The sequence below is a fragment of the Antedon mediterranea genome, chromosome 9 (genome assembly GCF_964355755.1).
Source record: "Antedon mediterranea chromosome 9, ecAntMedi1.1, whole genome shotgun sequence".
In the NCBI taxonomy this organism is placed as follows: Eukaryota; Metazoa; Echinodermata; class Crinoidea; order Comatulida; family Antedonidae; genus Antedon; species Antedon mediterranea.
The window spans coordinates 548,731-837,088 of record NC_092678.1 but is presented as its reverse complement, the minus strand read 5'-3'; the positions used below and the strand labels follow the sequence as shown (position 1 = coordinate 837,088).

The window sequence follows — 288,358 nt, the reverse complement described above, 5'->3', positions numbered from 1 at the left end:
TGTTACATAACGCTGAATAACCGTTTTTATAAAAATTGCTAAAAAAAATATGTTCATATTGGACTGTAATTGTGCTCTAAAAAAAGTTCAATCATTGGATGGTGGGCGTCGACGTCAATTGCATTCCTTGGTGTATAAAGCATGGTGGTATAAACTGAATAGCACCCTGGGAATGATAAGTAAGAGCTTTGGTATAACCTTTGTTCATAGGTATGTTACTTGTATTTAGGCTGTTGTACTTCACCTCTTCAGAACTAATAAAAGTTAGATTTGTTCATGTTGTTCTTTTTGTCAAGAGAGGGAAAGTACTGTACCAACTTTTTAATATGGAAAGTCTTAAAGATAATGTTGTCACCCTGAAAAAAAAATAATGTTAATATGCTATTTGAATGTAACATAATATTTATCCACTTTCACCAAAAATGAGGTCAGAAAACTAATTTTACCTGAAAACCTGTAATTTAAAGCAAAAAATTGACTGCCAGCCAATGGATTTTTGGTTGAATTTAATCTATTTTGTCATTTTATAATATTTATTTTCTAAGGAAGTGATTAATTAACTTTATTATGTAAAACTATAAAATAACCTATTCAAAATCTGGTTTAATTAATCTTTATTTTTCATGTTTTTTGGGGAAAATACATCTTTAATTGTTTGAATTACCTAGACCTACAACCTAGATAACTCAGATAAATTCAGCCATTAATCAACATTAATATTTCATGACTCTTTACTTGTCTTCTACCTATTACATTTAATTGCTAATTTATTTGTAATATTTACACCTTGAAGAACTACTATATTAGACTGCTTTTCTCCGAATTCATAAGACAATAATGTAGTAATTCCCAATCAATGTGTTATTAGTCATACGGCTTGCCATACAATTTGTTTTATTCCATGTGAGGTGTGTCTCTCCCTCTCACTTAAGTGAGAACGTAATCCAGAAATAACAATAAAAATAAATTGCATTTGACTTTTAATGTGTCATTCTAGGAATAAAGAAGATAAATATTATTTACATAGATTAATTTATTCGTAAAAATTACAATATAAATAAGAATATGTTTTAGTGTTTTTAATTGACCTTTTGGCTATACATTTTACAAAATGAAATTTTACAACTTAAACATTTAGTTTATTTATGCATGAACGCATACAAAAAGTACAGTATCAGAATATAGATTTAGTAGCTTTATTGTTATATTAACAGCTGTTAATACATATGAATATTCATGAAGTGTTAACATGCATTTGTTTTGGTTATTATCAGATAAATGTGCATATATTGATAAAATAATGTTCGTTATCAGGACTTTAATGTGGCGTAATGGCTATGAGCGCTCACTGGCTCAACCCAGCGAACCCAGGAGCTTATGGGGGCCCTGAGCAGTGGCATAACGGCTATGAGCGCTCACTTACTCAACCCAGCGGACCCGGGAGCTTATGGGAGCCCTGAGCAGTGGCATAATGGCTATGAGCGCTCACTGGCTCAACCCAGCGGACCCGGGGCTTATGGGGGCCCTACCGCATAAAATATGTGGTAGCCCTCCAGTGTTGGAGGGCTACTTCGGTTTCCTGCTTTGCGCCACTGGTCTAGATAATAATCTGTTTTTATCTGCATAATTGTCTGATTGGATGGTCTTGCAGTCTTTGGTAGCCTAGCCTAGTCAATTTAGCTTCATTTATGTCTTTTCTATTTTAGCTTCTCTCAATAAACTTTCACATTAACTAGATAACTTAAAATAGAACTTTCTTTTTCCAAGGTATTAATAAAACATGATATTGAACAAAAATGGTCTGCTGCCACCTATCTTTCTACTTTTCATATAGTAGTAGTAGACATAGTGACGGCCACAGAATGAAATAACATGCAGTTGATTTACTTACAACATTAATGTCTTTAAATTTAATATCTTTAAATTTACTGTAATATGTTTACATTTAATATCTTAACGCATTGAAACAACATGTCCAAATGACATGAAAATGAAGGCATGTCATAATTCTCAATGACCAATTTATAACTCTTATAAGTAGTAAATTGTGTATCTTAAACAACTTATGAAAACACATCAATAATAAAAGTGTTTGTAAGTGACTGGCAGAGATGTTAAAGCCTTTATTTAATACACCTGAATAAGTTAATTCAATTATTTGTATTAATAATGTTTTTTAGACTGATTAAATTTAATACACTAAAGAAATAATAATTCTCTACTTAAAGCTATAAATAATAAAGCTATATGCCATAGTAATAATAATAATAATAATTCTCTACTTAAAGCTATATGCCATAGTAATAATAATAATAATAATTCTCTACTTAAAGCTATATGCCATAGTTGTTGTTAGGGAGTTGTTAGTTGTTGTTAGGGAGTTGTTAGTTGTTGTTAGGGAGTTGTTAGTTGTTGTTAGGGAGTTGTTAGTTGTTGTTAGGGAGTTGTTAGTTGTTGTTAGGGAGTTGTTAGTTGTTGTTAGGGAGTTGTTAGTTGTTGTTAGGGAGTTGTTAGTTGTTGTTAGGGAGTTGTTAGTTGTTGTTAGGGAGTTGTTAGTTGTTGTTAGGGTCGGCTGCTAATATTTGTTAGGTTGTTGTCATGGTTTCCTAGGTTCTGCTAGACTATGTTTCAATGTCTGTTGTAGTTGTTCTGCGTCTGCTGTATTTTTTTCATGATTTGCCATTAAAACTGATCACAACTTTATTTATAAAATATCAAAACCACAAGAGCCATTATAGAATAATTAAAACGTTCCTCCGTGACTAGTGACATAGTTTGTACAGAATAAGATCTACTTATAGGATTGTGTTAAGTTTCAATCTAGTACGGGATGTCTTTTCTACAAGAAAACAATATACTTATAAGTGATGCTTCTTAAGCTTTAGTTCTCAAGTCTAAACTAACAATAAGTCCTTCATGATTCATCAACAATCGCACATTCTATGGATCTATTAATAGAACTGTAGGGGGCAGTATTAATGTTTCTCTCAGTAGTGGTCGTAACATTAGCTGTTATAAAAATAATATTTTATTGTCACTGTTGGTTTTCTTAATGCATTCTTAATGTATTGCCATGACAACTATATTTGATATTATAGATTATGTAAATTGAAGCGTTTAGATTGATTTTATAGTTGGTTGATTTTTTTTTTATTGGAAGGAAAAGAAAATATGAACAAACAAGCCATGATCCAGGATTGGAAATGCCCAAATATAGTAGTGATTTGCCCAAATATGGTAGTGATGTGCCTAAATATGGTAGTGATATGCCCAAATATGGTAGTGATATGCTTAAATATGGTAGTGATATGCTTATATATGGTAGTGATATGCTTAAATATGGCAGTGATATGCTTAAATATGGCAGTGATATGCCCAAATATGGTAGTGATATACTTAAATATGGTAGTGATATGCTTAAATATGGCAGTGATATGCCCAAATATGGTACTGATGTACTTAAATATGGTAGTGATATGACATCATCATGTCCATATACGGGCACATCACATTTGTTGTCACATAAAGTTTGATAGTGTAGACAGAGCTTTAGTATGCTTGTCTAATATACATAATGATGATGAAGAGATTAACATGCCTATTGATGCTAGACCCATGTGATGCGGTGTGTTATGCTTAGTAATCAGATGCCAAGTTGTCGCCTAACCCTGCAGTGATGTCATTAATATCTCTAAAAATAAACTTTGTTTTTGAGCACGTAGATTTGTAACCAACTTTTGTTGTCAATTAAATGGAGTTTTGGATAGGCAAATTTGTAATGTCATTAACGGCCTCTAAAAATAAACTTGTTTTTGTTTTTATGTAGTAAATCTTCCCATCATTTGTTTTCAATTTGTAGGGATACCATGATATAAATAGTGTGAAAATTAAATAGTCTAGAGTTCAATTTGTATCAACAGATTTGAGGATATTATTGTAATAATGTCATCTACATCCCATCCATTCCACTGTCCATCCATCGCCATCTTCCATCCATCCCCGGTCCACCTCCCATCTATATATACGTCATTGGCCCCGTTTCTGCTGCCAAAAATATACCGTATATATACGGTATATTTTATATACGGTATATTTTTTGGCAGCAGAAATGGGTCTCATAAAAAATATACCGTATATATATGCGGTATATATACCGCATAAATATCCCCATCGTTTGTGGATATTATACGGTATATTCCAAAATATACCGTATATTTCGTACCCCGTTTCTGCTGCACTCAAAATATACCGTATATGTGACCCGGCCCATGACATGAGGTCAAAAACTAACAGAGCGTGACGCGTTTGTTTTTCTGCTGCATTGACACACACGTGTATAATAAGCAAGCAACAGATCAAAATATCACTGTGGACTGAAGAAATAACTGTTTTTGCAATTCAATTGTGGGGAGAAGCGAAGGTTGGGGGGAGACTACATGGCAACAGAAGAGATACCGAGATTTACAAAAGTATCTCAAACAAAATAAAAGCAGAATTTGTGGCCAAAGTTAAAGGCAAACGCCGTCGTCTTCTTTGCATAAATGTAGTCAATGCCCATTCTACATTTCTAGATTGTTTGTGCGATGTAAATTCGTTGCCACTTCTGATCATTAGATTTAAAATAGAAAGCAATGCTAAGACGTTTTGAGAAACCATCATTGTTTTGTTTTTGTCATGTAACCTCACTACACGAGACTCTAGGTCAATCCATACTTCCGTCTCACAAAATGCATTTTGGGTATATGAAAGCCAATTTTTTTTACAGCCCACCCACGAAGTATGTGCAGCGGAAACGGTGCACGAATTTCATATACGGTATATATACGGTATATTTATACGGTATATTTGGGATTGGCAGCAGAAACAGGGCCATTCTTAATCTCAGTATTAATGTATATATACAATAGCATGAATCCAAGGTTTATTATAAGCAACATTCTGCAATTATAAGGCTAATAGACTATAAACCATTTACACAGTAAAAGCTTAATTACTGTCATTGCAAACATAAGTTGTTGAGAGAAATAATTTGAGGATAAATTGAGTGTCGACCTTGCTAACATCCAGTGACACTGCACTTAGTGATACAAATAATGTATTAACATTTATGAAGGAAACGTTATGTTAATCTGTTATAAGGAACTATTTGATAGCCCTACACCGGATATTTGTAAAATTTGTTTTTACGAGGAAAATTAAACAAAAATAGGAATTTAGTAATTGGTTTTAAAAGGTGTGTCAATGTTGCCGTGTCAACCTAAGTATGTACTTTACAAATAAGAGATAAATTCAGTGGAAGAAATATTATGTTAATCTGTTATTCTATATAAGGAACTATTAGATAGGCCTACACCGGACGTTTATGAAATTTGTTTTTACGAGGAAAATGAAACAAAAATAGAAATTTTGTAATTTGTTTTTAAAGGTGTGTCAACCTAAGTATGTACTTTAGTAAGTATGTACTTTAGTAAGTATGAACTTTAGTTTGTAGAATTATTATTCAATTTGTTTTTACGAGGAAAATGAAACGGTGTACAAAAATAAGAATTTAGTATTTTGGTTTGAAAGGTGTGTCTAGTCAACCTAAGTATGTACTATATAAGTATGTACTTTAGTTTGTAGAATTATTAGATCATAACAAACATCTGCAAATGCTTATAAATAGTAAACTCATTTCTAAGGACAATTCCCCTGAGGTGAACAAGTCCCTGAAACTTGCCTGTGGGGAACCTGAACAAATTATGTATTGTTCAAGTATATAATTCTACAGTTAAGTAAATAGCCAAGCTATTCTAACTGTTCCTAACATACTCTAGTATGAGGCTACAATTAAATTTAAAATTGGTGCTTAAGTTTGGTGCTTAAGGACCAAACTGTAATCAGTTTAATGCAAGATTTAGTGTTAAAAACACATGACATTTACCATATATTTTAAGCAATACATAATAAGAATATCTTATAATAACAATAATTAATAAATTTAGAGATAATCATTACTTTTGTATTTTACATTTTCAGGGCTGTAATATTAAATATGCTGGTTTCACAGGGGGCCTCTGACAACCCAGTTGACAACCACACCAATTTATTTCTTGTGGTTACAATAACCAAAAACAAAAACAATCTATGATTTACCTACAACTGAATTATTATTTATATGTATTGCAATCTGATAAAACTTGTCCACAAGTTATGTCATCGACTGTAACCCAATGTCGAATAGGTTTGTATACATGACCATCAACCAGTTAGTAAGAATATCATTTAACATTTGAGTTATAATACCCCTGAATTAGGGCGCCGTTCAACGGTAACGATCAACGTAATTTATCTTTACGATCTAATGCGATTGAAAGTAGCATCCCACTTTGCCCTTGCGTCATTCAGACTTCGCTTAACTCGCCTAACAAACGAGCTAAACTTTATGGTAATTACGTTTTTAAAATGTTTTTAAAGGTTTTCAATTTAAAGATTAAATAGATTTGATCTAGTGGCTGTTATCTGTAAGCAATCCAAGTGCAATTTAAGGTTAAAAGATTCATGTGTTTATCGTCTTCAATTATCTTCATTTACAGTTAGTAGTTCACTAATCATAGTCTAATATATTCACATACAAACACGCGTTCATTTTTTGCAGAACAACTTAAGGCTAAATATTTTATAGGTTTTATGTTTTTAAAGGTTATTTTAAGTCTTATTAATAGATTTACATTAGTAGTGTTTACTAGCGTCGTTTACCATGTTGACACACAAATGCGAGTTCATGTTTCGGAGATAAATTTCAAGTTAAACGAATGCCAAGCATAAATGGGAAGAAACCGATACAGAGCCTACAGACGTAAATTGGATTTATTTAATTGAATTGAATATTCAATTTGAAGCAATGCTAGGTTCAATACCCTACAGTGTAAGCCTACCTTCTCTTACTTCTCAATATAGACATACAATAAAGCATTTAATATTCACAAACCAAAAGAGAGCCTTTATTACGCTAGTGATATCGCCATCAAAAATCATAATTAATAATTTATTTAATATTCAATTTGATTTAAGCAATAGAAGGTTCATATCCTACAGTGTAAGCCTACCTTCTCTTACTTCTCAATATAGACATACAATAAAGCATTTAATATTCACAAACCAAAAGAGAGCCTTTATTACGCTAGTGATATCGCCATCAAAAATCATAATTAATAATTTATTTAATATTCAATTTGATTTAAGCAATAGAAGGTTCAATATCCTACAGTGTAAGCCTACCTTTTTCTTACTTCTAAGGCTCTGTCAAAATTGATGTGACAACAAAATGTGATGTGCCCATATCACTACCATATTTGGGCATATAAATTTGATAGTGTAGACAGAGCTTTAATGTAGACATACATATAAGATTTAACATTCACAAACCAAAAGCGTTTATTGCGCTAGCAAGCCATAACAAATCATAATTGTAATTAATAGTAAAAGGAATTTCACAAAAATCGTTGTTAGTAATTTTGAAACATCAGCAAACACGTTTGCGATGGAATTTTAAGGAATTATGTTGTAATAGATGAAACCTTTTATGATTAATTTGTAGAAGTCAGGTTGCCGAAGAATTGGTGTTGGATTACCACGCTTTTGATCAAACACATTTTGTTAACGAGTTATTGAAACAAAATGTGAGCGTGTAAATTACAAGTTTGATTTGATTTTTAATGGTATGTTGGTTTCATGTTTGCAAGTTGAAAGTGAGAACGACTACAATGAAAGTTTGATGTTACAATCGTAATGTATGTTGTGATGTGATATGTTGTAATGTGATATAGTTGTATGATACGATGTAATTATTTTAACTCACGTATGTAGGCCCTTCCTCAAAAACTCACTCAATTAGCACCAACTGATCCTTCCAATTTATCTTTATAAGAGGTAGTTTTTATAGATGATCCAGTTTTATTTTTATTATGGTCACTATATCAGATAAGATTTTCTTTAAACAAATCATATACCCTTTGAGTTTATTTATTATAGTTTCACAGTTTAGTAGTATTGTTTGTCTGTTCACTTTATCTATTTATCTTTTAACATATATATAGTTTGGCATCTTGTAAAAATGGCCTTGCGCAGTGGAGTTAACTTTGTTTATAGTCAGACTTCTTCAGTACTTTTTTAACTGGATAATTCGTTTGATTAGTAGCGTTATGATTTTCGGATCATTGGGCAAGCATTTCAATACAAAGCATGTACAGTATACTTTGATAAAATTATTAAAATTTAGAGACAAACATTCAAAACTAACGCAAAGAAATTGTAGACCTATAAGTATTGTACACTGCCAAATAAAACATTGGTATTTAATTAAATAATACATTTACTGACCATTTCAAGCAAACAAAATGAGAGGAAAATTTGGTAATTAATTGAAATGATTGCTTTCACATAATATAATAATTAATACTATAGTGTGCCCTGCATAGATATCATACAATAGTGCCATTAATGCACAGTTAGCACCATTTACCATCATGCAATAGTGCACTAATAGTAATATAGCACTCATTTTAAAGTGTACTCTTAGTAAAAACGAAATAACGTTGGAAGCGTAGAATGGACCATCTGTCAAAATTAGTCAACTGCAATTACTGCAGTAACTATACTTTGTTTATTCATTATTAACTTGTTTATGCGATTACTAGCAAGCTTTTATCTGGTTAACCATGGAGAAAATATTCCTCTATGGGTTAACCATGCAAATTGTTTATTGCCTGAAATCATACGTTATTGCAGTAAACAATGTAGTTACTGCAGTAATTGCAGTGAAATAATTTTGTCATAATCCTTTAATGATTTTAAGTCTGTACTCAAAACCTATGTAAGATAATCTTCTCATTTAAACATCAATATTCACTTAATTCAATTTACCAGACTAATCGTGGCAAACATCAATTTGGATTGTTTATTTTACCGTAATTAATTGTCACTCCTGACATGACGTCTTCTAAAGTCAATTGAAATATAAAATTTATATGTGTCCTTAATTTACCTATCTGTAGATAAGGCACAAGTACATTTTGTAATTTACAGTTTTTCCATTTTCACCATTGATGCCTTTAATAGAGAATGTTCCGTAATTGAAATGCAAAAATGTGCCGATGTCTATACTGGTAAATCATCAAGGTTATTACAGAAACTAATTACTGTTGTTGAGTTTGTTATAAAACACTGGTGTCTATTTTTAGATTCATTCGTTTGATCTGTCGAATCGTTCACAGGTGAAACTCTAACGTTCGATCTCAACGACACCAAACTTGACGACCTTCGAACTAACCACTCGGAAAAACTCTCCTCTTTGTTGCGTTCTTGAATAATTTGTTTTATCACGGAAATCAGAACCGGAGCAACATCCTCCAACGCCGTTTTCCTCGTTAATAACATTCTAAATCTCATTATGATTTGTCTCGTTTCTGACGGCTTAACAGATAAACATAACTCCTCTATTTGTAGTCTTTCTAGCACCGGTATTTGATAATGTTGTATCTTTCGGTTGGCTAACCATGAGTAATCCGCTTGATATGTGCATTTGGATGCTTTTTCCACGGCTTCCTTTTGCTCCTTTTCAACTTCTTCCACGTCTACAATTTGTTGTTCTAGTTCTGTGAGCAGACATTCTTGGACGATTTCAACGTCGCTCTTAGATGGAAGCCTCTTCTCAGCTTTGAATAAATTCATAATAGACAAACGTATCTTCTTTCCTCTGTTAAGATATAAATGTATTATTATAATGATTATTTACATCGTAAAGAAATAAACTGCCCGGCGACGATATACTGAATGTTGTAATTCATGTTGTAAACGAACCTTACAGTATTTTAATCCATGTTTTTATTATGTTGTTGATTGATGTTAATTTTTTTTTAAATCAATAATAATAATAATAATAAACAGTATTTATATAGCGCCTAATGGATCACTGACCCCTCTAGGTGCTTAACATAAGACCTTAACTAATGGTAATAAACTATCCCCCGCCGGACACCATTCCGGTATTTCTTAGTCGAGGTTTCGGGGATGAAGACAATCAATAATGTGAAAAAAAAAATTTAACTAAGCTTAACTATGCTTAACTAAGGTAAAACTATCCCCCGCCGGACACCATCCCGGTATTTCTGAGTCAAGGTTTCGGGGCCAGAATTAAGAATAGAGTGTAAATGAAGCATGCACTAACTTAAGCTAGGGTTAAACTATCCCCCGCCGGACACCATCCCGGTATTTCTGAGTCAAGGTTTCGGGGAAGGAATAAATTAATGAATGAATAAGTTAATTCAGTCAATTCAGTCTTTGATTATGATTTTATATTAATAATATTATTAGTAATATTTTTTTTTTCCGAATAAAGAAACTGTAAACCACTCGCCGATATAATGGAAATTAATTAGTAATGTTGTAACATGTTTTTATTATGTTGTTGATTGATATTATTTTTTTTAAATCAATTCAGTTATTGACTATGATTTTATATTAAAAAATAAGTAATATTTTTTTTCTTAAGATTTCCGCATAACGTTAGATTTAAATTAAAAATAGGGTTTTTATGTGAAATAATTTAACAATTTTAAGTTTAAATTTAAAGTTTTAATGAAAGTTATTCTGTTTAGGCCTTTAGGGTGTTATATAATTGTCCAATAAATAATAATAATAATAGTAACAATATATTATACTTTACATTAAAAGCAGGATTAAAGGGGTTTTCTAAAGTATCCATAGATTATTTACAGTAAATAAAAATAGATGGCAATGTTATCAAATAAAACCTAAAACATAAGGTAATCAATAAATAATTCCATAAAATTCCTCTTTAGACATCTGAAGCGAGAGAGGTGTCAGTTATTACAATGCCATCTCGGTTAATGTATTCATTTCAACATTGCTCTGTTTTTTGAAAACTAATTTAGTAAAAAAAAACCTTTGTTCCGCCACGGCTGATGAGGTTCGATAAATGCACATGCATTATATTACCTGTCAACATTGATTGAGTACTTTATCACTGTCATAGTTAAGCTTTTATTTTAGATTTTGGAATATACCACAATACAATTTGTCCCATCTGATGTATTATTGTTTTTCTTGTACCCAATATAAAAAGAACACACAGTATTTAAAGACATGAACATTATAAATTATTAATACGAACACAAGACAGGCAAGAGACAACTCCTCCCCCTTCCAACTCCTCCCTTTCCAACAAGTGAACTAAATCGCTCTCAATGGGACAAGACCCTCAATATTAACTCGTTTAAATTTAATTTTAAAATACACATTTTATCGTAATTGTCTAATTGAATATTTGTTTAGATAATTATTTTTTTAGATAATTAATTGTTTTAAATTTAAATATTTATAGTAGATTCGTATTAGTTAAGTATAGTTTTATATATTTTGTCATTTTTAAGAGGGCCCCTGGATATCAGCTGACCTGCGGATTCAGCTGGAAGGGTTACCCTCTATAAATAAAGTTGAAATAAAAATAAAATGTTCACCAGAGATAAATATAAAATATGTCTATTAATATTATGATATACGTTACAAAATGATTATAAAATAAGGAACAATTTGATACACACAACCTATCATAATAGTAAACAAATAAAAATAATATTTAAATATATAATTTTGATCTTTAGAGTAGTACCTACTATTTTTTGTATGATCATCCAAAATTGTGCAGTAAAGAATATTTTACGCAACACTTGCTGGTTAAACAATCCTAGTTTCTCCAAAACATAATAATGAAAAAACTACAGGGAAACTATGAAACTTTTGAATAGATAGCGATGTAGGCTAGTTTTCCTAGTACACTCGATATATTCTCTCAATAGGAATAAACGGTAAAACCGTATACTGCCAGTAGTCATGAAAAAAACTCCAGCGAAAGTCTAAACTCAATAGGCTATATTTCACTGGTGTAAACTATTATAGTGAAATACTGTAGGGATATAACTCTCAATACTGCTGCCTGAAGAATCCTATGTTTTACTGGCTAAAACAGTAAAGGCTGTAGGGATAAAACTCTCTTAATATGCTGAAAGCTGTGTATCCCGTAATGCTGTTACGATAAACCTACCCACAATGAGCATAGGAAGAAATTAAGCAAAGCAGAGGCTTATGTTTGCAAAATGAGGTAATAAAGACTTTTGAATTTATTTATTTGGCTTAGACAAACAGGTGGGATATAAATCATGCAGATCATTAAGAAACGGTACATCAAAAAAAGCTTACCTTACCAAATAAAATCTGTCGTCATTAAAGACGCTTAAACAAAAACGTACTGTATGTAAGCAAATCAGTAGCACAACTAAAAGTGCTCAATTCAACACAAGTATTTTAACTTGTGCTGCAGTGATTGACTCGTTCACTCACTCTGTGTAAACTCATTTTAGATGTATTTGAACGATAAGACGTCCTTAATTATCGCATTCAAACTGCCAAATCACAACGCTTCATACGCGACAGCTTCATTGCTGTTTTTGAAATGCTATTACTGAAATTTCATTATTTGGTAATTTCTCATTATCGCTATTAACGGAGCATCTCATGGATATTTATATAAGTATGGAATTCTAACTGGACATGAAAGAAAGGAGGTCAGTCAAGGACGATGTCTCACTCTCAGAACTGGTTCGCCGCCGCATCCTAATTACGTTTCAAGTTTATCTACAAACTCATCATAATTTTATTTTGAATTCCACTGTGGTTCAAGTTATTCTCCAAAAACCAATTTCAAATAGAAATTAAATTGAATCTCAGAAAATGTATTATCAGTGTTTTAGATATTATTCAACTTCAAACGAAATATTTTTTTCCATAGGAGAGGAACATTAATGTGCAACATTGAGTAGACTATACAGCTGCAAGTGTCATCACTCACAAGCAGCTGTCAAAGTCACATTCATCCTAACGATAAAGATACTTTAAATTTTAAAACCTGACATGTTTGTAAAAAAGACAAATTCTATTGTGACAAGCCCCTTTTGAATAAAATCCAATCACCCTCTACAAGAAATGCTGTAGGCGTACATTACAAGCATTTAAAAGCACCTCTATAATGACTAACTTTGATATTAATGATGACAATTAAAATACTTTCTTACTAATCCTGCAGCAATATCAACTTTAGCAAGCACACATTTTATCAATCTGATCCTCCAGCTATCGTTACCATGACACTAAGTGTCAGAATAAACGTTAAAAACATCACTGTCTATTGGCTAATGTGACATCAGTCAAACAAAATAATGAGAAATGCTCAAATTCACATAATTCAACTTTTCCTCATAAAGTGTCAAAAAAAACATCTTCAGATTTCAGATACAGATTTTTTCCTCAAAACAAGTATGAAATAATCAGATGTTTTTGATTGAATGACAGGTTGTAGTGAAGCGGTAGATTGGTGGTTAACATGCTTGCCTTCCAATCCCAAGGTCCAAGGTTCAATGCTGACAAGGGATCACAACTTTTTCTACTTCACTTCCTATTAAGATCTGTCTCCACTATCAAACTTTATGTGACAAAAAATGTGATGTGCCCAAATATTCAGATGTTTTTGATTTAATTTAATTGTATTGGAGCTAAAGTTTGGTGATTAACATGCTTGCCTTCCAATCCCAAGGTCCAGGGTTCAATGCTAACTAAAGGGTCACAACTTTCTATTCCACTCACAAAGCCTAACAGAACAAAGCCTAACAGAACAAAGAAGGCAAGTTCATCTGTAAGTTTTAAAACATTTCCTAAAGCGACTTCAAATGATGAAACTGAAAAGTTCGCTGTCACCCGGGTTAAGCATGCGTGGCATTGTTCATTTAAAATCTGGAATGAATTTTTAAATTTTACCAAAGACTATAATAACAAATCAAGTTCTTTATCCTGGTGTGGGTACATTACCCTGGCGTGGGTACATTACCCTGGCGTGGGTACATTACCCTGGCGTGGGTACATTACCCTGGCGTGGGTACATTACCCTGGCGTGGGTACATTATCCTGGCGTGGGTACATTACCCTGGCGTGGGTACATTACCCTGGCGTGGGTACATTACCCTGGCGTGGGTACATTAACCTGGCGTGGGTACATTACCCTGGCGTGGGTACATTACCCTGGCGTGGGTACATTACCCTGGAGATTTCTATAATTTATCAGAATGTTTATAATGTATCAAAGTGTTTAGTTAGATTTATACATTTAAGAATCATCCAATATATCATTTCAAAATTCTTAAACACATAAATATTTTCTTAGCGTTACAAATCATAAATAGCGTTTTTGATTTACGTATTTCATTGCAATAGATTAAATTTCTTGCCTTAAGTATGGACTTAAAAGCAGTGTACGTACGAATGTACAATTTTTATTTTTAGAAAGACCTGCAGCAGAAGTTTTCTAATTTGTTAGTTTATGCACAAGAGAGTTATTTATGGCCGAGGCATCAGTTGGTTCATTACAATCTGGATGTCACAAGTCAGCAGCGGACATATTCTTAATATATTGACACCGTGGGGATAAACTTTAATGAAAGTGTAAAAAAGAAGAAATGTTGTATATATTTTAAAAAGTTGCAGTTGTCCAAAATCCATTTATGCTGTCTATTTACACGCGTCTGTGTAAAAAAACTGTAGTTTGAGAAATGTAATTAAAAAGGCTAACATTAGATGTGCTACGGAAATTGGATGACTGACACGATGGTGACATTAGTATGACACAGTAGTGGCATTAGGATTATCAGATCAGCATGAAAATTATTGAAGAAAAAAATCGACATTGTTGACAATGCTGATGGCAGATGGAATACGTAACCACAGCAACATAAAAGAGGAAAGATTTATTTTCGTACGATATTTCCAGCTTTGTCTGTGTTGACAAAGGTTGCTAGGTAACTGATACTTTTGTTAATTTTGCCTCGAATATTGTATATATCAAATGACTATATATTCTCTATATCCTTTGTTGTCTGTATTATTATTATCTACAGTACAATGTTTACAAAGTGCCTACAGGTATTCATCTAAATAAATATTGGAAATTGAATGGTAAAACTAGTTGATGAATGCATTGGTTCTATGCTTTAATATCCAGGGAATAAAATACATTATTTACTCTAGCTAGGCTACGGCTGGTATTGCAATCTTTTTTGCTAGGTTAAGATAGTTCATTAAGAAAGTGCTTAAGACCAAGGCTTTATGTATCAAACCAGTTCTTTTTATCTTATGAAATGGACTTTGTCTTCTAAGATTTTAAGAGTATAAAATATATAATATATAATAAAAATTTGCTTTAGAAACAAGATATTTTTTGCTAAGAAGAATGTTTGATAAATTTAAACAAAAGCCTTTTATTTACCTCCGCCAAGGAGGTATATGTAATCGGTAGCGTGTGTTTGTTTGTTTGTTTGTTAGCAGGATTACTCAAGCAGTAATTACAAGATCTTTACCAAAATGAATAGACAGATAGATATGTGGTCAAGGACCATTCCATTAAATTTTGGGACCATTTGGGACCACATTCCCAATTCTGGACCACTTTTTAGTATACTTGTTTAGACCTGCTAGTGTTAAAAGATAGGACAGAATTTTTCAAAAGCCGGCGAGCAGTCTTAAAGTAACAAGTAAACTGAAATTTTATTTTCTCGAGAACTACTTGTCCAAAAAACTTCATTTTTGAACAAGAGGCAAGAGTTATAATTTGTGATTTGTAATTTTAAATCATAATTTGATTTAATGTGCACGTTTTTTGATGCGAGTAGTTTAAAAAACCTATTTCTTTTCAAATTCACTCGTTTGATTTTCGCGTTGCTGTTCTATTGTTAGTCAACTGAAGCTATTGTTAATTGAAAAGCTTGTTACATAACCATTACACCAAACTCGCATACACATGCTTGTAATGAAATTAGCCTAAATCACAAACAGCATTAAGACACACACAAATATATATATATATATTTTTTACCAGAGAAATTTTATGTAGGAGAATTTTACAGTAGGCGGAGGTATGCCCTCTCGGAGTGGCTTTCTAGTTTATTTATTTGTTTGTTTAAAACATAAAACAATACAACATTGAAAACAGGTAAAATAAAATACAGATAAACACATACAAATATGCCATAACAATTTAAAATGATAACAATAAGTGATTCTATAATGATATTGATATGATAATAATAAACTATGGAACGCCGTTTACGCAACATTTCGATGATATAAATTTTATGACGCGATATGTGAATGAAATGCATCGATATGCATTTCATTCAAAACATTTTATTCAAAACATTTCATTTAAAACACTTCATTCAAAACATTCAATTCAAAGAATTAAATTCAAAACATTTCATTCATATATCACGCCATTCAATTCATACCCTGTATCAATGCATTTCATTCACATATCGCGTCATAAAATTCATATCATCGAAATGTTGCGTAAACGGCGTTCCATAATAAACACTGTATATTGAACAAACTGGTTATGCAGGCTTATTGTCTGTTATGTAGCATACAGTAGTTATTCTTTATTTACAATCAAAACTGAGAATAATAAATTCATAGAAATATTAATGTAAGTATTTAGCTAAAGTAAGTCATTCCATGGAGTAAAGAATATTCTTTACTCCATGGTCATTCATTGTAGTAGCATTCTAACCTAATATAATAACATATTTTATTTATTGTGCAATTCTTATATTATAGATAGGGCTATATGCTATATGCAAAATGCTATTATTTAAAACAAATATTTTTTATCTAAGAAACAAATGGAAGACAGTTATGGTTATTAAAATAATATTATATAGGCCCACTACTGTAGTATAGCTAACCTCTCAGCCCGCATAACATTAAGAATACCAACACATGCAGATTACAAGGTACAGGGCAGTTAACCTGCATGACCCCGTGTCGTGACAGAATATGTCAGCTGTCATTCGATCGATAGTCTAGGCCTAGCCTTTGGCCTACGAATTCAACAAACTAAATACCACTTACTACTTCATTGTTTTACTTTGCATTTGAAGTTATCAACATACGCCAACCAACAGTTTAACATGTTAGCTAGATTTCAATAATAAAGTCGTAAAAACAGCAAAAACCTTGGAATAATCTGGACTGTGTGATTACCGTGATTTCCACCGAAAACAACAACAAACAGTCTGGATATGGAACGCCACGCCTGCCTTCGGTAAATAGAGCGCGCTGTACATGGTAATATACACACGACATGACAGCCGAGTCTGATTTAGATTATTTTGTGTACTTGCATCGTTTTCTTTTAAATAGAAAACTGTTGTTAATCGGTTTTATTAATTAACCGACAGACCAATTAAGGATATGTTTCATGGAATAAAATCGTCCCTCCCACACAATAAATAAAACATTTTGAACACGTAACAAACAAACTTGGAATTTAATTAAGTCACACAATTAATAACTGCATTAAATAAACATTTCAACATTACATGCAGCATCACGTATCAGCCTTTGTTACCAATTAATTAACACTTTGTACTAGACTTTGTCAATTTGTAAATAAATGTTCGATATTAAGAATACTTAGTGTATTCTATATGCTTCTTTGCGTGATGTACTGCAATTAAAAGGAAGAAATAAAGCCTGGCTACGTACAGAATCTCATTTTAAATATAATGATCTATTTTTCTAAGTAAATAATTGATCATATGTTATTTTAAGCGCGCCATAATAATTAGTATTACATAAATAGCCTACTCATTTTGTCGTTATTTAATTGCTTTAATTTTCGTTTGCAAAATCGTCATATCGCTTTGAGTTTATTTTCTACAAAATCTAATTATATTTACAATTATTGTTTTTATCACGAAATGCGAAGAGAAAAACGCCTACTACATTTGTGTCTATTTACAGTTTGTTTATAAAAACGTAATCGAATTTTATGTCAAAAAAAAGTTTTGATCTAATCGAAACTATAGAGGGCAGTATATAAGTAATGCCTTTTAAATTTATTTACTTCCGGATAATAAAAAGGTACAAAATGGCACCTTCTAGGCCGCAGCAAAGTGCTGTTCAAAAGCAGATTCATGAAGATTGGGCAAATCGAGAGTATATTGAAATAATTACAACAAGTATCAAGAAAATTGCCGACTTTCTGAACTCATTTGGTAGTTATTTTGCTTGTATTTTGAGTAGTTTTATTGCATCGTTCGGCTGAGCCCACCCAGCCCACTCCCAACCAACGGTTTGTGTGTGTACAGCTGCTAGGCGGCGTGGATACGGTCGTTTACTACCGTCTAGGCTACTGCTAAGTGGGCCTAGCTTCTATGTCTAGCAACCCTGAACTATTAGATGTGCGACTATGATGACGAAATAATAATCATCATGTCTATTACTAGTAGTAGTAGCCCTACATATCTTACAATAATGATAATACATCATATCATTATCATTATTTTTTGTACTTTAATTTAAATATAAATTGTTTATTATTATTTAAAGCCATGATTTTCATTTATCTATGAATAACTTTTTTTATATACAGATATATCATGCCGATCTCGACTGACATTGTTAAATGAAAAATTGACATCTTTGGAAAGGAGAGTGGAATATATTGAAGCAAGGGTATATTTTCATCAAATTGCCTATCTTATCTATACTATATATACTACTTTCTTTTCACGTTCTTAAACAGTATCATGGTTTTTATTTTGTACTTTTAATTTCTGTTATTATTTTTTTTTCAGGTTACAAGAGGGGATACAATGATTTGATTCTACGGACAATATATGTAAAACATCGACGGTCAATTGGCACCGATCGTCGTCCGCAAATGAAATACAACATTTCACCATGTAACAAATTTCGAGCATAACAACAAAAGATAATATGAACAAGGAATCTTGGATTATGTATATATTATTATACTATAAATCTACCGTTTGTTAATACTGTAATTGTAAATTTTCTTAAGTATAGAGTATCACGGTGCTGACGTCACGACAGTGGGTGGCTCCAAGGTCACCAATGGTTTGGAATAGGCTTATTGAAGTAGTCATTTGAAAACATAATTAATAATTTTCAATAAAAACAAACTAAAATTTCGAAAGATCACTAAATATTTGTTTTTATAGTAGCGTTTAACACATTTTTTGGTTGGCTAGCAACCATGCAGCGCTCTCTATCGTTGTGATGTCACACCGTGATACTCTATATTCATTTTTATATTAATTTATAACATTTAACTTTTTGTAATCTCATACATTTATTAATTTATGTGAAACTATCCGTCGTAATTTTACAAATACTTTTGTTGTAAAAATGTTTTAGTTAATTTGATTTAACTTAAATTACTTTAAGTCCTGTCAAAATATTATCAAAACAAACATCATTTTTTCAAACCAATAGCTAGCTCTACAAACTATTTTTGTATGCGGTCCTCTATTTATTTTTAATCTATCTCATTGGAGATAATGTAATGTTAAAACAAACGGTTAGACTCCAAATGCATTGTAGAAATAAGCCGGTACTATAATTATTGTGTAAAGATTTTTTTATAGATATTGCATTACATTTAATCTATGTTTTGAACCATAAAAATGGATTGAAATTTATGAAAAACAGCAATTTTTCAATAAATGTATTTCACAAAATTCAAATTCCACCCTTTGAATTATGTACTTTTTGTGTACAAAACGTGGAGCTTACAGTATTTTAATAATACAGTTTTATTGTATTACATAACTGTTACATAACTGTTACTTATTATTTTCCTGTAAGTAATCCATCAAAGGTAACTTAAATTTACTACTAAATGCGTTACAATGTTTTTATTAATTTATTAGTACAATACAAAATATTAGTTCATCATAAATAATCATTTTTATAAGACTTTTAATGTATAAATTATGTTAAAAAATGTAATAAAAGTATATTACAAAAGGCGTTATACAATGTGCTCATTGAACCATTAAGTATGAACTTAACACATAGCAACAAAAAGCAAGTAGTGCGCAGCCGCAGTTCAATTATAAACTACTGCCTGACGATTTTAATTTTGTGGCAATGCGATTGAAAGGTTTCGTAAAATGTCTGCAACCTTACAGCATAAAGCTGTTCTTACCCAAAAACTACCAACATCTAACTTCTATGATAGTAAATCTAACCCCGTGATTAATGCATTCAACGAAGAATCTAAACTTTTCCGACAATTAATAAGAAAAACATCGTCTGTGGGAAAGACCAAACATGGACGGAAGGCCGAGGCTCAATCAACGTCTCGCGGGTGAGATTGATTCTTCCCCTGTGGTTTTATGCGAGTACGATAGGCCTAAGCCTAGCTGAAATCTCGCAAAAATAAATATTTTTTGACCTCCTTATTTAATAACAAAATATGTAAATAATCTCTAAAACTAGGCCTAAATAAATAATCTCAACCTAGGCCTAGGCCTAGCTTTTAAATATTAGGCCTAGCCTAGGCCTAGTATTATTATTATTAATAATAAATAATGAATAGGCCTAGGCATAGGCCCTAGCCTACTAGCTAGGATATTAATAAACAAGTCTATTTAGGCAAGCCCTACTTAATTGCAACTCAATTAATGCCTCTACCTATGGTAGGCGTAGGCTGACATTATAGATAGGATTAGGAATAGGAGGCATGAGTTTTTGACTGTGGCGTTAAAAAGGAATGGCACTGGCCATTCATATAAATGTTTAAACAATTTCTTTTGTACATAAAAGGTCTGATTCACTATTCAAATTGTGGAACTCATTTGAAGGTCGACTGCCAAAAGTTTTATACCAGCAAAAACTAATTGAAATGGGTGATTTTCTTGTTTCAATTAAAGTAAGTACTAAGTTACGTAGGCCTCTGCTGATGATGTACTAATGTATATAACTTCATACAGTCTTCTCCTCCCAAATACTGGACTCTCTGGAAACTCTCTCAAAACCCAAAGGTCTGGTTTACCATTAGTAATAACATACTACTAGATTATCAGAATGTCTGTGAAACCACACCTATTATGCCCAACCAAGTGTTTACATTATTGGGAGACTAGAGTTGAATGTACACATAGATTTATAATACATATTACTCACTGACTAAACCCAGGGCCCTCGGAGCTTATAGGGGCCAAGAGTATGAGCAGTTCAATGCAACTACCCAGCGTCGAAGGGCCCCTTTAGGAGTGCTAAAGCAGGGGCCTTTGCCCTGTGCATTAAACCACTGTAGACTGAGGGTCCCAAATGATCAGCAATTGCTGGATGGGTCACCCTAATTAAATATGGTTCAAATAAAATATTTCAGGAGTACAACCTGGCTGTTTGGCAGTGTTATGGTCAATATCTAGATGAGTTTGGAGATCAACATATTGAAGATATAGTTGATATCAAATCTGTCAAACACATCTTCTTTCCAGATGGTTTGGAAACTGATCATGCAAGTTTAACTGTAAGGATACCATAGTCTCGCATCCATTCAATAAACATTATATTCAACTTGATAAATGTGGAGCCTTATATTTACTGTCTGGAGGTCATTAGGATTCCTTGACCCTTGACACAGGTTTGACACAATGTATCAATGGGTAGTCATAATCGTAGGTTTTGCAAAAGGTCCCAAATAATACGTGATGTGATTTTACAGGATAGGAATCAAATGTCAAGGGTTAATGACAAATTCCAAATATCATTACCAGACTAAAATTAAATAAACTATGCTGCGTAAAGAAAGAACACCCTTTTTATTCCTACTTGGATACGATATTATTATGAACATTTTCATAGATAATCTGTTTGATGTTTTTCTTTCTTAAATTTTTAATGTTTCTCATTTCATCATTATTATATTCTTGAACTTGTGAATTCCCTGTGAAGGAAGGAATAAAGTTTAACCATATCTGTTGATGACTTAAGTAAGATTAAATTGTTGTCATACTTTGTTTTATCTGGCTATGTTTTAGTTTCGTGCTCTGTATGGTAAAAGCATCTGCAACTACCAGTTAGTGTTACAATCTGATTCTAAGCTGCAAAACACAGAATCTGTGAGCAAATGTCTCAAACTTCTCGCCTTTCTTCGTCTCATTACTCAAATTGTTCTCAACAGAGAAACGCTTTGTTGGTTAGTGTACAATGGTAAGTTAATAATTAAGTAAAACAAACTTATTAAATTCTTGCTTATTTAAAAAATCTTGAATACCATCCAACTCACGTCATGATCAATTATGATATGAGAAATCCATGCTTTCTAAACCTGTGTATTGTCGACTGTCAGAAAAATCCTGGAACTTTGACAGAATTTGAACCAAAGACTTAATAACAAAGATTTGTAAGCAAGCATATCAACTACCAAGACACAGTGCTAATACCAACCTGCTGAAATAACGGACAGAATGAAGACCCTGGGATTTGTAAGCAAGCATATCAACTACCAAGACACAGTGCTATTACCAACCTGCTGAAATAACAGACAGAATGAAATAAACGTCTGTCTGTCTGTAGTTTCTGTAACTATGGTATACTGATTAATTTGATGCATTTGTTATGTTTTTCATCTGAAATAAGTAAATTAGGTTGTATTAATATTTACTGTTCAGATATCTGTATAACATCGTGAGCTTTTTCCCAAGTGATCATAAGATCAATAGTGGGTAAGATCACTCGGAAAACACCCATGACATGTCTTTGGAGTTTTTCTAGTTGATATGAAAGAGGTAATAAGTTGTATTAATATTACCTGTCTTTCAGGTACTATCCATATTTACAGTGTTTCAAGACACATGATGACTCTAGGCCATTCCTCTAAGGTAAAGCATTAAGAAGCTACTTTTGATGACCTAGGAATCATATTGTGCGCATGTGGATACACTCAGAGGATTCTATGTCATGATCCATAGAACAATGTGTAGATCCTAGGCCATCTCAAATCGAAAAATTCCTATTCTTTAAGCTAAACATGAGATATGCACAATGCGTAGATCCTAAGGAGTATGAAATACAAATTGTAATGTTAAGAACTGTTAAAATATGATACTATTGCATGCCATGTGACCCACAATCGTCCAATCAAAGGACATGAAATTATTTAGGTGTTATATATTAACATATTTGTTATGTTGTAGGTGTTGGAGTACCTGTTGTGGGCTTGTATGTGTATGGAGAACTCAGTACCCTTGTTAGCAGTCAGATACCTGCCTTGGAGGTCAACCCTGTACACTGCTGTGTGCCAGTGTTATTATGACTGCAAAGCTGGGCCTGAAGCTGAGGTAAACACTGTACTGAGAGTAAAACATTTTCTTTATAATTGGTTCACAGTCAAAGTCAAGCCAAAAGTAATATTTATTTCTCTTTAAGTTCATAATACATCATCAGATCATTATCACAAACATACACATATCATCATCATCGTCATCATCACCATCATCATCATCATCATCATCATCATCATCATCATCATCATCATCATCATCATCATCATCATTTGATTTAATCAATCTTACATACAAGAACAAACACAAACAACAAACAAACACCACTAGTTATTGTCATAATATAGTCCCTTCTGTTTAACTGTATTACTATTTATATGTTTGGTATTGACAGAGCTTTGCTAGACGTGCTCTATCAAAGGTGAATGACTTGAGTCAATTGGAAAAGATCAGCTCAGCAGCGTGTAGCCCGCAGATTGAGGATATCTTCAGACAAGCTGCTGTCAAGGTAAGCATTTTTGTACAAATAAACAAATAAATGTTTGAGAACTTTGACTTGTTTCTGGTATTATACTTGTGACGGAACACAGTGATTTCATTTAGCCTACTTGTCTATCCCTTCGTTTAGCCTACTTGTGTATCCCTCCATTTAGCCTACTTGTCTATCCCTCCATTTAGCCTACTTGTCTATCCCTTCATTTAGCCTACTTGTCTATCCCTTCATTTAGCCTACTTGTCTATCCTTCCATTTAGCCTACTTGTCTATCCCTCCATTTAGCCTACTTGTCTATCCCTCCATTTAGCCTACTTGTCTATCCCTCCATTTAGCCTACTTGTCTATCCTTCCATTTAGCCTACTTGTCTATCCCTCCATTTAGCCTACTTGTCTATCCCTTCATTTAGCCCACTTGTCTATCCCTTCATTTAGCCTACTTGTCTATCCTTCCATTTAGCCTACTTGTCTATCCCTCCATTTAGCCTACTTGTCTATCCCTCCATTTAGCCTACTTGTCTATCCCTCCATTTAGCCTACTTGTCTATCCTTCCATTTAGCCTACTTGTCTATCCCTTCATTTAGCCCACTTGTGTATCCCTTCATTTAGCCTACTTGTCTATCCCTCCATTTAGCCTACTTGTCTATCCCTTCATTTAGCCTACTTGTCTATCCCTTCATTTAGCCTACTTGTCTATCCCTTCATTTAGCCCACTTGTCTATCCCTTCATTTAGCCTACTTGTCTATCCCTTCATTTAGCCTACTTGTCTATCCCTTCATTTAGCCCACTTGTCTATCCCTTCATTTAGCCCACTTGTCTATCCCTCCATTTAGCCTACTTGTCTATCCCTCCATTTAGCCTACTTGTCTATCCCTCCATTTAGCCTACTTGTCTATCCCTCCATTTAGCCTACTTGTCTATCCCTCCATTTAGCCTACTTGTCTATCCTTCCATTTAGCCTACTTGTCTATCCCTTCATTTAGCCCACTTGTGTATCCCTTCATTTAGCCTACTTGTCTATCCCTCCATTTAGCCTACTTGTCTATCCCTTCATTTAGCCTACTTGTCTATCCCTTCATTTAGCCTACTTGTCTATCCCTTCATTTAGCCCACTTGTCTATCCCTTCATTTAGCCTACTTGTCTATCCCTTCATTTAGCCTACTTGTCTATCCCTTCATTTAGCCTACTTGTCTATCCCTTCATTTAGCCCACTTGTCTATCCCTTCATTTAGCCTACTTGTCTATCCCTTCATTTAGCCTACTTGTCTATCCCTTCATTTAGCCTACTTGTCTATCCCTTCATTTAGCCTACTTGTCTATCCCTTCATTTAGCCTACTTGTCTATCCCTTCATTTAGCCCACTTGTCTATCCCTTCATTTAGCCTACTTGTCTATCCCTTCATTTAGCCTACTTGTCTATCCCTTCATTTAGCCTACTTGACTATCCCTCCATTTAGCCTACTTGTCTATCCCTCCATTTAGCCTACTTGTCTATCCCTTCATTTAGCCTACTTGTCTATCCCTTCATTTAGCCTACTTGTCTATCCCTCCATTTAGCCTACTTGTCTATCCCTTCATTTAGCCTACTTGTCTATCCCTTCATTTAGCCTACTTGTCTATCCCTTCATTTAGCCCACTTGTCTATCCCTTCATTTAGCCTACTTGTCTATCCCTTCATTTAGCCTACTTGTCTATCCCTTCATTTAGCCTACTTGTTTATCCCTTCATTTAGCCTACTTGTCTATCCCTCCATTTAGCCTACTTGTCTATCCCTTCATTTAGCCCACTTGTCTATCCCTTCATTTAGCCTACTTGTCTATCCCTTCATTTAGCCTACTTGTCTATCCCTTCATTTAGCCTACTTGTCTATCCCTTCATTTAGCCTACTTGTCTATCCATTCATTTAGCCCACTTGTCTATCCCTTCATTTAGCCCACTTGTCTATCCCTTCATTTAGCCTACTTGTCTATCCCTTCATTTAGCCTACTTGTCTATCCCTTCATTTAGCCTACTTGTCTATCCCTTCATTTAGCCTACTTGTCTATCCTTCCATTTAGCCTACTTGTCTATCCCTTCATTTAGCCTACTTGTCTATCCCTCCATTTAGCCTACTTGTCTATCCCTTCATTTAGCCTACTTGTCTATCCCTCCATTTAGCCTACTTGTCTATCCCTTCATTTAGCCTACTTGTCTATCCCTTCATTTAGCCTACTTGTCTATCCCTTCATTTAGCCTACTTGTCTATCCCTCCATTTAGCCTACTTGTTTATCCCTTCATTTAGCCTACTTGTCTATCCCTCCATTTAGCCTACTTGTCTATCCCTCCATTTAGCCTACTTGTCTATCCCTCCATTTAGCCTACTTGTCTATCCCTCCATTTAGCCTACTTGTCTATCCCTCCATTTAGCCTACTTGTCTATCCCTCCATTTAGCCTACTTGACTATCCCTCCATTTAGCCTACTTGTTTATCCCTTCATTTAGCCTACTTGTCTATCCCTCCATTTAGCCTACTTGTCTATCCCTCCATTTAGCCTACTTGTCTATCCCTCCATTTAGCCTACTTGTCTATCCCTTCATTTAGCCTACTTGTCTATCCCTCCATTTAGCCTACTTGTCTATCCCTCCATTTAGCCTACTTGACTATCCCTCCATTTAGCCTACTTGTCTATCCCTTCATTTAGCCTACTTGTCTATCCCTCCATTTAGCCTACTTGTCTATCCCTCCATTTAGCCTACTTGTCTATCCCTCCATTTAGCCTACTTGTCTATCCCTCCATTTAGCCTACTTGTCTATCCCTTCATTTAGCCTACTTGTCTATCCCTCCATTTAGCCTACTTGTCTATCCCTCCATTTAGCCTACTTGTCTATCCCTCCATTTAGCCTACTTGTCTATCCCTTCATTTAGCCTACTTGTCTATCCCTCCATTTAGCCTACTTGTCTATCCCTTCATTTAGCCTACTTGTCTATCCCTCCATTTAGCCCACTTGTCTATCCATTCATTTAGCCTACTTGTCTATCCCTTCATTTAGCCTACTTGTCTATCCCTTCATTTAGCCCACTTGTCTATCCCTTCATTTAGCCTACTTGTCTATCCCTTCATTTAGCCTACTTGTCTATCCCTCCATTTAGCCTACTTGTCTATCCTTCCATTTAGCCTACTTGTCTATCCCTTCATTTAGCCTACTTGTCTATCCTTCCATTTAGCCTACTTGTCTATCCCTTCATTTAGCCCACTTGTCTATCCCTTCATTTAGCCTACTTGTCTATCCCTTCATTTAGCCTACTTGTCTATCCCTCCATTTAGCCTACTTGTCTATCCTTCCATTTAGCCTACTTGTCTATCCCTTCATTTAGCCTACTTGTCTATCCCTCCATTTAGCCTACTTGTCTATCCCTCCATTTAGCCTACTTGTCTATCCCTTCATTTAGCCTACTTGTCTATCCCTCCATTTAGCCCACTTGTCTATCCATTCATTTAGCCTACTTGTCTATCCCTTCATTTAGCCTACTTGTCTATCCCTTCATTTAGCCCACTTGTCTATCCCTTCATTTAGCCTACTTGTCTATCCCTTCATTTAGCCTACTTGTCTATCCCTTCATTTAGCCTACTTGTCTATCCCTCCATTTAGCCTACTTGTCTATCCTTCCATTTAGCCTACTTGTCTATCCCTTCATTTAGCCCACTTGTCTATCCCTTCATTTAGCCTACTTGTCTATCCTTCCATTTAGCCTACTTGTCTATCCCTCCATTTAGCCTACTTGTCTATCCCTCCATTTAGCCTACTTGTCTATCCCTCCATTTAGCCTACTTGTCTATCCCTTCATTTAGCCCACTTGTCTATCCCTTCATTTAGCCTACTTGTCTATCCCTTCATTTAGCCCACTTGTCTATCCCTTCATTTAGCCTACTTGTCTATCCTTCCATTTAGCCTACTTGTCTATCCCTTCATTTAGCCTACTTGTCTATCCCTTCATTTAGCCCACTTGTCTATCCCTTCATTTAGCCTACTTGTCTATCCTTCCATTTAGCCTACTTGTCTATCCCTTCATTTAGCCTACTTGTCTATCCCTTCATTTAGCCTACTTGTCTATCCCTTCATTTAGCCTACTTGTCTATCCCTTCATTTAGCCTACTTGACTATCCCTCCATTTAGCCTACTTGTCTATCCCTCCATTTAGCCTACTTGTCTATCCCTCCATTTAGCCTACTTGTCTATCCCTTCATTTAGCCTACTTGTCTATCCCTTCATTTAGCCTACTTGTCTATCCCTTCATTTAGCCCACTTGTCTATCCCTTCATTTAGCCTACTTGTCTATCCCTTCATTTAGCCTACTTGTCTATCCCTTCATTTAGCCTACTTGACTATCCCTCCATTTAGCCTACTTGTCTATCCCTCCATTTAGCCTACTTGTCTATCCCTCCATTTAGCCTACTTGTCTATCCCTCCATTTAGCCTACTTGTCTATCCCTTCATTTAGCCTACTTGTCTATCCCTTCATTTAGCCTACTTGTCTATCCCTCCATTTAGCCTACTTGTTTATCCCTTCATTTAGCCTACTTGTCTATCCCTCCATTTAGCCTACTTGTCTATCCCTTCATTTAGCCTACTTGTCTATCCCTCCATTTAGCCTACTTGTCTATCCCTTCATTTAGCCTACTTGTCTATCCCTTCATTTAGCCTACTTGTCTATCCATTCATTTAGCCTACTTGTCTATCCCTTCATTTAGCCTACTTGTCTATCCCTTCATTTAGCCTACTTGTCTATCCCTTCATTTAGCCTACTTGTCTATCCCTTCATTTAGCCCACTTGTCTATCCCTTCATTTAGCCTACTTGTCTATCCCTTCATTTAGCCCACTTGTCTATCCCTTCATTTAGCCTACTTGTCTATCCCTTCATTTAGCCTACTTGTCTATCCCTTCATTTAGCCTACTTGTCTATCCCTTCATTTAGCCTACTTGTCTATCCCTCCATTTAGCCTACTTGTCTATCCCTTCATTTAGCCTACTTGTTTATCCCTTTATTTAGCCTACTTGTTTATCCCTTCATTTAGCCTACTTGTCTATCCGTTCATTTAGCCTACTTGTCTATCCCTTCATTTAGCCTACTTGTCTATCCCTTCATTTAGCTTACTTGTCTATCCCTTCATTCTGAACGTCCTCACTTATTACATCCATTAACATTTTATTAGATCCTCTTGACTCTTAAGGCCAACTCAGACAGCGTTGTACAACGATGTTGTTGTATCTTGTGTCAGGCATAGTTTTTAGGTCGTCGGGAAAACATGTACAACCTTCTCTCGCTGTCTGGCCTTTAGGTGTCCTCACTCACTGCATCTATCAACATTTTATTAGGTCCTCGTCATCATCTTCTCTTACCAACCTTTGTACATAGATGTTTTTGATTTATTTCAGCTTGGTATAATGGTGTACAAACGAACAGTGTTTGATACTCGTAAAAGACCCAAAGGACTTCTACGGCCAAAGACCAGGAGTAACATAAAAGATGCCCAGTCGGTAAATACGCCACAATGATGACATCATCAAATCGTCCATGTTGATATTAACAAGCTTATTTTTTAGGGTTGTAAACGAAGAAATGCGGATTGTGACAAGTTGAACAAGTATCTGTCTGACATTCCATAACCGTCAGAGTCTGTTTAAATACCGTCTGTCGTCCCAAAACCAAAGCTCGCATTAATATTACTTTGCTAATTAACAATGTTCACTATTGAATTGTAAATATTGTTGTATAAATATTTACTGGTATTCACTTCCAAATATGGAATATTAGTTCAGCTTTTTGTGTTACATGATTAAAATAAATATTAAAATTATTTTTATTAATAAATTTGCTAAATTAACAACCTTACATGCATGGTATCATACAGTATATATTAGGATTTGCTTATTAAACGATTTTCAAGCATAATCATTTTCATTTTATATATATATTTTACATTCAAGGGTTTTATTTTTGCCAATAATTATTTTTTTTGTAATACATGAGCTTTTTAACTGGTGAGTTTTTATACTTAAAATTTTGTCTTTGCAACAAATGCGATTATTTAGCCAACGGAAGTGCGTGTGATGACGTTAGTAGCAAGCGATGGTAGATTAATTTGGCATAAAACGTCTAAACAAAGACTAGACGACCTTTACAAAAAACCGGGATCAGTGAGTAATGTCACACATGAGTGCATCGTACTTATCACCATTCTAACAATTTAAACATTCTACTATTAACCTCTCTACAGAATTGTATAAGTTAGAATTTGTTTAAATGTGAAATTTACTTCTTTAGAGCTTTCGATCATTATGCACCTTTCTTTCATTATGGGAACTAATATTAATATAACATTTGGTGAATAATTCTGTTAAACTGTCACTAATTCAGCTATTCTTAACATCAGCATAGGTATTATGTACCTAACATTTAGTCCAGCTCATTCTATATGTTAATTCTTTGATGATTTGTGAATAAACACACTATATAAACTTCTATAAAATGTAACTAAAATGTAACTAAATGTTCATTTTTTTAACAGGCAGCACCGTCTTCATTTTTGTGTTTTTAACTTTAAACTAAAGATTTTTTTCTTATTCCACCTTCATTATTTTATTTCTGTCTATAAAACAGAACACCAACAGTAGTTTAATTTAATATTTAGGTTTTTTATTTTAAAAAATGTGATAAAGTACTGTTATATTTCAATAATAACATTTCTCAATCTAACTTTACTTCTCTCTTGAAGCACATAGCGTACATGAAATTTAACTGTGTTTAATCCATTAATCCATAATTAATGAAACTTTTCAACAATGAAATGTTTACCGCCAAAATACTAATAATTTTGACTATTTACTTTCAGCTTCCATGGCCTAGAACACCAGTTGAGAAACTGTTATCGGACATGTTTGAGGGCAGTGCAGCCCAGTTCTTAGCATTGTTGGATACACTAAGTGATAGTACTCGTCGCACTTTGCTCACTAGCCCTCCGGCAGCTGACTCTGAAGATTACATTCTGGACACGTTCACTGAAATGTTCTTTGCCGGAATGGAAATAATCTCTGGTATGAAAAAAACAAATTTCAATTCCTTTTAATAAATGAGGTTCATGAGTTAATTGATTAAGGCACAATTGAAATGAGATGATTAAGAGTCATGAGGAAATTTCTAGAATTTTTTTAATCAAACCGGTATTGGGTTTGGTCTACTAGCGTTCCTGCTTCCAAAAGTCATCCATTCGTAGAAGCACTGATAAAGAAAGTCTATCCGAGTCATTCAGAATTTGTTGTGTTCAGCACACAACACAACAGGATTCCTATGATAGGTAGATGGAAATTATAGCTAATTAGTTACAATGCCATTTTTATTAATATAAACTTTTTTCTGCCACAGGTGGAGGGGGTAAAAATCCGAGAACGGCTCCCAGCACAATCAGTGACGTGACCCTTTCTGGCGTTGTCTTGGATAGAACTGTAATGGAGATGGCTTGCGCTGGTGAGGATGGGGTCACCTTAAGTGCTGTTGTCAAGTTTGTTAAGTGGGCCTATAATTATGAACAATGGGAGGTGTATGATTTATTGATTGCTCTGTTGCTTGAAAAAATCAAGGTATTTAAGAAACTCTTTTATCTGTTTTGTTAAACTTCATTTAAAATAATAACTGAGTGAAAATATTGTGGAGGCCCTTTCAACACCTTTAATTACAGGCCCCTAAAGGACATTAGGTTAAGTTCAACACTTTACAAATATTTGGCCCTACTACCTCATCCTGGATCTGTCACTGGTCCTCGGTTTTTTTTCTTTTTTTTTTCATACGCATCCAACAGCGTGTTACTCACTAATTACAGGATGGATAAACTATTTAATAATTTAGTTTGCTTATAAACTAAGTCTCATTTGAGTCTTAGAGAGTGGAGTTGAAAGAGTTGTGAGTTACAACCCTGGCAGTAGGTCAGGATTGAACCCCGGACGTTGGGATTGGAAGGCAAGCATGTTAACCACCAAGCTACAGCTCCTAAAGGCAATAGGAATATTGTAGTTTAAAAGACTAGATTCCAAGCTATAAAAAGTAATTATTTTTACTATTTATTTTGTATTTACAGTCACTTGAGTCACCAGAATACGCTGCTGATCTGAAGGCATTAGAACTTATCCAATGCATGGAAGTTGTGAATGTGAATAGGAAAACTAAGAAACAAGCCGAGGAATACAATGAGGCTACGGGGACGGGAACTCGGAACATATCGGCTCAAGGTAACCTCTATCTACACTAACAAGTTAGTTTGAGAAAAAAAAGTGCCCAAATATGTTAGTGATATAACATGTCCATATATGCAGGGCACATCACATTTTTTTCACATCTATATATAAATTATGGTTAATTCTGACATAGGCGAGCACAATGCAAAAACTTCGGTACAAATCTCCGCCTTGGATACCTACCTTATCTATCTGAGATGTAACGCGAAACGTAGATTTGATAACATTAGTGTTCACAGCGACGCTATTGTTCCATATTTCTATCTTAGGAAGATATTATAAAGAGTTTTTTAACACAATTTATGATTTCAACATTAGATTTTCATCTCAATTTCAATTCTTCCCGGTCAAAGTAATTTCCGGGTTTAAGATAAGTTCACCTTGCAACAACCTGGTTTCAAATATTTTCTCTCTTTTATACACAAGGGAGCAGTTAAAATAATAGATTTGACCCTAAAGGTGACTGGAAACAGGCACTTTCCATCAATCAATACAATGTCCCTTTGGAAGACGAAAAAAAAATCAGATATAATCATAGCCATTTCAGTTTTTTGTTTATTTTAAAACATACCGCGCGTGTGTGAAGGTACAGTAGTTAAATAATAGGAATTATACTGCAAATTAATAAAGATCAAATTAAATATACGCCATAAAGAATCAGAATATATTGTGGGGAATAGTATTATAAAATTACATAGGGAGATTTGATGATAAGACATTTTTCGAGTGAAATCCCGATAGCTGAGTTTTATTGAGTAAGCTTGCAGGAATAACTGTAGGCTATCTTCCTGTGTCCCGTTAGGACCGAGATGTCTGCCCATGTTGCAAGCCGTAAGTTCTTCTTTCTTGGGCCCACTCTGTCACGGCAGTTAGTTTCAAAAGATGATTAAATTAAATAATGTATTAATAATTATTAGGATGGTATTCATTTGAATAAACGCCTCTCCAATAAAACATCACTTTGAATAATAACCCCCCCCCCCCCCAACAACCCAACTATCTAATAAACGTCCATCCACATATTTATAACAACACAATTATACTATTTGTAGTAGAATTCACCGCACTGTTATCTACAATTTACCAAGCATTTGTTATTCTTTTTTAGCACTTTTCATATCTATTAGAGGATTTCATTTTATTATAAATGTTACCATATTATTAAAACTACAAAATTTAACATATATCCCTCGAATAAGCACCTCCCTCAAATGACCTCCGCCTCCCCAAAGGGCCCTACCAAACAATAAAAACTGTACTTTAAAATGTTATTAATCATCTAAAACACTGTGAAACAAAGTAGTTTAGTTTTACGAATGTCAAGCATTTTCAATAATGGTAACCGACAGAAAACGTATAAGGAGAACATTATCATTCCGAGAACCATCGTCTACACTTCCTAGAGGGGAGCGAGCGAAGCGAGCTCACCCTCTAGTACAATTTAATAGAGCTTTACTCTTATCATTTAATAGAGCTTTATTCTTATCATTTAATAGAGCTTTATTCTTATCATTTAATAGAGCTTTACTCTTATCATTTAATAGAGCTTTACTCTTATCATTTAATAGAGCTTTACTCTTATCATTTAATAGAGCTTTACTCTTATCATTTAATAGAGCTTTACTCTTATCATTTAATAGAGCTTTACTCTTATCATTTAATAGAGCTTTACTCTTATCATTTAATAGAGCTTTACTCTTATCATTTAATAGAGCTTTACTCTTATCATTTAATAGAGCTTTACTCTTATCATTTAATAGAGCTTTACTCTTATCATTTAATAGAGCTTTACTCTTTTCATTTAATAGAGCTTTACTCTTATCATTTAATAGAGCTTTACTCTTATCATTTAATAGAGCTTTACTCTTATCATTTAATAGAGCTTTACTCTTATCATTTAATAGAGCTTTATTCTTATCATTTTCTTTTGAATGATCCAATACAAAGAATGAAAGAATTAAAAAAAGATTATGTAAACTCGTGTTATTCAGGAGTGGTGACACAATGCTGTCACAATGCTGTCACATGACACTTTATTGTTGGTAGCGCCATCATTTCATGTATAACGTAGTAACTCTATTTTAACAGTTGTGATTGTTTATTGTTAAATTGTTTATATTTATTTGTTGTGGTTATGCATAGTAAAGTATGTTATATTAGTTTGTTTATTTAACAATAGTGTCCCATCGTACAGTTTCTACAAGTGATGAGATGGTGCAGCTGGCTGAGGTCCTGTACTCCTGTATTCAAGATACAATGGCTGTAAGTCTGACTTGATTTCACACAACCATGTTCTCCACCAACACATTTTAAATCCGACTGGATTCGTTGTGGAAATGGGGTTAAAAAGGCACACACCGCCTAAACTTACCCATCAAAACTAAACTAAACTCAAATCAAAATCAAATTATCTTATTATAAGATAACTTAAACTAAATCTCGCAATCAAGCAAAATTTCACATACCTGGGACATTTTCGAACCTCATCCGAGGATTCTTCATCAGCACTAACTTAGTAGCTAGGCTGTCAGACGGTTTAATGTGTAATTGAGTCACACGATCGTGAACCTAATGCAAAAATCTTTATCTACCAATATACATTGTTTTTTTATAGGAAAGCATTGACCGTGATATGATGGTTGATGCTACACTGTTTTTATGGTCAAAGTGTAAGGCAGTGTTTCAGAAGTTCCAGACAGGAGCAACAGATAGTGGAAAGTACCTGCAAAGGATGGATCAACCTGGCAAGGTGAGTAACTTATATACATAACATACATTAGTATGGTCCATGTCTCAGTCTTCTGAAATGAAGGGTTAAGCTCTGTCTACACTATCAAACTAATTTGACTCCCAAAAAATGTGATGTGCCCAAATATGGTAGTGATATGACATCATCATGTCCATATATGGGCACATCACATTTTTTTTGTTACATAAAGTTTGATAGTGTAGACAGAGCTTAAGTCCTAGATCAACATTGCATATTGAAAGTTCACTATATCTTTTGGCATGAATGGTTAGTAAAGTGAAATATATCACTTGTTCAATTCCAGTGGGTACACATCCTCAACATTATACATGAAGTGATGTACTGGTGCGGTTTGAACAACGTTGACCCAGGGGTGACGGCTGAGGTTGCTATTCGCTTAGCTTTGGTGCTTGAGAATAATGCGGCTCAAGATACCAAACAAGAAACCGACAGAAAACAGCCAGGCAAAGAGGGCAACAACACAGCCATTCCAAGTAAGCTTCTTTTGTCATGTATTTTTAATACATTAAAACTGTTAGCAATTCTATATTTTGAATTTTCATTGAGTATAACATTGACAATGACGGATGAGCATCTTTTGATGGCAGAACTTGACACAAAGTGACCCTTGTGTGGTATGAAAGATGTTTTATGTGTAATATCTGGTCCAATGTACATTGTAAAATTCTTAAAAAGGGCAATATCTCTCTACACTACAACTATCCTGATTCAAGGTTCAATGAAACAGTCTAGTATGTACACTTCTTACTATCAACTATCATTGCTGTCAAACCTTATGTGGCTAAAAATTTTGATGTGCCCATATATGGATATGATGATGTCATATCACTACCATATTTAAGCTTATCACTACCATATTTGTCAAACTAGTTTGATAGTGTAGTGAGAGCTTTACAATTTCTTAATTGATATTACAGCTTCAGCTGCCAGCAAGTCTCCCACAAAGAGCATTGTGAGTGAAGGCCCTGATGTAGCAATACACGTCAGTACCTCACTGTACACAGCAACTATCCTAGTACAAGGAGCAAGGGAACAGTTGGTGACGGCCAGAGGCATCTTGATAAGAGCACTGCAAGGAATGTCACTCGCCAGAGAAGCTGTCGCGCTGACCGATGGTAAGTCTATCTCTGATATTAGTTGGATGAAGGACAACAAGACAACAGATGATGCTAATCCTGAAGGAGTCCATAACATCCTTCGAGATCTCCACTTGGAGCTGCTCTTCATGTATCATCGAGTTTGCATCAAGCTGGTTGCTATGGGACCAGATCCAGCAAGTCTTACACGGTCAAAGTTCAAGAGGTCAACTAATAAGAGGAGTCCTGTAGAGGTACAATATTTATTGTTTTATTTAAATTATAATACACCGTATAACTAGAGCGTAGTTTCTTTATAATCCTCCTTTTCTGTGTAACCTAGGGATTGGAAATTAAGTTACCGTGCTCATTTCTTGTTTCAGTTGACATATACATTGCCTTTGAGTGAGGGAGACCAGCAAATTATGTGCTTCATATACTATATATATTACTTATTTATTATTATATACTTATTATATTTTCCTCTGGTTTTGATTAGTATATTGATATGTAGTTCTGAATATATGAACTACATAACAATATATTATTTATTGCTGCATCATAACAATATTTGTTACTTGTATGACACTTGTTTTAATTTCATTGTAGGCCTGCAGTAAGCAAGAGGATATTCATGTGGAATCAATAGAGGAGCTAGAAGCAAAATGTAAAAAAAACAACATATATAAAGCATTGTTCTTAATGCAGAAGTCACTGCAGAGCTTTAAACAAGGTCACTCAGGTCAAGTTCACTCAGATGGAACACCCAAACAGTTCTTGGAGGTATACAAGCACACAATGATCTCTTATATGGTATCTGTTTTTTAATAAAAGGAATTCTCATTCTCCTCACAGTGTACAATAAAAAAAAGCCTTGCAATATTTATGTTTATCCCCCGCTGTAGGATGCCATGGCATTAATTACCAAGGCCCAAGAAGAAGAGTATAAACTGTACAAGCAAAACACGACACCAAAGAACACAAGTGACAATAGCATTCCACCACCCCCAGTTCTGCTGTGTAGGACAGACAGGACAATGGTATTCAAACCAGGTGTCTTTAACCCACAAGAAAAGGTAAGGAATATTAACCATTTTATAATATTGAACATGTGGTGTTGATTTGTATTTGTTTTTCATGGTGTTGTATATTAGTAGTCATGTTTGCTGTACACCATCTATTGATATTGATATAATTTTGTCTGTGACAGAAGGAAAAATTTAAAGATTTTGAACAAATGAATTGAATGACAAAAAAAGAACAGTAAGCCAGTCAGTTAAAATGTTTTATTTTCACAACAAATTCATCACGTGTGTTTTTTTGTAGGTTGGTTGGTACTCCTTATTTGGTTGTGTGTTTTTTTTGTAGGTTGGTTGGTACTCCTTATTTGGTTGTGTGTTTTTTTTGTAGGTTGGTTGGTACTCCTTATTTGGTTGTACATCAGCAGGAAGCAATGTCAAAGTGAGGCTGAGTGATTACAATATTCCAGGCACAGGCCAGCAAGTAAGTGATATCAACAATATCGTTTAAAACATGACAAATAAACACTTAATGTAATGTTAAACAATAATGTAAAATTCAGAATATCTTGTTTTTCTGCAGTAATCCTTAGCAAGTGTAGAGGCACAGTTTAAAGCTTGTTTCCAACTAGGACGCACCACAAGGAAAGAAACGAGATGACCAATGACAAGTGAGCAGTTTGGATAACCCATTGCTTGTGATTGGTCAAATAACTTCCTTGCCCTTACGTCCTAGTGAGAACCAAGTTTGAGGACAATACACCTATATGCAGAACCATCAAACATAACAGATCTATCTTTCTTTCCAGGTACCAGCTTATGATTGTCATCTGAGCGTGTCTGGACTTGTAGCCAATGAGAAGTATGTATTTGCTGTGGCTGCATACACTGTTGACGGCAAGCTGATAGGTGGCAGCATTGGGCATACAAGTAAACCAATTATGGCATCGCATACAATGCCTATACTAATGAGCTGGGCGTTTCTTAGTCAGGTAATCAAGATTTGCTATTCCTCTATACAGATACTATAAGTCATTCATTCACATTTATTTAGAAATATATATTTACATTGCTATATATTGCAGCAATCTTACAGAGAAATATTTAAATTCTGTAGTCGTAAGACCCTTTGAAAAAAAAATTATCACAAAGAAAATAATGAAATAAAGTTTTATACAAGTTGAGGGGAAAAAAATGTTTTAAAAAATATCATTTTTTCAGTAATTTGCCTTTGGATTTATATAATATACAACGATATATAGCGGTAGTGTGCATACTTACAAACAACTTTGTGCTGTGATAGCTTATGCAACTACCCCAATTTTGCTGTATATTGATTTTGATCTGTATTGGAATATTATTTTTTAGGTTGCATACCAAGTTGGTTGCTATGATACATCTCAGCAAGCCACAAGTGTATTGTGGGATCATTTTGTTGCGGTTCCCAAACAATGTGAAACAGATGTTACTAATGAATGTGCGCAGCAAGACTTTGAACTGACTCTCAGAAGGTACAGTCATTATCAATTCTTTTTCCATTTGTTTCTTTTCTCAAGGAGTGTATTTTCTTTAGTAGGGGGTTAACCTGGTGTACTAGTTAACAACTGAGCCACTGTGTGGACAGACGTAATGGCGCTGTAATTGGCTGCTGGTGACATGATGAGAAGAATGTTGTTGAAAAGGTGTAAGTCCTCTGTGCTCTTCACAAAATAAATGTTGCATTATATATATTCAGTACTTTTGTTTATTATAATTCTCCTTTTAATCGTATTACAGGTTAAACACAAGGACTGCCAGTGAAGCATCACCTGTTCTACTGCGTATGTTTCTTACCAGTATCTTTATCTATGTTGACGTCAATACCAGATCTGGCGCCATCTACTGCAACAAGCTCTCTGATGAAGGACCTTACTACAAAGGACAGGTAATTTCCAAATATGTTTGCACTTTTTTACTCGAGCTTATGTGAATTCAATTCTGTCAAGCTCTCATTTGAGAACTTCAAATTGCAAGATCAGAACAGAGCGGTGACAATTGTTCCTCTCCATCAATTTTCTTATTTTAGGATTTCAAAGACTTTTTCTTTTTAAAGCACACGAACACATTTGTCTTAGACTCTGTCTACACTATCAAAAAAGGTGTGATGTGCCCAAATATGGTAGTGATTTGACATCATGTCCATATATGAAGACATCACATTATTTTTGTCAAATATAAAGTTTGATAGTGTAGACAGAGCTTTATTGTAGTTGTCGTCAGATGGGATGAGTTGGGTGATATTGATTGGATGGATAAAATAATTATTGAAACCCACCATAATACATTTCCATTTCATACTTTGTAGCTTCTTCGTATGAGGGAATGTGAGCGTATGTTAGTAGCACTGGAGCTAGCTGGTTGGTTGAATGAATCAAACCTAGCACTGCAAGCGGTGGTACAATGCTACGGATTATTAGCACCTATTATACACTATAAGATACCCTCTGTACCAGTTATACAGGTAAGTTAAGCACTCACTATGCTACGGATTGTTAGCACCTATTATACACTATAAGATACCCTCTGTACCGGTTATACAGGTAAGTTAAGCACTCACTATGCTACGGATTGTTAGCACCTATTATACACTATAAGATACCCTCTGTACCGGTTATACAGGTAAGTTATCCTACAAACTGTGTATAAAATTGGTCAGGATCCCGATCACCATCTAAATAAATTCTTTAAGCTTAGCCAAACTGATAGACTGATCACTCTGAATCAAAACACTAAACTGGACGGTTTATAGTCCTTACTTGAGAAGACTTGTTCCACTACCAGAACTAGGAGTGAGTCGGCCTCGAACCCCTGCCGATGCTGATATTGTGAACTAGGAGTGAGTCGGCCTCAAACCCCTGCCGATGCTGATATTGTGAACTAGGAGTGAGTCGGCCTCAAACCCCTGCCGATGCTGATATTGTGAACTAGGAGTGAGTCGGCCTCAAACCCCTGCCAATGCTGATATTGTGGGCTCTTAGGTACAGTTTTTATATGATTCTTCTTTTTCTAGATTGTGACATTCTGCCATGCAGTGCTGCAAGAGATTCCCTCCAGTCTTCTTGTGCGTCGTCAACAGACTGTCTGTGACAACCTCCACCATATGGTTGCTACCATCACGTACCACATGGCTAAGGTGTTGCGTGTCTGGAAGCAGAGACCGTTGGCTAACATGATATCCGACAGTGGCAAGAAAATGCTTGCTATTGAGAAGGTATACTTAAGCTCGGTTTACACTATTGTTATGTGCCCAAATAGTAGTGATGCCTAAATATGGTAATGATATGCCTAAATATGGTAATGATATTACATCATCTTGTCCATATATGGGCAAATCAATTTTTTTGTCACATAAATTTTAGACAAAGCTTTAGTTTGTTCACAAAATTTATCCTAGTAAATAAATTATAAAAAATAAATCCTAGAAAATTAAAATAGCTTTTGAATTCTAAAAATAGCATTGTTTCTCTTTTGTCTCCAACATATGCCTATATAATTATTATTATAATATTATTTTTTTTGTTTTAATAAATCAAATTTGTCCTAATTGTGACTAGGAATCGGAGAAACCCAAGGCACAGGAAACCGTTGTTGAATTTGCTGAGACTGATGAGAATGCTGGTGGAGCTCAGGCACACCGCAAGAAGAAAGTAAGACGAGGAGGTCAACTGACGTTCAACGTCGAAGGACCCCAGAATGAAGAACTTCGTGCTTTGGAAGCTCACATGCTGAAGCTATCCAAACTAGGTATAATTCTATCAAATTATCATCTTCTTCAGGATCAGAACATTCCGCCTCCAAAGCTCTCCATTTACTTCTCTCTCTTGAGAGCTCTGTCTACACTAATTTGATAGTGTAGACAGTGCTTAATTTTCTCAGGTCATCTCTCCATCTTACTTCAGTTTTGTCTCTTTTTCTTTTCCTATCCTATCTGTCATAGACTTTAATATCTAAATGAATCATCACAAATGCTGAACATCTTGTGACATAGAATACTTAACAAGACTTCTCCAATGTCAGCGATTATTGGCCAAAGTGTGTTTATTTTTCGTATCATTCTCTATAATTTTTGTGCATGTGGTTTTGGTTTTCATCTAAATGAATAAATCGAAGTATTTACTTAATTCTTTACTTTGCTTTTCCAGCTCACAGTACGAATGAGTTGACAGGTTCAGAAGACCCAAATATTCTACATGCTTTCATAGCAACTCTTCCAAGCAGACATGCATACAAAGAAGGTAAGCACTCTTGCAAGCAGACATGCATACAAAGAAGGTAAGCACTCTTCCAAGCAGACATGCATACAAAGAAGGTAAGCACTCTTGCAAGCAGACATGCATACAAAGAAGGTAAGCACTCTTCCAAGCAGACATGCATACAAAGAAGGTAAGCACTCTTCCAAGCAGACATGCATACAAAGAAGGTAAGCACTCTTCCAAGCAGACATGCATACAAAGAAGGTAAGCACTCTTGCAAGCAGACATGCATACAAAGAAGGTAAGCACTCTTCCAAGCAGACATGCATACAAAGAAGGTAAGCACTCTTCCAAGCAGACATGCATACAAAGAAGGTAAGCACTCTTGCAAGCAGACATGCATACAAAGAAGGTAAGCACTCTTGCAAGCAGACATGCATACAAAGAAGGTAAGCACTCTTGCAAGCAGATATGCATACAAAGAAGGTAAGCACTCTTGCAAGCAGACATGCATACAAAGAAGGTAAGCACTCTTGCAAGCAGATATGCATACAAAGAAGGTAAGCACTCTTGCAAGCAGACATGCATACAAAGAAGGTAAAGCACTCTTGCAAGCAGATATGCATACAAAGAAGGTAAGCACTCTTGCAAGCAGATATGCATACAAAGAAGGTAAGCACTCTTGCAAGCAGACATGCATACAAAGAAGGTAAGCACTCTTGCAAGCAGACATGCATACAAAGAAGGTAAGCAGTACACAAACAAAATATGTATGTACAAGGCAAGTGAGATAAAAAAGATTACTTATTTCATTCACAAAACAAGTGAAACAATAATATTGCTTTTCTCTTACAAGGTTAAAACATTAACAGAAAAACAAACAACAAAACTATTCTATTCTAAAGTGGACGTTTGTTTGCTTAAATGACTTTGTCTTTATATACAAAACACCTTTCTACTTGCGTCTTAATTTAGTTGTTAAATTCCGGCGTCGTGCTCGGTATTTGGAATTCTTTGTTCAAGTCATGCAGAAGGCGTTGAGTGAAGGTTTAGTTGACATAGCAACTGAATGGTGCGATGAAACTAAAACATGGCTTCTAAGGTAAATGTTTGAAAATGTCATTCTGGTTTCATAATATTTCGTATATGCCCCTGCCTTGTGTGCAATGTTTCAATGTTTCTTAAGCTTTGTCTATACTATCAAATTAGTTTAACAAAAAAAGTGTGATGTGCCCAAATATGGGATTGATATGACATCATCATGTCCATATATAGGCACATCACACTTTAAGTTTGATAGTGTAGACAGAGCTTTATATCAATATTTGAATGATTTTCATTTTAATCATTCAGATCATTAAATCAAGGTTTAATCTTGTAAATTTTTTAATTGAAGTTTTTTAATAATTGTACACCACTGGCTGCTATGTTGTTTTTTTTATGTAGATTTTTGAAATAATACCAATTTTATTTGATTTGAATGTTTTAGGAAAATCATTAAAAAATACATACAAAGGGATAATCATTTTAATATCAATTTTTGAAAGTAGCAATATATTTTGATTTTTAACAATCTTTTTTTGGATCAAGCACGTATGGAAACAGACTCCCATAATAATGCGCTATATAAGAATGGCTATTATTTTTTTTTTTTTGTTAAATATGTTTAGGCGTAATGAACATCTTTCATCAGCTAAGCTAATCCTCACCAAACAGCAGGGCGCCCTCACAGTAGCTGGCGATGACCCCAAGAAATTTGCTGCTGCTGCTATTGAATTCTCAAAGGTAGATATAGAATGTGTTCTTACTGCCTCATCCTTCAGATGAGATGTAAAGCTATTGGTCCCATGTACATGATAAAGAACTTACACTACACTAATGCTTGGTTTCCACTAGAGAAAACACAAGAACATAACGCAATGTAAGTGAGTTGACCAATCACATTCGATGGATTATTTGAACTGTCGCTTGTCATTGGTCAACACGCATACATTGTGTTTACATCCTTGAGAACCAAGTATAAGAGTAGATCATTATAGATGTGGTTGCCATGGCTCCGTAAAGAAGGTCCAATCCTAATTTTCCTCAACTCAGTAATACAATTACAGTGTTTGTTTTTTTTGTACGGAAAGTTACAAACACTTATATATTATATATCTTTTGATTGACGCCCATACACATTTTTTAAATCTCTTGTCTTACAGATTAACAAGTCTCACCTGAAATCTCCAGATGGAAAGAGTCCAAGGAAGAAAAGAAAGAAGTTCCAACTGCTGGTTCCTGTGCGATCAAATCAGAGGATGTCAGAAGCTGCCAAAGCATCCCAGGAAGAGAAAGAATTGAAGGTATCTATCTATTATCTTTATTTATAATAATATTAAGTATCAATTCTTGGTGTATTCATTTTATATTTTTATATGTTTTTTATTCAATTCTGTTGGGAATTATTTAAGGTGTTTCATTTATGGACCACAGTGAATGTTTTTGTACTTTTCTGTGTTTTTATCCTTGATTGACCAACTTGATCAACAGAATGAAATAAATATTTTAAAAAAAGGTTTATAAACACAAAGTTATTTTACAGTACACTCCACCTACAAAGTTACAATTCTGTGTCCCTCCCTAACTAATCCACCGCTGCATTGATGTCGTGTCCCTCCCTAACTAATCCACCGCATTGATGTTTATTTTATGTTGATTATATTTTGTAGTCATTTGAAATTCTTGACAGAACTCTGCCAGAGTTCTACCGTACAATGAAGAGAAGACAGAGATTGAGGAATATCTGCTCTGATGAGTTACCATGGCGATGTCAACTCAACATCCTGCAAGGTCTGTGTTTCTTTGCACAGTTTTTAAACAAAGTGGAGAAACGCAACAAACTGCTTGGACCCACGTCAGGTGACATCTATAGGTACGTATGCACTTTTATTGTCACTTCACAAAGTAATGACAGTTGTTATTGTCATGTCTCCTTTGGCCTGGCCTAATATTTCTGGTTTTCTGGAAAATCTGGTATTCAAAATGTGTCTTTAATGCTAAAAATGAATTTGGGACATTTTAGACTTTAATAAAACTTTTCAGTAAGTTTCGGTATTTGGGTTTCATGTTTTCCATACTTTCAATAGATTATGTTTTAGTATATGGTTTCACCTGTATTGTCACTTCAGAAAGTATAACGAAAGCTGTTTGTTACTCTATTACTTTACTTAATTTGAGATTTGTACTTATTTGTTGTGTATTCCATACTTTCAATTTTAAAATGTTTTAGTTTTAATTATCCAAATTTGTGTTAATAGGTCCTCTTACATTGACAATGAATGGATCACATTTGAGACGTCAGGAACTTTGGTGGTAGGTTGGGATGGTGGTCCCTCTAGAGCCGTTACACGTCAGGACGATACAAGAGAGGGCGAGAGAGATGCTATAATTGAAAAGCTACACCAAATCAACATAGGAAAGCAAGGTTTGAGAGTCCATCAATCAGCTATTGAAGTGGCCGCTGCCGCTACAGTGGGTATGTTGAATTATAATTATCTAAAATCTAGTTAGTTTTGTGCTTTTTACATTTTCTGTTGATTGTTCAGCGCTTAAAGGCGGCCTGCATTTTGTGCTATATAAATTGAACAGTATTATTATTACTTAAAAAGCAACTCTCCCAATACCAGACACCTTTCGGTTGATTTTAATGATCAAAATAAAGTAGTATACAGTCAACTCTCCCAATACCAGACACCTTTCGGTTGATTTTAATGATCAAAAGTAGTATACAGTCAACTCTCCCAATACCAGACACCTTTCGGTTGATTTTAATGATCAAAATAAATTTGAATCTCAAGAAAAGTCTATTTTTGGGAAAGTTTCTTGTTTTCTGAAAGTTTGGTATTTGGAGAGTTGACTGTAATACTAATAAATTGTACTAAATAAACTTGTTGTTGTGTCTGGATATCAAATCAGATTTTCTGGCAAAACAACTCTGAAATAATTGTATCAAATTCTCTGTAAATTTGGGAGTATTTGTGGAAAAAAATGCTGTTTTTAACCTACAACTTCTAGAGCTTTGAATGTCAGGCAAGGCATCTGACATAGTTGACCTTTAACCTTGTTAACATTATTTTCAGGTGGAAAGTTGAAGAAGCTGCCACCCCCTCCTGATGATAAACAGTCAGACAGTGTACCAACTTATCGCTCAACTGAAGTAGACAGGCCTGGTAGACAAGAGAGACATCATAATCATCAGGAATATAACGCTGTCTCACTGCAGGCTCTCACAAATGATTTAAACAAGGCATTCAACAACCTCAAGAGGGCAGTTGTAAGTTTAATAATGAAAGGTCAAAAACATTTTCGTTCATCTATCCACAACTACATGGGCTGAATGGACCAGTACACCAGAGTAACCTCCTACTCTTTCGAAAGATGTACTAGGTTCTTTAAAGTGTACATGAGCTAGATGTGTACAATGGACCTCCAGTTTTAAGTCCTTATCCGAGAAGACTTGTTCTTCCACCAGAACAATGGTCGAGGAATGACTTGAACCTGTGCTGATTGTATAGATATGGTTTGCAGCGCCCCTGCCTTAATCGCTCGGCAACTCAATTAAAAACCTTACCTTCTTTTTTTTTTCCATCCAGGTGTTAGCTCATAGAGGGCAGCATTGGACTTTGTTGCAGAATGCTGCCCGAGCCATGTGGAACTGTGGTCACACTGCCCTACTCTATAGCTTTGCTGGTGGTTACTCCTCTGGGATCTTCTCTGTTGAAGCCATCAGATCTATCGTCTGTCAGCCATTCTTTGTGGCTGCTGACTGCATTCTGGACATGTTAAATGTACTGCAAAATGACAGCCGCTCCAAGGTACTGTTAGTTTGTTATGGTTTAAGAGGTGTGGTTGCAAGGTTTAGGGACCTTTGCGGTACACATTTTTTTTTTGAAAAGAAAAGTACAAAAAACACCAAAAAATATCTATGGAATGATTGCTCAAACTTACTTATTATGTATTAAATGTGTCGAGCACTATGTAAATGGCGATTAATAAAAGGAAGAAAAAATATAATAATTAATATTTATTCCATTATGTTACAATATTAATACTATTTCGTTTCTAATATAAATATCTTTTTTTTCCCCTTAGTCCAAGAAATATATGAAAGATATGGTGAATAGTGACCTTATGGGGACAGTCACTGATGAACTTGGGGGCGCTAGCCTAAAATTTGAGAAGTACATGGACGATTGTAGTATGGTAGATAAGCACTGGATCCGACGTATTGTTCTGAGAGTCCTGGAAATGCTGTATTACCAGCAGCAATGGGAGAGACTTGCTGACTTAGCTATGAGGTTTAATGTTCTCACAAAGTAAGTGAAAGAGAAATCTCGCAAAACAGTTCATAGTTATTTGTCCATTTAAAACATACATTTGTTTTTGGCATATCGTATATAAATAAAACAGTAAAAATATACAGAAAAATTGCACAGATAAGCACATCATCAACACATACACACAATTCTATGATAAAACAAAAGATACAAAAGGGTATCGATTCATCTATATATGTGTGGAAATTGTTTAAATCATTTGTTTAAAATATCACTTGGATGTTTTATTATCAATTGAAATCAGAAGAAAAATCAGAAAATTCTGATAACAATACTCATTTATTTATATGTTACAGTGAACGATACTCAGAACAGGTTGGGCCGTTGATCTGTCAAGCGCAGCAGAAACTGAGGTCAAGGGTCAAGGCATATGGAGGACCAGAACCTCCTCAGAATGCTTTTAAGTTTCCTGATGAAATCACTGGTGAACCCATAACAGTCAAAAACTATATGAACGTACATCTGATAAGCAGTATGCAAGATAGAGAGTTGGAACCATTAGACATGGGGGGTAGAATAGACCCTGAGGGGCACAATGTGTATGGAGGTACATATGTTTATTTATTTTTTTTTTTTTACTAATAGAATTGCAGGATTTCCTGTCAGCCATCAGAGAGAATGGTTGATTATTTTGTGTTATTGTTGGAGTTTCTATGTTGTTGCCAAAAAAGTTAATTTATATTTTGCAGGTGCTCGTGATGCTATGAAGCTGGTGTGTGTTCCTTTGGATGTCACTGACAGTCTTCAGAACTTCCGCCAAGCACTTGATACTTGTTACTACACATCGAGGGCTCTGCAACACTCTAGGAAGCTTCTTGTTCTGTACCTAGCTGGACAGCAGATATGTAAGTAGTACTCAAAGTTTATTTAATTTTGCAATTACTCAACAATATTTATATATATGGACAACAGATATGTATAGTTTATTTAATGTTACCATGACTCAACAAGATTCTTTATTGTTATTGTTATTTCTTTATACTGGGTAACCTCTTCAGTCAAAGACTGTTGTCCCAGAGGGCCCAGTTATTATCAGTGGATGTGTGTGTACTAATACACTGGGTAACCTCTTCAGTCAAAGACTGTTGTCCCAGAGGGCCCAGTTATGATCAGTGGATGTGTGTGTACTAATACACTGGGTAACCTCCATCTCGAAAGATGTACTAGGTTATTCTGGGTACTGTTAGAAAAAGAAACGTTCTCATTCATGTGGTTTGAGTGCTCTACAACATTTCTGTGTATTCTTGCCTTTTGAATGGTTGATTTTTTTCATCTGTCATGCATTATTTTCTCACATTATTACTTCTGAATGTACTATTGCACAGCTTTGTAAACATTTTGAGAGTTTTGCGCAACACTGGTGAATAATATTATTCGAAACCCTGACTCAACTTATAGAAATATTCTCTCTATTCCCCATTCACTCATTGTATACTAATTCATCCCTGGTGACTTTTGGGAGCAGGAACGGTAGTAGACCAAACCCAGTACCGTTTTGATTACGATCATTCGGCAAATTAACTCAAGATCATTCGGCAAATTAACTCAAGATCATTTCTCATTGTTTACTCATCTTGTATGATTTTCCTTTTTCATTTAACCATTCATTAATGGTTAATAGTTTTAAATTTGTATAGCTCATAATACCAATATTCTCTATGAGCTGTGGACTCAGATGTTACACTTTTCAACTACATGCTCATTCATCCCTGATAATTTTCCTTCAGGCTCTAGCACAAGTCGACAAAGTCATGTAGACTTCACTGAGACAGATGACAACACTCAGGGAGATGTGCCCCCTGACCTCAAGAACTCAGAGTTCAAAAGCATGAGCGAGATTCAAACCCCAGCTCTGCCTCGGTCACAGCTTTCCGTTGTCATTTCATCGTATACTAAAACAATAGGTAGGATTAGGATTAGTTTTTTTTTCATTGAATACGGTAAACTAAAGAAAACTTTGCATTAAGTTCAAACCATATTCTTATTCTTTATTGCCAAAAATAAAAAAATTCAACAACAAACTAAGTGGCAGGAAACACAAAAGGGAACTAAATCCCCTAAAGCCAGTGTAAACCCTTTCACAGAGTATCACATTAAGATAAAATATAACATTTCAATGAAATATATCTGGAAATGTCAACAAAGAAATTTAAAAATCACTCACAAATACACAAAAACTAGCAGGACTATGTTCCTTGTTACTTCGTCACAGAAATGCTACTATCAAGAAAGCACAAGGACTTAGCAGCTCAGGGAAGTCATGAACTGGGCAACCTTTATTATCATTCTGGCAACATCAGGTGAGTCATGTGTGTTTTACTACTGTATCTACACTATTATGTGATGTTCCCATATATGGCCAAGATGATGTCATATCACTACCATATTTGGGCACATCACATTTTTCGATAACTATTAATTTATTATATTATTATATATATCTTTTTTCAGAGCTGCGTACAAATGGTGGTCAGAGGGTTTAGATCTGATTTTGCTGACCTCTGACACACTCAGCACATGGCGTCAAATCCTTGGCAAGAACAGTGAAGATGACATCAGCACTCAGCTGTTGCAGAGGTGTGGAATGTGGGGATGTCTTCTGGGCGCCATTCTGGCGTCTAAGATTGCTCAGTAAGTATTGGTGCTGGAGTTCTGTTCTTCCAGATACATTGCGTATTATTATTCCAGATATTGTTTATTGAATTTCTTTCTATCTATATAAATCTATATTATTATATTAAAAATCAATTTAAAATGTCTTTCTAGATCTGAAGATGCTTTGAATTTCACCATTTTTACTAACATTAATTTATTTCAATAGATATATTTTAACATCTGACTTGGGTCTACGCATGGAAAGCTGTTTTTTATCGGCCTACCTTTTCAAAGCCATCTTTCGTACCTCACTCCCGCATCCCACCGCTGATCGTGACTACGCCCTCTATGACATAGGTGAAGGCTGTGAGGTGCAGTACCTAGTTCCAGGTGTTGACCTTCTGTCTGACCGGTTCAGGTGCGAGGCAAGAACTCTGGTGTCATCTTTGCGATGGGTCACTGAAGAATTGTTTCGGGGGAGACACAATTTACTGGTAGGCAGATCTTTAATAAATTGTGTCCTTCCTTTTTTGTTCCATTTTTTGTTTTAATTACAATAAGTTGGAGAGACACACCCTTTATTTGCGATAGTTGTCCTTGACAGCTCTTGTCTCCTCAGTACTTCTTGTTATATATCACTGAAAGGAATATATAAATAAAAGCATATAAGATGTGACTTTATCATCACTGCTAACAATTAAAATTACCAATATTTGTATACCTTTATTTTTACATTGGGAATTAGCTAGTTGTCTTTGACCGCTCTTGTTTCTTCACAGTTCTCCCTTTTTATTACCTCCGCCAAGGAGGTTATGTTTTCACCCCTGTATGTTTGTGTGTGTGTCTGTGAACAGCCTGGAGGCCACAGTTTTTATCCGATTCTAACCAAATTTGGACACAATGATCTATGCCCAAAAAGCTCGGACGAGTTCGAATTTGAGGGGGAAAGGTCATAGGTCAAGGTCACAACTAACAAAAAACTATTTTACTGCCTAGAGACCACAGTTTTGATCCGATTCTCACCAAACTTAGCCACAATGATCAATGACACATCATATAATTGTGGTTAAATTTTGAAGGGTCAGGGTCAAAGATCAAGGTCCACAAAAAAAAAATAAAATAAAAAAAAATAATAATAAAAAAAAAAAAACCCTCAGTGGGACTTGAACCAGCGATCTCAACTGTGAGAGGCTGGATACATAACCATTACACCACACTGTCATCCACAACTTTGTAGTGTGCAGTTAACATATTTACACATAGAACTAATAAAAAAAAATGTAAAAAAAAAATATTCAGGGGGAATTTTATGTAGGGGAATTTTACAGTAGGCGGAGGTTTGTACTCTCGGAGTACCCTCTAGTTATTAATATTTTTGTCTTACAAGGTTCTGCCTCTTCTTACGTTGTACAACTATTTCACCACTTTCATCTGCCGCGATCTTCAACGTGCAATTGACGGCAGAATTCTAAAGGTAACATTTGACAATATTATTACAGTATTAACAAAAAAAATGTTTTGTTTTGTATTATTTCGTTTTACCGGGTAACCTCTTCTGGTCTCCCAGACGGCTCTGCCATGTATCAGTGACTGTGATGTACTAGTACTCCTGCTCATCTCGAAAGATGTAATAGGTTCTTTAAAGTGCACATGAGTGTGTGAATGTGTACACTGGACCTACGGTTTATAGTTTTTATCCGAGAAGACCTGTTCTTCCACCAGAACCATGGAGCGAGTGAGCCTCAAACCTTTGCCAATGTAATTACGATTCCAATGTCTTGGACACTCGCACACTCGCACGCAAGATATTTATTTCAACAGCAAATAATCTTAATATTATCATTTATTTTCAGATGAGAATATTGACGGATCTTGGTCTGTTTACAGAAGCACTGACTGTCCTTGCTTGGATTCTAAATGGTGAACGCCTTCCTCAAACGGCTGATAGTAACTTTAGACTCGTTTCAACCACAATGGTAAAATAAACTGGATAATAAAACGTATTTCTCAATTTATAAAATATTTGTAGTAAAAGTATTACACACAACTAAAGAGGATAGTTTATTCAAAAAGTGTATTATTCTAATTTGTTTTTTTAGACAACCTTGAAATTCAACACAGCAAAGCCAGTTACTGATGCCATCAATCTAAAGGTATTGTTTATTGTGTTGTAACATTAACACTTACAGTGTATAGCGCCCATTTCTATGATAAACACATAATCAGCACTGTTTTACATATCGTCATAACATTGGTTGAAATAACAAGTTTTTAATTGTTTTTTAAAATTATGATAGTCATTCAAATGTTTCATGGAAATTTTTCCTTTGTTTACAGTTTATCAAATTAACTTTGAGAGCTGTTTTTATTTTATAATATATTGTTGGGGTTTATATATTTAGGCAAATTCCATTTCCATAAGAAAATTCATTCACTATCCTTAAAGGTGGTAATCCTGTTCACAAGACAAGCATACTGTCTATAAGAGTGGAGTTCTAATATTGTCTTTAGAAAAAATCCTGACTTGAACCCAGGACCCTTAAATTGCAAGCCAATCATCATAACCACAAGCCACAACGCCACTCATTATAAGTAAAGCAATGTTGACTGACTGTATATTTATGTTTTGTAGATTCTGAATACTCTGGTAGATAAGCGTTTGTCGCCATCGTTGGCCACGTTATATGGTCCTCATCTTACGTGCCACTTGTCACTAGCCCAATCACACCTTATGATTGTCATTGCTGATACTATTCCTGTCCTACCGTCAAGAGAAGAAGCTGTGTAAGTATATATTATTAAATATTATGGACAAAGGACTGTTACGAGTTCCTATCTTGGCAAGGCGAGCTCAGTGTCCTGTTCTTAGATTGCCTTATATATAATATGAAACAGTAATAAGATTATAGTACATTTGTACAGCCAGACATAAGATCAAAAGACTGTTACACAAGTTCCTATCTTGGCAAGATTGCCTTGGTTGACTCCTCCATTACTATTGAATTGATCTTCACAGTCACTATTCATTTGTATTTACAGTATACCTGATGTTGCAAAAGAAACAACAAGCAGTGCTGCAGGCAGTAGTATTTGTAAAGTGCAGACATCTGTGTTATCACGTAAAGCTGAAAGAGACGCCAAGATTATTATCACACCAAGACTTACCATTGAGGATGCATTAGGTGGGAATACTTAGTTTATTAGAATATTTAAGAACCTTTGGATGAATGTAGGAATATGACCTGTGATCCATAGCCTGCTGCGCTGAATTTCCACGTGTGTGTAAACAACACAAAAAGTTTTCCTTCATATCCTAAATACTACTTTTAAAGCACTCACCAAAGGACAGCTAAATCATTTGTTTCTTTTATTCGATCCATATGGCAACATTTTAAACTTTTTTTAAAAATTTATCTAGCTACTTCTTCCGTGGATGAGGCGTCTGTCGAAAGTGTGAAGGTACGCGATGACAATGGAAGGTTTTCATTGGGAAAAAATTCACCAAGTTTAGAAAAAATCAAGGTTAGTCTTTATTAGTGTTAATAGATTTAATTTTGTATTACAATTAAAATCCAATTAAACTTAATTAAGTAACCGCTATGAGTGCTCAGTGGCTAAACCCAGGGGCTCCAGAGCATGAGCAGCCCCAATGCAACTACCTAGGGGGGCCCCAGAGCATGAGCAGCCCCAATGCAACTACCTAGGGGCCCCAGAGCATGAGCAGCCCCAATGCAACTACCTAGGGGCCCCAGAGCATGAGCAGCCCCAATGCAACTACCTAGGGGCCCCAGAGCATGAGCAGCCCCAATGCAACTACCTAGGGGCCCCAGAGCATGAGCAGCCCCAATGCAACTACCTAGGGGCCCAGAGCATGAGCAGCCCCAATGCAACTACCTAGGGGCCCAGAGCATGAGCAGCCCCAATGCAACTACCTAGGGGCCCCAGAGCATGAGCAGCCCCAATGCAACTACCTAGGGGCCCCAGAGCATGAGCAGCCCCAATGCAACTACCTAGGGGCCCCAGAGCATGAGCAGCCCCAATGCAACTACCTAGGGGCCCAGAGCATGAGCAGCCCCAATGCAACTACCTAGGGGCCCCAGAGCATGAGCAGCCCCAATGCAACTACCTAGGGGCCCAGAGCATGAGCAGCCCCACTGGCTAAACCCAGGGGCCCCAGAGCATGAGCAGCCCCAATGCAACTACCTAGGGGCCCCAGAGCATGAGCAGCCCCAATGCAACTACCTAGGGGCCCCAGAGCATGAGCAGCCCCAATGCAACTACCTAGGGGCCCCAGAGCATGAGCAGCCCCACTGGCTAAACCCAGGGGCCCCAGAGCATGAGCAGCCCCAATGCAACTACCTAGGGGCCCAGAGCATGAGCAGCCCCAATGCAACTACCTAGGGGCCCAGAGCATGAGCAGCCCCAATGCAACTACCTAGGGGCCCAGAGCATGAGCAGCCCCAATGCAACTACCTAGGGGCCCCAGAGCATGAGCAGCCCCAATGCAACTACCTAGGGGCCCAGAGCATGAGCAGCCCCAATGCAACTACCTAGGGGCCCAGAGCATGAGCAGCCCCAATGCAACTACCTAGGGGCCCAGAGCATGAGCAGCCCCAATGCAACTACCTAGGGGCCCCAGAGCATGAGCAGCCCCAATGCAACTACCTAGGGGCCCCAGAGCATGAGCAGCCCCAATGCAACTACCTAGGGGCCCCAGAGCATGAGCAGCCCCAATGCAACTACCTAGGGGCCCCAGAGCATGAGCAGCCCCAATGCAACTACCTAGGGGCCCAGAGCATGAGCAGCCCCAATGCAACTACCTAGGGGCCCAGAGCATGAGCAGCCCCAATGCAACTACCTAGGGGGGCCCCAGAGCATGAGCAGCCCCAATGCAACTACCTAGGGGCCCAGAGCATGAGCAGCCCCAATGCAACTACCTAGGGGCCCCAGAGCATGAGCAGCCCCAATGCAACTACCTAGGGGCCCCAGAGCATGAGCAGCCCCAATGCAACTACCTAGGGGCCCCAGAGCATGAGCAGCCCCAATGCAACTACCTAGGGGCCCCAGAGCATGAGCAGCCCCAATGCAACTACCTAGGGGCCCAGAGCATGAGCAGCCCCAATGCAACTACCTAGGGGCCCCAGAGCATGAGCAGCCCCAATGCAACTACCTAGGGGCCCAGAGCATGAGCAGCCCCAATGCAACTACCTAGGGGCCCAGAGCATGAGCAGCCCCAATGCAACTACCTAGGGGCCCCAGAGCATGAGCAGCCCCAATGCAACTACCTAGGGGCCCAGAGCATGAGCAGCCCCAATGCAACTACCTAGGGGCCCCAGAGCATGAGCAGCCCCAATGCAACTACCTAGGGGCCCAGAGCATGAGCAGCCCCAATGCAACTACCTAGGGGCCCCAGAGCATGAGCAGCCCCAATGCAACTACCTAGGGGCCCAGAGCATGAGCAGCCCCAATGCAACTACCTAGGGGCCCCAGAGCATGAGCAGCCCCAATGCAACTACCTAGGGGGGCCCCAGAGCATGAGCAGCCCCAATGCAACTACCTAGGGGCCCCAGAGCATGAGCAGCCCCAATGCAACTACCTAGGGGGGCCCCAGAGCATGAGCAGCCCCAATGCAACTACCTAGGGGCCCCAGAGCATGAGCAGCCCCAATGCAACTACCTAGGGGCCCAGAGCATGAGCAGCCCCAATGCAACTACCTAGGGGCCCAGAGCATGAGCAGCCCCAATGCAACTACCTAGGGGCCCCAGAGCATGAGCAGCCCCAATGCAACTACCTAGGGGCCCCAGAGCATGAGCAGCCCCAATGCAACTACCTAGGGGCCCCAGAGCATGAGCAGCCCCAATGCAACTACCTAGGGGCCCAGAGCATGAGCAGCCCCAATGCAACTACCTAGGGGCCCCAGAGCATGAGCAGCCCCAATGCAACTACCTAGGGGCCCAGAGCATGAGCAGCCCCAATGCAACTACCTAGGGGCCCCAGAGCATGAGCAGCCCCAATGCAACTACCTAGGGGCCCAGAGCATGAGCAGCCCCAATGCAACTACCTAGGGGCCCCAGAGCATGAGCAGCCCCAATGCAACTACCTAGGGGCCCAGAGCATGAGCAGCCCCAATGCAACTACCTAGGGGCCCCAGAGCATGAGCAGCCCCAATGCAACTACCTAGGGGGGCCCCAGAGCATGAGCAGCCCCAATGCAACTACCTAGGGGCCCCAGAGCATGAGCAGCCCCAATGCAACTACCTAGGGGCCCAGAGCATGAGCAGCCCCAATGCAACTACCTAGGGGCCCCAGAGCATGAGCAGCCCCAATGCAACTACCTAGGGGCCCCAGAGCATGAGCAGCCCCAATGCAACTACCTAGGGGCCCCAGAGCATGAGCAGCCCCAATGCAACTACCTAGGGGCCCCAGAGCATGAGCAGCCCCAATGCAACTACCTAGGGGCCCAGAGCATGAGCAGCCCCAATGCAACTACCTAGGGGCCCAGAGCATGAGCAGCCCCAATGCAACTACCTAGGGGCCCCAGAGCATGAGCAGCCCCAATGCAACTACCTAGGGGCCCCAGAGCATGAGCAGCCCCAATGCAACTACCTAGGGGCCCAGAGCATGAGCAGCCCCAATGCAACTACCTAGGGGCCCAGAGCATGAGCAGCCCCAATGCAACTACCTAGGGGCCCCAGAGCATGAGCAGCCCCAATGCAACTACCTAGGGGCCCAGAGCATGAGCAGCCCCAATGCAACTACCTAGGGGCCCCAGAGCATGAGCAGCCCCAATGCAACTACCTAGGGGCCCAGAGCATGAGCAGCCCCAATGCAACTACCTAGGGGCCCCAGAGCATGAGCAGCCCCAATGCAACTACCTAGGGGCCCAGAGCATGAGCAGCCCCAATGCAACTACCTAGGGGCCCCAGAGCATGAGCAGCCCCAATGCAACTACCTAGGGGGGCCCCAGAGCATGAGCAGCCCCAATGCAACTACCTAGGGGCCCCAGAGCATGAGCAGCCCCAATGCAACTACCTAGGGGCCCAGAGCATGAGCAGCCCCAATGCAACTACCTAGGGGCCCCAGAGCATGAGCAGCCCCAATGCAACTACCTAGGGGCCCCAGAGCATGAGCAGCCCCAATGCAACTACCTAGGGGCCCAGAGCATGAGCAGCCCCAATGCAACTACCTAGGGGCCCCAGAGCATGAGCAGCCCCAATGCAACTACCTAGGGGCCCCAGAGCATGAGCAGCCCCAATGCAACTACCTAGGGGCCCCAGAGCATGAGCAGCCCCAATGCAACTACCTAGGGGCCCCAGAGCATGAGCAGCCCCAATGCAACTACCTAGGGGCCCCAGAGCATGAGCAGCCCCAATGCAACTACCTAGGGGCCCCAGAGCATGAGCAGCCCCAATGCAACTACCTAGGGGCCCCAGAGCATGAGCAGCCCCAATGCAACTACCTAGGGGCCCCAGAGCATGAGCAGCCCCAATGCAACTACCTAGGGGCCTATGCCTCCTGCGTAACGTCACTGTGGTTATACCACAATCTGTTGTTTTTTTATGTTTCACAGGGAGTACTATTGAGTACTGCTGAGAGATTTCTCCACATCCTGGTAGACTGCATGGAAGAAAAAGGTTTACAAAATACTTTATTGTTATCTATATTAATTAGGATCAAATTATTATTATTATCAGTTTTTTTTATAAATTGTTTTTACTAGACATTCATCAAAAAGCAATTACTCATAATGAAAATGAATATTATGTTTAGGTGCGGAATGTCTACATGCATCTGAATTAGAGTTAGTACTTCTTGGTAAGCTAGAGTTGGGCTCTATTTACTGCCAACATCAACTAGCATCCAAATCGGCCTCCATAGTTGCCTCTGCTATGCTGGCAATACAATCAAGCTCACTCTTCAAAGAAATACCTACAAAGAAGACAACCACACCTTTCAGGTAAATTATATCATTATCAAGCTGTAGCCTTCCAATCCTAAGGTCTCAGAACTTTCTGTCACTCATTTTACAGAACTTTGTCACTCATTTTACAGAACTTTCTGTCACTAATTTTACAGAACTTTATGTCATTTATTTTACAGAACTTTCTGTCACTCATTTTACAGAACTTTCGGTCACTCATTTTACAGTACTTTCGGTCACTCATTTTACAGAACTTTCTGTCACTCATTTTACAGAACTTTCTGTCACTCATTTTACAGAACTTCTTCAATGAAAGGTAGTCGACAGCATATACCACCACTATCTTTGTACTCTCTTGATGAAGACAATGAGGATATCCAGTCTAGTCACTTCCAGTACCAGAACTCTCAAAGCCGGGCACGCCTTGATGGTAGACTGTGGCTGAATAGCAGGCTGATGCTGGTGAAGAACCTGATGACTGGTGTGAAGGGTATGGGGCGCTTATCAGGTGAGCAATTTATCTAAATTTGGCCTAATATTTGAAAAAAAGAAAAACATTTTGGCAGATCATACCTATTCTTGACCTGGAAAGTTGTGATGAAATATCAAATCAAAACATCCACTAATAGTGCTTTCGTAAAGGAACACTAACGTAATTACCAACATAAAAGGATACAATCAGAAGAGACTACTTGAATTTGTCCAATATTCATTATAACTCTTTATCATGAATAACCTAATGGAAGAGTCTTATAATTATTTAAAACCATGAAGTGTAACTGATTGCTTGAGAACCAATTGAGTATGAAAGTAAGAAATATGTTTTTACTTTTAGATGTTGATTGTAACAAACTGGAATTAAGTGAATGCAGAGATCATTGTATGCAAGGACTTACAGAAGCTGAGGCATGCGGAGACATTGAACTACAAGCAGAGTTTCTGATGCAGGGCGCCCTCTTGGACCTACAAGAAGGCCGATCACTATCAGATGTTAAGGAAACATTGAAGGTAATTTTTTTAATACATTAGTATATAAATTGATAATTATGAAAAGTATTAATGACAATTTTTTTTTACCATAACTTCAAACTTCCGTATCCGATTGGCCGATTTGGTTCAGCCATATTTGTTGAGCTTTCTATAACCTTTACACTGTCTTCTTGATAACATTCTCATTTACAGGAGGTGATTGACCTACTGAATGACCTGCAAACACTCTCTCCAGAAGCCTCTCTTTTGTTGTGTCTTACAAGAACGCATCTAACTGATTTGGAGGCTTTAGTCATCCCACAAGATGAAAACAAGTCGTCGGCCGTGCAGGCTATACTGCAGAGTTATTGCACAGTGCAACATAAGCTACTTCAACAGGTTAGTGTTTTTGTTGTGTGAATACTTACCTTGATGAAAAAAAAATTGGTGCGGTTTAGTCCTACAAAAGAGAAAGGCCAATTTTACAAAGGCTAGCAGTAAAGGTGAGCAGTAACGGTATACAAAAAATAACAATATAGAATCTATGTTATTTCTTATGAACATTTACACAAAATGCGGAGCAGATGGTTGAGTGGAAACCAGCTCTTAAAAAATAAAGATTCTACGTGGGACGGTTTTCTGCTTACCGTTATCGCTCGTCTTTGTAAATTTGCCTTAACAGTATAAACAGGCTTGTTGCCTTCACTTTTATTGGTTGACAATCTGGTATTTAATTATTAATTGAAATGGTTATTAAAAAAAAGCTTTGTTCTGTACAGTAAACCTCAAAATATGTTTTCAATTGTTTTTTGTTTTCAGATGAAGTTTCTTGGAGAGTGTATTGAGATACATAACGTACAGCCATCATTATCAAGCCTAGCCTTCCCGTTCCAGAACATTCACCTACCACATATTCTGCTATTGGTAAAACTGAAAATGAGGATTGGTCACAGCCTGGCAAGGGAGGCTAGCTTAAGGTAGGGGACTAGTATCATAAATATTGTTTTGTATATTGTACATTGTATTTTAAATTTATACTAACAAATATCTTTTTATTAATATTATTATAATCATAACAATCAATATTGAAAAAATATATATAAAATAATAATTATCGCATCCTATATTGTCTAGGATAATTAATTGATATGCAAAACCATAACACCAACTACTTTCTTCATCTCTTTATGCGGAACATCACTTGAATAATAAAACAAATCACACATCTACACATAATCAAACATCGTATACTCTATCTCTAACAATATTTCAATCTTCTATCGACTAAAGCCGAAGTATAGTCGTTATCTCGGAACCGTTCTATGGTCACCACCAGGTAGGCTTACTTCGTTAAGGCTTCTATGAATGGATGACGAGTTTGGAGCAGGAACGCTAGTAGACCAAACCCAGTACCGTTTTGATTACGATCATGCGGGAAATTACCTCATGACGAAATATTGTTTATAGAAATGTACATTATGTTTCCTCAGATGATTAACCTTAATATAAAATTCTGTTTTTTTTTGTTTTGATAGAAATGAATCAGATTCAAACCTGTGGCGCTTAAGTGGTGATGTGTTAGCAAGTGCTTTGTCTCTCAGCAAACTGTGCGTTCGTACAAACCCAACCTTACAAGCAGAAATACTGCTTACCTTTGGTATGTATTTAAATGAATTCTTTGAATAAATTCCCCCTCGAATACAACACATTCCTATTTGTAGTAGAATTCATTGATTGACATGATCTACAATTTACCAAGCATTTTGATACCAATTCTACTGTATCACTTCTAGATATTAATAATATTTTCATATTTAGATGGAATTAATTTGATTATACATGTTACCATATTACACATAACAACATAAACACCTTCCCTGAATATAAATATTCTTGCTTCTTGATATTGTGATTGTTTCTCTTGCCAGGTAAAGTAGAACAACAACTGTTCAAGTGTGGATTTTGTTCGTGTAGGTCTGTTGTAGATACACTCATCCAAGCCATCTCAACCAGCTTTACTTCCAACCACGATCTACAGTAAGTGATCTCACTAAAGGCCAACTCGGACAGCGTCGTACCACAAGGCCCAACGAAACGCCTTTACTTGTTGGTGCTGTCTGAGTTGAATCCCGACTGGACGAGTTTTCTTGAGATAGCGTAGGGTGTAGTTTTTAGGTCATCGGAAGAACTTAATTTAATCTTCTCGTTGTACGACACCGTCTAAGTTGACCTTTAGTGATCCTCCACTACGCTCAGTACTTTGATTAATAATGGTTAATAAAGTAGGTCACAAAAATAGCACAAATTCAAACAATCAAAATTAATAGTGTGTCACAAATAATTACCTAATGACTAAGGTTATGTGGGTTTAATTAAAATCAAAAATTATAAAAGAATAAATTTGAACTGGAAAAACGGGATGTTCTTGCTTTCTTGTTTTTCACCATTGAGGTCTTTCAACCTATTAATTTAATGATTATTTTGCTTTATTGAATTTATAACAAAACATGACCTAATGACTAATGTGACATACAAATCATTGATACAGAGAAATAGAGAGTATCACATTTAATTTCCTTTCGGAATCACATGCTGTACCGCAAAAAAACTTCACTAAGCAAACCCTTAAACAATATTAATACAATCAATAAAGAGCTTTGAATTTGCGATGTTGAATGACCTACCTAGGTCAGGTCAATCGATGTGTCATCGGTGGTTGTCTGGATTTAGAAATCATCAAACTGTGTCAAGCTGTGGAGGTAGAAACACATCCCAATACATCTACATGCGCAAAATGAATTAACATAATATTGTTAATTGAAAGATTCTTAATAAACAAAATGTGTGTGATTCATTTACACTATAGTTATGTTTTTAACGTAAAATAACTCATCTTTTGTATAGATTGATAAAAGAAGCATATCTTGGAAAAAGGGACGAATGAATTTAGATATCTGTTAGTTCTACATAGTGTGCTACGTACTCGCTTTCCTCGCCTTAGCCATACATAATGTTGGTGTAATGGATGTTTATCATTTAGTATACTGCCCCTTGTTTTTTCTTGGATTTTTGTGGTACATGTTACTACGTTTATAGGCCTATAGTAGTTTTTAACAAGACGCATTAAATAACTCATCATTTGTATAGGTTGATAAAAGAGGCATATCTTGAGATAGCAAAAGCATATTTGAAGGGAAGTAACATACTGAGCATGCCTGTCGAACCTGACGACGGTTCTACTACAGTGTCACAACAAGCTAAGGTAACAAGACAACTTATCCTCAACCCAACGCTTTGACTTCAAATTAAAACTACACTAAACAAAATGTTGTCATACTTTTTATGTTTCTTTTTCCAATCATCTAAACAGAAAACACTAAATTTTGATAAAAAATTAAGCTCTGTCTACACTATCAAACTTTTATGTGACAACAAATGTGATGTGCCCATATTTGGGCATGTCAAATTGTTTTGTCACAAAGTTTTATAGTGTAGACAGAGCTTTAGGTTAAGCTTCCTTTTTCTTCCAAACTTTTTGTGAACAAGTAAATCCTGTTGTGTATTTTAGTTCACAATGTCATCATGTTTTAGACCTAAATTAATGGAAAAGTCAATGACATTATCATAGTCAGCTTTTCAAGATTATTTGAAAATGTAATTCCTTTGTTAACTTTCACAGCCATCTTCATCTGCTAAGAAATCAAGTAAGAAGGTCAACAAACAAGAAACAATTGAGAGAGAACGGCAACGAGAGAGAACAAAAGAATCGCACGCGGCTTGGCAGGCTGTATGTGCTGCTACCTTGATAGCCAAAGCACAGCGTAGATTCACTCTTCTTATTGGTGATGCTACACTGACTACTATCCCTGCTAAGGATGCTGTGAAGAATGACATACCAGGCTTCTTGAAAGAAGACCTCATGGTGGCAGCAGAACAAGGTATTATTTACTTCATTAACTAAAGCTGTGTTCGCACTTACATGTGTAACCTAAATTACTCTTGGGATTAAGCAGACCATGGAGGTATCAATTTTTATACGTCCATGAGCAGACGAACTGTTGGGACTACAAAAAAGGATTTACACATATAAAATGACAAAATTTACCAGGCAAGGTCATATTATATGCGTCTTTTTACACTAGTAAGGTCAAATTTCTCCTTATCTTGTGGTTAATCAGTTGCGGTTTAATGAATTGAAAAATCCACCTCATCAGTTGAGTTTTTGAAACAGCTGGTTTATCTCAAAATTGACACCACACGCGACAATTACATGTGTAAATTGTAAAGTGTGAACAGGCTCTAATTAAATGACAGTATGAAATTTAAGAAAAAGGTCAAACTTGTTCAATTGACGACAAAATATTTAACAGCCATATCATAATAACAGAAAAAAACAGTACAACAAGGCATCATTTAAACTACAGGAAATCAATTTGGTTTATCTAAAAATTGATACCACATGCAACCATTGTAAAGTCGGAACAGACTCTAATGAAACAGTATGATGTTATAGAAAAAGGTTAAAGGTCAAACTTGTTCAATTGATAAATAGAACAGACATGTGAAAATAACAGTGCAACAAGGTATCATTTAAAGTACAGGAAATCAATGAAATACTAAACCCTGAGAAGAGATTATGTGATTTGACGGGAGCCTAGAATATTTAAAACTGTGCCAAATTAATCTTCTCAAAGCACACTATAAATAAATAGAGTAGTAAAAACTAATTGAATCATGACCTATTTTAGGGTTTGATGATTTGCGTGGTCCCTTCCTGGACGGCAAGAATGTTTTAGACCCTGTGACTGAAGGGAGTGAAGACTACAAATGGGATGCTAAAATGGAAGAACCTCAACTGACCTGGAGACATCTAATTAGCTATACGTCAATCCTACAGCGTATGTGCAGTATGTCGGCTGTGGGCGTCAATGACTGCTTAGCAGATGACAAGAAAATAGCAGACAACAAGAAACTGACTAAAGATACAAAGGTACCAGATGTTGAGATATCAACAGATACAGCTGCAGATATTAGCACTAGCAGGAATGTAGTCCGGCTACCATTATTAGCAGATACCGCTTCTCTACGACTTAAGCATATGCACTCATTTTTAAACACTCACTTATCAGTATACTCATCAGAATGCAGTGCTATCTATCCTCCACCTCAAATGCATCTTGCTCCAATTGAACCAGCTGTTCAACCGGACATCCCAATTAGAAACGTGAAAGAGAAATCACCAGCGGTCAAGGAACCGGTCAAGTATAACAATAAGATTCCGGCATTGAAGTCGGCTAAACAACTGTGTGTTCAATGGTACAGAAGTGCGTTGACCTCGTCATCTAATGACGCCATCCTTCTTCTTTACACATACACATCAAAAACGTCATCTACTGCCACCAACGAAACTTGTGCAAAGCGTGTTTTACAGTACACACACCTTACATTTCTTCACAAGAAACTTGTTGGACTCAAACAGAATGCTGAGATGTCGTTATCAGACAAGCCGAAAGTTGCTGATAAACCAATTACGCCACCAAGTACGGGCAAACCGTCGTCTCGCAAGTCCAAAAGAACAGCGCGCATCAGTCAGTTGTCTGCTAAAGTTCAACGAGATGAAAATTTGGAGGTAAAGTAACTTGAGTTTTTGTTCTGGTATAATAAAGAGTTTATGGAAATGAAAACAATATAATTAGCGTAGATTCAAAAGACGAAATAAACAATCAAGATGAGATATATAGGTAGGTAATTGTTTTAATTTAACATTGTCTTTTCAATGTTATTGTTTGCACATTGAGAATAAACACTGTTAAAAAATGAGGTTGGCAGTGTGTGTATGCTAGAACCGTCATCTGGAGTAATGCTAGACAGAAGATGGTTGTAGCATCAGAATTGTCCAGACAATCTCTACTTTATTTAATTTTAATTAATATTTATTTTTTTTAAACACATGGTACACAAACTATTAATAATGACTACTGTCCTTACAGTCGCAATTGAAGCAGTGTATGGTATATATACAGAATATGTTGACAAACGTTAAGGTTGAACCTTCTGGATTGGAAGTAAGTACTACTTAAGATCTTTAAGTACATTCTTACCACCTAGTATTTGGTAGTTAATTAGCCACGTTCCTAATGGTGAATTTAGGAAGCCAGAACAAACATATCGGTAGGCCTAATAGTTACCACACTACACTATCAAAATGTGATGTGCCCATATATGGTCATATCACTACCATATTTGGGCATGTCAATACCATATTTGGGCACATCACACTTTTTTTGTCAAACTAGTTTAATAGTGTAGACTGCTTTAGGGTTTGTTGGCATTTCGAACAAATAGTTACATTAATGTTCTTTATAGATTCCATTTGATGTTTCACTGGACATCATCAGAAGTTTGGAAATGATGTTTGATCCCTTATATGGTGGTGAACTGACAGACCCTCAGCTGATAGACTGGATGCTGCCATTGATGCAAACTACACCAGAGCTGCCACAGTAGTTTATGTCATCAGAAGTCTTCAATTGATGTTTGATCCCTTATATGGTGGTGAACTGACAGTCCCTCAGCTGATAGACTGGATGCTGCCATTGATGCAAACTACACAAGAGCTGCCACAGTAGTTTATGTCATCAGAAGTCTTCAATTGATGTTTAATCCCTTATATGGTGGTGAACTGACAGACCCTCAGCTGATAGACTGGATGCTGCCATTGATGCAAACTACACCAGAGCTGCCACAGTAGTTTATGTCATCAGACGTCTTCAATTGATGTTTAATCCCTTATATGGTGGTGAACTGACAGACCCTCAGCTGATAGACTGGATGCTGCCATTGATTCAAACTACACCAGAGCTGCCACAGTAGTTTATGTCATCAGAAGTCTTCAATTGATGTTTGATCCCTTATATGGTGGTGAACTGACAGACCCTCAGCTGATAGACTGGATGCTGCCATTGATGCAAACTACACCAGAGCTGCCACAGTAGTTTATGTCATCAGACGTCTTCAATTGATGTTTAATCCCTTATATGGTGGTGAACTGACAGTCCCTCAGCTGATAGACTGGATGCTGCCATTGATGCAAACTACACAAGAGCTGCCACAGTAGTTTATGTCATCAGACGTCTTCAATTGATGTTTAATCCCTTATATGGTGGTGAACTGACAGACCCTCAGCTGATAGACTGGATGCTGCCATTGATGCAAACTACACCACAATAATTTATGTTGATTTATATCAATAATAACATTCAAATGCAATATTCCAGGCAGAATTTTCACACATTTTCTTTGTTATTAAAATGCACATATGTAAATATTTTAAATCCTATAATGAACTAGACAATATGGTTTGATTAATTATTATTATATTAATGATTAATTTACTGGTACTAAACCAAACAGGTGGCAATAGCAAGATTTTTTTTTCACGACAACAACACTACATGGCATAGAAAAAGTATATTGTGGTTCTGCCACAATACGCAACGCAGATATACGCGCAACGCAGGTAATTTGACCAATCATAGCGCGATGGATCAGCCGAATTTCACTTGTGATTGGTCAACTCCCTTGTGTTGGATTGGTCAACTCCCTTGTGAATAAAACAAAATGGTTACAGTCATTATTATGCCGCCTTTTGTTTGTATTTAAACACAATAGCATTTCAGAATTAGTTTATTTTAGTGTTGTGGTTTTACGTTGATGTTTATTATTGTGTATTGCTGTTAAATATATTGATTTGTTCTTGAATTATTTCATTTGTTATTGAATGCATAAATAGAAAGAATGTACAGGACGTATAAATTCAGATTATAAATAATTTTTTAACTGTTTTCGGTTAACATAATAATGTTCTGCGTGTTTTTAAAAGTCGGACATGACGCAATATTTCCTACATAATGTAATCACCTAATACCAATACCAATTGGTTATATTATGTTATATTATTGTATATTATTATACGCAACACCATTTTGTTTCTATTGGTACCGGTATATGCAGCCAGCAGCACAAATGCGACGAAACGAAACTTGTTGAATCAGGAAAACATGAAGGAAACAGAAGAAAGAAAAGCATCTCTGCTGAGAACCGTTGTCTTGGTGATCGGTGCGCATATTGTTTTGATTTTAACTGATGGACTTACTTTATGTTTTGGTGTTTATCTGAATGACTTAGCTGACGAATTAAATGTAGGTTTAGGAGTGTTAGGAGCAGCATCCAGTTTACTCAATACAATTCTGCACTTATTTGGTAAATATAATTTGTAGCCTACGTAATAATTTAATTTAGTAGAAGGCCCATCATAGTACGTTAGGAACTGGTTGAAGGCGTAGGCTTATGTCCTACGTCTCGACAACGTATGTCAGTCTTGCCTTCGTATTATGAATGAATACATCACTATAATAGTAAAGGCTCTCCAGGGACGAGTGTAATCACTAATCAATCACTTCAAATATGGTAGTGAAGATAATATGACATTATGTCCATATGAGCACATCACATAAAGTTTAATAGTTTAGTTAGACCTTTAGATTCTTTAATTAGATATGTAGGCCTACATTCTTTCTGAAGTCTAATTTATATCAAATAAAACAGACAAACCATTGCGCAGTTTTAATGAAAAACCCGTATACAATATTATTGTGGGTTTTGCATACCACAATAAGGGAGTGTAAATATAAGGAAATCATTGCGGTCAATCATCATTTACTTATTAAGCCAATTCATGATCTAGACGAGAACGGATGTGCTGGACCGGATCCGAGTCCAATAAGTAGGCCTAAACTAAAATATGCCTAACTGTTATGGGTGATTTGTTGCCTTTTTCTCAAGGTCCGATTGGCACGTTTATCTACAGAGACCTAAAAAGTATTCCGCCCAATAAAAAAAAGTGTACCCGGAAAGGAGTTGTCACAGCTGTAGTGAATTTTAATGTCAAAATGTTTTAAAAGACTGATTTTCTGTTTTTTCTATAGGTCCGATTGGCACGTTAATCGTCCTCAAAATTGGATATAGACGAACTATAATGTTGGGTACATTACTAACAACAGTTGGTCTTATCTTGTCATCTCGAGTACAATCTGTCTGGCAACTATTTATCACTTTTTCATTAATTACAGGTAATTCTGTTTAATTGCATTTTTTGTTCAAGCCGTCGTTATCCCAGATGATAGATTAAAATGTATTCTTGAATAACATAGGCCCTATATAACACGTATATAAATTGTGAAAGCCAAGAACATTTTCGATTTAAAACAATAAAACAAATCTCATCTTTGGTGGGAAAATTAGGCCCTACTGGTTAAAAAATGTATTGACCTAGATTCCTTTGTTAAATATACTCCGCTAGGAAATCTGCCAAATATATATTACATCCCTTTTTACGTAAAAAGTAACTATACAACTTGCAACATTCAATGTCAGATATATTTGTATTTTGTGTCTGCAGGTTTTGGCGTTTCAATGGTATTTTCAAACACGGTTGCGTTTATAGGAATTAGCTGTGACGAGCACGTATCAATTGCTAATGGTGTTGTTACGGCAGGAACGGCTGTTGCCTTGATCACCTTTCCTTTCTTAATAAACGTACTAAGATCAATGTATGGCTGGAGAGGATCTCTACTACTCCTAGGGGCCTGTGTACTCCATGCATCTCTCATTAGTCTAGTTATTTTTAAAGATCCAAAAACAATGAAAGAAGATCAGAAGTTTATTGAAGTACGCGCTGATGATGATGATGATGATGACAAAAAGAAGGAGATAATTGAGGAGGAAAAAGGAACAAAAGAATTATTTAAAGAGTATTTAAAGTTACCACTAACGTATCCTCTTTTTGGATTTATGTTGATTATAGCGAATTTATTTTATTTATCGTTTATTGGTACTGCCTACCATCTTGTATCGCATGCCGTAGACATCGGTATATCTGAGCATAACGCGGCACTTTTAATGACAATTTTCGGTATTGGTAACCTCGTAAGTCGGCTGTTTAACGGAGTTCCGATTAAATTCAACTTTATTACGTCATCCAAACTGTTTGCTTTAACGTTATTAACGGCGAGTTTGTGTACGTTCTTGATACCATTTTGCACACGTTACGCATCTTTAGCTGGAAGCATTCTCATTATAGGATGGTCGGTTGGTGGATCTCTTCCGCTTATTTACCTTATTTCGAGAGAAATCGTTGGAGTTCGGAACTTTCCCAAAGCGATGGGTGTATTACTGTTCAGTACTGCGCCCTCGGGTGTGGTTGGCGGTTTCTTTACAGGTAAGTTTAATAATAATATAATTATTATTAGATATAACTGTATATAATATGCCGACTTATAAATAAATGTTTGTATGTTGTTTTCAGGGTGGATCTATGACGTGTCTGGTTCGTACAACACCGCTTTCTTCGCTATGGGATCACTGTTCTTCGTTGCCTTTTTGTTTCAAGTGCTTCCAAGATTTTACTACTTAAAATATAAGGTAAGAGATATATACACGGCCACCGGTGCTGCACAGTCTGCGACTGAAACTGTAATATGAGACGTCATTGAATTTCCTGGTTCAAATCTTGTTTTATTGACGTGCCACTATACTGCTGTCAAGTCAAAAAGTCATTCTACGCAGGCTCATTGAAATAATATGCGTATTTTCAGGACGACTCAATAGCCGCGCGCATGTAAGCGTATTTTAAGGACTCAATAGCCGCGCGTGTTAGCGTATTTTCAGGACTCAATAGCCGCGCGTGTTAGCGTATTTTAAGGACTCAATAGCCGCGCGTGTTAGCGTATTTTCAGGACGACTCAATAGCCGCGCGCATGTAAGCGTATTTTAAGGACTCAATAGCCGCGCGTGTTAGCGTATTTTCAGGACTCAATAGCCGCGCGTGTTAGCGTATTTTAAGGACTCAATAGCCGCGCGTGTTAGCGTATTTTCAGGACTCAATAGCCGCGCGTGTTAGCGTATTTTAAGGACTCAATAGCCGCGCGTGTTAGCGTATTTTCAGGACTCAATAGCCGCGCGCGTGTTAGCGTATTTTCCCGAATGATCGCACAATCAATACGATCTGGCTCGTCAACTATTATTGCGACCCGTACTGTTTTCTGTTTGCAGAAAAACATACATTAATTAGAAAATTCGGTAAAATTTAATTTAGAAATAACATTATTAAAATAGGAATCATATAATGTAACACAGTCGTATATTTATTTATATAATTTATTATGCAGCGTTTCAGAATGTAGTTATTAATTTATTTTTTTAATTTAAATTGTAAAATTATAATTTTAGTGTTGGCATTTTACGTGAGTGTTTATTCTATTCCTTTTAAATATTATTCGTTTCTAATGAATATTTTTGGTACAAATCGGTAAACATCTTATAGGGTAGAAACCAAACATCTTATAGGGTACAAACCAAACATCTTATAAGGTACAAACCAAACATCTTATAGGGTACAAACCAAACATCTTATAGGGTACAAACCAAACATCTTATAGGGTACAAACCAAACATCTTATAGGGTACAAACCAAACATCTTATAGGGTACAAACCAAACATCTTATAGGGTACAAACCAAACATCTTATAGAGTACAAACCAAACATCTTATAAGGTACAAACCAAACATCTTATAAGGTACAAACCAAACATCTTATAGGGTACAAACCAAACATCTTATAGGGTACAAACCAAACATCTTATAGGGTACAAACCAAACATCTTATAGGGTACAAACCAAACATCTTATAGGGTACAAACCAAACATCTTATAGGGTACAAACCAAACATCTTATAGGGTACAAACCAAACATCTTATAGGGTACAAACCAAACATCTTATAAGGTACAAACCAAACATCTTATAGGGTACAAACCAAACATCTTATAGGGTACAAACCAAACATCTTATAGGGTACAAACCAAACATCTTATAGGGTACAAACCAAACATCTTATAGGGTAGAAACCAAACATCTTATAGGGTACAAACCAAACATCTTATAGGGTACAAACCAAACATCTTATAGGGTACAAACCAAACATCTTATAGGGTACAAACCAAACATCTTATAGGGTACAAACCAAACATCTTATAGGGTACAAACCAAACATCTTATAGGGTACAAACCAAACATCTTATAGGGTACAAACCAAACATCTTATAGGGTACAAACCAAACATCTTATAGGGTACAAACCAAACATCTTATAGGGTACAAACCAAACATCTTATAGGGTACAAACCAAACATCTTATAGGGTACAAACCAAACATCTTATAGGGTACAAACCAAACATCTTATAGGGTACAAACCAAACATCTTATAGGGTACAAACCAAACATCTTATAGGGTACAAACCAAACATCTTATAGGGTACAAACCAAACATCTTATAGGGTACAAACCAAACATCTTATAGGGTACAAACCAAACATCTTATAGGGTACAAACCAAACATCTTATAGGGTAGAAACCAAACATCTTATAGGGTACAAACCAAACATCTTAAAGGGTACAAACCAAACATCTTATAGGGTACAAACCAAACATCTTATAGGGTACAAACCAAACATCTTATAGGGTACAAACCATCTTATATGGTACAAACCAAACATCTTATAGAGTACAAACCAAAGATCTTATAGGGTACAAACCATCTTATAGGGTACAAACCATCTTATAGGGTACAAACCATCTTATAGGGTACAAACCATCTTATAGGGTACAAACCATCTTATAGGGTACAAACCATCTTATAGGGTACAAACCATCTTATAGGGTACAAACCATCGTATAGGGTACAAACCATCTTATAGGGTACAAACCATCTTATAGGGTACAAACCATCTTATAGGGTACAAACCATCTTATAGGGTACAAACCATCTTATAGGGTACAAACCATCTTATATGGTACAAACCATCTTATAGGGTACAAACCATCGTATAGGGTACAAACCATCGTATAGGGTACAAACCATCTTATAGGGTACAAACCATCTTATAGGGTACAAACCATCTTATAGGGTACAAACCATCTTATAGGGTACAAACCATCTTATAGGGTACAAACCATCTTATAGGGTACAAACCATCGTATAGGGTACAAACCATCGTATAGGGTACAAACCATCTTATAGGGTACAAACCATCTTATAGGGTACAAACCATCTTATAGGGTACAAACCATCTTATATGGTACAAACCATCTTATAGGGTACAAACCATCGTATAGGGTACAAACCATCGTATAGGGTACAAACCATCTTATAGGGTACAAACCATCTTATAGGGTACAAACCATCTTATAGGGTACAAACCATCTTATAGGGTACAAACCATCTTATAGGGTACAAACCATCTTATAGGGTACAAACCATCGTATAGGGTACAAACCATCGTATAGGGTACAAACCATCTTATAGGGTACAAACCATCTTATAGGGTACAAACCATCTTATAGGGTACAAACCATCTTATAGGGTACAAACCATCTTATAGGGTACAAACCATCTTATAGGGTACAAACCCAGATTTCTGTTAAAGTGAATATGTTCTGTGCGCAAAACGGATATGACGCAATATAATCGTGGTCTGTTATAGGCTAATTTGTTCGAATCCGTTATCAAGGTTTGATAAGGTTAATTGTCATCTACTGTATATGAATTTGTTAGTTGATTGAACGGTGGAAGACAAACACTAATATCAAGTGTCTATTGTGTGTGCAATCATGGCGGCTATGCCGTGTCATTGACAAAATAATCGATCATAATTGACGTCGTAGTAGTTGATTTTGATTGCAATGGAACAACGTAGTGTTGCCGAAAACATGAAGGAAACAGAAGAAAGAAAAGCATCTCTGCTGAGAACCGTTGTCTTGGTGATCGGTGCGCATATTGTTTTGATTTTAACTGATGGACTTACTTTATGTTTTGGTGTTTATCTCAATGACTTAGCAGACGAATTAAATGCAGGGTTGGGAGTGTTGGGAGCAGCTTCCAGTCTACTTGCTACTAATATCAACTTATTCGGTAATTAAATTGTACTTTTTACGTAAATAATTTAGCTAACGTTGTACCTTTTTTTAGGCCTAATTGTCGGAACTAAAAACAAATCATAATGTAACCAAACATGGCATGTGTAGGCCTATAGCCATATTTAATAGAATTTGACTGGAACCAAGTCTGTAGCATTATATTAAATAATGCAGTCAGAAAAAGTGGTAAACTAGCCTATATCAAATGTAGGCCTCCTTGCATTGATATACTATAGTATAATGTAAACGTATTATACGTACGTAATCGCCGAATAATGTGAGCCTACCCTGTGCACTGGTGTATTGGATGGTAGGCCCTATTCAATCATTCTGTTTTATTTAGGATATCTGAATTATATTTTTTTAAAGGAAATAGAAAAATGTAATAATTTATAATACGGAAATAAGAGGATAAAGGATTACCTGGACCAGGGATTACAACTCCCTGCCTGGACCGGACGGGTCAAACTGATCAAGGTCGCTTTGATTGACCTATACAATGTCCACGCCTAACATAAATGTGAACGACGACCAGTCTTCTGATACAAGTAAACAATTAGATTAGTCATTATTTATAAGTGATTTTCTTTTCTATATTTTCTGTTTTTTTCTATAGGTCCGATTGGCACGTTAATCGTCCTCAAAATTGGATATAGACGAACTATAATGTTGGGTACATTACTAACATCAGGTGGTCTTATCTTGTCATCTCGAGTTCAATCTGTTTGGCAATTATTTATCAGTCATTCGTTTGTTACAGGTAAGTCTATTCTTTTTACAGCTTTTTCTGCTGTATAATCGCATTCCCTTTCACAATAGTTCCTACAGGAAGTAGCCTATTTCCTACGCAACAACGATATAGTTGCAATGCAATTGAGTCGACCAATCACAAACGATGGATGGTCCATCGCGTTGTGATTGGCCAATAGTTGCGTCGCGATCACGTTCATTCGTTAAGTCAATTTACCGATAGCGGATTTGAGCAATGGATTAAATTCAAAGATTTCAGTTAAATGTAAAATTATGTGCTTTTTTTCGTTTTTATTTTATATATTTGCAGGTTTTGGTGTTTCCGTGGCATATACAAACACGGTTGCGTACATAGGAATTAGCTGTGACGAGAATATCTCAATTGCTAACGGTGTTGTTACGGCAGGAACGGCTGTTGGCTTGATCGCATTTCCTTTCTTAATAAACGTACTAAGACCAATGTATGGCTGGAGAGGATCTCTACTACTCCTAGGGGCCTGTGTACTCCATGCAACTCTCATTGGCGTAGTTATTTTCAAAGATCCAAAAACAACGGAAAGAAAGACTATTTGTTTAGAAGATGAGAAGTTTATTGAAGTACGCGCTGATGATGATGACAAGAAGGCGATAATGGAGGAGGAAAAAGGATCAAAAGAATTACTGAAGGAGTATTTAAAGTTACCACTGACATATCCTCTTTTTGGATTTCTTTTGATTGTAGCGAATTTTTTCTTTGTATCGTTTATTGGTACTGCCTACCATCTTGTATCGCATGCCGTAGACATCGGTATATCTGAGCATAACGCGGCACTTTTAATGACAATTTTCGGTATTGGTAACCTCGTAAGTCGACTGTTTAACGGAGTTCCGATTAAATTCAACTTAATTACGTCATCCAAACTGCTCTCTTTAACGTTATTAACGGCGAGTGTATGTACGTTCTTGATACCATTTTGCACACGTTACGTGTATTTAGTTTTAACTATTCTTCTTATTGGATGGTCGGTTGGATCTTTACCACTTATTTACCTTATTTCGAGGGAAATTGTTGGAGTTCGGAACTTTCCCAAAGCGATGGGTGTGTTACTGTTCAGCACTGCGCCCTCGTGTGTTCTTGGTGGTTTCTTTACAGGTAGGAGGAAGATTAATAATCTCAATACGATATATAAATAGTTAATATTAGATATCTTTACTGTATATAATAGGCCGACTTATAGGCTACAGTATTTACAAACCTCAAATAAATGTTTGTTGTTTCAGGGTGGATCTATGACGTGTCTGGTTCGTACAACACCGCTTTCTTCGCTATGGGATCACTGTTCTTCGTTGCCTTTTTGTTTCAAGTGCTGCCGAGAATTTACTCAAAATATAAGATAAGAGATATATACACGGCCGCCGATGCTGCTACGTCTGCGACTGAAACTGTAATATAAGACGTCTTTTGGTTAAAATCCTGTACTTTTGCCACTACGCAGCTTTCGAGTCAAAAAGTAATTTTATTCTCAGAAACGTATGTACAGAATTCAATTGCCGCAAAAAAAACCAAAAACGGAAGCCTGATTGGTACTACAGTACTGTAATTCAAAATTGTCAATGTGCAATATGAATTAATCAAAGATTTTACACATTTCGTACCTTTGCTACGACAGAATAATAAATATCTACATATATGACAAACTTAATATTGTGCTGGATAAAAAACTATTTTTTATTGAAATTATTTGTAGAAATGATATATAATACTAAGATTATTAGAGAAAGGTGAATGAATCACAACTAGAAACAAACAACTCGAATATCTACATAGTTTTATAATTAGTGTGACGGAATAAATTGTACCATATGTATAACCAGATGACAATGCTAGGGTTAATTGGAGTTAATTATTGATTAAATAACTAATCATTCTTGCTGAAGCATGTAAAAAATAATACCCTCTGTTTGCGCTGGTTTTAATCACACCCTCCTCTCGACACTGTGTTTGCGCTGGTTTTAATCAACCTCCCCTCGACACTGTGTTTGCGCTGGTTTTAATCACACCCCTCCCCTCGACACTGTGTTTGCGCAGGTTTTAATCAACCTCCCCTCGACACTGTGTTTGCGCTGGTTTTAATCAACCTCCCCTCGACACTGTGTTTGCGCTGGTTTTAATCACACCCTCCTCTCGACAGTGTGTTTCCGCTGGTTTTAATCACACCACTCCCTCGACACTGTGGTTGCGCTGGTTTTAATCACACCCCTCCCCTTGACACTGTGTTGTTTGCGCATGTTTTAATCACACCCCTCCTTCGACACTGTGTTTGCGCTGGTTTTAATCAACCTCCCCTCGACACTGTGTTTGCGCTGGTTTTAATCAACCTCCCCTCGACACTGTGTTTGCGCTGGTTTTAATCACACCCTCCTCTCGACAGTGTGTTTCCGCTGGTTTTAATCACACCACTCCCTCGACACTGTGGTTGCGCTGGTTTTAATCACACCCCTCCCCTCGACACTGTGTTTGCGCAGGTTTTAATCAACCTCCCCTCGACACTGTGTTTGCGCTGGCTTTAATTACAACCCTCCCCTCGACACTGTGTTTGCGCAGGTTTTAATCAACCTCCCCTCGACACTGTGTTTGCGCTGGCTTTAATTACAACCCTCCCCTCGACACTGTGGTTGCGCTGGTTTTAATCACACCACTCCCTCGACACTGTGGTTGCGCTGGTTTTAATCACACCCCTCCCCTTGACACTGTGTTGTTTGCGCATGTTTTAATCACACCCCTCCTTCGACACTGTGTTTGCGCTGGTTTTAATCAACCTCCCCTCGACACTGTGTTTGCGCTGGTTTTAATCAACCTCCCCTCGACACTGTGTTTGCGCTGGTTTTAATCACACCCTCCTCTCGACAGTGTGTTTCCGCTGGTTTTAATCACACCACTCCCTCGACACTGTGGTTGCGCTGGTTTTAATCACACCCCTCCCCTCGACACTGTGTTTGCGCAGGTTTTAATCAACCTCCCCTCGACACTGTGTTTGCGCTGGCTTTAATTACAACCCTCCCCTCGACACTGTGTTTGCGCAGGTTTTAATCAACCTCCCCTCGACACTGTGTTTGCGCTGGCTTTAATTACAACCCTCCCCTCGACACTGTGGTTGCGCTGGTTTTAATCACACCCCTCCCTCGACACTGTGTTTGCGCTGGTTTTAATCACACCCCTCCCTCGACACTGTGTTTGCGCTGGTTTTAATTACAACCCTCCCCTCGACACTGTGGTTGCGCTGGTTTTAATCACACCCCTTTCCTCGACACTGTGTTTGCGCTGGTTTTAATCACACCCCTCCCTCGACACTGTGTTTGCGCTGGTTTTAATTACCCCTCCCCCCCCCCCTTCGACACTGTTTTTGCGCTGGTTTTAATCACACCCCTCACTTGACACTGTTTGCGCTGGTTTTAATCACACCCCTCCCTCGACACTGTGTTTGCGCTGGTTTTAATCACACCCCTCCCCTCGACACTGTGTTTGCGCTGGTTTTAATCACACCCCTCCTTCGACACTGTGTTTGCACTGGTTTTAATCACACCCCTCCCCTCGACACTATGTTTGCGCTGGTTTTAATCATACCCCTCCCCTCGAAACTGTTTGCGATGTGGTGTTAAATACACCCCTTCCTCGACACTGTTTGTGCTGTGGTGGTATACTCGTATATACCGTCCCCTCCCTCGCGGCGCCGCCACCCCCTTCATTCAAGTATTTATTGGGAAATAATTCGGAACGGCAAATCTTTTAACCTATATTAACTAATACTAATATTAGTCAAATTTCCAACGTCACCCGGTCGCTGAGAGGTATTAAATAAAGTGTCGCCTATCTCGCAGCTTGTTATATCGATGATAAGATTAGTGTCTGACTCAACCGTGTCATGACCATAATTTGCGCGATCATTAAATATTCTGATTTTATTTTGGCCAAATCCAGAGCCGATAAATAAAATAAAGTATTCATTTTCGTATGTCGCCCTCTATGTCTACAGTGACGACATACATTTCGTGCATTTAGAGGTACGTATGTTATGCGCGATTTGAACGATTTGCGCAATTTGAAATTGCGCAAGGTTTTTCTTGCGCAATTTAAAATTACGCAAAAAATTCCTTGCGCATTTTGAATTGAAACATGTGTTTCAAATTGCGCAAGCAACGTATTAAATTGCGCAAGTAATCTGCAAATTGCGCAAGGTTTTTCGACAGATTGTGAAATCATGCACACCCATATTTTTTTAGTAATTACTAAGAATGATTCAAAATTAAAGATAATATCGCATTTCCTTACCCTCCCGGGAGCCTCCTTACCCTCCCGGGAGCCTCCCTCCCGGGAGCCTGCCTCCCTCCCGGGAGCCTGCCTCCCTCCCGGGAGCCTGCCTCCCTCCCGGGAGCCTCCCTCCCGGGTTTTTTTTTCCGAATAAAAAAAATCTCGAATTCCCAATGGTTCTATAAATTACCATATTCACACATAATATGAGGAGAAGGCATAAATAAATACCAATAGTAATATAATAATTTCAATTCAAATATCAGTACTAATGACGATTAATAAGACTAATAACGATTGGATTTTTTTTAGAAACAATAATTATTACGAATTATTAGACGTTTACTATTTAACTTAAAAATTAAATTTAATGACAAAAAAGACTAACCTTTCGGTACCATTCTCAACAACAATGAGTACAATAATAAAAATAACAGTTCGTTTTCAAATTGCGCAAAGGTGTCATATTGCGCAAGAACTATCTTGAGCAATTTACAAATTGTGCAGCGCAATTTGAAATTGCGCAAGGATTTTCTTGCGCAAAGAATTCTTGCGCAAGTTGATTGCGCAATTTAATATTGCGCAAGAAAATCCTTGCGCAATTTCAAATTGCGCAAGAATTCTTTGCGCAATTTTAAATTGCGAAAATCGTTCAAATCGCGCATAACACGTATATTCAGAGCGTCATTTCGACGATCGAGCATTCTCTACTTCTACGGAGCGCCATTTATGCCCTTATTTACTTCCGAAATAGAAATAGTACTAGCGGTATCTGCTCCAGTGGACCAAATTTAGCACCGATGCACAGCGAGCCAGAATTAATTCAAAGTGTGCCAAAAGTCCAAATTGGTAAATGTTGAATTAGGAAGAAGACATCTTAAATTTTATAAATCCACTACCGGTAATAATTTTATATTTTGTAAATTTTAATAGTGTCTTGTAACTATGGAAACTGGAAGAAACCATGACATTTCACTTAAAATTAGCAAAAAGAACAGTTTTGATAAATTCGCTGTTATTTTTTCTAGAAAAAAGCAATGGATTTGATACTGCATGGAATTGTTGTCTGTTATTAATCATATTAGGAAGTAAAAATAAAATTTCTATTATTGCTTTATTTTTGGGTTAAAAGTCACTAAATATAGCCAAAAAATCGTATTTTTAAAGTAAAACCACTAAAATAGTTTGAATTCGCGTTGATTCGCGCGCTAATTTTGACATTAGTATTTCGAGCGATGCTTGAGCTTTACGTTAATACCAAATTTGGCTGCGACAATTTGCGACATTGCATATAGGAAGCGATTTAAATGTCCCTATGCGTGCTGTTTTAAAATAAATGTATTTTGTTAATATTGTCTACGATTGGGCGTAATGGATTGTTCTGTTTGTGGATTTTAGGTGTGCAGTATAATCGTGGGATGATTTCTGCAGTGGGGAAGAGTTTGGTTTTCCATTGATATGTTATTTTCTTTTCTTCTAGTAATCTGTTTAGGATTTCCACAAGGTTTCTCTTGTATTTCTTTGTAGGGTCCTTTTTAAGTTTTTCGTAAACATCCCCATCTTTCATCATAGTGTTTACCTTACGTTTGTAATCAGGGGTGTTCATGATCACCGTAGCTCTGCCTTTATCTGTAGTTTTTGTCTTTTTTTAGGCTATGTATGGCTGAATGTTGTTCTTTTGTGATATTTGTTTGTGGTGGTTTTTAAAATACTAGCAACCTTACCTCGTACAATATCTATATACAGATCGTATTAATAAAACTTTTTCATCAAACTTTTTTTTTGTCTCACCTCCTGCAAGTATATATGATAGTACATATACTATACCCTTTACGTTTGTCCTCTTGTTGTGTTTGTATTGTCCTGTAGCGTAATTGTGTATAAAAAAAATATAAAAAAAAAATATATATATATATATATATATATATATATATATATATATAATATTATTTCTACTACTTTAATTAATATTTAATTATTGTCTATTGTAATTGATACAATTATTAGTGTATTTTGTACTGGTGAAACCAGGCTTAAAGCTCTATATTGAGCTTATTTGGTCTTTTCCAGGCTTTGCATTTTTTTATTTAATACTTATTATGTAAAAATATTAAGTTTGATGCATTGTGAAATAAAAACGAACGAACGAACGAACGAATATACACCAGCAGAAAGTTGAACATCAGACGAGAGATGGCGTCATTCACCGAACTATGACGAATGACAGAACATCATGTCAACGTTATTTGCGTGCCCAAGGCTACTCTGAAAGTAGCTGAAACGTACTTGTCAACTGGTTTAACCAAAAAGTCAACATTTATTTATTAAATATCATATCCAAAGTTTACCAAAATCGGACATCGGGAAGTTGGTTTTTATTTATTTTTTGGATTGGATTTAGACCACCTAAGTGCATTACGAGTAGATATAAATGTGATATTAAACATTCTAATTAGCATATTTAAATTCCCATATGACTTACCTATGACGTAATATGGTAGTTGTGACGTCATATATTGTGTTATAACTGCTTAAATGACATTATATATGCGAACAATTTACAAACTGCAGGAAAACAAGTTTCTTAACATTCTCATTGTTGAAATGAACATCATTTCCAACGTTTACCAAAATTGAACGCCAGGAAGTGAGTTAATTAGCATAAATTCAAAATGGCCGCTATTTACTATACCATTTTAAAACCCTGTATCCCCTTAACGGTTGGCTTTAGACCACCTATGTGCATTGCGAGTAGATATAAATCAGGCCAGGGTTTTATGGTTCGGGCAAACAAAGCAAAGCAAAGGATTGTAGCCTATTATTCCGCCGTTAATAAAACATACGCGACTAACAATATAAGATAACATTTTTTTTTTTCGTTCAATGAGAATATCACGGGGAAGTCCCCGATGAAGGTACTTTTGGTACGGTAATACATTCTAATAACTGTACTCAATTAATGTAAATTAATTATCAATTAATAATTTTAAAAAGTTATACCAAAAATATGCTATAAATATATTTAGCAAAACGTATTATGTATTATTTTGAATTAGGCCTAAATGCTAAATAAAGTCAGATGTTAAAAACCACAATTTCCAAAAATTCATTTTTATTTATCCACTATATACTTTACAAAAGTGTTGTTTTAAACTACACTCCAAAATAAAACAAAGAAAATAATGATAGGACATTTGCTGAAAGAAGCAAACATTGCTCTGCTACCGGTATAACACGGTTCAAATTCCGGAACGTCCATAATACTACGGAAATTCGGCCTAATTTACGGACGTACGGAAATGAAGATAAATATAGTAGGCCTACTACACCCATCGGAAATACAAAACTATACGCACAATTATGATTTGGCCTAAAAATATTAGAATTGAAAATCTTAAAGAGAAAAACGATATCAGTAAAGTGACGCCTATAACATAAGGCCAAATAAAAAAATATACTTGTTAAGCGTCACACCCTCATAAATTTTCAGGGGCGGGGGGACGGTTTTTTTGTTTGTTTTTTTACTTTTTATAGAGGTATATTTTTGCGCGGTGGACGTTTTGCCCCACTTTTTTAGGACGAAACGTCAAACTTTTAAAATGCGAAACAGAACAAAATTGACTATGTATGAAATATTATTGCTTATGACAAAATTGAGTTTTGTATTGTTTATATCCAGACGTAATTAAAACATTAAATTTAATTGCCACCAAGCGAAATTGTAGGCCTTAGGCTAACTAATCCGTCCAAGGTGCTACCCCAACCTCACTCATCGGCCATCCGCCGTCTCTCGCTCGACTCATCTATCCAGGAAATTCCCTATCGCGAGAAGCATGATTTGGTCTCACGCTTAACAAGTATGTTTTTTTATTTGGCCTAATGGTAATAAATTGCATGCAACTGTCATTAGTGTAGTTATTTTCAAAGATCCGAAAACAATCAAAACCACGAAAAAAAAAGACTATTTATTTAGAAGAACAGACGTTTATAGAAGTACGCACTGATGATGATGACGAAAATGAGATAATTGAGGAGAAAAAAGGAACAAAAGAATTACTGAAAGAGTATTTAAAGTTACCGCTAACGTATCCTCTCTTTGGATTTCTGTTGATTGTGTCGAATGTACTTTTTATATCGTTTGCGGGTGCTATATACCATCTTGTATCCCATGCCGTAGACATCGGTATATCTGAGCATAACGCGGCACTTTTAATGACAATTTTCGGTATTGGTAACATCGTAAGTCGGCTGTTTAACGGAGTTCCGATTAAACTAAACTTAATCACATCAAACAAACTGTTCTCTTTAATGTTGTTAACGGCGAGTGTATGTACGTTCTTGATACCATTTTGCACACGTTACGTGTATTTAGCTGCAATTGTTTTGCTTTTTGGATGGTCTATTGGTTCCGTTCCGCTTATTTACCTTATTTCGAGAGAAATTGTTGGAGTTCGAAACTTTCCTAAATCGATGGGTGTGCTGCTTTTTACCACTGCACCCGCGGGTGTGGTTGGCGGGTTCTTTACAGGTGAGCAATGGAAAGTTTTACCTCATAATATACCATAAACTGACTTAAGCGTGGTTCCCACTAGCGACGCAACGCAAGGACGTAACGCAACGCAAATGAATTGACCAATCACAAGCGATGGCTTATTCGCTTGTGATTGCTAACTGTCTATAACTTCGCTTGTCATTGGTTAAAACGCTTGCGTTGCGTTTACGTCCTTGCGTTACGTTCTAGTGGGAACCAAGCTTAACTTCGCTTGTCATTGGTTAAAACGCTTGCGTTGCGTTTAAGTCCTTGCGTTACGTTCTAGTGGGAACCAAGCTTTAAGGGTGTTTTACACCAGTTCCTGTCCGGTAAATCGAACGTCGATGTTTCTTTTCGCCGCAACAAGTGAGAAAGACCCTTTAAAAAAGTATACCGTTTGCAATCATTCGCTAACTAGACCTAACAGTTTTGTTTTATTATGTTTATTGTTTCAGGGTGGATCTATGACGTGTCTGGTTCGTACAACACCGCCTTCTTCGCTATGGGATCACTATTCTTCGTTGCCTTTTTGTTCCAAGTGCTGCCAAGATTTTCCTATTTAAAATATAAGATCGACAGAGATATTCACACGGCCGCCGGTGGTCCTAAATCCGTAACTGAATCTGTAATATAGGCATACACGATTCAAGTGTAAAGTCATTCTATACGTACGCTCAGAATCAAATGATTACGTGCAAATCTCAATCACCGCTTAGTCGCGTGGTGCGCCAAAACAAAAAGTTGTGCTAATTAACAAAGGATCACACTTAATGATACGTGTGTAGTTCAGTATCCCCTTGCAATATGAATGAGTTAAGTCAACATTTTCACACATTTCGTCAAAGTACCTTTGCTACACGACAAAATAATAATATCTATATAGGAAAACTTGATTTAATATTTTTTAAAAAGTTTTAAAAAGAGACATTTTTATTGAAATAATTTGTAGAAATGATATATAATAAATATTGTGATGTAGGCTACTGGGACTGACGGTAAATGATTCACAATATAAATAAAATATATCTTAATATTTTTGTAATTATTTTTTAAATGTTACAATATGGCAACCATAGTTGCTATGGCAATGCAATGCTTAATTGGAGTTGAATTGATTAAATTACTTGTTGAAGTAATTATGTAAAAATGGTGTTATGAATTAAGACCAATCTTTGTTTTTTCCTCAAAAATAATTGGGTAGAAATCGAATTGTAGGGGACATTGCAGCTTGTTCGACGACACCACGTAGAATTAATGATAATAATTTCGCAAAGTCTAGGATAAAATCTAGCATACACATCTTATTATTCAACTTATGGCCTAATCTAACTTTTTGATAATAAATTCATTTTCCTATATCGCCCTCTACATCCAGCATGATACTCAGAGTGTAGCATACATTTCACATTTCGTGCTATTTTTAGCCTCCCATAACTGTATCTGTACTGTGTAGTGACCTTTGAGACAGAGGTCAAGTCAACGGTGCCAACATGATGGACACACCAGAAGAAGGAAAAGCATCTTTGTTGAGAACCGTTGTATTAGTTATCGGTGCGCATATTGTTTTGATTTTAACTGATGGACTTACTTTATGTTTTGGTGTTTATCTCAATGACTTAGCAGATGAATTAAATGCAGGGTTAGGAGTGTTGGGAGCAGCATCCAGTCTACTTACAACCGTATTACATTTGTTCAGTAAGTTATACAGTACGAATCACTAACATCTACTAAACCAATCTGTAATTTTACAGAAGTGAATGTTTCTTCAATCAAAAGTACGAAATATGGTACTTAACGTAAGACTTATACTTAACGTAAGACTTATACTTAACGTAAGACTTATACGACGTAAGACTTAGGCCTATACGACGTAAGACTTATACGACGTAAGACTTATACTTAACGTAAGACTTATACGACGTTTTGCAAACATTAAGTTTGTATTGCTTACTCAAGATTATACCTTTACCATTTCATCAATGTGTACTATTTAACTTGGTATACATTTCTATGGTCCGACGTGACGTATGTACTGTAGGCCTATGGCTATAAATAACCACGGTATATTGTTTGATTTGTAATTGTCCTTGTAAAATAAATTCGTTGGTGTGCTGACCTTGTTGTAATGAATAATTTAGCGTATCATATTACGGTGTGAGGAGTGCCATTGGTTGATATTGATTGGGTCGTAGAAAGCATGGTGAAACACAATATGTTAGGCCTACAGTAGTATTGATTACAAATGTAGACTTTTTGTTGTAAAAACTTCTCGCATTTATTGACATTACAGTTAGACAGCAGGCTTTAATTCCACTCCAAACCATAATTTACGTAATATTTGTTTGTTATATAATACTAATAGGTCGATCTTGATCAACAAGCAGATAAAGGCTATATTTTAACTCGTCTGTTTTAACCGTTTCCGATTCTCATCGGCAAATGTTGTTGGGAAGTAGAGTTTGATTTGGTATATTGGTTTTTTTCTCTTTCGTGGGTTTAGCCCACTTTTATTCATTATATTTAATATATTATGTATAATATATTATTTTCTATGTCCGATAGCACCCTAAAAATTCTTATTTTGGATAGTGTCCCCGGAAAGGGGTTGTTACAGCTGCAGTGCATTTTTATGTCAAAATGTTTTAAAAAGAGTGACTTTCTGTTTTTCTATAGGTCCGATTTGTACGTTAATCGTCCTCAAAATTGGATATAGACGAACTATAATGTTGGGTACATTACTAACATCAGGTGGTCTTATCTTGTCATCTCGAGTTCAGTCTGTCTGGCAACTATTTATCAGTCATTCGTTTGTTACAGGTAATTATTTAAAAAAAGTGTAATTATTATTATTATTATTATTATTATTAAATTATACGGCTTATTGTAGAATATTTATCGCATTCCTTTACAATGCTTGTGATATGCTGCATGGGTTCTTTATAAAGTCAATTCTCTGAAATTTAGCTTTTAAAAAACAAATCAAAAAACGGAAAACCAATTTTCAACTAACTAATGTTGCCTGTGAAAATGTGTATTGACCTATGACCTTTTTCTCTATTATTTCCCTGTGATTCTTCTCGCGCTGTTATACTGTAATTGTGTATAATGTTTTATAAAGATAAGTAGCATAAAATATTGCTAAAAATTGTAAACAAATTCTACAGTGATTAGGTCTACGTTCACGCACACCTCTAAGGGGCGTTCACACCGGCAAATAAAAATAATCAAACGTCAAAATATTTCGTTTTCACACGACTACGCGTTCGATCCCAGTGTGAACTGAGCTTAAACTCTTACTATTCGTCAGCAGATTTAACCCTGGACTTTTAAAACATTTAAAATCAAAATATTTAAAATGATTTGATTTTTAAATTTTCAGGTTTTGGTGTATCAATGGTATATGCGAACACAGTTTCGTATATAGGAATATCCTGCAGTGACAATATCTCAATTGCTAATTGCGTTGTTACGGCAGGAACGGCTGCTGGCTTGATCGTCACCCCTTTCTTAATAAACGTACTAAGATCAATGTATGGCTGGAGAGGATCTCTATTACTCCTAGGGGCCTGTGTACTCCATGCGACTGTGATTAGTCTAGTTATTTTCAAAGATCTAAAAACACTCAAAACCACGAAAAAAAAGACTGTTTATTTAGAAGATCAGAAGTTTATAGAAGTACGCGCTGATGATGACGAAAAGAAGGAGATAATTGAGGAGAAAAAAGGAACAAAAGAATTACTGAAAGAGTTTTTAAAGTTACCGCTAACTTATCCTCTCTTTGGATTTATGTTGATTGTGTCGAATGTACTTTTTATATCATTTGCGGGTGCTACCTACCATCTTGTATCGCATGCCGTAGACATCGGTATATCTGAGCATAACGCGGCACTTTTAATGACAATTTTCGGTATTGGTAACCTCGTAAGTCGGCTGTTTAACGGAGTTCCGATTAATTTCAACTGGATTACGTCATCCAAACTGTTCGCTTTAATGTTGTTAACGGCGAGTGTATGTACGTTCTTGATACCGTTTTGCACACGTTACGTGTATTTAGCTGCAATTGTTTTGCTTTTTGGATGGTCTATTGGTTCCGTTCCGCTTATTTACCTTACATCCAGAGAAATCGTTGGAGTTCGGAACTTTTCCAAAGCGATGGGTGTGTTACTGTTTAGTACTGCGCCCTCTGGTGTGGTTGGCGGTTTTTTTACAGGCAAGTTGTTAGTATATACCGTACCATTATATAAACACATTAGGCATTAATTCTAAACCGCCCGATGATATACTGAAATTTAATTTATTAATTTGAAACGATAAGTAAACCTCAAATAAATGTTTGTTGTTTACAGGGTGGATCTATGACGTGTCTGGTTCGTACAACACCGCCTTCTTCGCTATGGGATCACTGTTCTTTGTTGCCTTTTTGTTTCAAGTGCTGCCAAGAATTTACTTAAAATATAAGATAAGAGATATATACACGGGCACCGGTGCTGCTAAGTCTGCGATTGAATCTGCAATATGAATGGTCGGCGTTTACTATGTAGTCCCGCCTCCTGTAGATCAATTATTTCATTTGCTGTACATTTTTCCGATTATAATTTGTTAGTATATATTATTCATTGTATTTTATAAATGTATTGTGTGTGCGCGCGGCCTCAGGGAAAACAAACTTGTGTTTATGTGTGGATAAATAAAGTTAAAATTAAAGATAAATTGATTGAACTTTGATTTATTTTGATACCAAGCAACTCTGTTGTTGGCTAGATAACCAACTGAAAGCAAATACCTGTATTATATAGCTCAGCTATGCAAGATAGATAGATAACTGTTGCCACGTTCCCATTCTACAACGTTACGCTCCCTGTAATCACATGGACGCCATTCGTCGAGCGGACATTAGCCACCGTTTACCCCCCAATCATTCGGCGGCTATATTGTTCGCCCGCCGAATGGCGTCAAAGTTATTTATCTTAGCGGCGCTATACACTCTTTGCTGAGAGGGTCTTCTTTATGAAGGGTCTTTCCATGGAGTTACTCCATGGTCTTTCAAGGGTCTTTCACCAAAGATTGTGTAAAGTACAGGAAGAATAATAGCCAAAGAGACGATGTAATCTTCAATGACAAATTTATTCAGATCGAATAGGAACTAGTATCGCAATAAAACCACAAAACTTATAAAAAACAAAACACCCTCAACTTGACAAGACGAGAAATGCCGGTATGCCAAGCTTGAATACACTTTGTAATATGGCGTAACATAAGCCTTCTTCACACGTTCCTTTATTCTGCCTATTGCAAACACAACACGGTATCCTTTAACACACAATACTGTAACTAGCGTGACCGTTGGCCTTGCCTCTTATTTTATAGGCAATACAGGTAAAACTTTAACATGGAGAAACACGAGGTGTTTGACCTTTTGGCTTTTTGATTCGTTCTTCTGACTGTACGCTCAGTAGTAATGCGCTAGTCCTACAAATTACCTGCGGTGTAATCATCCGCACCATATTATACCTTGTTCTATCATATCGTCATAACTTAGATAATAACTACTGTACAAATACATTAGTCATCATGTAAACATAAAACTCTATCATCAATGAAGTAAACATAGATTTCATAATAGAATTGATAATACATAAATAAGAACTACTTATTACTGCGAAGTACCACAGGGCTGCACGCTGATAATTCTGTGTGTTTACATTGAAATGCTTGGTTAGATAACTTCGTTCTTTGACCGAAACCGATATTGCCTTGACAACGACTTTATTCCGGTTCAAATTTGTCCGCCGGAATGGCGTCCATGGATTACAAACGTCTCACCAAGTTACCTATCTTGCGCCGCAATATTTGCTTTCACACGTATTCCGGCACGGGTCCGGCGCCGGCAAGTCCAATCGATTGTAAATGTTTCGTTTTTACGACGCGGCTACGCACATATCGATTGGCTCATAGCCGCCGCGTGGAGCGTCGTGAAAACAAACATTGGCACTCGATTCGCCGGACCGTAACAGGTGTGAAAGGCCCTTCACGCCTCTGTTCCGGCACAGTTAGTTCTGGTCCGGTGAATCGAACATCAATGTTTCGTTTTCACGCGGCTATGCGCCAATCGATATGCGCGTACGTAGCCGCGAGAAAACGAAACATTGACGTTCGATTTAATTTTCCGGCGCCAGACCGGAACCGTGCCGGAACAGGTGTGAAGCCGATTTTCCAACGTTTCGAAGATAAAAAAAATCGCCTACTCTTTTTCCACTACATGAGCGAATAGCTGCGACGTTCATGTTCCTCGCGTGGTTGCTGAGCATTTCGATTCGCATGAGTGCTCATGAAAGCGTCATAGTTCATTTCCTGACCTCCGATTGGGTGCGCAATATTTCGCTTCGCAAAAAGTAGAAACAATTCGAACTAGTAAATTTCGCTGAAGCGAAAAATCAAAGAAAACTAGAATTCGTCGAAGAAGGCAGTATGACAGACAGAAACTCGCATGCGCATAGCATGACGCTTTCGATTCGCGCGAACAAATTCGCCTAGTGGAAAACCGGTTTGAAAGACCCTCATACCTGCTCCTGCGCGAAAAATAAAATCGCGTCTGCTGAACGCGCGATACGACGCGCGAACCTGAACTGCAGCCATGGGTACAGTATGAAAGACCCGTAAACTGTGGTGCTTGCAAGTTGGTGCTGCTGGCCCTATTGTCGCAGTGGTAGAAAAATCCGATCGATTATAGCGGCTCTTAATAATATTAGTTTTGCATAATATAGGCAACTCGTGTATTTTAATATTAAAATATTTCATTTTGCAGTATTTGCACTCCATACCTGAACGGAAATATTTACGGTTGATTGAATAGCTGTGATCATATCGTGCGACCTACAGCAATACTATACTACTGGTATCGATGCGATCAATGTTTAACTCTACTGCTACATAGTCGACGACTATCGCAGAAACCATTTTCCTACTCATATTCGACAATTCATATTTAATCAGTGTATTGTTAATGGCGTTAAAAGAATCGAAGGATGATGAGACAACGATGGCAAGATCGACGTCACTGATAAGAACAGTCTTATTGGTTGTTGGTACGCACTCTATTTTTGTTCTTACGGATGGAACGACAATATCTTTCGGTATTTTCTTGACAGATTTTGTAGATGAGTTAAACACTGGATTTGGGGTTATAGGAGCAGCTTCGAGTTTACTTACTTCGGCGCTTCATACTTTTAGTAAGTAGGCCTATATAATTTTATTGCTTATGTAATACCCCTTTCACACCAAAAGCAAAACTCCGGAGACACTCCAGAGTTGACGCCCCGCTGTTTGGTGTAAAAGGTAAAATCAAGCTCAACTCCGGAGTTTAAAACTGCGGAGTTGAACAGCTGAACATTCTCCGGAGAGCGAACGGCGGAGACACCCCCCGGTGTTTTGGTGTGAAAGCAAAGAATATATATCACAAGAATGAGTAATCCGCGATTTTCCCTTTAACAGTAATATTGTCCATGTGGTAGGGCACCGTTATAAGTGAGGATGTATCTGGGATGTATAGGCCTACAACTTTTTGTGACGGTTACACTAATCAAAGGCTGGACCACCGGTAGTATTTTCATGATAAAAAATGTTATCAACTACATGCCAACATCATGTTAAATGCTGTTTGGATATTTAATGTGACCGGGCGTGTTGGTGTTTACTCGTTTTCACGAAGGATAGTTTATTAATATTCCTATATTTAACTTGTTTCTGGTAAAACAAATAAATGTTAATGAAATTTAACATTGTATCCTATTAATAACATGTATTTTATACTAATTTATATCATAAAAACAATACTTAATTTACCGGACGTAGATTAGTACGAGGCCGCAATGGTAAAGAATAGGCTGTGCTGAATAACGCTTCGTTGATTTTTGGTGTTGCTGTGTTAGGCATTTTTTGTGAACTAATTTAGCATGTTAGTAAATAATTGTAAAAAGTAAAAGTGAATGTACACTAGTTTGTTATTAAATATGTATTATAAAATGGTTTACAATTGCAAAATATATTATCATAATTCTATTTAATGTGACATGTATAATATCTATTAAATCAAGTCTTATTTAGTATGTATACATCCGCCCTTATGAGGGCGGGCATCACTCTCTGGAGCTCTCTGTTACAAATTTCTCATGCAAAAATCGCGGAATACTCATATTCTTGTGATATATTTTGGTGAAAGGTACCAACATCAAACTCCGGAGTGTTTCGGGTCAAAAAAAGGTTATCGTCGCACGATCACTCATTGCTTTAGTTTTTGCAAAATACTTAAAATATGCAATGTACAAAATATATAGCGGGTTTAAAAAATAATAAGTAGTATCAATAAAACATTATATTACTTCTGAGACTTTAAAAGTAATTATTAAATTTTTTATTTTATAAACCCTCCGGAGTTTCTCGACGTTTTGAATGGTCATAAACCCTGGGGTGTCTCCGTCCGGAGATGATCACTCCGGAGTTTTGGTGTGAAAGGGGTATAGGCCTATAGGCCTAGTCAATATCATCTTCCATCCTTTAAAGATGTATTGTCCCCCTGAAAAAATTATTTTTTTAAATGTTTTTGTTGAATATTCCATTTTAATGTAACATAATAGTTATCTATTATGACCAAAATTGGATGATAAAAAAAGTGTAATTTAAAGCAAAAAATGGTCAAATTGGCTGCTAGCCAATGAATTTTGGTTGAATTTAACCATTTATTTTGTCATTTTATAAGTTTCTTTTTCTATGGAAGTGATTAACTTTATTAAAACTACAAAATAACTATTCAAAGTCGGATTTAATTAATCTTCATTTTTCATGTTTTTGGGGGACAATACATCTTTAACCATAGAGCTATAAATAATTTATTTTAGCTCTCTGTTCTTCAACTTAAGTATGCGTTCACGGCGTGTTGCCTAATTTAGCAAGCCAGCTGTTGCTATATATATATATAATTTCACAATATTTATCACAAGACTGAGATCGGTCGCTAATTTCATCAAACACTCCATGTCTGAAAAAAAACACCAAAAAAACGGTCTTAAACCATGCTTAACCCAACCCAACAGCGCGACTACCGTCATCTTTCATGGCATCCTAAATGGATTTTGTTCTGAGATGACTAGTTGTTTTAAGGTTGATACAGAGGTATTAGTTCACTGCAGTAATATCTCTATGATTGAACATGGACCTAAACAACAAAAAACACAATAGTACGCGACGATGTGTTCGAGCAATAGTTGTTGTTTGTGAAATGTGTAGCCCTATTGTTATAATTGTACTGATGTCACGAGGTGAAAATGTTGTATGATCCATGGTTTGTTTAATTTAAACACGTCACACACCACCGTTTCACATTCAGGAAAACTTGCGTTAATAAGTGTATATAGCAATATCAGTATTCCCTTACTGACATATTTAATCACGTGACTGATTGTCAAAGATTGGTCTCAGAAAATATTGTTTCTTGCGCCAAACTAAGGTTGTGTACAGAGTACTATTAAGCCTACTAGAGGGTGGACTTGTTTCGCCCGTTCAACCTCTAGTAGGCCTAATGTAATGGCTTATTCGGTAATTTCTTTGTTCTGTTATTGCAATTAATTTATTCGTAATTATATTTATACATTCAATTCCTATTCTATTCATGCATTCATCAATCGTGTTTAGTAAATGCATGCATTACTTTCTATCTGTTGTTTTCCCACAAAGTAACAATGATGTATTGTATCTTACAGGTCCCGTAGGCGCCTACGTCGCTTCTAAAATCGGCTATAGAAAAACAATCGTGATAGGCACGTTGTTAATTGCTATAGGATTCGTGTTATCGTCGCAAGTACAGGAAACCTGGCAATTATTTATTAGTCACTCTTTAATCACAGGTAAATCCAACGTCACACGCGAACGCCTTGTACGCGTGGTTGTTCCCACGGGGACGCGCAACGACGTACACACAGCGAAAGTAATTTGGCCAATCAAAAGCGGAGGATTCGAACTGTTGCTTTTGATTGGCCACTCGCTGACGTTGTTGTGTCCAAATGCGTGTGTATCAACACATGCACTTTATGTTTAATGCTGTATTTCAAGTGCGCTTTAGTAGTTCAAGGTAGCTGTGTATTTCCTTAAATGTAATTATTGGCTTAATGGATTCGATTTGTTTTATCTTCGTGTGGGCGTGAAAGTTACGGGGTCTAAATCTAGGGTTTGTCATCTTGGGGTAGGCCTTGTACAATGATGTTCTCTCCATCATATATCTGTTATACACATTTTATTTAGTTCGACAATGATTACATTGTTACACTGACCTCTGACCTGACCATTGCGCAATATATTGATTTTTATTTATTTTACAGGATGTGGAATCTCTCTTGTATTTTCCAACACTCTTTCGTTTGTGTGTTTAGTTTGCGATGACAAGCATGTGTCAATCGCAAACGGTGTTACGACGGCTGGCACAGCGGTTGGCATGATATCTGTTCCCGTCCTCATCGACTTCCTAAGAGGGATATTCGGCTGGCGAGGATCTCTACTAATTATGGGTGCTCTTGTCGTGAATGCAACTGTCATTAGCCTAATCGTTTTCAGGAACAACCCGAACATGCAGCAGCAATCGAAAAGAAAACATGAAAATCTTGAAGCCAATGACCATGAATATGCAAACGTCACTGAACGTGAAGAAGAAAGTAAAAACGATTACGTCATGCAACAGACAACTAAGTTAATACGTTTACCAATTCTGTATCCAATGTTAGGATTTTTAATGGTGGTTGCTAACTTAGTGTTGCTAGCCTTTGCTGGAACAGTCTATCATCTTGTAGCGGCTGCAATACAAAGTGGAATCACGGAATCAAATGCTACGCTTCTCATGACCATATATGGTATTGGAAACATCATATCCAGAATGCTTCACGGAGTTCCTCTTAAATTAAAACTTATCAAAACCAAAAACCTGTTCGCAATAGCACTGTTAACAGCTGGTGTGTCAACATTTGTGCTTTCTTTTTGTAAATCGTATTTAGTTATTGCGTCGGTGACGCTAATCATCGGTATGTCGACGGGTACGTGCGTTCCTCTCATCTTTCTTTCTACAAAAGAAATTGTAGGTGTTGAGAACTTTGCTAGAGCTGTTGGTCTACTTCTGATGAGCACTGGCTTTGCAGGTCTTGTTGGAGGTTCTCTAGCAGGTACGTATATCGGACGTCAATGTTCAAACTTGGTTCTCACTAGGACGCAACGCAAGTACGTAAACTCAACGCAAGCGTGTTGACTATTCGAATATTCCATCGTTTGTTATTGGTCAACTCACTTACATTGCGTTGCGTCTCTAGTGGCAACCAAACCAAGCATAAGCCTGATTTCTACTTTGACGCAAGGACGTAACCGGCCGCGCAACAAGTGACTTGACCAATCACAAACGATGGATCATCCAAACTGTCGCTTGTGATTAGTCAACACGCTTGCGTTTTGCTTACGTCATTGCCATGTGTCTGGGAACCATGGCTACGCTAGGACGAAACGCAAAAGCGAACAGATTTGAACAATCACATACTAACTCCATTGTGACAATGACCACAAATATTTGCTCTCCGTCCTGTGAACTGGACCTTATAAACACAGCGCAGACGGGAACAACGAAACAGTGACCAATCACAAAGAACAGTTTTGCTTGATCAATCGCTTGTAATTGGTCAAACTACTTACGCGTGGCGCTGCGTAAAGGGCGTCTCTTTTGTGATATCATAATATCAAGTTATCATATTTCCTTTTCTTTTAGGATTGGTATACGACTTGACTGGGTCTTACAACATTGCTTTTTTCATCATGGGCTCGTTCTTTTTCCTTGGATGCTTCTTTCTTACGGTACCGCAAATGTTCATCAATTTCAAACGTAACAATAGCGAATATAGAAATATAAAACTTAAAACAGAAACAATAAGTGTATCTCATGATTCGGCAATTACTGGTACTGTTTTGTGAAGACGAATATAAAAACCTAATACAGTTCTCTATTTATACGATACGATAGAGTGAACATAGCTCAGGGCAAATAGCCCAGGATAGTAGTTAGAGAAAATTGAGTTAGATATTTCATCGTGACGTCAATGTTTAGTATAATTGTATTCATGTTTGCAAATACAATATTATAGGCCTATACGTAAAGTTATAACAATAATGTTGTGAGCTTGAACCAGGTCATAATAAAGTAATCCATTAAAGAGATTTTTATTAAATAAAATGAAGGATAATGTATTCGTACTTGTAAGTTGTCGTTTGTCTGTTGTATCGTGGACGTAGGCTACGTTGACGTAGGCTACGTTGACGTAAGCTACGTGGATGTGGGCTACGTGGACGTGGGCTACTTGTACTTACTTGTACTTGGACGTTGGCTACTTTTACTTAAGCTTGGTTCCCACTAGCGACGCAACACAAGGACGTAACTCAACGTATGTGATTTGACCAATCACAAGCGATGGATTATTCGAAAAGTCGCTTGTCGTTGGTCAACTCGCTTGCGTTGTGCGTACGTCCTTGCGTTTCGTCTCTAGTGGGAACCAGGCTTGACTTGTACTGCCAGCCAATGGATTTTAGATTAATTTTGTCATTTTATAAGTGAAAACATGATTTTTTTTTTATTGAAGTGATTAACTTTATTAAAACTACAAAATATCATATAAAAGGCTGATTTAATTAATCTTCATTTTTCATGTTTTTGGGGGCCGGGACAATACATATTTAACTTATTTTTCTACCAACAATTACTGTAGTGTTTTCTGTTTGGAAAAAAGAAACAAAAAGACATTATGTTTTGTGTAGTTTTAATTTAAAGTCAAGGCGTTGGCTTGAGGATAAGTTGTCTTGTTACCTTAGCTTGTTGTGACACTGTAGTAGAACCGATCGTCAGGTTTGACAGGCCTTCAAATATGTTTCTGCTATCTCAAGATATGCTTCTTTTATCAACCTATACAAATGATGAGTTATTTAATGCGTCTTGTTAAAAAGTACTATAGGCCTATAAACTTAGTAACATGTACCACAAAAATCCTAGAAAAAACAAGGGGCAGTATACTAAATGATAAACATCCATTACACCAACATTATGTATGGTTAAGGCCAGGAAAGCGAGTACGTAGCACACTATGTAGAACTAACAGATATCTAAATTCATTCGTCCCTTTTTCCATCCGTGCTTTCAATGACAAATGTTGAATCACCCTGTAGTCTATTTTGTATAGTGTATCTTTATTACAACTTTCTACCGGTACTTGTTATATTTATTTTACTTATATATATTTTGTATTTCATTGTATTTTAATGTCAGCACTTGAACCTGAACCTGTGTAAATGAATCCCACGCATTTTGTTTCATTAAAAGGCATTCGTTTTTGCGACGACAAAACAATGTCATGTTAATTCATTGTGCGCATGCATAATAGGGACGTGTGTCCTCCCTTGAGGAAAGAGGAGAAGAAGACCAAGATGCAAATGGGAGAAGATTATAACAGATATGTTTGGCTCTATGAAGCAAGCAAGTAGGATGACAGAGGACAGGAAACGGTTTCAGAATGCTAAGAGAAGCCACGCTCTCATCAGAGTTTGCTTTGACGATGACGAGTCCTCCCTCTCCTCACCTCAACACAGTTTGATGGTTTCTAAATCCAGGTGACCACCGACTACACATATCGATTGTCCTGACCTAGGTTGGTCGTTGGACATCGTAAAATTGAACGCTCCTTAAATGATTGTTTTAATACTAGTAAAGGTTTACATGGCAAGTAAACACTAGTAAAGGTTTACATGGCAAGTAAACACTAGTAAAGGTTTACATGGCAAGTAAACACTAGTAAAGGTTTACATGGCAAGTAAACACTAGTAAAGGTTTACATGGCAAGTAAACACTAGTAAAGGTTTACATGGCAAGTAAACACTAGTAAAGGTTTACATGGCAAGTAAACACTAGTAAAGGTTTACATGGCAAGTAAACACTAGTAAAGGTTTACATGGCAAGTAAACACTAGTAAAGGTTTACATGGCAAGTAAACACTAGTAAAGGTTTACATGGCAAGTAAACACTAGTAAAGGTTTACATGGCAAGTAAACACTAGTAAAGGTTTACATGGCAAGTAAACACTAGTAAAGGTTTACATGGCAAGTAAACACTAGTAAAGGTTTACATGGCAAGTAAACACTAGTAAAGGTTTACATGGCAAGTAAACACTAGTAAAGGTTTACATGGCAAGTAAACACTAGTAAAGTTTGCAGCACATTATGTGATTCCAAAGCAAATTAAATGTGACACTCTCTATTTCTATGTACAATGATTTTTTTAAACATTAACATGTGTATTAGTCATTAGGTCAAAGGTTAATGTTTTTTAATAATTCAATAAAGCAAAATAATCATTAAGTTATTAGGTTGAATAATGGAGACCACCGTGGTTAAAAACAAGAAAGCTACAACATCCTGTTTTTTTCAAGCACATTCAAAATTATTCTTTTATTTCACTGAAAGTTTGTTGATATGGATGAAATATTTCCGAAATAAAAGAAATTGATTGATTTTAAACGTGGAATCAATAAGAACACCCGGATAGATAAGATTAAGTTAAGTGCAAGTTGGAACATGGATAATTTTCCATGGTGCAACTTATATCATTAATAATCATAGTAGTATCGTAAAAGGTGAGTATTGAATGCAATTACGATACCACTGCGTCTGTAATACCGTTACAATATTCTATAAACTTTTTAAAATAATGAACATTTTAACTTTTATCTTTACTGAAACTTTCTAAGAATTATTATTATTGTTTCTTGATTTGCTTTTTGTATTTGTTCATGGAGGCATTTTGAATAAATCGAAATAAAGTTTAAATCATTTAGTTTTCAGTCTTTTTTCAGAGATAACAGTTGATTTAGCTTATATAGTAGCAAGAATGATAACAAAATTAGTGGATAAGTTATTAACAGTCAGTGGAAAAATTACAAAAGGTAATTCCTACTTTCTGGAGATTTTTCAGATAATCTATATTTTTTTGACAACACTTGTAACATGACCACAGTGCTAATTTTTCCATTTGAGATGTTAAGAAGGGCATTTATAATATGTTTTTGTAAATGTCTGCGATTTGTCATGTTAAAAACTGAAAACGTACTGTTTTTGTAGACTCTTTCGAGAATGGATTATGTGGATATTGTTCGAATCAAGGCTGTAAAATACATTACTTATGCTCGCGTTGTGGGGGTGTGTAGTGATTGCATTCAATTCAATTCATAGTTACCCGCCCTACATCGCACGCGAGGAAAGACACGCATGGACGCGTTTTGAGCTTTTATTCTATTGTACGTTACTATCTAACGTTCTGCTTTAAAAAATCCTTTAGTCGCTCTCATATAAATGACCACTTAGCAGTTTATAGTAGCCAGTAATAACGCTCTTTTTGTTTTATGACACTTTCAGCGCCTATGCATGATTGGTGGCGCTGTCCGAATCAATCAAGCGTGACTACCACCAATAGATAAAAAACGCTGTCATTTTCACTTTTAGTGCTGCAGCAGTACGAAGTACATGTTTGATTTGGTTGTGGATCTGCAATATGGCCTGCAACGGGTATATTAATGTTTTTTTTTACTGTACGCTAATTTTATGAATGAAGATAAGATGTCTGAGACTTTTGCGAAACAAGCATCCGTCATGCGGACCGTTTCAATTGTTAGCGCTGCGTATCTTATTATGGTTTTGACTGACGGTTCAACTTTGTCTTTCGGGATTTTCCTGACCGATTTTGCAGACGCACTAGAAGTTGGTCTTGGTGTAGTCGGAGCAGCCTCCAGTTTGGCAACAGCCGTTGCTCACATTTTCAGTAAGTAGCAGGCCTAGCAATACTTGTCTATACTGTACTGCAATGGATGTTTTAGACATGAATTTGCATGGGTCCTATATGCATTTAATAAATTAAATTCGCCTAGGCTAGTTACTGTTTTGTGAGTTTAAGATTTATCAAAAGTAACAGGGAAAAATTTCATTTTAACATTTTGTTTAGCAATATTGCGAATCAAACTGAATTTTTAGTCGAAAATCATAGTTTTCTATCGTATTTTTTGCTACACAATTGTAGAAATGTGTAGCAAGAAGGTTGTTTTGTATAGCTTTTTGCTATGCTACACTGGCGAAATTATTCCCTGAGTAAACAAACAGAATAGAATTTAAAAATTTCTTTTCATTATATTATTATTACAGTACAATAGGCCTACTATCAAACCTAGGAAGGCTGGATAGGGCTAAACAAAGAGATAATATTTTATGGACCTCGGTGATTCAAAATTAGAAAAAATTTTGTATTTTTAATTGTATTTGTTAATTTGTTGGGGATGACTTTTATACAATATATATTTATTATTGTGTGAATAGGTTGAATATGTAATTAAATTTAATACATGAGAGACGTTTCTAGTAACACAATGCTTTTATTCTTTAGTTATTCGACATCATTGTTATCACAATCATTCGTGAGGTCTTCTATACTGAAGCCATGTTTTAGAGGTCTGTTCCCTTATGGGTATCCTACATACTATAGAGGGCGACATCATAATATATGGTGCCATCATATAACATCCCTCTTCTTTAATTACTCATAATGGTGTACAAATATAATTAAACTGTGGGTCTCATTTATCAATCATATTACAATCATAATAAAACAATTATAAGTTTTATTTACAAATCTAATCTATTTGGTTTCTTAATTTTTCTGCCACTGCTAGAGCATGATGATGGTTTGTGTTCTATAGTCTTGTAATGAGTAAGTGGTGTTTCTAGTATTATGTGTGTAAAGTGTTCGTTTGTTTTGCGAATGTGTGTTCGGTTTCTTCTTAGTGTTTTCTGGTTTTCTCTCTGTACGAATGTGGACTTGTTTTGTTTAGTATCTTCGCTGGGATCCACTGTGGGTTTTTGTCAGAGTGTCTGATTCTCACGCTTTCTCCTCTCTTTATTGGTTGAAGTGGTTTTGTATTTTCATCATGATATTGCTTCTGTTTGTCTTGTCGGTTTTTTAGTCGATTTCTTATTTCTTTTCTGGTTGGCATTTTTTCATTGTTTGTTGGAAGTTCTGTTTTTAGTCCTCTGTGAAATATCATCATTCCGGGTGAGGCAAGTTTTGAGTCGACTGGAGTTGCTCGCATGTATAGTAAAACTTTATCAACATCTGTGTTGTTGTGCTGAGCTTTGATGATGGTTGACTTCACTGTTTGAACCATTCGTTCGATGAATCCATTTCCTTCATGGTGGTGAGGACTTGTGGTTGTGTGTATGAATTTCCAATCTTTGCTAAACTGTTTGAATTGTTCACTGTTGAAGTGTGGTCCGTTGTCGGTAATCAATTCTTGAACCATCCCAAACTCTGAGAAGACATTTTTTATTATCGATATAACTGTTTCACTGTTTGATTGGTCTGCCGGTATTTTTCTTATGATTGGATATTTGGTGTAATAATCTGCTATTAGGAGGTATTCTATTTTCTACTCTATTTATGTAGAATAGGTCAGCTGCGAGTATTTCCCATTCTTTGGTAGGGATTTTTCTCTTCAACATTGGTTCATGTTGTTGTTTGTGTTTGTGTTGTTGGCATGATGGGCATGCTTTTATCATGTTTTCTATTTCCTCATTAATACTGGGCCAATGGATTGATGTTTTAGCCATCAGTTGACACTTGGTTATGCCTAAGTGGGATGTGTGTAGTTGTTTTAGGATGTCCTGTCTCATGACTTCTGGGATCACTACTCTGTTACCCTTTAGTATTATTCCGTTCTCTGTTGTGAGTTCATCCCTGTATGGGAAGTATGGTCTTATTGTCTTATGTACAGATTTTAGTTTGTCTGGCCAGCCTTGCTGTATTATACTTCCCAATTTTATGAGAGTTGGGTCTTCCTTGGTCTTCTGCCTTATTTCTTCTTCTTTGGACTCTGAGAAATATGACAGTTGTATCTTTACTTCTTCTTCAATTTGGCTGTCATTTATAGGGTTTAATCTAGACATGGCATCTGCCAGGACCATTTCTTTGCCTGGTTTATACTTGATTGTCAGATCATATCCTTGTAGTCTCATTAGTAGTCTTTGTAGTCTTGGTGGTGCACACATTAGATTTTTTAGTTGGATCATCTCTAACGGTTTGTGGTCCGATTCCACAATGAATGAGTTTCCATACACATATGTGTGGAACTTCTCTACTGCGTACACTACCGCCAGTAGTTCTCTTTCAATGTTCGCATATCTTTGTTCCGCTTCTGTTAATGCCTTTGATGTAAACGCAACAACTTTTTCGTCTTGTATGAGTGCTGCTCCCACTCCAATCAGGGATGCATCCACTTGTAGTTTCAACTTTTTGTTAGGTTGGAAATAGGTCAGTGTTGTCTGGTTACATATTGTTGACTTTATCTCTTCGAATGCTTTTAGTTGTGAGCCATTCCATTCAAATACATTATCTTTTTTCAGAAGTTCTCAGAGGGGTGCTGTTTTGTCTGACAGCTTGGGACAGAAGGGACTCATATACGTGGCGATGCCTAGGAAACTTTGTAACTCTTTAACATTCGTTGGTGGTTTTATTTTGCTGATGGCTTCAATGCGCTTTGGGTCAGCATGTACTCCATCTTTATCATATATCATACCAAAGAAATTTATTTGCGGTCGCTTTATTTCACATTTCTCTGCATTGAATACAAGCCCATATTCTCTAGCGGTTTCCATCAGGTCCATTAAGTTTCGATCATGTTCTTCTTCTGTTTTCCCAAATACAGCAACGTCATCTGCGATGCCTGTGGCTCCGATGCATTTCTCCAATATTTGATCCATCTCATGTTGAAAAACGTCTTGGCTGACATTCAGTCCAAATGGTAATCTTAGGAATCTGAATCTTCCAAACCCTGGAGTGTTAAATGTGGTAAGATAACTGGATTCTTTGTCAAGTCTTATGGACCAATATCCATGTCGTGCATCTAGTTTAGAGAAAAACTTTGCCCCACTAAATTTATGTGTTATCTCATCTAGGGTTGGTGTGTGATGGTATGTGCGTTTTATAGCTTTGTTTAAGTCCTTAGGATCTAAACATATCCGCCATCTCCCATTTGGTTTCTGTGAGTAGGCCAAACTTGAAACCCAATCCACTGGTTTCTCTACTTTCTGTATGACATTTAATCTCATCATTTCATCCAATTCAGCCTTTATGTCATTTTTTATCGCTAATGGACATGACCTTGGTGCGTGTATGACAGGTGGTACCGTTTCGTCTATAACTATTTTGTACGTACCCTCAAACTTGCCAATGCCTTCAAATCTGTCTGGATAGAGTCTTTTTATGTCCTCTACATCCTTGATTTTGTCATTTACTTCGACTGCACAGTTTATCTGTATTATCTTCAGAGTCTTTAGCGTCGGTAGTCCCATTATAGCTGGTCCCTGTACCTCTGCAATATAAAACTTTGCATTTGTGTGTAAGTTATTGAAGTAACATGGGATGTGTATGTAACCATAATGTTTGATTTGTGCTCCGTTATACGCTGTGACTTTTACATTAGATTTGTTAACATATCTATCATTAGGTACATTATTGCTCATGTTTTTAGGAAACATAGCTCAAAACATTCTCAGTGGTAATATATTACCCTCTGCACCTGTATCTACTTTTACTTTCAGAAAAGTTGGTTTGTTACGGTTTATTTCAATTTTGACATTTGTGAACACTTCTGTGTCACCATCTTTAGCGTTTATCTGGCTTATTTTAATTGCTTCAAATGTAATATTAGATTCATCTTCACTGTCGCAATCGCTATCATTGCTTTTGTTTATACCATGCACGTTTCTCTTACTTCTGTTAGGTGCATTTATATATTTGCCCTTTTGTTTGTCATTACGTTTTGACCTACATGCTCTACTAAAATGATTTTTCCTACCACAATTATTGCAGGACATGCCAAAAGCTGGACATTTACCATATTCATGTGATCTAGTGCATCTTGAGCATGGTTTACTTTTATCTCTATCTTTGGTTCTATCGTGTTTATAATTATTAGACATACCTAATTGATCTACCGCTACTTGGTGATCAGCTTTGAGCTCTTTCCCTAAGTTTCTCGACGCTTCTGATGCCTTACATATTTTCATGCACTTATCTAAATTTAAATCATCTTCTCTAAGCAATCGTTCACGCAATTGATTGTCCAATAGTCCACAAACAATTCTATCCCTGATGAGGGATTCCTCAATTTCACCAAACTCACATGTCTTGCTCTTGTTCTTTAGGTCGGTCACATATTGGTCTATCTTCTCACCTGGTATCTGGTTTCGTGAAAAGAAAGTGTGTCGTTCAAATGTAATGTGTTTCTTGGGGTTGCAATATTCCTCAAATTTGTGCATAACTGTGTTTAATCTCATCTTCTCAGCTTCATTTTCAAATTTAAATGCGTTATATACATCTAAGCCTTGTTGCCCAATGGTATGGAGTAGTAATGACGTTTGCGTTTCACTTGGTTTTCGTGACATTCCACTGGCAATGTTATATAGTTCAAATCTCTGTTTGAATCTCTTCCAATTCTCTGATATGTTGCCTGTCGATATATTTAATGGTTCTGGCTGATTTAGGTTCGCCATGATCAATATTAATTTTTAATATTGTCAGTTGTTGTATACAGTGGTAACAAAATGTGTATGAGCTATTTTTTGCCTTCTGCTATCCGAATACAAAATCCAATTCAGTTCTCTCCGCACGTGTGTACTCTCAACAACACGTTTTACTAATCTATTCGTGCGGCGGCGTGTACGCTAGCCTATTTATTCTTCTAGCCTAGTATAGCTTATCGATTGACTTTATTATATATTTCAATCCTACCGTTGCCACCATGTAATATTCTTTAATACATGAGAGACGTTTCTAGTAACACAATGCTTTTATTCTTTAGTTATTCGACAAATATAGTTGAATAGGTTATTATTTATTATAGGAAAAGTGATGAAAACATTGATCATTTTATGCTATACCCTCTTCACACACCAATCTTGCTTGTATTTTGTATTTTAAATTATGTATTTTGTCTGTATTTGAAATGATGTGTTTTATTTGTATTTTACCAAATTTTAACTCATTTTTGTATTTTTATGTGAATTTAAAACTCTGAACAAACAAAAATAACTTCAAACCATGTACATTATTTTACTGTGTTTGACCACAAATAAATATGAATATTGAATATTTATGAATATGCATGAAGATTATAGTTGATCCATCCTGCAATTGGCAGGCTTCTTGCTGTTGTATGCATACTGTATGAACTAAATTATATATTTAATAATATTATTATTAATCTTCATTTGTTCATAGGCCCGTTTGGTGCATTTATGGCAAGTAAAATTGGATATCGAAAAACTGTAATGATTGGCACACTTTTGATTGGCTGTGGATTTCTGGCATCGTCACAAGTGAAAGAAGCTTGGCAACTGTTTATTACTCATTCCATAATCACTGGTAGGAAATTCTTGGATATCCTATAAGATTGTTTCTTTTTAATATTATTGATTTTTTTCTTTTTAGTCAAGATTTTGAGACTTTTGATAAATAGGCAAACTGCCTTAAAATACCGAATCATATTAATATTGATATTGATATTTTTTTTTTTGTATTTCGAATGTTTTAAAGATGATCAAAATAATGTGTCCACCATCTAGATGCTCATTAATTTGTCCACCATCTAGATGCTCATTAATGTGTCCACCATCTAGATGCTCATTAATGTGTCCACCATCTAGATGCTCATTAATGTGTCCACCATCTAGATGCTCATTAATGTGTCCACCATCTAGATGCTCATTAATGTGTCCACCATCTAGATGCTCATTAATGTGTCCACCATCTAGATGCTCATTAATGTGTCCACCATCTAGATGCTCATTAATAAGTTTTTATTCAAAGTTTGAGTTTCTTTATTAAGCAATCAAGGCCCTCAATTAAAATACTGTACATAAATATCGAAATACCACTTAAATAGAAAAAACATTTGCTCAAAGAAACAGAACTTGATCACAAGGATAGCCAAGACGAGTTTCCTTATTTCCACCTGGGCCTGTGAAATTGCACTAACAGTCATAAATTAATTACAAATTTAAAATAAAACTTATTTCTACAAATATTTTGAGCAGAAAAGGTCAATTAAAAAAATTTGCATATTTGACAGGTGGAATTTTTCTTTTGTTTTATTCCTTTTGTTGTGCACAAAAAAGCACAGAATATAGTATTGAATCACAACAGTATTTGCAAGTTGGTTTTACACATATAAGTACGTACTAGGTATATTATTTTGAATTTTGTTCAATATTGTACTTTTCTTCTTTAGGATTTGGAGTAGCTCTGGTATACACTAATACAATTGCATTTGTTGGATTGACTTGTGATCGCCATATCTCAATAGCTAATGGCGTAACGCTATCTGGGACCGCTTTAGGCTGGATAATGTTGCCTCTCTTAGTCAATACACTGAAGGCTGCATATGGTTGGAGAGGCTCTCTGCAACTGTTAGGTGCTATTGTTTTCCATGCTACAGTCATAAGCCAGATTGTTTTTAAAACTGAGTCAAAAATAGTGACGCCTTCGGAAGAAAAAACAGAAAATTACAAATTTTTAAAAGACTGTGATAATGGTGATGCTAATGAGGATATAAACAAAGAAAAGACAGTAACTGAAATATTGAGAGAGTATATGAGATTACCTATTACTTATCCGTTATTTTTGATATTAATAATTGTTAGTAATTTGATCGTCATAGCATTTTATGGGACTCTTTACCACCTTGTTTCATCCGCTATAAAAAAAGGAATCCCTGAAAAAAAAGCTACGCTTCTGATGATCATATATGGAATAGGAAGTATGATAGCACGATTATTGAATGGAATTCCTATTAAATTAAAATGGATAAAAACAAGAAACTTATTTGTTGTTGCTTTGATAATAGCAGGTGTATCTTCGTTCGTGTTACCGTTTTGTAAATCTTACTTGAGCGTTGTCTTGGTTATTTTATTCATTGGATTGGCAAGTGGAACGTGTATGCCGCTTACGTATCTTTCAGCACGTGAGATTGTTGGAATCGATAACTTCCCAAAGGCTCTTGGAATGATGCTCTTCACGACGGCGTTTGCGGTTATTATCGGCGGCTTCTTTACAGGTATGTGGCACATTAGCTGGGCACTAAGCATTCTTTGGTTCAATCCCACCGTGTGCATCAAAATGCTTAAATAAGTAGTAGTTTTATTACTACTAGAGCCTAGAGGTCATCTTGTGTGTATTGCATGCCAGCCCTTTTTCACTATGAAACTGTCCTTGTGCTGCTCTCTGTGGCTGCCATGGTGGTGCTCTCTCTGTGACTGCCATGGTGGTGCTCTCTCTCTGACTGCCATGGTGGTGCTCTCTCTCTGACTGCCATGGTGGTGCTCTCTCTCTGACTGCCATGGTGGTGCTCTCTCTCTGACTGCCATGGTGGTGCTCTCTCTCTGACTGCCATGGTGGTGCTCTCTCTGTGACTGCCATGGTGATGCTCTCTGTGACTGCCATTGTGGTGCTGTCTCTGACTGCCATGGTGGTGCTCTCTCTGTGACTGCCATGGTGGTGCTCTCTCTCTGACTGCCATGGTGGTGCTCTCTCTCTGACTGCCATGGTGGTGCTCTCTCTCTGACTGCCATGGTGGTGCTCTCTCTCTGACTGCCATGGTGATGCTGTCTCTGACTGCCATGGTGGTGCTCTCTCTGTGACTGCCATGGTGGTGCTCTCTCTCTGACTGCCATGGTGATGCTGTCTCTGACTGCCATGGTGATGCTCTCTGTGACTGCCATGGTGGTGCTCTCTGTGACTGCCATGGTGGTGCTCTCTGTGACTGCCATGGTGGTGCTCTCTGTGACTGCCATGGTGATGCTGGCTCTGACTGCCATAGACCTGCTATTAGATCCGCCACAGAAAGTCATAGTCTAAGCAAAGGGCATCATAATGCTTCATTTGTCTTTCAGGCTGGATATATGACACAACTGGTTCATACAACGTTGCGTTCTTCATCATGTCTGCTTTGTTCTTCATCTCCTGTTTCTTCCTCGTTTTACCAAATATTTGGTTTAGATGCATGCAAGAAAAGAAAAATGAAAAATGACGACAATGTTGAAACAGTTTTATGATGCTGGTAAAGTTAGTACAATGACGAAAATGTTGAAACAGTATTATGATGCTGGTAAAGTTAGTTCAATGTGATATGGGCATGAATGCCTCTACATCATATACACATTAATGTGCAACATTTGCAAAGTATTCTTTATCTAATTTAGATATTTTATTCTAAAGACATTTATTTTAAATTACTTTTTGTGAAGCTTTTTAAAAGCATTTTTAAACGATTAGGTTGTAATGAGTTAAAAACATTATTTTTAGCCAAATAAAATGTTTACAGACAGTACTGTATATTTATATAAGTAGTTCTAACAGAATAGATATTATAATGAATAGATTTTAATGGCAGTATAGCTCATATATTTTACATAATTTTTTATTTATTTTTATTTTATTCAATCGAAAACAACAGCGATAATTACCGCCACTAACATGTTTACAAACAAAGCCAGGATTGTTTAAAGCACCTTGATTTTTATAAGAGTGTTGTGTATTACTATGCTATATTATGTTTAGTGTATTAATGTGTGAAAGTACTGTATATTTATAGTATATAAAGGTTCTATTTGACATTTTAACGGAATATATGAAACAGTGGATAGATTTTAATACAATACCTCATATATTTTATATAATATTATGTATTTGTTATAAGGGTGCTGTATATTATTATTATTTTAAACAAGTATTTTTGCAATTATTCAATGTATAAGGTGAACATGACCTGGGATAATATATTTTAACAACAAATGTTTTCTAATTTATGTTGGTGTTAATCATAAATGTTCATTGTTATTCTAAAGCTCTATCTACACTATCAAACTATTTTGACAAAAAAAGTGTGATGTGCCCAAATATGGTAGTAATATGCCCAAATATGGTAGTAATATGCCCAAATATGGTAGTGATATGACATCATCATGTCCATATATGGGCACATCACATTTTTTTGTCAAATAAAGTTTGATAGTTTAGACAGACCTTAACAAAATAGTAATATTTGTCAACATGTTTTGTTTCTTTTTCATTTGTGCATCCCTATATATGGGTTTGTGCATTAAGTTGTCAATATATGTTTGTTTATGGAAATAATTTGTCGATTCCCTCTGATAGTATAAGTATGAAAAGACTTTTGTATACGCTAGATCCAAAACATTTTACAGTTTTTACAGATATTAAATATTAAAATAATAAATTGATCTGTTTTAATGAGAACACATTAATTGGTGATCGAATCTTAATCTATGTTTAATATTTTGCTTTGTGTGCGTGCCGCGTATTTAAGCGTGGTTACCATTGAAACGCAACGCGAGTTGACCTGACCAATCACGGGTGACAGTTCGGAGGATCCATCTTTATGATTGGTCAAACCAATTATGTCCCGCTTACGTCATTGCGCGTTGCGTCCCTAAGTCTTGGTTTCCACTAGCAACGTGGATGTAACGAATCGTAATTAATTTGACCAATCACAAGCGATGGATTATTCGAACTGTGGCTTGTCATTAGTGAACTCGCTTGCGTTGCGCGTACGTCCTGGCGTTGCGTCTTTAGTGGGAACCAAGCATTTGAATTGTAAATGGCAAATGTTCATTCAAAACTTCGTTTTTTATCTGTTACGACAGTGATAGCAATGACGTGTAAAATAGGATTTCATAATGCCACTATTATTGGCTAATAACAATATATTCATGCGGAATTATTGCGTTATCTGATGGTGACCTGATTTTATCTATAAAATATAATAGTGACGATAATAATTTACGCGTTTCGAACTGTAGTCAGATCACATTATTCATTATTATCGAAATTTTGTGTATTTTAGAGATCTAGATAAGGGGAGAAACAAAACAAAAACGGTCGGCAATAAACAGAATAGAACACACGCATAAACACAACTTGTTGAAAGATCGATTGTCACAGACCTATTGTTGTGATTGTGTACGATTAAAAAGCCCGGCTAATTGTTATCTGATTTGCATAAATACCATGTGACGTGCAATTAGCATACAGGTACGGGAATTGAAGCGAACAGTGAGTCATAGCAGTTAGCTGAGTAGCAGTAGTCCGTTGAAGTGCGTCCGTGTGAGGTAAGTAGGCCTAGTTTACTTGTTATTTTTTTTTGTTTATCAGTGATTTTGGATAATATTTATTAATATGCTACTTCAGAAACGAATGTTTACGATTTGTCATTCAATTTCAAATGCTAAGCTAAATGTGTAACGTGTTTTTCTGTATATCATACGTCACTCAGTGATCATCATAATCTTCTTGTGTACATTGCGTAATAGACTACATTAAGATTTTTTTCTGTTTTGTTGTGGTGCGATCGTGTTTAGGTCCTGTTATACGTTTCCTCTATTTAACGTAATACAAATTTGTCAAAGCTAGTTTGTTAGCTAGTTAATTAATTGTGATCTCTATTTTTATATATAAAAATCAAAATTGTATGCCTCGTAAATCACCTACAATTTGGGGAAGGAGGAGGTGATATTTATCAGTTTTATCGTCTGTATTTTATACGTCAGTGATCGCTTTTCATCATCATCTTCTTGTTGTGTACATTGCGTACCAGACTACATCGTGATTCTTTTCTTTCCTCCGATTTTCGATCGATATTTAGGTCCATGGTTTATCTATGTTCTTTTTGAGTATTCTTTATTTTTCACACAAAATTCATAACTAAAGTATATCAAAGGAAGAAACAATAAAATGCGAACATAAGCAAGCAAAGCTTTTTATTTTTGGCTTTGCAGCGCTTGCTTGTGATAATCCAGTTTGTGGCTTTGCTGCGCTTGCTTGTGGTAATCCAGTTTGTGGCTTTGCTGCGCTTGCTTGTGGTAATCCAGTTTGTGGCTTTGCTGCGCTTGCTTGTGGTAATCCAGTTTGTGGCTTTGCAGCGCTTGCTTGTGATAATCCAGTTTGTGGCTTTGCTGCGCTTGCTTGTGATAATCCAGTTTGTGGCTTTGCTGCGCTTGCTTGTGGTAATCCAGTTTGTGGCTTTGCAGCGCTTGCTTGTGATAATCCAGTTTGTGGCTTTGCTGCGCTTGCTTGTGGTAATCCAGTTTGTGGCTTTGCTGCGCTTGCTTGTGGTAATCCAGTTTGTGGCTTTGCTGCGCTTGCTTGTGGTAATCCAGTTTGTGGCTTTGCAGCGCTTGCTTGTGATAATCCAGTTTGTGGCTTTGCAGCGCTTGCTTGTAATAATCCAGTTTGTGGCTTTGCTGCGCTTGCTTGTGATAATCTAGTTTGTGGCTTTGCTGCGCTTGCTTGTGGTAATCCAGTTTGTGGCTTTGCAGCGCTTGCTTGTGGTAATCCAGTTTGTGGCTTTGCAGCGCTTGCTTGTGATAATCCAGTTTGTGGCTTTGCAGCGCTTGCTTGTGGTAATCCAGTTTGTGGCTTTGCTGCGCTTGCTTGTGGTAATCCAGTTTGTGGCTTTGCTGCGCTTGCTTGTGGTAATCCAGTTTGTGGCTTTGCTGCGCTTGCTTGTGGTAATCCAGTTTGTGGCTTTGCTGCGCTTGCTTGTGGTAATCCAGTTTGTGGCTTTGCTGCGCTTGCTTGTGGTAATCCAGTTTGTGGCTTTGCAGCGCTTGCTTGTGATAATCCAGTTTGTGGCTTTGCTGCGCTTGCTTGTGATAATCCAGTTTGTGGCTTTGCTGCGCTTGCTTGTGGTAATCCAGTTTGTGGCTTTGCAGCGCTTGCTTGTGATAATCCAGTTTGTGGCTTTGCTGCGCTTGCTTGTGGTAATCCAGTTTGTGGCTTTGCTGCGCTTGCTTGTGGTAATCCAGTTTGTGGCTTTGCTGCGCTTGCTTGTGGTAATCCAGTTTGTGGCTTTGCAGCGCTTGCTTGTGATAATCCAGTTTGTGGCTTTGCAGCGCTTGCTTGTAATAATCCAGTTTGTGGCTTTGCTGCGCTTGCTTGTGATAATCTAGTTTGTGGCTTTGCTGCGCTTGCTTGTGGTAATCCAGTTTGTGGCTTTGCAGCGCTTGCTTGTGGTAATCCAGTTTGTGGCTTTGCAGCGCTTGCTTGTGATAATCCAGTTTGTGGCTTTGCAGCGCTTGCTTGTGGTAATCCAGTTTGTGGCTTTGCTGCGCTTGCTTGTGGTAATCCAGTTTGTGGCTTTGCTGCGCTTGCTTGTGGTAATCCAGTTTGTGGCTTTGCTGCGCTTGCTTGTGGTAATCCAGTTTGTGGCTTTGCTGCGCTTGCTTGTGGTAATCCAGTTTGTGGCTTTGCTGCGCTTGCTTGTGATAATCCAGTTTGTGGCTTTGCTGCGCTTGCTTTGTGGTAATCCAGTTTGTGGCTTTGCAGCGCTTGCTTGTGATAAACCAGTTTGTGGCTTTGCTGCGCTTGCTTTGTGGTAATCCAGTTTGTGGCTTTGCAGCGCTTGCTTGTGATAATCCAGTTTGTGGCTTTGCTGCGCTTGCTTGTGGTAATCCAGTTTGTGGCTTTGCTGCGCTTGCTTGTGGTAATCCAGTTTGTGGCTTTGCAGCGCTTGCTTGTGATAATCCAGTTTGTGGCTTTGCTGCGCATGCTTGTGGTAATCCAGTTTGTGGCTTTGCTGCGCTTGCTTGTGGTAATCCAGTTTGTGGCTTTGCAGCGCTTGCTTGTGATAATCCAGTTTGTGGCTTTGCTGCGCTTGCTTGTGGTAATCCAGTTTGTGGCTTTGCTGCGCTTGCTTGTGGTAATCCAGTTTGTGGCTTTGCTGCGCTTGCTTGTGGTAATCCAGTTTGTGGCCGGCTTTGCTGCGCTTGCTTGTGGTAATCCAGTTTGTGGCTTTGCAGCGCTTGCTTGTGATAATCCAGTTTGTGGCTTTGCTGCGCTTGCTTGTGATAATCCAGTTTGTGGCTTTGCTGCGCCTGCTTGTGGTAATCCAGTTTGTGGCTTTGCAGCGCTTGCTTGTAATAATCCAGTTTGTGGCTTTGCTGCGCTTGCTTGTGGTAATCCAGTTTGTGGCTTTGCTGCGCTTGCTTGTGGTAATCCAGTTTGTGGCTTTGCTGCGCTTGCTTGTGGTAATCCAGTTTGTGGCTTTGCAGCGCTTGCTTGTGATAATCCAGTTTGTGGCTTTGCAGCGCTTGCTTGTAATAATCCAGTTTGTGGCTTTGCTGCGCTTGCTTGTGATAATCTAGTTTGTGGCTTTGCTGCGCTTGCTTGTGGTAATCCAGTTTGTGGCTTTGCAGCGCTTGCTTGTGGTAATCCAGTTTGTGGCTTTGCTGCGCTTGCTTGTGATAATCCAGTTTGTGGCTTTGCAGCGCTTGCTTGTGGTAATCCAGTTTGTGGCTTTGCTGCGCTTGCTTGTGGTAATCCAGTTTGTGGCTTTGCTGCGCTTGCTTGTGGTAATCCAGTTTGTGGCTTTGCTGCGCTTGCTTGTGGTAATCCAGTTTGTGGCTTTGCTGCGCTTGCTTGTGATAATCCAGTTTGTGGCTTTGCTGCGCTTGCTTTGTGGTAATCCAGTTTGTGGCTTTGCAGCGCTTGCTTGTGATAAACCAGTTTGTGGCTTTGCTGCGCTTGCTTTGTGGTAATCCAGTTTGTGGCTTTGCTGCGCTTGCTTGTGATAATCCAGTTTGTGGCTTTGCTGCGCTTGCTTGTGGTAATCCAGTTTGTGGCTTTGCTGCGCTTGCTTGTGGTAATCCAGTTTGTGGCTTTGCAGCGCTTGCTTGTGATAATCCAGTTTGTGGCTTTGCTGCGCATGCTTGTGGTAATCCAGTTTGTGGCTTTGCTGCGCTTGCTTGTGGTAATCCAGTTTGTGGCTTTGCAGCGCTTGCTTGTGATAATCCAGTTTGTGGCTTTGCTGCGCTTGCTTGTGGTAATCCAGTTTGTGGCTTTGCTGCGCTTGCTTGTGGTAATCCAGTTTGTGGCTTTGCAGCGCTTGCTTGTGATAATCCAGTTTGTGGCTTTGCTGCGCTTGCTTGTGGTAATCCAGTTTGTGGCTTTGCTGCGCTTGCTTGTGGTAATCCAGTTTGTGGCTTTGCTGCGCTTGCTTGTGGTAATCCAGTTTGTGGCTTTGCTGCGCTTGCTTGTGATAATCCAGTTTGTGGCTTTGCTGCGCTTGCTTGTGGTAATCCAGTTTGTGGCTTTGCTGCGCTTGCTTGTGGTAATCCAGTTTGTGGCTTTGCTGCGCTTGCTTGTGGTAATCCAGTTTGTGGCTTTGCTGCGCTTGCTTGTGGTAATCCAGTTTGTGGCTTTGCTGCGCTTGCTTGTGGTAATCCAGTTTGTGGCTTTGCTGCGCTTGCTTGTGGTAATCCAGTTTGTGGCTTTGCTGCGCTTGCTTGTGGTAATCCAGTTTGTGGCTTTGCTGCGCTTGCTTGTGATAATCCAGTTTGTGGCTTTGCTGCGCTTGCTTGTGGTAATCCAGTTTGTGGCTTTGCTGCGCTTGCTTGTGGTAATCCAGTTTGTGGCTTTGCTGCGCTTGCTTGTGGTAATCCAGTTTTTCGCATTTTCTTTTTGATATTTTTCTTCTTCTTTTGATACTACGTGGTACATCTTGTTTGACATGTAATGTCACTTTAGTATACAAAATACACGAACATAAATGTCTAATATATTATGATTTATTCATTTTTGTATTGACCAAATATTATCGTTTTCGATACACTTATGTTTGGTTTTCATACATAAAACCAATTAATTAATATCTTAGTATTAATTTTTAGAACATTAGCGTCTTTTCGTTTTCTCCATGCACCACGTGACTACGCAGCTATGATTAGTGATTTTTTTCTTACGCAATGACGTAAGCGCAACGCAAGTAATCTGACCAATCACAATCAAGATTATTTGAACAGTTGATTGTCATTGGTCAACTCGCTTGCATTGCGCTTACGTCCTTACATTGCGTCCTAGTGGAAACCAAGCTTAACTCTCATTTTGTTCATTGTCATGACCGTGCGTAGAATAACTTTTTGACTCGACAGCTTCCAGTCGCGTGGTGCGTCGTGAAACGAAAGGACGCCGTTACTTAAATATCAGCCTCTGTTTTACAGACAAACAAACATATAAAGAATTAAGTATTGAGAAATATTCCCGGGCTTTAATAGGACCTAATTTATGTCGAATAATAATATATACATTTGTCCAAATTTAAATCTAAAATAAATGATTTACACAATTGTCATAGCAACCCAACCCCATGATTGATATTACTAAAAATTAATTATACTTAAAATATGCACACAAATATAATAATAATAATAGGTAAATGATGCTCAACCATATTGGCATTTTGCTAAATTAAATTGTCATTGTCATCTGTCCATATTTAATGAAGTAAAATGTACTATACTTGCATATGTGTTGTTTGTATTATAAAATGGATACCATGGGTGTCTTATATAAAATGTGGTATAAATATTCATTGGAAGAGGTGATACAAATAAAAATCGTAAAAAAAAGAAAGAAACATGACAAGCACAAGGAGTTATCCTCCAAGCTGCGGATAACTAATTATTTTATTTTATTTTTTATTTTTATTTTATTCAATCAAAACCAACAGCGATAAATACCGCCACTAACAGGTTTGAAACATAAAACAATACAACATCAAAAACGGTTAACAATAAAATACAGCATTATTAAACAAATTAAGCAAATTAAAGCATAAACAATATGTTTGTAATACATTACAGTACAAATAACACAAATTCTGGTCCTCATTTTTGGAAAGTGTTATCACATCAAACTATCGGTAATTCAGATACTGAATAATATTTAGATTCCCATAGACATAATGATGTCACATCACTATCATATTTGTGAATACCACTACCATATTTTGGCATATCACATTTTTTTTCAAACTAATTTGATAGTGTAGACAGAGCTTTACATATTCTAGTTCTTTTTACTGTGTAGTTTCTAATTTGATAGTGTAGACAGAGCTTTACATATTCTAGTTCTTTTTACTGTGTAGTTTCTAATTTGATAGTGTAGACAGAGCTTTACATATTCTAACTAGTTCTTTTTACTGTGTAGTTTCTAATTTGATAGTGTAGACAGAGCTTTACATATTCTAGTTTTTTTTACTGTGTAGTTTCTAATTTGATAGTGTAGACAGAGCTTTACATATTCTAGTTCTTTTTACTGTGTAGTTTTCTTTTTAAAAGAAAGTAAATTTAACCACCTTTTATTTTATTTTAATATACTGTAACACAAAATTCATTCAATATTATACAAAAATAAAACTAGTGTAGAGCTTCTACGTATGTGGGCTTATTCCCGAGATCAATATGTAATGGCCTGGCTGAAAATTAGAGGTGGGCCTATACTCGAGTCAATACAGAAGTATATGTTTATTCATTCAACTCCTTTAGAAAAAGCTTTATAGTGGATTTAGTTTAGATTTGGTTGATTGCGGACTTGGTATTGGAAGCATAGACTTAGTGTGGTAGTGACCTTAGTGCTAGAATGTTCCATCCTTACATGATAATAGCTGGCTCAGTAACGGAAGCACCGATTGACTTGTGCGGCAAAATTCTTCCACCGTTAATGTAGAGTTCATCTTTAACGATGACGTCTTCTCCTAATACTGATACATTCTCCATTCTTACCTACGTATAAAAAAAATAAAATCAATATTTATTGAACACTGTGTTTGGAGGTTATAGTACACAATAGGCAATTGTTTATGGACAATGACCAGTCCGTACTCACCCATTGACCCACTGTACATTTTAGATGGACAATGACCAGTCCGTACTCACCCATTGACCCACTGTACATTTTAGATGGACAATGACCAGTTTGTACTCACCCATTGACCCACTGTACATTTTAGATGGAAAATGACCAGCTAGTACTCACCCATTGACCCACTGTACATTTTAGATGGACAATGACCAGTTAAATCGTACTCACCCATTGACCCACTGTACATTTTAGATGGACAATGACCAGTTAAATCGTACTTACCCATTGACCCACTGTACATTTCCAGCCTATAATTGACGACTCAATCCAAGAATGTGATTTGATTATTGTGCCCTTAAGTACTGTGCTTCTCTTGATGCAGGCCCCATCCTCTATGCTAACACCTGGTCCTATTACAACATTTGGTCCTATACGACAATTCTTGCCTATCTTGGCTGTGGGATCCTACAAAAACAACATCAACATTCATTAAAGCTCTGTCTACACTATCAAACTTTATGTGACAAAAAAACATGATGATGTCATATCACTACCATATTTAAGCATATCACACTTTTGTCAAACTAGTTGGATAGTGTAGACAGAGCCTTATATTATGTTACTGTCTGTCTGTCACACGTTTCATGCAATTACACTCCAATGCTGTTTACTAATTGTAACATTATTTGTTTAGACATCTTTTGTTTCTATCAACGGTATGTCTACCAAAATTAAGTAAATGAAAACTTACAACTAGTACGTTTCCAACGACCCCGTCACCTTGGTAAAGTTCATCTGGAGACATCTGTTTTTTGTGATTCAGGTACATACACATGCCGATGAGGAAGTCCTTGGGTTGTCCCACATCCATCCAGTAACCTGAAATAGATATATAATAGTTAAGGTACCCAATCAAAATCGTTTTACTGGTCAGTGTTTGGGATCAAAAGCTATCACTAGGTTGATAGTCACAGAGAATTTGTCCATGATTTAGTTAGTCGTATACCTTTACTTTGACACAACATACCTTCTAATTCAAATGCATAAAGTTGAGAATCTGCTGCCATCGCTGGAAAAATTTCTTTTTCAATTGATGTGGGTTTTAACTGTATAAAGATAACAATACAAATTCATATGGTTAATACATTAAATATCAGTTTACTATATTTTATATATTGGTTGAACCCAGGACTTTGGATTTGAAGGGCAAGCACTTTACCACAGTACCACTAACAATTATTATGTACCTGTATTCTTTCCAAGATGGCTGGACTGAAAATGTACATTCCAGCGTTGATTCTGTTTGAGACAAAAACTTGAGGTTTTTCAACAAAACTTTCGATTTTACCATTTGTTGAATCATAAACTACAACACCATATTTGGACGGCTCTTCCACCTTTGTTACCTACAAGAAAACATTTTTTTGGGTGTTTTTTTAAATCAAAAACCATTCCGATTTTCTGTAACATGCAATTTGAAAACTTTTAACAGATTTGAATTTAAAAACGTACCACAATCGTTCCTTCTTTTCCATGTTTCTTATGAAATTCTAACATTTGTTGAAATGGGAATACACAACTAATATCGCTATTTAAAACGAAAAATGGTTCGCCGTCCGATTCTAAGATCTGTCTTGCTAAGGCTAGAGGGCCAGCTGTGAACAAAACAAATTATGCATTTAGTTTCCAATTTTCATGCTCTGTCTGCCAAAATATGGCTAGTGATATGCCCAAATATGGTAGTGATGTGCCTAAATATGGTAGTGATGTGCCCAAATATGGTAGTGATATGACATCACCATGTCCATATATGGGCACATTACATTGTCACATAAACTTTGATAGTGTATACATTATATTATATGTTTGTTGTTATTATAGTGTATCAATGTTTTTAAGAGGCAAACTAAAGATACCAAAAGCAGCATTAAATTTAAAAGGAAATATGAAATAAGAATAGATTTACAGCAACAAAAGTAAAATGTAGCAGAAATCAAAATGTAAAAGTTGGTGTATAGACATAGTAGTGGTATTACCACATGATATGACGCCAATACACCAAATTACCACACCTGTTCCTAGTGGTTCCTTTTCGTGAGATGTTGTTATCTTTATATCAAGCTGAAAATAAAAATAATAAAACAGTTTAGTGACAAATCAAAGATAAATAATAGGCCTGCTTTTAAGACAAAAATAATAATATTCTTTAGTATTTTATCAGTATCATATATTTTTATTCATGAGGCAATTAACAAAACATTGTTATTACAGTAAATAAGATACCCCTTTGAAACAAAAGCTATCGTTGTATATATGTTTATTTAAAAACCGAACACCTACTAATTCTTCTTGTTTTTTCAATTCTTGTTCCAGCATTTCAGCGCGATAACTAACGGCTAGCACGATTTCTTTAACGCCAACCTGCAGAAAAAAACACAATTTGTTTGAGAAAACTTTATTCTGTATTCCTAGATTATATACTATCTAATCAGCAAATAAAAAATGACCAAATGACCACTTACTTTGGCTAGTGCTTCAATTTGATGGACCAACATTGGCTTGTTGCAAAATTCAACAAGTGGTTTCGGACAACTAAGGGTCAGTGGCCGTAATCTTGTCCCGAAACCGCCAACTAGAATTAAAGCTTTCATTGCGTCTGATCAGGTGTAACAATCTGAAGAAAAAAAAGATATATTATTTGTTATTGCAGGGTCAGTACTAGCAGGCCCCTATTTAAAGGGAACAAACACACTACCCCAACCAAACCCCTCTCACTGTTTTAATATATTGTTTTTTAAATGTTGCCTTTGTGTACCTATTCGCTAACTCTACAGACATAAATACATTAATTTAAACAATTATTAAACGGGCAAATGCTAGGCTACGATTCACACATACAGCCTAGCCCTACAAGGCTACAACGACATCCAGCGAGCAGAACGCATCTGCTCCCCTGGCGAAATGTTTCGCTGCAGGCCTAGCGTACGTGTATCATTAAAAAATATACTTTACAAGATTAAAACTACCACAAATAATCAGCAAGCATATACAACTAACTCGGGATATAAAGAATCGTGCAAAATATGTCAAAATAACCTACCAGCAGTTGCAAAACCAGGTAAATCCGCCACGTACACACTGTGTAATTACACAATTTCAGTGTGTCAACAAAAACTAAACACAATAGTTACCACATGATAACCATTGACCCGTGACCACCCATCCAAATTAAACCATCTTCCGCGTTCCATATTAAGAAAATTTAAGAAAACTTAAATCTATAATTTATATATAGATAATGATAGATGAATGGAGAATTGAATTACAAAAAATATCAAGTCTCCACATCTATGAAACATTAAAATCAAAACTAGGACTTGAAAACTACTTATTTGATAAAACTAATTTTGAAGGTGCTGCATTAAAATTTAAAGTTCGTTCAAATAGACTCTACCTTTGAATGATAGAACTGCAAATTGGAATATTGATAATAATAAAAAATGTAAATTATGCGGTACGAAGACATCCATCATTTCATCCGTAATTGTCCAGCTTTAAATAATATACATAATCAGGAATTATTTAATTTATATGTGGAAATGTATAGAAATGGCAGCAAGATATGTTTGATACTTTTTATACTTCCCATGAAAATAATATATTTTGGGATACTCAGATAATTTAATTGATAAAGAGTGTGAAAATATTTTGGATAGTTTTTGTAAAAGATACCTAAAAAGAGCATGGAATTTCGAAATGATTCACTGAATTCCATGACTCAATAACTATGTTATTTATTTTATTTATTCGGTATATAAAAATATATTACAAAACGACAGTCAAGGACTGAAATGAAATGTATTACAAATGACTAAAAATTAGTTAAAATTGCTATAAAAATAGAAACATCTTAATAAAATTAGATATCGTACCATACAATTAAAAACATACATGAATAAAAAACCTTAAAACCTTCACTTATTACATATCTAAAAAAGAGCTAGTGGTGCCTATTAATTATCTACATTGCTACATTAAGTAAATTGAAAAGGGGAGGGGAGGGGGTTGGTGGGTTTCGTAATAACCTGTGTTTAGTCAGGTGATTATATTTAATACACTTTTACTATATTTTGTTTTGTATTCATTTGTGTAAAGTAATGATCTCTGTATGTATCGATTTTAATGGGGTGGTGTAGGATAGGGGCTGTTTTTTGACTTTATATTTTTCTCTATGTAATTCATTAATTGTTATATTTTATATTGTTATTGTGCATTTCCAGGTACCAAAACGGCTATCCAAATATACCTCTGCAGACGGGGGATGAAACATCGTCCTCTAATACACGTTGTTATAATTATCTTTAAGTACGCGCGCCTGCTGTCAATCTGTCAAAATATTAAGTACATACTGATGACGTCATTGTAATGAATTCCAAATATTCTGTTTGATTAACCCATAGAGTTCACCACACTGTCAAATAAGACAATTTTGATTGACTAATTTAAAAAAAAAATTAATTAATTAGTTAAATCCAGGTACCAAATAAATAACTTATGTGTAATTTCATTTTTCCATTCTATTTCTTCCTCAATAGAAAATGTTAATATTTATTTATATATTGAAGTCTATGATAAATTAAGAGCGTTTTATAATAGTTTTTCTTTCATTGATATACAGTACAGTATAATAAATATTGCAAATTCCCCTGACATTAAAAAAAACATTAATAGCGCCTTCTATAATTAATGTTGCGTACAGCACAGCAGAAACAATCCCCTGACATTTAAAAAAAGAGCATCAGCGCCCTCTATAGTATTATTGCAGAATTCAAATTATCTGTCATTTAAAAAAACAGTAATAGCGCCCCCTATAATATTTCTTAAAACCCATTTCCGGTGTTAAAGAAAGAACATAATTGGCCCCTTGTTGTATGCCACTGATTTCTGGATGATTGCACCCGGGTGAAGTTGCATGGTCCGTTGCTTGTGGTCGTCGGAAATTCGAGGCTAAGTTTTGCAGTTGTATCTGGGAAAAAAAGAACTTTATTTCTGTTGTTTCCGATACTTTGCAACTTGGAAAATATAGTTTTCCGGAAATAAAGGTAACCAATGAATGAATAGTAATTAATTTAAGATAAAACTTTGTGACAGTTGAGTAGGCAGTAAGTTCGGTGTGCATGTCGTCTGCTCAGAAAAAGTTATTGAAGTTCAGCTACTGTCTGTTCCCAGAAAGAGGTGCAGTGATCACAAATTAGCCTAGGTAGGCCTAGGTGGTAAGCTTATTTTGTTAGAAACGTGAGATCAGATTGTTTAAATAAGAATTTAAGGATACATGTAAGTTCCTCCTTCTTCCAGAACTCATAAAGTCCAGGAAAGTTAACATAAAAAGTTAAATAAGTAAACTTTTGAGGCAAAATTAATTCATGCAATCAAAGTAGATCTGTCACTTTTTCAAACATACTTATTTTTTTGTGTACATTATTGTTTATGTTATTGAATGTGAATTATTTAAGGTGGAAATAAACGTTTGTATGTACTTTTCTGTGTTTTTTTCATGTTTTTTCTTATTAACTGTTTCACTTTTGTTGTTAACTTTAGAATTATAAATAAATATTTAAAATAAATAATGCTTTTTATTAGCTATATTGATTTGGTCATGATTTCTTCAATTCATATTTGTGATGTCAAACTCCACTACACAATTTTGGTCTTAAAAATATCTTTAATGTTGCAATGTTATTTTTATCAAATTTCGTTATTTGATAAAATTTGTGGCCTAATAAACAACTTGCTGAAAACAGAAACGGTTTGACAATATATGTCTGTGTGCAAGAAAGCTTGACCCAACTTGACCTCCTGCAACATTTTAACATGTATGAACAATTATAATAAGGTTTACAAAATGTTAGTTGTAATTGGCAAATAAATTTAATATATTTGTTTACAGATCCTGGAATACATGTCTTTGGATTTCTAAGTTTTCAACTTTGGATTCAAAATGATTTATATTTTAGGGATTGTACTTTTGCAAGGTAAGTAAACTTTTAAAAATAAATAATTTATAAACAAATATACTGTATGTGCATATGAATTTAAAAAGCCTGTACAGTATAAATAAATAGCATTTCTTTCTTGAAGAAAGAAATGCTATTTGAAATAATAGCATTATGTTTAAAAAAGAGACAGTTTAACTGTAATAATATTACAATATTATAATACTATTATTTTGCACTTTTTAATTTTGCAATTTACACCAAATTTAATAATAAAAATGTTGTGTTTACTGTTAAATTTATTATTTTGAATCTCTTATTACTGTATAAACTGGCACACTTGATATGACCCCTGACCTCAGCTTGAAATAATATAAATTTGATGACTGGTAGCTCATCCTTCTGGAATGTCACAAACCTTTCTCAGCTTGTTGTCACTTCATGATTATAAAATAGGTCACTTACTAACTTGGTGCTGAGCATAGACCATTTAGGCCTCAAGCAGAATCTTAATAACTACAGTACGTACACTAAGGTCGTGTTCGTACGGTGGTTAAAATAAGCGCTTAATTTCACCCATGCCTCGGGTTATAAATTGAGCGTCGTTCGTACTTGAAATATTTAACCGCTTAAATGCTTAATCGACGAATCACAAACTGAAAATTACGTTTTAAGGTCAGTTGTCTTTACAACCTACGACCCCATTTTCGCGCGCTAGTCTCGTGTTGTATATTTTTTACTCGCGATCTTTCTTTACAATAACAATTACTTGCTACCTTTTACACTGCTTATCCTTGCGACAAACCTTATGCCTCTTAACGCCGATAATCCTGCCGAAATATGCCTTCTCCTGACGACCATTATTCTACTCCTTGACGAAGAATTTGAGCCCAATGTTACACGAAACACCACCGACCAGCTAGGCCTACTAAGCGGTCTACACCAACAAGGACAGCACCAGCTGACGATCGCTTTCGAAGCGTGTATGGAAGAGCTTCGTAGGAGAAATGACGGGCCTAGGCAGCGAACGTTTGTCAAAATTTGACACAACGCCTCTATCGGAGATTTATTATCCTCGAAGGCCGAGTATAATTGGATTATCGCTGAAATAACCTGCAAATTTGGTGAACATTTTGCCTCGAATTTTTTGTAGCCTGAGGCAAAAGTTAATTGGGTCACGCGAACGGAAATCGGGAATAAGCTGGTATTTTCAACACCTACAAACAGGCCCTAAAGTACTAAAAGGGAGGGTAAGGCACCAGGGACCGGGTCAATCATTCACTTAGTTAAAACATGGAGGAAAAAATAAAATTTTCCTCCATGGTTAAAACAATAAAACAACAATAAAAAGATATCAAAAATGTTATTTATTGGACAAAAAATTAAAATTTGTGCTGAAAAAAAAAGAAGTAATACTTGGAAATTATTTTACCGGTTCTAAAAAGAAAAGGTAATTCAGGAAAGATGCTGCTGTAATATTGTATTCAAAATCAATGATGTATAAGTTTTTGTTTCCTTTAATAACAAATTTGATAATTTCCTCAACGTATATTGTCAAACTTTACAAGCTAGAATGTCTACAAACTTTACAAGCTAGAATGTCTACTAACTTTACAAGCTAGAATGTCTACTAACTTTACAAGCTAGAATGTCTACAAACTTTACAAGCTAGAATGTCTACAAACTTTACAAGCTAGAATGTCTACTAACTTTACAAGCTAGAATGTCTACTAACTTTACAAGCTAGAATGTCTACAAACTTTACAAGCTAGAATGTCTACAAACTTTACTTTATTTCGTATGTGTAGTTCGTAATGTGTATTTCGTATGTGTATTTCGTATGTGTATTTCGTATGTGTATTTCGTATGTGTATTTCGTATGTGTATTTCGTATGTGTATTTCGTATGTGGCTTTAAGTAGAAATCAAAATTCAACCTACTTACTGTAGGTAGTCAACTAGCAGTATGCTAGACTCTAAAATTTCTAGTTGAACATTTTAAAGTAACTCATGTTTGCTGGTTTTCTAGCAAACTTTAAGGATCTTTAGCATACAGTGCCAACTTTTCTTGCATAGTAAGAATGCTCATTCTGCTAAAAGATTTTTAGCAAATGTTTGCCAATGAAATTGTTAACCTTGAATAAACCCAGCAAATTAGTACAGCTATGTAGTAGATTACTTTACATGAATGTTTGCTAGTTGTAAGATTTATGGCGATTCTAACAGAGGTTGACTTCACCACAAATTCATAGACACTGACTCACCATTCTCTACATCATCATCATTTTGTTTACAAGGATGCAGCCCAGCTAGCATGATAAACAAAACAAAAAATGGGTTTCAAACAATTGAGCCAAGAAAAATACAGAATTTTAGAAAGTTATAAACAAAAAACAACTTTTTAGAATTTCTGAAACTTATACATTTACTGTATTTGAGGTTGTGGAATGCAATTTGTACTGTTTTACATTAGAATGATGTCCTTCTACATTTACTGTATTTGAGGTTGTGGAATGCAATCTGTACTGTTTTACATTAGAATGATGTCCTTATACATTTACTGTATTTGAGGTTGTGGAATGCAATCTGTACTGTTTTACATTAGAATGATGTCCTTATTTTTTCATGATAGTACTCCTAAAATAACTGATTAAACTTGACCCTTGACCTGAATACAACTTTTAATATTGATCTGTTATATAATTAATAATACCAACTGAATTCTTTGCTGGTGATTGGGTTTGACCTCCCCTTGACCTCCCCTTGTGTCAGGTCAAGGGAAAATATGGTGAACATATTAGCTGGATCAGATTGCATGGATTGCCTAAGGGCCTGTTTCTATTGAAAAATAAAAAAAGAACGGTTTTTTGGAAACCGGTTTCGGCTGTTGTTTATAAATAAAGATCGCGTTGCAGCTCAATTTTTACTCCAATAAAACCGGTTCCGTCCATGTGCGTTCGTTATGAATGACGTCATTATATACACCACAATGCAGTTCATTAGGCGGAAGCGCGATTTGATCGAGGTCATGTTTACTTTTTTTCGCATAGCGCGATCCCCAAGAAATAGCATCCATTTCATCAGAAGGGAGAATTATTACCTGAAACGTTATTGTGGTCCTTGGTTAAAGTATAGGTACGTCGCACCCTCTGATATTGTCAAGTTGAACTCGTCTATTTTTCACACGCTTTACAATTTTCTTAAAAACATGTAGCCTAGGCCTATAATACGTGAGTCTTTCTTCCGACTCCCGACAAGTTCCCTCATCTTCTTTCCTTCACATATTTTTTACGAACCTCGTAATGGCATCGGTCAACATTTTTTAGTTAAATAAAATACTCACTATCTAGAGAAATAAAAATGACTTAGGCCTAGGTCCTATCGCGCGAGTTTGACTGCGAGTTGACCGCAATCATCCCAGTGCAGCAGACTGCAGAGTTCAGTTTTTGGGGTCAAATTGAGACCGCGATTGTGTTGCAGCTAAAAATTGCTTCGCGGAAACCGGTTTCAGAACGGTTCTTTGCGATCGAGACCGCAATCAATTGGGGTTTTTGAAACCGTTTTTAAGATCGGTTCTTTTTTGTGGTTTTTTGTGGGGACCCATTTCTGCTGGCAAGAAAAAACGGTTCTTGAAAAGAACGGTATTCAAAACCGTATTCTCTGCTCTATAGAAACAGGCCCTTATACTGTACATACTATAGTAAATCACAACAAAAGGATTCACTGGGTTCAAAAGGGAAAACTTATTAATTACAGTTAAATCATTAACTGGCTATAAATTTAGAAGTGGAAAATTCAATTTATTACAGTTAATTATTTAAATTGTAAATTCATGAAAATAAACAAAAACAGAACTAAAAGTTGGAAACAAAAGATAGTACAAAACTCCAATAAAAACTTTTAGCTAAAATGTTCAAAACTCTTTGATTATTTTAAAGTGTAATTTATGTTGTGGAAAATAAGTACTGTATACAATGTCATGGATTGTACAGCATGATCTTAGTATCACTGGTCATCATTTTGATACAACAAATGTGGTCTGCAATAAATAATGTTTTTGTCCTTTTTTTGTGTTTTATAGCTTTAGCTGTTCGAAGCCAAAGTTGTGAAGGGGAAAGCTGTCACCCAGCAACAGGTGATCTTTTGATTGGCCGAGAAAATCAGCTGACGGCAACTTCAACATGCGGTTCAGACGGGCCGGTACCTTATTGCATCGTTAGTCACTTACAAGACGAGAAAAAGTGCTTTTATTGCGACTCCAGAGATCCGTGGAGGAAAATTGATAACGAAAATAGTCACATGGTTGAAAATATAGTGACGTCGTTTGATATTGATCGTAAAAATCGTTGGTGGCAGTCTGTTAACGGCGTTCACGATGTTTCGATCCGGTTAGATTTAGAGGCCATGTTTCACTTCACTCATTTTGTTATGACTTTCAAGACATTTAGGCCAGCTGCAATGATAGTCGAAAGATCGAGTGATTTTGGGCAAACTTGGAACACGTATCGTTATTTTGCGTATGATTGTGAGACGATGTTTCCAGGAGTTAAGAAAGCGCCCCTTAGACGAATCACGGATGTCGTTTGCGAACAGAGATACTCAAATGTTGAACCTTCAACTGATGGAGAGGTACACATTTTCTTCTATAATTTTTTACATTTTCTAACATAAAACATCGTCAGCAGATATTTCAATTATGGTGTAAAATGATCTACCGTATAATCCGGTGTATAAGTCGCACCTGTGTATAAGACGCACCCCCTAACTGAGAGTAAAATATCGGTATTTTTTATATCGTCGATGTATAAGACGCACCTTATATTTCATCAAAACAATGTTTTTTTAAATTGTAATCAATATTATTGTAATAATATATTTTTTTATATCTACAACGGCGTCCTTTATTTAGGTTTTTTCTTACCTAGGCTCGGCCGCGCCCAGCCTCAACAAGTTCTTTCTAACTTGTTATTCATGAGTTTCGCACCCGCAACAACATCGAGTGCATGACCGTGTGTGCAACACGTACGTGTCTGCGCTAGCCTCGCTCGATCATTTCGAGAGGGCGCACGTTTTCACGGACAATCGTATTCGATTAGTATCTATGTATCCGAGAAGTGTGTACGCTAGGTCCATGCTATAATCACCTTGAGAATATACTAGTCGAATACCGTACACCATGTGGCCGCCAAGAAGGGCTTGCGCTGGGGGTACGGCGGTCGGCGATCGTGCGTATAACTATAAATACTATTCCAATCATACATAAACGTTTACAAATGAAATTTTATCGGAGCGCCTAAAACAGCTCCATAATGAACAAATCTTTTCATCATATTTAGTATAACATCATGCTAAAATGCCTTGAAAACTAGGCAGAAGCAGGTTGCCGTTATGTTAGTATACTGTAGCTAGGCCTAGCCCTAGCCTACTAAGGCCTAGCAAACGAGGTGACGATAGGCCTATGTACAATCTGTGTGGTGAGGCATTTATGTTCGGTGTATAAGACGCACCCTTAATTTAGAGGTCAAATTTGCGTGTCAAAAGTGCGACTTATGCACCGAAATATACGGTAAGAAAACAAAGGTATACTAATGTATGTTTTATCATCAATTAAATAAGTATACAGCACTGTAGCATGAAAGAGCAATTAGCTAATGAAATTACATCATTTCTATCATTATTTAATTAAACCAAACAATGGTCGATCTTACGAAATATTAGATTTAATTTAAGTATCAAAAACAAACAAAAGAAACTTGATCTTACAACAAGTGCTCTTGTATTCTTACTCTGTGGATGCAGTACAATAGATCAACTTAATTTTAGCATTAAAACTTAAGTACCTCTTATACCAATCAGTACAATAAATTTATTTTTGATTGAGTTTATAAATCATTATAAATATTATTATTATTGACATTTTTCCTGTTTCTGCGGCCAAGAAATTGAGGGTAATTTACATGGTTTATAAACCAGTTATTTTTTCAATAGCAGAAACAGACCCATAATATTTGATAAAAAACATGACATAAAAAACTCAGATGAATGTATTTTTATTATCTTTGTACTGTAGGTTATCTTCCGAGTTCTACCACCGCACATCCAGAGCCAAATCCGAGATCCTTACTCCGATGAAGTTCAAAACCTCATCAAGATCACCAATTTACGAGTCAACTTCACTCGTCTGCACACGCTCGGTGACGTCCTACTAGACACGAGAGAAGAAATCAAGGAGAAATATTATTATGCGGTGTATGATATGGTTGTGAGAGGGAGCTGTCACTGTTATGGACATGCTGAGGAATGTATTCCGATAGATGGCGATGTTGAAGGTATACGATTAGATCGAAATACGGTGAGTGCTCTTTTATTGAACAATTTATAAGAGATCATGTCAAAATGATTCTAATGCAGTTACAACATTTTCTACTGCAGTAAGTTAAAAACTTACTGCAGTAAGTTTTTAGTTTTATTCAATGTAAAACCAGGCAGAACCAGGATTTTGAAATAAGGGCCTAAAAAATAGTGAAATGAAGTGGTAAACTTAATTTAATGTGCTATCTTTTGTTACAATTTGTGAAATTAGATGGGAGCCTGGCGGTTGGGCACCCCATCAATCTCTACTTGGTATGATTACCCCAAAAAAACTTGCTAAATACATTTTGACATGGTAACTAAATACTGTATAAATACTTATCTACTTTGAGGAGGCCACTTCTATAGAATTAATTCAATATTCATTGTGTTTACTGTATGTTGTCTAAATCTGCATTTTGTTAGACATGTTTATTTAAAAAAACTCTTTAAAATTGTTTGTTTATTCTATTAAAAAAGTGTCAAAGAAGTTGATTTGTCTGATATTGGTTACATTCATAAATCTACTTTGATTATTATTTCCAAAACATTTTCTAAACTCACAAATAAACTGTGGTTTTCTTTCTTTCTCCTTCCCACTGGCTAATCACTTGTTATTGTGATTATGTAGTTGGCCTTGGTTTCACTCTACTAGTTGTAGTCAGTGTGGGTGGTACAAGGTATCTTGTCCCAATCATGTTAACAATATTAATACAAGGCTCTTTGTACCAAATGCGCCGCCAACTACACTCATGACTTATGAAGGTACTTGTTACAGTACTTAACTAATTCTTGGTATACTGTAAGTTAACTACTGATTACTAGTACAGCACAAGAACCACCAATACTGTAGCTTACTGTATTATCACCTCAACATTTACACTTGGTTATGATGTTAGCCATTCTTAGTTTGTAGTTCATACAGTAGTATAATAGTAGAAATATTAGTATACCATTACACTGTTTAATGTAGTATCTCTGTCCATCCGTCCATAGGTAGACAATCAATCTAGGTACCTTTGCTTTTCAACCAAAGAATGGGTTTAATCATGGACCTATATGGTCCATGGTTTTAATAATGGGGCTATAAAATTAGATAGCTCCATTTTTTCAGTGAATACAGTAGGGGTTGTTGTACCGTTTTGTTCATGACAAGCTTCGTTTATCAGCAATTGGTTTTATTTAACTTTGGATATTATTTCTGTTCTTATTATGGTTGATTGCTCAGTGTAAATAGTTTGCTTGATAGTGTTAGAAAAGAAAATATAAAAAGGTAAAAGCAAAAGTCTGACCGGGTTTTGTAGTAATAGAACATTTCTGTTTAAAAGAGTTCGCTATAATAGAAGCCTTATACAACTAAAAGTCATAACATACTGTTTAAAAGAGTTCGCTATACTAGAAGCCTTATACAACTAAAAGTCATAACATACTGTTTTAAAGAGTTCGCTATACTAGAAGCCTTATACAACTAAAAGTCATAACATACTGTTTTAAAGAGTTCGCTATACTAGATTAGAAGCCTTATACAACTAAAAGTCATAACATACTGTTTAAAAGAGTTCGCTATACTAGAAGCCTTATACAACTAAAAGTCATAACATACTGTTTAAAAGAGTTCGCTATACTAGAAGCCTTATACAACTAAAAGTCATAACATACTGTTTTAGTGTAATTATTTGAATGAATGCATATTATAGCTCTGTCTACACTATCAAACTAGTTTGACAAAAAGTGTGATGTGTCCAAATAGGGTAGTGATATGTCCAAATAGGGTAGTGATATGTCCAAATAGGGTAGTGATATGACATCATGTCCATATATGACATCATCACATTTTTTTGTCACATCAAGTTTGATAGTTTGGACAGAGCTTTAGGTAGCTGTTAGTGTTATATTTAGCTTTAGGTAGCTGTTAGTGTTATATTTAGCTTTAGGTAGCTGTTAGTGTTATATTTAGCTTTAGGTAGCTGTTAGTGTTATATTTAGCTTTAGGTAGCTGTTAGTGTTATATTTAGCTTTAGGTAGCTGTTAGTGTTATATTTAGCTTTAGGTAGCTATTAGTGTTATATTTAGCTTTAGGTAGCTGTTAGTGTTATATTTAGCTTTAGGTAGCTGTTAGTGTTATATTTAGCCATACATTTGCATTTTGTGATATTCTTAATGGCTGGACAAATTTGCTGAAGCAGATGAATTCTCTAAAAAAGTCAGCCAAAGTGACGAGTATCTTTATGTAATTTTACACTTGAAAGAGCTTGCGTTAAAATTAATGTCCATGATTTCCTGAGCACACGATATATACCAACAATGAGTGTTTACAGTGAACACAGGGTTGTAATCCATGGTATTGTTGTTAGGCATGTACCCATGCATAGGTTGTAGTTATTATGGGTACCAATAGGAACTAGTCTAGTCTACGATAGGAAATTGAGGTGATTCAAAACAATTTAGCAAAATTATAAAAAATTCTCACGGAGTACAAAGGTGATCTTTTGACCTTTTTGTTAAAACAGCATAATTCAAAATGTGTGTTATACATTTTATTTCGAAAAGAGGCTTCTTGGCTAGTAGTCTGTCATGCATGTGTGATGCTTTTAAAATTTTAATTAAATTTTTAGTTAGATTGTTAAAAGTTACCAATACATGACTCTCAAATATAACTTAAATATAATTTAACTTTGATTCTTTTAAGTTAGAGATTTGTGTACACGCAGCAGTACAGTAGTAATATTAACATGGGGAAAAGTCCCTTGGTTTAGCATTCCTAAGGGGTTGTCCAACGCTGGGTAGTTGCGTTGAGGCTGCTGATTCTCTGCCATTTAAGCTCTGGTACTGGGTTTAGCCAGGCTGTCAGTTCTGTAACGCCACAGACATATAGTATTGCGTATCAACTACTAATTCTCTATTGGAGTTAAATACTATAGTAATTCAATTTGGCTTAACTTGTTGTAATGTTCAAACGTGTGTGGTATTGTATAATCTTGCATCCGATATTATACAGTACAGACTGTACATTGGTATAATTAGAGTTTGAGCTTACACAGTATAAAGTAGAAGGAACATTCTTTACCTCACAAGTAGTTCTTGGGTTAAACCTTGCTACATTTTATGTTGTTTCCATTAAGTTATGTTGTTATAGTTTTAAAACAATAAACATGAACAAACAATGCGTGGGAACAATCAAATAAATGTTTATATTAAATAGAAACCTAACTGTATTCAGACAAATGTAGCTTAGAATTCAAATAACGTGCTTGGAGGAAAGAGTCTTAAATTTAATTTGTAATGTATAATTATTGGTTTATTTGTAGGACATGTTTCCTTTTATAGTGGTGAAGTATGTTTATGTCTAGAATTAAAACGATACCTCAAACGAGCAAAATTAAATGACTTAAGTATAAATACTAAAACCAGAGATGGTCTGACTTTGAGATACAGGATGTTTGTGTTACTGTAGGTAGAGGGTGATTTTATTCACCTCTAGTACTGTACGTAGGCAAAGGTACAAATAATTTGATTGTATAAGGATGCCTCTTCTTGACAGAAGGGGTAATGTTATTCACCTCTGTTAGTACTTACAGTATTAGTAGTTATTAGCAATTACTGTGCCTCATCTTGACATAGCATCAATTATTTATCCACCTTTTCTTTGTAGACAGAGGGGTCGTAGGCAGTTATAGTATTCAACCTTTGACCCTTTTTCAAAAGATTTTCATCCCTTAAACAACATTTTTAAATACTTTTAAATTTTATTTTTTGTACTAATAAATTACATCTTTCTATTCTGAAAAGTTTATGAAAATAAGATTACTGTATTAGAACATTTTGAGGAATTAAGTCGATGATTTTGACGGCATCAATGCATTGCAATGTACATTAGTTGTCTTAACCTTTATGGCATGCAAGATTGGCATTTGAAATGCTAGCCTTGCATACACTCCTCTAGGCTCAACAGGGAGGCACAATTGACCTAATTATTAATATTGCAACGACTCAGTGATGATAATGGCCGCTTAGATTTTCTAGAGAGCTCTTTCAAAGTTTTTCCCCCTTAAAAAATCTGTATAAACTTTCAATAATTTTCCATTGAAATTGACTGTCTTGTGGTAATGAAGCGCTATTCACAAGAAAAAAAAAGTTATTACATTTTTAAAATTTATTTCAGTCCAGTAAAATTATATGGAAACTTTACTTTTAAATTATTAATTTGGATCCGAAATTCCAAATCAAATTATTTCAGGAAATAACGTTTACAGTATTAAACACTTGAGTACATTCCTTAGAACATAATAAAACATTGTGAAGGTATTTTAGTTTTTTTTTTAAAGAAATAAATTTCTCTTGATTGAATGAATGCTATGTATGTATATATTGTGATGATTTATTCTTTTAATGATTCATATTTCATTTTAAACAATACAGTAAGTACATGAGCAATAATTCTATAATTTTTATGAACGAATTTGTAATTTGTTGGAGTGGTTGTCAAACGGCATCTGGTGGCTCACCAGGATAGCTGGAAGAAAATGACTTAAGCATTATAATTTAATTAGCATTTAACCTGACTGGCTCTCTGTAGTCATACAGTATGTGATTTGATTTTTTAGATTTCAACATAAGATTACAACAAGACAATATGAATACAAAATACTTACAAGCAAATTTCATTTCATTTATTTTGTCTTTTATAAATAAAAAAAAAAAATCACAAGGTACAGAGCACTTTAGGGAGTAGATGGGATTGTCAACAAGTGAAACAAAACACTAATGAGTGACTCTCCGACCTCCTAAAGTGTAAAGATAAAATAAACTTAACTACAGAAAAAGTAACACAAATATATAAATAAAGAAACCAAGGATAGCCCATACAGTAGTACCATGTAGTAACCAATATCAGATACGCTGGTCTCAGGCCATAGACCAGTGCATCATACCTTTTTTCAATGCTGTATAATCTAATCTCTAATATTTATAATATAAACTTAAATAAATTTAAGCTAAAACATTATTATTGATCATAAGTTTGTGCTTTCAAAATATGTTAACCCATTCATTTGACCGCTTTATAACCATTATTTTTAGAATGCTTTTGAATTTGGGTTTTCAGTTTGTTTTCATTGGTTGTTATCTCTTCTTATCTTATTTAAATAACATCATCGTTAGATAAATAACATTGTTGTTAGAACCGAAAACGAGAGCCTTTCCTGCACTTTCAGATTTATCAAAATGGGTGTAACATTGTGTAAGTAAAACTTAACACTGTACTCTTCCATTGCATAATGTACAGGTACATTAGGTAACTAAACATGGTGTCTACTTGGTTTATCCTATGTTCTATTTGCACTCATGCTCCTGGTCAAATTAAATGTACTTAAAACTTGCTGAGGTGTGAGGAGGAGGGGGTGTAGAATATTCAAACAATCCTCCCCTTTGTTTCCTTTTTCAACTAGAGGCATAAGTGATGATAGCTAGTCTTGTGAAGATATTTGCCTGTTTTGTGAAAAACAAGGAATCGCCTGTAAACGTCCTAGCTACAATCGTGACATTATTTTGTAATGAATTACCAAATTATTGTTCTCAAATCATTTTTTTAAAGATAATAATAGCATAACAGTATAGCTTATTGTTAATAATAATACCAAATTTATTGTTTTCTTTTTGTAAGATATTAATAACATTTTATTATTATCAGAAACCAAAGTACAGACATTAAATTACCAACAAGAATTTTGCCTGGATTTAAATTGTACGCTAATTATAAAGAAATTTGATCTCTTAATCCAGAGTAATTAGATTAATATCTGAGTGGACTCATTACCCAGCCTGGAATGATGAAGACTATCAATGGATAGACTTTATGTTCTGAGAATATTAATATCTTGAACAACTCCCCGATTTACCTCGTATCTATACTCAGTCTCTCAAATTTGTCGGTACCCATCTGATATAAATAAACAAAAGCAAAAACAAAATGATAAATTGTTTAAATTCAATATTTTGATTGATTCCAGAATGTAGTATAAATGTAGAAGAGGCATTATTTCAATGAATAATTCTGGGTCATTTGTTGATCAAATGGATTTCTTTTGTATTATTTGGGCAAATTATCTGAAATAAATTTGAATTGAATTAACATCAACACTCTCATTTCTTTGGCCAGTTTAATAAGCCACAAATTGTTGCTATTTCTTTTGTTTTTCATTATTTATTCCAGTCTTCACCCGTATGAATTTTAATAATAAATTTGGCAAACATATTAATTAGTATTTTTTCTTGTGATTTTAGGCACATGTGTATGGCAATTGTGATTGTAACCACAACACTGAAGGCTTGAACTGTGAAAGATGTAAACCATTCCACCATGATCAGCCATGGCGACCAGCCCAGGGAGTTCAGACAAACAAATGCAAATGTAAATTTTATCCTCTTAATACTGTATAATATTAGCATGAAAATGATACCAACATTTCAAATACTGTACACCCATTGGTAACCCATAGAAACCCATTCAAGTGTCCTCTTGGTAAGAGTGTTCCCTGAATAGGGGTTGGCCCTAGTCTTAAAATATGTATTACCCCTCATTTGTTTCACAGGGAAGTAGTGGCGCTGTAGCTTGGTGGTTAACATGCTTGCCTCCAATCCTAAGGTCCAGGGTTCAATTCTGACCTTGTGCCAGGGTGGTTACTCTTTCATCTCCACTCACTTAGCCTCAAATGAAATTTAAAATAGTTTTTCCATCCTGTAATTGAATACTTGCTGTTAGATGTGTTTGAAATAAAAAATACAAGTTTCTGCTTAATAGGCGTGTCCCAAAGGAGTAAGTGTACTGTAGTTTACAGTGTAATATAGTTTGATTTTGACATAATCAAAACTCGAACGTCTCCACAACATACAGCCTTGATGCTGTACTGTTTGTTTGTACATCTATTCTAAACCTATGCAACAATATTTGTATTGATTTTAATCTCATCTTTTGCTTGTTTGTTGTACTATACCAGTTTCTAAAGGTCACTAAAAGTTCACCTTTTAAGGATTACAGTATGAATGGTGTAACTAGATATGAGAGGGTAGGCTAGTCATAGCATCAAGGCACTGGTGCATTTATTCCACCAAATATGTCCTCAATTGCTATCCAACTAGCTTTTAAAAATTTGCTGTTTCCCTTAGAAATGTTTTATTTGTAGAATATAAAGTTTGCGGTACACCACGTATATTAGTTCTGAAAAGAACTGTTAAGTTTCTCGACCGTACGATCAATATGCTTTTAACGTCAGGACTGAGAATGTTTCATATGTTTTGTGCCTCTTGTTACCATCACTATTTTTGTATTATTTATCGTTACTTTTCCAATATTAAAATGTTTTTGTCTTTTTCTCCATTTTCTGCTACTATAGTACTAAACTTGGTGTACATATCAAGTTGTCATACTGTATGTGTATGTACTTTAAACATGGTATCCTTTTGTTTAATGTTTGTGACCTTGTTGATCTCAACTTTATTTTTAAAATCTGGTAGAAAATAAAAAAATTTAATTTTATTACTAGCAAATTTTCACACATTTCTAGTTTGCTATGGTGAATTTTGAGCCATGTCTTGTGTACTGTAGTTCAATCAGTTTAAAAAACTAAAATTAGAACAGTTTTTCCAGAATCTTCAGGAAATTCCTCTGTAGTTTAATGCTACTTATCAGGTGATAAATTTTCCTACAGTAAACCCATTGGCCCAATAACTTCTAGGCATGCATTACATGATGACATATAAACCCACTCAATTTGTTCTTAACAAAACACTGAAGGTCAGATTGCGAATTGTATGAAATGCAAAAGATGACAAATAATGTAATAATTCTTTAAAACACAATAGAACCCCTGTAAAGGGACACTTTTGAAACCCACAAATGTAATAAGGATGTTATCCAGCGGCTGTTGCAACGCCATTTATGGTTTGTGTAGTATACAGTAGGTTGTAGTGTTCAAGCGTATCTTGTTCTTCATTGTTCGTTTGTGGGAAAGTGTCCCAAGGAGATGTTGCCACAAAATGTCCCCTGAATAGAATGTCCCAAGGAGATGTTGCCACAAAATGTCCCCTGAATAGAATGTCCCAAGGAGATGTTGCCACAAAATGTCCCCTGAACAGAATGTCCCAAGGAGATGTTGCCACAAAATGTCCCCTGAATAGAATGTCCCAAGGAGATGTTGCCACAAAATGTCCCCTGATGAATAGAATGTCCCAAAAGAGAGTTTCTTCTGTTCTATAGATATAAACCAAACTTTTGTAATGTACAGTATTCATAATTAATAATAAACCAGTTGATACTACTTTACTACAAGAGACTCTGAATGACCTTGATGACCTGGCCTATAAAAACATTCAACATTCAACAAATCTTATGAGATAACATAAAGAACAAAAGTATCTTGTTTCAGTGCAGTCATTTCTTTGGCCCTGTTCAGACCCATGGCGTTAGACCGTTTTAGCGTACAACGTTACTATCAAGGTCACGTTACAAACCGCAGAGAAAAAAACGAGGTGTTCAGACCCATAGCGTACGATTATCGTTACAACGGAAGTACGTCATCCAGGTTGTTTCTAGTTGCATATTCATCATGTGCTCTTACCCACGTGTTTTCATCATTATTTCCACTGTATATAGGCCTAGGCCTAGATCTCAGCCCTACAATTATGACAAAATTTGCCGTAAATAAAACATACCTCAGCATTTATTTAAGAAAAATATAGTAAAGCCAAATTTCTGTTTCTATTGTTTTTATTTTGTAGTAAAAAACATTTTCCCCAGGCTATTGACTGTTACGAAAATAAAGCAGGCCTCGTAATGATGAAGAAAAAAATGATTGTTGATTAGTCTATCCAGTCCAGTCAAAAAGATATATATTCTTTGGTCCAGTCGGTTGAAAATTACCCTTAACTTGCTAATAAAAGGGACACAGCTCCCCTTGTTTGTTTACTGATTTTTTTAGGAGTTAGGGGGTTTTCAGCATTAACTTGTCCAGTCTAGTCTGCCTTGTATGAATGAGTGACTTGATGTCCCACGCTAGTTTTTAGCTTGAATGAAATGCGTGAATGGCTCTAGGCCTAGCTAGGCCTAAAAGCGGATGGGATCATAGTCCCTATGTTTAAATACAAGGTGCATGTATTTATGTCATTTGTTAGAAAATATAATGGTAATCAGTTGATAATAGTTTGTAGCCTTTGTAACAGTTGTATTTGTAGTGTAGTTAGGCCTTATTTATTCTGGCCTTTTTGTTATTGAAATCCATCTCACACATTGACGATACAAGATGTCAGCCTAGGTCAAACCTTGTTTCGCGTCATAACAGGAAACGTTCTGATTGGATACAACGTTGACTTACAGTAGCGTCGTACGCTAAAACGGTACTATCAACCGTTTTCCACTACAACGCTACAACCGTTGTACGACGCGTTGTACGCTAATCCCCAACTGTTCAGACACACATTCTTTTAGCGTCGTACGCTAAAACGGTCTAACGCCATGGTTATATTTTTTCAATAATGTTTAGTAATGTTCAATAATGTTTAGTAATGTTCAATAATGTTTAGTAATGTTCAATAATGTTTAGTAATGTTCAATAATGTTTAGTGATGTTCAATAATGTTTAGTGATGTTCAATAATGTTTAGTGATGTTCAATAATGTTTAGTGATGTTCAATAATGTTTAGTGATGTTCAATAATGTTAATATTGATGTTTATTAATGTTTAACATGTTTAACTTTTCAGAATGAAACATATGTACAGTAATCGAAATACAGCTATTAATGTAATAAAAAGTTGTTATAATTATTCTTTTTATTAATCTTACCCCCTTCTCTTTGCCTTGTTGCAGTGTGTAATTGTAATCAACATGCAACAAAATGCCATTTTGATGCAGCGGTCTTTGAACAAACTGGAGGTGTCAGTGGGGGTGTGTGCGATGATTGTATGCACAACACGATGGGTAGGAACTGTGAGCAGTGTGAAGCGTTCTATTATATGGATCCTACGAGAGACATCAGGGATTCTCAAATTTGTGTTCGTAAGTATTGTTTGTGGAATTAGCAAGATTGTATATTTTCTACAGAATTAAGTTAGTTTTTAGATTTAATTAGGGATGAATATAAATATAAAGGGGTTTGTGATACACAATTTATCATTATGATCATCATCATCTTAAACGCTAATAGTTGTTAGATGCGTGTCCCACTTGTGTTTCCCACTCTGTCTACGTCTTTGAGCGAACATGTCCTTATTATCATTATCTTTGTTATGATATGTTAAATTAAAATAATTGTTACTAAAATGAATTTAAGAATGTTTTGAAATTGTGGTTGTTATATTTATACATATATAAAATTGGTCATAGTCAAAGGTGTGACACAATATTCATGTAATATTGTAGAATACCAGACAAAGGTGTGACACAATATTCATGTAATATTGTAGAATACCAGAGAAAACAATTTTCTCTAAAATGTTTGTATTCAAATGCAACTCATAAATTCCACTTTAGACTTTCGGAACAAAGATCATAACATTAAAAATATATTTGCACACCATCTGTCTGCAGTCTGTAGTTGATTAGGCTGCTGCTGTTACAACCTACCGACAACCATGCTAGAAAACAACCCACATACAACAATTCAGATAGTCATCAACTTTCTCGATACCGAAAAATCTGAAAACCGAATAGATATGCCAGAATTTTTAAAATTCTGTTTTTACTACCATTAAAATCACATTATCGAAATATCAAGATTTCTGGAAAAACAGATATATTAGGCCAGCCCAACTAAATTTTCAAATAATGATTTTTTTACTGTTCATATTGGTATTTGAAAGTTGATGTACAATATTTGTTTATGAATTTTAATATTTTTTTTGAAATCTTTAGTTTAAATATGTACATAGTATGTGTATGATTACCTAATATTACGCAACAAAACTCATCTTAAAATATATAGATCAATTACTTTTGTGTAGATTTTATATTATTTACATATATTTACTTGAAACTATTGCTTTTGTGCACCTTTGAATCACAGAAAAAAATATATAGCTGTAGTTTTTACTTTAAAGATTGGCAGGTTTGCTACTGCTGTGGACTCAAAGGCTATGGGCTGCCTAACTCCAGATTAAAGGGTATTTATAAATGAAACCAGAAACCAAAAATAACATTAAATTTGTCATGAAATAAACTATCTTTATACTCATGGGATTTACACCAAGAGCCGACAACAACAAAAACCATCTAACCTTTACCAAAAGTCACATACACCGCCCTCGATCTAATGAACTATGACCTTGATTGGAGCTTGTAGACATACATATCAGCTGGAATTTATTTTTAATTTGTGGTTTTGATCCCCCACTGTTCTACTAGTGACTTGTAAATTGTATCACCAGTAGTTAAATTGCCTCTGATTTTAAACTTTCATTGATTTGTGAATTAAAAGTTAACGAATGGAAAACTCTAATGCATGTAGAACAACTACATATATTTTGGTTAATTTATAGGGCTTTAATAGTAATACATGTATGGAATATTATCTTTACCGTTTATAAGTAAATTAATTTCCAGTATATCACTGGGCAGTCTAGAGTTTCTCTATGCATGTGAGTTAATACACTGTACGTTACAAATTAATTCAATTTTAAATTACTATGCTTCCTGCCTGTGTATGCAAATATTAATTTACTGTAGTATTCTGCCAAAACTTTTAGTTAGTTTAGTAGTAAAGTTTAATAAGGTGTACTGATAGATCTTTTATATAATACTACAGGGTTTAGTGATACAGTCAACTCTCTCAATATCGGACACCTTTGGGCTGGCCTAATTTTCTGGTTTTCTGGAAATTCTGGTATTCAGAATGTGTTTCTAATGGCAAAAATGAATTTGTGACCTTTTGGACCTTACGAAAAGTCTGGTTTTGGGAGAGTTTCCGTATTTTAGAGAGTACGGTATTGGCAGAGTTGAGTACGGTATTGGCAGAGTTGAGTACGGTATTGGCAGAGTTGAGTACGGTATTGGCAGAGTTGAGTACGGTATTGGCAGAGTTGAGTACGGTATTGGCAGAGTTGAGTACGGTATTGGCAGAGTTGAGTACGGTATTGGCAGGGTTGAGTACGGTATCGGCAGAGTTGAGTACGGTATCGAGAGAGTTGAGTACGGTATTGGGAGAGTTGAGTACGGTATTGGCAGAGTTGAGTACGTTTTTGGCAGAGTTGAGTACGGTATTGGGAGAGTTTAGTACGGTATTGGGAGAGTTGAGTACGGTATTGGGAGAGTTTAGCACGGTATTGGGAGAGTTGAGTACGGTATTGGGAGAGTTGAGTACCGGTATTGGGAGAGTTTAGTACGGTATTGGGAGAGTTGAGTACGGTATTGGGAGAGTTGAGTACCGGTATTGGGAGAGTTGAGTACGGTATTGGGAGAGTTGAGTACGGTATTGGGAGAGTTTAGGACGGTATTGGGAGAGTTTAGGACGGTATTGGGAGAGTTGAGTACAGTATTGGGAGAGTTGAGTACGGTATTGGGAGAGTTGAGTACGGTATTGGGAGAGTTGAGTACGGTATTGGGAGAGTTGAGTACGGTATTGGGAGAGTTTAGTACGGTATTGGCAGAGTTTAGTACGGTATTGGGAGAGTTGACTACTCTCATGTTTATTCAGACAGTTTTCATTTTTATTTTTGGATTACAATATTAAATCCTTGTTTTTGTTTTTTCTAGCTTGTGATTGTGATCCGAGTGGTTCTGAGATGGGAGGAGAATGCGAGAGCCGAACCGACGCCATGATGAACCTAGAGGCCGGTAGATGTTTGTGTAAACGCTATGTGAACGGTAAGCGTTGCGATACATGCATGAACGGTTTCTGGAACTTACAAGAAAATAATCCTGACGGCTGTGAAGGTAAGACATGTTTTTACTGCAGTAAAAAAAAAATGTTATCATTATCAATAATATCAATATGTATTGATGAAATATATTTCTATATACCGTACTGACGCGGGTATAAGCCCACCCCCCTCGAACATGAAATCACGTCAAGTTTGGGGGGTGGGCTTATACCCGAGGATCCAAAAATGCAGATCGTCAAAAACAGCACATGTACACTGTGTATTCCACCATGCGAGCGAGCGCCCTCACGTGTACGACGTTGCCTCTAAATACACGAGGTGTAGAGTGTCGGAAAATTAAGCTTATAGTTCGTGTAATTTATCGTATAATATCTTATTTTAAACATCAATTGAACAAGAATTTATCAAGCAGAAAAGCAAGTATACAATGTTCGTTAAATAGAAATGTACCAAAGAAATTTAATAAGCTTGTTTATGGCAGCCGATACCAAATAGTGGTTTTCCGTTTTGGCGACTTGTAGCGCCGTGTGTGAAGCGATCTTCGACCGCGATGGAGTGTAAACAAAACAGGACCGCTAGGCCTCATATGGCCTAGCGTATATTAGCCTAGCTTGGTTATGATCAAAAGTAGGTGTATTCTGTGTATGGACTTCGCCAAATACAAAATAATGTATTACGACACACACTGTAGATCTTCGAATTAATTAATGTTTTATGAGTAAATACCAATGAATTAAACAAATGTTTCTGATACCGTAATTGTCTTTTACATTTAGCATGTACGTGTAACACACTTGGAACAGTTGATAACCGAGGTTGCGACAAGAGGAGCGGCGGATGCACCTGCAAACGATATGTCACCGGCCGCAACTGTGATGAATGTCACGACTCGTATTACGGTTTGAGCGACGAAACAGAAGGCTGCCGGCCATGTGGCTGTAACCCTGGTGGATCGTACTCCAACCAGTGCGATAAACAAACTGGACAGTGTCCGTGTCGACCCAACATTTTTGGCCGCCGTTGTGACGATGTCGAACCTGGCTACTTTATCACGCATGTGGATTACTTGGTTTATGAGGCGGAGTATTCGCGACTTTCCGGTTATATTGTAAGTGATATTTTAGTTTGAAATGAATAACCAAGTGCAACCTCATTTGAGTGCAACCTCACTTGAGTGCAACCTCACTTGAGTGCAACCTCACTTGAGTGCAACCTCACTTGAGTGCAACCTCACTTTGTGTTTTATTCTTTTTTTTATTATTTGTTTTAGGGTGATATTGAAGATCGCGTACAACCCATTGGTACTACACTAACGTGGACAGGAACTGGTTTTGTACGAGTCAGTGAGGGCAGTGTTCTTGAATTTGTGGTGGATAACGTCCCATACTCTGGAAACTATGAACTGGTTATTAGATATGAACCACTTGTAAGTATAGAGTTTTGTTAAATTTAGGAAGGAGTAATCAAATTATATTACTAAATGTAGGAGTGTGAGAAGAGTATCAAATTAATCTCTTTATTCATCAATACACATAGCAAATAGGAATAAAACAAATTTAAAAAAGATAAAAGGGATCTCCAGGAAACCCAAGGGGCTTGGGATAGGAGGCCAACTAAGATAAAAGGGATCTCCAGGAAACCCAAGGGGCTTGTGATAGGAGGCCAACTAAGATAAAAGGGATCTCCAGGAAACCCAAGGGGCTTGTGATAGGAGGCCAACTAAGATAAAAGGGATCTCCAGGAAACCAAAGGGGCTTGTGATAGGAGGCCAATTAAGATAAAAGGGATCTCCAGGAAACCCAAGGGGCTTGTGATAGGAGGCCAACTAAGATAAAAGGGATCTCCAGGAAACCCAAGGGGCTTGTGATAGGAGGCCAACTAAGATAAAAGGGATCTCCAGGAAACCCAAGGGGCTTGTGATAGGAGGCCAACTAAGATAAAAGGGATCTCCAGGAAACCCAAGGGGCTTGTGATAGGAGGCCAACTAAGATAAAAGGGATCTCCAGGAAACCCAAGGGGCTTGTGATAGGAGGCCAACTAAGATAAAAGGGATCTCCAGGAAACCAAAGGGGCTTGTGATAGGAGGCCAACTAAGATAAAAGGGATCTCCAGGAAACCCAAGGGGCTTGTGATAGGAGGCCAACTAAGATAAAAGGGATCTCCAGGAAACCCAAGGGGCTTGTGATAGGAGGCCAACTAAGATAAAAGGGATCTCCAGGAAACCAAAGGGGCTTGTGATAGGAGGCCGACTAAGATAAAAGGGATCTCCAGGAAACCCAAGGGGCTTGTGATAGGAGGCCAACTAAGATAAAAGGGATCTCCAGGAAACCCAAGGGGCTTTTGATAGGAGGCCAACTAAGATAAAAGGGATCTCCAGGAAACCCAAGGGGCTTGTGATAGGAGGCCAACTAAGATAAAAGGGATCTCCAGGAAACCCAAGGGGCTTGTGATAGGAGGCCAACTAAGATAAAAGGGATCTCCAGGAAACCAAAGGGGCTTGTGATAGGAGGCCAACTAAAAACTAGTTACATAAAGATAAATAATAAATAAATAAATAAAAAAGCCAGTATAGACTATAGGATCAACAGGGGACGCACATTGTTAAGGAAACCCATTGTGTATGAGTGTATGTGTATGATCTTTACTGCCAAGACTTTTATGATAAAAATCTGCAATAAACAAACCGTAGCATCACATTTGACCTGACTTGACTTCACTTGAGGCAAAAATATAAATCTGTGCTTTACACTTTGTTTTTTTTCCTTGCCATGTTTTGATAATTATATTATATTCAACAATATATAGTTAGAAATAACATACAAGTGTTTTTTCTTCATTTTAACTATTCCAGAATTATAGTAAGTATATGTGCACATTGTAAACATGCATTTGAACATTAAGTATGTATGCGGGATAACATGTACATATGTGGGATGACATGTATGCGGTATGACATGTATGCGGGATGACATGTATGCGGGATGACATGTATGCGGGATGACATGTATGCGGGATAACATGCATGTACATTCTGAACATTATCACACAACAGTTTCTCAGTTTCTTGTAAACGTTGCTTTTATTTTATTTTTTAAAATTCATAATCGACCTGGAAAGTGTATCATTCAGTATGCATGTTAATGTAATTCATTGCGATTCACTTTTAGAAGTTTGAAATAATTTTTATCTATTTTTTTCTCCTGTTTTGCTTGTATGGATAATCACGTTTTGATTCTTTTAATTATTTTCTTCACAATTTATGTTTTTTTTTATTTGCATCAATTTTTTTTCAATCTTCTCTGTAATGTGTCTTTGGTGACAGCATTAAACTCAATTGATTTGATTAAATAATCATCATAACAAAATACAATTGAACTGAATGAGAGGGAAAAACTGCAAGATTCAGAGGACACCTATAATTAAGGAGGCACTTTGCCTCCTGAGGGTGTCCTCTTAATAGAAGTTCTATTGTATAATATAAGAATTTGTATGGAAATAATAAATCCTATAATTTTCTGAATGTAATTTAATTATAATAAGACGTATCCGCATCGCAAGTAATATAAGCTTACGTTGTTGCGCTGCGTTTGAGTGGGAAACAAGCTTAAGTCCAAATCACGCATCCAGTAAGATGCGTACTAACCCATCACAGTACTTAAGCTAACTTTTATTATCAATTTATGTTGATACAGCTGACAGCCAGCTGGTGGGAGGATGTGAGAATAACGTTGGAGAGACCAAGACCAGTTGATACCAGTAGTATCTGTGGAAACACAATCCCATCTGATGATGAACTGGTTGTAGCATTGTCTGTTAACGACAGGTATGGAAGGCAAACACTGCTCAAAATTTGTATGTAAAAATGTGTATATTATCTATCTATTTGTTTGTTTAACTTTGTTTTTCAAGGTTTACAGCTCAGATTTATTTGGTCCTTGCGGAAATTCATGACAGGCACAAGCGCTCACATAACAATGCAACAACATACAATATATATAAGTAAAATAAATATAAAACAAGTAAAGAGTTGTAATAAAGATATAACACACAGTGAAAGCACGAATGAATTTAGATATCTGTTAGTTCTACATAGTGTGCTACATAGTTGCATTCCTTAACCATACATAATGTTTGTGTAATGGATGTTTATCTTTAGTATAGTAACTACAGCAGTACTCTCTGACTTGAAGAGATAGATAGATAAGCCTAAAAAAGTACATTTATTTAACCGTCTTTATAAATGGTGTTATCCATGAACTATGCCCTCAAGTGGGAGTATCCTCGCAAACCACCACCATCAAGTTATATCTTGCTCTTTGAGGAGATTAGAGTACTGTCGGTTTATCTGAGTAAGTACTCAACGACAACATCACTGTCGGTTTATCTGAGTAAGTACTCAACGACAACATCACTGTCGGTTTATCTGAGTAAGTACTCAACGACAACATCACTGTCGGTTTATCTGAGTAAGTACTCAACGACAACATCACTGTCGGTTTATCTGAGTAAGTACTCAACGACAACATCACTGTCGGTTTATCTGAGTAAGTACTCAACGACAACATCACTGTCGGTTTATCTGAGTAAGTACTCAACATTACTGTTGGTTTATCTGAGTAAGTACTCAACATTACTGTTGGTTTATCTGAGTAAGTACTCAACATTACTGTTGGTTTATCTGAGTAAGTACTCATAGACAACATCACTGTTGGTTTATCTGAGTAAGTACTCAACATTACTGTTGGTTTCTGTATCTTTTTTAATTAGAATTTCATCATTATTTTGTGTTTTATTTGCACACAGGCATCGTAGTACACTTCCAGATTTGTTTTGTTTGGAAAAAGGTGAACGGTACATAATAAGACTTGAATTCCGCAGCCTTATTGTGGGACAATCACGACCAGATGCTGTCATTCGTATCGACTCGGTAAGTTTTTTAATACACTTTTCATTCATATGATATTTCATGTTACAGGTTTATATCATACTAGGTAGGGAGAAATAAAAAATAGAAGAGTTGCAGTATCATCACTTCAAAAAGTGACCTGAGTGACCTCTCAATCCTTTGCGATAGAAAGAACTATGTTATAGATCTGGAGATAGTACATTATATATCAGGGCTGTATAAACCAGTACGGTTGGTAAGGTTTCAACCTGACCACTTTTTTGGCAAAAGCCTTTTGACAACCCATGGCCCACTTCAACAACCACACCATTTAATTCTTGTGGCTACATCACTGTTATATAATGCTGAATAATCGTTTATGTAAAATATGTTATTAACAAATATGTTTATATTGGACTGTGATTGTGCAGAGTTTGTGCTCTCATCTGGGAAGTAAGAGCTTTGGTATAACCTTTGTTCATAGGTTTTTTAGGCTTCTGAATATAGCTAAAAAATATGGGGACAAAATTGTAGGCAAAGGTTTTTCAATTTTAAATGAATGTATAGGTTGTCGCACAAGAGAGTGTTCCCTCCTGTTTCAACAACCGCACCCTTTTAATTCTCGTGACTACAGCACTGTATATTTATATTCTTCAAATGTTTTATTACCCAGATTGCCCTGCTGCCACAGCCCGGCAACCTAGCGCCATTCTCCGAGCAGAGCGGTGGCTTACGTCTTGACAACTGGAACTACTACAGCTGCATGGATCCATTCTACAGGGTGGATAAACAAGAACTACAAGAAACTTGTCAGGACTTGCTCTTTATAATGTCAGCCATGACGTACAACGGAGGCATTGGTAATTTATTTTGGTATTAAAAAACACAGAAAAAAAACTTCACAAAACTTCAATCTCAAAACATGGAGAAAATTTAAATACCAAATAAATAACATTAAGAAAAAAATATATAATATATTAAAATAAATTTTTTTTTTTTTTCATTTCATTTCATTTATTTCAATATCATTATCGCAGCCTTAGCTGAATTACAAAGATATTTACATTTGTTCAATATTAAAATTTGTATAAAAGTATAAAACCAATGATAATTATATATATATTTTTTTTTTTTTTATTTTTTTTTTATAAAAATTTTTTTCAAAATAAATGATTGCACAAAAGCCTATACAAAGATATATTAATACAGTAGAATTGGGAAAACATTTTTTTCTTCTTCTCTAAACCAAGTTAATATTGCTATAGAAAATTAATTTTAATCATAAATAAATCCTTTTTATTTTAAATCTGTTTTTATTTTTCTCAGATTGTGGTTGTGATTCTACCGGATCTACCAGTAACATCTGCGACAGTTACGGAGGCCAGTGCGACTGCAAACCAAACGTAATGGGTAGAGCCTGCAACCAATGCGCACCTGGCACCTTTGGATTTGGTCCTAATGGATGTACAGGTAAGGCACAATATGAGCAAAATATTAGGAAGATGAAGGAATCAATTTAAAGTCCTGTTCCCACTAGCGACGCTACATAAGAAAATGCCCTTCCAATAATTGTGTTTGCCCCCGTCTGCGTTAAATCAAACCTGCTTGTTGTGCGTCAACATTAGCTAGCCATAGACTTTGACCTGGTTCACCCCGTGTACTTTTGAGTATGCGATGTACAATGTTTTCCAGTGTTCTCGTTGCGTGAAATCAAACTGTTTTGATTTCCTGTAGCAATGTTTGCAGCACTGTTCTGTCGTCGGTTACCACTTGTGATCACGCAATACAGCAGTTAGCCTCACTGCATTGCGTTCTAGTAAAAACCATGCTTTAAGTGAGACATTTTTTTATAAAAGGAAAGAAATAATTAATAAAACATTTTATTTTTCAAGCTTGTGAGTGTAATGCGTTTGGATCTCAAGCAGCATTTTGCGATTCAACTGGTAAATGTCCCTGTATGCCCAACGTCTGCGGCCGAAATTGCGACACATGCTGTTCCGGGCACTACGGTTTCCCAGACTGTCCAGCGTGTGAATGTAACGGCCATGCAACAGAATGTGAAGCAATAGGGGGCGCTTGTACAGATTGTCAGGATAATACTGCTGGTTTTAATTGTGAGAGGTAAGAAAAAAAAAGTTACCTTATTAATACATTGTCATCGTTATTATTTTCCTAATCAAATATTTTGGTCAATCAAGGTTTTTAACAATATGAAGTTATAAAGTTCTTAATGTATGGAGGAACTAATGTCTTTATATTGTCGCAGATGTCTTGATGGTTACTATGGTAACCCAAGAATTGGCTTTGGTCAGCAGTGTCAACCGTGCTTGTGTCCAGGAGGTGTACAAAATGGCATCCAACATGCCGATACATGTTACCTTGACAACCAGTCCCAGACTGTCATCTGCAACTGTTATCCAGGTTTTGATGGTAACTACAACATTCTGGATAATAGAGACTAGACAATCAATAAAATTAAAATCTTCCTAATCTAAATCTCTGTCTACACTATCAAACTTGATGTGACAAAAAAGTGTGATGTGCCCAAATATGGTAGTGATATGACATCATCATGTTCATATATTGACACATCACATTTTTTTGTCACATAAAGTTTGATAGTGTAGACAGAGCTTTAATGACAAGTACTGTATGTTCAAATTCATAGAATATAGGATGTACATATTTTTTTATTTAGTCATGTTAAGAGTTCTCTATGTGTTGATCATTTATTTATTCAACAACATGTCCTGGGACCCCAAAAGCAACAGATGTCACCATAACATGAAATGTCTGGGGGTCCCAGATTAATTGAGCTTCAATTACTATTCCCTTTGTTTTTTAGGTATTCGATGTGACAAATGCGCCAACAATTACTTTGGTGACCCGACTGTTTCAGGAGGCGGATGTAGCCTGTGCAATTGTAACGGTAATACCGATCTTGCTCTGCCCGGTAACTGCATGCCTGAAACTGGCCAATGTACTAATTGTCTGTACAATACTGCTGGTCCACATTGTGAGATCTGTGCCTCTGATTACTATGGCGATGCCCTTCAGAGGACATGTAGAGGTAAGGCATGCACTTTAACTTTTCTTTTCATTTATTCATCAGTGGAAAATTACTTTCGTTTATTGTCATTTGCATATAAAATATACATAGAAATTATGTTTGCTCCGAGATAAACAAAAACAGATAAATAAAACTAAAAAAACAAACAATTACAAAGTGTCACATGACTCTCGTACGGTATACAAACATTCAGTGCCCGAATGGCAGCTAGATAAAAGCTTTTACGAAACCTATTTGTATGAGAGATGATGGACCGGTAACGTCTACCAATATGTAATACCTCAAATACATTATGCATGGGATGAGTAGAATCTTGCAAAAATAGAATGTGTTTTAACATTATTTTAATTGATAATGTTTGTAATATTATAATTTTTGATCAATTTTATTAGCAAAATGAAAGACCATAATAATTATCAGTAAGCACTTTAGGTCTGTTTTAGGCTTCCTTAGTTCTTGTATTCCTTTTCTATCAGACTGGGTTCAGTTATTGTTCAACAGAATAATTTTGTGGCTCTGTTGTATTGTGTTAAATATTTTCATTTTCTGTTGTTTTTTTGAGCAATTAAAGTCAAATGAACTCTGACCTACTTGCTTTGAATAAATGAGATGAATGACATTGTGTAATATTAGTTTTTGTCATTTTGTTTCAGAGTGCAGTTGTAATGTTCTAGGAATAGACAGAACTACTTGTGACGCTAACAACAATTGTGGCGTCTGTGACCGTGTTACTGGCGATTGTCCGTGCTTGCCCAACGTGATTGGACGTCAGTGTGACCAATGTATGGACAACTACTGGCGGTTAGCGAGTGGGATGGGTTGCGAAGCTTGCAACTGTTGCTCCCAGGGTTCAGTTTCTTTACAATGTAACCAGGTATGTTAAGCTCTGTCTACACCATCAAATTAGTTTGATGTGTGATGTGCCCAAATATAGTAGTGATGCGCCCAAATATGGTAGTGATATCACATCATCATGTCCATATATAGGCACATAACATTTTTTCTCGTCATTGTGTATGTCCTTTCATCTCCCTTACTAAACTCATAATTGTACTCATGAAAGGTCGCCGATTAATAATGAAAATTGTAATAATATTTATTTGCAAAAAAGTACATAATTTACCCGAAGTAAGTAAGAGGCCAAACACAATTACTGCTTTTACTCCATCATTTTGTTTGTTTTTGTTTTGTAGTTCAGCGGTGAGTGTACATGTCAACCAGGTTTTGGAGGACGAGACTGTTGTAGCTGTCAAGATCTTTACTATGGCGACCCAATAGATGCAAACATTGGATGCACACGTCAGTATTCTAATGCATTTTACTGCTGTATATCCTCTCGTATAATCCCACCCCCTAATTTATTTATTATTATAATCCCACCCCTTAATTTATTTATTTATTGATTTTACAAACATACATATCCTAGGTATAGTTCTAGTATTGACTTTTGATGTAGGCCTCTCTCTAGCCAGTTCAGATGAGTTTTTACAAGAAATCATTTTTTCCTGAACCAGGGTTTTCCCAGGTATAGTCCCACCTCCAAAGTCGGCCAAATTTCATGTTTTACTGAGGTTGAATTATACCAGAGGATATACGGGTACATTATTTTAGATGTTATAACAGTCTAAATTATTGGAATATAGTAAAAGTAATGACTTTAAAAAGTATTATACACTTTGGAAACACACCCAACGTTTTACAATTTTTAAAGTAGATTATATCACAACATCACCTTATACACTTCGGTGTCAATTAAGGACGTAAGAAAGTTGTAAAAGCTCTTTAAAAATCTGTAAAAGTAGCAGCTGATATAATCTACTTGAATGGTATACATCCTCAGAATTTCACTTAAGCATGTGCTTAAACGTACTGAATTAAAATACCAGCTCTTTTCTTTATTAATTCAATTTCTTTTATTACAGCCTGTGAATGTAATGTTGAAGGGTCAGATGTACTACAATGTGAAAACAATGGACACTGTGTGTGCAGAGACCGCGTGACTGGACCTAAGTGTGACCGCTGCGCCATCGGCACTAAGGGCAACTTTCCATATTGTGACCCTTGCGGAGAATGTTACGATAACTGGTACTTGATCATTCAAGATTTAAAAAGTAAGTAGTTACTTAAGTATTTGATCATTCAAGATGTGTCTTGTTTGATGTCCAAACTTCAAAGAAAAAACTTAGAAATGAGTATTTGACTACACTTGTGTTATAATCTTAATTAATTAAATTGATGTCTAAACTTAATCCATACTAAAAAAATAAGTCAATCTTAACAACATTTTTGTTTTGGTAGTTGCCACCGATGAACTCATTGCTCAAGCTTCTAATAGGTCATCGAACTTTACCAGCGGAGCTTTTGGCAAAAACTTTACAATAATTGAAGAGAACATCCAGGAAATACGCGACATTTTAGATGGATTTAAGAACAATCCATCTGACAGACTCCAAGAATACGAAGATGCTCTTCGTCAAATTCAGTAAGAAAACATAGTAATCTTTTTAAATAGTGTCCTAGTGTTCTTTTTGTGTGTGTTTGTAGGCCTATTTTAATGATTTTAACTGTACATAAATATCTTACAATGCAACTAATTGCTAACTCCTAAAGTATATCCCCTGTGAAGTAATGATGTGTTGAAATCAATAAACTGTACCTGTTACTTTAGCTGTCTTTTCTTCTGAAGACACATGGCCCTCATTGACGGATACTTTTTACTGCTAGTGTACTCAAGACACATGGCCCTCATTGACGGATAGTTTACTGCTAGTGTACTCAAGACACATGGCCCTCATTGACGGATACTTTACTGCTAGTGTACTCAAGATCTACATTTATACCATGCTATATTAATTGTTTGTATAATTATCATGTAATATTTTAAAAAATTGATAATTACTGCAGTAATTGTCACATAACTCTATCAACTATTTTATTATAGACAAGAACTTGATAGTAATGCTGATGAGTTAAACAAGATATCAAGTAAACTAGTGTACGTTGAACTAGACTTAGAAGAGTCCAACAATCGAATCGACCAATTAAATGCCTCCGCACTTGACCTGGGTCGTGACATCAAGAAACTTGAAGAGGATCTAAGGAACCTTACAAGGATTGATATTGAAGGTAAGTTACGCAATGTTTGTTTTCGAACAAATTCTAATTAAATTAATTCTTTTACGTTGTGTTCATCTTAGACCAGTCTGGAAAAATAATGTAAATTGGAAATAAGTTGTTTTCAACTTAAGCGGTCACCCTGATATGTTTCAACTTAAGCGGTCACGCTGATATGTTTGTTTTCAACTTAAGCGGTCACCCTGATATGTTTCAACTTAAGCGGTCACCCTGATATGTTTGTTTTCAACTTAAGCGGTCACCCTGATATGTTTGTTTTCAACTTAAGCGGTCACCCTGATATGTTTGTTTTCAACTTAAGCGGTCACCCTGATATATTTCAAAGCGGTCACCCTGATATGTTTCAACTTAAGCGGTCACCCTGATATGTTTGTTTTCAACTTAAGTGGTCACCCTGATATGTTTGTTTTCAACTTAAGCGGTCACCCTGATATGTTTGTTTCAACTTAAGCGGTCACCCTGATATGTTTTGCAATGTGCAGAAACAAAACAAAACCATTTGGTTTTAGTAAAATAAACTCTTTTTCTTTTATATTTTTTATCTTTTTTATAGAAAGCAGGAAAAACACCACAATTGTAGTGGTTTGATTTCATAGCAAGTTTATAAATTTTAAGTATGAAAAAAGCTTTAGAAAAATGTAGTATAAAGTAATGTTTTATAATTACAGAGGCACTTAAGATAATATATGAGAGTCGTGACCGAGGCGACGCAGCCCAAGCCAAGGCAGACGGAACGGCCGACACGTTAGCAGAATCAGCTGGTGTTCGCCAAGAGGTTGAGGACAAAATAGCGGAATTAAAAACACAGTTTAGTAATGATTTGGATAATTACCGGGCACGTGTTGACGCTGTCGGCAATGATATTGGTGATCTTGAAGATCGTATAAATGCTTTGAATGTTCAGGTAGAGTGGTATTTAGTTTATTTATGGCATCACGCTTCATCCTCACTTGGTGATCGGTAAATGACCATTGCTCTTATGACTATCAATATCAAATAATAATTATTATTTTTTTTATTCTGGTGAAATAAATTAACAATAAATCTGCAACAAAACCTTTCACAATGATGTAGCCACAAGAAATATAGTGGTCCAGGTTTAGTAAGAAACGGGAACCATCTCTGTTCAAGCCTTTGTGTGGGCCATGAGTTGTCAAAGTCAAAGTGTTCAGGTTGAAACCATACCAATCGTACTGGTGGCTACGGCCCTGTTAATCTCAATAGTTTGTTTGCAAAATCTCTCACAAATTTGTACCTGTTCAATAATTTCACAAATGATTATTACACGGTTATATTATTGTATTCAATGTATAACTAGCTATTTTGCATAATCACCAGGTGTGTGGAAATCCAGGTGACAGTTGTGGTCAATGTGGCGGTGCTGGTTGTGGTACTTGTGGCGGTCTTGGTTGTAATGGTGCTCGCAACATCGCAAACAAAGCCAAAGAAAGAGCACAAACGGCACAAGAGAAGTTTACAGAGAAAGAAAAAGAAGCCAATGCAAAGCTACAAGCAGTAGAAGCAGTTGAAGGAGAGAGTGAAGTTGCCTTAGAGGAAGCACAAAAGGCATATGACGCTGCTCTAACAGCCAAACAAGATCTAGGGTCAGTCGGGCAGAACCTTTCCCGATTGGTCGATGACATCATTAATGCTTTGAATGTTGTAGATGAAGCAACACCAGAACAAGTAAAGATCACAGCTGAGGATACCTTAGCCATCCAGATATCTCGTACACCAGAGGAGATTAAAGGTACATATTATATTCTGTACTTGGAAATTATAAATATTAGGTGTAATGTTTTAAAAGAAATTATATATAGTAGGTGTACTGTTTGAAAAAGCACCTCCATTGAATGATATTGCATATCCTAGACATGGTAATGTGTCCTGTATACTGTAGGCAAGATAATATTGTTTTTTTTAAAAGTTCATTTTCTTTGCCGAGAGAGCTTCAGCCCACATATTGTTTCTTGATCTACTACAATAAAACCTTTATTGAAGGTACACCTTTATGGCCAAGCAACGTTTTCCCTAAATAGGGGTCCCAAAGGAGGAATATACTGTGTTCAGACTTTTTAATAATGTTTTGTCTTTTTTATTTCAGCTTTGGCAGAAGAGATACAAGAACTGGTGGATAGTCTGGATAATATTGAGCAGATCTTGAACGACACACGTGATGACCTCAGAAGGGTCACTGAACTCGAAAAGAAAGCTGATGAGGCAAAGTAGGTTCCATTTTATTGTCCTTTTTGTTTTATTTTGACTTTACCATTTCAATACAGACACCTAGAAACATGAAAACAAAATGGTTGTTAATCAAAGGTATTCTGCATAGCTGCTATGGTTACGGACCCCTTGAAGTGGTTTTTTTTTTTTTTTTTTTTTTTTGTTGATTTTGTTAATGTTATATGTAGTGTACTTCTATATTATTTATCTCTATCTCTATGTTCATAATTTTGTCGAATTTTGGAAGTTACAATACACAGGTATTTAAAATTCCTACAAAACTTCTCTTTTAAAGACAATTTGCAGAGAGTGTGAAGAACTCAGCAGAATATGTTAACACCGCCCTTGAAAATGCAAAAGATGACCAAAAGGAGGCTGCCGCTGCGATTGACACGGCAACTGAGGACATAAAGGAAGTTGGATTGACCATAACATCTGTAAGTGACCTAAGGATAACTTGTATTAGTGTAACAGTGTACCCACAGGAGACTGCACCATAGCATGGTGCCTTATCTATCACACTTTGATAATCCTATGTTTGTTGTGTTTAGATCTCCTCAGTAGTTGATGCTGCGTTGATCAAGGCTAATGGATCTCTTGTAATGGTTCTGATGATGAAAGAGTCACTAAAGGATTTGAGTTTACGTTTTACTGACAATCAGATTAATATTCAAACGGCAAACGACTCGGCGGCTAACGCAGCTATTCTGGCGGAAGAAACAGCCCAGGTAAGCAGTGCACTTGATACCACACAATTAAGCACATACTAACAATGCTAATCGGTGCAATGGTACCACTATATATTTATATATAAACATGCAATATACAACTATTCAGTATAATGTTAGCACATTGCCAAACCTGGTAAATGTCGTACTGTGATGTTCTACCTCATTCTAAAAATGCTTGGGTACCAATTACCAATGACCTTATATGTGATTTTATTTATATCCATCCAGTTCATATATAATAATAAATATTGTATTTTTCCCTCACTTTTTTCAAGTTTGTTCTAAGGCCAATTTACACAGACGAGCCGTAATGGTAATAAAAAATATAGAATCTATGTTATTCCTTATGACCATTTACACACAATGCGGGGCGGACTGGCGGTTTCTGCTCAGGATAGATACAGATTCTACGTGGGACAAGCTACGCGGTTTTCTGCTTGCCTTTACCACTCATCTGTGTAAATTGGCCTTTATGTTATAATTATATCATACTAATTAGTGGACCCTCTGTATGTATTGTCTTTACAGGAAGCAGGGGCCCTTCAAGATAGGTTTGACACGGCTAAACAGGATATAAACACTAAAGCATCAAGAGCAGAAGAGTTCCGTATTCGTGCTGATGCCCTTCTTTCAGGTGCCACTATCTTAGAAACCGAGACGAAGAGAAAACTGAGCCGTCTTAGAGGTTAGTATTGCACTTTGACCTCACTTCACCTTTTCTTAATTTATTTTGTTTATTTATGCATTCACACTTCTGGTTTAAAACACTTCTTTTTTAACCATATTTTTTATCCTATTTATTTTATTTTGTTTTTATTTATTTGTTCATTCACACTTGCAAGACCAATTCTGGTTTAAAACATCTAAAAATACATTTCTAAATCTATGGGTATCATTATAGTATACTCTAATTAAATAATAACAATAATAATGCAGATTTCTAGAGCTCAAGATTTAGACGCTTAAAACCCTTGAATACCATTTTTTCTTCCTTAAAAACAGATAACTGTTATTAAACTATACACCAAAGACTTCAAATCAAAATTAACGTTTATTTCTAAAATGGTGGCGTCACCAATGAATCAAATGCTTGTGTCAGACGCCAAAGTAGAACGGACAAAAGCAAACAAAACATATATATTCTCACAGATTTCCTCATGTTTATCGTTTCAAATTAATTAATTAAATTTCAGTATATCACCGGGCAGTTTCGAATTAATGTTCATTGCCTATTGTGTTTATATATAAATCACAGAAATGAAAATAACTTATAATATCTATACTTTATTTTATATTGAACAAAAGATATTTTAAACACACTTTTAAAATGCACTATTTGTTTTGTAGCACTAGAAAGGGACTTTAATAACAATAAGATTCTGCTAGATGAGCAGGAGGTATCGCTTGGTGACCTAAAGGAACGAGCAGAGAATGCCCTTTCAACAATACAGCAACGGGCAAACTACTATGAAGTATGCACCGGAAAAGAGGGCAATAAAAGATAGATGCGGCCATAGTTGAACCTACATCCACTAACTATAGATTGTCATCTTTCAATGTTAACATGTTTTTATAATTATTCATGATAATGTTATACAAATTATTTTGGACGACAACTAAATTTCTATTAATAGTGAAAACATTTTCATATGTAAGTAACGTACGGTAAGTTAAATTTGATACTGGTTTACAAGCGAGTTTACAAGAAATGAAATTCCTATATTTTTTCAAAAATAAAGAAAAACCCGTTTGAGTGCAGTTGTCTGAACTAATTTGTATATCATGCTTTGTTGAAAATTAAACTTTTATTGAATTCGTTGCCACTTTGTTTATGGTGCTATTATATGGTTTTTAACACGGCACAATGTTGTAGTTGCAAAGGTCAATCAGAGGTCAATCATTGTAAATAATGATTTTAGATTGTAACAGTGTTTATTGTGTTGTCATTTGCATTAAACACCTCATTTCTTGTGACACTCTCTATCACCCTTGTTTATGTAAGATTGTTTAGTAATATAGTGTTTAGTTGTATTTGTCAGTTACATCTCATTTCTTTGTATTTTGTCTCTTAAAAAATATAAATGTATGTAAAAATATTTATCAGGAAGTGTAAGAAACTTTCATTTACTTTTTGTAAAATACACTTCTTATCTCAAGTTTAACTTATGTGTGTAACCAAGCATGTAGGCAGGATGTTGACAGGCGATTCATTTTTCCACATAAGAGAATGAGATATTTACCATTGAATCCTCCTAGCCGCAGGCTTGGCCAGATATTATAATTAACCTTTTATATGATGCCCTACCAAGAACAGAGTGCTTAACAATACTTTTAATTAGTTTAAAAACTACTTAAAAGAAAAGTCTTAAAATGACATTTGACAAGAATAATCTGTCTGCTGCCACCATTTAAGTTTTTTTTAGCCCTTGTATTTTTCCGAACCTTTTTTCACTAATCTGTTTTGTATTCTGTATTCTGTATGTTAATACAGTGGTATTTTTATCTGTATTCAAAACTTGTTAGTGTGTATGCTTAGCGATTTTGTTCATTATACTTATTTATATTTCATCAAAATTAGGTTTCAAATCTAGATAGAAGTTTGTAGTTAAATTTTATACTATTTTACCTCATATACTGTAAATGTTTATATTCATTTGTTAGAAAAAACAGTAACAATAAAAAAAATAGGATATATATTTTACATTTTCATAGTAAAAGATATTGTCTGCCTCTGTGGTAACGTTCCCTCGGATTGGATTAACTTATTAAGAATCTATGCGAAAGGTAAAATCATTTTTATTTTGGTTGTTAATGTTAATGATATATAAACTCAATCAAATATGTCTTCTTAATAACATAAAACCAACATGATTAAACCTTATCATAAAGTTACAACATCTCTTGTGTAAATATAATTAATATTAATTATTAATAACATTAATGCTAATTAATTTTTGCTTACTAACTGCTGAGATGCTTATAAAAATGTATTTAAGATCAGAAGACTACAATTTATGCTGGCCTAATACACAATATGGCTTAAGATAAACAATCATGCATTGAAATTATTGATGTTAAATTAGAACTATTCAAGGGACAAAACTCCTATTCAGGGGACAACACTCCTATTCAGAGGACAACACTCCTATTCAGGGGACATGTCCCTTTTCAGCGGACAACACTCCTATTATGTTAGGTCATTCAATTCGCTTATTACAGGTTTTTCATTTATATTTTGGAATTAATGGACTTTTTGTGATTAGATTTACCAAATAAGGGATAATTTTATACAATTTGGCTATTATCCTAATTTTATCCAATTTAATTCACATTAATTGCTTGAGATTATGTAATACTAATTACACATTATTATGATCTAATATTTTCCATATTTCACTGTGACATCATCAAATACCAAAATATTAAATGCTGCATTTATTAACCAATGGTAAACAAATTGCCAACATTGCTATCAGTATGTGTAGATATGTATTGCCAACACTGCTATCAGTATGTGTAGATATGTTTTAACTTGTATAAGGTATCTTAAGGGCAAAGGCCATTTGTAAAACATTCAAATTAGTTGGCAAAATTTGAAGAAAAAAATAAATATTTTGCTTAATAAGGTTGAGTTCACACTTGATCTAACGCTTTTAATGTAATTAACATTTAGTGTGTGCTGAATTTAAACAATGCGATGACCTACGTAGGTCAATCAAAGTGTCATCGGTGGGTGCCTAGAAACCAAATTGTTGAGGTGGGGGAGTGAAGAATACATCCCAATATCCCCACATGCGCACAATTAATTAAATTATGACGTAGTTTGGTTGTCTGTCATCGCAAAGCAAAAGTTTCCTATTGCTCATGTGTGAACCACTGATTTTGGCAAATTAGAGAGGTGGTTTTTCCCATAACTATAAACGGTTAAGTGTATGTGTCGGTTTTCTTGTAATAAACACCTAGATAATAATAACAGTTATGGCTGTGATTTTTGTTTTTGTTTAAAGATTATATTACCTTTTACCTACAGTATTAGGCATGCAACCATTTAGTGTTAGTTATTCTACCAAAAGAATATAAATAATCTGCATTTATTGATTATAGGCCAATATAATTATTATTTAAATTAAAAATGAAAACAAATAATTCCCCAGGTTCTACTAATGGCTTACAATAATTAGACACTGTCCCTACTTAGTACTAGACAAGAACTTTTATTTTATTTATACAATCAAAATTTAATTTATTTAACTTTTTGTTATGATTGCTGTAGGTGGATTTAAGACGGAGAGAGCTACAGCAATTTTTATTGATATTTTTCTCAAAATTTTCCAATATTTTGCCGAGATAGAATGAGTACACTACTACCAAAATGTGTATGGTTAAGTTTAAAAACCAAACAATTGAAGAAAGAGAGAGAAACACTCCAAACGTTGAGGGCGATTATTAGTTGTTTAGAAAACATGTCGAGTGATAATGATTTTATCAGTTTCTCTTCTTTTAGGAGGAATTTTTGCATTTGTTTCAGGTAAATTATAAGCTTATTATTATATAAATAAAGTACATTTATGAAGGTATTATTTAAGTAGAATTATATTAGAATTGGGTATCTTATTGAGTTAGAAAAGACGATGAAAGTTGAAGGCCATCAACCATCGGGCGTTGACGTTTCATCTGTGGGAATTTGATGGGCAAACCCCCGCGAAGTTGTTTACAAATGTTGGTACTTGAGTTGGGCTACACCCACAAAACAGCCTGCACAAAATTGTGTGGCGCGCGCGCGTGCATTATGTATGGGTTCCCGGATGATGGGTCCACGTTTGTTGAGGGCTGTTGACCAATTTATTTAATTGTTGTATTAAATAAAGAAAAAAATTGTTATGTTTTTTTAATTTAAAAAATATCAAAACACATTGAATTATTACATGTTTGTATACCCTGGATTGATTTGTATGTCATAAATAAATACATTTGGTTTAATTATTAATTTTTTATCAACAGCAGGTGAAAATTGTGATGGATACTGGGAATTTGGAGAGTACAAGGAACCGTACAGTTGCCCACAATTCTTTGCAGGAGATGATCTCGATAAGATATACTGTTGCAAAGAAGGCTGTTGTGATGGCGATACACACCACATACCATCAATTAAGTAAGTTACTTAGAACCACTACATGCCTTGTCTTTTAAGGCAAGCGAGTGTGATCACTTACCTAACACACTCCTACAGTAAACTGCCCTTGATTGAGAGTGCGATTTTATAACACGCTTAAATTTGGTAAACTTATACACACCAACATACAAACAGAACACCTACAGCACCCCTGAATGTATTTAGGAGTGCAATTTGTTGCACACCTATGATTTTCAAAAGACAAGGCCTGCAATCAAATACTATTACTGTATACACACAGTTTGATTCCAAATTGCTCTAGTTGGAACTTTGCCAATGATGGCGTGATTGATATCATGCAGTGTACTACTTGGCTACTATGTAGAAAACAATAAATATAGAGTCAAGTTCACATTGATTATTAGTTTATGATTGCAACAACTATATAATTTTGTTTTTAATGACAGTGCTGTTGGTATCAGTGGCTGGATCTCGAAATAAAAAAAAAAGCAAATCAGCTAAATTAAAACCATAAATAAAAAAAGGCCAGAAAGAATTGCAAACAAATGTAAAACAAAATACAATGGGGACCTTGTATAGAAACTTAAGCTTGTCTTTAAGTTACTTTTTAAGACATAAAAAGAACAAACAAAAGTACTAAAAGAAAATTGGATCATTAAGTTTAAACCTCTTGGTAAAATGAATTTCTCATTTCATATTTTTTCGGAAGTTGCGATAACCCTATTCCACAATGCTATATCTGCCAATGATTTGTTGTCATATTGCACAAGAATATTTACATTATATATACTCTTATGTCAATATTTGTAAAGATAGTAAACCAATATTTCCTATGTACTTTGTATTTATAGCTTGTAATCTTCAACATGTTTTGTCTTCTTATCATTATGATAGTCATTTAACATTCTTTCTGTTTTTACAATCTTAATAATCTCCATTATTTGACATTTATTTATGAAGAGTGTAACTTTAATACATTACCCTAAAATGTGCAAATTAAACATTAAGAGTTGTAGGCCTATTTGCTAATCTTATCACATACTGTCCTCTCAAAGGGCATGTTTATACAACACGCTATTACACGCATATTCAACACGCCTACGAGAAGTGTGTTGTATAACATCGAAGAGATTCCGCGTAATGAGATTTTAATTGCAAAATTGGCTGAATCCTAAAATTTTGTGCATTCCCGGTTGCTGTTGGCGTGTTGGAAGTGTCCTCAGGGTATTGTTTTGACCTCTCGTTAAATATAAGTATGTGCTGTGAAAATGTTGACCAAATCTAGTAGATAATTCATTGTGCTTTTTTTTTGCATATTTTAAGCGATTTAGCACTTAACATTAACGCTAATCAAATGTTAGGATAATTTGGCAAAATGTAGCATAGTTTTATAATAATCCTATTTCTAAAACATTTTTTTTTATAATTTCAAAAGCAGATTTAAAAAATCATCCTTTATTAAACTCATATTAATTAATAATGCATGCAATTCGTATATACAACTTAGGATTATGAACTACGGTATAACACGGTATTACGATTTCATGTATAACTGCAAGGTTTTTGTGGGGTTGACCTCGGCCCGTGCAACACGCTAAAAATGAAAGCGTAAATGTGGGCGAACTATCAAACCTGGTAATAAGACTCACTGTAGTAGAATAATTGCAATGTGCTATCACCAACAGAACCAAACAAAGTATTATTAGTTTTAGTAGCAACAATTAGACCGTGACTTAGTAAGACCTGTCAATAACATACAATATGTTGTTAATCACTCTTAGCCGTTACTTAGACTGAGTTAGACCAATAAGTGAACAAAATAGATTTATGTCACTGAACAAATATAATGCTACACTAATAACAGAGAATAACAACAATACTGTACATGGTATTTAAATTCATTATTGTTTAATACTAGGTAGGTAAGATGATAAATAGAAATCAAATGTCATTTAATACTGTATTTGACCTAGGTACTTTCAAAGCTATTTTCAAATAGAGCCCCAGGACCTACTTTGCGCATGTCAAAGGTCATCAGCTGGACCTAGACCTGTATCGATCTTTATTGATTTTCCACAAATAATACATTATTGATACAAAATAAACTTTATAAACTTTAAAATAGACTTTAATATTACTAATAATAAATATTTAGTAAAGGATGTAATTATGAAATGAATAAACACAATTTCTAAAGGTTGACATAATTTAAGTGCACCTTGTTGTACAGTAGTCATAACAATTTGTCATTATTTATTCTTACCGTCTCTCAGGATGTTATCACTTATCATATTATAACCTAGTTTCCCGTAGCTTCTTTCAACTTTCCCGTGACGCACGTTTCCGCGCCGGTGACACACCGCCGCCACATTTACTAGCTAAACTGTTCTGTAGTTGACCTACTCTACTCGCAGTCAGTTCAAATATTTTACTTGATATTAATTATTGTACACTCCTGCTGGCATGATGGGAGGTGATATTGATTTTGATAACTTTGATAATTTTGACGAAGCAAATACTTTAGATACTGAGTTAGGAGATATAGGAGATATAGGAGGAACAGGTCATAAGTAAGTTATTTATTTTTATCACAGAATTCTTTTAGTTTAGTATTCTCCATTAATCATAGTACTAGTACTAAATTAAAAATAAAAAAACATTTACAAATGCGAACAGATTGTTTGATAGTGCATACTATTGCACGCCATGTGACCCACAATCCTTCAATCAAATGACAGGAATTTATGTGTTATATTTATAATGGGAACTTGATGATAAAAATGTAATTACTAATAAAATTAATTTTGACATTGCGTACACATAGTGCTTTCCATTTTTATATTAATATTTTGACAATACTTCTACTACAACTTCTAAATAAATGTTTCGAATTGTACTTTTGTAATACTTTTATTATTTATTTCAGTATAAGGGTGACAATAGGGGGCGTGTGTGCACTCTTTATATTTATTATCGTCTGTGTCGTGATTTGTTGCTGCTTTTGTTCGTGTTGCTGCGTCAATAAGAGACGACGTACTAGGAGTAGTCGTGTACCACGTACAAGGGTAGCATATTGTAAGTAATAAGACAAAATATTCTACATAATCAAACATAGTGAATAGAGGTTGAACATTGCCCTTTGTGTCACCTTAATATGAGTATCCCTGAATAGGTGTGTTCTCTAAATAGGTGTGTTTCTTAGAAAAGGGTGTTCCCTTAATAGAGGCGTCCCCTTAATAGGGGCGTCCCCTTAATAGGGGCGTCCCCTTAATAGGGGCGTCCCCTGGATAGAAACATATTGAAACAAATAACAATAGTCTCCTTGCGTTGTGTTTGTTTACTTTGTTGATTTGTATTATATTTTGTAAAATGTATCTTTTGCCTGAATAAATAATAATAATTTTTTCTATCTATTTTTTGCAGCTCCGGCAAACCCAACTCCAACAATAATCAACCATACAGCGCCTCCCCAAATCAACAACTACCACAACCACCATGTGTACCCACCAGCAGCAGGGGGTCAGGCACCCCCTTCTTATGGACAGCAAGCCCAGCCAATGTACCCAGTACTACAGACAAGCAACCACCAAAATGCATCAGCTCCACCACCATACCCAAACCAAAACTACAACCCTCCTGTTAACCCCCATTATCATTTATAAATGTCCATATTTGGGTATGATATTCCCATATATGATTGTTTTATACCTTTATATGGTCATCTGCTATTGTTTTTTATATAATGAGCTAAAAGATGTACTTTTTCTGTACTAAGAACTATTTTTATCATTATGAAGAAACTGTGCATTGTGATACCAGGGAAGAGAAAATTATTTTCACTCTTCGCTGGCGATACTCGTTTTTGTAAGTGCCAATATGAAATATGTCATCATTAAAAAGATGGGGTTTTTTTGGCATACAGTTTTATAGCATGTACAGTATATAACTTTTAAAAGCTAAAGGAAGCAGATACACATGCATTGTGAGGTATTTACTTACTTGTAGTAAAAGCACTGGTGGTTTAAGTACACACTTTGTGACTTTACATTTTGTGTGACTGCTGCTAGGATATGAATCATGGGACACGTCGGTATGACGTGACGATGAAGTCATGAAATCAAACAGCTGGATATGACCGCGGTTAGACTGTGACCTCATTTGCAATGACTTCTATTTTATGATAACGATGTTTTAAAACCGAAAGGTCGTGTATATGTTAAATGTTTTTAATATTTATGTGGTAAAGCTAGTAATTATTATTATTATTTATTGCCAAAAACCAGTTACAAACAAACAAAACACAGAAACTAAGGGAGTAGGCAGGAACCTAAAAGTGAACCTAATCACTATAACAAGAGTTCAGGTTCCGTACTCCCAAAGTAACAACAATGATATAAAATAAACTATATAAAAATATTTAAAAAACAAATAGACGAATCAACAGTGTCAATATAAAATAAACGGATAAAATACATAATAGTCGATTCAACAAAGTCAATATAAAACATGTGATTTAATCTAATTTATTTTTAATATATTTAAGTGATTACTGTGAAACTTTTCTTTAATGAAACGGGTGCTTAAAATTGTTTAACTTTAAATTATGTACGAAGGACAAAGTAGTTAAAGCCGCACCTAAAGATTAAAATCATTGACAGAGACTAATTTCATTTTGTATTAATACTTAGAAATACTTAGCACTATATATTCAAGTATTAAAGTTGTTCATAGAATTATGTTTGTTAATTTTGCAATTATGAGGTATTTTCATTTCATAATATGTATTCACATAATATACCAAAGGAAAACAAATCTTTAACATTATTACATTTTTTAAATATATTTCAAATACAAAAATTGTCCTTAATCTTTCACAATCATACTCTTCAAAAAACTTAACTAAAGTTTGGGAGAGATCTGATTGTCTGTCTCTGGGAGACTGACTACTAATATTAATAAATATTTATTAAATTTGTTATACATTAAAAGACTATTAAAGGGCCACCTAAAAGGGGTTTTCCGTTAATGCTTCTCAGTGTCCTCTGAATAGGGGTTTTCCCTGAATAGGCTATCCACTGAATAGGGTTGTCCCCTTATTAGGGATGTCCCCTGAATAGGGTATCCACTGAATAGGGTTGTCCCCTGAATAGTGGTGTCACCTGAATAGAGGTATCCCCTGAATTGGGGTGTCCCCTGAATTGGGGTGTCCCTTTAATAGGGACTCGTCCACTGAATAGGGTATATCCACTGAACAGGGGTGTCACCTGAATAGGGGTATCCCCTGAATAGGGTATCCCCTGAATAGGGTATCCACTGAATAGAGGTGTCCCCTGAATAGAGGTGTCCCCTGAATAGAGGTGTCCCCTGAATATGGGTGTCACCTTAATATAGGTGTCCCCTGAATATAGGTATCCCTGAATATGGGTGTCACCTTAATATAGGTATCCCCTGAATATGTGTATCCCCAAGGACAGTGGTTCTACTGTATATACAATACTATTTGGTTCTTATATTATTTTCTTTATATTATTTTTCTTTATATATTATATAATTATAAATGTGTATATAAGTATGATTATGTTTACTTTAAATTAATTAATTCGTAATTGGTGCTTTATATTATTTAATTAAATGTTTTTTTTAAATCAGTATTTTTTAAATTTTACATATCATTGTTATCAAATATTCAGTATGCAACTAATGTTTTTTTCTGTTTATTAATAGTAAAATAATAATAATTTATTATGTTATATGGAATGTAAACGGTCCTTGAATGTTAAGTTATGTGCTATAGAAAATAAACTGTAAAATAAACTGTAATACAAAAAAAAAGTGTCAATGTTATTTATTATATCGGTATTCTTATTTTCAAAATATAAATTTATGAATAACTTTTGCAACCAATGACTGCTGTCTAAGTGTCCCCACCCGACATTGATTTAGTTCACTTTTGGGGTTCCCTGTCTTGGGGTTCCCTGTCTAAGTGTCCCCACCCAACAGTGACTTAGTTCACTTTTGGGGTTCCCTGTCTAAGTGTCCCCACCCGACATTGACTTAGTTCACTTTTGGGGTTCCCTGTCTAAGTGTCCCCACCCGACAGTGATTTAGTTCACTTTTGAGGTTCCCTGTCTAAGTGTCCCCACCCAACATTGACTTAGTTCACTTTTGGGGTTCCCTGTCTAAGTGTCCCCACCCGACATTGATTTAGTTCACTTTTGTGGTTCCCTGTCTTGGGGTTCCCTGTCTAAGTGTCCCCACCCGACATTGACTTAGTTCACTTTTGTGGTTCCCTGTCTTGGGGTTCCCTGTCTAAGTGTCCCCACCCAACATTGATTTAGTTCACTTTTGTGGTTCCCTGTCTTGGGGTTCCCTGTCTAAGTGTCCCCACCCAACATTGACTTAGTTCACTTTTGTGGTTCCCTGTCTTGGGGTTCCCTGTCTAAGTGTCCCCACCCAACATTGACTTAGTTCACTTTTGGGGTTCCCTGTCTAAGTGTCCCCACCCAACATTGACTTAGTTCACTTTTGTGGTTCCCTGTCTTGGGGTTCCCTGTCTAAGTGTCTCCACCCAACATTGACTTAGTTCACTTTTGTGGTTCCCTGTCTTGGGGTTCCCTGTCTAAGTGTCCCCACCCAACATTGATTTAGTTCACTTTTGTGGTTCCCTGTCTAAGTGTCCCCACCCGACATTGATTTAGTTCACTTTTGGGGTTCCCTGTCTAAGTGTCCCCACCCGACATTGATTTAGTTCACTTTTGGGGTTCCCTGTCTAAGTGTCCCCACCCGACATTGATTTAGTTCACTTTTGGGGTTCCCTGTCTAAGTGTCCCCACCCGACAGTGATTTAGTTCACTTTTGGGGTTCCCTGTCTAAGTGTCCCCACCCGACAGTGATTTAGTTCACTTTTGGGGTTCCCTGTCTCATGTTCTGGCTGTTATTTATTATGTTTGTATTTTTTATTGTTTTGAGACGAACAAATGAAATGAAATTTTACAGATATAACTTTTTAATATAAAAATGCACAATAAATACCAATAGTAAGAAAATGAGAAAGAAATGATTGTTGAAAACTAATGTCAGCTGCATTGCATTGTACAATCATTATTAAGTGCAATATATTGTAAATCAATATTTTAGTAGATGAAGAAATAAAAGTGTGTTGTACCTGAAGACAAAAAAAAAAGAAATACCAAAATGTAAGCAATGAAAGAACACAGTTTAAAGGTATAATGTATACATCATTTTATTTGAATGATAAATTTGTTTTTTTTTATTTCAAATTAATTATCAGACTTTACTTTTTTTGGTTCAGTATCATTTTTGTGAGGAAAAATATATAAAATAGAATGTATTTAATGTTTTCTTTACCAATTACTACTACAAGTGACCTTGGCCAGTGTAACCATAGCAGCACAGACATCTGCTATGTAAATGAGATTGTGGGAGGCATTGATTGGATAATTGGATATGCATATTAATGAGTTAGTCTATTGTGAAGGTATTGTGGTCATTTTATGGTGTGAAGGCAGAGAAAGCAGTAGTTAATTAATACCCTTGTTTACCCATTGCTATTGACATACAAGGAATAGTGTTGTACTGCAACCCATGTGCATTGATAATATTGACATACAAGAAACTACAGCCCATGTGGATTGCTATACAAGTGTCACAGGTTTAGCCATGTGTGGATTGTTATTATTCTACCATGGAGGAAACTCCATGCATCTAACATTAATGTAGGTGTATTATGTGTTTACTATTGTACTAATTAGCCATGTGGATTCATTGCATTGCAAGTGTGTTGACTAACTACCATGTGAAGTATAGGCCATGAAAAGTGATGACAACTTAGCCATGTGGATTCATTGCATTTCAAGTGTGTTGACTAACTACCATGTGAAGTATAGGCCATGAAAAGTGATGACAACTTAGCCATGTGGATTCATTGCATTTCAAGTGTGTTGACTAACTACCATGTGAAGTATAGGCCATGAAAAGTGATGACAACTTAGCCATGTGGATTGATAATAATGACAATTGTACTCAGCCTACATGTGGATTTATAAGAATGACAATTGTACACAGCCATGTGGATTTATAAACATAGCATTTGCATACAAGTGTGTTGACTATTATACAGAACTACCATGTGGATTTATAAGCATGACAATTGTTGTACTCAATTTTACCCATTTGGATTTCATAATACCAGTCACCGTTCAACGATGTTTTAAGGTAAGAATTTTTTTATTTAATTTAAGTCTAGGAACCAGACCATGCTTCCTGCAATTATTATTATTATTAGTTTGTGTAAAAAGTCAGTGTTATAAAAAAAAGTACATCCTAACTGTAAATCCAGACTTTATATCTTGCATAGTATCTGTCAGTCACAACGGGAGGATTCAAGGGGCCCGCCCTCTAAATTGTAATGCAAAAGACAGGACATTAAATGAAGTTCAGCACTTCATTCCCCTACAGTATTTCAAAATCCTGGATCCGCCACTGGTCACAAATTAGGTTCTCTGCACTCTTGTGGTCCATCATATACTAGAGTCTTGTAAATTTACCAGCCTTATCTTTTTTTAAATAAAATAATGACTACGGTATTGTTATTTTATTGCAACCCGACTGATAGTTTTTATCATTTATGAAATATTTAGCCGCCCCCCCCCCCCCCACTAATCTATAACACTGGATCCGCCCCTAAATGGCCCGTCGCTGATAATACAGTAGGCATGCCACCCCAGATAATCCACCCTAAATGACCCATCATTGATTTTTTAGTTGACCTGTATGTCAGTTTTTCAAAATTCTGTAAATTGGTTGTCATTAAACAAATTGTAACTCTGTGTTAATTTACAAGGATTAAATTCTTTTCAAAAAAGTTTTAATTATACTTTCTCGACAGCTAAACAAAATCAAACATATTTTTTACAGAACAAATTTGAATATGTACAGTAGGCAATTGTTAATAATTATCATATAATGTTAAATACAGTAGTCTTCAGTACTCTCAAAACTATTAATGGTTACAATGATTTTTGTATTTTACTACACAAAATACTAAACTAATACAAATATGGCATTAATGATTACACTATGATTACACTATGATTACACTATGCATAAACTACCTTTTTACAATTTTAATAGTTATATTTTGTCATTATTATGTAACAACAACAAAAATGTAAATAACAATAACTAACATTTAGCAAATTTAATAGAAAGAAAATGTTCCAAAATTAATATGGAAAAAATGCTATTTAGTTTGGTAAATTAGTTTTCTATATAACGTAACAAGTGTATAGGTAATTTCACAAATCATAGGTTCTGTAGTTGTTAAATGATGACATTACTCCAACTCGGCAAGATCCTCTTCTGCTTTTCTGTGCAATTGCTCAATCCGTTCCTGAAAATATTTAAAAAATAATATACTGTATTTAGTAGTACACAAATTAATACAATCATTACAATTTTTTTTAATGTTTATACTGTACATAATATTTAATGTTAAGGGAAGAACAACCATGTTTTTACAAATGGGGATAAATTAGAACTGCATCTTCAGGTCGATAGAAGAGCGAACCAAACCCCATGTGACGTCTTAGTATAGCATACCTGTATTTCTGTTTTATGTTGTAGGATGACATTCACAGCATCTAGCAGGAAACTGTTGTACTGATTCTTCTCCTCATTCATTTTCAATAACTCTTGATGAGCCCTTAGATAGAAGAAAATGTTAAGCTCTGTCCACACTATCAAACTTTATGTGACAACAAACAATGAGATGTGCTCATATGGACATGAAGATGTCATATCACTGCACCATATTTGGAAATATCACTACCATATTTGGGTACATCACACTTTTTTTGTCAAATATAGTGTAGAGAGTGCTTTAGTTATGTTGTAGGTTAGGCCAAGGGAAATACCATTACATCGTCAGCAACTCTTAAAATTAACGGTTGGTTCTCAATAGAGACGCAACACAACAGTAATGCAAGGGATTTGACCAATCACAAGAAGCAATGAAGCAACTCGTTTGCATCTACGTCCTTGCCTTGCATCCTAGTGAGAACCAAGCTTAAGTGTTGAATGTTGTATACTAGGAATACATACAGAGTAACAGCATTAAACCATAATTACCCTCAAAGTAAAGAGGGTACTTTTGTAGAAAACTCTTACTTTCGTTTCATCTCGGCCAATTCTCTAGCTTGGATTTCCACATCTGTTTCCGAAAGTTGTTTTAATTCAAGAAACTCTGACTCTAGAATATGAACCTGTTCGATACTCGATTTGTATTCTTTGTTCAAACGCTGCAAATACAAAACATAGACTATCTGAGTAAGATGTTTCTTTATAAAAGTGTTTTAGGTTTGATATTGTTGTACGGTATTCCTGTTAAATCAAGAGGTTTGCGTTCTCATTCCAACTTTAATGTTCTGGTTTTATTTTATGATTATAGTTATATGTAAATGTGGGGAATAGCCTGTAAATGTGGGGAATAGCCTGTAAATGTGGGGAATAGCCTGTAAATGTGCGGAATAGCCTGTAAATGTGCGGAATAGCCTGTAAATGTGGGGAATACAAGCAACAGTTGCCAGCAAACAATGCTTATTCATCTGTCCAATATCTATTCTCTTATTGTAACCAGTGATGCTGATATCTATATATTTAATGTATGTACCTCTTTATGACTTAAGAACTCCCTTTCAGCTCTTTCTAATTTGGTTTCCTGAAGTCCAATTTCATCTTGTTTATTTTCAACCATCTCTGAGATCTTCAATAAAATAAATAGTATCAACTTATTAAAATAAAAATTTTTATATACTTTTGTTGACGTTTGCTTTGTTGTAGGTTAATAGGTCAAATAGTGTATGACCTGACACAATGTCAAAGGTTAATTTTGCTACTGACCTGTTCCAACGTTTCCTTTTCCATGGCAAGTTTATTAGTGATATCATGGAGGGTCTCTTTTACCTGTTTCTTTAACTGTAACAAAGCAGGCTACCAAAAAAAATAAAAAATCATTTAATTCGATACAAATACATATGATGAATTCATAATAAAATTCTTTTTTAATTTATTTGGTATACAGTTGTCTGTATCTACCCTAAAAATCCTGGGCAGTTCAAAGATTAAAATTATTTATTAAGACTTTTCCGGAAAGATCAAACACATAGTAGAGAGAATCTAAATTAAAATACCTGTGGAAACAAGATTAGAAAACTGAAAACACATCTCTGTTTACACTAACTAGGGTAGTGATATGTCCAAATAGGGTAGTGATATGACATCATCATATCCATATATGAGCACATCACATTTTTAGACATAAAGTAAGATAGTGTAGACAGATGTCACTACAAACCTTGATCATGTTAGCAAAGTTCATCATGCTATTGTGGTCTGGATGTTGTGAGACAAAGTTAAGTCTTAGTTCATAATCAATGCCATGAGCGTTCTCTGCAGTTGAGGGAATCAGCTTCAACTTACGAGCCATGTTGTTGTACGTTTGAGCTTGTTGGTCGATCTACAAACAACAAATTATTAAATTATTATTATTATTAGTCATAGCATCTAGGTTATTAGAATAAATTATTAGGTATAGAAAATATAATATCATTGTTGGTCGATCTACAAACAACAAATTATTAAATTTACAAGCAATGTTTATTTAAGTCTGTCATTGTATTAATTAGTTAAAATCGTCTGTAAAGTTTTAAACTTTCATGGTTACAATTTAAACTTTTAAAAGTATTATTGATTCTCAGTAAAAATTGTGAAATTATAGTCCTCTGTACACCTGGGCAAAAAGATGCAATTATGATTCATGGCTTACAGTATATTGCTGAAATACAGTTATAATTACAGTCGAATTCGTGTAAGTCGAAAAATCGCGAAAGTCGAATTTTTATGAAAGTCCCAATTCTTTCCTATACATTACTGTGTAATTTTTATTTGTAAGTCGAATTTTTCTAAGTCGAAATTCGTCTAAGCCGACGTCTTTTTGCGGTCCGAATACACACATTCTTTAGTGATTTATATCGTATAAGTCGAAGTCACAAATCACGCGGCAACAACGCGCTAAAAAAGCCGATGAAACGTACGTAATTCGATAAACAAACGACAGAGGAGATAATGTGGGACCATATTGGTTCTCTCAAGCAGGTTGTATAGTATAGGCGGCGTCCTACAACTCGCGCTAGTGTATAGTGTATGAGTTGTTTTTTCAGAGTTGAGAACTTGAGCGGCGTTTTGTGGGTACCCATTTTGTGCTAGACAGATGGCAATAAACAATGGATACCGATTTCGAATAAGAACCGAAATGTATTTATTATACGTTTTTGTATTGTTTCGGGCTTAAACCATAAAAGAAAATACAGTTTATCATTGCCGATAAAAGAGGCTTAGCATTTATTAGGCCTAGCTAGCTAGCTAAGCCAACTCAATTCAAGAAGGCTCATCGCGTGGGCCGCGATCGCGACAGGGCAGGGTCTACTAGGCCTAGCTATAGCGCAGCTAGTGAGTGAACCTAGGCCTAGCATTTTTTTGCAAATCTGTAAGTCGAAGTTCGCGTAACTCAAATTTTTATACCGGTCCCATTAGATTCGACTTAGGCGGAGGCGACTGTATAATATATCCATGCTTAAATTTTTTTTAATATACAACTACAGTAGAACCTGTGTTTTACGTACCCTGATTTTACGTTCCCTCGATTTTACGTACGCTTAAAATAACCGATGACGTCATCATTTTCTTACATTGAGGGCGCAATTTAACAACAACAAAGCACACAAAGCCACAATCATGGCTGTGTGAGGAATTCTGCTGTGTGTGGGGGACAAGCTACGCACGTGCATTCCCCCTAAAGCAGCGACTGTTTTTATTGATAGAAAACAATTATATTTTACACTTTATTTAAACATCGCACAGCCTGTATAACTGTACTTTTCTAGTTAGGCCTCACATCTTGCTAGCCCTGCTAGCCTAGCCTGAATAGCCTAGGCCTAGCTAAGCTAGTGACGCATACTGTACACAGTACAGAAGTAGGCAAATACGGCTAGCTACGATCTCTACGTATTTGGGGTCAAGTTAAGGTCAACCTTGATTTTACGAATCCCTTGTTTTACGTACGCCTTTCGGTCCCGTACCGTACGTAAAATGGAGGTTCTACTGTATATGATAGTTTGTTGACAAATTCGAACCTGTTCTCTCTTCTTTGCTATCGCTTTCTCTTCTTGCCATATTTCTCGATCAAGTGATTCTTTTTCTTTCTCCAAAGCTTGCAGTGTTTGTGCCAGTTCTCTTTGTTGCATTTTGATCCTCTCAACGTCCGTAGCACTCAGCTCCTGGGTGTCAAAGATGTGTTGCAGCTGTTGGTTTTCAGCTTGTGTTTGCTCATATGCAAGAGCTGCAAAAATAATACTTGTTCTAGTGCCCACACATGGTAGTGATATGACCATATATGGTAGTGATATGCCCACATATGGTAGTGATATGACCATATAAGGGTACATCACATTTATTTTGTCACATAAACTTTGATAGTGTAGACAGAGCTTAAGCAAGTATGATAATAGGACGTACCATTATTGTACGCATAACATGAATATTGATGTCATCAATCCTGTGTAATATAATACACAATAGTATGTTGATTTCTGTGTGGTTCCATTAAAAGTTTGTATTTAAAACATTAATGGAGCCTTAGCATAGGATCTACACTGTGTAAATTGGAGATAGGGGCGTACTTAAGTCTTATTATGTCTAATTAAACAGTGAGCTCGCCTTACCTTCTTGTTGGTATCTGCAGTCAACCTCTGTCAGTTTTTGTTCTTGTGCTCGTCTGTGATTGTCAAGTTCTATCAGGTAGTTCTTGAAACGGTTGTTGTCAATCTGCATCACCTGATAGCGTTCTTGCAACAAAGTTAATTGGCACTGAAGAAAGCAAATTGTTTTATGATTACTAAAACTATTCTGTTTACTGTAACTATGGTTATACTGTTATTTTTGTTATAACATTTAGGTAATCCTGTCTCATAGATTTACATTGGTTCTGTTTGTTTTTTCTATATGGCAAAATAAATGATATGATACTATTAACAAATTTGAAGCATTTTGTAAAGCTAAAAAGAGATACAATCAACAACCTAGGAACAAGTTCAGTGGTTTTGACATGTAGGTCACACAATGACCTATGACATGTAGGTCATACACTAGGTAGCCACGACCCAAAAGCTCCACTATTAATTAAAAAAACAAACAGATACTGAATTGATTAATGAGTATTGAAGATAATTGTATTACTGGTTCATTTTCTAAGACTTGTAACTCTGCTCTTAGTCTTTGCTTCTCTGCCTCCAGTTGCTGCATGTCACCCGCCACACATACTGCTTTGCGCCCTGTAACGAATAATCACAATTTAATATTGCAGCTAAATAATCACAAACTTCAAAACACACATTGCTGCGTCTCCTATGTGAGGTCTCCGGTGTTTTATTTATCTTTTTAATAATGGGTGAACTTTTCAGAACAAAACTGTTCTCCCTCCCAGAGGGCCGCACACCCAAAAACAATTCTCTACTATTTTTGAATAACCTCTTCCAAGTTCTTTATCGTAGACATGTGCTAAGTACACGACCAACGGCTTAAAGACCCATCTGAAGTATGAGGCAATGACATAATGAATTATTATTAGTCTTTCACATCGTTAGGATAACGCCATATAAGTTTTCATGAACGATTCAACAACTTACTAAATTCTTGCGCAAGGGCTTTCTCTTCTTCCTCATATTCATCTGACCCAGCTAAAAATGCATCATACGTACATTCTACAAACTCATACAGAATCTGACAAATAAAAACAAAAATGGTATTGACAATGATGTTCCTACATTAGCATTTATGTACTTATTTAACTGCTTAGCATTCTGTCTTGGTACTTATTGAACTGCTTAACATTCTGTCTTGGTACTTATTGAACTGCTTAGCATTCTGTCTTGGTACTTATTGAACTGCTTAGCATTCTGTCTTGGTACTTATTGAACTGCTTAGCATTCTGTCTTGGTACTTATTGAACTGCTTAGCATTCTGTCTTGGTACTTATTTAACTGCTAAGCATTCTGCCAGGGTACTTATCAAACTGCTAAGCTTTTATTTACATAATATACTTACCTGAGCTTCAGTTTTACCATCAAACTCGTCTGCAATATCATCTTCACATTGATACAGCATTACTTCTGGCTTCATATTCATTCCACACTACAAAAAAATTAGTAATGTTTTGCATTAGATACTTTTCTGAATGACCATAAAATCAAAATGGTGCTAGGTTTGATTAACTAGCACTCCTCTTCAAATACTGTAGATCAAGATATTGATTCTAAAGATGTTTCATCTTTTTGTTGCTGTTTGATTCCTTATTTGGGAATCTTTATCCCTTATTTGGGCATCTTTATTACTTATTTGGGCATTTTTATTCTTTATTTGGGCATCTTTATTCCTCATTTGGGAAACTTTATTACTTCTTTAGGCATCTTTATTCCTTATTTGGGCATCTTTATACAGTCTGTAAGGGTTCATTGATTGTATTTTTTTTTTTTGTATTTCAACATAGATATAAGATTGAATTATTACCTTTACTAATTCCATAAGCCAATGCAGAGCTGCCAGTAGATGAGGCCACGTATGAGGGCTACCAATGGTATAAAGGGAGCTCTTACTAATGGTAAATGGATAGCTAGAAAACACAAGATATAAACAAATTAAAAACATCACGTTAGGCCAGTAGATGAGGCCACATATGAGGGCTACCAATGGTATAAAGGGAGCTCTTACTAATGGTAAATGGATAGCTAGAAAACACAAGATATAAACAAATTAAAAACATCACGTTAGGCCAGTAGATGAGGCCACATATGAGGGCTACCAATGGTATAAAGGGAGCTCTTACTAATGGTAAATGGATAGCTAGAAAACACAAGATATAAACAAATTAAAAACATCACGTTAGGCCAGTAGATGAGGCCACGTATGAGGGCTACCAATGGTATAAAGGGAGCTCTTACTAATGGTAAATGGATAGCTAGAAAACACAAGATATAAACAAATTAAAAACATCACGTTAGGCCAGTAGATGAGGCCACATATGAGGGCTACCAATGGTATAAAGGGAGCTCTTACTAATGGTAAATGGATAGCTAGAAAACACAAGATATAAACAAATTAAAAACATCACGTTAGGCCAGTAGATGAGGCCACATATGAGGGCTACCAATGGTATAAAGGGAGCTCTTACTAATGGTAAATGGATAGCTAGAAAACACAAGATATAAACAAATTAAAAACATCACGTTAGGCCAGTAGATGAGGCCACGTATGAGGGCTACCAATGGTATAAAGGGAGCTCTTACTAATGGTAAATGGATAGCTAGAAAACACAAGATATAAACAAATTAAAAACATCACGTTAGGCCAGTAGATGAGGCCACGTATGAGGGCTACCAATGGTATAAAGGGAGCTCTTACTAATGGTAAATGGGTAGCTAGAAAACAAGATATAAACAAATTAAAAACATCACGTTGGGCCAGTAGATGAGGCCACTTATGAGGGCTACCAATGGTATAAAGGGAGCTCTTACTAATGGTAAATAGGTAGCTAGAAAACACAAGATATAAACAAATTAAAAACATCACGTTAAGTCAGTTTGCATTAATAATAATAATAAACATTTATAAAGTTCTATTTACTGATGTTTCACAGTGTTAAAAGACCAACAAGAATTATTGAAAAAGGTAAGATTTTAGAAGTGATTTGAATTGCTTAAGAAATTTACATTGACAGATACGGAGTGGAAGCTGGTTCCAAACTAGTGGCGCTTGTGTGAAAAACCCTTGGGGTAGGATTTAAGTACTTTTGTAGATAAAACAAGAGGGTCAATTTAAGAGCGATGACCTTTTGAGCATTAGTGATTTATAGGTTTTGTTTCATTTAAACTATTTTTAATACAGAACCTGTCATCTCTCTCCTCACCCAATTGTTTTCAATATTTTTGGTAACTCTTCCTCATGCTTTGTAGGAATCACAAATTTTGGTTCCAAAAATGCATAAATAAACTCAAATATTCTGAGAAAGTCCTTGGTTGTTGGCGTCACTAGTGACTTAGTTGTTACCGGTGTGGGATAGCGATTGTCTACCAGAAACTGAAATAAAAAACAACATTGTATTAGATATTAGAATGAAATGATAAGCTACCAAAATAACCAGAGAAGGAAAATGAGAGAGAAGTTTACCTCAACGATATCTTTGATTTCACGATGCATGAATGATTTATCACTGATAGGGCGTGGGTCCTTGACCACCTCATGTCCATAGGTTTGACGTCCATAGTTACTTGACCGCCTACTGTATTAAAATAAGAAAAACTATCATTGAAAAATATTGATGCATTTTTAACTGTTCTTTCACACTGGGCACATTTCTACCTTTTATTATCACCACCTTCTAGTATATTTAATCCTGCACAATTATTTGTTTTTAAGACACAAACCTTTTGCTAAGGCCACCCATGTTGGCTTTAGGAATCAATGATTTCTTTGACGTGCCCAGTGAACTTCGACTGGTTGATGCCTTTGAACTTGCTCCTGTCGACAAACGTCCGCCAGCTAAAGACCGACCTCTTGACCCAGCTAAAAATATCAAGAAAGATTATGTAATACAATTTTGATTTTTAAGCCAACCTATATGCTGTCTAAATAAAATGTCAAACAAAAAAATTAAAGTCATACCGTGTGCATTTTCTTGTTTAATACGTAGAGGCGCTAGCGATGCACGGCTTCCATTTGATGCACGGCTACCACTTGATGATCTATTGCTGTTACGATTCATCTTCTACAAACATAAAATTGAAGGCCTTTGTTATATTATAATTACAGTAGTAAAAGTAGAACTAGGCTAGGCCCTAGGCCTATTTTGAAATATTCAAATTTCAAAATAGGCCTAGTAATTTTTGTACAAATTAATCTCTGTAATTTAATAGTAGACCAATCTCTTATTTTATAATAAGTTATATGTAGGTCCTAAGCCTAGTAGAGTGTAGTTAGTAAGCCTAACTATACGACTCCACTGCACAGGTAAGAGAGGGACGAATCGTTCAAGAACACCAGCACCGACAACTGTTTCGCCGCACGCGTCCAACAACAGTAGCTGTGTGTGAGAATTCCCGCCAGTTTTGATCGGCCTAGGAAATGCCTACTAGGTAATCTAGCTAGTCCTGTCTAATTATGCTTAATGTATATACCTGCTAGATATATCTGAACAAATATTACGTAGTTACATACACGTAAGTAAGTAGAATTAACCACCAGGCCTAATATTTAACTCTGTTGACAAAAAAACGATCAACAACAACGTCAAAACATCAACATTCAAAAAATGTACATTGTTTGTGAGCATGCGTATTGCTTTTTAAAAAACGTCCTCTATAGTTTAGTCGTCACCAAAACTTTTTCTTTTCGTTGTTTTTAAGCCACGAACTTAGTCGTCTGGTGTGTAGTAATAAGCATTTAAAAGTACCACCAATGCCTACATCTTTCATGTTTTTTAATTTTGGTTTCTCACATGTTTTTCTTCCTGAATATATATTTTTTATCAAGCATATCATATTTATCAGCTTTGATCTTGTGAAATGAATTTACTGTAAGACTAGGCTAGGCCTAGCTAGATGTATTAGACTGGTAAGTCTACTGAAGTATGAGTGTACCACTAGAGTATGGCGGCGTGGCGACCTAGGAGCGTCTAGGTAAGCTTAGGTCTACTAGCTAACGGAAATAAAGAGAAGATATGGTAAGTCAATGAACATCCAAACTTTTATTTTTCTACAAAGGTTTTTTTTTGCAATATCTCATTAAAAAAAGAACAATTTAATATTTTATATTACATTTTTTTTAGGACAGTGGCACAAACTAAAGCACACTAATTATTTTAAGGCAAAAATCATTTGATTTATATCATTAAGTATTACGGAATGCCAGAACCTATGGTGCTTAGATACTGTATTAAGTAGTACATTATATTTAGTTTGATAGCTGTCCTATTGGAATGCAGGAACTGATAATAATATATACTACCTAATTGCACGCCATGTGACCCACAATCGTCCAATCAAATTACAGGAATTTATTTAGGTGTTATAATATACTACTTAACATTGATTGCAGTTTATAGTAAGTACTGTGTAGTTAATCCTGCACCCATGATTATTTTAATAATTTTACATTTTGTTGCACTGTACCTTGGAATGCAGGTTAAATTAATAGGCCTGCAACAAAACATCTATTAAACATTATACAAATATCTGTAAATTTAAGATAAGCTTATATTACAGTTAAACTGTGTAAATCAACAGTAACATTAAGTTAAGTTCAGCAACCACTACCCACCATCCATGTCACAGGTTACTGACCAAATGCCATAATTCATTCGGTCTGGATAGGTTGTGAAACGTTGCTGTTTACTATTTACATATCCCTGTCATTTCAAATTTAATTCAAACTCTCTAAACCTGTTTAGAGATTTAATAAAAGTAATGATCATTGTAAACCTACACATGATCCAAAGTAAATTTGAATGACCAAATAAGGCATGCATTTATCCTCTTTCTTGGTCTGTGCATTAATTTTAAAAGCAGTGCCCATGCAGTGATTTTAATCATATTATATAGTATTGTTGTGGCAAGTTAAACAAAAGTACATAATCTATTGCTTTTTAAGCATTATTTAAAATTCTAAAACACTTTACTATTATGTTAGCAATATCAATGAATTAAGCAAGGGCTTAAACATTGTAACATTAAGTGCAAGAGCCTAAACATTGTAACATTAAGTGTCCGTTGTCCTATCTTTTGCATTGAAATGGTCAATTAACACCATATAAGGTCATTTAGACCTTATGTTGAGCAGCTAACGGTTGTTTCACACGCTTGCGTTTTCTCAATGAAGCGAGTGAACTTGTTGACGGAGATTGCGCTCTTGTTTCCTTCAATTGCTCATTTTTATATCTTTTCATATATGGCTCCGTGGCCTCCCATACCTAGAATTAAAATGAATAATAAGTATTATAATCTCCAGACTCGAGTATAAATGTGTATAGGGACAATTGTTGCAGACTTCTTTTAGTCTATAGGTAGATATTATGTTATATACAGTATACTGTAGGTTTTTTTATACATTAAATGGCAGAATGTTATCTTTTCATATATGGCTTGGTAGCCTCCCATACCTAGAATTCAAATGAATAATAAAGTAATAATTATACGCAAGACTCTAGTACTGTATAAAGAACAATGGCAGACTTCTTTAATCTACTGTATATGATATATAGTGTTTTTATACATTGAATAGGAGAAACATTATTATTATTATTATTATTTAAATTGGCAATCAACGTCATTGGGTGGGGGCGCTAAGTGAGAGGCTGGTCGTCAATAAAGGCAGCAATCAGATATAACGACCAAATGGTACACTATACATATTACAGTATGTAAATTACAACAATTTCAAAGAATTGAATTACCTTTCCTTCCTTAATCAGCTGATGAGCAACTTCAATATCAGGTGCAAAATAACGATCTTTATCCCAAGGTCTACAAAGTTTTAAAAAACAAACTTTAATACAAATTAGTTCAGTAAGCAAAGTCTTTAGGGCATAACATGTTGAAGAACTGTGCATTATAGTATGATAATATTACTAACAATATATTCAGATAAAACATGAAGTTCTTGAGTTTCAAATAAAACAACCATCAATCAGAGATTTGATTCAGAAATTCAGAGATTAGATTATTCAGAACACTACCACCACTCAATGTGAACTTACTTGACGTAAGAACGGACTAACTTGTGAAGAGCTTCCAACGGTTCTGTTGTTTTCAATGGCCGAAGGAATTCAATACCTTGGCAGGCAGCCAACAACTCAATTGCAATTACTGAATAGGTGAAGAAAAAGAACTTGTTAGATTCATGCTTTGTTTCTAAGTGTACTGTATAGAGGCTTTGCAATAAATAACAGTGGTTTTGTGGCTTGGTACTTGTTGTCTCCTGCGTTCAAGTCCGGAAGTTTTTATAGTTGGTTGTTACTGTATATTGTATGATGTTGTGAAGCGCTTTCCTGAATGATCGCCAAATCAAAACGGTACTGGGTATGATCAACTAGCGTTCTTGTCACCAACTAGCCATCCATTCATAGAAAGTACTGATGTAGTAGCCTATCTGTACGGCGACTATAGAATGGACCCGAGACATGACTTACCACGACTTTTAGTTGATAAAAGATTGAACAAATTTGTTATGAAGAGTTGTAAGTGGATGTTTTATATGACCACGTTGTTTTTTTAGACAATGAGATTTGAGATCTTACCTTGCTCAACATGTTCTACAACTTGCAACGCCTTACGAGCAGCAAATCCTCCCATAGAAACATGGTCTTCAGTGCCAGCGCTTGTTGATAGGGAATCAACGGATGATGGATGCGTCAACACCTTGTTTTCAGATACTGCAATACAAGAAATGTTTTTTTTTAGAAATGGTTTAATAACATCCATTAAAAGTGGTCTGCATACTTACGGACCAATATTTATTTGACCTAGTGGCAGGGGTAACTGTTTGAACTCCACTCCCTAAGCCTCAAATGAGACTTAGTTTAAAAGCATGATAAATTATTAAATAGTTTATCCATCCTGTAATTGGCGGAAAATGGAATTGATGCATCTAGAACCCCTGAATTATTTTTCCTATTGGAACAAAGTTTGGAAGAAGTAGCAATGGGACATCTTAACAAAGCCACATATTGGAATGTAGACCTCTACTTGTTTGTGGAATACAGTATGCAAATTATTATTGTTATTTTGTGAATATGCAAATATCAAGTTTACCAAGTGATGCTGCTGTACAGTGAGCCATCATAAAGCCAGAATTAAGACCGCCATCTTTGACAAGGAATGCTGGGAGTTCACTATACGCTGGAAAAAAATTATTATATTGTAATTATTATAATAGAGAATGGTCGTGCTAATATGATATACTAATAGATTCACCATCGCCTAAGTTATAATGCTTTGTTTGCACTTGAATTGTTAAAGCTAGATCGTTGACCGCATGTACTGAATGACAACGCAGTAAACGAAATACTCACAATTCATATTCAAAAGCCAAAAACGACTACAAACCACCTCAGTAACGAAAGAATACCTTTATGACGCAGCTACCATGTTGTGATGCGGCACTATAATTTTGACATGCTTCCTTAGACATAATGATGTATGCACAATTGTAAGTGTGTTAATCAATCGCAAGTGACAGTTTGATCCAAAAGTGGGTGAATTACAGAAGAAAAACAAAAATATTAATCTGCGCGCATTGCATTTTGCGATTTATAGCGGGCCGCTATAATTATTAGAATCTACTTATTTTTCACATTTTTAACCATTTAAAGACGAAAAAAGTTATCGCAATAGGACCATATAGTATTATTTTTACATTAAATATAGTTTGTGATCTTAAATTAGATCTAAAAAACGTAGGGAAGGTGTCTTTAAATTTCATCCATGTGGAAACCAAGCATTAGGAATTCTATTCTAGAGAAGTTTACTGTAGCTGTTTTAAAGCACTCACCAGAATTGACCAATCTTTCGATTCTTCTCTCGCTCATACTAGCAAGCTCGTGAACTGCGATGGCAAGATAATCTAACACCTTAGCAGGATATTCACCGTGAAAATTACCACCAGATACAATTTCCCCACGCTCAGCAAAAATAATCTAGTATTTCGTGAAGGAAGTTGAACGTTTTTAACCCTCTTTACTAAGTACTTGGGCTTGCAAAACAAGGAAGACCAGCACTCGCATATTGCTGTACTAGAGACTAATACTGGTATGCTGAGAGAAGAACTAGCTGTCACAATGGCAGATAGGAAGTTATAGAGGAATCTAGTCATACAACTTTGGGTATGTCCCGGACTAAGTAGAAATGTTATTTACACTTTTAAATTATAATACTGCTACATTAACTAGTTGAGTAGGAGCTGACTAGGTTGATATTCACTAATTGGCACTTTTCTGTTTTTATTGTGTTTTTTGCCATGTGAAGCTTTATTTTAAATAGTTTAATATTTGTTAATGAATAATGAAGGATACAGGATTGTCCGTTGCACTATTCATCTCTGTTGTAATGATGCCTCTTACAAAATCAATCGTGTCATGTACAATGCCATGCACCTACACAAAAATGTAATGAAAGTGAATCAGGGATAAAGTTAATGACTTAGGATAAGGATTTAAGGATAGACTTTAATCTCTCTCTGCGTCATCAAGTGAAAAGAAAGAATAAATAAAAATAGATCGTAGTAATACTTTAAAAGGAGTATTTTGGAAGCCTTCCAATAGATTCTGTAATATTTATCCAAATTAAAGTTAACTCTTTCACATTGGTTACTCAAATTTGAGGGGAAAAAATATTTCAAACAAATTATATTTACTTGTGGACAACATCTTAGGGTATAGGCATCTTGAACTCGATCACAAAAGCGATGACTTTCTGCAATGCCTGATGGGAACAAATCTGAATGAAGCAAGGAACGCAGTCGCTGGGCAACCATGCCTTGACCTTTGTGTGGTCTGACCCTGTGAACATCTAAAAGACAACAATATTTTAAAATTCATTTTGTGAATGCAAATAGTAGAATTTAACATAAAGTAATTAAAAAGGTAAATGTATAAATTATGTTTTATGTTTAAACATGGATCTTTAATAATATCACCGAAGTTAAGAAATGGGCCCAGTCGTATTGAAAGTGGCTATGGTAAAACTTGGAAGGGACCCTGGTAAAACTTGGAAGGTACCCTGGTAAAACTTGGAAGGGACCCTGGTAAAACTTGGAAGGGACCCTGGTAAAACTTGGAAGGGACCCTGGTAAAACTTGGAAGGGACCCTGGTAAAACTTGGAAGGGACCCTGGTAAAACTTGGAAGGGACCCTGGTAAACTTAGAGGATGATAATAATTACATTAACCATTTGTGTGATGACTAATTCAAGAAGATTTATAAAAAATGAAAGAAGAGATTATCATGATTTGTACAGGACAGTACAATAATTCATTTAATCATCCAGAAAAATTTGTTGGGAAAGTAAAGTTGTTTAAAATAAGTATCATTTTCTGTTTTTAAATGTTTTGGTTGGTTATTTTATCTCTATCCTACATAATAAATATTAAATAATTTACCACTATCAAAAGCAGCAGTCGTCCCTTTGAGGACTTCAAGTGACAGAGCAGCCACAATATCCGCCTGCCTAGCAACAGATGTTGCTCTTTCAAGGGCTAAAGTAGGAAGAAAACATTTTACAATTTAATCGAAATTTTCTGTCTTTACATAAACAAAATTGTAAAATTTACTATATCATTTGATTCGAAGACTTTAACAGTACTAAGTTAGGCGCATTGGATACAAAATTGCAAAGGAACTTTTCACAAATGCATAATATTTTCCAAATTGCATGAAGAGAATGATTTTTGCCTACCTTCACAACCAATAGATGTGATTAACTGTGTTCCATTGATTAATGCAATACCCTAAACAAGATAATAATAGCTATAAGCATTTGTATATGTTTATTATAAAAAGTATTGCACCCATACACATTAAAAAGATTTTAAACTATCTGAATCAACTGCCTTGGATCTTTGCTATTAAATTAATAATCAATAATAATTGCTTATGAATTAATTTGATTTAAACATCAAAAAGCAGTCACTGCTAAAGTTTGTCAGATAAGTGACAAACTGACGTACCTCTTTTGCTCCTAACGTCACTGGTTTTAGACCATGTGCTTCTAACACCTAAAAAACAAACAATCAATGTAAAGCTGACAAGCCACAAGAGCCGTATTAAAGGAACAATAAGTATTAATAATAGAAGTAATGGCTTTATTTGTCCATTAAAGGAATTAACAGAAATTTGTTTTGAAAACAGTATTATTATTTACATAAAAGAAAGGTGCGAATAAGAGGGTGTTTTAGTATGAGATCGTTAGACCATGGTCAGTTTAATAAAAGGTTAAAAAGATTATAAATCCTTTACCCTCCACTTCTGTTGGCATGCTAATCAGAATCTGGTTTTGATCCTTTTGTAAAACTGACCAATCAAATGGTTACTTTTGAAGGCTCTTTTATACTTGGTTGCATTTATAATTAAGTAGTTATTAGGTGGTAGGAGGTTATTAAATTTAATCTATCATACATATTTACTTGAGTCTTAACCTTCATACAACAATCAAAGTAGTCATTGAATTTGGCCAAACTCTGTAGGCATTTGTAAACAGTTTAATTATAACATAAAGAATATGGAAAAAATAGGAAGAATTTTGAAAGATTTACTATAAAGTCTAAGATATCCAGTGAGATATCCTGGGAACAGAGAGTTACAACTCCCTGTTGGGATGGAATATAATAATAGGAAATCGTACTTTATTTGAAATACTCACACTTTTGGCATCTGCCCAACCACTTTTTGGACTCCACATTTTGCCCTCACCTAACATACCAAGGGCAAGGTGAGCAAGGGGTGCCAAGTCACCGCTGGCCCCTACGGTTCCTTTCTCTGGTACCCATGGCAAGCAGTTTGCTGGAAAAGTGTCAAGATTTAAGAAATTGTATAGGTCCACATTAAAATGAAAAATAATCACAATTTGAATACAAAAAGAAAGTTCGATAAATGTGAAATTCTGAGTCATAAGATTAAAATAAGAAAAAAAGACTTACCATTAAAAGCTTGTATAATCTGTTGCAATACCGGTAACGAAATACCACTGTGACCTTTCGCAAGAACGTTGATTCTTAACGCCATCAACTTACGCACATGTTTAGGTGGAAGCGGTTGGCCAACGCCAGCGGCATGTGATCGTATCAAATTCAACTGCAATTCACTGACAAAATAAATAATAATTTTAAATTGTTTTTATTATTTCAAACAAGGTATTAATAAATTTAATTTTTCTATTAAAAAAATATAATGGGAAGAGCGACCTACATTAAATCTTCTCGTGGAATGACAACTCTTGCGAATTTGCCAAAACCTGTTGTAACGCCATAAGCAACTACAAGAACAATTACAAAAAGTTAATTTAATATTATAACCAGTCGTTGTAAACATTATTTTAAAAGTGAAATTAAAAAATTGATTTGTTTTTTATTAAAGCAAATTACCTTTGTTTTCCTTTACAATGGTGTTGAGAAGCTCTCGTGCATTTTCAACTGCTATTTCTGATTTCTTAGTTAACTTAAAATAAAAAGAAATAGTTTGAAAGATAAAAAATCATATATTAATAAAAAAATAAATATTGGAAGAGCGACCTACATTAAGTCTTCTCGTGGAAAGACAACTCTTGCAAATTATCTCTCAAACTCTCAAATTACTTAGAGTAGGCACAAAGAAAGAACGCTTAAAATTAAAATAAATTTAATTAACAGTTATTAATATAAATGTGAAAGACACTGATATTTACTATCCTCATTATTTTATACTATAAATTTTATGTAAACATTCATAAAAAAGACTTAATTGTACCTTAATTTTAAGTTCTCCTTTTCCAAGTCGAATAAGATCGGCTGGCATCAAAGAGTTGCCGTCCAACCCAATGTACTATAAATAAAAATACGTACCTTTATTGATACTTTTTAGGAACATTTTACTTGATAAATAGGTAAGGTTTTTACTCAAAAACATAAAGAAAAACAACTGATTATAATATTTTTTTATTAAATAAAGATTTAGGCCTACTACAAACAGTGTTCACACTTTACGTGTATGTTATTGATTTTGCCAACAATCAATATAATACGATTACCAATGACATGAGATAGTACACTGCTGAATGCCTGAGGCCTATGGTTTTAATCAATATAGGCCTACTGTGTGGTATTAAACTAAAAATCAATATTGAATTTGATTAATGGTCATTTAAGGCAGATTCAGTATCACAAAACAAACCTATTTTTATCTAGATTCTAACTTAAAACTAAAAAAAAATAAAACTTGAAATCCACAAAAAATATTTATGTTTTAAAGTAGCAAATTGTTTTACAATGTTTTTTTAAGGGAGGTACCACCTCATATGATGCTTTATTTAATCAAGTGTACTTATCACTTGTTAAATGCACAAGAGAGACCATTGTCCAAGCATGGACCTATGGTCCAAGTGTGACCAGGCAAAATTTGGTTAAGAATAAAAATCTTTTATTTACTTTTGGATGGAACCTTCAACCAGTTTCATTAATTACTCCTGATTACTCCACAGTAATATTTATTTTAGCCATTTACCATGAACATATTTTCAATTATATAAAAAAAAGTAAAAGTAGATCAAACACAAAATATAACCTACTTCTTTTGCTTCTGGACAATTGGTTGTTGGGTAAGAAACTCTGAAGACAGAAAGGAAGAAAATAAATCTCATGGTATTCTTGTTATTAATTTTTAATATTATAATAAAAATTGATAACATTACATCACATTTTGTTTGTGTCAAAATGTATAAGGTTGTACTGTAGGTGTCTTAAATAGTTTAGTAACAAAAAATGTAAACAAACAATATTAAAATTGTAATGATTTTAAAAATATTACATTTTGGAATTGAATGTCTTACCCATTCATCCCATTTTGGTTCATAATAACATCTTTTTTCTTAAGGTCACTCTCGAGCACTATACAAAAAAGGTCAAATAATTAAACTTTTAATTATGTAGTAAAGTGGTTGTGGATTATCAACATTGAATTGTGTGGCAGGTGGAAGATCAAGGTGCATTAAGATCAACGCATTATGGAACTAGAAGTTATACAAAAAAATACACAACAGGAAATACATATAGGTTTCATACCTCTAAGGGTATGTTCAGACTCACAGTGTTAGGTTTGTTATCTAACACAAGGCGTATGGTAATCAATGGCGTTGAAAAGTCAAGGTGTATTCCAATGCCTTGCTCTGATTCTTAGGTTTAAGCAGATAGAACTATATGTATACATTCATGACAAACGCATTACAGTTTACATTGTAAAGTAATTGTTTTTTGCTATTTTACTGATTTAACAATCTATAGTAAAAAAATTGGTATTAAACATTGACAATAAAGGCATAGGCCTAGATTATCAACGATGAATTCTGTTGCAGTCGGAGGATCAACATGCATTATAAGATCAATGCCATATGGAACTAAGACCTTGGTACTTATTATAAATATATAATAATACACAACAGGAAATATATACAGGTTTCATACCTATCTAGGCATGGTAGGGATATTTAGGAAAATATTATTTTGTATTTTTAAGATGTAAACATTATCAGTATTACGTTATTATATTACTTTTGAACCAAAAGAAAAAAAAAACTATGATATATATATAAAAAACCCAAAGATAAACCAAATTCAACTATGTTAAACATGATTTAATTTATGAAATATGTGAAAATATGAATATAATAAGTTGGCTATTTACCAGCATAAACAAAGTCATTTTCATCTAAAACATCTTCGATCGAGTCGTACGGGTACAGGAGGCTTCCTCCTTGTGTTTTCCTGATTTCAACCACGCGATCTCCTCCTCCATCAGCCGCCGCGTAAGCGCACTGTTCGCTGTATCGTCGCATAGATTCTTCACACAACCATTCCACTGTATTACCTTTATTTCTGTTGTTATTTCGACATGGAATTAACAACCATTCGTCACGAATTCTTACATTAATTTTCATATTTCTTGGCAATATTTTCTCGTGTGCTTTTATCTGCAACCACAAACACCTCTTCTGTTTTCATCCGGTGATAACCAGTTTTAGAGGCCTATTCGTTTGTGTTTTGTTTTTGTTTTACGCATTTTAATGACGTATATTGAACACGTGCTTGAAGGTGTGTCTATGATGTGGTGAATTTGATTGGCCAATCGCTTGTTCATTGAAGGCCAAAAGTTTGGTCTTCTGCCAAAATCAAAACAATAACCGCCGTGCGACGTGTGCAAAATTAAAACAGATAAAATGTCGGCGACTTTGACGAATATTTGTAAGGGTTTACCTTTTTCCCCTCTCCCTGTATATCGTGGAAGAGATCCCTTAATAGGACACGCACCTACCAGGGCACATGGACTTAATGCAACCGAACAAAAGGTAGGGGTTTCAAGACCTCACAGCTAGGCCTAGCTAGGGTCTGTCGTGTTGGCTGCCATATAGTGGGTAAACGGTAAGGCTAGTCCTAGCTAGGTCTGTCTTGTTGACATGTGTTGGCTGCCATGTGGGGAGGCTAGCGGCTAGGCCTGCTTTCCTCACGGCTAAAGAATGATGAAACGTGCGTATGGTCGGTTTGCTCACTGTCGGTGATCAACAACTTTATTCATTTTGCACAAATATTTACAAACATTAAACTTGTTAATTTTTTTTTTTAAACAGAAATCTTTGTCATATAAATGAATTCATATATAATAAGATACGATACAATTGTCGTATTCGATTGGGAACTTTCGTTGTCAACGTAAAGATTCGTTGAGTACTTTTTGTATTCGAATTGTAAATTTGTGCTCAACAGAAAGTCATTCGAATAGAACGTTGACAACGAAAGCTTTTTCGTTAAGAACAATCTCAACGCCCAAAATACTCCGTTAAAGAAGTACTCAACGGAAAAACTACTCAACGGTCCACTCTCGAATACGACAAATGATTGAAGCCTAGGCCTACTCCACACAGGTTTAGAAAGAAAGCAATAAACAAATATTTTATGTTGTTATTTGTTTAGTATTCTATTTGAAGTCTTTTTTTTCTTTAAACATTGGCAGACAGCCCTTGAGAATGCTCTACGGTATTTTCCATCTTCACTACACGAGGAGTTGGCACCAGAATTCGCTCAGGAATTCATAGCTCATGGTCATATTTATATGTACCGCTTTATACCAGATATTAAAATGAGGTAAGTGTAAATACACACCATATCATTGACAGTTTTTTATTAGTCAATTAGTCAAAGAGGACCTTCCTTGTTGGACAGTGATGGGTTTTTAAAAATGGAGGTGGGGTGGAGTTATTAAATGGAGGTGGGGTGGAGTTATTAAATTATAAAGTTGAAAATTCTTTGCATGCTATATTAAACTGTTCATTCTATTCTTCAATAAATTAAATTTAAACAAAATTTATTTATTGTTTATTTATTAATCATCTTTATAGTAAAACTAAATTGCATTAAAGTTGATTGAAAATTGCTTGCATGCTGAATTAAACCATTTCTTCTATCCTTCAGTGTTGGATAAATAAATAAAATTAAAACAAAATTCTTTTCATCATTCATATATTGCATATTTATTAATCATATTCACAGTAAAACTGAATTTCATGTGTGTTTGTGTTTGTAATTTACAGAGCTTATCCAATTGATGACTACCCCTGCAAGACAATGAAGGCTGCTGCTATTATGCTGATGATAATGAACAACCTAGACCATACAGTTGCACAGGTAGGTACAAAGCAGCATCTGTTAAGATAGTATCGCATGTAATCGTTGATACCTGTAGAGCATTAGTCAATTGATTTGATTCTTTATTCTGTGCAAACGTCCGTCGATAGGATGGAGTTGATTAGCTTTAACTGTGTTCTGTGTCTCTTATGTGTAAACTGACTTTGGGGTTAGGTCAACCGGCTCAGCTACAGTGATTAAGTTAAGTTAGGTTGACCCTGGTTGACCCAATTTCAGTTTTCTTTTGTATGTATATTGCAATAGACTAATAAATAATGAAATTAAATAAAAATGATGACGTTTCTCTATTTACTGATTTTTCTAAAAGCCCTTGATTACTTTAACAATTAAGTATTTTTCTAATATTTCAGTTTCCAGAAGAGTTAGTTACATATGGCGGCAACGGTCAGGTGTTCTCTAACTGGGCTCAGGTAATCTACACTACTAATAAATTGATTATAATCTGTACATTATGAATAGTAAAGGTGTGTTTGCTGTACACCATGTGCTTTCAAATGGAAATAAAATATTGTTGAGAATATCTTTTGATATTTTCTAAAGTAATTTTTTAAGGTAAAGTCTAGTCGAATAAAAAATAGTGCAGTCTAATAACTGATGAAATGTTCAACTTTATAGTTTATTTCTATTTGGGAATCACATGACGTATTTTGGGAATCACATGATGTATCACATGATGTATGTACCGCAAACCTTACTTTATTAGTGTTTATTCACCATCAAAACCTTTAAAAAATATTATGATTACAGCGAGGATGTCGGAGAATGTTGATTAAATAATGCTGATAATATGTTTGTAACCTTTACAGTTTTCTTTTCTGTAGTTTTGGATTGTGATGAACTATTTATCAGAGATGACAGAGGAGCAAACACTTGTAATGAACTCTGGCCATCCACAGGGCTTGTTTCCAAGCCATGCTGAGGCACCACGTTTGGTTATCACAAATGGAATGGTGAGTATTATGTAATCACTTGTAATGAACTCTGGCCATCCACAGGGCTTGTTTCCAAGCCATGCTGAGGCACCACGTTTGGTTATCACAAATGGAATGGTGAGTATTATGTAATCACTTGATATGAACTCTGGCCATTCACAGGGCTTGTTTCCAAGCCATGCTGAGGCACCACGTTTGGTCATCACAAATGGAATGGTGAGTATTATGTAATCACTTGATATGAACTCTGGCCATCCACAGGGCTTGTTTCCAAGCCATGCTGAGGCACCACGTTTGGTCATCACAAATGGAATGGTGAGTATTATGTAATCACTTGATATGAACTCTGGCCATCCACAGGGCTTGTTTCCAAGCCATGCTGACGCACCACGTTTGGTTATCACTAATGGAATGGTGAGTATTATGTAAACACTTGTAATGAACTCTGGCCATCCACAGGGCTTGTTTCCAAGCCATGCTGAGGCACCACGTTTGGTCATCACAAATGGAATGGTGAGTATTATGTAATCACTTGATATGAACTCTGGCCATCCACAGGGCTTGTTTCCAAGCCATGCTGAGGCACCACGTTTGGTCATCACAAATGGAATGGTGAGTATTATGTAATCACTTGATATGAACTCTGGCCATCCACAGGGCTTGTTTCCAAGCCATGCTGACGCACCACGTTTGGTTATCACTAATGGAATGGTGAGTATTATGTAAACACTTGTAATGAACTCTGGCCATCCACAGGGCTTGTTTCCAAGCCATGCTGAGGCACCACGTTTGGTCATCACAAATGGAATGGTGAGTATTATGTAATCACTTGATATGAACTCTGGCCATCCACAGGGCTTGTTTCCAAGCCATGCTGACGCACCACGTTTGGTTATCACTAATGGAATGGTGAGTATTATGTAAACACTTGTAATGAACTCTGGCCATCCACAGGGCTTGTTTCCAAGCCATGCTGAGGCACCACGTTTGGTTATCACAAATGGAATGGTGAGTATTATGTAATCACTTGATATGAACTCTGGCCATTCACAGGGCTTGTTTCCAAGCCATGCTGAGGCACCAGGTTTGGTTATTACAAATGGCATGGTGAGATTTATGTAAAAGTAGACTAGAGGGAGCTTTCAATTTGCGACAACCAACAAGCATAGTACTACGATTATTGACATCATGCCGAGACACATTCTGATCACTCTTCCCTCTTATCAGCTAAAATGAAAACACTAACTTTTGGATATTATGTCTAATTTGTTCAAGGTGATTCCAAATTATTCAAGTAGGGAAATGTACAACAGACTTTTCGCACTTGGAGTGACAATGTAAGTATTGTCATCATCATTATTATCATATCTTCATCATCATCTTCCTCATCATTGTCATCATCATTGTCATCATCATCATGAATTCATCATCATGAATTCATCATCATGAATTCATCATCATCATCATGAATTCATCATCATCATCATCATGAATTCATAATCTTCATCATCATCGTCATTATCATCATAATTATTTATCATCATCATTTATCATCATCGTTATCATCATCATTATTGTCATGAATGAATGACCATTACTGTAAAAAAATACTTAATGCAGAGGGCGTGCTATTTGAGTTTGTGGTGGCCTATAATGAATATACTGTACTTTATTGGTTTCAGGTATGGACAGATGACAGCTGGCAGCTACTGTTACATAGGCCCACAAGGAATTGTACACGGAACTACAGTAAGTCATTCATTCAATAATAGGTTTTTCTGACAATCAATTTTATGTATGATATTCATGTTCGATGACGAATACATAATGTTATGTAAATTATATCAGATAAGAATAATTTTTATGATTGATCCTCATAATTAAATTGTATTGTTATAAACAACCTGTTGCAATTTTCAGATAACTGTTCTAAATGCGGGTCGGCGTTGTTTCAAGTCAGGTGACTTAAGTGGGCGTGTGCTGCTAACATCTGGTCTTGGTGGTATGAGTGGAGCTCAAGCTAAAGCTGCTGTTATAAGTGGCTGTATTGGAGTCATTGCTGAGGTCAATAAAGAGGCACTTGTCAAAAGACATAAACAAGGGTATAATTACCAACATGAATTCTTCATTATTTTTTTTATCATCTTTAAAATAAAATTTAATAACAATAAAGATCAATTTTGCTTTGATTGACTCCATGAAAGCAAAATTGTTTGATAATTAACGAGAGAAGAAGCCTATCTTTTTAGGATTTTCAGTCTTTGTTACTAATTGTTTATAGTATTTCCCATCACCCTTTGGTACTTTATATTTCCCATCACCCTTTGGTACTTTATATTTCCCATCACCCTTTGGTACTTTATATTTCCCATCACCCTTTGGTACTTTATATTTCCCATCACCCTTTGGTACTTTATATTTCCCATCACCCTTTGGTACTTTATATTTCCCATCACCCTTTGGTACTTTATATTTCCCATCACCCTTTGGTGCTTTGTATTTCCCATCATCCTTTGGTACTTTTATTTTGCTAATTTTACTCATTTGTTCTTGAAAATGGTTCCATGATTTTAAAATGATATATTAAACGTCTCTTAATTAATTTTTTTATTTATCGAAAATACACATTTATCCATGGCTTTAAAGTTGATACATAAATTGTTTGTTTTTTCTTTTACAGATGGGTGATGGAGGTTATAGATGATCTTGATCAGTTGGTGACAAGAATCAGGTAAGAAAAACAAATCCACCAACAGAACTGTTAAACATAAATAGTTGGCAAAAATACTCGTATCCACCAGTACGGTTGGTAAGCTTTTTGACAGAGGCCTTTGACAACCCAATGGCTTGAACACAGATTGTTGGTAAGCTTTTTGACAGAGGCCTTTGACAACCCAATGGCTTGAACACAGATTGTTGGTAAGCTTTTTGACAGAGGCCTTTGACAACCCAATGGCTTGAACACAGATTGGTGGTAAGCTTTTTGACAGAGGCCTTTGACAACCCAATGGCTTGAACACAGATTGGTGGTAAGCTTTTTGACAGATGCCTTTGACAACCCAATGGCTTGAACACAGATTGTTGGTAAGCTTTTTGACAGAGGCCTTTGACAACCCAATTGCTTGAACACAGATTGTTCTCTTTTTGACAGAGGCCTTTGACAACCCAATGGCTTGAACACAGATTGTTGGTAAGCTTTTTGACAGAGGCCTTTGACAACCCAATGGCTTGAATACAGATTGTTGGTAAGCTTTTTGACAGAGGCCTTTGACAACCCAATGGCTTGAACACAGATTGTTCTCTTTTTGACAGAGGCCTTTGACAAGCCAATGGCTTGAACACAGATTGTTCTCTTTTCTTGCAAAAACCAAACCACTTTATTTATTGTGGTTACCTCACTGATACTGACACACTGATCCACTGATCCACTGATACTGACACACTTTAGCTACATTGTATACAATTTAATGCGACAGTTTGTTGGTTGTCTTTAGATAAAAAAATACTGTGTTATCTTTTATAGGAAAGCAAGAAATGAGAAAGAACCACTCAGCATTGGTTACCATGGAAACATTGTTGATATTTGGTAAGTAGACTTTTAATGCAACTTTTTATCTTTCTCTCAAAATAAATAATTATTATATTAATTGATTAATATTTATAAATTTTTTAATTACATTTCTATTTGTATTTTGAAGGGAACGATGCGTAAAAGAGTATGAAAAGACTGGTGACCTCTTGATTGACCTTGGATCAGATCAGACTTCCTGTCATAACCCAATCAATGGTGGTTACTATCCAGTACAGCTGACCTTTGACCAAGCAAATGATGTGATGGCCAATGACCCTAAAAGATTCAAGTCTCTTGTTGAAGAAAGGTTAGTTATATTGCAATGTTTAGCTATGTCTACACTATCAAACTTTATGTGACAAAAAAATGTGATGTGCCCAAATATGGACACAATGATGTAATATTACTACCTTATTTTGGCATATCACTATCATACTTAGACACACAAACTTTTTTTTGTCAAAATAGTTTGATAATGTAGACAACTTTACACAACATTCATTGACTAATGATTAAAAAAGGCAGAAAAAGAGAAATCAAATTTATGTGACTAAAAGAGATAGATTATAGAACTAAGTTTGATTAGAAGAAAATCTCCTTGTGGTAGAAAAAGAGTAATGTTACTATGATGTCAAGGAACAGAAAAAAAGTTCCAACATGAAAAGAAGAACTTTAGACAGACAGATGTGCCAAGAGACAGAGAACAACAAAAAGTTTAATGATGTTTATTGGAATAAATAGACTTCTTTGTTGTTGTTTACACCAGTTGTACTAATTTCATTTTACATTGTTGCTTAGTTTAAGAAGACAAGTGGCAGCTATCAATGAGTTGGCAGCTCATGGCTTGTATTTCTGGGACTATGGCAATGCATTCCTTCTAGAAGCAAGAAGAGCAGGTAATATTATATTCCTTGTTTATTATAAAAGTACTATTTAACGATCATTAAAAAGTGCGTACTATTGCACGCCATGTGACCCACAATCGTCCAATCAAATGACAGGAATTTATTTAGGTGTTATATAATATAAACTATTGTTATTATTCATACAGTATACAGCTGTTTATACTTTCTTGTCTATTCTTGCTAGCCGGTAACCTTTGAACTCTTCCATGTTTGTATTCATGTGTTTGGAGGAATGGGTCAGGATCTGAACAAAACACTGATAAACTTAAGCTCTGTTTACACTATCAAACTATATGTTACAAAAAAATGTGATGTGCCCACATGATGATTTCATATCACTACCGTAATTGGGCATATCACACTGTAGACAGAGCTTTCAACTCAAACTGATTATTGTGAATTGAATATTTAGGAGCTGACGTGTCCAAGGAAGACAGCCCAACAGGAACGGTATTCCGCTATGCCTCCTATGTACAAGACATCATGGGGTAAGCATTTGAAATTAAAAATATATAGCATATTGCACTCTGTCTATACTATCAAACTAGACAAAAAAAGTGCGATGTGTCCAAATGTGGTAGTGATATGCTTAAATATGGTAGTGATATGACATTATCAATGGGCTCATCACATTTTTTGTTGCGTGCAATATGACTCTACAGCTCGCTATGTCGGTCGGTTGGTTGGTCGGTCGGTAAACACTAACTTGAGCATGCGTCTGCAGCCATGTATATGGCCTTGTTTTTGTCATATAATGTTTGATAGTTTTGACAGAGCTTAATAGAGACATATGAATATAGATTATTTTTTTTAAATTGATATTATAATAAATTGAATTAGCATTCTGTTTTAGGTTTAGTGTACAAATTATGCTGAAGGAATATAGGTAACTTAATTTACACAGATCGTATATGTAATATTGTATTATAAGATTAATTAATTTATTATTTTATTAATTTTGCTCTAGTGATATATTCTCGCTGGGATTTGGACCGTTCCGTTGGGTGTGTACATCTGGTGACCCCAATGACCTCTTAACAACGGATCAGATTGCGGCAGAAGTTTTAGGTGAACTAATCAGCAGAGGAGGTAATCATTTAAATCATGTTGTTATTATGAATAAATTAACTGGTGCAAAGGTAATAAATAAGACTTGTGTGTATAGAATTACCGCTAAAAATGATGTTGGGATCATAAAGTGTCGGCCAAGGCTGTGCCTGCTTCTCCAATGATGTTGGGATCATAAAGTGTCGGCCAAGGCTGTGCCTGCTTCTCCAATGATGTTGGGATCATAAAGTGTCGGGCTAGGCTGTGCCTGCTTCTCCAATGATGTTGGGACCATAAAGTGTCGGGCTAGGCTGTGCCTGCTTCTCCAATGATGTTGGGATCATAAAGTGTCGGGCAAGGCTGTGCCTGCTTCTCCAATGATGTTGGGATCATAAAGTGTCGGGCAAGGCTGTGCCTGCTTCTCCAATGATGTTGGGATCATAAAGTGTCGGCCAAGGCTGTGCCTGCTTCTCCAATGATGTTGGGATCATAAAGTGTCGGGCAAGGCTGTGCCTGCTTCTCCAATGATGTTGGGATCATAAAGTGTCGGCCAAGGCTGTGCCTGTTTCTCCAATGATGTTGGGATCATAAAGTGTCGGCCAAGGCTGTGCCTGCTTCTCCAATGATGTTGGGATCATAAAGTGTCGGCCAAGGCTGTGCCTGCTTCTCCAATGATGTTGGGATCATAAAGTGTCGGGCTAGGCTGTGCCTGCTTCTCCAATGATGTTGGGATCATAAAGTGTCGGGCTAGGCTTTGCCTGCTTCTCCAATGATGTTGGGATCATAAAGTGTCGGGCAAGGCTGTGCCTGCTTCTCCAATGATTCTGTCTACAATGCTACAATGACCTTCTTATTCCAGTGTGATGTCATAAAAACAGAATAAACCCTCCTTTGGGACACTCCCCAATTTCTTGAGTCCCAAAGGTGTCCCCTTAATAGCGTTTTACTGTATTTACAGTGGCGTAAAACAGAGGACCCTAAGTGGCCCTCCCACGCTGGAGGCCTCCAACGTTTTTAGCCTTTTTCAATATAATGCCTGTTTTTTTCCATCTGGACTCCTGTAAGCTCCAGGAGTCCATGGGTTTAGCCAGTGAGAGTCATAGCCGTTACACAAATGTTTATTTACTTCGGTTGCCGATGTTATTAAGGTTCCGCTGTCGTAATTGCTTGACCACTCAATAACTGTATTTACCGTGCTGAGTAGACGTGTTTTTATGAGCTTCTAGGTTGATGGCGTAAATCAGCATATACACGTTCCTAAAGGTCTCATATCTTCATATTTTTACCTGTTGCAATTCCTCTTCAACTGTGATTTTATTATTGATGTCAAGTTTACCTATAACTTTTAAACGAGTTTTGTGAATATTATCGGTGATTGCTTTACGGTTCACTGGTGTTTTGCTCTACGGATCTGTAATGTCTACAACAAAGGACGGAACAAAGCAATCTACAAGGCATTCCACACAAGTGGTACAGGCCATGAAGACCGAGATTCTACAATGCGATGAGCTGGCAGCCATGATCAACAATGGCATTGCTATTGCCTTTAAAAGTAAGCAAATCAAGGATATCTTAGGATGCGTAATATCAGAGGTAATTGAGTCCAAACTCACGCCACTTTTATATCGGTTTGATAAAATCGAAAGTCGGCTCTTCGACATTGAGGCGGCAATGGGCGAAACCTCAAATCATCTTGATAAAATTCTTTCAATCAGTTTTTTGGAAAGATTGGACCTACCCTTACAAGTCAAATACCATCACATGCAACAAATTATAAAGACTACTTACCGAACCCTACTCTCAATTCCCTATTTCTTATCCCTGTTGACGATAATGAAATACTCAACACAGTCAAATATTTCAAGAATAATAAAGCTCCAGGTTATTATTATTATCGTCCTATCTCCATTCTGTCAATTTTCTCCAAAATGTTTGAACGCATCATTAATGATCGGACATACAAATTTATTTGAAAACACAATATTCTTTCTGACCATCAATATGGCTTTCGAAAAGGAATATGATACTTCAATGGATCTTCTACAACTTACTAATAGTATTGTGGATGCATTTGAAAAAAACCATTTTGCTATTGGAACATTCATTGATCTTTCAAAAGCCTTTGATACTATCAATCATAACATTCTCTTATCTAAACTATTCATTTATGGAATCGTGGACCTGCACATGATCTTTTTAAAAGGCCTACGTGTTAAGGACTAAATCATACGCCTATGTGTTAAGGACTAAATATAGGCCTAAGTGTTAAGGACTAAATCATAGGCCTATGTGTTAAGGACTAAATCATAGGCCTATGTGTTAAGGACTAAATCCTTCTATTTGGCATCATACGCCTATGTGTTAAGGACTAAATATAGGCCTATGTGTTAAGGACTAAATCATAGGCCCATGTGTTAAGGACTAAATCATAGGCCCATGTGTTAAGGACTAAATCATAGGCCCATGTGTTAAGGACTAAATATAGGCCTATGTGTTAAGGACTAAATCATAGGCCCATGTGTTAAGGACTAAATCATAGGCCCATGTGTTAAGGACTAAATCATAGGCCCATGTGTTAAGGACTAAATCATAGGCCCATGTGTTAAGGACTAAATCATAGGCCCATGTGTTAAGGACTAAATCATAGGCCTATGTGTTAAGGACTAAATCATAGGCCTACGTGTTAAGGACTAAATCATACGCCTATGTGTTAAGGACTAAATCATACGCCTATGTGTTAAGGACTAAATCATAGGCCTATGTGTTAAGGACTAAATCATAGGCCCATGTGTTAAGGACTAAATCATAGGCCCATGTGTTAAGGACTAAATAATAGGCCTATGTGTTAAGGACTAAATCATAGGCCTATGTGTTAAGGACTAAATCATAGGCCCATGTGTTAAGGACTAAATCATAGGCCCATGTGTTAAGGACTAAATCATAGGCCCATGTTTTAGGGACTAAATCATAGGCCTATGTGTTAAGGACTAAATCATAGGCCCATGTGTTAAGGACTAAATCATAGGCCCATGTGTTAAGGACTAAATCATAGGCCCATGTGTTAAGGACTAAATATAGGCCTATGTGTTAAGGACTAAATCATAGGCCTATGTGTTAAGGACTAAATCATAGGCCTATGTGTTAAGGACTAAATCATAGGCCTATGTGTTAAGGACTAAATCATAGGCCTATGTGTTAAGGACTAAATCATAGGCCCATGTGTTAAGGACTAAATCATACGCCTATGTGTTAAGGACTAAATCATAGGCCTATGTGTTAAGGACTAAATCATAGGTCTATGTGTTAAGGACTAAATCATAGGCCCATGTGTTAAGGACTAAATATAGGCCCATGTGTTAAGGACTAAATATAGGCCCATGTGTTAAGGACTAAATCATACGCCTATGTGTTAAGGACTAAATCATTCTATTTGGCATCATAGGCCCATATGTTAAGGACTAAATCATAGGCCCATGTGTTAAGGACTATCATAGGCCCATGTGTTAAGGACTAAATCATACGCCTATGTGTTAAGGACTAAATCATTTCATAACATCTCGTATAACTTTATCTTTTGTATCTTTAGTGCCAGAAAAAACAAAGCAACAATATGAGGATAATGTGCGCTGGATAACGGAAGCCGGAAAACATAAATTAGTGAGTTTTTAAATGCTAAATTTACTGTTAAGTTATTAGTATATATACACTATTGACATAATTTCATAAAACATCCATGTACAACATCCATGTACAACTCTTCATACTAAATTTTTTTCAATCTTCTATCAACTAAAAGTTGTGGTAAGTCATGTTTCGGGTCCATTCTATAGCCGCTGTACAGATAGGCTGCTACATCAGTAGTTCTATGAATGGATGCCTAGTTGATCATACCAAAGAACTTATAACACAAGAATTTCCTGTTCTTCAATTTGCATTCAAAACACAGTATCGGAAGTACAGGGAAGCCGGAAAACATAAATTAGTGAGTTTTTAAACGCTAAATTTACTGTTAAGTTATTAGTATATATACACTATTGACATAATTTCATAAAACATCCATGTACAACATCCATGTACAACATCCATGTACAACTCTTCATACTAAATTTTTTCAATCTTCTATTAACTAAAAGTCGTGGTAAGTCATGTTTTGGGTCCATTCTATAGCCGCTGTACAGATAGGCTGCTACAGCAGTAGTTCTATGAATGGATGCCTAGTTGATCATACCAAAGAACTTATAACACAAGAATCTCCTGTTCTTCAATTTGCATTCAAAACACAGTATCGGAAGTACAGGGTTAAAAGGTCAAACTGGGCGACGCCATTTCACAGCATGGAGCAGCGCCCCCTCCAAACTAGGAAGTCAATTACTCTACCCCCCTAGAGTATTAGCAGATCCCCTCTATGATTTTGACTTTCTAATTTGATGTGGGCGCCCTACTCCTCAGTCAATTACTCTATACCCCCTAGAGCATTAGCAGAACCCCTCTATGATTTTGACTTTCTAATTTGATGCGGGCGCCCTACTCCATGGCTCACAATGGCGCCACCCATAGCTCTATTCTATCCCACAATGCCTTTCGAAATTGTTACGCGCTTCGGACGAACAGGAGATTCTTGTGTTATAAGTTCTTTGATCATACCCAGTACCATTTTGATTTTAAAATCATTCGAGAAAACTACCTCAAGAAGCTTTTTAATAATTATCTAAAGTATAATTGTTTTCTAAAGAGTTGTCATAATATATCAATAACATTTTATGAATATGAGATGTTTTTTATGATGTAGGGTAGTTTTTTTTTATCTCTGATTGGTTTTAAAATGATCAATTGTTTGTGCAGGTGGTTGGCTCCCAAGCACGTATTTTGTATTCTGATCAGGAAGGTCGTGTTGCCATAGCGACAGCTTTTAACCATGCCGTAAGCATTGGCCGATTGAAAGCACCGGTTATACTTAGTCGTGATCACCACGATGTGAGTGGAACTGACAGTCCATTTAGGGAGACTTCTAACATATATGATGGATCTGCTTATTGTGCAGGTATGATTAAAGCTCTGTCTGTCTACACTATTAAACTTTATGTGACCATTATTATATGGACATGATGATGTCATATCACTACTATATACAATGACCACATCACTACCATATTTGGCCACATCACACTTTCAAGATTTTTTTTTGTATCCAAAACATTTTGCAGGAGAAAGATGAATAAAAATGTTTAGAGCTCCCACGATTATCGAGAAAACTTGGGAGCTACAGTATATCTCAAAAGTAGAAATAGAAATTATGCATGTTAAATGTTTAAAAAGGAGATGTCGTGGACCAGCGCCAGTTTTGGGGGTGAAATTGGCACCATCTACTGGTGTTCTTCTTTTCATCGTTTTGTTTAGATATGGCAGTTCAGAACTGTATAGGTGATTCGTTCCGAGGGGCGACATGGGTAGCATTGCACAATGGTGGTGGTGTGGGTTGGGGTGAGGTAATAAATGGCGGCTTTGGTCTTTTGCTGGATGGTAGTGAGAAAGCTACAAACAGAGCTCAGATGATGCTGGCATGGGATGTTTCTAATGGGGTATGTTAAAACCTGCTGTGTAATAGAACCATTATAATGCAATAGAATTAATATTGAATGGCACATACATTAACCAAATTGTTGAATTAATTTGTAATTTGTGAGTTACTTCACCGATTGATGTTGAAAGAAAGCCCAATGATTCACTTCTATTTATGAATTTAATACTGTCACTATATGAATAATATTTTATGAATATTATTTTTGAGAATGTTTATTTTTGTGAATTATTATTTTTGAGAATTTTATTTTTGTGAGTTTTTACTTTGTGAATTTTAGCTTTGTGAATTTTATTTTATGGATTTTTTTGCTATAAAATGTATTTTTGTAAATCTTTTTGAATTAGGTTGCAAGAAGAAGCTGGACAGGAAATCAGAACGCTATGGACACAATTCGCCGAGCAATGAAGACAAATGATAAATTGATAGTAACAATGCCTCACTATGTTGACAATCAAGATTTATTAGAAAATGCTTTCAAAATATCGCAAGATAATCTTGCAAATTAATTACAATTATGAGGGAGTTCAAGGATTTTATTTCAATAATCATAAATTTGTCTAAATCATGTTTTATTTAAAAATTGAAAAAATCTTGAAAAACTACAAAACAAATTATTTTTTTAGGTTTGATCGAACTCTCACTTATGTCTCAGACAAAGCATGAGTGTGTTTCACAGTGCGTGTTTCACAGTGCGTGTTTCACAGTGCGTGTTTCACAGTGCGTGGTTTCACAGTGCGTGTTTCACAGTGCGTGTTTCACAGTGCGTGTTTCACAGTGCGTGTTTCACAGTGCGTGTTTCACAGTGCGTGTTTCACAGTGCGTGTTTCACAGTGCGTGTTTCACAGTGCGTGTTTCACAGTGCGTGTTTCACAGTGTGTATTTTGATAATTTAGCCATTAACATAAGATGTAAATGGTCTATGATAGACATATTCTGCTCATATTTAGTTTAGTTTTTTGAAGTGTGTTTAAGATGTGCTTTTAGCCTTTCACACTTCTTTTTTTATATTCCGTTTATTCGCTTTTTGTGCCAAAATAAGAAGAAGCATAAATTACTATCACCAACTTCAAATGCAATATGAGGGTAATGGAAAGCATTTTCTTTTTTTTTAGTTTTAACTTCTTTTACAATTAAGTATAATAAACAGAATTTTTTGGTTGAAACGACAAGAAATTCAACAGTTCTTTTCAGAACAACTTACGTAGTGTTCTGCAAACTTTATATCAACATATTTTACATTTTTTACAAAAATCCAAACAAAACTTTACTAATAAAAAAGATCCAGTCACTATATTTACAATACTTATTCTACACATACAAAGTCAAACCTTTATTCTGTAGATTCGCATTCCACTGCTTTTAAAGTGTAGACCACCCTCTGATCTTAACCCGTGGTACTTCACAACAGAGGATAGAATCAACCAGTGAGATGTATAGGTGATAAATAAATAGAGGTTGAAGTGGACCACTGATTTCTAATTTAGTGACCACCCTCTGTTCATAGGTGTTAATCCAACAACTATACACAAATCCACTATTAGCTGTATAGGTGATAAATAAACAGAAGTTGAAGTGGACCACTGATTTCTAATTTAGTGACCACCCTCTGTTCATAGGTGTTAATCCAACAACTATACACAAATCCACTATTAGCTGTATAGGTGATAAATAAACAGAGGTTTAAGTGGACCTCATGGGGAAAGAAAATGCTATAATTCTTGATTTTATCCTGATACTAAATCTTTGAATCCTATGTCAAGTGTTTTGATGTCACTTATATCAAGGCAATCTTCGCCTTGATATTAAGCATGTGTACTTTATATGCTGTAAGTAAGCCAATTAATTGCCTTGCGAATAATGTCTTATTATATTCAATTTAATCCAGCTTTCTTTTACGATCTCTAAAAATCGATATTTATGATTTGACTCCAGCATTGACCACCAATAAAAAAGTTTGTTGGTAAAAAAGGTAGGCTTAAGAAGTTGCAGTTGAGACGTAAGTTACACTAAGTTTGTAGTTGAGGCGTAAGTTACACTAAGTTTGTAGTTGAGACGTAAGTTACACCTAAGTTTGTAGTTGAGACGTAAGTTACACTAAGTTTGTAGTTGAGACGTAAGTTACACCTAAGTTTATAGTTGAGGCGTAAGTTACACCTAAGTTTGTAGTTGAGGCGTAAGTTACACCTAAGTTTGTAGTTGAGGCGTAAGTTACACCTAAGTTTGTAGTGGAGACTTAAGTTACACCTAAGTTTGTAGTGGAGACTTAAGTTACACCTAACTTTGTAGTGGAGACTTAAGTTACACCTAACTTTGTAGTGGAGACTTAAGTAAGTAAGTTACACATCCAGCCGCGTAACAAGGGGGTCTTGTCAGGGGGGGCAAAGAGGGGAAAATCCTTCCAGACACCAAGTACTTGAGCCACAGCCCCCCCATGGTGGGGGCTGTGGCGAAGCGAATTTTGGTAAATGACACCCCTAGATCTTCGGAAATGGTACTCTCGCACATAAAATTCATGATAAATGGCGCCTAACTAGTAGTAGTTGGCCTGGAAATAACACTCCCATTTATTGCACAGCAATCAGCAAAATGATCGTACATTTTCCACCGTTAAAAACTCAGGTGACATAACATTTGAACATGTGAAAACCCAATCTAGCATTGGATCCGCACCTGGCAAAGGTAGTAATTTTTCCGGTTAGAAGACTGAAACAGGGCCGTAACCAGGTTTGACGGCGGGGTGGATCGTTAAATTGTTTAGTGGAACCATACCCTCGAATTTTTTTTTCTCTATAGGGGTATGTATGGCCGCAAATCGCATTTCCGGCTAAACTCTTTTGTTTATGAACTATATAATTTGGTGAAATGTCCAGCCCACGAATTTCAATTGCCGACCTTATTGCCGACCTTAAATTGTCAGAGGAAGGCATTCTCTTGCCGACCGAAACTAGGCTAGATCCCTCCTCCCTTTAAGCCTCCTAACAACAACATGGTACATTAAGGGATCGTATCATTGAGACTTTAACAGGCATATTCACCATCATGTGGTGTTTAGGTAACAAACCATGGAATTAAGGTGATCCCTGAATTCACTCAACCATTGCATCTTGCACTTGCGTGAGCTGCATCCTTTCTCTCTATACTATCAAGCAGCTGGCTTGTCACACGCACGCAGAGACCTGTGTAGGGGAATACCCTTTTATGTCAAGCAAACAACTATGCTCTGTGCCACGATATTCAGCAGTTATCAAATAGAATTTATCTTGTAAATTTAGTGTTAGGTTTTTATATTTTAGTTAAAAATAATATACTTTATATTCTTATGTCGATTTATATTAATTAAATTTATTAAGGCTTGACTAGACCTGTAGTAAACAATCGTAGTGTTGTGTTAGTATGCCTGTGAAAGATTGAGTATTGGAGTGACAGCCAGCCACGAAAGTACGTTCATTTTGCTGATCGCTAGCGCGTTACATACGATTAGTAGGAGTGTATTTTTTTAAGGTGGCCTCACACGCACAGCGTCACAATTGTGTATGAGATGCCCGCGATGGCGGCTTAGGTAAAAGACGCCAAAAACCACAGTCAACTGACCGCATGTTAATGTACTGATAAGCAGTGCGTCTTCCCACCACGAGTTGTCAGTCAGGATTTTGTGTATTTCATATCATCTTACTTGAATATCATACTGTACTGTGACTCATTTGAAGCCATATCATATATCGTATATTTTATTCTTATCTTATATTTTCTTTCTTCTATCCCTTCTTTGTATTTTATTTTATTTTTTTTACTTGTTACCCAGCCCGATCGAACGCTTCTCAACCCGGTAAAATCCGCCAGGGGGGTATTCCGCCCCCCCTGCCCCCCCCCCCCCCCCCCGCCTGTTACGCCACTGTACACATCGATTTGTGGTTGATAAGTAGGCTTAAGTACTGCCTATAGTTTGTTACAGGTAGGCCTAAGTTGATATACATTAAATTAAAGGCGTGTTTTTGTTCATATTGATTTTAAAAGTGTGTGATATTCTTTTAGTTTTATCAAATATTGTATTTAATAATCATGAAATTAATAGATAGTTCTGTAGGTATAGTTCATATCTAGATGTAGTATTTAATACGTTCTGTAGGTGTAATTTATCTAGGTGTACAACGCCGATTCAAATTGCTTGGTTTGTAGGTACATTTTAAACAATGGCGACACGACGAGTTGAATTGGAGATGCTGGATACTGAAGATAAGGGTACTGAGAGTGCAACCAGTGACGTCATGTATAAGTTGAACGACACACTGTCATGGCCGACCACCTTAATTCTCGCCTTTCAGGTACTTTAACTTTATCTTTTGTCCCTGTACGTAGATCCGTGGAGAAAACAAATTTTAATTTATAGGTTCATGGTTATAGGTTCACGGGCACGTCTGTGAGATAGCGCGTTCATTTCGCCATTGACGCGCGCGTACAAAAGTTGTTCCTTTTCATCAATGTTTTGACGCATTTATACAAAATGATGTTGTAATCATGTTTCACAATCAATTAAATTTGCCCTTATATGAAATTAGATAAAAGTTTTTTTTTAATTTAATCACCTGGATCTTTGAATTCGAGTCATAAGCGTGTACCGTATAGGCCTACTACTAATACCCGCAAAAAAGTGTATTCAGCTGCCAAAAGAGCGTTTATAATGACGGTCATAGAAAATGTATACTGGGTATAAATACCAAATTGTGTAATGACGTGCTTGTATATACACATTGACTGTACTTACTGGTTCACTGTCGATTCGGATTGTATCTATCGGCAACACGTTGAAATGGGTTCCTTACAGATGGAGGATATAGAAAGTAGTATTGCAAGTAGTACCACTAATAATACATCCCCCCTATCAACAAAACCTATTGATATCATTTACGGATTAAATGACCGTCCGGCATGGCCGACTACTTTTGGACTTGCTTTTCAGGTAATGTAATGTTCATTTTTAAAATAATTGTAGGCCGGCTATATACCGTTTTAAGTGTGTAACTTTTTATATCGTATAGGACGTATTCCCACTGTCTGTTTTATAATTTATTTTGAAAAATTACTTTATTTTCTGTTCTCTTAAGAGGTTTCTGTGGCCGGCAAGCGAGGTGACCAATCACAAGGGCGGCGGCGATCCATCGCATTGTGATTACTTGCATTGCGCTTACGTCATTTCGTTGCGTGCATGCTCAAAGTGTGCAAAATAAACTTCATTCAAGAAACAGCTTCGCTGATCTGAATGGCCAATAGTGATTTGTTCCCACTAGAGCCGCAACACATGGATGTAACGCAACGTAAACCTTGGTTCCCAATAGGACGCAACACATGGACGTAACGCAGCGTAAACCTTGGTTCCCAATAGGACGCAACGCAAGGACGTAAGCGCAACGCAAGCGTGTTGATCATTGACAGTTGGAATAATCTATCGCCTGTGATTGGTTAACGTCCTTGCGTTGCGTATCTATTGGTTAAGCTTGGTTCCCACTAGAACGTAACGCAAGTACGTAAACGCAACGCAAGCGTTTTAACCAATGACAAGCGAACTTATAGACAGTTAGCAATCACAAGCGAATAAGCCATCGCTTGTGATTGGTCAATTCACTTGCGTTGCGTTACGTCCTTGTGTTGCGTCGCTAGTGGGAACCAAGCTTTACAATTACAACAGAATACATACAAATACAAAATGAAAGAAAAAGCCAGGATTGTCAGAATATAATAAATATAATATAAATAACGAAAACAAAATAAATTAATTAATTAAAATCTAAGACGTTATGAAAAAAAAAATACAGCACGGACCAGGTAAATAACCAAGCTTAAAACACACAATCGTGTCTTTTATATTATAGCACTTCTTGATGTTATTTAGTGGTTGTATGGTGATCCCGTTCATTTTCGCACCTTCATTGTGCATTGAAGACAATCTATTAGCTCAATGCTACCTAATCAGCACTGTGTTATTCGTGTCTGGCTTGTCGACCATTATTCAAACTGGACTTGGTGTAAGGTAAATTGAACTATGTATCAACACAGTGGTTTCATCATCATAGATATTGATTCTCGCGCGCGCAAATATTGAGGATGCACGCGCGCGCAAACATTGTATGTGTGTATTTAATATCAACATTTGTGAGTGCGCGTACAAAAGTTCATCTTTTTACGAATCCTTTATAAAGAGACATTGTTGAAATAGTCTAATATTAATAATAAATACTGTAGAGCTAGCAACACAGAGTTGGAGGAGCAGTGTCTTCACATCTGAAGTTGGCTCCTAATACGAAAAAGAAGATATATTCTAATTAAAATTGTGTCCAAGGATTGTCTAATGTAATACCATAATAAAAAGAAAACATTGTATATTAATTCATATTGTTCATTGTGTTAATTAAAGGAGAGTAAATAAATGCATTTTAGTATTCTAATTCTTACTTTTTAAAATGTGTTTTATAGGTTACCAATTGCACAAGGCGGTGCTTTTTCCTATATTGTACCGGCTCTGGCTATCTGCAATATGCACGGAGAATGTCCCGTACCGGAATATCGTGAGTATCGTCCATCAGCTCGGAACGTTAACTCGTCCATGTACAGTCCTGATAACGATATCGTCCATCCAGCTCGGAACATTAACTCGTCCAAATACTATCCTGATAACGATATCTTCCATCAAGCCCAGAACATTAACTCGTCCACAGTCCTGATAACGATATCTTCCATCAAGCCCAGAACATTAACTCGTCCACAGTCCTGATAACGATATCGTCCATCCAGCTCGGAACGTTAAACTGATAACCGTGTATAAGCATTAACCTGTAGAATTACCGTCTTCTTTGTCTACCTTTCTTCCCCATACGACAAAAGTTCTCTAAATACGGAAGCTGTTCTCATTATCATAATTATGGCGGCCGCCAGATAATCTGCGGTCTCCAACAATATTTCTGGCGGCCGCCGCTTAAATTATATCTGCGGCCTCCAATCGCGGCTGTCATTTTGTCCGGGCCGCCAGCTAGTCATTGCCAAGTCCTACCAGACCCAGGCCTACCAGTATAGTATAAATTATGCATATATCAATATAGGCATATATCAATAAAATCTACTTAGCACTCAAATAGATGTATCCTATTTTGTATAATTCACACGTTATACACACGTTATACACACGTTATACACACGTTATAGACTATGGTTAGGTAGGACTCAATGGCGGCCGCCAGATAACGGCCCTTAAATGAATTTACCAGTGACCCTCATGGTCTTCCATACAGTTGTGATTAGTAGGCCTTTAAATGTTATTAGTTTTTTATATTTTTCAGGCAATGAGACAGCTGATAGTGACTATTTAGATCAACCCGAATGGAAAAAGAGATTATTGGAGGTAATTGTCTCAATCTTTTATCATTCAAGATCATAAATACTGCGGGTTTACAGAAGCTGTGACCTAGGTCAATAAAAGTTATTAAGCACTAATTCAAGATTAATGTAGAAATATCATTATATTATTACTTGTTGTTTTCATGGTACAGAGTAATAATAATCAGGCGATTCTATGTAGTACTTGTTGTTTTCATGGTACAGAGTAATAATAATCAGGCGATTCTATGTAGTACTTGTTGTTTTCATGGTACAGAGTAATAATAATCAGCCGATTCTATGTAGTACTTGTTGTTTTCATGGTACAGAGTAATAATAATCAGCCGATTCTATGTAGTACTTGTTGTTTTCATGGTACAGAGTAATAATAATCAGCCGATTCTATGTAGTACTTGTTGTTTTCATGGTACAGAGTAATAATAATCAGGCGATTCTATGTAGTACTTGTTGTTTTCATGGTACAGAGTAATAATAATCAGGCGATTCTATGTAGTACTTGTTGTTTTCATGGTACAGAGTAATAATAATCAGCCGATTCTATGTAGTACTTGTTGTTTTCATGGTACAGAGTAATAATAATCAGCCGATTCTAGGTAGTACTTGTTGTTTTCATGGTACAGAGTAATAATAATCAGCCGATTCTAGGTAGTACTTGTTGTTTTCATGGTACAGAGTAATAATAATCAGCCGATTCTAGGTAGTACTTGTTGTTTTCATGGTACAGAGTAATAATAATCAGCCGATTCTAGGTAGTACTTGTTGTTTTCATGGTACAGAGTAATAATAATCAGCCGATTCTAGGTAGTACTTGTTGTTTTCATGGTACAGAGTAATAATAATCAGCCGATTCTAGGTAGTACTTGTTGTTTTCATGGTACATAGTAATAATAATCAGCCGATTCTAGGTAGTACTTGTTGTTTTCATGGTACAGAGTAATAATAATCAGCCGATTCTAGGTAGTACTTGTTGTTTTCATGGTACATAGTAATAATAATCAGCCGATTCTAGGTAGTACTTGTTGTTTTCATGGTACAGAGTAATAATAATCAGCCGATTCTAGGTAGTACTTGTTGTTTTCATGGTACAGAGTAATAATAATCAGCCGATTCTAGGTAGTACTTGTTGTTTTCATGGTACATAGTAATAATAATCAGCCGATTCTAGGTAGTACTTGTTGTTTTCATGGTACAGAGTAATAATAATCAGCCGATTCTAGGTAGTACTTGTTGTTTTCATGGTACATAGTAATAATAATCAGCCGATTCTAGGTAGTACTTGTTGTTTTCATGGTACAGAGTAATAATAATCAGCCGATTCTAGGTAGTACTTGTTGTTTTCATGGTACATAGTAATAATAATCAGCCGATTCTAGGTAGTACTTGTTGTTTTCATGGTACAGAGTAATAATAATCAGCCGATTCTAGGTAGTACTTGTTGTTTTCATGGTACATAGTAATAATAATCAGCCGATTCTAGGTAGTACTTGTTGTTTTCATGGTACAGAGTAATAATAATCAGCCGATTCTAGGTAGTACTTGTTGTTTTCATGGTACAGAGTAATAATAATCAGCCGATTCTAGGTAGTACTTGTTGTTTTCATGGTACAGAGTAATAATAATCAGCCGATTCTAGGTAGTACTTGTTGTTTTCATGGTACATAGTAATAATAATCAGCCGATTCTAGGTAGTACTTGTTGTTTTCATGGTACATAGTAATAATAATCAGCCGATTCTAGGTAGTACTTGTTGTTTTCATGGTACAGAGTAATAATAATCAGCCGATTCTAGGTAGTACTTGTTGTTTTCATGGTACAGAGTAATAATAATCAGCCGATTCTAGGTAGTACTTGTTGTTTTCATGGTACATAGTAATAATAATCAGCCGATTCTAGGTAGTACTTGTTGTTTTCATGGTACAGAGTAATAATAATCAGCCGATTCTAGGTAGTACTTGTTGTTTTCATGGTACATAGTAATAATAATCAGCCGATTCTAGGTAGTACTTGTTGTTTTCATGGTACAGAGTAATAATAATCAGCCGATTCTAGGTAGTACTTGTTGTTTTCATGGTACATAGTAATAATAATCAGCCGATTCTAGGTAGTACTTGTTGTTTTCATGGTACAGAGTAATAATAATCAGCCGATTCTAGGTAGTACTTGTTGTTTTCATGGTACAGAGTAATAATAATCAGCCGATTCTAGGTAGTACTTGTTGTTTTCATGGTACAGAGTAATAATAATCAGCCGATTCTAGGTAGTACTTGTTGTTTTCATGGTACATAGTAATAATAATCAGCCGATTCTAGGTAGTACTTGTTGTTTTCATGGTACATAGTAATAATAATCAGCCGATTCTAGGTAGTACTTGTTGTTTTCATGGTACAGAGTAATAATAATCAGCCGATTCTAGGTAGTACTTGTTGTTTTCATGGTACATAGTAATAATAATCAGCCGATTCTAGGTAGTACTTGTTGTTTTCATGGTACATAGTAATAATAATCAGCCGATTCTAGGTAGTACTTGTTGTTTTCATGGTACATAGTAATAATAATCAGCCGATTCTAGGTAGTACTTGTTGTTTTCATGGTACAGAGTAATAATAATCAGCCGATTCTAGGTAGTACTTGTTGTTTTCATGGTACATAGTAATAATAATCAGCCGATTCTAGGTAGTACTTGTTGTTTTCATGGTACAGAGTAATAATAATCAGCCGATTCTAGGTAGTACTTGTTGTTTTCATGGTACAGAGTAATAATAATCAGCCGATTCTAGGTAGTACTTGTTGTTTTCATGGTACAGAGTAATAATAATCAGCCGATTCTAGGTAGTACTTGTTGTTTTCATGGTACATAGTAATAATAATCAGCCGATTCTAGGTAGTACTTGTTGTTTTCATGGTACATAGTAATAATAATCAGCCGATTCTGGTAGTACTTGTTGTTTTCATGGTACAGAGTAATAATAATCAGCCGATTCTAGGTAGTACTTGTTGTTTTCATGGTACATAGTAATAATAATCAGCCGATTCTAGGTAGTACTTGTTGTTTTCATGGTACAGAGTAATAATAATCAGCCGATTCTAGGTAGTACTTGTTGTTTTCATGGTACATTCTAGGTAGTACTTGTTGTTTTCATGGTACATTCTAGGTAGTACTTGTTGTTTTCATGGTACATTCTAGGTAGTACTTGTTGTTTTCATGGTACATTCTAGGTAGTACTTGTTGTTTTCATGGTACATTCTAGGTAGTACTTGTTGTTTTCATGGTACATTCTAGGTAGTACTTGTTGTTTTCATGGTACATTCTAGGTAGTACTTGTTGTTTTCATGGTACATTCTAGGTAGTACTTGTTGTTTTCATGGTACATTCTAGGTAGTACTTGTTGTTTTCATGGTACATTCTAGGTAGTACTTGTTGTTTTCATGGTACATTCTAGGTAGTACTTGTTGTTTTCATGGTACATTCTAGGTAGTACTTGTTGTTTTCATGGTACATTCTAGGTAGTACTTGTTGTTTTCATGGTACATTCTAGGTAGTACTTGTTGTTTTCATGGTACATTCTAGGTAGTACTTGTTGTTTTCATGGTACATTCTAGGTAGTACTACTGTAGCCTATCTATGTCCGAAGTATCAAAGGAATATTTGGTAATACTACTACAAGTCTTAAGTTAAATTATAACTGCATTCGTTTAAGTTAAATGCCTTTTTTGTTCATTATTATGTTTCTTAACTTACCTTACTTAAATATGTTGCCCGGACCCCACATTTTAAAGCTTAGCTTCTAGTTGGGTACCCATTTTCTCATTTTTTATTTATCATTTTAGAAAATGTTAACTGTATTTTATTTTTATTTGAGAAATAAATTATTATTATTGATTGATTGATTGACATCACATGTGTTTCACATGTATCTAGTCACAGTAACCTAACCCTTAATCTAACCTTACATGATACAGGCACCACATGTGATACAAATGAGATGCTGTATTACCAAATATTCCTATGAAACTTCGGAAATAGATAGTATGTGGAGATAATTATATTTTATTGGGTTTTATATTTTCGTAATACAGGTTCAAGGGGCCATTATTGTGACGTCATTTATCCAGGTGTTCGCAGGTGCGTTCGGCCTCATCGGTCTTCTTCAGCGTTACTTCACGCCAATTGTTATCACACCGACAATTGGGCTGATTGGACTCTCATTGTTTAAGAATGCTTCAGAGTCGGCTGGGCAGCACTGGGGAGTCTCTATAATGTACGTACACTAGTTTAACATATTTTTATTTAAGTTTTTGCTTCTTAAATAGAGTATTTATTTTCATTTCATTTCATTTATTCCACATTTATTTAGTCATCAATTACAGTACATCATAATTACAGTACAACTGAGAACAGGGATCCTGCATAAAAAAGCTATAGCTTCGTTTTTTTGTAGGACCCTTTTACATAAGAACAAGTATATAGAACTTAAATAAACAAAGGTGTTGTTAATCAGCATATAGTGATAAAAAGTATTTTTTAACCTGTTTTTTTATACATTTATTTTGTTTCTTTAAGATAACCGGTTTATTACCACCATTACAAGTGAATTCTCAGTTTTCTGTTTCATACATTTTTGTGGCAACTTTCGTTGCTGTTGGTTTTGATGAAATAAATAATAAATAAATAAAGTCGCTTTTTCACTTATTCGCACGAATCGAAAGTATTCACTAATGCGCATGCGTACTAATATTTTCATCTAATTTTTGTGACGTAGAAAAATGCGCAACTAATCATAACTCATAATTTATTATTTATATTTCAGAACCATATTCTGTATAATTCTATTTTCTCAATATCTACGGAATGTGACTGTTCCTATTAACTGTCTTCCTGGTGCGGCTAATTCCTCAAGAGTTTCGCTCTTCAGACTTTTTCCTGTAAGTAGTACAGTAGAAATGTTTCTGGTTATCTTAAGCTGCGTTCCCACTAGGACGCAGCGCAAGCGAACTGACTAATGAAAAGCGATTGATTATTCAAACTGTCGCTTGTGATTGGTCAATTCGCTGGCGTTGCGTCCTAGTGAGAATAGAATCAAGCTTTATGACGATATGGTACCGATGAGGCGGCTTTCAAATCAAACTGTATTTTTCTTTTTTCCCACAAGGTTATTTTTGGAATTGCTTTTGGTTGGTTTGTGTCTTTTATTCTCACGGCCGCCGGTGCTCTACCTGAAACGCCCGATGGATATGGGTACGCAGCTAGGACTGACGTCAGACTAAGTATTCTTTCAGAATCTCCTTGGTTTCGTGTACCCTACCCATGTAAGTTAAATTACAGTGTATGGCAAACAAATGCTATTAAAGCTTGGTTCTCACTAGGACGCAACGCAAAGACGTAGACTCAACGCAAGCGAGTTGACCAATCACAAGCGACAGTTCAGATGATCCATCACTTGCTTTGCGTCTCTAGTGGGTACCAAGCATAAGCCACACAATAAAATATTTTCAATTTTTTCTGTCGATAATGTTTGCAAAAATAATCTAATGATAAATATTAAAAAGACGTCATTATTTTCAGTTCAATGGGGAATCCCAACAGTAACCGTACCGGGCATCATAGGAATGACTATTGCAACTTTTACTTCGGTTGTTGAATCAGTTGGTGACTACTACGCATGCGCACGTCTTTCGGGCGCGCCACCCGTACCAGCTCATGCAATGAATCGTGGGATAGCAATAGAAGGGATAGGTTGTTTGATTGATGGTTTTATTGGCAGTGGTGCTGGGACTACGTCATACAGCCAAAATATCGGAGCAATCGGAATTACAAAGGTTCGTTTACTTTTTTGAAGCTCCGTCAAAATGTATGTGACAAAAAAGTGCTATCGGGTAGTACTGTCGACCACCGGACATACCCTCGACCACCGGGCAGTACCGTCGACCACCGGGCAATACCCTCGACAACCGGGTACCTTCGACCACCAGGCATATTATCTTCGACCACCGGGTAGTATCCTCGACCACCGGGCAGTACCGTCGACCACCGGGCATATTACCCTCGACCACCGGGCATATTACCCTCAACCACCGGACAGTACCCTCGACCACCGGGTAGTACCATCGACCACCGGGTAGTACCTTCGACCACGGGTAGTACCTTCGACGACCGGGCATATTACCCTCGACGACCGGGCAGTACCCTCGACCACCGGGTAGTACCATCGACCACCGGGTAGTACCTTCGACCACCAGGCATATTATCTTCAACCACCGGGCAGTACCCTCGACCACCGGGTAGTACCATCGACCACCGGGTAGTACCATCGACCACCGGGTAGTACCTTCGACCACGGGTAGTACCTTCGACCACGGGTAGTACCTTCGACCACGGGGTAGTACCTTCGACCACGGGGCAGTACCTTCGACCACGGGGCAGTACCCTCGACCACCGGGTAGACCTTTTACCACCGGGTAATACCTTCGACCACCGGGTAATACCTTCGACCACCGGGTAGTACCTTCGACCACCGGGTAGTACCTTCGACCACCGGGTAGTACCATCGACCACCGGGTAGTACCTTCGACCACCAGGTAGTACCTTCGACCACCGTAGATCATCAAGAGGTAAGCAGGAGAAGAACATTTGGGTCTTATATTTGGATCTTTTCTTTTAGGTTGCAAGTCGTTCAGTTACCCAGGTAGCCGCTGTTATTATGTTGATTCTTGCGGTTTTCGGGAAATTTGGTGCCGTATTCATATGTATCCCAACCCCTGTCATTGGTGCAGCAATCACGGTTCTATTCGGTAAGTTGGACCACGCCCAGATCTGACCACGCGCCCTCCTCTCCCTTTTCAGCGTCAGTATCTCGGAACTTCATATCCTAAAATTTAAATTGCACGATTGCAAGAATAATACACACATTCAATTATAATGTAAAGCTCTGTCCACACTATCAAACTTTATTTGACCAAAAAAATGTGATGTGCCCATATATGGACATGTCATATCACTACCATATATGGGCATATCACACTTTTTTTGTCAAACTAGTAGTTTAATAGTGTAGACAGAGCTTATTTATTTGTTTATATTTTGTTTTCGTCTTTCTAGGAATGATAGTTGGTGCTGGTCTGTCCAATCTCCAGTTCATCGATTTAAACTCCTCTCGCAATAACTTTATCATCGGGTTTTCTTTCTTCTTTGGACTTGCTGTCCCACAGTGGCTTTCATCTAATGCCGGCATCATTGATACAGGTAGGCCTAGGCAGTAGAACAGATACGTTATATAGTTGAGGAGAGGGAGGAGGTGGCCGAATGTCAATGTGGGGGAATAACCTACCTCTTGCAGCCTATGCGTCCATCAATGTATCCTTGGTTACCAAAAGGATGTAACGCAAGGACGTAACGCAACGCAAGTGAATTGACCAATCACAAGCGATGGCTTATTCGCTTATGATTGCTAACTGTCTATAACTTCGCTTGTCATTGGTCAACACGCTTGCGTTGCGTTTACGTCCTTGCGTTACGTTCTAGTGGGAACCAAGCTTAAAGCTAGCTTGGCTCTGACAAGTAATTCCACCTATCACGATGCGATGGATGATTGATTCATTATGCGTCGTGACGCAGATCGCTCGCTGCGTCCTAGTGGTAACCAAGGACACATTGATGGACGCGATTTATGTTTTTATAGGTGTTACCGAGTTGGATCAAGCTATTCAAATATTACTTTCTACAAATATGTTTGTTGGTGGATTCACTGCCCTTGTCTTAGATAACACTGTTCCAGGTGAGTAAATAGACAACGTATATAGACAGACAACGTCTCTATAGACAGACAACGTCTATTATGCTATTATGTTTACAGAATTATATATACACAAAAGGGAAGAAGACTTCACTATAGTACTAAAGCTCTGTCTACACTATCAAACTTTATGTGACCAAAAAAAATGTGATGTACCCATATATGGACATGATGACGTCATATCACTACTATATTTGGTCACACAACACTTTTTTGTCAAACTATTGATAGTGTAGACAGAGAGCTTAATGCAATATGTAGGTAGTGATTGTCAAAAGCGAAAAATACTACTACAAAAGAACGCGTCTATATAGTACGCGTCTATATAGTACGCGTCTATATAGTACGCGTCTATATAGTACGCGTCTATATAGTACGCGTCTATATAGTACGCGTCTATATAGTGAGACAACTTTGATTTTGATCTCAATAATTTTACATAACGAAATATAAACAAGTTATTCCTAGTACTGTAGCAATATGCCCTTCCCGAATTTTAATATTTATATTTCAGATAATTATATTTTTTTACAGGCACAGCAGAAGAACGAGGCATATATAAATGGCAGATAGTTAAACGAGATATTACGTCATCAGATGACAAAACAGATTCACCAAATATGGACACGAGTTATGACCTGCCGTTTGGAATGGCGTATATCCGACGATCAAAAGTCTGTAGTTACCTACCGTTCAGTCCTACATTTGGCGATTACAAAAAGTTGTAAGGGATGTTGTGTGGTTTATTGGGCCATGGAGAAATAAGTTAAGTTATTTCTCCTTCTCTAAGCTATATATAGGTACTTTACAATGTTGAATTGTAGACGATTGTAAAAAGCAATTTCATAACAAATTCAATTCAAAACCTTTATTTATTCACGAAATTATAAAATACAAAAGTACAAAATATAAAACTCGTTCACCATAAAATAAAGGTGTTCTTCCACAAGTTCGTGATAGGTAATATAATATATACAAATAATACAGTGTATACACATTTATACAAAAATCTTAAAAGAAAGAATTTATAAAATAATGCAGCATTAGGCTTCCAGTTTAAATATGTTTGCAATTTCTTTTTTGAATACGTTCAGAGATTGTGGCATCTTATTGATATCAATATTATGTGTCTTCCAAGTTATAACCCCACTATAAGAAATACTACGTTTTTTATACTCAGTGCGAGGTTTCGGAACATTGAGGTTTGTATCATTATGTCTAAAGTTATATTTGAAATTATTTTGTTTAACCAGATTTGATAGATATGTGGGTGCACGCCCCGTCATAACTTTGTAAATTAACATGCAACATTCATACTCATCTTTAGTTGAGAGGGTAAGCCAATTTACTCGCTGAAGTACATCTTTACTTGGTGTGTTCATACTCATTTTTAGTTGAGAGGGTAAGCCATATTACTCGCTGAAGTGCATCTTTACTTGGTGTGTCCCAAGATAGGCCAAATATGATTCGGGCTGTTCTATTTTGTACAGTTTGTACTCTTTTTAGAAAGCTCGAGCCACAATTACCCCAGATTGCACTACAATAAGTTAAATGTGGAATAATAGAATTTTTCTTAATATATTATTTTGAAAATAATGGTGATGAAATAAAAAAATTCCAAATGCGTAATTCGTTTGGCAGATATGGCGTTTCATCCGTATACTACTTGAGCTCGTAAAGTAGTTTTCAGACAAAAGTCGAAAAGCCGAACTAACATAAAAAAGACAATAACCACAGACGTGGTGCTGCAAGTCTATTTACTTATTACAACATTTTATAACATCGTAATAAATCTGTAAAAAATAAGTGTGTTTGCATCAATATTAAAGTATGTCACGTGACTAGACAAGGTAAATATGAATAAACATGTTTTGACGTAATGTAATATAACTTAAAACCAACAAGACGTTACTCTTGCTGTTGGCACTGCGATGTACGTGCGAACTTCTTTTCTGCGCTACGAATTTTAGTAACTGATTTGAAAAGGTAAGCTGTCTTTCAGTTAATTTATAGTTACGTATATAATCAAATGTTTTATTCGAACTTTTAATTTGTAACATTTCCGTTTTTGTGCATTAACCGTCAAATTAAAGTGGGGCAATAACGTTTCATTAAAGCTCAGGTTCCCGCTATGACGCAACGTAAGGACGTAGGCCAACGCAACTAATTTAACCAATCAAAAGGGATGGATTTTTTCGAACTGTTACTTTTCAGTGAAGCGTGGTTCCCACTAGCGACGCAACACAAGGACGTAACGCAACGCAAGTGAATTGACCAATCACAAGCGATGGCTTATTCGCTTGTGATTGCTAACTGTCTATAACTTCGCTTGTCATTGGTTAAAACGCTTGCGTTGCGTTTACGTTCTTGCGTTACGTTCTAGTGGGAACCAAGCTTAAGTGAATGACTGTCGTTGCGCGCTTACGTCATTGCGTTGAGCGTATGATGAGAACCACGTTTAACGCATTTGCTTATTTGTTCACATAAATGAGTACTTGATTCATAGACATTTTTCAACGACTAGAAAAAGCTTTCTTCCTTAGTTTAAATATACTCATAATGTACACTTTTTCAATTTAATTCATGTTATCATTTAGGAGGTGGTTTTGTGAAAATGGACAACAAAGTTGGACCTCTCCCTGATGAGACGTGTGTTGGTGATAGTAGCTACGTGCAGCCGCCGCCCATTCAACAGCCGCCGCTCTTTCACCAACCGCCGCCCATTCAACAACTGCCGCCCATTCAACAGCAGCCAATAGTTGTCACCAGCCAACCTGTAGCATCAACGCATATAGTAACACATGTGGTAACTGATTCTTTACTTTTCCCCTTGAAACTTACTAAACATACCGAACCGGGGAAAAAATACTATGATGAATAAAAAAAATAATTATTTGACTTATAAAAAGACAAAAGAAATGGTTAATTTTAACTGACAGACAATTTAAATATTTTTTGCCTTACATTTTTTCGGGTAAATATTTTTGTTTTCCGATCAAGTTTTTGATCAAAATGAATAACTATTATGGACATTCAAATGGCATATCCCAAAAAAAAAAAATTATATATCTTTAAACTGTGGATTATGAATCTTTAATTTACTTCTGTATCATTTTCTTTATAAGAGAGTGCTCAAATATTTGCACTTTTTATTACACCTTTAAGTGTGTATATAAATTCTACTTGTCTGATATTAAATGATACTATAATTTAATAAAACCGGTCCTATAGTAAAATGTTTAAAATGTTATCTATGTGACGTATTTCACTTGGTCCGATTTGGTGAATTCTTTTAAAGTCTTTGTTTGACGAAGATGTTTCATTTACTAGTTTGGAGTTGGTTTATAATTAATTTAGCATACCTGTCGACAGTTTTCTGTGATGCTAACAGTATCGTAAAAGCAAATCACTTAAAATGTCTCCATTTATGGGGATCAAGAAGAGGAAAACGCCTGGCAAATGCTATTCCTTTATTTGAATGCGGTTGAAATCACTTTTCAGAAAAAAAATTAGTGCATTTACTAAACGTCCACACAGACAAGCCTGAAGCACCGACTAAACAATGTTGTGTTAGATGGAAGGACGGACGGACGGACGGACGGACGGACGAAACGTGCATTTCAAATTCAGTATCAAATAAACTAGATGATTTTATCATGAACCCTTCTTTATTTTGGAAATAAATAGGGATATTAATAGGGATATAAATAGGGATATAAATAGGGATATTAATAGGGATATTAATAGGTATTGCTAAAGCTATGTTTAAACTATCAAACTTTAAGTGACTAACAAATGTGATGTGGCCATATATGGACATGTTGATGTCACACATCACTACTTTTTTGTACCTTTTTTAGTTTAATATTGTACCTTTTCAAAGTCAAAGTTTTGTCCATGAAAAAAATACTGCTGCCAATCTATAGATTAGATTAACTTTTATACTTTACTTTTTGTTATTTTATATATGTTTTTATATTGATATCTATATGTTCATCCTGTAATTGGTGTATATACTGTTGGATGTGAAAGAATATAAAAAAACGGGGAAAATAATTTAGAGATTTACTGTATTTACAATTGATAAAACCACTTTGATGATGCCGACCTTACTGAGAACTTTATCTCGAATAGAGTGATATCGTTTGATGAGGTGTTATCGATGTTATGAGATCTACTTACTTGCATTCAATTGTTGTAATAAAACGTACTGTTTTATGACTTTTTTAGAGCGCAACAAACGCTGGAACGGGTGCCTGGTCGTCGGGTTTGTTCGATTGTCTCAAAGATCCGGTTAGTTGTAAGTTATGATATTTATAATTCAATATTTGAACTTTCACAATAGATAGTACTGACACCGTACGTTTTATGTAGTAGGCCTATGTGTATTTTAAACATACAGATAGGCTAATATTAGCCGGAGATAATATAATGTTAAATAATAAAAATAATATTTCATAAACATTTATTTCTAGTAATGGTGGTGCATAGAAAATAATAAAAAAGTAAATTAGAAACATACTATTAATAGATGATTTTACAAGAAGATAATAGAGATAATATAGCCTTTGGACCGGCTATAAGATTTTTGAGTTTCAAATAAATTAGTATTATTAGTTTGTTGATGATGTTACGTCATGTGTGTTTTGCGCCCTCTATTCTGATAAGTATACTTTTAAGAGTACACTAAACAAGGAATATTTATTAAGGTTTTGGTGCGCTGTGCTGTCCGTGTTTATATCGCTGTTATATAGCTGATAAACTTGGAGAATTCTTTTGTTTGCCATGTTGTCTGCCTTCTAGCTACCTAACAACGTTAAGAACTATGGTGAGAACCAAGTATAACATTCCGGTAAGTATAACGTCGACCGGACAGACGGCCAAACCGACACGTTCATCACCGAAAACAAACTCGTACCGTATACCCCGTTTGAGGACCAACACATTTAACACCGACATATACCGACAAAACATTCTAGCGATAATTGGTGCGCGTTTAAGCTTGGTTGCCATCCCGACACAAATTACCCAAAGACGTAGCGCGCAACAGTAATTTGACCAACCAAAAGCGACTTAGTAGGAACTTCGACTTGGTCGATTACTGACGATGGCACTGCGCATGCACAACACTCGTTTTTAATAATACAAATTATATATTTGTCTCTCCAGGGAAGTGTGATTACTGACTGTTGCACCGTTTGCTGGTGTGCATGTTGCGTTTTGACGCAATTGAGTCGTCATCATGATTTCGCTACCAAGAATAAAATAGTTATGCAGATGCAGTAACGCATCAGTAGACGCAGTAACGAGATGTAGTAACGCATTAGTAGACGCAGTAACATTATAGACACAGAAAACGCATCTAATGCAAAGTTGAGTCTCGATAGTTATCGATTGATTGATAGTTATCGATTGATAATTTTCTGTTATTTAAATAAGAATAACAATATTAATTTTAGATCAAAAAATGTTAACAAATAACAAATTGTAATGCATTTTTGATTGATTAACTTTGTTTAGTGTAGAAAGCTATCATCAAATATCAAAATATTTTTAACCAATGACAAGCGAAGTTATAGACAGTTAGCAATCACAAGCGAATAAGCCATCGCTTGTGATTGGTCAATTCACTTGCGTTGCGTTTACGTCCTTGCGTTACGTTCTAGTGGGAACCAAACTTAAGTGTTCAGCAGGAACATAAGTTGTAATGGATCCATGGATGGTTCCTTTATTTAAAATATACATACCGTAAAAATACAATATTTCAGTTGGTTTATACAACGCAAGTGAATTGACCAATCACAAGCGATGGCTTATTCGCTTGTGATTGCTAACTGTCTATAACTTCGCTTGTCATTGGTCAACACGCTTGCGTTGCGTTTACGTCCTTGCGTTGCGTCGCTAGTGGGAACCACGCTCAAAGCGATGGATTATTCAAATGTCGCTTGATCAACTCGCTTGCGTTGCGTATACTGTACTAGTTCTGGATTCGAGACGGAGTTTTGACTTAATAATTAGAAAAACGATAAATATTTTGGCACATATACTACTTGTTTCATACAAACATCGAAAAGCCTCGAAATAACTACAAATTTGCGTCTACGTCATTGCGTTGCGTTTACGTTCTTGCGTTGCGTCCTAGTAGGAACGAAGTCATAACGAGTTCTACTATATATCGTATCTTTTCATTGGTGTCGTGGAGCCGGTGTGAACATTGGACGACGTCCTGTATACTAATGAGGCAATAGATAACTCAATATCCTAAAAGTGGTTAATAAAGTTAATGAATGACGGTTTAAAACGAAATCTTAATCTGTGATAATAACTATTTGAACGAAGTCTTCCTTTCAATTGAATCTTGTTATTAATGTTGACTGAATTTCCAGTGTCTTATTTGTACAGTGAGATAATAACATGACCAAACAGAGACAGAAGTACGTCGTCTCTTGAACTTGGGACAGGCGGCGTCTGGATGAGAAGCATCGATTTTTAGTTAGTTGTGATTTGAAAAGTGTTTCGGGTTTTTTAAGGTAAGCTTCTTTCAAACGAATTATTGGTAAGTTTGTTTTTAATTCAAATTTTATAGGTAGTTCCATCTAAATTTATAACTATTTCTAAAAACTAAAAAACAGTGTCTGTGTTGCAACGACGGACGCGTATACTTAGGTAGTTGCCGTTATTCTTCGTTTCAACCTAACAGTTGCTTTTATTTTATTTAGGCCTATAAAGATTAGTATAAAATGTTCCTGGACATAGTTAGTAATCATGTTCCAGTAGCATATTACGTCACAATTTAAAGCTTAAATGCATGTATTATCCATATGGTCTACTTACTCTAATTATTATGGTTTTTGTTATTAGTATAAAATGTTCCTAGACATAGTAATAATGTTTCCGTAGCATATTACATCACAATTTAAAGCTTAAATACATGTAGTATCCATATAATGATCTATTTACTCTCATTATCTTGGTCCTAAGGTTTTGTTATTAGTATGAAATGTTCTTAGACACAGTAATGTTTCAGTTGCATATTACGTCACAATTTGTGAGAAACTTAAAATGGACGATGATGTATCCACTTACTCTCATTATGATCCTCTGTTTCTAAGGTTTTGTTATTTTGTGAAAATGTACTCTCATAAAGTCGGACCATTATACCCTGAGGAAGAGCTTGGCGACATCAGTGGTGACATCTACCCTAATGAAACACTCGACAATAGAGAGTTCGTGTCAGATGTCTCCATGAAACAACCAAGTGCCCCTCCTATGAAACAGCCTAGTGTTCCTACTATGCAACAGCCATACGTTCCTATGCAACAGACACACGTTCCTATGCAACAGCCAAGTGTTTTTTCCGTACAACATCCGGGTGTTCCCATACAACAGCCAAGTGTTGTAGTGCAACAACCTATCCTCACCCAGCCTACTGTTGCTGCACCGGGGATAATTGTTCAGGTGGGTATAATACTTTTGGTGATGGACTGTTTGAGCCTACGTACTACATTTTTTTTATTAGTGATGGCTTGTTTGAGCCTACGTAATACCTTTTTGATTGGTGGTGGGGTGTTTGAGCCTACGTAATACCTTTTTTGATTGGTGGTGGGGTGTTTGAGCCTACGTAATACCTTTTTTGATTGGCGGTGGCTTTTTTGAGCCTGCATACTTCTTAATGACGCTATACAATGAAACGTTTTTCAAAATAGGTATAGGCCTATATTTAACGACAACAAATTTTCTATTTTAGTCTTCACCGCAGTATGTCAATTCAGCGGATGGAAATTGGTCTTCTGGCTTATTCGATTGCTGCAAAGATCCTGTTAGTTGTAAGTAATGATCATGTGAACCTATGCTTGGTTCCCACGTACGTAAACGCAACGTAGGTAAAGCTTGGTTCCCATTAGCGACTCAACCGTCGTCGGTTCCCACTTGTGATTACGCAATACAGCACTTTGCGCGCGTCGATACGTCGCTAGTGGGAACCATAATTATAATAAACGAACGCTTGTCATTGGTCAACTCCTTGCGCTGCGTTCTATAGTGGAAACCAAATCAAGTAAACAAGATATAGATAATCATTAAAAAAAAAATGTATTACACTTGACTGCAATAATATAACAATTGTGAAATTTGTATTTTTTTTGTGTAGGTTTTGGTGCGTTCTGTTGCTGTTGCTTATACAGCTGTTATTTATCAGATAAGCTTGGCGAATTCTTTGGTTTGCCATGCTGTCTGCCTGGGCCTTACTTTATAACAGCCTTGAGAACAAAATTGAGAACTAAGCATAACATTTCGGTAAGTATAATGGACCGACCACCAAACCGACACATTAATCACAGTGAAATGTAAACTAACATTGACGTATCGATTAATTAAAGCTTGTTCAAACTTAGAGGACGTATTTTGACCAATCACGATGGATCACCAGAACTGTCGCTTGTCATTGGTCAACTCACTTGCGTTGCGCATTATAGTAATATGGCTTTTGACATGACACTGCGATGATTTGCGCGCGTACGTTAATGACTTCTGATGCACAAAAATACTAAATACTGTAATTATGTTTATACGTCTGTAGGGAAGTGTGTTGTCGGACTGTCTCACCACTAGCTGTTTTCCAATATGCGCTATGGCGCAATTGAGTCGTCATCAGGATGCCGCCTCAACCAATCAAATAGTTCGAGTGTAACGCATCAACCAATTGCTTTGGGTCAACAAAGGTTGCATTGCGTCAGCCAATCCAATACCAGTCATAAGAGTTAATGAATTTTCTCCAAGTGTACGATGATTATCCCTGTTATGATATAATTATTATGGTTTAATCGTTTTAGATCAAATGTATTATACTTGATTATTTAAAATATTAAGACATATAAAGGTAATTGAACTTAAATGTACTATTCATAATGAATTTGAAATTCTTAAATTTAACTACTGTACTACTTGTTGCTTTATTAAAAAAGAAAAAGCTGTTTTAAAATCTACTTAAGTTTGCTCATCAAGCTCTGCAGTGCGCCATTGTATCAATCGATATAATCAGTTTTAGTTCTTTACCATTTTGTGATAGTGCCCCCTCTATAGACGACAATAATCGTTTAAAACCAAGCAGAACTTTTCGAAATAAAAGAAGAATATATGAATTGATCGCCAAGATGATAAATAAACAGTTAAATTTGTTGTCGTTTTAAAATGAATGTTGATGTGTTTTGGTTTACATTTATTAGGGTTTAGACAGTTATTTACTGTATCTTATTGTATATGAAGTTAATCACGTGACGTCACGTCCAATATTTAATATCGGAATGAACTTTTTGTTTGGACAGTGATATTTATTGGTATCACAGGACTTGGCCAAATAATAAATTAGGGTGTACTTACTCGTGAACTTAGGACTGAGTGTGTGAGGTCTTTCTGCCACCGTTGATCTTAGTAAGTGATTTTAAGTTTTAATTGTATTCATTAAAGTTCACCTAAAATGAGTCCACTAGTTCGATTATTCGATTTATTATCCGTTGCGCAAGCATACGGTGGTAATTATTTATTTCGGCAATATAGGCCCTGATCTGGAGGTTATGTCTACCATGGGGTATTGAATGACAACTCTTAGCCATTAGCCAATGAGGCGCAATATGGTGTAATGCAGTGCAATCACTCAACGATGAGCGGCGTAAAAAGGATATTAACGGCGCGCATAGACACACACGCAAGGACTACGCGTACACGCACAACAGGTCACCTTAGCCGTTGATTGATATCAAATTAGGTGCGTTACGCGTATGATTTTCATCCTCGTGTCAAATCCATCAATCAATCAAAATACTGTATTTAATCTCTATGATTCGTGAAAAATATTTGACAAAAAGCCCATCAAAATCTGTTTTATACATTCAGTACGTATTATTATGTATATGTTTTTTAGCTAGGGTTGGTTAATATCTGAAAATGGAGCAGCAAAAAGACGGACAGCACGGTGGGTATTACAGCAATGATGGTTTTCAACCGCAGCCACCCGGCTACGTACAGCAACAGCCAGGCAGTGGTTACATACAGCAACAGCCGGGTTACCAACAGCCAGTCGTCACCCAGCCTCCTGTTGCACAGACCCATGTGCATGTGGTAACTTGTTCTTAGTGTTTCTCTTTCTCGCCCCCATATCTATCTTATAATTTTATTAATTAGGGTGCTTGTTAATTGTATTTTGAGTTGTCATAGTGATTCCCAGGACACGCCGATGACGGACACGCAGCAACCCATTTGCTTTTGCGTCCGAACCAAAAGGTATTACTATATACTCTTCTTGAAGATATATTACTTGTTATTTTAATATTTACTACTGTCATTTAGTCTTCGACACAGTACGTGAAACTTGGCGGGAACGACTGGTCGTCTGGTTTGTTTGATTGCTTCAGAGATCCCGTTAGTTGTAAGTAACATACTTGTAGTAAAATTAACCTTTTCTATTTAAAGTCAAATTAAAAGAAAAATAAATAAATAATAAATTTATTTTGTAGGTCTTGGTGCGTGTTGTTGTCCGCTTTGTTACAACTGTTATATATCAGATAAGCTCGGAGAATCCTTGTGTTTGCCGTGTTGTGTACCCGGTTACCTAGTCACTTTGAGATCTGTGATGAGAACGAAAAATAATATTCCGGTAAGAGCTTATGGACAGACCGATGGTCAAACTTTTGACCAATGGTATAGTGACTGAATCTTTAAAGTAAACCAATTGGACATTTTGACCATTTTTAAACATTCAATATTCTGTTTTTTCCCTACTTTTTTCAGGGAAGTGTGATGTCCGATTGCTGCACCACTTGCTGGTGTCAATGTTGCGCTGTGACTCAAATGAGTCGCCATCATGACTTCGTCAACACGGTTCAGTAAACGCGTCAACATAACTGGAATGCGTCAACCTGTGTGACAAATAAAATATACTTTGGTATACGATGATCTATTCATGGATGATCATGGAGGTTCACGTACCTCCATGATTTAAGTAGCATAATAAAGAAGTAGATTAACACAAAATAAAAAACGGTCTGAATAATTATGAATAATGTTAATTTTTAAAAACATCGTGTGTCATTATTGTATATATTTCAATCGACCATATAAATGAATTTATTTGGAGGAAAAAAATATTTCTTCCTTCTTTTTCAACACCATCTTTTGCTGCTGCTGATATTACCATTTTTCGTGATAGCGCCCTCATTTGACAACAAGTCATTTTTAAAAAACCAAGCGGGAATTAAGTACGACGGCAGACGACGTACTCAGAACGTCAAATAAACAACATTTAAAACTGGATTTGTTGGTATTTTATAGTAAATGTATACTTGGGTATGTATTCCATGTCATGTTTAATAATTATTACGTAAAAACTATGCTAAAACGTATTTTAATTAATCAAAGATTACGAGTCAAGGTCGTGTGGGCTAGGCAGCCTCTCCTATTCCTAACTTACTAACCACCCAACAACCTGTGTCCGCCGTTGCGCTGCGTTGCTCCGCGCGGTGCTGCTCTGTACGAGTACTCGGTAGCCTAGCTTTAAAGATTGTTTTATATGAATTATGATCATGATATACAGAGAATGAGAGATATACTAAATAACAGTCTAATTTAATGAGGAGGATAATAATATTTGATTGATTGTTTTTAAATTTACCGTAAAAATACATATTGTAAAATTGTATTTGTTTATTGTAATAATGTATTGCCTATTTATTGTCAACAAATATACTATTATAGGATACCTGATTTGTACCTGTATATTTTGTATTATGTAGAGGGAAATATACGATACTAATCTAAATACTGCCGTTTATGAAGTGTACGCATCCTATAATGATATAGGCCTAGATATAATTAGGATTCATTTCATGTTATTTCTATAACTACGGCTGGGAGTAGGCTTTGATTGTAAAATAATTATGTTTATGAAGTCGTGTGCTATTGATTGTATTATTCTATAATTATTAATAATATATTGAAAACGAATTAGTAAAATACTGTAGTAGCAGTAGTAGTAGTCCGTATACGATCTGGAAATGTTTATTTGAAAACTAATACCTGTAATACAAAATATACTAAAACATAAGTAATGGAAAAAATAAATATTAAACAAGATAAACATATGAGAACAATACACGTTCACCAAATCAAACACAGTATGGTAAATAATGCATTTGAATTTAATATCGAACGATAACTACGCTTCAGCGATTTAACCTTTGAACCGCTATGATAAGCAGGAAATCATAAAAGGGAGGCTGGTAAAAATCACATTTAACAATTATTAAATGGCCGCTAACATAGCTTGATATTTAATGTTACGATTTGTATGTCAAATGATTACTAATACTGTTGTTGATATATAAGTACTACAGTGAATCCGTTTGCTTGTTCAACCAGGGTGAGTATAAACTCCGTACATTACAGATTCGTAACATCATAATGTTTATGTACTATCATATGTGATAATGTGACGGTTAGATCTGCTAATGTTTCAATCTAATATCGTCATGTTAACATGTACGGTCGGTTACAATCATTAGAACAATATATTATCTATCGTAGGTATAGGTTTACGTGCATGTATTAGTCTGTGACACTGATGTACATTGTAATTGTATTGAGGTGGTCAGAACAATATATTATCTATCGTAGGTATAGGTTTACGTGCATGTATTAGTCTGTGACACTGATGTACATTGTAATTGTATTGAGGTGGTCAGAACAATATATTATCTATCGTAGGTATAGGTTTACGTGCATGTATTAGTCTGTGACACTGATGTACATTGTAATTGTATTGAGGTGGTCAGAACAATATATTATCTAATCGTAGGTATAGGTTTACGTGCATGTATTAGTCTGTGACACTGATGTACATTGTAATTGTATTGAGGTGGTCAGAACAATATATTATCTATCGTAGGTATAGGTTTACGTGCATGTATTAGTCTGTGACACTGATGTACATTGTAATTGTATTGAGGTGGTCGTTTAGTCTACGTATTGTTTCTTTTGTCTGTATTTGTTGCTGCGTGTTTTTATGTTCTAGTTATGTAATGGTCTTAATATTAATTTACTAGGAGATCAGTGCGATTGTTATATTTTAATACACGAATTGATAAATTAAATAAGAATATCTTTATTATGACAAACGAATGATATAATAGAAAACTTACAACAAAATTAATTTTCAATATTATTAGACCGAATATTTATACCTTGGTTACATAAACACACGCCGTTCAAATTGATAAAAAAAAACAAGCAAATTAACCTGATTCAGGGTACTGATGACGTATGATGCATTTATTAATTATATTGCACTGCGTTATAATTATTTTCGTAAGGATACGTTATAAATCGCGCACTCTGAATGTCAAATAATAATTATGTGATAGGTAAAACTACCCTCTAATGACAATGGTTGTATCGTTTTACCCAATCTGTACTGTATGCCAACATAAAATACCGGACTTTACCATTTTAAGTAAAGGTAACAGTTTGGTAACATACATCATTGTCTTGGTAATATAGCTCCATGGTTAAATTAGTTTAATAATATATATATATATATATATAAATTCAGTAACGTTCGAATCCCCAATATGATTATGAGATGAATTGATATTATTTAAAAATTATCATTTTGTTTTTTCCGCAAATCTATAGCATGACTCGGCCTGGACCATTTTCGTATGGGTAGTGCCTTGTGAAATCCTTTAAAATGATCAAATTATTAATTACATTTAATAATAGTATTGTAATAAGAAAACAGTACTTCTTAAAATATTACGTAACATACATTCAATAATATTTAGCGATCCCTAGATTACAGTATAACGTAAATAAAAACAGTTAGGCCTAGGCCTACTTAACATTCCTATTGTGTTCGCGCGCTACCGATCGGATAGATTAGGGATCGCCTCGCAAGTTTCCGCCAGGTAGCTCTCCCACGCCCGGTGTGATAGAATTCATTACTGCGGGCTAGCAGATTCTATAATTTTCATTCATTGAAGGACATCAGATAAGCGTGTCTTTTGACCGTTTTTAGAATATGTGAGTGATAAATATATGATATTAATTATGCCTAGGTCTGATATGTTTATGATTAGACCCCTCGTTAGGTCTCATTTTGCTGGACGGAACTAGAATGCCAACCAGCATGAGATTCACTGACTGAGCCTACCTACCACCAAATACTAGCTAGCTAGGGAACTTGCTAGGACATGTCGATTATGTCTAGGATAGCTAATCAATTAACTTGTTAAAACCAGTTGAAACCATACTGTACTTCTTTCTAGGCTAGCCAAACTTATAATAATAAACACTACAGGTATTTTAGATTCTTGTTATATAATGAACCATGAGTACACTATTGGTTGGGAAATGAAATAAATAAATAATTCATTGTGAACAACAAATGAATGATGCTGTAGTGTAGCCTTGATAATAATAATAATGCGCTGCTCTCACATCATTATGATTTATTAGGTCCAATAAAAACATATCGAGAATTCGTTTTTTGTACACTATATAAAAAGAACGAATACATTTATAAGTTAACTTTATATTATATACTTACAAAATTATTAATTTTTATTTTCCAGTTTAAACTGTGTCTTGTGGTTTCAATCAATCTTGAGGACAACATACAAGGCTGTGGGGAATCCTTCCATGTAGGGTGAATGGGCTTAAGTCAAACCAAGTATCAGCAGGCTGAAGACATGGCATCTGGTGGTGATGGGTTTAGACCTGCTAAAAGACGCACTAGAGCGTCTTCTTGCAGAACAACTCGTGTTTCAATGGGTCTGATTGAAAGGAAGCCTATTTCTGTCAGGTTGGTTAAATTTATATGACTTTGTTATGTATGATGTACAGGTAATTGTTTTTTTTTGTTATCAAATACTGATGAAGGAAATGTCTGGTGGTGACTAGACATACATTGAGAAATTTAGAAGAAAAAAAATGCTTTGTGTTGCATGCCATATGTCATAAGACATTTATTACATATTATTACAAATATAAAGAATTTTATTATTAAATTCAAAAAGTATTGGTTTTGTTAATAGTATAGGTTAGGACAGACACACCCAAGTCAATTTAGGTCGGACTGTTATTTTAAAATGTTTACTGTTTGTCTGTTCTTCGTCTATTTAGACCCAGAAGGAAGTCAGAATCTGAAACGGAATCAGAAGTGACGTTTAAGAAAGATAACAATTACAGTACATTCTGTTCTGATGTGATAAGACACAGTAAAAGGACCATTAGAAGTATGACGAGATCTGACGACCATCTGTCAGGAATCGAGGAGGAACGAAGCATGCTGAAGAAAATTACAACACTGACAGAAGAACTGCATAAAAATGAAGAAGAAATTAGTGTTCTTTATGACTGCTTAAAGAAAAAGGAAGAGGATTTACAAGTGGCAAAGTTAGAAATGACAGAAACAATTCAGGCTCAGACTGAAGAAATTACTCATCTTCAAAAACAGGCGGGTAAACTGGACGATGCTCATATCCCACAATGCTTTATTTCTGATGGTCAAGAGCTAGAAGCACTAACGCAAACCAAGAGTTTATCTCGCGGTAAAGGAAGCTTCGCAAGTTGCGTACCATTCATCTACCGTGGCACTCAGGTTTGCGTCAAATCATTTTTTGCTGGAAAGGGGGGAATAACGTATGAAGAAGCGGAAAAAAACATGCTTCACGAAGCGTCTATCTTACTAACATTGAAAGATAACGCAGGACTTCCAAAGCTCATTCTTGTAGTGATGGAGTCCGCAAACAAGTTGATAAATTCTACTAGTCTCGTACTTAGTTACCATGGAATGGACGGACAGTCCACCACACTACAACGAATTCTTGATAACCCTAGAGTGTATGAGTTGTCGGATGACGTATGGTTGAAGATGGCTGTCAAGTTGTGCAATGTGTTGCAAGCCATTCACGATAGCGGAATCATTCACGCCGATTTGAAATCTGAAAACGTTATCATAGACAACAACTATCAGCCAGTAATAATTGATTTTGGTAGATCATGTTTGGACTCGTGCGCTCGCTATGAACAAACGATTTTAGACCCTGAAAAATATGATTGGATTGCGCCTGAGGTATGTTTCCGTGTCGAGCCGCACTCATTTGAAAGTGATATTTTTTCGCTTGGTACTCTGCTTTTAGACATAAACAATCAAGCGCGGGTGAATTCCGATAAACTTTCGTCTGCGGCTCACCTTTGTCACCACCGTGCCAAATTTCGTCCCAAGATTGCGAAAGTCCGAAATCAAATAACGAAAAATAACCAGCGATTAATGTGTCAAGTGCGCAAGTGTCGTTTTTCGACAGTTTAACATTTTCTAACTTTTTGCGCAGGAAGAACATTTTGTTGATCTGATTGGTAAATGTTTTGTTTTTTTACTTAAATGTGCATAAAATGCATTCATTCATTCCAGTTTCCTGATCAAATCATAGTTTGTTCTTTTCTGTTGGTCACCTGCAAGTCTTAGGAAGTTTTAAATTTGAAAAGTAACATTTTATCATATTGTACTAGCGTATTAAACCTGAGTAAATTGTTTGTTTGTCAGGTTAGTTCCCGAGTTTTATAAGAGTTACTGTTAATCGTAATAATAATCGTGATATAACCCACCTACAGTATAAAGACTAGAGTGCCACATCTGTAAGTAATAATCCTTGTAAGTCCAAACTGTTTATCACACTTCAACAATACCACTCGACAATTCGTCAATTGAATAAATAATTTCATTCCATCAATAGTAGTACCTTTGTAAACTTGCAGAACCCACAGGGAAAAATTTCATTTTAAAATTTTGTTTAGCAATTATTGCTAATCAAACTGATTTTTTAGTCGAGAAACATAGTTTTGTATTGTCTTTTTTGCTACACAATTTTAGAAATGTGTAGCAATAAGGTTGTTTTGTATAGCTTTTTGCTATGCTACACTGGCGAAATTATTCCCTGACCCAACATGGTGCCCCCTTACCTTAGTATAAATGAGTTGTATTATTGCCGACTCTCGTCATTTCATGGGAATGTGTCGTCGCCATAATAGAGGTGTCTGTCTGTCTCAAAGTTGTAATCTTCATTTCATCATATTATTATGAAATCAGAATGAAGAGTACTCTTATTTTTATTGAAAGTACTTTGGTATTGTGGATATTATCATATTACAGGTAACTCTTACCCTAACCCATTAAAGTACTTTGGTATTGTGGATATTATCATATTGCAGGTAACTCTTATCCTAACCTATTTTTTAGTTGTGTTTAGAACATGAACCTAGAACCTAGTTATTTTATAAATACTGTAATAACGTTAATTTGGAAACAATTTTCAAACAAAAATTGTACAATTTAAAATCTTCTTTCTGCCCTAATTTTAAGACCATTGTTATGGTTATTCAATATACAAAATGATGTATTGTTAGGGTGTCACTCTACGTGTTTGCAATGTTGCAAAACAGTAATTTTCGACAGTAATCTGGTGGTAAACTTGTTCCTATTGCAATTAAAATCTTGTACTTGTGGTTTGTTTTTTTTCACCATAGGCTGTTCCAGAATTGAAAAGCGGCCGTAAAACAATAATTAACCACAATATAAATGTGTATCTTCATTATTGGTGCTTTAACGTGAACGATAGATTATTAAATGAATATTCATTGAACGATAGATTATTAATGAATATTCAGTGAACGATAGATTATTAGTGAATATTCAGTGAACGATAGATTATTAATGAATATTCAGTGGACAATAGATTATTATTGAATATTCATTTATCAATGAATATTCATTATTGCACAATAGATTATTAATAAATATTCAGTGCACAATAGATTATTATTGAATATTCATTGAATGATAGATTATTAATGAATATTCATAGATGCAAATAAGTTTAACTATATATATAAAAGGCTGTTTAATGTAGAGTATTGTTCTCCAGCACCTTGATCATCGTACGTTACAGATTATGCTTTACAAAATGTGTTAATATTTGTAAAGTAAATTGAGAACGTTTCCATTTTACATTTATTCCACATACAGAAATCTATATAAAACAAATCTCTCGGTATAATAAGGTGCTTGGTATATTGGTAAGAATATGCTTATGATGAATAAATATTTGCTTACAAATGAGTGTTTGTGATGAAATAAATATTTACATTGTTATTTTATATTGTAATTTGTATATACAACTACTGTATGTAGTACCTATTACTACTATTTTGAGGGGGTTTTCTTTACTTCTCCATGGTACAGTATAATAAAACACTCGACGCAAGAGGGCGCAATATGATTTTAACCGCCATGCATCATGTGCATTCATGTGAAACCGATACGCATCAACAACCACGACACGGGGTCACCGTTAAAAACAACAAGAAGGCCCTTTCTCTTTCTGCGCGCGAAAAACTTGTTGGAAAACCCCACAAGAATCATCATGTCTTCAAAGCAAAGAAAAAGAATTGTGACTGTTCAAGATGATTCGGTTCGTTATTATTTTAATGTTGATAGTTTTAGAATAGTATTAGAGGCTAGATAGAGAGTAGTATAGTATGTAAGTAAGTAGGCCTATTTATATAGTATTAGTATACTATAATAATATGCTAGGCTAGGCGCGCCCCCTGCTGCTGGCCTGTCCGCAAGCCTCTACTCTAGGCCTGCCTGGATGGGCCCTAGATTAGATAGCTAGACCTAGCTAGAGAGAGAAGCTATGTTATGTAATTTCATGATGAGTAGGCAGCCCCAGAGCCTCTATCTAGCTAGACTGTAGTATAGGCTAGGCCTAGTCATAATGTTAATTATTATATAACATGTGTGTAGAATAGACTAGAGGGAACTCCGTGATATCCTAAATCTAGGCCATGGTTTGGTCACATACCAAATATCCATTTTAAAATATTTTTTTTTTCAAATATCAGGAAGAAGATATGGAAGAGGTAAGCCAGACACAGACTTTGACACAAGCACAAAAAGCAACCGCTAACTTGTCCAAGGATGTCATCAACAAAATGGTCAGCGAACTGGTTCAGTATATGCTGATTATGGAACAGAAGAAGATTCCAATTAAAAGAACAGGTAAACAGATGTAGACTGACACCGTGACTTTATGGCCGTCCCAACGCCACCTTATGGCCGTCCCAACACCACCTTATGGCCATCCCAACACCACCTTATCATATGGCCGTCCCAACACCACCTTATCATGGCCGTCACTAACAATTTCTTCTACCACATGCGACAAGCATTTGTCAAGAACTGGCCCCACGATCAGAACTCCAACACCTAAAATATTGCGCCACCTGCCATTTAATATTATAAGGAAATTCCACTCATCTATTTGAGGTTTTCAAATTGAATATGTCATTTCTATTCATAAATTCACATTGTAATTTCATGAGCTGAAAATAGAACATTTTATCATTCACTCTAATGAACTCTTGACCTCAATCAATAGAGTAGTTATTGAATGTCATGTGACCCACAATCCTCCAATCAAATGGCTCAGGCATGTCTGTCACAAGCTTTTTGCTTTTTTGATCATGCCTTCTTCAATCATATTACCTTTCTTTACACCATTTTGTTGAATGTTTTATTTTGAAGAAAATAAATGTTACTTTGAATTGAATTGAATTGAATAACTTCTTGTTGCAACAGATATTAACAAGCATGTGTTAAAGGATAACAGTAAAGCATACACAGAAATATTTCGACAAGCGAAAGAACGACTGAAGAATGTGTTTGGTCTTGAGGTTACAGAGTTGGAGTTGACAGCCACAAAAACTAAAAACAAAGTATACATACTGCTGAATACTCTTGATGCAGACACGCATTCAGATTTTGTTGACATGTAAGTTTGTAGTCTTTAAAAGGAAATGATTTGACTTTTCTGTGTATATACAGCATATATATTGTATATCTGGCTTGTGTGCACTTTAAAGAACACAGTTCATCTTTTGAAAGAGTAGAGGGTAACCACAGTGTACTGTTCCATCTCTGCCTCAGTTGTGAAATGACAAATGAGCACCATTTGGTGGAAGCTGTATGTATGACATGAAGGAACACCTGAGCCTTGTCTACACTATCAAACTATATGTGACAAAAAAATGTGATGTGCCCATATATGGACATGATGATGTCATATCACTACCATATTTGGGCAGACCTCTCTTCACACTTTTTTGTCAAGTGTAGACAGAGCTTTAGGGAAGATGAAAGTTGTTGTTGTATGTATTGTCCACACAAGTTATTGTCCACACAAGTTATTACACACTATATTAGTGGATATGTGCGCTGTATAAATCTTATTATTATTATTATTATTTATATTTGCAGGTCGTCTGAGGAACCTCGAATGACTCTACTCTTAATTGTTCTAAGTATTATCTTCATGAATCAGGGACAAGTGATCACAGATGGTAAGAGACGATCACAATCATATCAAATAACCGTCCATGATCACAATTTATGATCATAATATGTGTGTAGGCATCTGTCTGTCTCTCTTTCATCTTCCCTAAGTGTCCCTTCATGTCATACAGCTACCAACTAACAACGCTAATTTTTGTCTTTCCTGGCAATGGTATTCCTTAACAATGCGCAGACCTTTTTTATCCTGTCATGTCTATTAGTCTATACAGGTTTTTATTTATTATCTTAATGTAACTGGTTTTTAGTGGGCCTCCTATTACAAGCCCCTGGAGGTCCCTTTCATCTTCTTCAAATTTGTTGTTTGTTTGTGTATTGTTTATTATGAGATGAATAGAGATTGATTATCTCAACAAACTGTGGGGTGCAGCTAGATGTATTATCTCAACAAACTGTGGGGTGCAGCTAGATTGATTATCTCAACAAACTGTGGGGTGCAGCTAGATTGATTATCTCAACAAACTGTGGGGTGCACCTAGATTGATTATCTCAACAAACTGTGGGGTGCAGCTAGATTGATTATCTCAACAAACTGTGGGGTGCACCTAGATTGATTATCTCAACAAACTGTGGGGTGCACCTAGATTGATTATCTCAACAAACTGTGGGGTGCAGCTAGATTGATTATCTCAACAAACTGTGGGGTGCACCTAGATTGATTATCTCAACAAACTGTGGGGTGCAGCTAGATTGATTATCTCAACAAACTGTGGGGTGCAGCTAGATTGATTATCTCAACAAACTGTGGGGTGCAGCTAGATTGATTATCTCAACAAACTGTGGGGTGCAGCTAGATTGATTATCTCAACAAACTGTGGGGTGCAGCTAGATTGATTATCTCAACAAACTGTGGGGTGCAGCTAGATTGATTATCTCAACAAACTGTGGGGTGCAGCTAGATTGATTATCTCAACAAACTGTGGGGTGCAGCTAGATTGATTATCTCAACAAACTGTGGGGTGCAGCTAGATTGATTATCTCAACAAACTGTGGGGTGCAGCTAGATTGATTATCTCAACAAACTGTGGGGTGCAGCTAGATTGATTATCTCAACAAACTGTGGGGTGCAGCTAGATTGATTATCTCAACAAACTGTGGGGTGCAGCTAGATTGATTATCTCAACAAACTGTGGGGTGCAGCTAGATTGATTATCTCAACAAACTGTGGGGTGCACCTAGATTGATTATCTCAACAAACTGTGGGGTGCAGCTAGATTGATTATCTCAACAAACTGTGGGGTGCAGCTAGATTGATTATCTCAACAAACTGTGGGGTGCAGCTAGATTGATTATCTCAACAAACTGTGGGGTGCAGCTAGATTGATTATCTCAAAAAACTGTGGGGTGCAGCTAGATTGATTATCTCAACAAACTGTGGGGTGCAGCTAGATTGATTATCTCAACAAACTGTGGGGTGCAGCTAGATTGATTATCTCAACAAACTGTGGGGTGCAGCTAGATTGATTATCTCAACAAACTGTGGGGTGCAGCTAGATTGATTATCTCAACAAACTGTGGGGTGCAGCTAGATTGATTATCTCAACAAACTGTGGGGTGCAGCTAGATTGATTATCTCAACAAACTGTGGGGTGCAGCTAGATTGATTATCTCAACAAACTGTGGGGTGCAGCTAGATTGATTATCTCAACAAACTGTGGGGTGCAGCTAGATTGATTATCTCAACAAACTGTGGTGTGCAGCTAGATTGATTATCTCAACAAACTGTGGGGTGCAGCTAGATTGATTATCTCAACAAACTGTGGGGTGCACCTAGATTGATTATCTCAACAAACTGTGGGGTGCACCTAGATTGATTATCTCAACAAACTGTGGGGTGCAGCTAGATTGATTATCTCAACAAACTGTGGGGTGCAGCTAGATTGATTATCTCAACAAACTGTGGGGTGCAGCTAGATTGATTATCTCAACAAACTGTCGGGTACAGCTAGATTGATTATCTCAACAAACTGTGGGGTGCAGCTAGATTGATTATCTCAACAAACTGTGGGGTGCAGCTAGATTGATTATCTCAACAAACTGTCGGGTACAGCTAGATTGATTATCTCAACAAACTGTCGGGTACAGCTAGATTGATTATCTCAACAAACTGTGGGGTGCAGCTAGATTGATTATCTCAACAAACTGTGGGGTGCAGCTAGATTGATTATCTCAACAAACTGTGGGGTGCAGCTAGATTGATTATCTCAACAAACTGTGGGGTGCAGCTAGATTGATTATCTCAACAAACTGTGGGGTGCAGCTAGATTGATTATCTCAACAAACTGTGGGGTGCAGCTAGATTGATTATCTCAACAAACTGTGGGGTGCAGCTAGATTGATTATCTCAACAAACTGTCGGGTACAGCTAGAGTTTCCTAAGTATTTATAATTGTTTTTGTTGATTTTCAGCATTATTATTATTATTATTATTATTATTATTTTCAGCATTATTATGGCACATTCTACAGAAGCTAGATATTAATTGTGATGAAGGGTAAGTTTTATTTCAATCACTTGCGTTGAGTAAAATATAAAAAGAAAAATTCCACACACACTGTTTTGATTTTTTTTTTTTATAGAAAAGACCACGAAGTGTTTGGCGATGTGAAAAGGATCCTGACTATTGACTTTACAAAACAAATGTAAGATCATTTATTGTCACATTAGTGCATTTTATAACACACCTGAGAGTATTCTGGCTATTTGATTTGTTAATTTCCTATCACATGATGTTCATTATTCGTTATATTTTATATTTATTGTCACATTAGTGCATTTTATAACACACCTGAGAGTATTCTGGCTATTTGATTGGTTAATTTCCTATCACATGATGTTCATTATTCGTTCTATTTTATATTTATTGTCACATTAGTGCATTTTATAACACACCTGAGAGTATTCTGGCTATTTGATTGGTTAATTTCCTATCACATGATGTTCATTATTCGTTCTATTTTATATTTATTGTCACATTAGTGCATTTTATAACACCTGAGAGTATTCTGGCCATTTGATTGGTTAATTTCCTATCACATGATGTTCATTATTCGTTCTATTTTATATTTATTGTCACATTAGTGCATTTTATAACACACCTGAGAGTATTCTGGCCATTTGATTGGTTAATTTCCTATCACATGCTGTTAATTATTCATTTATTTTTTAAAGGTACTTGGAATATACAAAGATACCAAATTCAGAGACCCCTATTCATGAGTTTAGGTGGGGCCTACGAGCACATAAGGAAATCTCTAAACGCCAAATACTAGACTTTGTCTGCAAAGTATGTATATATGACATATGGTTGTTTATGCTCTTTATTAGAGAATCATTGATATCTGGTTCATTCACTCTATAGTTCTGGTGGTAGAATGAGTCTTCTCAGATAAGGACTATAAACCGTATGTCCAGTGTACACCTCTGGCTAATTCACTCTATGGTTCTGGTGGTAGAACGAGTCTTCTCGGATAAGGACTATAAACCGTATGTCCAGTGTACACCTCTGGCTCATTCACTCTATAGTTCTGGTGGTAGAACGAGTCTTCTCGGATAAGGACTATAAACTGTATGTCCAGTGTACACCTCTGGCTCATTCACTCTATGGTTCTGGTGGTAGAACGAGTCTTCTCGGATAAGGACTATAAACCGTATGTCCAGTGTACACCTCTGGCTCATTCACTCTATAGTTCTGGTGGTAGAACGAGTCTTCTCGGATAAGGACTATAAACCGTATGTCCAGTGTACACCTCTGGCTCATGTGCACTTTACAGAACCTAGTACATCTTTCGAGATGATTAGGGGGTTACACCGGTGTACTAGTTCATCACATCCACTGATCATGGGTCCTCTGGGAGACCAGTCTTTGACTGAAGAGGTCGCCCAGTTAGTATAAATAAAATATCTCAATTTAATTATCTAGATTTTTATGCGTTTTTTCATAATTTGTTGCATTCTGATGATTTCAGGTTTATGGCAACATGAGACCAGAAAACTGGAACACGCAGTACAGAGAGGTGATCAGGTCAGAGGGTGGAAGAGAGGATCAGGAAACAGCTGGAACTAGTAATACATGAAGCAAAGCATGATGGGATATTGAGTTAGTAGTAAAGGTCAAAGTTTAACTGTAGTTAGGTAAAGTGTAGCCTCTACAGTACAGCAAGCAAAAAGAGACTATATAAACTACTTTGTTATATACTATTGTGTATACTTTAAATGGTGCTAACAAACATAAGTAATTTACTATGTATAAAGAATAAGTGCTTTCAAAATAGGTACAGTTTTTATATTAAGTGTTATAGTTATAGTTTACAGTTCAGATAATAAAAACAAATGTAGACAATATATTGTACTGAATTTACTTTATTGGAAGAAAATTACAAATTACTTAATAAAACCTTGTTGTATATATTATAAGAAACATATCTAATCTGTAATAATATAAATTAAAGCACCATAAAACCCTACATTGTTCAATTCAGAGTGGTTACAAGTGTGCAGTACTTTTAGTTTTTGCTTTCAATATGAGCTTTAACCCGTTTCTTGCCTTGTTTCATTTCATTTACAAATTATGAATACAATACAATTTTGTTTTCAGCAGCCTAGTTAAAAAATAGCATGATATATTCGAACTATATTTTATTTCCGATGTGGAACTCTACATGCTTTAACAAATATATTACCATTCCAACTCATTCATGTCTTTCTTTATGTTGGCCACATTAATGTCATTAGCATTCTTTAGTTGTATTCTAACACATTTATTTCTAATGTTTCTTTATGTTGGCCACATTAATGTCATTAGCATGTATTCTAACTCATGTTTTACTATGTTTCTCAGGTTACTTTAATAGGTACTCTACACACTTTGATAAAGTTTAATATCTGAGTATCCAACCATTCTCTGTGTTTGAGTTCATCTTGCCACGAGGCTGGTAGACCTGATGCCCCCAGCTTACAACCTAACAGGGCTCCTGCTACTGCTCCGTTTGTATCCGCATCTCCAGCCTACAAAACAATAAATGTTTAAACTTAATACAGTACTGTTTAGGGTTACATTTCAGTCAATAGATGCCAGCTCGTGGACGGAAAGGTCTCTTATTCTGTATTGGCATCTCTGGCCTACCAAATCAATCAATCGTTCGGTTTATATAGCGCCATTCCAACAGTCATTGCTCTTGGCGCTGCCAAAAATATCAGAAAATGTGAGTTTCGAGTAGTGACTTAAAGGTGCTCAATAAAGATGTTTGTTTAAATAGGTTTGTTGGATGGCACCCCATGGTGTTGATTTGTACCAACAGACTTGACTTACCTCCATTGTAATACACTCAATAGCATCCCTGAAGTTGTCTTGTCTCAAGCCCCAGAATCCAGCCCCAAGGCACTTATATGTGTAGCCGATTGACGACGACCTAGCCAACTCTAGATCCTTAAGTGAGCTGGCAAACATGTGTTTTCTCAATTCATTAATCTACAAAATAATCATAGCAATATTCTTAGTTTGTTGGTCAGAGTAGTAGTAGTACTCTCTATTGTAATTCAACAAGTATATTCTATTTTCTATTAAGATAATCATCCAGAGATTAGTGGAGGATTCGCTCAACCAGCCCGTCGGTCGTCACCACCTCCCCTTTCCCACTTGCCTCCAATACAAAACATACATTCTTGTCATAACATGTTAATACTTATTTTAGTATTACTTAAATGTTGAGCACCTTGTCTTATATTATGTTTCATTGCATTTATTATGACATTCAATAAATATACCTACAGCATCTTGGTTGTCTTTTCCATTTTCTAGTTTTGGTAATTGTGCTTTTGCGTATTCATACGCATCATCGCACAATTTTCTGACATCATAATTTCCGTCTTTGAAGTGTTTTCCCTGAAGCATCATCGCTATGGCAGTTGTCACAGCAACACATGATGCTTGGCACCTGTAAAAGTCCAATTTTTTTTTTTAATTAAATTATTTATAAAAGCAATAGAAAAGGAACAAATATCCATCCTGGTTTTTTTTTTATATTTTATTTAAAATGAAAGGGGGACAGGGACATTAGAAAGAAAACCTAGGTAAGCTAATTTGCATAATTACCGTGGGTCAGCGTGTGTAACTCTACAAATTTCCAGAGTATTTTGGATGACACCATCCATGTTGCCATAGTTACATATTCCAAGTATTGATGTTCTCATCACGCCTCCATTTGGCGCTATGTTTTTATTTTTTAATTCCCAGATTGATTTTGCAGCCTGCAGAAATAAAAATGAAAAACAATCAATAAATAATACCATGAAAAAAAGAAAAGAGCATCATTTTTAATCCATTAAAAAATACCGCCCTCTTGTGTTCTGTAATAGTTTCACTTTTCAGATATAACTACACAGGTGAAGTTTATGCAAATTGGGTTGAAATCAATCAACCATGACAATGACTTGTGATTGGCTGAGTGGTGAACAACAAGAATCATGCTGTGCTGTTGTGAGCACATGTAGGCCTAGCCATGGAGGTATGGCCTAGCTTTACTGTCAAATATTGAGGGTTAAATTATTGATGATCATAGAAGTTTAATTTCAAATGGAAGTGATATTATATGATGTACAGTCTTGGATATTTACTAAAACTGGTAATGTGTGATATACTGTTCCAATCTTAATTTTACCTGGACTAGGCCGGGGACCAGCTAGGCTGGGGACTAGCTAGGCCGGTGACTAGGCCTATAACTGGTAGGGTGAGCATTCAAGATTGAAAGACAACATACTTGCATACAATGGAAGCCATTGCAATGTGTAGATTTTTACCATTCTTTATTTTACCTGGATGATACTTAAGTCAACTGGTAGGATACTTAAGTCAACTGGTAGGATACTTAAGTCAACTGGTAGGATAACGCTTTACAATGCGATTGATTCAGTACTGTGCATTGTCATTTTAAATTTACCTGGATAATATTTTACTTGGATAATACATTAACTGGATAATACATTAACTGGATAACATTAACTAGATAACTTTAACTGGATAATACTTTAACTGGATAATACTTTAACTGGATAATACATCAAGACTTACCCTTACAGAGGAGTATAAGGTAAGAACTAATGTTTTGTTTATAACAATACTAAGATATGAGCAGCAGGTATTTTATTAGGTAAACTAAAAGCCAGCATGTGTAACAACATACAGTATAAACAGATCTGCAATCCAATATTTCAGCAGTTCAATTTTATTGGTTGGTTTTCAATTGAAGTAATTGTCTAGTTTATCTTTATAATATTAGCTTTCCCTAAATTTCTAATTTTATTATTATTATCTATTTTATGAACCATGTTGATATGCCTGATGACATTAATGACTAATTAGTGGAGCTGTAGCTTGGTGGTTAATGTGCTTGCCTTCAATCTTGACCTAGTGCCAGGGTTGTAACTCACAACTCTTTCTACTCCACTCCCTAAGCCTCAAACGAGATATATAGTAACTAATAGTTTATAAGCACGATACATCCATTGACGAGTTTGTGCTCACTGTAGGATGTGTATGAAGTAAATAAATAATGTACAGCTAGATCTGAGTTTTCTAGACATCCCGTCTTCCCAATTCCCATCTAAAAACGAATTTGTTTCTAACCTTGTGAGGATTAGTAAGGAAACTCTCATGGAACATAACCATGTTGGTGGTTCTACCAACGCCCATTCCTGACGTGTCTCCTAACTCCTTAAAGCCATCTGTTGCCCAGTCGTCTAACCTTTTGGCAAAGTCTATAGCAACAGCCTATGATGATAGGATAAAACAGTTATATCGTTTAATTTTCATATTCATTCTTGTCATTAATAATACCATCTGTGATTTGAATCAAACCCATCCATAGACAGGATCTGACAAGGGTGGGGAGGAGTTTATAGTTCATTTTATTTGTCCATACGGAAATTCATGTGACATACAATTGCTCAAAGTTAAAAGGTTAATACAATAAAATTACATAGCAACAAAATTCAACGACTTAACAACGATTATTAAAATGTCTAATTGAGTACGGAACAAAAGAATTAAGGAAGCGTTTTGTTCTACAGCGTGTAGCCCTCAAACGCCTTCCAGATCTCAACCATTGAAAATCACTATAGAGTGGATGACTCATCTTTCATTATGGCAATGACCTTATCATAAATTTTGACGTTACAAACATCATCAAATCTAATGATCTGTTTAGTTTAGAGGGGGGTTGTGCCTATGGTTCTATGGGCCAGCTTACCGTACTATGAATTGAGAACGCGCGCTGCTATAGATATGGATAGGGTTAGTAAGACGTACCATAGTCTATGCACACCAATTGTCTAATTATTACTACTAGTAATATATTCTACTGTAGGGTATTCAATCTGTAACACCAATTGTGTAGATTTTTGATAGGGATGAGGGTAGTTGGGGATGGTGGAGGGTTCACTGTAAAAGGGTGTTTACCCAAACCATAACCCCCTGTCTATGGGCCGCCTGTGAATAGTAGGTGCTTCATTATTGAAGATGAATGAAATTAGAAGAATTATAATGTCTCAATATATAGAGTACAGTATACTATAGAGATACTATAGTGAAATATAATATATCTGAGAATACAATCCTATTATTATTATATATTTTATTATGAATGTTTCTGTTAGGTTTGTTATTACCTTTCCTTTATTGAATGTTAATGAATGCATTATTAGGATCATTTGGTCGCTGTCGTCCGTCCAATCAGCTACTGGGAACACGTGTTGATGCATGAACTGTTTTGGTATCAATGTCTTAGACGTGTACTCCAACGGCCTTGTATAATTCTGTTGAAATTAAAGATTTACTTTCATTCAACCGATTTTGTAATTTTAAATTAATTTTTAGAAGTTTAAGCTCAAATTAATTTTAATAAGGAGTATTTTTTATTTCATACATTGTAACACATTTTCTTGATTACTTTGGAGGAATTTTAAATGTTGGATTTTTAAAGAAGGAATTTTACCAAATTTTTACTAATTTGAACATTTGTCATGCTGTTCATTTACATTATTAATATTAGTAATCACCCCCTTTTACAAATACTAGTTACTGCAGTATTTTTATCTTTACTTGTTCTGCTTGTTCCTTTGTCATGAATTCTGTGAGTAGTCCAATAGCATCGCCGATACAGTTGCCGTAGATTGCGCCTAAGATGTGGTCCTTGAGGTGTTCCTTATTTTCCAAATCTGTCTTGTAAGACAAACTCGATTGCTGCTGTCCCATATTGAGAGATTGTGTCCCGCTATTTCCAGCCAGTTCTGTAGTGCTAAAATAGCAACATTAAGAATGAGCAAAACCCATTTTTTAATAATAATATTTAATAATTGTAAATAATATGCATTTTAGTTGTAAAACAATTCTATATATTTTTGTATCTATTGCACTTTAGCATTAATAGTCACTGATTAGTTTTGTTGATCGAAGGAACCTGACACTAAAATACAGTTACAGTACAAAATTATACCAGGGAGTTTTTAACTCCATGATTATTTATACAGTGTACTTACTATTTACTGTACACTTCCTGTGCAGCAGCAGCGGGTTAGAAAAATCAAAGTTAAAACTTACCAACAATGTATCGTAGACCTACTCTGTAATAATCGTTTTTGTACAATTGTAGTTTATTTTAAATGAAATCTTGAGAAAGCCAACATCAGATTTTTATAAATAACGTTACTTACAGAAAAGTAACGGTTAAAAATAGAAATTACATTTTGCTGTCAAATCATTATTATGGTGTAGTCTTAAATATCCAGACGACCTTATAAACCAAGCCTAAGTGTTTATTCCAACCGTTAGAGGGCTCACTTCAGCAACTTATAATCCTTTCTTGTGAGAGAAAGGTCAGAAAAGAGTAACACTACTGTAATATCTTACCAATATAGAAACTCTCTAATTTATTAGTTAGATGCATGCTCAGTATATAATCATACTCTGATATTGTGATATAAATATTAATAAAAAAAATATTGATAAAAAAAAATAACTTGGTTTGGATAAAAATGCGCATAACACAAATAAACCATGATATCGTGATTCATTTTTTAAAATTTTATTTAAAAACAATCCGTCTCTACCAAACAAAAAAAATAATTTGTTCTTAATAATAATTTTTCGTTTGAGTGTATCAATCTACAATAAATAAAAGCTAGCTATCTACACTATAAAAGTCTGTGAAATGTGAGGTGCCCATATATGGACATGATGATGTCATATCCCTACCATAATTTGGGCACATCACACTTTATTTGTCAAACTAGTTTGTTAGTGTAGGCAGAGTTTATTAAGACTGCATAAAATTAATAGGCTATGTTTTATTTACTACAAATTAATTTGTGTATGCTAACTAATGATAAACATTTTTATAATTTTATCTCAAAATGAAGGTAATTAAAATAGCATTATTGTATGTCATTGTCATGCATAGATAACAGAATATGATTATAGCACCATGATTTTATAAACTTTTTGGAACTGTACGTTTTAGTACTGTATTTAACTTGGAATTATATTTTTGGAAATTTAATCAAAGGATACAAAATTAGATTACATTTTTAAATATACTAAAATATTCTAATAAAAGATTGTTTTCTTAACTTCTGTTGAACCATGTAAAATCTTTTCCAAAAGATTTATCCGGACCTTTGCACGCTGTCTTTTAACAACCAGTTGCTATGTAATAATAAGGAATTATTGTTTGTCTTCTGTGAATATACAGTACCTACTGTAGGTCTATTTTTTTTCTTCAACACCTACTGTAGGTTCGTTTCCTGCTAGTATTCTCACATCTCTGACAACTTGTTGTCTCTATTTCTTAATCATTGGTTATTTTATGACACTTTAATAGCACTTCTCTAGCCTCGTAAAATCTTATGATGAACATTGTTGCAGCTGCACATTTAGAGGGCGCTATATAGTTCTGTTTTTAGTTACGCTTCCGTCTTCTAGTGACTGCACATCTAGGTAGGTGTAACTAATGAAGCAAATGCTTTGTTCGTTGCGGCTGCGCATATAGGGCACAGGAAGCCACCCGGTCGAAACGCCTGATCAGAATATTCCTATGAAATACAAATTTGTATGATTATTTTAACGAACAATAAAATTGTGTATAATTGAATTGAAATTTATATTTATACTGGGTAACCTCTTCAGTCCCAGAGGGCCCAGTTGGTGATCAGTGGCTGTGATGTACTAATACACCGGGGTAACCCCCTACTCGTCTCGAAAGATGTACTAGGTTCTTTAAAGTGCACACGAGCTAAATGTGTACACTGGACCTACTGTACGGTTTATAGTCCTTATCCGAGAAGACTCGTTCTACCAGCAGAACCATGGAGTGAGTGAGCCTCGAACCCCTGCCGATGCCATAAGGCTACGTAATTACGGTTCCACTGTCTTAACTGCTCGGCCACTCACTCACTTATTCAGATAACTTAATACAGTACTATCAGTCATTTTCTTCTTAATTTGGATTTAATTTATTCTTTATTTAAATAAATTTCTACCAAATACACAGTAACGAAAGCCAAAACTGTGTTTTTAAATTATTTATTAAAACAATGAATTGGAAATTCAATCATTTAAAACGTACCAAGTTGACCTTCAACCTCTCAAATATTAACACTGTAGTAGGTTCTATTTTGTAGGTGCACTCTAGACATTTGACAACTATATCCCCATCTTTGCCAATCACTGTCTTTGTAGAAACTGGGTAGGTAAACGTCTCCTGAAATAGAAAAGAAACACATACGTTACCATAGTATTTAAATTGTTTGGTAATAATACTGGTTTCTTGTATCCAATGTTCTGTTATTGATTATCCAATGTTCTGTTATTGATTATCCAATGTTCTGTTATTAATTATCCCATATTCTGTTATTGATTATCCCATATTCTGTTATTGATTATCCCATACTGTGATTAATTATCTAATGTTCTGTTATTGATTATCCCATACTGTTAGTGTTATTGATTATCTGATATTCTGTTATTGCTACAACTTCATTTATGAGTCTCAATTTCTTCCCTACTCAAGTATTCTAGAAATTATGCTGTAGATTTAATTACATTTAATTTAGCCAGCATTTTGAGTATAGGACTTGTAAGCTTAAGTCTCTTCTTGGCTCTTGTTAAAGCGACATAAAGTAAGTTCAACTCATCATCTGGTATATTCTGTTGTATCATTCGAATCTGAACACCTGCAAGAAATATTAATCAGGATTTTAAGTATTTATTTTAAGTCCTATATGATTATAGTTAGCATGTGTAGAATTTTATGTTATTGACATTGTTTGGTATTTACTGCAAACCTTTACTTATTAGTGCTTTTAGCCTTTTATTTGTCTTCAGCCTGGTTTCCACTAGAACGCAATGCAGCGACTTATCGACGCAAAGTGCTGTATTGCGTAATCACAAGTAATAATAATAATAAATGAAAACTTATATAGCGCCGGTATCCTCCACCCATGTGGCGCTCATGGCGCTTTGTGCATTAACAACGTGCGAGAACATCAGCGAATAGCGACGTCTTTAGGTTTGTCTTGAAACTGTTTAGACTAGTTGAGCATTTAACTGTTGCTGGTAAGCTGTTCCATACACTTGCGGCCGCAACGTAAAAAGATCTCTGACCCCACTGATTTTTCGCTCTACGCTCTTGAAGAAGGTTTTGTGACAATGATCGTAGGCCTCTGCGGGATGATTCGTAACGATCCACAAGGTCAGATAAATAAGCAGGAGCACTGTCATTTAGGATCTTGAATACAAACAACGCAAGTTTGTACTTAATACGTTGTTGAACAGGCAACCAATGCAAATCCATCAGGACAGGAGTTATGTGAGCGTTTGATTTTGTATAAGTTACAATTCTAGCTGCCATATTTTGCAAGCGCTGCAAACGTTGTATTTGAGATTTTGGTATGCCAAACAACAAGGCATTACCAATGTCAATTTTAGAAGTGACAAATGAGTGTACAATCAATTCAGCTGTTTTCTTGTTAAGATTACCGCGAATACGACCAAGGTTCCTAATCGATATGCATGCTGCTTTGGATACAGTTGTTATTTGTGCTTCCATAGTGAGATTACTATCCAGCATGATTCCCAGATTCCGGACCACCGATGAGGGAGCGATGTTAGAGTTTCCGATTCTGATATGTGTGATGTTGATTTTGGAGATGTTACATTTAGACCCGACGATAATAAACTCTGTCTTTCCATCATTCAACTTTAGGTAATTTGTTGTCATCCAATTGCGAACATCTTCTATACAGGCTTCCATCTTACTGATTGCTGCAGCAACATCCCTTTTCACTGGATTTACTGACACATAAATCTGTGTATCATCAGCATAGAAATGGAAATGTAGACTGTGTTTGCGAATAATGTCACCAAGGGGAAGCGTATAAATGGAAAACTGGCCAGGCCCAATTACTGACCCCTGTGGTACACCATATTCCAGGCAAGCTTCATCTGAGAATGCATCATTGATACAGACTAGCTGACGTCTTCCTGTAAGATATGACTGGAACCAGTTAAGAGCAACACCATTTATGCCAATGCGATTTCTCAGACGGGTTATCAGTCTTTGGTGATCTACTGTATCAAACGCTGCTGACAAATCCAACAACACCAATAGCGTTATTTTCCCATCATTCATTCCTTGTAACAAATCATTCTGTACCTTTAAAAGGGAACTCTCCGTGCTATGACATGCACGATATGCCGACTGGTAATTCTCGTTTAAATTATGCTTTTGAAGATATGGAGTAATGCGTGATGTCACTACACGCTCCAGAGTCTTTCCAAGAAAAGAAAGATTCGACACCGGGCGGTAATTTTTCAGCGTGTTATGATCCAAGTTTTGCTTTTTTATTAAAGGACGAACGTGAGCAATTTTCAGTTCATCTGGCACTATGCCGGTATTAAGGGAATGGTTAATGATTTCCGTTATTATTGGAACGACTGCGTCTATACACTTCTTCAGTATAGAAGTAGGAACTGGATCTAACCTGCATGATTTTGTTGGTGATTTCATCAGAATGTTGCGGATCTCATCTTGAGATGCTGGTGTAAATGTTGTGAGATGCTGATGAACAGCTGTCACAGGCTCATTAAATGACATGTCATCAATCTTGAAGTCGTCTCTGATGATCTTGATCTTGTCTGTGAAAAACTGACAGAACCTGTTCGCAAGATCTAAGTCAGAAAGACTATCTGGGAGAGGTGATACCTGGCGATGATGAAGGAGTTGGTTAACAATTTTAAAAAGTCCTTTCTGATCTGCTGCATGTTCTTCACACAAGCCAATGTAGTAGTTGGCCTTTGCCTTTCTTACCATGGAATTTACATTCCTCTTCTGTGCAATGTAAGCTTGACGGTCTATTTCCAGATGAGAGATTCTCCATTTCTTTTCAAGCTTACGCTTTGTTCTTTTCTCAGCATAGATGTCACTGTTATACCAACTAGTGTTTGGTCGGACCTTTACTGTTCTCTTTTTCGGTGGTGCGTGTTTGTCAAGAAGTTCACTCAAAGTGGTGACATATAGTCGTACTTTACTTGATAAATCAAGATTTGAGAGCGAAGTTCCGAGATCAGACTGTGTGATATCTTTACATAATGTCTCAAAATTTATAGCATTCCAATGACGAGTTTCGATGGATTTAGTGATTACGGGTGGCTTCTTGATAAGGAGATTACATGTGATTGCATAGTGATCTGATATACCATCAATGACATTAAGGTTTGAGAAAACAGGAGGATCAGATGAACGAGTGATCAGCAAGTCTAATGTATGACCATGTCGGTGTGTAGGTGTAGACACATGCTGTTGAAGACTGCTTGCTACAAGTAGATTCCGAAAATGAATTGCATCTGCATCATTTGGCATATCCACATGGATGGTAAAGTCTCCAACGAATAGTATGGGAGCCGGCTTCAATACATAGTGATCAACCAAAGTTGAGAATTCTTCAGTGAAAACATTTAGACTGCAACCCGTTGATTTGCTTTGAGGACGATATACTGCTACGAGGAAAACTGAGGATGCATTGCTGACTATTTCCACATTTAGCAGTTCAAATGATTTTGGTAATAATCCCGTGTCATAACATTTAACCGCTATGCTTTCCTTGTAAAGAAGTGCAACTCCACCACCTCTTTTAGTACCAGCACGGGGAGCATGTTTGAGAGAGTATCCGTTGGGTGTAATATTTCCTATAACTGATGTGTCTTCTGGTTTAAGCCACGTTTCCGAAAGGGCAACAACATCCAGATTATGTTCGATAACGAAATCCACAAATTCTGTTGTTTTGTTCCGAACGGATCTTGTATTAATACTGCAAAATTTAATATTGTTTTTAGATAAGAGAGAGTTTGATGATAAGTCCGGAAATGATAGATTGTTTTTAGTGTGTTTGTCACGCCCAGCTCTTGTACCACGCCTGGTTTTTCTTTTTGGCCTCCTTGGTAATAGGTGGATACTACAGCTACTAGAGTTCAACTTAAAAGATTGTATAATTAAGCAAGATTCTTCAGGAAGTTCACAACTGTTATTGTTGTTGGTTACACAGCCCTGTAAACCATGAAGAAACTCAGAGCTATAGCTAATTAGCATGAAAACAGCAGATCTTCAAGCATGAGGTGTACAAGGTCATTTACATAACAATATGCACAGTCAGATTGAAAGTACAGGGCTAGCTTCCCACTGATGCTAGCAAACCATTGTTCTTGGGCAGTGATGAGTTTGAATTAAAACAATAAAGGCACAAGCAGGGCCTAGCTGAACTTCAGGAAACAACAAGAAAAACAACTGCGATTTACTCCAAGATACGATTATTTCCACATAAGAAATTTGTGAATATATGGTGCTCAATTTGCTATTCCAGCATCCAGTAAAACTTATTTGATGAAAAAAACCATCTGCAAACAGATACGAAGTTGTTATGCACAGAGCAATATAGAGCCGCCACATGGGCGCTGCAACACTCCTCTTAAAAATTGGGAACCGACAACGCAATAGTGCTGCAAACATTGCAGGTTTGATTTCACGCAGACGGGGTAAAAACACAATTATTGGAAGGGCCTTTTTATTGTACAGTAAGTACTGAATTAAGACAACTTACCATCAAATCCAATCTGCATGGTAACTTGGGCTACAAAATCACAGGTTAATTTAACTGAATCAAACTCCAGTCCCTTTGACTTGTGGGCTGTTGAAAACACCACTTCTGATAAGAGAATAAAATTAAGATCATTATTAACACAACTCAATTTCATCTGATCAGGGGCTAGGATATTAAAGCGGGTTATTTTGTGTCTGTGCACTTATGGCCGTGCACTTGTGGCCTTGTGGCTGTGCACATATCAAAATTTGTTCAAATCCTCTAAGTTAATAAATTAAACTGTTACCCAAAAATTATCAGATAAATCCTATTGTAGTGGATCGTATTTGCATTGTAAAAACCCTTAATTGGTTTTACAATTTATACTAATATAAACAACTATAGATATGAAATAAAGAAGTTAAAACAATTGCTAGTATCTGACCTGCAAGTGAAAGGTCATCTTGTACTCTTGACTTGATTCGTTTAATATGTTCTGGTATTTTGGCGTGATGCGTTTTAACAATTGCTATTCTGTTCAGTAACTCTAAGTCATCAACACTATCAGCATATCTTTCCAGTTGAGATAAGTTGCAAAATTTACTAATAAATTTGTCATTTATTTCATTTCCAGCTGAAAATAAAAAAACAAAAAGTTATACAAAATCTTGGTAAAATTCAACATTTTGAAATTGAAAATAAAATAAGTAATATACTGTATCTTACGTTTGGTCCTGTCTGATTTTGGAAGAAGTAGTTTATGGATATCTAGAATTTGCTCAAAACGGTAATTTTTAACACCCTACATAAATAAAAAAATTTAAAAATAATGTTTAATGTTTAATTGATGGAATATACTAATAACAGTTCCAACAATACCATGTATTTTAATAGTTACTGTTCTATCTATGAAAATACAAATTGATTTGAAAAAACGTTAACTTACTCCAACCAAAGCAATTCTGACATTCTGATTTTGTTCCGTTAGCTTACAAAGCTCGTTAAATAGACAAAGATTAGTCCGACAAATGACCGCAATCTGCCCCACCACTTGACCAAGTACTGACCCTATAAGGTGATATACAAAACCTTGAATTTTTCCAACACGTGTGAGTGTGATGCAAACCCCCCCCCCAACCCCCACCCCTCCCATAAAAAAAAGAGAACAACATTTACGCTGCAATAAGCAAACATTATAGTAACTATAAATATAAAGTACAGTATAATTGCTAGTGAGAATCGCATGCAAATAGAATTGTTTTGTCAAATTTTGTGCCTAATTTAGACGGGAGGAAGGGAAGCTTCCCTGACGAGAGGAAGGAGGTCAGAGGTCACTACAAACAACACAATTCTGATTCTGAAAAAAACTTCTTACCCGATGCTTCTATTCCGATTACATTCTTTTTCTTTTTGCTTTTTGAATTTTGTAGAAGAAGACAGTCTGCTACATAAGCTATTTCAGGTCCAAACCTGAAAGACTATACAGTGATACAATTTAAATATTTAGAATATAATTACCGAATACTCAAACTAAACATTGAAACAAAAGATAAATGGTTAAGCCGCACAAATCGAACATTATCAGTTATGATTGGTTGCATTTCTTCACTTCACAAAAGTAGATGAAATATTAATACACATGTGCATTAAGTGAACACTTTAGATTCGCGCAAATAAATTTGTCTCTAGTGGAAACAGCAGTTCTGTAAGTTGGTGGTCTAGTGGAAACACAGCCTTAAGGCAGTTCTGTAAGTTGGTGGTATTTGTGCATGTTGTCCTATGATTCTTGTATGTCTCTCATGACACATAAACGATATGAATGCATAATGTAAATACCTGAGTTAAATGAAACACTTTGGTTGCAGGAATGTTCTGCAATGCATTTGTTGCTCCTCTAAAACTGTAGATCTGTTGGTGAGGATCGCCAACGAGAATCTTGGAGCAATCTTGAGAAAGTAGGATGTCCTGTTGGGCTAAAAATAATAAATGATGTTTATATTATGAGGCATTATTATCATTAAAGCTCTGTCTACACTATCAAACTTTATGTGACCATATATGGACATGATGATGTCATATCACTACTATATTTGGGGATATCACTACTATATTATATTTATAGCATTATTTTATGACAGACACTGACTGTCATAATAATATTTGCCTTTTGTATAGCATCTAACCAAAATAAATTTCTCTAAAGCGCTACGACCACAAAACTCAAACTAGGTAGAAATTACACCATTTCTTATGCTACTGTATGCAAAAGAGATGGGCTTTCATTTGTCTTTCTTCCTTTCCACGCCGCCTTTTCATCTCTAGTATTTTCAACCAGGTACTCATTTACACCTGAGTAGACTGGGAGTTGAACCCGGACCTCTCCATATGACAGTGTCTTAACCACTTGGCTACCTGTATGCCAATTATTTATAGTTTAAATTGTACAGTACCTGGCGTGAGGTCTTGTGCCTCGTCAATCAAGATACAGTCATAGTAAAGCTTAGGCTTGGATAGTTGGTACAGTTTCAGGTAAACTGTGAACATGAATAATTGTATCCGTTTATTAAGGGTAAATATTCTACACCTTTCATTGCATGAATGCAACATAGCCTAAAGTTACTGTATTTCATGTTTAATTTTTATAAAATAGTTATGATACAAAGTATTGTTACACACCGTCATGTGTGATTCTAGCCTCCTTGTCTCTTGGGTTGCACATTCTTCTCCAAAGGTCTCTTGCCTCTCCGTACAGCGTCTAAAGAAACAGAGATTCCGAAATAAAAGATTGAATCGAAAATTGAAAAATTTGTAGTAAAGACAACGCCAACTTTTTTGTCAAAAATCGTCCTAATTACCTTCCTTCTCTCTGGATTGATTTGCCTTCTCGTACCTCTGCCACCGCCTTCTTCTTTTTCAAAATGCGGCACGTGATCCAACAATATTTTGTTGTCAACGGAGGCTACAAAGGCTTTGATCGTCTTAATAATTATCTGAGCACGTACATACAATGGGTGATTGACGTGATTGTAACTCTTATATTCAGGTTGTAATACAGACACAACGTTGTTTATGTTCCAGCTTGGAGATAGCTTGTCGCGATACCTTAAAACATAAACAAAAATTACTTTTTATAGTATTTTCAAAATTAGGATTTTGGGAAATTCTAGATTTGTAACAAAAAAGCCTTTCATTAATATTTTTAAATAGAAATTGTGATTAATAATTTTTCACGGTAACACATTTGCATGATTTATACATCTTAAGCTCTGTCTACACTATCAAACTTTATGTGACAAAAAAATGTGATGTGCCCATATATGTCATATCACTACCATATTTAAGCATATTATCAGTACCATATTTGGGCACATCACTACCATATTTGGGCATATCACTACCATATTTGGGCATATCACTACCTTATTTGGGCACATCACACTTTTTTGTCAAACTAGTTTGATAGTGTACTGTAGTGTACTGTAGTTGTTCATCCAGAATAAAGGCACAACTCCATAATAACTAACATACTGTACTATACCTGCTACCAACATCCCTATAAGCTAGTGAATGAGTTGTTTTACATTCAACATTAGAAGAAGGAAAGAGGGTCACTGCATGTTCTTTAATTGCTCTGTAGAAAAACAAAAAATGATTTTAAAATCATATTGAATTTGTTCTGGCAACAAGCCTTTTTTCTTCTTTGAGAATGAGGCCTAGTATTTCTATCCTCCACCCTCACCTGTCTTGGGCTACTCTGTCCGCGTTCTGTACCCTAATCCTTGTGGCCGTGCCCTTGTGGCTGTGCACATACAGTACCAAATTTGGTTTAAAATCATCTGAGATATGTAGGTAATAAATTTAACTGTTAACCAATAGGTCCAGTGTACACATCTAACTCGTGTGCACTTTAAAGAACCTAGTACATCTTTCGAGACGAGTAGGGGGTTACCCGGTGTATTAGTACATCAAAGTCACTGATCACCAACTGGGCCCTCTGGGAGACCAGTCTTTGACTGAAGAGGTTACCCAGTATAAATATAAATTTCAATCAATCAATGATTATCAGATACTAACCTGTTAAAAGCAACATATAGAAATCTCATTGATGGATTGCGCAATGTGTAATGGACTAGTGTTGATGTCTTGCCTGTCCCTAAAATGATAAAAATGTAGACTTAGTATACAGAGTAGGTTCCTAAAATACACACTTAGAAGTAGAGTAGACTTAGTACACAGAGTAGGTTCCTAAAATACACACTTAGAAGTAGAGTAGACTTAGTACACAGAGTAGGTTCCTAAAATACACACTTAGAAGTAGAGTAGACTTAGTACACAGAGTAGGTTCCTAAAATACACACTTAGAAGTAGAGGAGACTTAGTATACAGAGTAGGTTCCTAAAATACACACTTAGAAGTAGAGGAGACTTAGTACACAGAGTAGGTTCCTAAAATACACACTTAGAAGTAGAAGAGACTTAGTACACAGAGTATGTTCCTAAAATACACACTTAGAAGTAGAAAAGACTTAGTACACAGAGTAGGTTCCTAAAATACACACTTAGAAGTAGAGTAGACTTAGTATACAGAGTTGGTTCATTAGGTTTGCTTATTGCTCAAATTCTGTGAAATTAGAGGAATTGGGACCACCAATTCCTCATCATCACCAAACCTTGCTTATTTTTACCTGCAAAGGCGATAATTTTGACAATTTCATTTGGTCTGAGTTTGTAACTGACTATTGCAACCTGTTCCTGGGTCATGACATGTTTACTAGCTGGCATCTCACTGCTAAAATAAAACAAAGAAACCACAGGATTTGTAGAATAGCTGTTGTACAAAAACTATAAAACCATACAGCGCAGTGTACATGTTGCATTGCTTGTGTTCTTTTGCTTCTCTCCACATGTGCCCTTATTAATAGATGCATAATTAAGGGAGCTGTCTATACATGGTAATAATGTTAGCACTTAGAAACTTTTTTAGCATTAGGCACTTATTATTATCATTTCTTTAGCCACCTATTAGGTCACAAGTGCTTTAGCATACCTGTTGTCTGATAACACCTTAATAACCATTCTACTACTGGAGTAAGATAAAGAACAACCCATCTCATAATGATACAAAGCATAGTATAATCTGTAGTGAAGACTGAAAAAAATTACAATTTATAAATGATTGATAACTTGTTTGTTTTAGATCAATAATAGTTCTGATCATATGCAATTGCTTGACTATAATAGTTGTGAGACTATGGCCAAACCATAGAGCTGTTAAGTGTTATTAATAGTTGTGAGACTATGGCCAAACCATAGAGCTGTTAAGTGTTAATAGTTGTGAGACTATGGCCAAACCATAGAGCTGTTAAGTGTTATTAATAGTTGTGAGACTATGGCCAAACCATAGAGCTGTTAAGTGTTATTTATTGATAATAGTTGTGAGACTATGGCCAAACCATAGAGCTGTTAAGTGTTATTTATTGATAAAGCTATGTCTACACTATAAAACTTTATGTGAAAATAAAATGTGATTTTGTCACATAAAGTTTGATAGTATAGACAGAGCTTTATATAGTGCTATTCAAAAAGTTACTGTAACTGATTGTATGCCAACACAAACTTACCCACAATTAATTTGGTGCTTTTTCTGTAACATTAGAAGGATGGTTGCTATGCAATAAAAACACTCGATGAGGGCGACGTGTTTATACTCGGAATTCAAGCTGTATTTAATTGCTTGCGATATATCATGTGTGCTTCGCGACAGGATTACTAATGTTGTTAGCAGCGACCATATATTTGGTACCTTGAAATGAAACCATAATTGTTATCAATTTATCCTCTTTAAATTTAGTTCTGTTTTGTTTAACTACCATTATTTTTTAATAAAAACAATTTTACTCCAATTTACTGTAATTTCCAGATGAAAATTGAATGTAATTCCAATTTTGATCATGTGACCCTTCTTTTACTTACCCCTTGTACAATGAGATCAGGTGATCTTTCTGCAAGCAGGTCACATGATAATTCAAACATAGGATGGTGTTTCATAAAGCTAACAGATGATGAGTTAATAGATTTAAACGTCGCCATATATCTGAGGACAAAATAAATTATATTTATTTGGACTCTCCAAACTAGTTATAGATTCCTTTTAGGTAGCATAAGTTTGTATAAACATATTCAGTCTACACTATCAAAAATGATGTGCCCAAAAGTGATATGACATCATCATGTCCATAGGAACATCACATTTTTTGTCACATAAAATTTAATAGTATAGACAGAGCTTAAAATACATGTTCAACTTGCCTTATAAGTGATAGTAGGCAAGATTTAGCATCACTAAATGAGTGAGTTGTGTAGATTTTATCAACTTCTAAAACACCACACTCTTCTGACATCTTGTAACGTTGATATAATTTCTTCCACGGCAGAAACTTAAAAGATAAATCAAGAGTACGATGACAGAAAGCGAGACACACACAAAGCTCTCTCTACACTATCAAACTTGATGTGATGTGCCCATATATGTCATATTTCTACCATATATGGTATGCCAGTAGTCACACCAAGGAAATCTAACAACAGGATGATGAGCTCTGGAGATCAAAGGGTTTATCTTGGATTGAGTTCCACTCCCCTTATCAGAAACTTTATGTGACAGAAAAATGTAATATGCCCATAATATGGACATAATGATGTCATATCACTACCATATTTGGACATAATGATGTCATATCACTACCATATTTGAGCTCATCACACCCGTTTATTTACCTTATGGCTTAAAATGATCCGTCTCCATCTTTTACACACTGTGGAAATATTACAACATGCGTTGATTGACAAGTATGAGAAGATGCGTTCTAGGATCTCATCAGGAAGGTATGTCAAGTATCCAAAAGTACCGTCCTCTTCTTCCACGCCATGACAATCATTGCCTTCTTCATCTACGCCAACACCACAACTACTATCGCCTAAAAAGAGTAATTCAAATTCTCAGTATTTTAATGTGTGCTGTAGTATATTTAAAATTAGATTATAATCACAGTAGTCTATTATGTGACTAGCTTACCTGAATAAACCAATTAGGTATTTTCACTTTCGAGGGAAGAATATATTGTGTATTTGGGACTATTTTGTTTAATTGGTAGAACTTTGTTTTCTAAAGTACTAAATAGTTGTCAGACATTGACTGTTGACATTAGTACTGCTTTTAACTTTAATCAATTTAAAATCTACTTTCAACTTGAACAAGTAAACCAAAATAAAAAAATACAAAAAATTAAAGTTGGCTATGTTGTGCAACATATGAACTTAAAGAGCAAAAAATATAAAAATATGGTACAGTATTTGTGGCAAAAAGTTATTAAATCAGTACAATTGAATCTTTTTGGTAATTTACCTAATAGACCAAACGTATTAGGTTGGTCACTGTTCATCTCCATGTTGTCAAGGAGGTCAGAGTTCAAACTGTCAAGAAATGAATCGTCTTCAAATGCTTGCATGTTGATGTCCATCGATGCTGAACTGGCGCCACATTGCTTCTCCAATTCCTGACTTGCTCGGATCATGACATCATCTTCCAACGAGTCCGTATCAAACTCCGTTCCTTCTGTTGTCTCGCCATACTGATCATTCAAATTCCTTTGAACGCATGATTTTAAAACGTGTTCATTCTCCTCTAATTGGACAGTAGTACTGGTTGAGGGTTGGCTATTGTCTATCAAGCTTCCATTGTTTTTAATTCCACGGTTACGTTGTACATATACAAGGTCATTGCGCAATAAAGAAGTTGACGGACTACTCATCTTTAGTTTCGCCATCGACGGGACATCGTCCATAAATTTTCTTTTAGGACTAAAATTAGCATTACCCTTTTGAAGTGATTGGTCATTTGAATCTTCATTAGTTCTTTTTGGTCGAGGGTATAACCCTCTGTTGATATCCATGCTGGTCTTTTTTACAAGCTGCGGGTTCCTTAAAGGTTGAGTGCCCTCAGCTGTTTCGGAATGTTCAGCACATTGTTGATGGTTCATTTGGATTTTTTTCTTCTTCTGATCTGCCATTATTGAAATGACAGTGCAAACTTAAAAAAAAAAAATTTTATGTCACCTGATAATGATATAGGTATTTAACATAACGTTTTACATAAAACTTTTGTTGTAAAATAAAGTAATAATAATAATACACTATTGAAAAAAAAAAATTGGCAGAGATCTGTCACTGGCCCCGTGTTTATCCCAGCCTAGTAGTTAGGCCTAGATCCAGGCTACAATAGCACAGCATACCACATCCCTTCCTGGGAAAAACCCAGTTTCAATCTGCCCTGACACAGTGACTGCTGACAAGTTTGGTTCACCTTGGTTGGCCTAGCCTAGATAGAGCTTAGCCTAGCAAGTGACACTAGTAAACAAATGGAAAAGGCAAATATAATCATCTACTAAAATCATTAATATTCAACCTAGGATATGGGGATTCACATTCAGGAAATACCTACCCTACTGAAAATTAAACCACCACAACACTGTGTTTATGTTTTTGTTTCGGCGCGTGCTTTACCTATGAAGTCATGGTTGAGTGATTTTGAATGATGATAGATATAAACAATATGGCAGCACTCACAAACAAAAATTTGAGTGTTGATCGTTTGATATCTTTGCTTTTTGGTAATCACACTTTTGATGAATTTCAGTCAATATTGGATGAAAAGGAAGACGCGAAATCGTTAATTAATATCTCTAGTACAAAATCTGGTGATTGCCTCGCTCATGCGGCGGCTAGGCATGGTAAAATTGATGTTTTGAAACTACTAAACCAGCATGGTGCCGATTTTGAGGCAGGGAATTTGGATGGGAAGCGACCTCTCCACGAGGCCGCAGCCTCTAGCAGCCTGGCTAGTGTCAAATTTCTGCTTTCCCTAAATGTAACCATAGATTCCTTAAAGCGCGCTGATTGGTAAGGAAGTGTGTAGAATATTTTAGTAGGGCTCTAGGTAGAGACTAGGCCAACTTGTTGATCACTACTATACTAATTATGGTGATGAATATAATAAGATAGATGAACATAATATATGATTATATTATTAATTTAATAAGGGATGATAAACAACAACAACATTGTTTTACAATATACCCCTACCTGATCCATGAAAATACAAGGGTTTATAATACAGTACGTTTTTGTCTTGTGCTGTGACATTCATCAACATTTTCTTTATTTAAAGATGTATTGTCCCTTTGACTAATTCCCAAAAAAAGTTTTTTTTTTTATTTCGAAAAAAAGTGGGTCATTTTGAAGTATCATAATAGTTATTAACTTTCACCAAAAACTAGTCCAAAAAAAAATAATTTAACCGAAATACAGATGTTTTTTTGTTCAAAGAATAACTTTGACTTCCAGTCAAAGTTTTCAATCAAAACATATCCCATAATGCAATGCGCTTGTTTGGCTACTCTGTATGGATAATCATAAAACTTCCTCGCGATCTGTGTGAAACCACCTTCTCAACCGTGATGAGTTGTAAACAATCCTAATTAGCATCATGCATAATACATACTCATGGTTTGAAATCTTTGTTTACTTTCGCTTGCGACGATTTCTCAGACAAAATGTAATCTAATTAATTTACCTGTTAATTACGTAAACTGTTGTTTTTGGCTCGAATTTTCGACTTAAAGTGAATAACTTTAATATTACTTTGATATTACTTTGATATGGCCAATTTAAATTTAGAATATTTTTTTTTTCATTTTTTGTGTTTCAAGGGACAATACATCTTTAAAAAAAAAAAATTAAAACATATATTTAGAATTACACCAAAATGAATTGAATGATTTTTGTTCTCAACAGGACACCACTTATGTTAGCTTGTACTAAGAAGAGCATTGAAGTGATTAAAGTATTGGTGGAAGCAGGGGCTAATCTGCATCTGAAAAACAAAGATGGCTGGACGTGCTTCCACATTGCTTCAAGGTAATCGTCACGAGAAGAACACACAAACAAATCATAGTGACAATCTCAACATTATGACCAATTATAGTCCCATCGTGGGATTATGCTTGACCATTCAGTTGTGTTAGACCTTTATTTTTATTATTAATCTTCATCATCTTCTTAAGCTCTGTCTCCACTATCAAATTCGGTTGACAAAAAAAAAAGTGTGATGTCACATTTTGTTGTCACAAAGTTTGATAGTGTAGACAGAGCTTTATACTGTGCAGTACCTAGTTTAAGTATGCAGTCACACATGGGTTGGTCACATTTATCAGCTGGGCTTCATAATTTTTCTTAAATTTTGTGTTCCACACGTTTTATATTATTACATTTATTTGTTTTTTTAAAGATAATAATTATTGTTTAATATGTTTATTTTACAGGGAAGGTGATGCTGATATTTTAAGTTACTTACTTGAGTGTGATAATTCATTGTATCAAACAGTGAGTAACAATGGTAGGACACCTTTACACACAGCAGGTACACATCAAATACATCTCAACATTATTAACTAATTTAAATTAATGATGTTAATTATATACTGTATAGATTATGATATCAATAATGTTCTGATATCAATAATTTTCTGATATTAATAAAGTATGATATCAATTTACTTTCTGATATCATTACTGATATCAATAAGGTATAATATCAATTTACTTTCTGATATCAATATGTTTCTGATATCAGTAAGTTCTGTTTTCAATTAGGTACAGTATATCATTTACTTTCTGATATTAATAAAGTATGATATTAATAAGATATGATATCAATTTGCATTCTGATATCAAAGGTATGATACTAATTCATGTTGTATGTATTTTGTATACTAGCTCTACATGGTAGACATGATGCCTGTCAAATTCTGCTAAATCATTGTTCTGTAGACGTCCAAGACAGCTGCGGGTCGACACCATTGATGGATGCTGCGAGGGCGGGCTTTCCTGAAATAGTTGACGACCTAATTAATATTCATGTAATTATTATTTTTTTTAGTGTTTTAAAATGAAATGTTGTTAATTGTTCACTGTACATTTTCTAACATTTATTATTCATTTAATCTAAATACTATTTGTTACTTTTTACAGCAGGCAGATGCTAGAAAGTGTGATATCTTAGGCCGACAAGCAATTCATTTAGCAAGCCTAGCAGGGAGTGTCAATGTCATTCAGTATTTAGTGACTAAGCAAGGAATTGATGTGAACATTCCAAGTCAACCAAATGCACTCACACCTCTACACTTTGCAGCAAAGGTAGACAGTTTATAATTTATTTTATGTTTCTTTATATTATAAATCATATACTCAATTCAAACGCGGAAGCCTAGGTAGGGAAGAAGGTGGTGCCCTTTTGAGACTACTGTAGATACAAACAGTGATGGTAAATAAGTCTGAAGCTCTGTCTACACTATCAAACTTTATGTAACAAAAAAATGTAATGTGCCATATATGGACATGATGATGTCATATCACTACTATATATGGGTACAAACTAGTTTGATAGTGTAGACTGAGCTTTATAGAAAAAACAAACCACACAGTAAAAAAGATTCACAAATGCAAGCCCACCTGTAATATATTTTAAAGTAATATTTGGATTATGTTTTTTTAGGAAGGGAAAGCAGACGCCATGACGTATCTGATTCAAGAAGGAGCAAATGTCAACGTACAAGACACAAACTGTAGAACAGGTAATCATTTGGAATTCATCAAAATAATATTTATTTGTTCTTTCCTTTTATGTACACAATTAAAATAAAGCTCAAAACAGCCCAAAAAAATTATACAGACAAGCATAAAACCCATCCTGCCCATGACAGAACATCATTACAAAAAATAGTGGAAATGTTGCTATGTTTAAAACAGAAGATTGACTGTTACCACATACATGCTATGAGCAATTGAACTGAATTTAAAGTGCTGAGAATAAATAAAAAATTATATTGGAAAACTCTTACACGTTTTAAAAGTAAATAGCAATCACCCTTCTCTTAACATTTTTGTATAACCTCTTATTTTCCTTTTTTATCTTTTATTTATAGCCTTACACATGGCAGCCGGCTCACAAGACGTACAGAGTATTCGCTATCTGCTTGAAAATGGCGCCCTCCAATTGTTTGACAAGAACAGCATTAAACCTGATATGTTAGCTAGGACTAAACCAGCCAGGATGATGTTTGATCAAATAACGTGAAGTAAATACACATGTTTTGCACACTGCACATGTTTTGGACACTGTAGATGTTTTGCACACAGCACATTTTTGCACACTGCACTATCAATGCATTTGTTTTATGAATCCAAATCAGGACGGAGAAGGCTTGTGTTTTTATCTTTGATATTGATATATATTAATGCTAATATCAAGTGGTCCACCTGTCCCATTCAAATGAAGATTATTGCAGTTTTAGCTAATCTGTGATTGCCAAGTTTTAATGGCACCTTTTTAAATAAAAAACTATGTACATTTATCAAAAGGTGTCTAGAAAATGACATTATAGGTCAAACATGCAGTGATTGCTACTCAAGGTCACTGAGATTTTTAACTAAAAAAAACCTTAGAAAAGGTTAAGATTATAAATTTAGATTATTTTGCAATAAAAAAAAATATTTTAATCTAACAATTTGTAACAATAATTACCAAATGCGATTTATAATTAATTGTTTATTTCCTATCCTCGTGTATTTTAATGAATTTTGTGTTGCTATTAATGGTAATCATCGTCGGCCTTCATCATGTCTGTCCAACTAACTACCTCTTCAGGCACTTCATCTTCTGCGGTTGAATGTTGCTCTTTCAAAATTGCAAACATCCCTCAATCAACAATACATTTTGCAATTTATTACGTCAGTCGTAAATCATTTAACCTTCTTCAGGTGTTTTCATCAGTTAAATTTTTATTAGCAACAAAATAATTACTTCAAATTTTTGATGATTTTTCAATAGATTATTCAACAAACTTACATTTACCAAAAGGCCAATTATGTTCTCAGAATATTTTAATAGGGAAAAGAAAGCATATATACAGTTGCAAGCATGCAAGCTATCATATTACTTGAAAATCCATCTTCATTTGTTTGTGTAGTCTACAGTATATTAATTCATTCAAAAATTTATTGAGTTTTCACGTTTATCTGCCGAAAGCTATCAAAATGAGGCCATCCTATATTAGACCATCTTATACAAGACCTCCGTACATTACTACTGAAAACTGGATTACTGCAAATGCAAGTTTTCCCAATGAAACATATGCAAATAACACAAGTGATGGTGGCAGTGGCTGGCAAGATTACTATTCTGGGTATAATTACAAGAGCAGCATGGAGTTGATTCGTGGCGATGTATACTACCATATCGCTTGGGTGTCTGTCTGTCTGTTGATCCTTCTTGGTAACACTTTAGTTATCTACGTGTCGGTAAAGACCAGGATGTACGAGCAGATGACGCAACGCATCCAGTTAAGTCTAAGTGTCGTCGATTTCATGTCCGGTGTTTTAGGAATCATCTGTGCAATTCACGATGATCTGCAAGAGATATTTGTGATATATTTATGGTGGCCGTTCTATATTTCTCAGTGTCATCTATTTGCTATTGCTGTGGAGCGATACATTGCTATATTCTATCCATTCCGACATATTAACATTGTAACGTCCAAATCAACAAACATCGCTATCGTACTCTGTTGGATGACTGGTGTCGTAATCGGTCTCATACTCCAACAAACTTTTTACAGTAGAGACAAAATGGTGTACATTGTGTCGCACAGTATTGGAGAATTTTTTCCCATCATCCTTATCTGCGGTCTGCATTTTAGAGTTCACAAGGAAGCGAGAAAGCAAGAAATACGTATACACGCAGCAGACGTGCGTGTACACGTGATAGATGTGCGTCTGCACAAGGAGGAAGGCACACAACAGCAAAGAAAGGTTGGCTGCGTACAAAAGAAAGCCGATTTAAAAGCAACCAAAACCACACTCATCATTCTCGCCGCTTTCTTGATCTGTACCATTCCCTATTTCGTGATTTCAATCAAGAACGCCATTTTTTATTGTCAATATTCATTTTCAATTTCAAACGTTATGATTTCTGTTTTCTTCTTGCAACTCAATTGCGGAATGAATCCGCTAATCTACTCTTTTAGAAGTAAGTCTTTTAAGACTGGTTTGCGATCCATCTTTAGGTCTATGTAGTCAACAGTTACTCAAAGACGGTCAGCGACAACGCAATCACAATGTGAAAATGAAGTCACCATGTAGTATAAATAAATGCACAAAACGATAAAGTTAGTCATTGAGATAGGATTACATTCAGGAGAGAACAAGAAGGAGGTGTGCTTGAGATAGGATTACATTCAGGAGAGAACAAGGAGGATGTGTGCTTGAGATAGGATTACATTCAGGAGAGAACAAGAAGGAGGTGTGCTTGAGATAGGATTACATTCAGGAGAGAACAAGGAGGATGTGTGCTTGAGATAGGATTACATTCAGGAGAGAACAAGGAGGATGTGTGCTTGAGATAGGATTACATTCAGGAGAGAACAAGGAGGATGTGTGCTTGAGATAGGATTACATTCAGGAGAGAACAAGGAGGATGTGTGCTTGAGATAGGATTACATTCAGGAGAGAACAAGAAGGAGGTGTGCTTGAGATAGGATTACATTCAGGAGAGAACAAGGAGGATGTGTGCTTGAGATAGGATTACATTCAGGAGAGAACAAGGAGGATGTGTGCTTGAGATAGGATTACATTCAGGAGAGAACAAGGAGGATGTGTGCTTGAGATAGGATTACATTCAGGAGAGAACAAGGAGGATGTGTGCTTGAGATAGGATTACATTCAGGAGAGAACAAGGAGGATGTGTGCTTGAGATAGGATTACATTCAGGAGAGAACAAGGAGGATGTGTGCTTGAGATAGGATTACATTCAGGAGAGAACAAGGAGGAGGTGTGCTTGAGATAGGATTACATTCAGGAGAGAACAAGGAGGAGGTGTGCTTGAGATAGGATTACATTCAGGAGAGAACAAGGAGGAGGTGTGCTTGAGATAGGATTACATTCAGGAGAGAACAAGGAGGATGTGTGCTTGAGATAGGATTACATTCAGGAGAGAACAAGGAGGATGTGTGCTTGAGATAGGATTACATTCAGGAGAGAACAAGGAGGATGTGTGCTTGAGATAGGATTACATTCAGGAGAGAACAAGGAGGAGGTGTGCTTGAGATAGGATTACATTCAGGAGAGAACAAGGAGGATGTGTGCTTGAGATAGGATTACATTCAGGAGAGAACAAGAAGGAGGTGTGCTTGAGATAGGATTACATTCAGGAGAGAACAAGGAGGATGTGTGCTTGAGATAGGATTACATTCAGGAGAGAACAAGGAGGATGTGTGCTTGAGATAGGATTACATTCAGGAGAGAACAAGGAGGATGTGTGCTTGAGATAGGATTACATTCAGGAGAGAACAAGGAGGATGTGTGCTTGAGATAGGATTACATTCAGGAGAGAACAAGAAGGAGGTGTGCTTGAGATAGGATTACATTCAGGAGAGAACAAGGAGGATGTGTGCTTGAGATAGGATTACATTCAGGAGAGAACAAGGAGGAGGTGTGCTTGAGATAGGATTACATTCAGGAGAGAACAAGGAGGATGTGTGCTTGAGATAGTATTACATTCAGGAGAGAACAAGGAGGAGGTGTGCTTGAGATAGGATTACATTCAGGAGAGAACAAGGAGGATGTGTGCTTGAGTTTGTTTCTTTTTTGGAGGAAACAGATTCTGTTTGATTATTTATGGTATTAATTTGTATCTTGTTAAATGTTTTGATGTATTTCATTGTATTAAGTGACACTAACATGTTAGTGTCTGTCAATTTGATTTATATTATATAAAACCATTGTGTCATTTCACTTCAAGTTCGTTAACATTTGATTGACAGCTCATCAAATAACTGTATTAGATTTAAAGATTCTTTAATAAACTTTAATAATGGATGAAGTGATCGATTTTAACTGATAGGTCTTGTATTGTTTTCCACTTCAAAAATGACAGAATTCATTTAAATTTGTCAACTAACTGCACGAGGATGATGACAAAGAAAACTGATGTATCTGGAAATTCTTAGCGGGCATACACCAAGATCATGTACGGAAGGGTCGTACTAATTAACAGACAATCTTAATGAATGTTATTGACTGGCAACAAAGCAACAACATTCTCTCTGAATCGACAACAACAATATAAGAACTGAATAACTGTTACCAGTCTAGACTAACAGCTATCAACACTCCATCAAGTAACTTTAATTTATAAATATAGCTAACATTAGCTAACAGTATCAAATCAGAATTCCATTGTAATGTGGTAATGTTATATTTAGAACATTTTAACATTATTATCTTGGACAGCGCTCACAAGAAACGAAGAGGAAGTAGAAATGTTGGTGATGTGAAATCAATATGCTCTAGTGATAAGTGATTTATAAAAGGGACTTATGATCTTAAGTCACACTTAATCATTTACCTTTGTACAGTTGGTGTCAGACTTATCAAGGAAATTTGAACTTAAGTCACACTTAATCATTTACCTTTGTACAGTGTGTCAGACTTATCAAGGAACTTTGGACTTAAGTCACACTTAATCATTTACCTTTGTACAGTGTGTCAGACTTATCAAAGGACTTTGAACTTAAGTCACACTTAACAGTGTGTCAGACTTATCAAGGGACTTTGGACTTAAGTCACACTTAATCATTTACCTTTGTACAGTGTGTCAGACTTATCAAGGAACTTTGGACTTAAGTCACACTTAATCATTTACCTTTGTACAGTGTGTCAGACTTATCAAGGAACTTTGAACTTAAGTCACACTTAATCATTTACCTTTGTACAGTGTGTCAGACTTATCAAGGAACTTAGGACTTAAGTCACACTTAATCATTTACCTTTGTACAGTTGGTGTCAGACTTATCAAGGGACTTTGAACTTAAGTCACACTTAATCATTTACCTTTGTACAGTGTGTCAGACTTATCAAGGAACTTTGAACTTAAGTCACACTTAATTATTTACCTTTGTACAGTTGGTGTCAGACTTTTCAAGGAACTTTGGACTTAAGTCACACTTAATCATTTACCTTTGTACAGTGTGTCAGACTTATCAAGGGACTTTGGACTTAAGTCACACTTAATCATTTACCTCTGTACAGTGTGTCAGACTTATCAAGGGACCTTGGACTTAAGTCACACTTAACAGTGTGTCAGACTTATCAAGGGACTTTGGACTTAAGTCACACTTAATCATTTACCTTTGTACAGTTGGTATCAGACTTATCATATCACTATGAACAAGACAGATGTTAAAAACATAACTGATTACGATCATAACTATAACTACGTAGAGCTATGTATATGGATAGCTTTATCTTGGTGGATAATACTTGGGAATATGTTGGTTGTCTTTGTTTATGTCAAGAAGAGAATGTACACGGACTTATCGAAACGCGTTCAACTAAGTTTAAGCATCGTTGATTTAAGTTCAGGAGTGACTGGTCTGTTGCGTGGTATCTTTGTACTTATATTTGGTAGAAATTCAATTTTAGTATTATTAATGCTAAATTTAATTTACATCATGGTTAGTATATCCCAACTGCAATTAATTTTATTAACGATCGAACGATATATAGTTGTTGTGTACCCCTTTCGATATCAGGCACTGATCACATCTCGCGCCATCAATATCGGACTTGTCTGTTCCGTTTTTTTGTCTCTAGCTTTCGTGATGTTTGTTTTTATATTTGTATATTTTGTTGGGTTTTCAACCGCAATGTTTGTAATGAATTCTATACAAGTTTTAGCTTTTCTGCTGCTTTGTGTTTTAAATTACATTATTTATGTAAATGCCAGAAATCAAAAGATGAAAATTGATGCCATTGAAAATCAAGTGAGAAAGTGCAAGCGCGTAAGAGACTTCAAAGCAACTAAATCAATTCTAATTATATCGTGTGCGCATGCTGTATGCACATATCCCTTGATGCTGTATTCACTGTATCAAGGTGTATTGGGTGTCCTTTATGGTGTTAACAATATTATGGCTGGTAACGTATTTATGATCCTCTTCACTATTATGTATTCAAATTGTGGAATGAACCCTATTGTTTATTCGTTTAGAAATCAAGAATTTATTCAATATTTGCGTAGTTTGACAAGAAAATGGTAGAAAATGTCTCCTCCATTGATTTTCTACATCTTTAAGCCTTATCTAAACTTTATGTGATAACAAAATGTGATGTGCCCATATATGGACATGATGATGTCAATTCAATACCATATTTGGGCAAGTCACTACCATATTTGGGCACATCACACTAGTTTGATAATGTAGACAGAGCTTTAGTAAAGATGTGTTTTGGACAAATGCTGTGTTGTTTAGTGTTCTACAGTAGTATAGTATAGCACATAAAGTTCAAGACCAAAGAAACTGACCAAAGAAACTGACCACCGCTGAGTAAGAGTGGTCCATCCTTCAGAGGTTGTCTGTAATGTTAAAACATCCGCATTGATGTCCGTTCCTCCTAATTGGGGCGGGGGAGGGGGGAGGGGATGGGCTTGGTCCATGAATATGATGTCCCCTGTATAGAGGTATCCCAATGGTAGTGTTCTTTGTCAGGTAGTTAGTTGTTGGTTAGAGTATGTAGGTATAATAACTCCATGGTTGTTGAGGCGATATGCCACAATGTATAGATGGCAATTATAATTGTGATTTAATTTGAATTTGATTGGAAACTTGACCGGTTGTTATCTTAAGTGTGTGATGGACGGAAAAAGACCAATCAGATTTGGGTTCATCCATTATTAACAAGTCAATTCATATTATATTATATGTCAATCATATGTTTGCTTCAGTGACTAGATTTTTTTTTCTTGTAACATGGACTTTTTTTGTTCGCTTGTTTGATGAGATAATCTAATTCGATTTTGTAATAGGCCTACAACTAATTATTTTTTTCTGTAATTATTGCTAAATGCATCTGTGTAGGCCTACTGCCGAAAACGCTAATATTGGCATTTTTGTACAACTGTCGTATGGTCTATGTATAGACAATAGGAATCACATAATAAAGTATTTACTTACATGACCACCAAAACTTAGTTTTGAAAGTTTCGTTCACGATGGTGTATTTCTGATTGTCATTTAACGGACGAGAAGAGGATGAATGAAACTGGGATACCAACACAGTTAAGTTGCGTTCAAATTGGTCTTTCTCCGATTGTTATTTAATGGATGAGAAGTTCATGAATTTAAACTGGGATACCAACACAGTTAAGTTCCGTTTACATTGGTCTATCTCCGATTGTTATTTAATGGACGAGAAGTTCATGAATTAAACTGGGATACCAACACAGTTAAGTTCCGTTTACATTGGTCTATCTCCGATTGTTATTTAATGGACGAGAAGTTCATGAATTAAACTGGGATACCAACACAGTTAAGTTCCGTTTACATTGGTCTATCTCCGATTGTTATTTAACGACGAAAAGATAATGAATGAAACTAGCACAGGGTGTCCTTCTGTTCCGAGTACGACAATCTGGGTCGTCATCTCATTTTGGGTAATCATCGGAAATGCATGTGTCGTTATCGTTTCTGTTAAGAAGAAGTTGTACACCAAAATGACCAAACGAATTCAGTTAAGCCTAGCCACAACTGACTTAAGTTCAGGTGTGTTTGGCTGCTTATGGTCTGTGACGTGTGATATAGTCGATTTCGAAAACATTTTAAGAAAAATATTAGTGTGTTTGATGTTAACATCACAATTTCAGTTAGGCTTGTTGACGACAGAGCGTTATGTAGCTGTCGTGCACCCATTTAAACACCACCGACTTATGTCCAGTCGCGTCGTGGACGTTGGTCTTGCGTGGACGGTCATCTTAGCGTTAGCTATTGTAGTAATGGACATTTACCTGTCGCCTGTCATCGGCCGCTCACAGTATATGATGATTTCATCAACATTACAAATTGCTCTTGTGGTGCTACACATTCTTTTCAATTTAATTATATACTTAAAAGCGAGAAATCAACAACTGAAAATTGCATTCGTTGAGAGTCACGTGATAAAATCCAAACGCTTAAAAGACTACAAAGCAACAAAGACAACATTAATAATGTTTGGTGCGTTTGCAATATCATCCTTACCGCTTTTGATAACGTCATTGTATATCAATGTTACTGACAATATGCAAAGTGAAGAAGCATTAACTGACGCGCAAGAGATATTCCTTATTTGGTCATATTCCAACGCCGGTATGAACCCAATTGTTTATTCCTTTAGAAACAAAGAATTTATTCAGTTTTTGTTGTCTTAAACTAGATGAAAAAAATTTTTTTAATTTATTTAGTTTGAACATAAACGAAATAACCGAACGGACGCTATATATAGCAACTAGAGGTACCATGTTCTATCATGGAGAAACATAAACCCAGTCAGCTGTAACGATAAGTTAGTTAATTCAAAAACTTTTAATATTTCAAGAGGGCGCTATAAACATCGCGTTCTTCTATCTGTGATGTTCATAATCGTCGACTTGCAAAAAAAAACACATTCGCGTTTTAAAACACACATGTCAAATTGACGAACAGGATTTAATTTCGTTCAGTATTTTAAAGAGCAAAACAATATCGATGACTATCGTAATATTGCGTGGCATCTCTGGTGTAAATATACTTGATGAGTTATGTGATAGCATACGTGATGTAGTTATAGTCATATAAACGTACATTTTGAAATTGCTGTGACTGCTTAAGGATCTTTTAAAGCGTAATTCTTCACAAAGAACAAGAAAGACTAAGTGAACGTGTATTGCACACAAAACGGTTTCTACAAACTATGGAGGAAGTAAACAACCAAACAACAAATGATGTGTTATGTACACCTAAAACATACTTGGCATTTTATATTGGTTTGTCGATTGTCATCATCCTAGGGAATGTACTCGTTGTGTATGTTTGTACGCGAAAGAAGCTGTTTGAACACCCTACCTGGCGAATACAACTAAGCTTAAGCTTCGTTGATATTTTAACGGGTGTAATTGGTCTAAATTGGTCAATCGTTGCAATATTTTGTTCTTTTAATTCGTTATCAATTACAATAGTTGGATGTGTTGTCTGGTTAATGACTTTTGTGTCTATACATCATTTGCTGCTACTTGCGTCCGAACGTTACATCGCCGTTACGTATCCGTTACACCACGCGCAGTACATGCCGAACCCGCGCGTTGATAAGCTGTTAGTTGTTGCTTGGGTGACAGCGTTATTTATTTGTACATGTTTTACCATCGTATTTTATGTTGTTCACCAATATTTTATTTTATACATTTTACAATTTGTGCACAGCATTGCCATGGTGACTATAATGTGCGTGTTGCACTACAAGGTGTTCAAAGTGGCCAAAACACAGCAAACGAAAATAACAGTTAATGTTCCAATAATAAACAGAAAAGTTATTAGACCTAAAAATGAAACACGAGCAACAAAAACCAGTGTCATAATCTGCTCCGTATTTATCATATGTTTTCTGCCAACAATCCTATTCAACGCATTATCTATTATATTGACGGCGCTTAATAGGCCTATGCAAAATGAAACCAGTAACTCTTTTGGTTATGTTTTAAATTTCTGCTTATACGCTAATTCGGCTATTAACCCGGTTATTTATTGTATGAGGAATCGAGAGTTTCGCCGACAGTTGAAAGATATCTGTAGAATGTGAAACAAGCTAACTATTGGTGGCATGTGAGAACAACATTTATTCAGATTGTATGCCTACTGTACATTAACTAATTCGAGATTACGAATAAATGAATATTATTTCTTATTAAGACCTATTTAAGATTAAGCGGTCGTATATCGGGTGGCGTGTGCGCGCCGTAGTGTGCGTGTGCGTGGTTGAGCAAAAGGTGGGATGTTAGCGTTTGTTTATAGGAAGAAATTATACACCAAAATGACCAAACGAATTCAGTTAAGCCTAGCCACAACTGACTTAAGTTCAGGTGTGTTTGGCTGCTTATGGTCGGTGACGTGTGAAATAGTCGATTTCGAAAACATTTAAAGAAAAATATTAAAATCTAAAAAAACAAAAAAAAACCAGATGAAAAAAATCCAAATTTTATTTAATTTATTTTGGACATAAACGAACGATACGAACGCTTAATATTGGAAAAAACAACAACTAGGCCTAGAGATACTATGTTCTATTGAGCATAAACACAGTCAGCTGTAACGATACATGTTCATAATCGTCGACTTGCCAAAATAGAAAACACATTCCCGTTGTCACATGTCAATTTGACAAACAGGATTTAATTTCGTTGAATATTTTGAAGAGCAAAACAAAACAATATCGATGACTACCGTAATATTGCGTGGCATCTCTGATAAATATACTTGATGTGTTTGAATGTGTATTATGAGTTATAGTCTTACAAACGGACATTGTGAAACTGCTGTGTGCGATTACTTTTAAAGCGCCATTCTAGACTAACATTCAACGGTATTATTGTTTATTGATTACAAAATTGTTTCTGCAAACTACTTATGGAGAAAGTAAACAACCAAACAACAAATGATGTGTTATGTACACCTAAAACATACTTGGCATTTTATATTTGTTTGTCGATTGTCATCATCCTAGGGAATGTACTCGTTGTGTATGTTTGTACGCGAAAGAAGCTGTTTGAACACCCTACCTGGCGAATACAACTAAGCCTAAGCTTCGTCGATATTTTAACAGGTGTAATTGGTCTAAATTGGTCAATCGTTGCAATATTTTGTCCTTTTAACTCGTTACCAATGACAGTAACTGGATGTGTTGTCTGGTTAATGACTTTTATGTCTCTACATCAATTGCTGCTACTTGCTTCCGAACGTTATATCGCCGTTACGTATCCGTTACACCACGCGCAGTACATGCCGAACGCGCGCGTTGATAAACTGTTAGTTGTTTCTTGGGTGACGGCGTTATTTATTGGTACGTGTTTAACCATCGTATTTTACGTTGACCAATTTATTTTATACACTTTACAATTTTTGTACATCATTGCTATGGTAACTGTTATGTGCGTGTTGCACTACAAGGTGTTCAAAGTGGCCAAAACACAGCAAACGAAAATAACAGTTAATGTTCCAATAATAAACAGAAAAGTTATTAGACCTAAAAATGAAACACGAGCAACAAAAACCAGTGTTATAATATGCGCTGTGTTTATAGTATGTTTGCTGCCAACAATCCTATTCAACTCATTATCTATTATATTGACGGCGCTTAATAGGCCTATGCAAAATGAATCCTTTCAAACATTTGGTTATGTTTTAAATTTCTGCTTATACGCTAATTCGGCTATTAACCCGTTTATTTATTGTATGAGGAATCGAGAGTTTCGCCGACAGTTGAAAGATATCTGTAGAATATGAAACAAGCTAACTATTGGTGGCATGTGAGAACAACATTTATTCAAATTGTATTCCTAATTAACTAATTCGAGATTGCGAATAAATGAATATTATTTGATATAGACCTATTTTAAGATTAAGCGGTCGTATATCGGATGGCGCGCGGTGGTGTGCGTGTGCGCGTTGGTGTGCGTGGTTGGAGCAAAGAGTGGAACTGATATCTGATTGACTGATTTGTGGCAGTTGACGTTTCTCTAGTTGGACTTGTTTTTAACGAATTTGATTGGAGCCTTTGACTTTTCTTAAATACATAGACCTAACTAATTTGTTACATCAACTTTGTATAGCTAAAGTCACTATAGCATATTAATATTATATATATTGATCGTCATGTTTCAGTTTTCGTTCATTTAATTCTGCGTGCAGAGAACGTGAGCTAGTGGTACACTAACGACTTAAGTACCGTACTCAATTTATTTGAAATGGAATACAGCAACGAAACAGCGAGTGTTCATATGGCTCGTCGTTTAAACCATCCATTGCTTTTCACATTTTGGGTTTGTTTGTCGCTGGTCATCATCTCTGGAAATTCTCTCGTGGTTTACGTTGCCGTCAAGAAGAGAATGTTCGAGAATGGAACATGGCGGATCCAGATTAGTCTTAGTATTGTTGATTTACTTTCTGGTTTTGTTGGTTTGATGTGCTCAGTCGTTTTTATATTCTTTGAAAAGACCAGATTAGCGATTTCCATTCTTGAAGGTGGTACATGTATCCTGACGTTGTTATCTCTACAGCATTTGTTAATTATTGCGTTTGAACGTTACATTGCCGTTACGTATCCGTTACACCACGCGCAATACATGCCGAACGCGCGCGTCGATAAAATCATACTGTTTTTTGGTTGGGGATTCGGACTGGCCGTCAAAACAGTCTCTGTGTATGTCTACTACCACTTAGACGCAAACCTGTCGTACTTAATCCAAACCAGTTACGATGCTTTGGTCATAGTGGTGTTAAGCTTACTACACTATATAGTTTACAAAACTGCTAAGGCACAGCAACGGAAAATATCCCCGGTGAATGATGCTAATAAAAAGGATGATGCGCAGGCTACAAAAACTACAGTCATCATATTTTCGATGTTTTTGGTATGTTTTGTACCATTAATCATTTACCAGTTTTACCTGTGCACGTCAACAACCATTGAAGCGAGATACACTCGTCAGGCTAGCATGTTGGAATCGTTTATTATGTGTCTACACTACGCTAACTCCGCCATGAATCCGTTAGTTTATTCCATCAGAAATCGAAAGTTTAATCAACATTTGAAGAAGATGTTTAAACCAAGCTTTTTAAGGAAAAAAATCGATGATTCGGTATCTTCCTTAGTAACTGGCGGAATCTGACTTCTGCACTTGCGCAGCTGGGTTACGCAAGTCTGACGTTAAAGTGTTGTTCCCACTAGCGACGCAACGCAAGGACGTAACGCAACGCAAGTGAATTGACCAATCACAAGCGATGGCTTATTCGAACGCGCAAACAAGAACGAAATGCGAGCTACGAAAACAAGCATCATAATATTTTCAATGTTTTTCGTATGTTTTGCTCCTATAACCGTTTACTATATACACTCAACAATTTCGTACTATCGCCATCAAAACGATTCGATTATCTTTGCAACTGTGGACTTGATTCTTGTCGGTTTGTTGTACGCCAATTCTTTCATGAACCCTCTTGTTTACTCGGTGCGAAATCGAGAGTTTAAACGAGAATTCAAACGTATTTTGAAAATATAAAAGCAAAGGAACAAACTAAATAGATATTTAATTGTCAGATTACGATGTAACGATATAGCGCCATCAACGGTTGAGACGCAGGAAACTTTTTTTCATAATACCAAAGATTTTTATCTTTACGTACTGTCATGTTATGTACTAGTAATATACATAATTAGTGTAAATATATTTTTGTTAGCAATGTAAGAATATAGTAACATACTTGGCCTATTGCAATGTACAAATGACGTCATAGAATGCGTCATAAAGCGTGGTTCCCACTAACGACGCAACACAAGGACGTAACGCAACGCAAGGACGTAACGCAACGCAAGTGAATTGACCAATCACAAGCGATGGCTTATTCGCTTGTGATTGCTAACTGTCTATAACTTCGCTTGTCATTGGTTAAAACGCTTGCGTTGCGTTTACGTCCTCGCGTTACGTTCTAGTGGGAACCAAGCTTACTTGATGATTACGTAGCGTACGCGAAATGCTTGGTTCCCACTAGCGACGCAACACAAGGACGTAACGCAACGCAAGTGAATTGACCAATCACAAGCGATGGCTTATTCGCTTGTGATTGCTAACTGTCTATAACTTCGCTTGTCATTGGTTAAAACGCTTGCGTTGCGTTTACGTCCTTGCGTTACGTTCTAGTGGGAACCAAGCTTAAGGAACGCCAAGAGCGAAAAAATAAATGTAAATGTATATTAACGGTGACACGAATTGATAATATTATTACATCATATTTTGTATTTTAACAATCTTAACAGATCGTGACGTGAAAACGCATTCTATAGAAGAACTGTTGGATATTTTTAATTACGGTATCATCTTGACGTTCGCGTTAAGCATGCGCGCGCGCGTCAGATTTGTGTCTTGTAAAATAGTTGATTTAGTGGTGTAGAGCTGTCATTGTCACTCTCTATTATAATAACTCTATTGAAATACCTCATATTAAACAGAGAAAGTTTAGTGAAGTAGTTATTTAAATAATGATATTGATTGATTTTGACTGATGTACAACATTATTAAAGATTGCTAATTACCATTGCTTTTGATTGACAGATGTCGTCATGTTATTGCAACTTCAGATTTGTGTTTAACTTTGAAATTTACTTGATTTTTCATTTTTACATCTTATACTAAAATTACTTATGTCAATCCTAGACCCATATTGATATTAGCTAATTGTGATTGGCAGACTGATATAAGAATATAACTGAGTTCGTCATCTTGTTAGTAACACAATATACCACTTAAGCATACATACTTAAGCAGAAAATGAAGAAATGAATCGAACTTTTCTGAGTTCTGATATAGTAGATATTGGTGTGCCTGTTGATAGTGATTGAGAGTTAAGAACAGCTCAACATTCAACTTGTTACAATGGTTTCCAACGAAACATCTACAAGTATTTTAACCAAACCATTGTTTATCACTTATTGGACAATTGCTTCATTTTTAGTCGTTTTCGGAAATAGTATGGTGATTTTTATTACTCTAAAACATAAAATGTATAAAAGAGGGAGTTGGCGAATACATTTTAGCCTTAGCATTGTTGACTTGTTGACTGGTTTAATTGCCTTTAACATCCCGTTAATTTATAATTGTTGCAGAGATATCAACGTATCCGTGTTGTCATTCGTTGAAGGTAGCGTGTGGTGGTTGGCTTTGATCTCCGAACAACATCTACTTATTCTTGGTGTTGAACGGTACATAGCAGTTTCATACCCGTTACGTCATGCGACCTTACTACCGATTGAACGAATCGATAAACTGATACTTTTCGCCTGGATATCAGGAGCGTGTATCGGTACAATTGCGGCTACCAGTTACTACTATATTCATCAGAGCATGTTTTTTATGTGCCATGGTTTTTATAACTTGTTAGTGTTGATCATTTTAAGTACGCTGCATTTTACGGTGTATAAGATCGCTAGAACACAGCAAAATAAAATATTTTCAAACAATATTATTACCACCGAAAGGACACACCGCCGAAAAGAAATTCGGGCAACGAAAACTACCATTACCATAGTCTTAATGTTTTTGTTGGCATATTTACCATTGATTATATACCATATTTACGTATCCATATTTTCGTCTGAGTCAATGCCAAACTATTCGTTACATCTGTCCTTCTTAGAGTCGGTTCTTATCTGTCTAGAATATTCCAATTCTATGTCGAATCCTTTCGTTTATTCCATTTGTAATCGCGAATTTAACAGTCATTTGAAACAATTATTTAAACACTAAGCAGAATATTAAGCTTGACTCCTCCCACTAGGACGCAACACAATGACGTGCGCACAACAGTTTTCAGTGTGCCAGTCATGATTGGTTAAAATTGTTCACGTGTTGTTTACGTAATCAAAACGTTGAGTGCATTGATTTGTGGATATCAAGATCACGGTTGGGTTTGACATTTTCTATTGTAAGCAGCTTATCTTATCAAGTTCGAACAGTTTTGTTAGTAGGAGATTAGGGAATACGTTAAGTTGGCGCTGCTAATTTGCGTGCGCGCACGGGCACGTGAACTATGACACGCTCGTGTGACATTTGAGTTGTGTTTTCTGATTGTAGTCATTTTGTTTTAAAATGTACAACATAACGCCTGTGGACCTCGTGACAGATCACACGTTGTTTTCTACATGTTGGTTTTTGTTATCGTTCATTGTAATTGTTGGAAACCTTCTTGTCATCTACGTTTCTACGAAATCAAGATTATATAGGAATGGTATATGGCGTATACAACTAAGTCTGAGCGTTGTAGACTTAATAACTGGCATTTGGAGTATTCAATGGTTGCTAGGGTTTAACATTAAAAGTACCTCTATATTTTTAAGGTCGGTTATGACTGGAAGCGCCTACACCATGATTTACGTATCTCAACAACATTTAATGGTTCTGGCTATAGAGCGCTACGTAGCCGTGACGTATGCATTACGTCATGCGCATCTCTTACCGAACGAACGCATAGATAAACTCATTTTGTTTGCGTGGTTATCAGGAATGTGTATTGGAATGTTCATAACAAGCGTGTATTATTATATAGATGTACACACATATTATGTTTGTAACTCAATTTATAACGTTACAATATTAGTGATTTTGTTCGTACTACATTATAATGTATATACGGCCGCAAGAAAGCAACAACTCAAGATTTCGTCACTCGCATGTTCCGTGAACGATCGGTTGAACAAAAAGAAAGAGATCCGAGCGACTAACACAATCATTATCATTTTCACAATGTTTTTTGTTTGTTATCTACCTATTACCATCTACGATTTAGTAATAAGTATAGTAATAAGGGGTGACGCACGTCGCCGGAATCCTTCCATCTTGGAACTAATTCTTAATATGTTCATGTTTGCTAATTCAGCAATGAATGCGTTCGTTTATTCTATTAGAAACCGAGAATTTAAAAGACAGTTGAAATTGTTTTTAAAAAAATAGATAATAATAAATAAATGTTAGAGTCGTTGTCGATCGATTTTCGATATGTGATTACGGTGGTCTACACAACAAAAGCGGTTAAATACGTAGTCCATACGGTAATGTCACGGTAATACGTAGTCCATGCGGTAATGTCACGGTAATAACATCATCCAGCCATCACTTGGAATTGATGAACAAATTGACAATTGACAAACCAAACTCAACGTATGTATGCGAATAGTACCGCAATATGACGACGGCGTATTATGTAGGTCGTCGCAAAATTGGGAGTCCCGGTCGATCCCGACGCGTGCGCGCAAAGACGCCCTGTACACGTACGCAACGCTAGGAATCTAACCAATCACAAGCGAATGTTAATTCACACTGTTAATTTATGAATTAGTTTAACTTGAGCAAAACATTATTTTTTAGATGATTGACGGCAATACTTAAGTTCGATTTAATAAATTACAACTTCAACAAAATATGATTGACGTGTAGACCTACTTCATATTTCCTTACTTCAAGGGACAATTTTAGTAATGACTGCAGTCTACTACAGATTGGCAAAAATCGATTTCTTTTCCTCAGCAGAAAATTGAACGGTGATAAGATAGGGTCATCAACCATCTGATAACAATATGCTGAGGGAGCTATTGTAGAACACATTTGCGCGCCAACTCTATCCACAGTGCTCACCATCACGTACACAACCGTTTAATGTATCTCTTCTGATACAGTATTAATTTGTCTGTTCGTCCGTTGGCAGTTTAACACTCTCTTCTAATCTGTTGGTTTAAAATGTACAACATAACGTCTGTGGACCTCGTGACAGATCACACGTTGTTTTCTACATGTTGGTTTTTGTTATCGTTCATCGTAATTGTTGGAAACCTTCTTGTCATCTACGTTTCTACGAAATCAAGATTATATAGGAATGGTATATGGCGTATACAACTAAGTCTGAGCGTTGTAGACTTAATAACGGGCATTTTTGGTATTCAATGGTTGCTAGGGTTTAACATTAAAAGTACCTCTATATTTGTAAGGTTGGTTATGACTGGAAGCGCCTACACCATGATTTACGTATCTCAACAACATTTAATGGTTCTGGCTATAGAGCGCTACGTAGCCGTGACGTATGCATTACGTCATGCGCATCTCCTACCGAACGAACGCATAGATAAACTCATTTTGTTTGCGTGGTTATGGGGAATGTGTATTGGAATGTTCATGTCAAGCGTGTATTATTATATAGATGTACACACATTTTATGTGTGTAGCTTAATTGTTAACGTTACAATATTAGTGATCTTGTTCGTACTACATTATAATGTATATACGGCCGCAAGAAAGCAACAACTCAAGATTTCGTCACTCGCATGTTCCGTGGACCATCGGTCGAACAAGAAAAAAGAGATCCGAGCGACAAAAACAAGCATTATCATTTTCACAATGTTTCTTGTTTGTTATCTACCTATTACCATCTACAATTTAAGTATAGTAATAAGAAGTGACGCACGTCTCCATAATCCTTCCATCTTGGAACTAATTCTTGACATTTTCGTGTTCGCTAATTCAGCAATGAATGCGTTTGTTTATTCTATTAGAAACCGAGAATTTAAAAGACAGTTGAAAGTGGTTTTTAAAAAATAAATAATAATAACTGCGTGTACCCACCCTCGTGTTCTCCCCTCCCCCTCCCCTCCTCGAAATGCCCTCTACAATAAATAATAATAACTGCGTGTACCCACCCTCGTGTTCTCCCCTCTTCCTCCCCTCCTCGAAATGCCCTCTAAAATAAATAATAATAACTGCGTGTACCCACCCTCGTGTTCTCTCCTCTCCCCTCGTGTTCTCCCCCTCCCCTCCACGAAATTCCCTCTACAATTTTAAAGCATTCATTTGCGACGACCTAATATTCTTTTGATGTCGTCGTCCATCTCTGAATAAATTTCGATTCGCGCGATGATCGTCGGAGAACTGCACAATAACCCGGTTAAAATTCGTAGTTATATACCGTTTTCTGTGATAACATAATCCATGAAAAGTCACAGTGACCTGGAATCGACCAAAACACAACGTTGTGAATATAGTACCTTCATATATGTCGACATCGCAAGTGCTAGGCGTCTCAAAATCGAAGCTTCCTAACGTTTGTTGGTAACAACGCACGCAACAACACAAGACGCACATGCAACAATGCAAGACGTACACGCAACAACACAAGACGCACACGCAACAACACAAGACGCACACGCAACAACACAAGACTCACACGCAACAACACAAGACGTACGCGCAACAACACAAGACGCACACGCAACAACACAAGACGCACACGCAACAACACAAGACTCACACGCAACAACACAAGACGTACGCGCAACAACACAAGACGAACGCGCAACAACGCAAGACGTACACGCAACAACACAAGATGCACACGCAACAACACAAGATGTAGCTGCGCTAGTAATTTGACCAATCACAAGTGACGGTTGAATAAAACAGTGCTTTGAAGTAGTATAACGTATTAGTTTATTAACTTTTCGAGATGATTGACGCCAATACTTAATTTCGATCTAAAAAGTGACAACTTCAACAAAATATGATTGACGTGTACTTCATATTTCCCTACTTGAATAGTGTGCATTGCAATTCTAATATTATTGGAACAAACATTACAAGTTTAATAATTGCTGCTACATATTGACGACAGAAATCGATTATCTTTCTTCAGTACAATATTGAACGTTGAGGCGACAAGATAGTTGCGAACAAAACAGAATAATCGTGATGAGGAAAACTCCGAATGGTGCATCAACTATTTCATATAGGAAAACAACCTGGTGGGAGACCTGTTTCGGAAAACACAGCACAGAAGACGACCGATATAGGCCGCGCCTGCGTTAGTCAGATGTTACGTTGACGCGCGCGTAACCGTTGAGGCGGCATCGTAAGAAGGATAACAACGGCGAAAATGACTGACGTACAAAATAAAACTACTTTTGTTATAATTTACACATTTCATTCGTCGCTTGTTGTACTCTGGATGTCCATGTCAATTTTAATAATTTGTGGTAATTTACTGGTGATGTGGGTCTGCATCAAACGAAGGATGTATGAAAATGGAGTGTGGAGAATACAACTAAGTCTCAGCGTTGTCGATTTTATTAGCGGTATACTCAGTATTCAGTGGTATTTGACGTTGAATTTGTTTCACGGGAATTCGGTTTTAAACGTAATTACTAGCGGCAGCTCGTGGTGGATGGTTTTCATATCTGAACAGCATTTAATGATTCTCGCAATCGAACGTTACGTCAATGTGAAGTATCCGTTACGTCACGCGCAGTACCTTCCAAATAGGCGTATTGATAAATTGATAGTTTTTGCCTGGGGTTCCGGAACATGCGTCGCTGCATGGGCTTCATATTTTTTTTTCTTTGTCGAAAGAAAAATATTTTATTTAAGTCAAACTATGTACATTTGTTTCATCTTGTTTGTTTTGTGTGCCTTACATTTTAGCGTCTACAAACTTGCCAAAAACCAGGAACGACGCATTTTCTCAATTCGTGTTATTGGTGAAAATGAACGCGCAAACAAGAACGAAATGCGAGCTACGAAAACAAGCATCATAATATTTTCAATGTTTTTCGTATGTTTTGCTCCTATAACCGTTTACTATATACACTCAACAATTTCGTACTATCGCCATCAAAACGATTCGATTATCTTTGCAACTGTGGACTTGGTTCTTGTCGGTTTGTTGTACGCCAATTCTTTCATGAACCCTCTTGTTTACTCTGTGCGAAATCGAGAGTTTAAACGAGAATTCAAACGTATTTTGAAAATATAAAAACTAAGGAAGAAACTAAATAGATATTTAACTGTCAAATTACGATTTAGCGATATAGCGCCATCAACGGTTGAGACGCGGGAAACTTTTTTTCCTAATACCAAAGATCTTTATCTTTACGTTACTGTTATGTACTAGTAATATACATAATTAGTGTAAATATATTTTTGTTAGCAATGTAAGAATATTGTAACATACTTGGCCTATTGCAATGTGCAAATGACGTCATAGAATGCGTCATAATATGAGGAACTGCTGTGCATATCCATGTTGTATTATGTATTAAAGAACCACATATTACCATGTGTTGTTACTCTCGATTACTAAAGCTCTGTCTACACTATCAAACTGTATGTGATAAAAAAAAGTGTAATCTGCCCAAATATGGTAGTGATATGACATCATCATGTCCATGGGCACATCATATTTGTTTGTCACATAAAGTTTGATAGTGTTGACAGAGTTTTGGAGTAATTAATATGATATTAAACAATGTCTTACTGTAATGAACATAAAATATTACTAAAATTTATGTTTTTATTTCACAAAGCACTTATAATAAATCACAAACATGTTGTCACAAATAGGTCGGTCGAATAATGTAAAGAACCACAGTCACCGCTGATGTTTTGTTTAGCAATTGGCGGAATTGGATAACAGCAGTACCTTCGGGCGACCCAACATCAAAGTGTCCCTGAATTATATGTGCTGGCATCTATATTGCCATTATATGTGCTGGCATCTATATTGCCATTATATGTACGTGCTGGCATCTATATTGCCATTATATGTGCTGGCATCTATATTGCCATTATATGTGCTGGCATCTATATTGCCATTATATGTGCTGGCATCTATATTGCCATTATATGTGCTGGCATCTATATTGCCATTATATGTGCTGGCATCTATATTGCCATTATATGTGCTGGCATCTATATTGCCATTATATGTGCTGGCATCTATATTGCCATTATATGTGCTGGCATCTATATTGCCATTATATGTGCTGGCATCTATATTGCCATTATATGTGCTGGCATCTATATTGCCATTATATGTGCTCTGGCATCTATATTGCCATTATATGTGCTCTGACATCTATATTGCCATTATATGTGCTGGTATCTATATTGCCATTATATGTGCTGGCATCTATATTGCCATTATATGTGCTGGCATCTATATTGCCATTATATGTGCTGGCATCTATATTGCCATTATATGTGCTGGCATCTATATTGCCATTGTATGTGCTGGCATCTATATTGCCATTGTATGTGCTGGCATCTATATTGCCATTATATGTGCTGGCATCTATATTGCCATTATATGTGCTGGCATCTATATTGCCATTATATGTGCTGGCATCTATATTGCCATTATATGTGCTGGCATCTATATTGCCATTATATGTGCTGGCATCTATATTGCCATTATATGTGCTGGCATCTATATTGCCATTATATGTGCTGGCATCTATATTGCCATTATATGTGCTGGCATCTATATTGCCATTATATGTGCAGGCCCGTAGCCAGAATGCATGAGAGGGGGGTTTTCTTGACACCAAGTATTTTGCGAGCGCAGCGAGCAACTGTAGGCTGGGGTCCAGGGGGCGAAGCCCCCTGGAAGCTTTGGCTCTCAGAGCAATTTTGGTTGTTTTAATAAGCTTACAGAGACATTTTTTACCTACTAAAATCTGGGTTATGCAGAGAAATTATATAGTAGGCCTACAGTATGGAAGTTAGTAGTACTGATCATGAAATACAGCTTTATTGTTGCAAAAAAGTATATTATATTAGGCCCTTAAGTAATTTCTTATCCTATAAACATAAAAAACAAATAGTACCGTATATTTCGGTGTACAAGTCGCACCTGTGTATAAGACGCACCCATAACGGAGACTGAAATATTAGTATTTTTTATGTAGTCGATGCATAAGACGCACTTATTTCTAGGCCGAAATTTAAACATTTTACAATCAAAACAATGGTATTTTAATAATAAAATAACGATATTTGAGACATATTAGAATCAAATGATATAATTTTGTTTGATTGCCTTTATTACATCGTAATCAGTCTCTACTTCAACTGAACGTTCAATGAAAAGGGAAATCCCCATATTGTTTCAGTTACGATGCACTGTGTGGGTAGGGCTAGCCTAAGTCTATTTAAGTAACTTTAATTTCATATTATTTAAATATATACCTTCTTATTGTGTGTATGACCATTATAAAATCAATCCAAATGATGTTCAGTTTTTTGGGCTGATAATGAACCAGGAATATCATGTTGGGTAGGCCTATATGAAAATCTTTCCTATTTCCATGCATGCATTACAGCAATATGAGGAGAGAGCACTAACCATGTGCTCCTTGCCTGGTGGCCAGCACTGTTGGCCATATACACTATAAGATTAGGGGAAGCTACTTAACACAATAACAACACACTCTTTTAGATATCGCTTGACATACGAACTATTGACTACATGATTATAAAATTATGTGATTGTTGACATAGAGATGTAATAAAAATAAACCACCGTGATCAAGGGGAATAGTTATTGTGTAAATAAAATGTGACACCACCGTAATTAATGGACTCTTCCATAAATGTGTTGCGCTGTGTTATGATGCTGCATGCTGCTAGAATACACACCCGCGAGTTCAGAGAGTATTGCTAGGCCTGGGTAGAATATCTAATGCGTACTGTAATATTAATTAATACAG

General features: G+C 35.9%; 23 protein-coding genes across 27 annotated transcripts; 17 read left to right on the top strand and 6 right to left on the bottom strand.

Annotated features, from left to right (window-relative positions):
• Positions 1 to 6,994: 6,994 nt before the first annotated feature.
• LOC140059324 (protein RD3-like) lies at positions 6,995 to 11,033 on the bottom strand. Its single transcript, XM_072105202.1, has 2 exons — positions 10,999 to 11,033; positions 6,995 to 9,736 (listed from the first exon to the last, which is right to left on the bottom strand). Exons 1-2 carry the CDS (start codon positions 11,031 to 11,033, stop codon positions 9,139 to 9,141), a joined length of 633 nt encoding a protein of 210 aa, XP_071961303.1. The 3' UTR covers positions 6,995 to 9,138.
• A 6,973-nt stretch (positions 11,034 to 18,006) lies between these two features.
• On the top strand, positions 18,007 to 19,652 carry LOC140058669 (protein BRICK1-like). Its single transcript, XM_072104362.1, has 3 exons — positions 18,007 to 18,158; positions 18,536 to 18,618; positions 18,741 to 19,652. Exons 1-3 carry the CDS (start codon positions 18,032 to 18,034, stop codon positions 18,765 to 18,767), a joined length of 237 nt encoding a protein of 78 aa, XP_071960463.1. The 5' UTR covers positions 18,007 to 18,031; the 3' UTR covers positions 18,768 to 19,652.
• A 1,117-nt stretch (positions 19,653 to 20,769) lies between these two features.
• On the top strand, positions 20,770 to 64,528 carry LOC140058394 (cilia- and flagella-associated protein 54-like). The gene is made up of 57 exons (XM_072103969.1): positions 20,770 to 20,842; positions 21,305 to 21,448; positions 21,960 to 22,131; positions 22,744 to 22,802; positions 23,118 to 23,261; positions 23,599 to 23,712; positions 29,119 to 29,220; positions 30,576 to 30,777; positions 31,106 to 31,320; positions 31,815 to 31,965; positions 34,151 to 34,233; positions 34,586 to 34,720; positions 35,025 to 35,214; positions 35,659 to 36,071; positions 36,427 to 36,600; positions 36,723 to 36,893; positions 37,228 to 37,320; positions 37,646 to 37,828; positions 38,205 to 38,347; positions 38,613 to 38,760; positions 39,181 to 39,336; positions 39,886 to 40,086; positions 40,430 to 40,619; positions 41,018 to 41,110; positions 42,044 to 42,170; positions 42,739 to 42,853; positions 43,273 to 43,413; positions 43,780 to 43,982; positions 44,368 to 44,585; positions 45,190 to 45,383; positions 45,703 to 45,924; positions 46,202 to 46,425; positions 46,743 to 46,993; positions 47,136 to 47,291; positions 48,174 to 48,350; positions 48,659 to 48,746; positions 48,898 to 49,077; positions 49,268 to 49,535; positions 50,429 to 50,515; positions 50,895 to 51,017; positions 51,141 to 51,194; positions 51,674 to 51,825; positions 52,081 to 52,223; positions 52,460 to 52,563; positions 56,611 to 56,674; positions 56,811 to 56,997; positions 57,261 to 57,469; positions 57,797 to 57,969; positions 58,144 to 58,329; positions 58,750 to 58,907; positions 59,466 to 59,587; positions 59,859 to 59,967; positions 61,078 to 61,192; positions 61,610 to 61,868; positions 62,679 to 63,559; positions 63,921 to 63,995; positions 64,297 to 64,528. The coding sequence occupies exons 1-57, from the start codon at positions 20,816 to 20,818 to the stop codon at positions 64,435 to 64,437; spliced, it is 9,609 nt and encodes a 3,202-aa protein (XP_071960070.1). The 5' UTR covers positions 20,770 to 20,815; the 3' UTR covers positions 64,438 to 64,528.
• Positions 64,529 to 66,761: 2,233 nt separating this feature from the next.
• On the top strand, positions 66,762 to 74,564 carry LOC140059323 (monocarboxylate transporter 14-like). The gene is made up of 7 exons (XM_072105200.1): positions 66,762 to 67,061; positions 67,391 to 68,209; positions 68,297 to 68,412; positions 71,716 to 71,959; positions 72,581 to 72,724; positions 73,025 to 73,846; positions 73,975 to 74,564. The coding sequence occupies exons 1-7, from the start codon at positions 66,968 to 66,970 to the stop codon at positions 74,145 to 74,147; spliced, it is 2,412 nt and encodes an 803-aa protein (XP_071961301.1). The 5' UTR covers positions 66,762 to 66,967; the 3' UTR covers positions 74,148 to 74,564.
• Positions 74,565 to 82,968: 8,404 nt separating this feature from the next.
• Positions 82,969 to 93,847, top strand: LOC140059322 (uncharacterized). Its single transcript, XM_072105199.1, has 8 exons — positions 82,969 to 83,228; positions 84,207 to 84,350; positions 84,913 to 85,743; positions 85,880 to 86,049; positions 88,468 to 88,762; positions 91,289 to 91,432; positions 91,904 to 92,734; positions 93,325 to 93,847. The coding sequence occupies exons 1-8, from the start codon at positions 83,024 to 83,026 to the stop codon at positions 93,525 to 93,527; spliced, it is 2,823 nt and encodes a 940-aa protein (XP_071961300.1). The 5' UTR covers positions 82,969 to 83,023; the 3' UTR covers positions 93,528 to 93,847.
• A 3,260-nt stretch (positions 93,848 to 97,107) lies between these two features.
• Positions 97,108 to 106,902, top strand: LOC140058654 (monocarboxylate transporter 12-like). Its single transcript, XM_072104345.1, has 4 exons — positions 97,108 to 97,410; positions 102,916 to 103,059; positions 103,925 to 104,749; positions 105,585 to 106,902. The coding sequence occupies exons 1-4, from the start codon at positions 97,194 to 97,196 to the stop codon at positions 105,719 to 105,721; spliced, it is 1,323 nt and encodes a 440-aa protein (XP_071960446.1). The 5' UTR covers positions 97,108 to 97,193; the 3' UTR covers positions 105,722 to 106,902.
• Positions 106,903 to 112,709: 5,807 nt separating this feature from the next.
• LOC140058421 (mannose-1-phosphate guanyltransferase beta-A-like) lies at positions 112,710 to 117,534 on the bottom strand. Its single transcript, XM_072104022.1, has 10 exons — positions 117,452 to 117,534; positions 116,874 to 117,025; positions 116,692 to 116,772; positions 116,424 to 116,472; positions 115,864 to 116,006; positions 115,599 to 115,757; positions 115,379 to 115,457; positions 115,103 to 115,230; positions 114,634 to 114,816; positions 112,710 to 114,272 (listed from the first exon to the last, which is right to left on the bottom strand). The coding sequence occupies exons 2-10, from the start codon at positions 117,000 to 117,002 to the stop codon at positions 114,141 to 114,143; spliced, it is 1,083 nt and encodes a 360-aa protein (XP_071960123.1). The 5' UTR covers positions 117,003 to 117,025; positions 117,452 to 117,534; the 3' UTR covers positions 112,710 to 114,140.
• A 1,734-nt stretch (positions 117,535 to 119,268) lies between these two features.
• LOC140059251 (laminin subunit beta-1-like) lies at positions 119,269 to 157,393 on the top strand. Its single transcript, XM_072105117.1, has 28 exons — positions 119,269 to 119,453; positions 120,299 to 120,383; positions 124,425 to 124,972; positions 126,414 to 126,695; positions 132,977 to 133,103; positions 136,556 to 136,744; positions 139,436 to 139,615; positions 140,340 to 140,671; positions 140,834 to 140,989; positions 143,256 to 143,386; positions 144,367 to 144,490; positions 145,122 to 145,308; positions 145,775 to 145,918; positions 146,341 to 146,569; positions 146,715 to 146,878; positions 147,294 to 147,518; positions 148,172 to 148,392; positions 148,712 to 148,817; positions 149,441 to 149,629; positions 149,817 to 150,000; positions 150,460 to 150,644; positions 151,322 to 151,557; positions 151,992 to 152,403; positions 152,758 to 152,878; positions 153,175 to 153,316; positions 153,431 to 153,607; positions 154,139 to 154,295; positions 154,958 to 157,393. The coding sequence occupies exons 2-28, from the start codon at positions 120,350 to 120,352 to the stop codon at positions 155,113 to 155,115; spliced, it is 5,340 nt and encodes a 1,779-aa protein (XP_071961218.1). The 5' UTR covers positions 119,269 to 119,453; positions 120,299 to 120,349; the 3' UTR covers positions 155,116 to 157,393.
• Positions 157,394 to 157,873: 480 nt separating this feature from the next.
• Positions 157,874 to 164,531, top strand: LOC140058602 (uncharacterized). Its single transcript, XM_072104282.1, has 4 exons — positions 157,874 to 158,138; positions 158,612 to 158,762; positions 161,671 to 161,819; positions 162,168 to 164,531. Exons 1-4 carry the CDS (start codon positions 158,087 to 158,089, stop codon positions 162,404 to 162,406), a joined length of 591 nt encoding a protein of 196 aa, XP_071960383.1. The 5' UTR covers positions 157,874 to 158,086; the 3' UTR covers positions 162,407 to 164,531.
• Positions 164,532 to 167,500: 2,969 nt separating this feature from the next.
• Positions 167,501 to 177,186, bottom strand: LOC140058642 (kinetochore protein NDC80 homolog). Of its 2 annotated transcripts, none has more exons than XM_072104336.1 (17): positions 177,090 to 177,186; positions 176,538 to 176,640; positions 176,300 to 176,438; positions 176,043 to 176,154; positions 175,783 to 175,952; positions 174,387 to 174,489; positions 173,925 to 174,011; positions 173,507 to 173,600; positions 173,058 to 173,152; positions 172,544 to 172,688; positions 171,956 to 172,161; positions 170,119 to 170,280; positions 169,665 to 169,754; positions 169,435 to 169,527; positions 168,933 to 169,063; positions 168,366 to 168,468; positions 167,501 to 168,156 (listed from the first exon to the last, which is right to left on the bottom strand). In XM_072104336.1, the coding sequence occupies exons 2-17, from the start codon at positions 176,635 to 176,637 to the stop codon at positions 168,100 to 168,102; spliced, it is 1,887 nt and encodes a 628-aa protein (XP_071960437.1). In that variant the 5' UTR covers positions 176,638 to 176,640; positions 177,090 to 177,186; the 3' UTR covers positions 167,501 to 168,099. The 2 variants fall into 2 exon arrangements, with proteins under 2 accessions (XP_071960437.1, XP_071960436.1); XM_072104335.1 differs by having other exon boundaries at positions 177,050 to 177,175.
• A 325-nt stretch (positions 177,187 to 177,511) lies between these two features.
• On the bottom strand, positions 177,512 to 187,629 carry LOC140058842 (histidine ammonia-lyase-like). The gene is made up of 19 exons (XM_072104598.1): positions 187,294 to 187,629; positions 186,443 to 186,500; positions 186,182 to 186,221; positions 185,365 to 185,439; positions 185,004 to 185,076; positions 184,828 to 184,894; positions 184,560 to 184,723; positions 184,283 to 184,422; positions 183,591 to 183,638; positions 183,320 to 183,371; positions 183,024 to 183,119; positions 182,280 to 182,434; positions 181,939 to 182,019; positions 181,419 to 181,563; positions 180,680 to 180,766; positions 180,166 to 180,300; positions 179,626 to 179,734; positions 179,323 to 179,392; positions 177,512 to 178,839 (listed from the first exon to the last, which is right to left on the bottom strand). Exons 1-19 carry the CDS (start codon positions 187,544 to 187,546, stop codon positions 178,690 to 178,692), a joined length of 1,998 nt encoding a protein of 665 aa, XP_071960699.1. The 5' UTR covers positions 187,547 to 187,629; the 3' UTR covers positions 177,512 to 178,689.
• Positions 187,630 to 187,773: 144 nt separating this feature from the next.
• Positions 187,774 to 203,097, top strand: LOC140059252 (urocanate hydratase-like). Its single transcript, XM_072105118.1, has 18 exons — positions 187,774 to 187,954; positions 188,617 to 188,747; positions 189,194 to 189,287; positions 189,659 to 189,718; positions 190,130 to 190,258; positions 191,516 to 191,577; positions 191,923 to 191,989; positions 192,161 to 192,342; positions 192,921 to 192,971; positions 193,764 to 193,826; positions 193,939 to 194,118; positions 194,610 to 194,707; positions 195,129 to 195,204; positions 195,684 to 195,805; positions 199,350 to 199,420; positions 200,606 to 200,804; positions 201,161 to 201,342; positions 201,689 to 203,097. The coding sequence occupies exons 1-18, from the start codon at positions 187,826 to 187,828 to the stop codon at positions 201,848 to 201,850; spliced, it is 2,058 nt and encodes a 685-aa protein (XP_071961219.1). The 5' UTR covers positions 187,774 to 187,825; the 3' UTR covers positions 201,851 to 203,097.
• Positions 203,098 to 205,957: 2,860 nt separating this feature from the next.
• Positions 205,958 to 217,250, top strand: LOC140058810 (solute carrier family 23 member 2-like). The gene is made up of 12 exons (XM_072104552.1): positions 205,958 to 206,301; positions 207,212 to 207,369; positions 207,813 to 207,904; positions 208,673 to 208,734; positions 212,808 to 212,989; positions 213,539 to 213,653; positions 213,881 to 214,037; positions 214,294 to 214,547; positions 215,390 to 215,519; positions 215,827 to 215,970; positions 216,407 to 216,502; positions 217,055 to 217,250. Exons 1-12 carry the CDS (start codon positions 206,071 to 206,073, stop codon positions 217,246 to 217,248), a joined length of 1,815 nt encoding a protein of 604 aa, XP_071960653.1. The 5' UTR covers positions 205,958 to 206,070; the 3' UTR covers positions 217,249 to 217,250.
• A 1,884-nt stretch (positions 217,251 to 219,134) lies between these two features.
• LOC140058811 (cornifelin homolog B-like) lies at positions 219,135 to 222,432 on the top strand. The gene is made up of 4 exons (XM_072104554.1): positions 219,135 to 219,326; positions 220,751 to 220,820; positions 221,230 to 221,372; positions 221,690 to 222,432. The coding sequence occupies exons 1-4, from the start codon at positions 219,135 to 219,137 to the stop codon at positions 221,804 to 221,806; spliced, it is 522 nt and encodes a 173-aa protein (XP_071960655.1). The 3' UTR covers positions 221,807 to 222,432.
• A 12-nt stretch (positions 222,433 to 222,444) lies between these two features.
• Positions 222,445 to 225,706, top strand: LOC140058809 (uncharacterized). Of its 2 annotated transcripts, XM_072104551.1 has the most exons (5): positions 222,445 to 223,050; positions 223,633 to 223,978; positions 224,268 to 224,346; positions 224,670 to 224,815; positions 225,099 to 225,706. In XM_072104551.1, exons 2-5 carry the CDS (start codon positions 223,652 to 223,654, stop codon positions 225,207 to 225,209), a joined length of 663 nt encoding a protein of 220 aa, XP_071960652.1. In that variant the 5' UTR covers positions 222,445 to 223,050; positions 223,633 to 223,651; the 3' UTR covers positions 225,210 to 225,706. The 2 variants fall into 2 exon arrangements, with proteins under 2 accessions (XP_071960652.1, XP_071960651.1); XM_072104550.1 differs by lacking the exon at positions 222,445 to 223,050 and having other exon boundaries at positions 223,358 to 223,978.
• A 453-nt stretch (positions 225,707 to 226,159) lies between these two features.
• On the top strand, positions 226,160 to 227,559 carry LOC140059104 (cornifelin-like). Its single transcript, XM_072104947.1, has 4 exons — positions 226,160 to 226,636; positions 226,865 to 226,943; positions 227,032 to 227,171; positions 227,306 to 227,559. The coding sequence occupies exons 1-4, from the start codon at positions 226,463 to 226,465 to the stop codon at positions 227,402 to 227,404; spliced, it is 492 nt and encodes a 163-aa protein (XP_071961048.1). The 5' UTR covers positions 226,160 to 226,462; the 3' UTR covers positions 227,405 to 227,559.
• Positions 227,560 to 227,661: 102 nt separating this feature from the next.
• LOC140059103 (uncharacterized) lies at positions 227,662 to 234,699 on the top strand. 3 transcript variants are annotated; one of them, XM_072104943.1, is made up of 3 exons: positions 227,662 to 227,860; positions 231,142 to 231,371; positions 231,692 to 234,699. In XM_072104943.1, exons 2-3 carry the CDS (start codon positions 231,220 to 231,222, stop codon positions 232,878 to 232,880), a joined length of 1,341 nt encoding a protein of 446 aa, XP_071961044.1. In that variant the 5' UTR covers positions 227,662 to 227,860; positions 231,142 to 231,219; the 3' UTR covers positions 232,881 to 234,699. The 3 variants fall into 3 exon arrangements, with proteins under 3 accessions (XP_071961044.1, XP_071961046.1, XP_071961045.1); XM_072104945.1 differs by lacking the exon at positions 227,662 to 227,860 and adding an exon at positions 228,780 to 228,932; XM_072104944.1 differs by lacking the exon at positions 227,662 to 227,860 and adding an exon at positions 230,505 to 230,590.
• Positions 234,700 to 234,913: 214 nt separating this feature from the next.
• LOC140058803 (non-structural maintenance of chromosomes element 3 homolog) lies at positions 234,914 to 241,321 on the top strand. Its single transcript, XM_072104544.1, has 8 exons — positions 234,914 to 235,038; positions 235,472 to 235,628; positions 236,208 to 236,400; positions 236,886 to 236,968; positions 239,424 to 239,472; positions 239,558 to 239,620; positions 240,150 to 240,264; positions 240,947 to 241,321. Exons 1-8 carry the CDS (start codon positions 234,991 to 234,993, stop codon positions 241,052 to 241,054), a joined length of 816 nt encoding a protein of 271 aa, XP_071960645.1. The 5' UTR covers positions 234,914 to 234,990; the 3' UTR covers positions 241,055 to 241,321.
• A 3-nt stretch (positions 241,322 to 241,324) lies between these two features.
• LOC140058802 (ADP-ribosyl-[dinitrogen reductase] glycohydrolase-like) lies at positions 241,325 to 246,748 on the bottom strand. Its single transcript, XM_072104543.1, has 8 exons — positions 246,574 to 246,748; positions 246,076 to 246,271; positions 245,643 to 245,789; positions 244,603 to 244,746; positions 243,073 to 243,227; positions 242,749 to 242,914; positions 242,290 to 242,448; positions 241,325 to 241,985 (listed from the first exon to the last, which is right to left on the bottom strand). Exons 2-8 carry the CDS (start codon positions 246,226 to 246,228, stop codon positions 241,815 to 241,817), a joined length of 1,095 nt encoding a protein of 364 aa, XP_071960644.1. The 5' UTR covers positions 246,229 to 246,271; positions 246,574 to 246,748; the 3' UTR covers positions 241,325 to 241,814.
• Positions 246,749 to 247,075: 327 nt separating this feature from the next.
• On the bottom strand, positions 247,076 to 261,640 carry LOC140058659 (F-box DNA helicase 1-like). Its single transcript, XM_072104349.1, has 22 exons — positions 261,603 to 261,640; positions 260,508 to 261,191; positions 259,880 to 260,079; positions 259,412 to 259,539; positions 259,076 to 259,196; positions 258,724 to 258,905; positions 258,150 to 258,251; positions 257,788 to 257,891; positions 257,178 to 257,256; positions 256,642 to 256,734; positions 255,959 to 256,205; positions 255,780 to 255,858; positions 255,554 to 255,637; positions 254,940 to 255,076; positions 254,479 to 254,581; positions 254,050 to 254,171; positions 253,830 to 253,905; positions 253,549 to 253,737; positions 253,125 to 253,229; positions 249,073 to 249,203; positions 248,597 to 248,731; positions 247,076 to 248,063 (listed from the first exon to the last, which is right to left on the bottom strand). Exons 2-22 carry the CDS (start codon positions 261,169 to 261,171, stop codon positions 247,965 to 247,967), a joined length of 3,180 nt encoding a protein of 1,059 aa, XP_071960450.1. The 5' UTR covers positions 261,172 to 261,191; positions 261,603 to 261,640; the 3' UTR covers positions 247,076 to 247,964.
• Positions 261,641 to 261,713: 73 nt separating this feature from the next.
• On the top strand, positions 261,714 to 266,070 carry LOC140059321 (ankyrin repeat domain-containing protein 16-like). The gene is made up of 7 exons (XM_072105198.1): positions 261,714 to 262,060; positions 262,955 to 263,077; positions 263,482 to 263,579; positions 263,936 to 264,078; positions 264,191 to 264,355; positions 264,714 to 264,792; positions 265,144 to 266,070. Exons 1-7 carry the CDS (start codon positions 261,714 to 261,716, stop codon positions 265,293 to 265,295), a joined length of 1,107 nt encoding a protein of 368 aa, XP_071961299.1. The 3' UTR covers positions 265,296 to 266,070.
• Positions 266,071 to 275,688: 9,618 nt separating this feature from the next.
• LOC140059320 (adenosine receptor A2a-like) lies at positions 275,689 to 276,864 on the top strand. The gene has a single exon (XM_072105197.1). It carries the CDS (start codon positions 275,689 to 275,691, stop codon positions 276,562 to 276,564), a length of 876 nt encoding a protein of 291 aa, XP_071961298.1. The 3' UTR covers positions 276,565 to 276,864.
• A 302-nt stretch (positions 276,865 to 277,166) lies between these two features.
• LOC140059319 (melanocortin receptor 5-like) lies at positions 277,167 to 286,141 on the top strand. The gene is made up of 3 exons (XM_072105196.1): positions 277,167 to 277,378; positions 279,941 to 280,137; positions 284,717 to 286,141. The coding sequence occupies exons 1-3, from the start codon at positions 277,167 to 277,169 to the stop codon at positions 285,622 to 285,624; spliced, it is 1,317 nt and encodes a 438-aa protein (XP_071961297.1). The 3' UTR covers positions 285,625 to 286,141.
• Positions 286,142 to 288,358: the final 2,217 nt, after the last annotated feature.

Excerpts from the sequence above, each read along its gene's own strand:
- LOC140059324 (XM_072105202.1), bottom strand. The coding sequence starts at position 11,033 with ATGACAGTGATAAAGTACTCAATCAATGTTGACAG. Across the intron at positions 9,737-10,998 it reads TACTCAATCAATGTTGACAG|AGGAAAGAAGATACGTTTGT; the intron begins GTAATATAATGC and ends ATATCTTAACAG.
- LOC140058669 (XM_072104362.1), top strand. The coding sequence starts at position 18,032 with ATGGCACCTTCTAGGCCGCAGCAAAGTGCTGTTCAAAAGCAGATTCAT. Across the intron at positions 18,159-18,535 it reads CGACTTTCTGAACTCATTTG|ATATATCATGCCGATCTCGA; the intron begins GTAGTTATTTTG and ends TTTTATATACAG. Across the intron at positions 18,619-18,740 it reads TGGAATATATTGAAGCAAGG|GTTACAAGAGGGGATACAAT; the intron begins GTATATTTTCAT and ends TTTTTTTTTCAG.
- LOC140058394 (XM_072103969.1), top strand. The coding sequence starts at position 20,816 with ATGGGTGATTTTCTTGTTTCAATTAAA. Across the intron at positions 36,894-37,227 it reads TCTTTAACCCACAAGAAAAG|GTTGGTTGGTACTCCTTATT; the intron begins GTAAGGAATATT and ends TTTTTTTTGTAG. Across the intron at positions 40,620-41,017 it reads GCTGAAGCTATCCAAACTAG|CTCACAGTACGAATGAGTTG; the intron begins GTATAATTCTAT and ends TTGCTTTTCCAG.
- LOC140059323 (XM_072105200.1), top strand. The coding sequence starts at position 66,968 with ATGTTGGGTACATTACTAACAACAGTTGGTCTTATCTTGTCATCTCGA. Across the intron at positions 68,413-71,715 it reads TTTACTACTTAAAATATAAG|TTGATTTTGATTGCAATGGA; the intron begins GTAAGAGATATA and ends ACGTCGTAGTAG. Across the intron at positions 72,725-73,024 it reads CAGTCATTCGTTTGTTACAG|GTTTTGGTGTTTCCGTGGCA; the intron begins GTAAGTCTATTC and ends ATATATTTGCAG.
- LOC140059322 (XM_072105199.1), top strand. The coding sequence starts at position 83,024 with ATGATGGACACACCAGAAGAAGGAAAAGCATCTTTGTTGAGAACCGTT. Across the intron at positions 85,744-85,879 it reads GGTTGGCGGTTTTTTTACAG|GGTGGATCTATGACGTGTCT; the intron begins GCAAGTTGTTAG and ends TGTTGTTTACAG. Across the intron at positions 88,763-91,288 it reads TTCGGCGCTTCATACTTTTA|GTCCCGTAGGCGCCTACGTC; the intron begins GTAAGTAGGCCT and ends TGTATCTTACAG.
- LOC140058654 (XM_072104345.1), top strand. The coding sequence starts at position 97,194 with ATGAATGAAGATAAGATGTCTGAGACTTTTGCGAAACAAGCATCCGTC. Across the intron at positions 103,060-103,924 it reads TACTCATTCCATAATCACTG|GATTTGGAGTAGCTCTGGTA; the intron begins GTAGGAAATTCT and ends TTTCTTCTTTAG. Across the intron at positions 104,750-105,584 it reads TATCGGCGGCTTCTTTACAG|GCTGGATATATGACACAACT; the intron begins GTATGTGGCACA and ends TTTGTCTTTCAG.
- LOC140058421 (XM_072104022.1), bottom strand. The coding sequence starts at position 117,002 with ATGAAAGCTTTAATTCTAGTTGGCGGTTTCGGGACAAGATTACGGCCA. Across the intron at positions 116,473-116,691 it reads TGAAAAAACAAGAAGAATTA|CTTGATATAAAGATAACAAC; the intron begins GTAGGTGTTCGG and ends TTTTATTTTCAG. Across the intron at positions 114,273-114,633 it reads AATGTACAGTGGGTCAATGG|GTAAGAATGGAGAATGTATC; the intron begins GTAAGTACGATT and ends TTTTATACGTAG.
- LOC140059251 (XM_072105117.1), top strand. The coding sequence starts at position 120,350 with ATGATTTATATTTTAGGGATTGTACTTTTGCAAG. Across the intron at positions 143,387-144,366 it reads GCATTGTCTGTTAACGACAG|GCATCGTAGTACACTTCCAG; the intron begins GTATGGAAGGCA and ends ATTTGCACACAG. Across the intron at positions 146,570-146,714 it reads GCTGGTTTTAATTGTGAGAG|ATGTCTTGATGGTTACTATG; the intron begins GTAAGAAAAAAA and ends ATATTGTCGCAG.
- LOC140058602 (XM_072104282.1), top strand. The coding sequence starts at position 158,087 with ATGATTTTATCAGTTTCTCTTCTTTTAGGAGGAATTTTTGCATTTGTT. Across the intron at positions 158,139-158,611 it reads AATTTTTGCATTTGTTTCAG|CAGGTGAAAATTGTGATGGA; the intron begins GTAAATTATAAG and ends TTTTATCAACAG. Across the intron at positions 161,820-162,167 it reads ACGTACAAGGGTAGCATATT|CTCCGGCAAACCCAACTCCA; the intron begins GTAAGTAATAAG and ends TATTTTTTGCAG.
- LOC140058642 (XM_072104336.1), bottom strand. The coding sequence starts at position 176,637 with ATGAATCGTAACAGCAATAGATCATCAAGTGGTAGCCGTGCATCAAAT. Across the intron at positions 169,755-170,118 it reads ACTTTGCTAACATGATCAAG|CCTGCTTTGTTACAGTTAAA; the intron begins GTTTGTAGTGAC and ends TTTTTTTGGTAG. Across the intron at positions 169,064-169,434 it reads AGTTCTTAAGTCATAAAGAG|CGTTTGAACAAAGAATACAA; the intron begins GTACATACATTA and ends TTGTATTTGCAG.
- LOC140058842 (XM_072104598.1), bottom strand. The coding sequence starts at position 187,546 with ATGAAAATTAATGTAAGAATTCGTGACGAATGGTTGTTAATTCCATGT. Across the intron at positions 183,639-184,282 it reads GTTGGGCAGATGCCAAAAGT|GTGTTAGAAGCACATGGTCT; the intron begins GTGAGTATTTCA and ends TTTGTTTTTTAG. Across the intron at positions 181,564-181,938 it reads ATAGTGCAACGGACAATCCT|ATTATTTTTGCTGAGCGTGG; the intron begins GTATCCTTCATT and ends ACGAAATACTAG.
- LOC140059252 (XM_072105118.1), top strand. The coding sequence starts at position 187,826 with ATGTCGGCGACTTTGACGAATATTTGTAAGGGTTTACCTTTTTCCCCT. Across the intron at positions 195,205-195,683 it reads TATGTACAAGACATCATGGG|TGATATATTCTCGCTGGGAT; the intron begins GTAAGCATTTGA and ends ATTTTGCTCTAG. Across the intron at positions 195,806-199,349 it reads TGAACTAATCAGCAGAGGAG|TGCCAGAAAAAACAAAGCAA; the intron begins GTAATCATTTAA and ends TTGTATCTTTAG.
- LOC140058810 (XM_072104552.1), top strand. The coding sequence starts at position 206,071 with ATGACGTGCTTGTATATACACATTGACTGTACTTACTGGTTCACTGTC. Across the intron at positions 214,548-215,389 it reads GAGCAATCGGAATTACAAAG|GTTGCAAGTCGTTCAGTTAC; the intron begins GTTCGTTTACTT and ends CTTTTCTTTTAG. Across the intron at positions 215,971-216,406 it reads TGCCGGCATCATTGATACAG|GTGTTACCGAGTTGGATCAA; the intron begins GTAGGCCTAGGC and ends ATGTTTTTATAG.
- LOC140058811 (XM_072104554.1), top strand. The coding sequence starts at position 219,135 with ATGGACAACAAAGTTGGACCTCTCCCTGATGAGACGTGTGTTGGTGAT. Across the intron at positions 219,327-220,750 it reads CGCATATAGTAACACATGTG|AGCGCAACAAACGCTGGAAC; the intron begins GTAACTGATTCT and ends TGACTTTTTTAG. Across the intron at positions 220,821-221,229 it reads TCTCAAAGATCCGGTTAGTT|GTTTTGGTGCGCTGTGCTGT; the intron begins GTAAGTTATGAT and ends ATATTTATTAAG.
- LOC140058809 (XM_072104550.1), top strand. The coding sequence starts at position 223,583 with ATGGACGATGATGTATCCACTTACTCTCATTATGATCCTCTGTTTCTA. Across the intron at positions 223,979-224,267 it reads CACCGGGGATAATTGTTCAG|TCTTCACCGCAGTATGTCAA; the intron begins GTGGGTATAATA and ends TTTCTATTTTAG. Across the intron at positions 224,347-224,669 it reads CTGCAAAGATCCTGTTAGTT|GTTTTGGTGCGTTCTGTTGC; the intron begins GTAAGTAATGAT and ends TTTTTTGTGTAG.
- LOC140059104 (XM_072104947.1), top strand. The coding sequence starts at position 226,463 with ATGGAGCAGCAAAAAGACGGACAGCACGGTGGGTATTACAGCAATGAT. Across the intron at positions 226,637-226,864 it reads CACAGACCCATGTGCATGTG|TCTTCGACACAGTACGTGAA; the intron begins GTAACTTGTTCT and ends ACTGTCATTTAG. Across the intron at positions 226,944-227,031 it reads CTTCAGAGATCCCGTTAGTT|GTCTTGGTGCGTGTTGTTGT; the intron begins GTAAGTAACATA and ends TTTATTTTGTAG.
- LOC140059103 (XM_072104943.1), top strand. The coding sequence starts at position 231,220 with ATGGGCTTAAGTCAAACCAAGTATCAGCAGGCTGAAGACATGGCATCT. Across the intron at positions 231,372-231,691 it reads AGGAAGCCTATTTCTGTCAG|ACCCAGAAGGAAGTCAGAAT; the intron begins GTTGGTTAAATT and ends TCGTCTATTTAG.
- LOC140058803 (XM_072104544.1), top strand. The coding sequence starts at position 234,991 with ATGTCTTCAAAGCAAAGAAAAAGAATTGTGACTGTTCAAGATGATTCG. Across the intron at positions 235,039-235,471 it reads TGACTGTTCAAGATGATTCG|GAAGAAGATATGGAAGAGGT; the intron begins GTTCGTTATTAT and ends TTCAAATATCAG. Across the intron at positions 239,621-240,149 it reads ATTGACTTTACAAAACAAAT|GTACTTGGAATATACAAAGA; the intron begins GTAAGATCATTT and ends TATTTTTTAAAG.
- LOC140058802 (XM_072104543.1), bottom strand. The coding sequence starts at position 246,228 with ATGGGACAGCAGCAATCGAGTTTGTCTTACAAGACAGATTTGGAAAAT. Across the intron at positions 245,790-246,075 it reads CAAAGGAACAAGCAGAACAA|AATTATACAAGGCCGTTGGA; the intron begins GTAAAGATAAAA and ends TAATTTCAACAG. Across the intron at positions 242,915-243,072 it reads GTTACACACGCTGACCCACG|GTGCCAAGCATCATGTGTTG; the intron begins GTAATTATGCAA and ends GGACTTTTACAG.
- LOC140058659 (XM_072104349.1), bottom strand. The coding sequence starts at position 261,171 with ATGGCAGATCAGAAGAAGAAAAAAATCCAAATGAACCATCAACAATGT. Across the intron at positions 257,257-257,787 it reads CAAAATTATCGCCTTTGCAG|GGACAGGCAAGACATCAACA; the intron begins GTAAAAATAAGC and ends TTATCATTTTAG. Across the intron at positions 249,204-253,124 it reads CATGCAGATTGGATTTGATG|GTGTTCAGATTCGAATGATA; the intron begins GTAAGTTGTCTT and ends TATTTCTTGCAG.
- LOC140059321 (XM_072105198.1), top strand. The coding sequence starts at position 261,714 with ATGGCAGCACTCACAAACAAAAATTTGAGTGTTGATCGTTTGATATCT. Across the intron at positions 262,061-262,954 it reads TCCTTAAAGCGCGCTGATTG|GACACCACTTATGTTAGCTT; the intron begins GTAAGGAAGTGT and ends TGTTCTCAACAG. Across the intron at positions 263,580-263,935 it reads GACACCTTTACACACAGCAG|CTCTACATGGTAGACATGAT; the intron begins GTACACATCAAA and ends TTTGTATACTAG.
- LOC140059320 (XM_072105197.1), top strand. The coding sequence starts at position 275,689 with ATGGAGAAAGTAAACAACCAAACAACAAATGATGTGTTATGTACACCT.
- LOC140059319 (XM_072105196.1), top strand. The coding sequence starts at position 277,167 with ATGTTCGAGAATGGAACATGGCGGATCCAGATTAGTCTTAGTATTGTT. Across the intron at positions 277,379-279,940 it reads GAACGTTACATTGCCGTTAC|AGATATCAACGTATCCGTGT; the intron begins GTATCCGTTACA and ends TAATTGTTGCAG. Across the intron at positions 280,138-284,716 it reads GATATCAGGAGCGTGTATCG|GCGGCATCGTAAGAAGGATA; the intron begins GTACAATTGCGG and ends GTAACCGTTGAG.